General features: G+C 39.4%; 11 protein-coding genes across 12 annotated transcripts; 6 read left to right on the top strand and 5 right to left on the bottom strand.

Annotated features, from left to right (window-relative positions):
* Nucleotides 1-18,245: 18,245 nt before the first annotated feature.
* rbm15 (RNA binding motif protein 15) lies at nt 18,246-233,030 on the bottom strand. The gene is made up of 2 exons (XM_053318238.1): nt 230,018-233,030; nt 18,246-18,257 (listed from the first exon to the last, which is right to left on the bottom strand). Exon 1 carries the CDS (start codon nt 232,913-232,915, stop codon nt 230,360-230,362), a length of 2,556 nt encoding a protein of 851 aa, XP_053174213.1. The 5' UTR covers nt 232,916-233,030; the 3' UTR covers nt 18,246-18,257; nt 230,018-230,359.
* On the top strand, nt 27,862-100,432 carry cpne5a (copine Va). Its single transcript, XM_053317949.1, has 21 exons — nt 27,862-27,971; nt 39,434-39,474; nt 40,323-40,369; nt 47,036-47,139; nt 48,321-48,360; nt 50,144-50,158; nt 50,329-50,405; nt 65,987-66,050; nt 70,070-70,173; nt 70,431-70,535; nt 72,692-72,733; nt 74,041-74,116; nt 76,737-76,790; nt 78,165-78,226; nt 88,061-88,107; nt 89,089-89,270; nt 90,707-90,834; nt 93,628-93,730; nt 98,760-98,817; nt 99,504-99,577; nt 100,244-100,432. The coding sequence occupies exons 1-21, from the start codon at nt 27,862-27,864 to the stop codon at nt 100,430-100,432; spliced, it is 1,722 nt and encodes a 573-aa protein (XP_053173924.1).
* dclre1b (DNA cross-link repair 1B) lies at nt 115,859-119,017 on the bottom strand. Its single transcript, XM_053318241.1, has 4 exons — nt 118,567-119,017; nt 117,853-118,018; nt 117,552-117,734; nt 115,859-117,344 (listed from the first exon to the last, which is right to left on the bottom strand). The coding sequence occupies exons 1-4, from the start codon at nt 118,762-118,764 to the stop codon at nt 116,050-116,052; spliced, it is 1,842 nt and encodes a 613-aa protein (XP_053174216.1). The 5' UTR covers nt 118,765-119,017; the 3' UTR covers nt 115,859-116,049.
* On the top strand, nt 148,085-151,238 carry adora1b (adenosine A1 receptor b). Its single transcript, XM_053317948.1, has 2 exons — nt 148,085-148,425; nt 150,440-151,238. The coding sequence occupies exons 1-2, from the start codon at nt 148,085-148,087 to the stop codon at nt 151,236-151,238; spliced, it is 1,140 nt and encodes a 379-aa protein (XP_053173923.1).
* mmp9 (matrix metallopeptidase 9) lies at nt 163,151-167,584 on the top strand. Its single transcript, XM_053318239.1, has 13 exons — nt 163,151-163,429; nt 163,673-163,911; nt 164,036-164,184; nt 164,314-164,442; nt 164,549-164,722; nt 164,842-165,015; nt 165,108-165,281; nt 165,386-165,541; nt 165,645-165,864; nt 165,962-166,098; nt 166,189-166,339; nt 166,632-166,735; nt 166,834-167,584. The coding sequence occupies exons 1-13, from the start codon at nt 163,292-163,294 to the stop codon at nt 166,956-166,958; spliced, it is 2,070 nt and encodes a 689-aa protein (XP_053174214.1). The 5' UTR covers nt 163,151-163,291; the 3' UTR covers nt 166,959-167,584.
* On the top strand, nt 168,032-180,723 carry LOC128357846 (zinc finger protein 335-like). Of its 2 annotated transcripts, XM_053318236.1 has the most exons (28): nt 168,032-168,629; nt 170,353-170,546; nt 170,691-170,967; nt 171,079-171,156; nt 171,396-172,529; nt 172,611-172,793; nt 172,946-173,107; nt 173,210-173,468; nt 173,562-173,739; nt 173,826-173,938; nt 174,047-174,065; nt 174,384-174,500; nt 174,868-174,944; nt 175,163-175,323; nt 175,448-175,668; nt 175,811-175,910; nt 175,996-176,084; nt 176,192-176,460; nt 176,619-176,733; nt 176,823-177,020; nt 178,041-178,183; nt 178,320-178,462; nt 178,633-178,730; nt 178,868-178,954; nt 179,063-179,146; nt 179,227-179,286; nt 179,374-179,479; nt 180,065-180,723. In XM_053318236.1, the coding sequence occupies exons 2-28, from the start codon at nt 170,355-170,357 to the stop codon at nt 180,184-180,186; spliced, it is 4,785 nt and encodes a 1,594-aa protein (XP_053174211.1). In that variant the 5' UTR covers nt 168,032-168,629; nt 170,353-170,354; the 3' UTR covers nt 180,187-180,723. The 2 variants fall into 2 exon arrangements, with proteins under 2 accessions (XP_053174211.1, XP_053174212.1); XM_053318237.1 differs by lacking the exons at nt 178,041-178,183; nt 178,320-178,462; nt 178,633-178,730; ... (3 more) ...; nt 179,374-179,479; nt 180,065-180,723 and adding an exon at nt 177,350-177,555.
* On the bottom strand, nt 183,589-186,729 carry LOC128357852 (pepsin A-like). Its single transcript, XM_053318243.1, has 9 exons — nt 186,674-186,729; nt 186,363-186,504; nt 186,029-186,146; nt 184,879-184,997; nt 184,606-184,802; nt 184,391-184,507; nt 184,135-184,279; nt 183,839-183,937; nt 183,589-183,726 (listed from the first exon to the last, which is right to left on the bottom strand). Exons 1-9 carry the CDS (start codon nt 186,727-186,729, stop codon nt 183,589-183,591), a joined length of 1,131 nt encoding a protein of 376 aa, XP_053174218.1.
* On the bottom strand, nt 189,044-190,528 carry prok1 (prokineticin 1). Its single transcript, XM_053318244.1, has 3 exons — nt 190,454-190,528; nt 189,570-189,695; nt 189,044-189,163 (listed from the first exon to the last, which is right to left on the bottom strand). Exons 1-3 carry the CDS (start codon nt 190,526-190,528, stop codon nt 189,044-189,046), a joined length of 321 nt encoding a protein of 106 aa, XP_053174219.1.
* Nucleotides 193,106-197,129, top strand: lamtor5 (late endosomal/lysosomal adaptor, MAPK and MTOR activator 5). The gene is made up of 4 exons (XM_053318245.1): nt 193,106-193,225; nt 193,317-193,378; nt 195,485-195,602; nt 196,617-197,129. Exons 1-4 carry the CDS (start codon nt 193,191-193,193, stop codon nt 196,675-196,677), a joined length of 276 nt encoding a protein of 91 aa, XP_053174220.1. The 5' UTR covers nt 193,106-193,190; the 3' UTR covers nt 196,678-197,129.
* On the top strand, nt 201,023-221,043 carry slc16a4 (solute carrier family 16 member 4). The gene is made up of 9 exons (XM_053318242.1): nt 201,023-201,039; nt 208,661-208,793; nt 209,264-209,396; nt 209,570-209,713; nt 209,811-209,972; nt 210,080-210,727; nt 216,234-216,445; nt 218,510-218,603; nt 220,835-221,043. Exons 2-9 carry the CDS (start codon nt 208,677-208,679, stop codon nt 221,041-221,043), a joined length of 1,719 nt encoding a protein of 572 aa, XP_053174217.1. The 5' UTR covers nt 201,023-201,039; nt 208,661-208,676.
* A 3,370-nt stretch (nt 233,031-236,400) lies between the features above and the next one.
* alx3 (ALX homeobox 3) lies at nt 236,401-241,792 on the bottom strand. Its single transcript, XM_053317917.1, has 4 exons — nt 241,441-241,792; nt 237,171-237,445; nt 236,910-237,035; nt 236,401-236,751 (listed from the first exon to the last, which is right to left on the bottom strand). Exons 1-4 carry the CDS (start codon nt 241,790-241,792, stop codon nt 236,401-236,403), a joined length of 1,104 nt encoding a protein of 367 aa, XP_053173892.1.
* Between the last annotated feature and the right edge of the window lie 1,453 nt (nt 241,793-243,245).

The following is a 243,245-nucleotide window of genomic DNA, read 5'->3' as shown; positions in this document are numbered from 1 at the left end:
ATTAGACTGTAATAAAGAGTGAGGAGACAGTTTGTGGTGACAAGATGATTGATTGATTTTATTTGACAATTTAATTTTTAAAAACAGCAGCTCTGCCATAGCATTGAGTGCTTATATAAAAGGAAAAGTCAGGATAACACAATAAAGCCCGGGGGCTTATTTCCATTGTGATCCCATTGGGGATGGGGGCTGTGCAGGGGAGGTCTCAAGACAGTGGATCTGACATAGCAAGAATGATACAGCAAATTAATCAAAATAATACAATACACTCAGCAAGTTTTTCACTGTATCAACAACATCAATCACTACTTCAGTGTTTTGTTGGGCACTACTCACCACTCAGTTAATAAAACTAATTAAAAACTATGTAAATCTATTAAAGTTATCAACATTACTTAGGAGGCTTAAAAGAAGAGATAATAGGAACAACTCTTGGAATAAAATCCAATGGATTACCATGACAACTAATATTAACAAAAAAAAAATATATATATATATATATATTCGAACTATATCAAATGTTGAGAGAATTTTCACCATCCTGAAAGACTCTCTGGGGTTGTCTTTTCTCTTTGCAACAACTGATCTATTACTTTCCAAATGTCAAATTCCTTTGAACTAGAAACAACTTGAGATCACAGGATTGCTTTAACAGATCATCAATTCTTCTGTTTGAAGAATCAAGTGCGATCTGTACTCAAGTTTTGAAGCTTTTTTCCTGATGTTCAAGTAAAGATCTGTAGCAGTCCATGGTGACATAATCCTCAGTGGTGTTGTTAGAAGCTTTGGGTGGCATGGGTTGGTCTATTGGGCCTTGAAGGGTGAAGTTCAGCAGGATAGAGCCAGTAACCTCCACAAAATACTAATGTCCACAATTAGATTCTTCTTAATTCAATCAGCAACAGAAATTCTGTTTTCTATGCAGGATTTGTCAGATTATTGTTAGATAGAAAACCAACCACAAGTTCACAGGAACACAAGGCCAGCCATTTTGCCATTTACTGTAGTCCTCATGAGTCCATCGGCTCTGCCTGAAAGATAGATGGAGAGGAGGCGTCACATGTCAGATACAAAGCCTAATCAAACTCGGTCTGTGGAGACAAGAAAACTGTGGGGGAGCTGCTTTTGAGTGCTTCCCTAATGAGGTGTAATCCCTGAAACATCATTCAGCCTCTGAAGAGTCTGACTGTCTTTTCAAGATTTCATCAAGCCTGCAGTTCCCTCAGAGAGATGTGGTAAAAGTATCTTGGTGGTAAAAAGGCTGAAGACTGACATGTCCTACACTTCCCGAATAATTTCCCTCTTTGTTTGTTTTCTGCCATAAAAACCTTGTTCCAGGCTAAATAAATCTGATAAAAAAAAGAGATAATGAGAAAATGGAGTGGTGGTCACATTATAGTGTAACAGGAAAAGAAATTTAAAGCTGCAAGCAGTGATGAATGGGACCTCAGACTCCATGCATGTTGGGCTGTGACACAGTCTGAGGGCTTGTACAGTGAGCATGTAGAGGTCTGTACAATGCGGCTTTCATTGAACATTGCGTGATGGGGTTAAACACTTCCTGAGTCCACTATGTGGCGCTACAAATCACCCACCATTTCTATGTCATGTTGTAGTATGTGATGTTGAGAACGCACCATGTAAATTTCATATAAATCAGATTATATTTGTCATATGAGGCTGACTTCCAAAAATGTGTCTTGGAGGGTAAAAATGCAGATACAACAGAACCTTCGGACTGTAAAGTGCTCAGGCCCAAATAACAGGTTAAACAACTGGTTTCAGCTTTTTTGATGGCAATGGCCTCAAACTGCTCTTCCTGTTCTGTTATTCCTGTTCACACCTATAAAGGCTGATTTATGCTTCTATGTAACCTCCACGCTGTAACTACGCCTGTCGCCCAATGCCGTTGTGCACCTTTCGAGATTTCTCTCCATCACATCATGTTTTGTTGTGGTGCAATCAACTTGAATGGTTATCGGTGTCTCTAGTCCCCTTTTTCCCTAAAATAACTTGCTCCACAGCAGATTGAGCTACTTATTTCAAGTGAAAATGTGCTTGAAACAAGTGAAAGTTGTTTAAGGGAGTCAGGTTTGTTAATCTGTTTGATCAATAATTCCCTTCTCACCACAGTTAAGAGAGGTGGTTAAAGCAATCCTCCAGTTTAGTTTCCTGTGCTGCAAATTTACAAGCTCAAAACTAGCAAGAGAAAAATAAAAAGAGAGATACAAGTGGGCTTAGGTTTAGGGTTAGAAGCCCTGGTTAGGGTTAGGGTAAGGAAGCCAATCCTAACCCTAATCAATCGTGGTCCGGCATTCAACTAAAACAAGTATTAAGGGAAAACTTTATCCTCCAGTACACAAATACTGAGGATGGACTATAGGAGATATTGTGTGCCCAGGAGTTAAACTTTTGAAATGAAAAATATTTGCATATTCATAGTTTCTGGATTTCTTTTAATTTTTGCCATTTTAAGGACTCTAAATGAGGCAACTTTTATGCAAAAAAATACTAAGCATAAATTACCATTCAAAGCAAAGTATTCATGTCTGAAAATATGTCTGGAGGGACCTTTCAATTCCATGTAGATACTAATTACAAATGATGTACTTGAGATACTGTTTCTAAATGACCTCAAACATGCCTTTCACATTTCTGTACTTCAGTTTCTTACAGTCTAACCATTATGCTGACAAATATGTGTCTTTAACAGGCTAATATCAGCACTAAAACTGGCCCAGACAAATGGTCAGCTGGACCTTATTAATATTATATATATATATTCCTCCATCACAAAAAAGTACATGTAAACCAACTGCATGAAGTGCAAAACACAATCAGCAACCAAAGAAGCAGAAGGCGACCATTTACAGAGAGCCAGCGATCAATAATTATTAACTGTGCGACTGTAAAAATCCATTCAAATCAATCCCAATCTCAGATAATAGGCATGTTCAGATGCTGTTATTGGCCACTATTCACTATTGGCCTTATCAACTCTGATGAGTGGACACATGACAAATACCCCCCTACAACTCATGACTTATTCACAAAAGGAAAAATGTTGTATTTAATGTGACCAAAACTGTCAAGGTTTTTTACTGGAGCATATATGTTGTATAAAGGCAACACATGGCTGATATACAGTACACAGATATGGAATTGCAGCACTACTGACATGGCGAGCTTTACAGAGCTGCGACAAACCACTGCAGATTGTCATTGCTACAGAAATTAATGCGTATGAATGGATTCAGTCACAAGCCATTAAACCTCCCCTGGCCCTTTGTAAATGGGCAAGTTCTACTTCCTTGCTTCATCATATTTCTCTCCATAATCCAATATGAGGTGTGGGAGCGGTTGTAAAATGGCCTGTGGCAGTTCTAATAACCTTGGCAGCTTTATTACATTTATGGCCAACTTTCATCAAATGAGCGACATGCTTATTCCTTGATGTGATTAAGGTCTTCTGGTGAGATGGAGAGCGGAGTGCATCATAATGTTTTTCAGAAGTGTGACATCTATTCTATCATAATCATATATCCTTTATGTCGTATGATTGTTTGATTGTTTTATGTTATGCATCTCATTTTACATCCCACCAGGATGTCTGTCTGTTGGTGTAAAAGATGCTCTTTTCAGGCTTTGGATTCATGACAACAAGCTCATTCTCACCACACAGATTGAGATGCCAGTGCCAGTTAGACATGAAGAGGCATTTAATCTGAATAATATCCGTCTTTTAAACTCACACACTGATTTCTTTTGTGATTGGCCCAGAGGAATGTACTGTCCATCGATGGTAGTTTGAGGAGAATAATAAGATTGACTTAGCTGTCTCTACTTAGCATTCAGCTTAATAAACCACTCCAATCAGTATGCAGGAAGTGTTTTGCGGGAGGGTAAACTGTCTTTGAGTGTATTTCTACGCTATTATTCCTTCATTTCTATAGTTTTAACCCCTCTGGAGTTTTGCATATTGTTATATTCTTCTAAACACCCCCTTGTGTAACATACAGTAATGTGGTTTCCCAGCAGCAACAATGTGTGAAGATAATGAGCTCTGTGGCTTTAGTGCAGGTATTGTAATGGTTGTAACATCTACATTTTTGTTCTCCTGTCAGAGCAACGGCTTGTGTTCACCAAACAAACCCAAAATCTTATCCTCCCCTCTCCCCACTCCACTTCATTGTGCCTCTGCAGCCTCAAAGATGCTTGTGCAGCCATGTATGCGGCCAAGTTTTTCAGCCCACCTCTGTTGGGATCGGTGTGGTTTGGCTGCAGAGAACTGGATTCGATCCAGAATTCAACCAGACGGGTCTTGTTATTTCAGACAGAGAAAAGAGCACAATGGGGTTTTCACACCCTCAGCACCGCTGTATTTGGGATAAATGAGGCATCCGCTGTGCTCACAACTCTTGTGGAATTTGTGTTTGGTGTCACACTAATAACATTTTTTCTCCCCACTACAGACACTCTGCTGTTGTGCAAAAACAATAGATGAAAAGACAGGAAAATGCGTCTTCTCTGAGTTTGTGAGCTCACTCCATTGATGAAAAAAACACTTTTACTAGCCAAGATTGTCCAAGAGGGGGCAGTATGCCATTTAACTGTACAGAGTCATCCTGCTTATTAGAGTGTTTACACAGAGAATAGATTAAGAGTGTATTTGTACTTGTTGTGCACTTGTAGTGTCCCATACATAAACTCAAACAAACAACTAGACTATGAAAAGACTGTCCTTCATTGTACTACATGTGTATTATATATACAGTATTTACACAGCCACTTGCAACAGACAAATCTATTAATAATTTGATATCAATATACCCTTTTAGAGTCCTGTAATGCCTTTTCTTGCAAGGTATGCTTATTTTATCTTTTGATGTTGAAAAGGACCCGCAGTGTATTTTACATAAATCCTTTGTGGCATGATCATCTTTGAAGGCTTCTGAATCCTCCCGAGTGAATGTATAAATATACAAAATCTTCAATGACACTGATTTTAATATTCAAACATCTTACTTTATGAGTCATTCCCTTCTCACTGCCTCTATATCTCTGCCTTTCCTCTTCATTTATATTTGTGAATAATGAGTCTATTCCCTGGACATCTTTTGTTTGCGGAACTGATGCCCAGTGTGTGTGAACATGATAGCAAGTATGCGATGGGGGTCATCATTCAGTCCTCCTGACAGACTGAATCCTTGTGAAAACACTGTTGCTGCGTATACCAACACAGCTGCTCTTGGTGCAACGACACCAGCTTCATCTCCAGGCTCACACATGCAGTATGAGGTATCAGGTAGGGGTACATTATGCAAGGGCACGCGTGACTAGGAGGGAGGCATATTTCTAACGTGAAGAAATCTCATCTTTATTCTTTCCTTTCCAACCTCCTCTGGCTGACTCGATGCTAAGCAAAGACTCAAGGCTCTGAACTTTGATTGCTTGTGTACACTCATTTGTTTATATCAGAGGCCTTCCAATGATTAAAGAAAACACACCTATAATTTCAATCATGATGTGTGGTACCCTTTTGAAATGTCATCACCATCAATATGTCTATCATCCAGCACAGAGCAACACATGCTCTCTCTGTATGCTTGAAGGTGCTCATTTAGTACCCAACCCAAAGTGTTCTTTGATTGTTATTGCATATGTCTGTATGAGTGATGCTCCAGCAGTTAAATAACCTTGTAGCAGAAGTGATAGGAAATGGGATTTTTTTTTTCTCCCACCCTCAACAGTAAAATTTGGCAAGGCGGAGCTGTGAGAGCTGTGGGTAAATTCTTGCTGTTAATTGAACTGTGAAGGATTTTTACTGCAGATTCAGCCCACTCTCCATGTCACTCTTGTTCCTCTGCAGGTTCACTCCATGGATTGTAAAACGGTCATTAATTTAAAGCATGTTCGCTCTCTCTCTCTCTCTGTTCGCCTGTGTCCCAATTCTATACAATAACTGCACTCAGCGTGTGCTAACAAGCATGCAGTATACATATTTTTGATGTTACTTTACAAGAAATCACTGCACCTTAAACTTTAATGAACTACTAAGAGGAACAGAACTAAGACATACACTGATAGATGCCACATTGTAAAGCTCCTCCAGGACACAGATTTATTACAATGACATCAAAAACAACAACTTGGGTCTCAACAAAATAGTTGTTAAGCTCTGGTAATACAGAGATGTTTTAGTCTGACAGTTACCTTGAGAGGCAGCTGGATTTGTGAGATGTGCAAGAATCCATATCATCAGGCTTCAAGTTATACGCCTGTGGTCGAACCACCAGTGGTTTGGACCAATCAGTGTGATAGATGGTGATAGATAGCCAAGTATCATTTGAAAGTCCCTGCCATTTCCTAAACATTTTTTTTCTCAAATGGTTTTGTGTAACAAACCATTGGGCACGTCATAAATAAAAACGTTCAGATGATCAGACAAGTTGCAAGCAGCATTATAACTAACAGTATAATTAAAACTACAATTGTTACCCAAACTGTCCATTTTAAACACACGTCACAGTTTTTCTGTGTAATGACAGATTACATATTTTTCAGATACTCATTATCAGTTTGAAGTAATTTAGGTAATCTGGGTAAACTGCTGGTTTGTTTACAACCTGCCTGATCTATTTTTTTTAACCTTGTCTGACATGTTTCCACATCATAGCAATTAACTTGCTGAGTGCAATGTCATCAAGACCAGCACTGAAATTTAGACTGAAGTTGAAATAAATCAGATTGATCCTATAAAGTGAATTATCAAAGATACTGACATCCTAGAGTCTACTTAATGTTGTGGCCCAGGGTTTGGAGCATTAATGTGTGCTATAGAAATGGAGGACAGCACAAATGCAAACACACACAATTTTCAAAAAGATGAATGGGGTACAAACACCATTTGCATCAAACACTGATGAAATAGAGACTGGTGATGATGCTAGCTCATGTAAACTCACTGTGAATCAGGATGAGAGTGAGCGGATCGAGCTTCAAAGGTTGCTGCCGGGTATGCAAAGAATGTTCTGCCCTATTCTTTCAGCATTTCAGATTGAGTAACATCTGGTGCTGCTATATTTTATTCATGTTACTTTATTTTGTCTCTACTGGAGAGTTATTTTTCCTTGCATTTACAGCTTGTGTTGCTGTGACTTGATTTATTACAGCTATGCCAGCGAAGGCAGAAAAAACCCCAGCTTAGTTTTAAATCAATTTACACTGCCGGCTGTTTAGCCATTAACTGCTCTTTTATCCACAAAGGGAAGGCAGAGGTGCTCCATCACACAAAGCGGTGGCTGTGGTTAAATACTGGACAGACTGAATGGACTTTATTTGGTACTTGCTGACCCACTACAAGTCTGTAGCTCAGCTTGTTTGAGACAGACAAGACAGACAATTTTAGTCTTCAGCTGTCTGCAATAAGTTCAGGTTATACGTCCTTTTGTTATTTGACCTACAGGTAGCTCATACTGCAAGAAACACACACTTCTATATATCTGTATTATTAGAAACAGCAGATAGGAGGCAGATATAACGGTATTGACTGCATAGCCTATGCTCTGCCTATAAAGCTGACAGTTCCCTATTGTAAAGCATGAAGCACAAACTGTAAACATTGTGTAATTGCGGTTCACAATTCACAATAACTAAGTAATGAGCCCTTTTCACTTCACCCCCTGACTTGACAGGTGGAGTATAATGAACATGAGCGAACTGTCATTTCTATGGAAATTGTCAATTGGCAGCTGGTGGTGGTGAGCTGGGAAGGAATAGCTCAAGGGGTTAAAGACTGCTGGCGTTAACGATACCACAGCAGGACTGTACCACTACCCGCGCTCACCACTGATGAGTTTTTTTTTCTCCAGACAGAGATGACTTCCCTGTGCCCCTGCGAGCACAAACTGGTGCCTATCAACTCTTAAATTCACGCTGCTCCTGTAATGAGGAAAACCATAATGGCAAATCTTGCTCGGAGCATCCTCTGGCTGTGATGGCCACACTGGAGGGCATGTGCACACAGCGCGGGGGTGTTTCAGCTGGCGAGCAGGCTTTCCTCATTATCTTGATGTGAGCGCCATGAGGGTTGGATAACGCAGAGGGTGTGGAGTCACATTAATCATGCTGTCACACATGCACAGGTCCACTGCAGAGACAAGGGTTCACGCCTTCACATGCTGATGCACTGATGGTGACAACAACTAGTGTTTTCACTCAATATGAGACATGACCTGGTGATAGTTTAGCACATAACACAAAATGCTGGCACTCTATTTTTTTCTTGACATGATAATACTTTGCGATTTGTGATGTAATGGTAGTCTTACTTTGTTGATCCGACTCAGCAGTGTTCCCCTGCACCTGCATCTAATCTGTGTGTGGGAGGAATCCTGCTATTTCTCCTTAGTGAGCTGTTGGTGGTGCATCGTGCCTGCCGTGAGCCTCACCATGCCAATGTTCCCATATCACTGACTGTGTATTCATTTCCATCCATACCGCACACACAGGGGATAAATGTAATGATTTGCATGCATATAGCTTGGAGAAAACACTGTAATGAAAGTCCCTCCCGCCCAAGATGGAAAGCAAACTTTGATCAGAGGTGGGAGGGAAAAATCTCCATGCCTCCTGGCATCACAGGGGCAGGAGGCTGTAGGCATACAGCATTTAAGATTAGACCCACGGCTTGTTGAACAAATACATAAGGTCAAAATCCTTAGTGAAGTCTTAGCAATGGTGATGAAACCACTACCTCTAAATCATTCTTATTTCATTAAAGACAAGCATCAGAGTTGCTGGGTTTCAGTCGACACAAACTAAATTGCTTCAGTTACCATCCTGAAGAAGAATGATTAGTAGATGTGCCGCTGTTGCATGAAGATGGTGAAATGGAAAATTTAGATGATGCTGTGGCTTGGGATTCAGTGGATGAACAGATGATGCATTTCTCTCAGACTCCCTGCCTCTGGGGTAATTCAATTCATTTTCTTTTATTGATTGACACTGGACACCATGATGTTTGCAGTTCATGCAAGCAGGCAGCAATAATAAGAGACATTTCTTGCAATGAGGCTCTTGAAAATAAATAGTGACTCTGTCAAAACTGCCAGGTAGCAGTAAGTGTGTGAATGTAATTTATTGTAGTTCTATCTTTGTGAGAACCAGTTTTAGAGTGACAGCTAGTGTGTTGTTGCAAGAGTACAAATCATACAAACGTGTGTGTGTTTGTATTTGTATGTCTATCGAACATTTTGGCAGGTGTTTACTTCTTCATGAGGTTGCTTAAGGTTCATGGACTGTTTTCAATTGGGTTTATGTTCAACCTTTGGCCGTTTGGGGGCAGCTGAAACAAATATAACAGACTTATTATCGCATGTTTAGTTGATCTGACAATGTGTTAGCAAACATTAAGTGGATATGGGAATTGTTCATTGGGAGTTTTTGGCCACGTGAATGTTAAGTCCAATATTCACTCCCCTTTTGGCCCGTTTTTGGCTAAATGCTTCACCATGTTCACAAACTAATTTCTAAATGTGTTTCTCTGGCAGTGTATAGCAGGTAATGTACAGTGGGTTTTTAAAGCTATTTTGTTTAAAACAGCCTACTGTTGTCGGCAGTGACTGATGAGAGCAGTGAGTGTTCTTTATGAAAAACAAAACAATGAGCTGAGGAGACTATAAAGATCTGTAAAGCTGATTTGAGTGATGATACTGTGTGGGTTCAACACTGTGAGACTGTCCTCACAGGTACAAAAATGTGTGTGTGCGCTTATGTATGTTAATAAGAATGAATGCCATTAAGGCTTCTTTCTGGAGAATGCAGGAGGAACCTTTCATCTTCGTGTTACTTTTGTTTGTCTTTCTGACATTTTCACTTTCGGCAGCCTTTGAAGTTATAGAGCTTTTTCCCCCTGTTAAACCCTCCAGCATGTCAAACTTTAGACTAGAGGAAGAAAAGCACTCTTTTATTTTGCAGATAAGTTTTTCAGCAGAACACAGAGCTCTTTCTGGTTTTAAAGATAGTTTCTCAGTGTTTCGACTGTTGTACATAATCACGTTTATAGGGATTGTCTCCAACCCCTCAGGAGCTGTCACTTTGTGACTTATGAAGTCTGACATCAGGTGTTTGCCTAAAGCTTTCTGCGGAGTAACTTCATACATGTAAATGAATTTAGTATTGACAAGATGCCTGCTTGACCTTGTTGTAATGCTGAAAGTAGCCTTCAATTTAAAGAGGCACTCCACCTATTTTACATGATCTCAGTCTATTTACTAGTCATCGGGGGTTCCTCAATATTGGATGGTTCTGCAAAACAGTGAATTATGTTCAATGGCTTTCGTTTTACATCCAACGCTGATATATTTTTTAAAATTCTCTTTTTTTTTTTTTTTTACAATATCTTCACATCGACATTTAGAGAAAGATCTTGGTTACAGTTAATAGAATGGCAAATATTTGTTGTATTCATGGTATGTGATGAAAAAATTCACCTATATGTCTCACCCCCTGACCCCAGAGAGAGGGGAGGAGCACAGAAGTAACCTGTGTGGAAAATGTGGAGCTATAACTGATAGAAAAGTCAGTAAAAAAGAGAGATTTACAGAAATAAGCTGAAGACACTTGCTTTAATGTCAGCAAGTGTGTTCCACATATGCTAACAGAGTTGGTAGTGTTTTTTCTTCTCTGGCTGGTGAGTTAATTAACGGTGCTAACTAAGATAACAATGTAGCTATCTGCTGGCTTGATGCACTCTATCAGACATGTATGGTTTGGAAAATGAGCTGAAAACCAGTCAGAGTATTTTGAAAAGTAATGTGTGTTTAAAATGACGGTGTTGATATGTTCAGATGTGTTTTATGTGTTAAATGATTATATGTTAAAAGCACTACGGTGGCCGAGACCCGCCATAGCTGCAAATAAAAGTAACGCTGCAAACAAAAACAAACGCTGCTGCAAATAAAAAGAAACGCTGCTGCATAAAAGAAACGCTGCTGCATATAAAAGAAACGCTGCAAATAAAAAGACGCTGCAAATAAAAACAAACGCCGCTGCAAATAAAAGAAACACCGCAGCAAACAAAAAAACAACCAAACACCGCAGCAAAAAAACGATACAAAAAAAAAACGGAAGTGGATTACCGGGGACTGTTTTTGCCGAAACACCGGAAGAAGAAACAACAACAACAGGACTACGAATTGGAAAACGAACTAGAAAGTAAGTGAAAATGGTAGTGTTTAATGTCGCTACCTGTACTTTTTTGTGTTATTTGGTCAGGGGATGTAGCCCCAGGTTTGAAGTTGAACTGGAGAATGCCGGTGTATTGCTAACACGGGGAGACCACTAACGAGAGTGGAAACAACTGACGGCTACATAGTTCCGGCAGCTTATTACTGTCGTTGTTGTTGTTGTTGCTTGTACGTGTAGGTCAGGAAAAGACGTAAAAGGGACCGTATATGGTTTGTTATTTGTGTTATTACGTTACGTGTTGGACTAAATACATGGACATATTGAGGAAAGTATTTCGATGTTATGGAAACGGATTTCATATTTCACAAGAATGGATACTTGGCGAGCTGTACAGAAAGTCCCGAGTCATAAGATGATCGTTGTGGATAAAGGGAAGACTTTGAAGGTATGTAGAGATTATAGCTGTTTTTACTTTAGCTGAGTGGCTGAATACTATTACGGCTGTGAGCAACCAATATAATTCGTGAGTGGTCTTGAATGAATCAGGGCAACTTATGCTTTCTAACAATGTACGGCATGAATAAATATGTTTAAGGGTTGGTGTTTAAAACATTCAGAAGGACTTGTGGCTACCTCCCAACCTCCGACCCGTCCCGTAGGCGGAACAGCGTGTTTTAAGTGTCTGCTGTTCCGATCCTCATCCCCATGTTGGCTGAAACAGACAATTCACCCTCAAACATGCTGAAAAAAAGTACATGTAGCGACATTAAACACTACCATTTTCACTTACTTTCTAGTTCGTTTTCCAATTCGTAGTCCTGTTGTTGTTGTTTCTTCTTCCAGTGTTTCGGCAAAAACAGTCCCTGGTAATCCACTTCCGTTGTGGATTTTTTTATTTGCATCGTTTTTTCTATTATATGCTGCAGTGTTTTTTTGTTTTGTTTGCTGCGGTGTTTCTTTTATTTGCAGCGTTTTTTTTGTTTGCTGCGGTGTGTCTTTTTATTTGCAGCGTTTCTTTTATATGCAGCAGCGTTGCTTTTTATTTGCAGCAGCGTTTGTTTTTGTTTGTAGCGTTACTTTTATTTGCAGCTATGGCGGGTCTCGGCCACCGTAAAGCACTATTATGGGTTAATTCACTACTGAGTTCTAGTAAATTATTTTAATTTCATATTACAGTAGAGATGAAGAATGAATGCCTTAATGAAACTAATATGTTCACACTGTAAAAACTGCAGAGATAATTTCTATATACATTAAGGTTAAAACCTAAGGCTACATACAGGCTGTGGTCAAGTATGAGGAAATGATTCAAGTGACATCATTCGCATGTCTCCGCTTTGGCTTTTAGATTACACAATTTTAACTGGAAGGCTGCGTTACGTAGTAGATGTGTGGAGTTTAAGAGTTTTAGGCTGTTTGCCAGATCAGGGATGGTATTAAAAAAAAGATGATATAAATATGCATGATGGGTACTGTAGGATCAAGTGTTTCTTTTAGCTCGACCCATACAGAAGATTAAAGTCCGTATACAGTAAGTACAGTGAGTTTGACATACCACAGAAAAGTGTGTTGTTAACCACCCTGCCAAATTTGAATGATAAAAAAAATCGAAATATATGAAATAAGGCTTCGAAGTTGTGTAAAAATCAGCCCAAATGTTGTGGGCGTGCCCTGCCCCCTACCAACTGTCACCTGTCAATCAAAGTCACCATCTCTACCAGAAACATGGATGCTACGTCTGAGAGCTTTCGGCAGCTAACTCAGTGGCTAACTCAGCTAACTGGCTAACTGTAGACTGTAGTAGTAGTAGTAGTGTGCACTGAATGTATTTATACCTCTACAGCAGCAGGGGCGGGTTTATGCCAATCACTGCTGCGTTACATAATGCAGCAGTGATTTTCAGACCCGCCCACTAAATCCTGAACACAGAAATCTTGAAACACAGTTTGTGAAGCCTAGCTCCACAATTCAAATCTAAATGGTTGAAATGCTTTTTACACCTTTTTTAGAAATACATTTATGACTTATTTAATGTGTTTAGAAGAAAATGTCTGAATTCACTTTACACAGTCTTTAAAGTCAGGATATCTTGGTCTTTAATCTTTAATTTGTCTCTCAGAAGTCCCACAACTTTAGTGGAAGACAATAATAAGCTGCTGGAAGCTAATGCAGTGCAGTGTTTCTTCCTACTGTAATTGTTCATTCTTCCGTGATCATTTTGTTTGTTGCAGTCTAATTCGCAGCATGTTAATGTGTCTTAAGGACCCATCGACAGTTACCAGCAATCTGATGCAATTCACTATATCTGTTGAAATGCATTGAAGTGAACTACCAATCTGTTCATTTTATTATCTCAACTGACACAACAATCAATCATTTGGGGTGCCTGTGGTGAGGTTTAGTTTGGTTTGGACTGACAGGATAAAAGTGACACACTCTGAAAAAGGCAAGTGTACTAGATGTATTTCAGTGAGAGTAAGCAGAGGCTACAAACTTCAATCAGTCATCATGTGCTGTGCTCTCTGAACTACTGATTAGGCAGTTTCAAAGATGCATCATGTGTTTACTGTGCGAATGTAATGAGGCAGAATGAGAGTCACAGGAGCTCAGAACGAGCCTTATTACACAAGTGACCACAAATATGGCAGATGACAGCTAGCCTCGAACCTGTATGGAAATGGCTGCCGAATAGCAAGACAAACACATGTGACAGGCAAGACAAATGCAGCCCAATGTGCTGCCATTGGATGATAGCAACTAATTAGAGAGTTTTCTCTTCTGCTCAAGGGGCTGTCTTATGATTAACGGAGCCCAATGAATATGTATATGATGCGAGCACAGGGATGGCTTGATCTAGGTCAGGCTGCTGGTGGATGATGAGCTGCCTGTGAAGTGAAGAAAAGAGATGTGTGGCTACACCATGCTATCCAGAGGAACCCTCAAGAGGCGAGCACATGTGAGGGACCTTAACTTTTCCAGATTATGTCTCAAACAAGTTTATGGGCTCTTGGCATTCAGAAGGAGGCGGCTCATCCAGCTGAGAAGCCCTAAATGACTTCTCTGGGGATCATTTCTGTCTGTTACAGCTTGGCATTTAAATGGAGCAACTGGATGCATTAATTGGCCCATCTATTCACTCTGCAAACAGAATGTAAAACAGATATTTCAGCAAGGACAGTGAAGTGATGTCATATGCCGCTAGAGCTAAGAGATGGTTTTGTTGAAGTTTGTAAAGAGAATATATACAAACCATTCAGATTTCATGAGTGAGAAATATAAATCAAAAGGCAAGAATTCAACTGTGATGGGACACTGTAGGTTTCACAGTGACCCTTCCTTTGTCTCTAAGGCAGAGTGGGTGCGCAGTGCAGAATTGTAAATGAGGGTTTTCAGCTGTTCTGCAGTCATGTCTCCTTTCAGGATCATTACTACAAAATTACAATAGCTGACAAATTTCACAGCTCATGGTTTTGCTACCAACAAATTACTTTAGCCTACACTGTAAAAAAAGAACAACAAAACCTGTAAAAAACAGTTAAAAGTCTGGCAGCAAAGTTTCCAGAAGGATACTGTCAAATTACAACAATTAACTATAACACAAAATTACATGTAATAAGTTATAAAAATACAGAGCAAGTTAAGTTAAATTAGAGTATATTATTGTTTGTAAATGTGCAAACTGCTTGAAAACAGACATATTATGTCAAAATACATGAAAAATTACCTTTCAGGTTAAATTTAGGGCATTTATTAGCCAGTTGTGCATTTTGTCATGCCCCTGACAGGCCAGACTGAGCCTGCCACTGACCTTTGTGCTTCGCGGTGGATTCTGGCAATTTGCAGTAGGAGCAGTAGGTGGGGCTAAAAGAGCCTGTTTTTTTTTTTTACAGATTACTAGTTTCATGTAATGCTGTCTTTACATAGTGACAGTCTTAGCAAATATGACAAAAAGTTACTTTTATAAAACTTACCAACTGCAGCTTTAATACTATAAATGTGGCATTGCTTGCCTTCAAATAGATTTATGAAAGACTAGTTAATTCTGAAACATATCATGTTTATTATTGTAACATATTGCACTGTATGAACTCTACAAAGCCTCTATGAAAAACAAACAATATTTAAGTTCACTATTGGCACAAATTAGAGCCAAAGAAACAACTAAACAAGTTTTTATCATGTCCCGAAAGCCCTCATTCTCCACAACACAGGTCTTTAACAATGAACAGGGCTATTGAAGCCGAGATTTGTTGTACTACCGGTGTACTTTAGTGCGATTTTACCCTCTTTGCATATACATGTATATACTTTAAGCTCAACAGTGTGTTGTGAATAGTGTCGGTGTCGGACATTTTTATCTTTCCCTTGCAAATACAGCTCTACCTGACGTGACTATGACGATCACAAGACTTTTATGGGAGAAAGAGAGACACACAGACAGGGAGCAAACTGAGCTTTCAGCAGCACATCAGGAACAAACCGATTCATAACTTTGTAATTGGGCCATCGGCCGGTTCATGCTACGTTCAGACCGATTCAGGGGTCCGTGTACCGATGCACTTGCATCGTTTAAATCAAAACTGATTTTCCGATCAAATTGGTTATTTGTTACACCCCTAATATCTATATGTTAATTTGTTATATTTTGTTTTACAAAGGTAGGAAAGTAATGTTTGCCTTGAGTCTCTTCCACACGGTGAGGTATAGTTTATTAATTCAACAATGGTACTGGATCAGTATTGGGTATCGGCAGAAACCCAAGGCAGGTAAAGCCCAGGTATCGTTATTGGGACTGAAACAGTTGGGTTGAAACATCCGTAGCCAAGATATGCTATTTTATAGAGCTTTAATTTTGAAATTCTACATCAGAATGCCATGATATTGATGCCACAGATGTCTAACCAGCCGATCTGTCAGAGGATATGTAAAACGCCCCCAGTGTTATTTAGATTTTGTTAAAATGTGCAAGCTTTTTTTCTACTGCTTGCAATCACATTTGGGAACTATGAAACATTATATGATTCCTGCTTGCATGACAGCTCTCAATGAATACAATGATTTCTTTGTTGGGGTTGTTTTTTCATTTTGAGGAAAAATGATTTGAATGAATTACCCAGTGACTCCCTTTGGACGTGTGTTGCATCTCAAAGCAAAACCACAGAGCTCAGAATCTGTGAGCTTTTCAAAGCATACTTACATAACTGCAACTGCACCTGTGACTGTAATTCCCATACTATAATAGGGTCTGAGATTCACACCACAGAAGGATTTTATTTGTGAATTCTGCTGTAGGTTTAACCAAGAGCATGCAAGCGAAATATATATATATATATATATATATATATATATATATATATATATATATATATATATATATATATATATATATATATAAAACAAGAAATGCCTCCACTTTATGGGACTGTGGGACTGAGTCTCTTTCTGAACATAATGAACTCCCTGACAGGGAAAAGGCAGAGCTTCAACACAGTAAAACATGGCTGTGCCTGTCACCACTAGTGAAAACAGCCATGCTCCATTGTTTCAGTGATGGTGGCAGAGCGGCTGAAGGCATCAACTTTTGTGCTGCTTCTTTAGAGTAATGGATGAGTCTCTTCTACAGGCAGTAATGCTTATACAGACACGTATACATGCATATTGCACGTGTCATGCATACACATGTAAAGAAATCCTGTCCTGTGATGCCCTCTGTAGTGATCACACCTCGCCATTTCTCTGTCACAGAAGAAGAATGAGCCTCACTCTCTTTCTCCCTGCATGATTCAAGTGAAGCTCCATTCACCTCATATCAGTGCAGCTCCATTGGACAGTGCAATGGAGCAGCAATGGACTAAACACTGCTTCTCAGTTGCATTCAATTGTTCATTTGCTCTCTGTCCTGTTATGTGTGACTGGAGAATCACACGCTGCTCCTCTCATCATGACCTGAGCATTATCACCGTGGAGGAATTTAATGGTCCCTGTTTCCTTCCCTTCAGAGAAACGACAGTGCTGACAAAGTGATCGGATCATTTGAAATTAAGAATGACACTTGTTTCCGGCTCAGCTCAGGGGTATCGTTGATTTATGCCAGGGAAGAATGAGAGTGGCGCTGCTCTTTTTGTCTTGCAGAAGAAAAGCATCCACTTCATGTTATATATTAAAGATACCACATGGAGTTTAATGTGTGAGGTTCAACTGGTGCAAAAAACACATTGATGAGCACAGATTCCTTTGCTGATGTGCTGGTGTCTTGTCTCTGTCCATTGACATTTTTTCTTGTTTTGTTTTCTCCTGTTTAGCAAATTAAGCATTCCAGAAAATTTTGCTATAGTTGCAGCTGAGCCAGTGTTTGTATAATCAGCCCTGCGTCCATAATTCCTGAGACATCAGAAAGAACAAACTCCAGCGCTGGGACTTTTTTGACACCTGAATCTATTGTAGAAGAAGAAAAATGTGTCCCTTGTTCTTTCAGTTGAAACACAGATATCTTCCTGCATTCCTTAAAGGGTTATTGGTCCTCTGGAAACTTCCTATAATTGGCAGCTTCTATCAATGTTGTCCATCAATGCTGAACTTTCTAGAGTTAAACTAAAACTTTCTACTAAAAAGAGTCAAACAAACATGCCTGGAGTTACAGAGATACAAGTTAATAAATTCCTAATAAAAGCAAAGAAAGCGTGGGGCCTGATTTACTAAGATCCCAAATAGTGGGTACTAAATTGCGTGCACAGTGTAATAGATTGCACGTTTCGTTTGCGTGCGTTTTGCGGGTGATCTACTAAGAATAACTGTGTAAATGAAAACAGGTGCAACAGGGTGGAGACAGCAGTATTTAAATGAGGGTTTTGCGTGTCTGAATGGAGAGTTTGGACGAGCAGAAAGCTGCAAGCACAAAATGAATCAGGTTCAAGTGGAAGAGGTTAACAAATATATTGAGTTATAACAAACACAAACATTACCAGAAATCCCGACATATGGGAGAGTATTTATGACAAAGTCAATGTTGTTAGTAAAACCAAAAATATTCCACTCCAAAATATTAACACGGGTGGAAAAAAGCTGTCCTATGCGTGTTCTGTCATTTTGCCTCCTTCTCCTCCTCTCCACAGTCACAGCAGTCATCTGAGCGCAGTGCGCAGCTGGTTAGTACCTGCCCTTCAAAGGTATTATTTATAGACGCAGTTAGTGTCAGAAAAATACCTTCAGGTTTGGTGAATCACAATTCGTGTGCTAAATAACATATTTGCATTTTCTCCTCCCTGTATTTTGCACACTGGGGTTGAAACGCCCCATATTACATATTCATTATGGCAAAGGTACTAATGGCGCTTTTCCACTGCATATTTCCAGCACGACTCGACTCTGGTTTTTTTTTGCGTTTCCACTAGGGATGGGTCAGAAGAGTTGTCGCTGGAAGAGTCATGAGCCGTCCCACACAAGAATCAAACCCGGCCGTTAATAACCCGGCTGTAGTGATGACCCTCTGGAGCGCTCTCCTCTCTGCAGCTGTGCATCTGGAGAACCACACACACATGCAGTAGGTCAAAATGCTCTCTATGGAGCAACAATAAAAGGACACAAGCAATTTTTGTGAGAGTTGGTTATTCCTGAGAACTCTCAGGAAGTGCAATCTCTGCTGTGCCTTCTTAATGATAAGAGTGGTGTTGATGCTCCAGGTCAGGTCATCCTCTTAGTGTTTGCAAAAAGTTCCACTGTTAGTATTTTCCTTCTGATCTTTTGCCAAAAGCCTGCAAATTTGTACCTCCAACTACTAAACTGCCTGTGGGTGGTATGACACTATTTATTCTCAGTGGAAAATGAAAAGGCTGAAATTATTCATTCATTCATGTAGTAGTCACTGGTTTTGTATAACCAAACACAGCAACTTTGCCACAGATGGCACACTTTCCCTTTGAAATGTATCTGCTTTTTAACAGAGGCGTGCAAAACGAAAACTAAAACATAATCCCACTTTGAGCAACAATCATCTAGAGAATATGTATCCACTATTTCTTTCACGCACATTTACAATGTGTTGCTTCACAGATGTTCATTTGAAAGCAGATGCATGGTTTGTTTTTAGATTGCACAGGAAATAGATAATATCAGACTTTCTAGTGTGCTAGGTCATAATCATCAAATGGACTCAGGAAATGCTGGCAGCATGCAGATCCACACATAGTATGTTTTCTTTAAACCTCTCACAAGATGCTTCTAGTTGCTTCTAGTTTAGTTCAAGGTGGTTATAGTGAATTGTCACTCAAAGCGGTGTCTCTTTTAGCTCTTTTTTGTTTTGTTGCAGCCCTCTTTTCAGCAGCAGTAGCAGCAGCAACAGCAGCTGTATTGAGTAAAATACACAAAAAGCTCTGATAAACCAACTAGAAACTACTCAACCCTGTCTTGGAAGTTGATGGTGAACAAGGACTTTTCATTTGTCAGATGGTCAGAAAACGACCTCAAATAAATGGTAATGTTGCTCCATTCTCAACTTTTATAAATGGATTCTCTGACCATAAATGACACTGGGTTAAAAATTAGAAGAGGGTAAATGAGTGTTGGCATGTTGCCGCCCTTAAGTACTTGAAATGTAATACAGAATGTCTACTTTGAGAAACAGATCAATGAGTTTGAATAAGCCCAGTTCATGACTGCAGCACTCTGTATGTTATTTCGTGATAAACATACGAAGCTCAACATCAAAATCCTACATGTTATCCAGCTGTGGGGTCCACACATATTTTCTTAATTGATGTCTGTTTTCCTGGTAAGATAAACTATTTTTTGGGGCTAAACCACATCCTGCTGCAGCCTGCACAAATGTTGGTTTCAGGGTGAAGAAAAACAGCAAACCAGAATGAACCAGTCTGTGGAAACATTAGCTACATTCAAACATTATTTTCATCTTGGGAAAACATATCATTTCAGGCAGAAATTCAACAATTGTAAGTCTACAAAAAGACATTTGAAGACACAACTCACTGTTGCATAACAGGGTTAGGTTTTAACACCAACCCTAACTATAGGATATCAGGATTATGATATAGGCCGAATTCATGATGTTATAATAGAACTGCTATAAGGTTAAATATTTTGTGTAGGCCCATTCTTTTACTGGATGTGGATATTAAGCACTTTTTGTAATACTTAATTTTTCAAACCACACCATACTTTTGACGGTAAAAACTTTACCTTGAATTATGTACCTGTACCGCCTTGCGGTCAGTACAGGTCAGTTCTAGTAAATGGATCTGGGGGTGTATTTTCAGCAGCACAGATGTTACTGAATGATCATAGAAATATTGTAGGAATACTACATGCATCAGTGTCTCTATGATCCTCTCACTCTTCTGCGATTACACATTGGTTCTTGTCACTTTGATCATGAAGGTGACACTTTTCTATATTCAATCTTTATTTCAGACCAGTTCGGTCCATAAAAACACACATACAACAAGAAACAACACACATACTACAAGAAAGTAAAAATTATAGTACAGAGGCTAAAATATAGTATATAATCGAGTATTATAGTATATAGTTTAGAGAATATTATAGATCCAAGATGAAACTGACAGAATGGTGGGACTGAGAGTAAAAGGCACAATTATAAATATTTGCTATGTTGGCACCACAGACAGCACCATAGATTCATCAATACACAGCACAGTTAGGCTACTGATATTTTAGAGCCATGGTCAGGGTAATAGATTCTGACTGGCAGCTTAATGAGGGGTTTGCATTTTGGTAATAATGTTTTAACTGTAAGTAAAAGTGCAGTTTCCAGCCTGCGTCAGACAATGCTGAGTTTACTGACTAATTATTAAAAACCAGGAAGTGTTGTGTGAACTATCGTCATCTTAACTCGCTCAGCACTAATATCTCTGCACATTTTCTGCTGTGTGTTGCGTTAAGCGGCAGATAAAAGGCTTAATTAAACCGAATGGACAAGAAATGTCCAATAAATGCAGCATGTTTCTAAAGTAAAAAAAAAAGTTTTAATAATTGTGATTTCAATTTTGACCCAAATAATCGTGATTATGATTTTTTCCATAATCGAGCAGCCCTAATGGATGTGCGCGCGACCTGCACGCGACTGAAGAGGCCAGGTAAACAACATGGCACATGAATCGGTAATACATGAACTACACTCCACACAGCTAGATATAAAACGCTTCAGTCACTTTCACATGGCTATACCTTACGTAGAAACTCGGAGATATGAGCTTGACCGAGCCGAGGAGGAAGGGGGAGGGGGCTGTGTGCGTGAGCAGTGATTGACAGCTGTCAGACACTCCTTCAGACACAATCGCTCTGATTGGTTCTTTTTGTCCGGTGGCGGTGGATTCTGCAGCAGGAGCAGTAGGTGGGGCTAAATGAGCCTGTTTTTTTTTTTCTTACAGATTACTAGTTTCATGTAATGCTGTCTTTACATAGTGACAGTCTTAGCAAATATGACAAAAAGTTACTTTTATAAAACTTACCAACTGCAGCTTTAAGCGTATTGTGGTAGCTAAGTATCTAGTTGCTTGTTTTGATGTTTTTCTGCCCCCTACTGGCCAAAATTTGATTGCGGCAGCTTTAAGTAGAAGTGGCACTACCATAACAGAGCAATGCTGCATCATAAGTAAAAGTGTAATTAATGAAATATGTGTTAACTGTAAAGTAAAGAAGAAATCTAGTACAGGAGGTAGACTACTAAATTTGAATGTCTGACATACTATTGGGGATTTTAATGTATAAAAATATGTTTTTTTATTTGATTTTTCTGAAAAGTAATTGTTCCTTAACAATGTCGGCAAGTGCAATCAAGTAATATAAAATGAAAATGTAAAAAAAATCCACACAAAATTAGTTCAGTAATTAAACACTAGTACTGTTGGAGCTTGTACCCCATTATCTGGCCTCCTCTGATGCTGTAGCCTGCTGTTTATGCTGAGCAGGTGTGGGTGTTACCACTGTTCACACACACATATACGCACACACCACCCAGACAGGATTCATACAGCCGTAATTACACTACTGCCACAGCTATAGGGAGTGGGGCGGCACCGGGTGGGAAAAGTGGAGGGTGTTTCAGCAGGCAGTGGGGAACAGCTCACTGAGGGGAGCTCAAAATCAACCAACTCAGGGCCACCGCAGGGTCTAATTACTGAGAGAATATGACTAATGATAAAGCAGTGCTCTGGTGGTGGTGTGTCCAAAATGTGCAGCCCTCACCGTCCAATCAATCCAAGTCTCACCCCCAGGTGTACAAGTATAGCTAGTGGTGCACTACACTGCTGTGCATAGACCTCTCACAATACTGTCTGGAGACTGATGGGAAGCCCGTGGCATGGAGTTCTAATGGCCTTCTGTCATGCGCCAACTACTATGTAGGCGTGTCAGTGTTCATATGTAGAGTTTGATATCCATATGTCACAAATTGAGGCATCCCTTTATATTTATGCATAAACAGGTGATGTGGAGATGACGATTGACTAGCAAAAGAGAAACATTCACTCCGCACAGTGATCCTCTCCGTGGAGATTTCTCGGTAGTTGGTCATTTTGACTGATGGAACACACACACACACACACACACACACACACACACACTTCAATCATTTCAGAGGACATTATGGTAACTTAAAATAATTTCCTGGAGACAGATCCTAACCTTAACCATGGACTTCCAAGCGAGGTCTAAAAAGTGAAGAAAATGCGCAAGTGCTTTAAATGACATTCTCGCTAATGGCCAACAGGGGGCCCTCCACTTGTTCTTAAAAGAAGTGTGATTGTAAGTCTATGAGAAAATGTCCCTAATTCTCACTTGATTTATTCAGTCTGATCTCAGAAATACATGACGGGGGCACGACTTCTTAACACTGAATTTCGTGGTGGGGACACGTAATGTGTCATATTTACGTGTCCCCACACGGAAACAATATCAATGTAAAGTCAATGGGAATCTACGGAGCCCCTCTGGTGTCATGGTCAAAAAAAATGTAATTGTGGCCACAATATAGCTATAATGTGCACATGAAATACGTGGCCACGAGATACTAATTTGTGGCCACGAAATAGGTATAATATTAATATCATTCCTGGACAGCTGGATAAGCAAATTGAGCACAACTTCTCTAGAACATGCAATAGCCTACGTCCTGACCAAATTCTGTTCACAGTTTCAGCTTGAAATCAGCTTAAAAAGTGCCTTTTTCACTGATCATCTCCTTTGAAAGTAGCATCATACAGTATGTGTCAGACTCTCAGCTGAGGTAATACATAGGTTATATGAACCGCAACGTTTAATGATGCTACTGGATGAAGCTGTGCTGTTACAGTAGTGCTCACTGTATGTATCACGTTGCCAAGGGAACCTATAGCCTGATCAGTGATCAGAATCTGGTATTGATTTGCAGGTTTTTGTTGCTCTGACTGAACTACTGAATGTGTCTGTAGTGTTCTCTGGACATTTGTCCTTCAATAAAATCACAGAAGATTAAAAGTTCACTATATTATTGATCAGTCTGATGTTTACCTGCAGATGAAATGTGCTATAATTCCTTTAAACCATTATGTCAAAATGATTATGATGTTTTATGCTTGGTCCTGATTTGCTGAAGTCCGTTTTACACTGCTATATTACAGCTAATAGAACCCTGATTAGAAAATTGCGCAATCCTTTATTACCACAGATAATATCTGATCAATAAAAATCATTCCACTTTGATTTGCCAAAGACTAAAGTGATTTCATAGGACACCAGAGCTTGAGCATAATGTTTAAATCAGTTGCATCAAGTTTAAAGTTTCAGAGCTCTACAATGTGCAGCTGTCACCAGAAATACGGGAGGCATTGAGAGTGCACCGAACACCCAGGAATTATATTAATATTAATATTACTTAGTATTTCGTGCACAAATACCTATTTCATGGCCACAAATTAGTATTTAGTGCGCACGTTATGGCTATATTGTGGCCACAATTTAATTTTTTTTTGGACAATGACACCAGAGGGGCTCCCCGTAGGAACCCTCTTTCGTGGTGGACTCATGGATTCCCTGGATTAACAACGTCACGTAGTGGGCGGTAATGTTTTCTAATCTATAAGAATCTATATAGAAATCGCGTCATAGAGCGTCAACCTCATATTTTCTAGCGGTTCCCTGTACATCATTGCAAAGTTGATAGATATTTTTCTCAAAAGGTATTTTCTTTCATAGCAGGTTAATAATAATTGTAATAGCCTGACATTGATAATGTGCTAATGAATGAGAAAAATAGTCATTGTTACCACGGCAACGGACCGGGAGCACAGCTGTGTAATAAGCCGTATGGATTTTTTATTACATATAATTTTCATTTGGAAACTAATATAATACAACTGCTACATTAGTCAATATTTAATAGTAACATATTTTTCCTTGTCGAGTATTTATCTCACATTTATCCCGTTCTCAGACTGGATAACCCGCTGCTTGAAGTAGGCTATTTTCGTCACTGTCGATTTTATTTATATCCTCAACATTTACCAACACAACAACACGAAAGTGTCCTTGATATCTCAAAAAAACGATGGGTAAATGTTATGATCATTGGCTTTAATTATTTCACCTTCGATTGTGAGAAATCTGTTTTAAAGTGGACAGTTTTGGACGATAGCAGAAGTGGCTACATTAGCCTACCCATGAACCTCAGTGATGGTTACCGTGGTGAGGACGCCAGCTGAGGCCATAAGAAAACATGTAGGCTGCTTAGTATATGGATGTATTACTGTGAGAGCTCTATAATACATCCATGACTCAGTATAACATGGTATATTACTTTTCCTCACTATAGAATTAATTTATATCCTCAACATTTCCAGCCAGCTAGAGCCCTAAGCTTGCTGTGGTGGTTTATTGTTATTTGCTTGGTCATTACGCAACCCAGAAGCTCAATATCTATGGAGTTAAATTACTGCCAAAACTCCACAAACATACAAAACATGTTTTACTCATGCCCAATGATTCACAAACAAACTCAGTGTGGTTTGCACATACAAAACGTCATTCACAAACTAATGCATACTACAATACCACATTCATAAGGCTAGATTTAGTAACACAAAGCCTTCATTTATTGCATTTGAAAAGGAAACCAAACAATATATAAAAACTATTAGTGATTCATGAAAGCTGCTAAAACTCATGACTTATGTACTTTGCTTTATATTTTTTAAATGAAACTCCCACTGGCTGCTATGTTGTTATATATTAACAACTGTGTGTTTGTATTGTTCTATTGTCTCTTCGAAATGTTTCCTATACATCAATAAAAAATGCATACAAAAAAAAATCAATTTTCAACTTGCTGCCTTTGACTCACACGGACACCTACTCGGAAGGAGAAATGCTAGTTTTGGGGGATTCAATTTAACACAATGAGCAGCCAAATCAAATGTGTCCAGAAATGTCTTTCGGATGATAAATATGCAATTTATGGTACCGCAGGAGCTAACATAGTTTACACCGATTAGGCTAACTTAACTTTTCATTCTGTTTCTAACTTAAATATATTAGGGGAGACTGGGGACAGTTGCAACACTTTTTACATTAATCTCAGTTACTCAGAGACTATTTGGACTAGGCCAACCAAACTTTTACATATTAAACTTACACATGTTTGCTAATTACCCATACCATTTAAAGATGGTTACATACAACATATAAATCACAATATAAGAAAAATTCAGATGTAGCAACTGACCCCAAACATGGGGACAGTTGCAACACGGATCAGGGACGTTTGCAACATTATTAAAAACACATTAAATGTCACAAATTAATTATTATTTATTTAATAATATTTATCATAGGCCTACCTTGTGTCAGTGTGTAGATGTTACTGAAGCTATTAAAAGTAAATATTTCAGTGTGAGACAAGAAAAATGGAATAATTTGCAATTCAAAAAACATTTATTGAACATGTATTTAGTGAACAAAATTATCTAAGGCACAAAAATAATTAGGATATATAAAAATATATAAATAAAATAAACATAAATAAAATATCTGAGGCTCGTTCCAAAATATTGAGGGGAACCCCTAGTGACTCTTTTCCTTGGCATACTGAAAACAAACAGAATACAATTTCTACTTTTAGAATGATTTACTACTATAGGACAACAAATAAATTGACTTTTCTCCTGTTGTCACAGGAAAATGTATGTGGCTAGTTTGCCCCATAGCACAACAGATAGATCAATGATTTCTCATTTTTGCTCAACTGGATAATTGGGGAATTTCTTTGTTTATCAATAGCATTAGTCTCTCATTGTCTTATAATATAATTGCCAGTTCTGTTCATCATGAGCATGGGCACAATAAAATACATAGAATGTGCCTATTTTGAACTTTAAATCTTAAAAAATACTGTTTTGTGGTCTGCTTTGATATTACTAGCCAACATAGCATGGGGACAGTTGCAACTGTTGCAACAGTCCCCAGTCTCCCCTACTGTATGTAACGTTAGATTAAGGGGACTTGCTTATATCCAGGTGAGTGAGTCCCTACATTTAAAAGAGTTGTCCCCACAACATTAGGAATACCTTGACTACACACACACACACACACACACACACACACACACACACACACACACAGAGAGAGAGAGAGAGAGAGAGAGAATTCCCACAAAATCTCCACAGCAGTTTAGCTTTGAATTATTCGCCTGACAGGTTGAATTCTTCCACATTTCATCCGGTTGTTCAATCAGGAAAACGATGAAACGGAAATAAAGCTCCCCTGGGAGAGCACAGAACACCCATACCGTCTCCCAAAGATGCATATGCCGCAGGTATATGTGTGCAGAGAAAACAAAACATCATTACAAATGAGGAACGATGCTGTGACTGAAGCTGCAGGAGTTTGAGGAGCTGTCCAGATACTGAAAGAGCACCTGACAGCCTTTCAATTAGTAACAAGAGCTGAAGGCTGTATGGGAACTGACGTTTTTTCTTACACTGGGCGACAATAAACCATTCATACGTTTCAAGTGAGGTGAAGTTGCAGCTTGAACATTTTGGACATTTTATTTAGTCGTTAATTGAAGGCGATATTTTACTTCTTTAGGGTTCTTAAACCGAAAAAGCGAGACAATTGCACTTTAAACAACCCGTTCAATTTCATACACACACATTTAAGCTATTAATTTGTTCAAACAAATAAAAAAGGAAAAATACAACCCGAGGTAATATTCACGCACCTATTTTGTGTTTAGTAGCTCTTTAAACCAATTTGGAGCCAAATAACCATCGGTCCAGCCACACATCGATAGATTGAATCTGCAATGAGTGTCAGTCGCAGCCTCGCATGGAGCATGCAGGCAGGAGGGGTGGAGTTCACAGCTCTTACTTTTCAGACGCTCCTCTGGCAGAAGAGCTCATTCTGTGCCTGGAGAACAGGAGAGTGGAGTTGGCTCTGGTGAGTCCTGGCAGTCCAGTGTAGTCAATTCAAACGCCTCGTCGGTGCAGCCTCCCATTAAACTTTCCATGCTGTTGCCCGTCCGATGCACAGCACTTAGGAGGTTTGTCGGGACCGTATCCTCTCCTGCTCGCTCGTCTGCAGCGCTCCGGGTCTCCACCGTCGGCTCTCCAGTTTCAGAGGGACACTCGCGGCCCGGGAAGCTGGCCTGGGTCTCCCGCTAATATGGAGGGAGACGTTATGGACAAAGTAGAGGCCACGGCGACTGTCCGTGACTTCGACCCCATCAGTGGGAGCATCCCGGCCACCAAAGTGGAGATCACCGTGTCCTGCAGGTGAGTGCACATCGGTGCCGCTGATGCTGTTTCTGCGCCAGGCTTTGGGAACCTCTGCGCGCTTTCGCTGCGTTTTGCTGTGAGAAAATTGTTTGTGATGAATAATGTGCAACTAAACATCTAAATGCTCAAAAACATAAACCAGAACCGCGTTCAAAATTGTGAGGAATAGCTGTAAAACTAAAGAAATATACAATTACAATAGTAATAGTATATGAGTAAAATATTCGCAACTATTAAACAAGACAAATACAAATACGGATCTAATTGTAATACTTACATTACATTTTTATAGAAAATCCACACAGCACTTTAATAACATTGCAGTAATGTTCAGCATCCACCAATCACAGTTAGACAAATGCTGCAAATCTGACCATCCCTAAACTTTTAAGCTTTTGTTTATTTGCCCTGTTTATCATAAATATTTAGTCTGTGGTATCTATTCAGATGAATCAGAGTCTCTCTCTCTCTCTCTCTCTCTCTCTCTCTCTCTCTCTCTCTCTCTCTGTGTGTGTGTGTGTGTGTGTGTGTGTGTGTTTGCGCGCGCCAAGTCGCGTGCCACAGTAGATATCGCCGCGGTAGAGTTTATTGGCGTGCCTGGGAGGTTTCCCCTGAGGCTGTGTGTACTGTTAGCTGTGACCTGCTTGACATGCTCAGAAAGCGACACGAGTTTGTCACAGAAATGTGAACACCAGACTGAACACTAAATTGTTCTTCCCTCGTTTTCAGTTAGCTTTTTTAACTGAACCCTCACAAAACTCCCCAAATACCACGATGATGGCAAGTGGTTCGGCAGATTAGGGTGGGGCAGCGCTGGTTGCAGGTAGAGTCAGTGTACTCTCTACTGCTGCAACATATGGTGGATTTATATAGGTCGACAGAAACAGTTGGTGCCGTTTTAAGTAACGTTTCTCTTTGAAACTGGTGTTCATATGTGTTACAAAGATCTCCCCATCCATGCATCATATTTCCATAATTTACAGTGTTTGCCTCTCTGCACCTGCTGGCTATGTCATTGTTGTATACATGTAAATGACGTGTTCAAATACCCACCACTGTTCCTGCAGAGAGTTTAGAATTTAATATACATAAAGCAAGAACGATTTATCAACCAAACATCCTGCAGCCACATTTTTTCTTCCCTCCTCTTCCTCATCTACATTCCTCTCAAAATCTCCATCCACTCAGTCAGCTATCTGTAGGGGGAAATTGATTGATTGTCTATTGTTGTAAATTCTGCTTCATCATCCACTTGAAAATTCTCAAGTTGTACAACAAACCCAGCACTGCTCTTACCCATATACCTGACCTTGTTACCCATTTTGGATATTAATTAATTAGACACATTTCAAAACAAGTTAGTTAATCTTCATTCACCGGAGAGGTTGAGTGCAGCTTTAAGATGGGTATTTAGTTTGAAGAGGGTCAGCAGTATTAAAACCTATATGGGTCTACTTTCGGACCCTGTCTTGACCTAATATATAAATATGTAAATATTCAGTTGTGTGTGTGTGTGTGTGTGTGTGTGTGTGTGTGTGTGTATGTGGTATATATAAGCTGTGGGCTTTCCTGTGTGTATGTACTGTGTTTTTCCATTGCGGGGCATGTTGTGAGTAGTAGCTGGACTCGTGTTTCCCTCATGGTTCCCTCGTGTTTCCCTCGTGTTTTTTTTCTTTTCTTCAGACCTTCATACTTCGGACTACGATCCGTGTTGATGCCCCCTGGCTGTCGATCTGCAGCTCCCTTGTTTGTCATTAGTGTCTCTCCACAACAAAGACTTGCTTCAGGACTCGGTTTGATAGAGAAGAAAAATCATTTCCAGTTTTCATTGGGCCTTGAAACATTATCTGCTTTAGATTCAAAGACTTCAGGTCCTATTTTCTTCCTTGTGACTTGTGAAAATTGCTACAGTAGCTCATGTTTGACCTCTGAGGACTGCTCAAAAGTTGAACGTACAGTATATGAGATACACAGCCATGCATGCCGCCACTCCCCCAGCTATCAGCAAGTGTGTATTTGGTCCATCCAGGAAACAATGGGTATTATGTGAGTGAGAAGCACAGGCTCCACAATTCTGTGTAATTGATTTAGTAAGCCTGAAAGCTCTGAGATTGCAGCGCACATGGAATTGAATTGTGGCGTGCAGCCCTACAGGCCTTCTCATAACCCTCTGCCAATAATACAGCAAGCCCCCTGACAAACTGGAGGGACTGAGGCAGACAACCCCTTATCAAAACAGGTGCATATTGCTGTGATAGCACATTGTATGTCCTCTCATGGCTCTGATTGGTTTTGCTCACAGGTCAGCCAGTGAGCTGAGCCCAAAGCATCCGCTTCTTAGCAGCAAGAGTTATATACTCCAACTCAGCCATAAGATGGCTCTTCAAACTCAAGTGGCCTCTATTCCTGCCATTGAACACAGTTCAGTGGTGGAGGGCCAATGGTCCCCTGGTGCTTTTAAAGGCTTGATCCCAACTCTTACGTGTCAGTAATGAATGTGTTCATTAGTTAATATTCAAGCAGCTCTGATGAATATTTCATGAGTTGTCTATGCCGTTTGCCACATCATGCTTTAATTATGAGCAAAGTAGTGAGTGTGAGTCCTGCTGGATTGTAGAACGTGCCCTTTCTATATCTCAGTTTACCAGACCGTCTCAGAGTTCCCATGTTCAATGACTTTAGGGAAACAGTGGCTCTGTGGTTCCACTGTGAAGCACACTTTTGATAATGAATGTTGGAAAAATGTGCACACGGACAAAAACCACAACCCCCCTAAAGGCTTGACACATCCTGTAATGAATGTGCTTCTCTCTTTGGTTCATCGCAGCACAGAGCCATGTACAAGATGTTAGTAATGCTTTGCAAATACTGTGTTTACTGAAAATAGCAGAATGATTTGATGAAAAGCCAAGATTTAGACCATGTCATTTTAAGTGCAAGATATGCGCTTTAGTCCAACAAAACGACCAGGCCATGGATATAACTTGATTTTTTATTTCACTCTAATTCGAAAAACAGAGGAAATATTATTATTTTTTTATTGGCCCTCCGTAATGTATCAAAACACACCACAGGTATGCTATTAAAAGTGGAATGGGCTGACAAAGCCACCCCCTCCCTTCCACTGTGTTCACCCTCCCACCTGACAGCTTGAACATTGAACTTAATCAGCCACCATTGGCCATTTCATGAGGACAAAGATGCTGCATCTTGGCTGTCCCCTCCTATTCTGCGCTGTTGCTTTGGAGCTCACTGTAACCATTCATTTGCAGTGATAGATTGGTTAAAGTAGCACTGCATCCAATCAATGCATTCCATAGCTGGCGGGATCTAACTCAACCAGGCCACTCTGTTCCCCAAGGGATTCATTACCTGCTGAAACACACAAGAGGTCACATGACTGCCTGCATCCTGTGACAAATGCTTGCAGAAGAGGATTCCTGACACATGAGGCCACTGATTGCTGTTCCCCGGGGTCAATCTGAAAACTTGTGGCACGCTTCTTGATCTGAACTCTTCCTCAGGCAATCATTGCAGCCAAGGAGAGAAGCCTAATAAAGTTATCAAGACGATTAGGATGTGCGGCAATCTGTCAAAAACAATTGCTTGAGAGGAGCAATTGAGATGCAAGCTGTGCAACCAACCTATTGTTTGATTACTTGATTGTGTTGCTGTGGCCTGTAAGTTGTTGTTGTTGTGTTAATAGCTGTTGATCTCATTCAGTCTCGGATCCCCATTCAATCAAACCCTGCGACCTGGTTTTTTCTGGTTGAAACATCCTTTTGTTTTGCCCCGGCAGAAAGCAACTTTGAGTTGAACTAGTTTTCATTGTGCAAGAACATAAAATATTAATAACAGATTTCTCTGAGTAAGAGAGAAATTTCAATTTGAAGTGATTTTACTGTGCAGTTCTTTTCATATCGTGTTCTGGGTTAAGACTGACCTGGGGCAAGCTCGCAGCTTTTATCTTGGAGGATGACTTGTGTCTGAGAGTGATGTGTCGCATCTGTTTTGGGGATCGTGGCTTAGGGACACAAGGGTGCCAAGAGAGGCAGATTTTTTTTTTCTTCCAATTTTGGGGATGTTAAGATTGCAGCAGGCGAGTCTCACAGGTCGATGAAGCGTATAATTATGCATGAACCCCTGACACAGTGAAAATGAGTTTGGATCCCAGACACTTGGCTTGTGTTGGTGTCAGTGATATTAATATATTCTCATTTGGGATGTATGACAGCAGAGGGGGATCCCATGGAAACACAATTGTGGTGCAATGCCAATGGTGGATGACACTCTGCATGTGGCCTCTGTCATCTGAAAGTGTTGATTGGAAAGACAAGAAAAGTCAAGAGTGTGGTGCAGCGATAAGGAATCAAGCTCGTCCCTCTTGGCTCAAACGTACCAAGCGGCTTTTGTAACTATTTTCAGAGTAGTATGTTAGTAGATTTCTGTGTCGGGGGATATTTGACCTAACATCACAGCTTGTCTGGGAGATGTGATAGCTGGAGGTGGATTCATACACAATGTGACAGGTTGCTCAGCGATGATTTTAGCACATAATGTTGCATATGCTGAAGGTCTCTCTTGCTGAGAGTCATAACTGCAGGCCTAAACAAGCTACTCATTGTCAGCTTATTGTTATTTCTGTTAATGTATCTGAGCTGGGACATTTGACTGGCTATGTTATAGCCAAAAGGGACATTTTCTGCCTGTGTGTGTGTGTGTGCTTTTGCTACACAACTGTATAGAGCTGAAACAACAGGTTTGATAAGTGCAAATACAATTAATTTGTACTGTGGGGAAATGGATTATCAGTCAAAATGTATTATTCGTACAAGATAAACTTAATCACAAGCTGCAAAACTGAAATGGTTAGAGGCTTCTGTAGGAGCTGTGAGTTAGTCTGGTTTCAAGTTTGTTTAATTTTCTTTTCTTATTCATGTTGAATGCCTTTAATCCTAATCCTACCAACTGGGGTACCCACAGACCCCAGAGGTATAATTTTTGTCACATCTCACAGGTGCTTTATTCTATTGTTTCCATTTTTTATGACTTTGTCTATCAATTTGTCCCTGATGACTTAATGTCATTACTGTTTTTAATTATGCTTTTTAAAAATAGCAATGTATTGGAATTCCAGGGGACCCCAGCACCCAATTCTGCTTATGCAGTTATAATAGATAGGACCATTTATTGAGTTATGTTTGCCAAGGGTCCTAATTTAAAATATCACACACTAATGGGGAGTGTCAGAAATTTTGAATGAGACAGATACAGATGCAGCAGATTTCCTCGTGCTCTGTTGATGACAGAAGATTTTACACAATATGCAAATTAACTGTAACTTTCCTAAAATAATAATGACTTGTTTTTTTAGATGAATAATGTTTTTAGAAGAAATACATTTTGAAGTAAATCTTGCTATGTTGATTGTTTCTTTCAGTAGTTTATTCTTGGGGTTCACAAGGGCCCTAGTCAGTAGTCCATGTATCTTGTTGGTAGGATGAAGGTTAAATGGAACATGTGAGGCCATACTTTTGACATCATCAACCAAGCACATGATTGGTGTCACAGTTTGCTTGTTGATAATACTGGCTGTTTTAGATATAACCAATGATTTGTGTTTTCTACATGTCGATGTCATACTAGGAACAAGAAAGGGATAGACACAGCATGGATTAAACCCAATTTTATAACCAAATTGGTCACCACCGGTTAGGTTTAGAATTGAGATGAGTTTCTGTGAGATTGGTTGTGTGATGTGATGTTTGAAGGGATCTTGACTGATTAATTGTTTGAGCATTTCCATGGTGTGATTTCCCACATGCCTGCTGTTAAAAGATGCATTTTACAGTGTAGTGAGCTTGTTTTAATTTTATCGGCGTGGTATTTTACATGTTGTACCTAAGTCTTGCCTCAGACTGTGCTGTGATATAGAACTAAGCTCTGCAGCAGAACAGACTGATCATATTGTCTGTGTCTTCCAGCCATCTGGGTCAGCACCAAAAAGACAACTCCATTGTCTGTTTCCACCCTGTGTGTTATGCTCGCACCTATCTCATCCCTCATTTATATTATTAGTGTTATACTCAGAGAGAGTTTCTTTATATGCTTTATTATTAAGATTACTATTGAGATTGACCCTGCTGTCTCCTCTTCACAATTGACTGAATCCACACTTTTTTTCTTAAGTGTTTGAAATTGCCAGTCTGTGAGGTACATGGTTAGTGTGTGCAAAGATATTTGCAGTGAGGATTTTTTTTTCAGACGGAACAGAAAGATGAGGGGAAAATGATGGGAATTCACAGTCAGCTAAGTGCAAAGTGCACTGCCAGGGTTATAACAGCTGTATAGAATCAGTATGCACATCTCTCCCAGCTCCTTGCAAAAAAAAAAGAAGAAAAAAACACCCGTTCTCTGCACCACACCCTGAGCTGTCACAGTGTGCAATTAGCAGGGATATTATTCCCAGGTTGAGCATTAGTCACACACCAAAAGCCAAACCGAACCAAGGAGTCACAGTGTATGTGCATTCTCATTCATTATACTACCTGAAGAGCAGCTTTACGACTGAGATTCTGTCACTGCCTACAAGACAGCCACCCAGGGAGTGATCTGCTGCTGGTATTGTCGACCTGATGAGATCGCAGGTTGAACAGAAACTGAATAATTAAACAGATGGAGGAGGAGAAGACACCTGGTGCCATCACAGTGAAGGTCAGCAGATGGCTCTGTCACTAATAAAGGAACCAGATTGCATGTTGAATGTAATGGGAGGGGGGGGGGGGGGTGGTCGTCTTGAGATCCAGACAAAAGAAACATTCCTCTGGCATCATTATCTGTCACTACGCGAGGAATTCTGTTATGCAATGCGGACAGAGATCATTTTTTATAATGAAATACAGGAGTTCAACAGATTTTATCAGTTGTTTAAATTTGTTGTCTTTAATTTCAATTTCTCCCTACATGCCTGTATCTGATTACCTTTCCTGTATAATGTACTGTACATACATTTTTATGAATTACAAAATACCCTCAAGGAAAGAAGGAATATTTTTGTCCAAGTAACGTGATTCCTCTGGTTTATGTAGGGTCAGTTGACCTCTGCAGAACTACCTCCTCTTTGGTTCTCTGACTCTTTGACCCCCGAGAAGCTGCCTATGGGTGTATTAGATAAAAAGTAGAACTACCGACCCTATGTGGGAATACAGTGTCTGTCCTCAGTGAAAAGAGAGATGACCTAAGGGCAGGAGTGAAAGTGAAGTGATAGAGTAGACTTGGAAATTCAAACCACCCCTCACCAAGCCATCTCCCATGGTCTCTAATGTATAATAGAGACTTGCCTTCATCTAACCCAGTCAGAGACTTGACTTTCAAGATTGCATTTGCTGTGTCCTTTTAAGAGCCAATGAGGAAGCAGCTCATACTGGAATTTGCAAGCCATTTTCAAGGGTATTTAAAACCCCTTCCTGCTGAATTAGATGTGATTTCTCCAAGGTACCAATTATGATTTCGACAACTCTAAGAAAGTGGTGGAGAATTAAGGGACTGCTGACAATAAGGCACTATGGGTGCAGGAATTAATTCACGCATTTCTTAGTTTAATGATCAGCCACATGGACTAAGGAGCTGCTGAAATATCTCCAGGGTCCTGACCGAGAGGGACCATGCACTTCTTATATATTCTCTGAAATTAGAGTTTAGCAGCCAACCACATTTTAGAGGTCATCCCTTCTTCACCCTTGGCCAGTATTGGAAACATTTATCAATATTTCAGCCAAACTAAACACTTTTTGACACATTTATACAGCCAGAGAGGGTTGGCAGATTTGTGAGCAGAGCACATTAATCAGTTATGTGACACTAATTCAACGTTCAACGGCTTTTCCAGGTACTGCCTTATTTATTAATTAAAGTGTGCATAATCACAAACTACAAGCTTAATTCACTGATGAATAAACAAACATTACTTTGTTAGGGATGATTAGGCAGAGAAAGAAAGTTATTAGACTGAGATTTTTTTTCTTTCTCAAGTGAGATTGAATTCAGTTTCTTGTAGTTTTGTTTGTTCTACATCTAATAATACTTTCCAGACTCTTACTTCAAATGTGATAAAATATTAAAAGCTCCTGTGACAAGAGGAGATTATTGCACTCAGAGTTTTAATGAAGGTGGTGAGATCAAGAGGAATAAGAAAAATGATGTTTGCCATCATTCACATATTTCAAATTAGATAGTCAAAGTGCCACGGTATGAGACATGACTGATACATGAGAAGTAGTGCTTCTAATTACTTTTGTCCTACTTTCAATGAACATCATCATCAACAAACTTTTTTTACATCAGGTTTCAGGATAATGATCTTCTCTTATCCCACTGAGATGTGTGGATAGAAGGAGTTAACTTTTGAAATAGGCAGCATTACTTCACTGACAGCAGACGGATTATCTGAAATGTTAATACCCATCCTGTGGCACCGTTGTGTGTACTCTGTCCATGTGCACAGTAAGATGGTGGATTAATTTGTATTGGTTTATAAATCTGTATACTAATTATTTCTTCTTGGAGTAAAACTGTTCAGTGGGAGCAAAGTGTAGTTCAACAACTCAAATAACAGCTTGTCGTGTGCAATAACATGCAAAAAGTGAAACATTTTCCTTTTTTTTCACACGGATCATTCTGTTCTGTACTGAGAGATGGGACAACGTGATGGACAAGCTAATTGTCAAAGGGTAATGGATGCCAGACAGTAACAGGTGGATACAAAGAGGTAGTTAGTCATGGATGGCTTTGTTATCTCCAGTGATAATTACACTGACAATGTTCCAACTGTAGTCAGGTCAGCCCAAGGCTAATACCCAACAAAGCCGCATCTTTTATCCCCCCACGTATCCCTGTGACGGAAGATTTTGTGTCCAGGAATTCAGAATTAGATGTACATGAGTGAATGGTCCTGTTGCTTGGATTCAGGCCAGAAATCTCATCTATATTCATTGAATTCCTGCTGTCCCCTAAGGGGAGGAGGATTGTTCTGAGCTGCATGCAAGTTATTTATTGACACTGCAAGAAATACTGGAAACAAGACATATTTATTGCCTTTTGCATTCTACTGATCTGTTGTGCTAATGAGATCACTAAAACCATCTGAAATATGGCTCTTATCTAAAATGCTGAATGAAGTAGTTGATGGAGGGGCTCATTTGTAGCACAGTCTTCACCTTTTAATGGTTATATCTACCGTGTTAGATTGTACAGTGGCAGAGGAAAAGAAAGGGAATGACTTGTTGGGGGAAATGTCCCTTTGTCTCCCAAAAAAACACATATATTCCAGTCTGGAAGAGGCTAAAAATAAAGACGGCATGAATAATATTAATGCTGATTGCGACTCTTATCTTGAATGAGCCAATCAGATTGTATGGCTGCTTGAAAAGGTTCGGGTGATGATCAGTGAATTGGATAGCTCCTCCACAGTGAACTAGGTGGTGTTTTATTTAAGGATTCAAGGTGTGGAGAAAAACTATTGTAGGTATTCTGATATGGAATAGTAGCTTTTTTTCTTTGATTGTGGTTCAGACTGAGGGAGACTGCTCTGAATATGTGTAATTCCTGAAGATATACTGCTTTACAATAACTATCAAATTCATGACATTATCAGTACAAGGGCTGCAATGATTCCAGGACGCTCTTGTGGTTGCTAAATGAAAATGCTTTGATGAATACTGATTGACTGTATTGATATGTGTTGCTGCGAATGCTGAAATAAGTCTTCAGGTGTAGTTTTTTCTTGTGGCTTGTTTTGTGCCCTAAGGCCAAATCTACCAGGGTAAAAACAGTTTGATTGTACTTTGCACAACTGCAGTGCTGTGTCAGAGCTGATTTACTGTTAAATGTCTGTCTTCAAGGTTGTCATTGATGTATTAAGATAACTTTTAGCCACATATGTATTTGAGTTAGGGCTGCAACTAATTTATATTTTTAGTTATTTTTGATCTGCAAATCATTTTCACAATTAGACAGCAAAATGTCAGACGTCTTCAAGTTATTTGTTTTGTCACACTAACAGCCCAAAACACAAACATATCTAGTTTACAATAGTTTGAGACAATAATTTTCACATTTGAGAAGCTACAGCCACAAAATGTTTGTTGTTTTTGTTTGAAAAAGTTAAAACAGATCATCAAAAATCTTTTTTTTGGGTCTATTAATTTAATTGACAAATTATTGCAGCTCTGATCAGAGTCCTTCTCTGGTTGAGTGATGACTCCTGACACACATGAATGGGGCAACAACTATCTTCTTTGAGACATTTCATTGGACCCAATGGCTCAAATTGTGATAATACAAAGTACAGTGTATCATTCATGATATCATGGTAGATGTAATAATGGTGTTTTGGGAAAAGTCTCTGTCATGTGACCTATAATTCCGGCTATGAATATTACGTCAAAATACCTGCACAACCTGGTGCTGTTCCTGGGACCTTTGAAATGTTGCACTTCCTTTGCTACATCACATACAATGGCAAGTCAGAATACCATATAAAAGCTTAATTAAGCATAGTAAAGTAAATTAGTGAGTAAATAAATCACCATTCAAAAACTAATCATAACAATGGGTGCTATTCAGTTGTAACAACAGCTTCAGTATTTGTCACACACATTTGTACTATTCAGCTATGACATATTTCTGTTGATTAGTTACCTACATAAACGATGTATGTGTGTGGAGGAGAGATGTTATGGAGAAGGATGCTGCAGATAGAACTGAACTGTGATTTATGGATATTGTTTAACTGATTGTTTCTTAGCAGCATTTGTCAAAAGGAAATAGATTTGAATGAAATTTGTTGGAAAGTCAGGCCATAGGCTAAAGAGTGCATCAATCACATGCAGGTGCACATGTGGGAATTCTGTCAGGAATGCATCATTTTGAAGTGGACAATTGTGAAAATTGTTACTGTAACTTCCTGAACTACTGCACAAAAAATCTGGCATGAGAATGTCATGATTGTCTATCCATTGATGCAGATAAAAATCGAATCATTTTCTCTCATGAGAATAAATGCAGGGGATTGTGCAGCCTTGGTGAGATGCACACTCTGAATTCTTTGTAGCGACAAACAGCTATAAGTATCACCCATGTTTTCACCCTTACCTCTGTGTCCTTTTACTGGGCTTTAATGTGCTTATTGCACTGCTCACTTGAAAATGAAAACTCAAGGACATTTTGGTTTATGTGAAGTTAGGTCTGGTTTTGCATTACCTTGCAATTATCCTGTAGCTCTTTGCTATGGATTTTTTGATAGAACTCCACAAGAGTGGAAGCATTTACATATGAGACACCTTACGCACCTTACAGGATATGGATTTTCCTAATTGATATGCTGCATTAATTGGACTAATGTAAGCATATGCTGGAGCATATGGGGTTTTGATGTGTAACCATCCTTCCTTCTCTTACAGGAATCTTTTGGACCGAGACACTTTCTCCAAATCCGACCCATGTAAGTTCTCAGCTTTTTACCATGCCTAGCTTTTCCTTGGATACATTTTACCCAGAATATGGTTCAATGACACCTCCTCTCCTTTTGCAAAGCTTTCCTTTTTTACTTTCACTGAGCTTAACTTTGATTCAGTTTACTCTGCTATTTCAAAGTGTTCCTTCAATAACTGCATATCATTTGCACAGTAATGTGACAACCTTTCCTCACTGAGAGCTACAGAAAGTACCTTAATGGATGCAGGGTATAAACGCTAGCCTTTGAATACAAATGGATATCTTTTGGTGGGACACATGGGGATCTGCCATAAAGGCATTTTCTTTGATACTCCCTGCAGGGTAGAGAATGGAGGAGACATTTAACATAATAGGGAGGAGGTTCAAGCCCTTTGTGTAAATAAGCTAGTGGGAAAATATCACACTTGCCCTGTATTGTATTTGCCTGAAGATGGACCTTGGGATATATGACAGATCATGTCAGGTTTGCCAGTCTCAGTTTCATTTGAAGTCACAAAATCAAATAGAAATCATGAGAATCCCACCATTAAGAAATTGTGTTTTGATTGCACGGCTTAAATTTTACTCCAGGAGCCTTCAATCCTCAAGCTTTAGAACTTTGTTCTTTGGATGTGGACATCATTCTCCGAATTTGATGCAGTGCAGCATCATCAAGCTTGGCACTTTATTATGCTGTCAGGTTGTGGCAGGATAATTAATGATGAATGTCGGCAAAGAAAGAACAAAACAAACACTATTTGAAGAAGCAGGATGCTTGATTGAGATTATTTAGTGACACTGTATTCCTCTGTTCTCTATCTCTCTTCCTTTCTCTTTCTCCTCCTCTCTTCTCAGTGGTTGTGTTGTACACCCAGGGCGTGGAGTGCAAACAGTGGCGAGAGGTAAGAGATCACAGCTGTCCCTCTGTCAGCACAACTCAATCAGCCTGTCTCCTCCCCACAGCAGCACGCTCCTTGTTTACAACCCTATCTCCCTCCCCCTGCTGTGAGTGCCAATCATTTGCAATTGATTGACCCTGTGAATATCTGCACGTTGGTCAGTACTGCGTTAGCTGTGACTGATTGGCCGATTAAGGTGACAGCTACATGTATCGATAAAGATTTGCCTCTGCATTAAAGTCCCTCCTGGCTGTTGGCCACTGGGCCTTAATTAGACCAGAGAGGCATATAAAGTAGAGGAAGGCAGAGATTGCAACAAGATCTTTAATCTTAATGAATGAAAATACAGAGAAATGGCTATTTAAATGATGTTTCAAATGAGAATACAGGTTAATTTAAGGATTTTTTACACTGTGATATTTGTGTAAGTAAACCTTACCATTCTTTATACACATGTAACATTTTTTTTCAAAGCCCAAAGTCAGTCAACTTAGAATCATACAGATGTTACTTCGCCAAAATAAATCCAAGAGAGTAACATATGTCAGTAGGAAGAGGAAAGGGGACTAGACACAGGCGAGAACAGGAAGAGCGCCCGCACCGCCAAAAGAGCAAGCAGGTAGTTTGTAATTGAAGAGTAAGCCAAGACTCTGACATTTATAACAAATGTGGAATGTAATACCACATGTGTCCAGTTCAGCTCATCATAACTACACAGTGAGATAGTCAATGCATCCAACACCAAAAGATGTGTAAATGGATATATTAAAGTTTAGACCACCAACTCTGTCTGCCCCCTTTTAATGCTTGATCTCAAGTTTGCAGCCTCGCACCAGCAGAGCCCAATGTGTCCAACTGCTGGCTATGGATATAAATCTGGGCTAGGAAAACAAGAGGGTTATGGTCAGTGTACACTATCACTAGAAATGAACTGAAACCATCTTACACTTTGATATGCTGAAGAGCGAGGCTTATGGCTTATGGCTTAAGTCTCCTCCTCACGGGTGGAGTAGTTCAGCTGATGATGTTTCAACTTGACTGTGAAGTAGCATAAAGGATGGCACACATCTCTATCTTGCAGCAACACAGCACTAGCTCCAGAAGCATTTGCTCTCTCAGGTCAGTAGCTGTCGGTGATTGTACTGTTGGAAAGATCATAGATCTCAAACAAACAAAGCAGAAGTCTTTTTGGTGGTGGCAGTCTCTCTAGTTTTCCCGCTCATCTTGGGCAGGATTTGAGCGTGTTAATATGGTACAATCATGTTTTTCTTCTACATTTTGGTGTGGGAATGATGTAATCTGTGTCAGACACTTTACTTTCCACTATATAGGGACCTGAAATATGGGCAGCCAGGCATTGGCAGTAGGACCACAACTTGATCACCAGGTTGAAACTGTTACATGCTCTCCTGAGAAGAGGAGAGAACTTCTTTTTCCAATGAAGATGCACAATGCAAATGCTGTTTACACTGGGAGACAAAGTCCAATACATTAGTTTTTGGAGAAGAACGGAACATGAACTGCAACTTTAACACAAGTTCAGCTGGTCTGAACCCAAGGGACTCCTGTTTTGTATCACAGTACTTCTGTAACATCGACTTCAAAGTTTGATGCCAACGTTCAAGTGTGTCGTGTGATATGTGCTCGACAACCAAAGAGTGCAAAACCTCCTTAAAGTCTGTTTAGGAAATTAATACCTTGATCAGTGTGCACAATTTTGGTAGCCAAAAGGCGGTAAAGAACTTAATCTTTTGTTTTGGCTGGCGCAGGGATTTTTCGCAATGTAATTGCCCTTGGGAAATGAGTGGTAACACACATCACGGTTAACAAAAACTGATTACCCAACCTAATTTCAGCAAAGGGTCAACACAGTCTACAATGATGTTCAAAAGGCTCACTATAAGCAGGAATAGGCCGCAGAGCAGCTGGAGGCACTACTTTATTTGGTTTCCCCACAATTTGGCAGATGGCACAAACTTGCAGAAACACACATATCAGCTTTCATTCTAGGCCAGCAGAAATGTTTCAGGATTCGATGAGTCCTCAACAACTGTGCTGAAACACATCACCTCTCTGGGCACTGATGAGTGCTTCACTGGACAGCGGCAGTGATAGCTCAGGAGCAAACAGAGTCAGACAAATCAAGATCATGGGCTTGCTTTTTAGCTTGAGCTCTAGTCAAAACAGTAACTGAATAAATCCAGATGTCTAGATCATTGTGTCCAGACTCATATCTGGACATGACTTCAGAGGAAGGGTATACTTTACCTCCAGCAGTGTTGTTTCTCATGATAAAGTCGATGCCATCAGTGGGAAAATGGGAATGGACAGCTATGTGTTGCAGGTACCTTTCACTATTGTACTCATGTTTCAGGCAGATGTATCACTCAAAGGCAGGACACCAGAAAGGAAGAATGACTGTGACCCATCAGTGTCTCATAACACTGTGACTGGGCACTGGTCCACAGACTTCCCTGTGAAAGACACAAATTCAGTAAAGAATTCTGAATCCTGCTGATTCTGAAGCTGATGCCTGCTGCTTTCATTTTAAAGTCATGCAATTCGAAACTATGTGACCGAGTCTTTGGCAGAAAAAACATTGTTTCTCAACCTTCAAGGTTCACGGTGTCTTTATTATCCCAGAGGGGACATTTGGTTTACAGCCAGCAGTCGTACATAAACAACAAACACAACAAATAAATAAATATAACAATGAAATGAATACAAATTTAACCTTAGAACACAATGAAGATGCATTGCACTAGGTGATGACCATCCTTAGGTTTTCTGCAAAAAAACACAGTTGGAGGAAGAAGTGTGTTTATTAAAATACTTTTGTGCCTAAGAGTGAACTCATTCGTTGGTATAGTGGCCTGCTGCAATGTAGTTTCTTTCTACTAATTTAAATAGGTCACAGTATACTCAGGCACACAGTTTTTTAACTCCTCTAACAACATCAGCTCACACACTAAAGCTAGGTCTTCAGCCTTACATGTTGAACACCATCTGTTGAAGAGGATGCCTTTCTCCTTAGCAACATAAGTCTGGCCTGCTGTTTTTCTAAGGCTTTGGAAACACACACACAAAAGGATGCTAACGTTACCAACCCCGCAACACCCAAATTTAGCTGAAAGCAACAACCAACACATAGCCCAAAATCTGCCAACTGGCCCACTAATATCGTATATCTGTTCCTCCTGGTCTTTATCCTTCAGGCCCTGATGAGCAAATCAGCACAGGTGAGCACAGGTGTGCTCACTCACACAATCACTACAGCAGTAGGAAGGGTGAAGGGTGGTAATCTGAGAGAAACAAAGGCAAGAACAAGAAGAAACACACACCAAGCCCTAAGGTTGTAACAAATATATAATATATTCAATCTGCATTCTATCTGACAGAAAGACAGATAAAATATTTTGCTGCTGTTTTCACACTCAAATCATTTTTGATTGAATAAGAGTGCTCTGTTTATTCACTCTGCAGAGATCTTGGTGTCCTGCTGTTGCACAGTGATGTGACACAACCGATTTAAGAGCAGGAAACATTCGGCACCAGGATACAACATGAAGCTTTCAGTTAGAATCTGTGTTTTGATGGGTGGAGATGGAGGTAAGGACTGTCAGCTAAAAATAAGCTTTAGTGGTATATTATAGGTTAATAACACATAATATATTCCCTAATACTAACTGTAAACCTAGCTTTAATTTAAACCAAGACTTTACCCTCAACCAGCCCTTTGAAGACCTGAGGACTGCTCAAAATGCTCTCACTTTCCAGAAATGTCCTCACTCTCGACATCCTCACATATACAACAACAACACACACACACACACACACACACACACACACACACACACACACACACACACACACACACACACACACACACACACACACAGAGAGACTAGTGCATGACATTTAAACTAAAATATATAATACAAATTACTGTCTCTTGCAAATTCTGCCTTGATATGTAACCTCTATTGTCCAAATCAAAACCTCTGCTCACCAGATAAGATCTCATGACTGCTTAAATGCAGTGAATTACATAGGATTGTAAAATTTGAATGTCCCATCCCCCTGGCCAATTTTAAACCACAAGTCTATCTAGTGATGTCTGTGTTTATTTTTGATGTGCTTTTGTTTGTCTGGCTTGTTTTCTTTCTCTTTCTTGTGCTCAGGTCTCTCTTTGATTACCTGATTAAAAAGAAATTCCATAATAAAATAATGAATGAATTCTCAAGTCAGGGTGACAGTCTTGCCATTTTTGGGTTCAGTAGTTCATGTCTTGCCTAATTATATGTCTGTGGTTGCCATGTCACTAATCTGACTGCATAATAAATTTGCTGACGCGGACAGTTAATATGATGGATTGGCTCGATGTTTGATTGATTGTTTAATTAATTTGCTGCTGAAAAAAAATATTTTGCATAAAATACATTTTTTTAGTACTCACAGAGAGCAAATAATACTTATGCTTAGTGGCTGATTATAATTTCTGCTCACATGCCTTTCAAGGGTGGTTAGCTGTTTTTGGCTCACATCAACTCAACAATGATATTAGACTAGTTTCACCGATTAACATGGAAATGTGGATGAGCATCAAGCACAACTGCACTCTCCAGGCAGGAAGAGCCTCCTACACCTATCACCTCTGGTTACACTGCCCCACATCAAGCTTACAAACAGTGGGTGCTGCCTGAACATCTCTCCCTGAAAGAGATATGGGCCTGTGTTGTTAGTGCAGACGACAGCCGGCTTTGTGAGAAGCAGAGTCAAGCTGTGCAGTATTGATAAAGCTAAGCTCCCCTTTTGCGACTCTGTCATGTAATGTGTTTTTGTACTCCTGAGAGTAGATGAGGTCGGTTGGAGCACCTTTCACTGTGCCACCAAACGTAATCCATTTACTCCTATGTGGGACAAACTCTCCCATCGACTGCTTCCTCATTCACATTTCTCTATCAAAAGAATAATTTGGACCAAATGGTTATGGATGAATTGTTTTTTGATTCCAATAGGAAGCCTTCATCAGCTCCTGATGACACCTGTGCACCCATGATTAGTTTTTGTCAGCTTTCATGGTCAAATATATCAAACCATGTCAGCAGCCCATCATTCTGTTACCACATTACTTTAAATTCTTAATTTATAACTCTGTCAAATGTAATTACTCCTAGTGGATGACTACCACTTTCACTCAACTGAGCAGTTGACACAATATTACTTCTTCCCTTAATTCAAGCAAATCCTGGCCTTTCCACTCCCACTCAAACTCCTAGACGTTAATCTTTATACCAAGAATTTTCTGACACACCTCCAGTGCCCAGATATCCTCATATCAGCTTTTTTCTGTGGGAGTTGACAGTTAATTGTAGTGTTTCTGGGTTTACAGGCTGACTGCAAAGCTACTGTGTGGTAGGAATAATATGTGAACTGGGAGATGTGTTATTTCCTCAGGTGGCCATTGTTTGCTTTGGTGATCATTTCTCTTCCTTTGTTAAGTTTGGCCTGAGACCAAAGTGAATATGCTATCATTGGGCCCTGAAGCTTGAATTGTTGAAGTAAGCTGCCATCCTCACTCTGGAGATTTTTCTTCCTGTCCATCTGTTGGAGTGGAGTGCTCACACTTTCTGACAGGGAGGAAGCAAAGAAAAAAAGTTGTGCCACATGGTTGTTAAACTTTAATAGGCTTAGACACACTTTTATGTTTGATGGCAGGTTACACTTCCACAAAGCCTTTCCCTCAAACTGTTATATGTTGCACATAATCCAGTTGGCATGCCACTGCATTAGCACAGGTGTCCGTCTGTTAAAAAATATTCTGCTGCTGTAATATCACTCTGCATGGCTCCCCTGTTTGCTCCATGTTGAGTTTTACCCCCACTGGATGTAATCACAAAGGTGTGAGACTGTAATCCTGCTGTTTCATCTCCTCATTAAGCCTTAACACTGTTATTATTAATTCACTGTGTCAGTTTATGGTAACACTCGACTGAGGATCTTTTATTTATGCAGCTCAGCATCATTTCTCTGACTTTGAATTATTTATTCTGAATATAATTAATGTGTGTTTGTGCAAAGGGATGCAACACACTCTGTGTGTCTGTTGATTTCTTTATCAGCATATCACCTCATCCAAAGGCCTTGCTCTGTAACACTTTCATCTGTGCAGGCGGCTTCCTATTTTTCCTCTTAACGCCAACAGAAGATTGTTTGCTATCTTCCCCCCATTTGTGACAGTTCCCTCGTGTAAAGACAAAATGTGAAAGTCAATGTTTTCTTTGCCTTTGTCATCCCTCCATCAGCCACCTTTTGTTTTGAAGTGGTTCAGAGAGCAGCAGTGGCGTAAACATGGTAATTAAATGAGTGTAATTGGACTCAATAAAGTGGTTTCCTCAGGCTTTCTCCACCCCAGCACAATGAGAAGAGGTGGAGAAGAAGAGCTGACAGTGTGTCATCATTAACTTCTGTTAATCAAATCTGAGCTTATCCAAAGCCATGAATTCATACAGCTGTCGGGAGAAGATAGCAGGGGTGGGGTGAGGTATTAGAGCAATAGATATAGTTTCTGAGTGACTGCATGGTGTGCTTTCTCAAAGATCTGGGCTCATCTCGCTGCTCACATTTTCCTCGTCTGTCTTTTGTCCTTCTCTCCTGGTTCTGATCTAGTTTGGGAGAACAGAGGTGATAGACAACACGCTAAACCCAGACTTTGTCAGGAAGTACATCCTGGACTACTTCTTTGAGGAGAAGCAGAACCTGCGCTTTGACGTGTGAGTTATTCTGTTTGATCTGGTCCTCTGAGGACATGCATCGAGGTGTGTGTGTTTCAGATGCGCTGCCCTCTTCAAACTCAGTCCCCCAAATCGTACTTTTTTTCTTCCACAAGCTTAACATCTTTCTGCCGCATCCACTCTCCCTCTTCCCCCATCTATCACTTCATTCCCTCTTCCGCTTCCCTGTCTTTCATTTTCTCTCTTCAAGTCACTCTTCTCTCGTTCTCACTTGTCTCTCTCCTGAGGAATTATTCATCGTTGCAGTGTCTCAATAGTCATTCATTGAAGGGAGATTGGTATAAGGGTGATAAATATTTCATATAAAGTTTTATCCTTAATCTCCCTGCTGCTGAGCAAAGCAAATGTCTGAAACCGAGTCCCATAAAACTCACAAAGACCCCTGACATCCTCCACTCTTTCACATATAGCTGCCTTTCTCCTCTTGGAAATGCCAGACGATTGAGAGGGTCAGGAAGGTGCAGTTTCATTTTGAGATCTCCCAGAACTGAGTCAGGAAGGTGCAGTTTCATTTTAAGATCTCCCAGAACTGAGTCAGGATCATTTCCTTTGCCCCCCCCCCCCCCCCCCCCCCCCCCCTTCAACTGGCAGAGATATGCTTCCAGAAATCCACGCTTCCCCCCCACTTACTTCAACCATGAAGTCCCTGGTGCACTTTCAGGATGTATCCGGGACTCGAGCTGCAGGTCTCTGAGGATTTTAAGACACTTAATGAAGTAATTTGGCATGCTATCATGATATAACTCTGGAACGGGAAAGGACTGTATCCCCTCACAATTAGTGTTACTCATTTACATCTCTCTTTTATCACAGAGGTGGGAGCCAAGGAATACTGAAGTTAAATTACTTTTACATTAAGTTTGACTGGAAAATGCTCGAAACTTTCTCTGCATTGGTATATTGTTTCAATACGATCCCACAGGCATTAATTACATTCATAGTATAAAATTACCTCCTTAATGAACTGTCACATTATTGCTTACACTTTGTACGTGGGCTGCCCCCTTTTGCTTCCCCACTGACCCAGGTGTGTGATTGACAGGCAGAAAATGTCTACGCTGCAGCCAATTTTCCTTTATGAGAGTCATTAATTTGTTAGGTCTTCTGATGGTTTGCCCACATGGTTGCTTCTGTGATTTGTGGTCTCTTTGTGATTTCAGATACGATATTGATTCTAAAAGTCCTGATCTCGCAAAGCATGTAAGTTAAGAACATTTCTTCTTTTGTGGATCAGGAGCTTCACTTTATTTCTAATATTTGTTCGATCTAATACACTTGCATGTGTCTAACATTTAGGTTCTATGCAAACCAAAGTTTGTGGCATCTGAACGCTCAAATATATCTTGGAATAATGAGTGAATTATGCTTCAACTGCCAAAATATTGTTTGTTTTGCATTACCTTCCACCTGCATCAATTTATAAAATTAAGTATTTTATTCCACCAGAGCTATGATAATCAAAGTTTCATTTGCATCTGGCATACCTTCATTACCTTTTTTCAAAATGAGAAATGAAGCATTGCATATCATTATTATCAAAGCTTTTCAGCACATTTCCCATAGTGGTACGTAGTGCTTTTTTGCAATTTAGATTAGATATTTCCAAGATGGTGATTCGGAACAATATACAGTGCATTTATTATAAAATAAGGGGAAGGGGACAGTGCTTTGTAATAGAGCATACATTCAGGCAAACAGCTCATTAAACTGAATGTGTCTTATTCTCTAGGGTTTTTCCTGCTATTATACAACTTAGGTGCACCCAAGTGATTTTTCACAGGACAAGCTCTTCCACACACAGGTGAAGTGAAAGATAAATGTTCTACTCAGGTTCATGACAACGATGCTTGTTCCTGTAACTGCATTAAAAAAATAAAAAGTCAATACCAACTCAATTAGCATCAGCATGTAAAAAGTGATATTTTCAAATGTTTTGTCCATAGTCTCTCAATATGTTTTACATGACCACAGTGTGCTGGTGAAGTTAATAATGAATTGTTATGAACAAGCTCAAACTAAAGCTGTCTGTGTGTAGTAATTGTTTAGCTTAGTGTGCAGTATTTAGATGTCAGTAATATTATTAATTTTACTGACATCTTTATATTTCTTTCCAGTGAGATATTATTGACTTAATGTAGTGACTTTGCTGTTGTACTACTAGTATTATTAATACTATTGCTGCTTGTGATGTTTTGTCACAATTAAATATAAATAAATTATAATTCTGAATTCTTAAAAAATATATATATTCAGAGAACAACTCTTTAGTAATGAAAAAGAGCTGATAAGAATATTAATAAAGAACCAGATGGATAAGAATAGGACTATGGATTATAAAATGTTGCTGACTCGGGAGGACGAGAAGATCGCAGTTCAGATCTCTTCACTATAAGCGTTGTTTTACCAATGCTTTGTGATTAATGATAATTATGGGAAAACACCACCCCTCTCCACACATGCGCGCACACACGCACACACAACCACAGCACCAAAGCCCTCCAGAAACCTCTTGGGAAAACCCTTATCATTGATGCTAAAAGTTCCTGTTCATACTAAACAGACATCAACAAGAATATATTTGCAGCACTTGGTTTGCATACTACCAAAATTCTCATAATTAATTATGCCTCCGTCATTGTGATGCTTTTATGATTGTGTTTTTGCATTGTGGTGTTTCAATCCCTTCATGCTCTGGAAACATACTGCTTCTACAACTCTTTCAGCTGTTACTTCTCTTCTCTTTAATTTTGTCTTTCTACTCTGAGACTTACCTTCTGCTGTTTCCATGCTGCTTATCTGCTCTTTCACATGTCCACTTTTGCTCTTCTTATTTGCACTTGGTTGATGACAGTCTGGTATTTGAGTTATGTGCCTTCTGTTCCATGATATGCTCTGTTGTGTCACTGCGGCTGCCTGGTCTTTTTCTCTTCCTCCTCCTCCTCCTTCTCCTCCTCCTCCTCCTCCTTCTTCTCCACCCTGGAAGCCAACCGACTTTAACGTACGTGTCTGCCTCAGATGTTTTAATTTATAACTGTACAATGCTTATAATGATGCTTAACTCCTCACCAACTCTCCTTGTTACCCTCCCGTGGTCCACCTGAACGCCCCCATCCTTTTGCCCCAACCTTTGTCTCTCTCCATCCCATTTTATGCTCCCTCACATGGCAGGACTTTCTGGGACAGGTCCACTGCACACTTGGAGAGATTGTGGGCTCTCCTGCCAGTCGCCTGGAGAAACCTCTAGGGTGAGTCTTCATTTTACTATGTTCACTCTAATTTTGCACAATAATGTGTCTAGATTTACTCATTCTCTCAAGGAGACAAACAGAACAAATTTAACTTTGCAAATACAAGTTTTAAGATGTTATCAGATAATGAAAACTCAGGTCTACCTCTCAGCCTGTTCGACCGCCACATGCTTTTGCTGGATTTTGTGCATTCCAACAAAGATGAGGTGATGAATATGTCTGCCTTCTAGAGCCATCTGTATCGTACATTACACTGCAAGATTAGACCCATGTGCTTGGATGGGTAATTGAACATGAACGGGAGCTTCCTCAATGCAATTACTGTCATTAAGGAGGCGATCTAGCACAGAGAGTAGATTGAAGTCAGTGTGAGACGCATGGCAATATCGACCCTGCTTCAGTGTAAATGAGGAAAATATGAAGCCCTGAAAGTATTGGCATCCACAGATTTGTGCGTAGCTTTCTCAGTTGTGTCTTTTTTCTGAGTGGCCGAACTATGAAGATTGTGTTTGTGTGTGAGGCTGTGAAGTCCAGTGTGTATGCCTCTGTGTGAAGTATGAGGCGGTGCTGGCCCCTGCAGTTGGGGGTTTGTGTGAACAGCAAAGCTTTGGTGTCGACCATGAACTCTGCCAGGGACTGGTGGCGGTGGATTACAGAGCTTGGTGCCCTTCAGTGCTGAATAAGAGGATGAGCAGGATCAAGAGACAGTGTTCACCAGTATGCTGTAAACTAGGCCGCACACCCCACATCAGAGGCAGGCGGGAGGCTTGGGAGCTCCAGGCAGACATGACGGACAAAGGTATTGATTCTGCAGTTTCTAGCAGGGCAGCTTGTCCACTGCTGAGACTCAACAGTGATGCAACATCCAATTTAGCTGCAGCAGAAGGTGATGATGATGATATGGTTGGTGTTACAGTCCGCAGGTCACAAACTGAACAAATCAACCCTTTTGAAAACATTCACTTGTGTTGCTCATAACTACCCCAACAGTGCTTATGTCAGGGAGTAGCAATTCAGAAACCCAGATAAGTATTGTATAGGTTTCTGTAGGTTTTCTGTTCCTGATGGCATTCAGGTAAGGGTACAGTTTTATCCAGCCTTGTCTTTTTTGAATAGCTGAACAGTACCCATGGGTAATGGAGTTTTCATGGAGATGTTTAATGGCTATGTGCTCCATTTCCCATGTATCCTGATGTGGCAGTGCCTTTCTGGACTGCAGCTTTGAGGAGTGGCTCCTGCAGGGACTGAGGAAATCTGTTAGCCATGCTTAAATGAGCCCCCCCAAGGCACACTGCATCCAATGACCTGCTTAAAAAGCACATCAGCACCCCTTTCCCTATTTTCCACACTTCATCCCTCATTTATTACACATCCTTCCATCCACCAGATTCTTTTTTTTCTTTCTTGACCCCCTTTCTCCTCATTGTGTTTTCAATTTATTTTTGTTCCCTGAAACCTCACCCTCTTTCTCTCCCCCTTTTCCAATTCCAACTCCATCCAGCCAACAAACAATCAAACATGAATTGCTATACTTGTTAGGACAATGTACTGATTCATGTCATCCAAACATCAACCATCACCACTACAGCCGCCCCCAACCCAACACTTAAATTTAACCTTAACCCCTTTTTATCTTATTTTTTGTCTGCTTTATTGGGACTAAATAGTAGTAGTGAGTCTGCACATATCAAAATGTAAACAGATTGTTCTTATAATTTAGCAATCACGTTGTTTCATCGCTGTTTCCTATAAAATATCTTCATACAGTATACTACTACTACTATCCTTCTACAAATACATTTTGGATTAAATATCATTGCTGAGCACTTTTTTTGCTAACCTAAACCAAATTGGTTTGAGTTACTAAAACATAACCATAAAATGTTCATCATGCTTAATTTCCTAGGAGCTGATATTGAAGGAAAACAAATGAAACATGTTACTGTTTTGTGGATATGTTCATTATGAAGATTTTGCATTGGGAGTAAGTTTACAGATTTGTTAAAAGCAACCATTTCCTTCTTATGGTGATAACAGAAACATGCAATGGGCGGCACTGTAGTGCCTTTTGCTGATGCAGATTAGTAATTTAATTTGGAGGAAAATGGCTTGATATCATATTGATTTGTTCACTTCCTGTAGCTTTAAATAACATTAACCACTACCACTACATGCCTAATCTCAGCCTTTACCCAAAAGCTAACTCACTCAGTCATAATTTAACACATCAAGTCAATCAAGTCTTACTGTAACACCAAAATAAAATAGTTATCTTGTAAGTATTGATTTTGTAATTATATAGCACATACAAACACCCACAATCCTACACTCTTTCCTCTTCTTGCAAGTGGAGATGTAACCTGTGACTCACGCTTGGTTCAGTAGTTGACTTCAATCATTTCTGATTTTGTATGTGCAGTGCACAGAGGGACAAACGTAATGTTCTGGCATTCGCTTCAGAGCAAACTTATTTGTCTTGGGGAAAATAACGGGTTGGATGAGATGTATGGCTCTTCCCACATTCTTTTTATTAAGACAGAAACATATGCCAGTGGACGGAATATGAGTTACAAAACACTGAACTGACACCGTGGAACATTTCCTTCTGTTTATAATCTGGTTTTAATGAGAGACATGTATCAAAGTTAGTGGTAGCTGAGGAAATGCAAAGTTAAATGACAGACTGATGCAGGTGAATTACTGAAAAACATGTTATCTGTGACACAACTCTCTTGGCTGTGATTATGGGTATAGCCTGTGGGAAGGCATCATAATGTGGTTGTATAGGTAATATGATAATAGAGTTCATTATACAGATGGCAGTAACCTTTTCTGCTGGCATGGTAAATTATACCACACACTAGAGCATATGAAACAGCACAACATTAGCATGTTAAACCCATTAACCTACTGTGACTGTGCGCTCCTGCTGTACATTTGAAGCAGCAAATGAACCATAAGCAAAACTACAGTGAGAGTGGTGGGTATGCTCACTGCACCAGTGGGAGCCAAGGAAATCATAGAAATACAGTAATAATAATAAAAATATATATTTCTAAAAAATGTAGAAGTTTTATATTGAATTAAATAATTGTGAACCCATTGTTGTAGCTCACATCAAAGGCTCATCTGAATCCTATCATCTTTCAGTTGTTTCTACAGCTCCACATTTACAGTAGGAGGAAGTTTAAAGGAGACATATGCAAATTTTCTCCGCCTCAGCAGACTTCTGTCAGCTCTGGAGGCTATGTAGACAAACCGTAGTAGTAATTCCACTTCTTTTTCTCATTCTTTACTCAAAATGTTTTCAAATATATCCATTCATGTTCGTGTCAAGATATGATTAAAAATATGCGAGTGGACAATGTGAACAACCCATAACTTCTTGACTTTCAGGGAGCATTTTCACATATGTTCACTACATGTTTTGGATTTTTTTTTACTATGTTTAACACAGACATCCAAATTATAACAAAATATGAATAACAGAAACAAAAATCACAATCACAAAAAGCATGTTATGTTGCTTTAAAAAGAAAATGTTTTACATAACTTCAAGGCCCGTGTAAGAGATCAGAGATTGTCTCCTTATTGGACTTATGAAGCTGATGGTCATTTTTGTAGTCATACATTAAGTCATAACTACACTACATAACTACAATGTGTGTACTTTATATGAAGATAATATTACTGTAATAAATTCATATTGTAGAGGTAAAGTACCTTGGGAGTTAAATGTTATGTTGATTTTATACCTTTGGTTTTGCTATCAGTGTGGCAGTGTGTGTTACTGTGTTTTCCTCAAGTATCTCCCATAAATGTAGTTGAAAGTATACTGTATACACAGTGAAATATGTCCTTGTAGTTCACCAGAGCCTGCGCCACAGTGGGCACCATGAATGCAAAACATTAAAGTCAAAGGCCAACAGAAATTAGATTTAAGTGAGCCCAGGGGTGAAACTCAAAAATTAAATTATAAAAACAGAGACGATGAAAGTGTAGTGAACTGATAAATTCTCTCTAGATTTATCATTTGTTTTGATAAGGACATAATTTGATTAAAATGTGCAGATTAGATGAAAGTCTAGACACTATTTGATGAAAACAAGCTTAATTTGATTAACATTGTTTTAATGAAAAGTTAATATTTTTTTCCCTCCAGCGTAAGTATAGTACTATAATATGTGTAATGACCAATCTGTAACAGGCCACATTAATACCCTACCTGCCTTCTGATGATAATTACTGTACCTGTTTCTACAGTATACCTGGAGCTCCAAATGGCTCCAAACTGGGTCACATACAGCTGTATGACGGGGTGACAGGTAACATGAAGTCAGAGCAATTAACAATAACTTTGAGAAGCTTTGATTGACATGTTGGCCAATGCACATGAAAAATCATAGCCAATCAAACCAGTGCAGATGTTGAATGATAAACAGTAACAAAATGAAGCCTTCATTAAATTCAGACTTTATTTGAATTAACTGATTAATTTATGTACTAAAACAACTCAAGAATTTTGCTATCATACTTTAGACTTGAATTATTATATGATACTTTGTAAAACACTTAAAACTCTCATCCTTGTGCTCCCACATTCACAAATGTATCTTCTCTCATATAACTCGGGACCTTTTTTCCTCCCATTTTGCTCCCTGTAATCAAGTTTGAGACCAAGTATTAAGTTAAGCAGCAACATTACAGTATAATGCAATCCAAAACAAACTTGTGCTCAGATGTGCTGATTCAACTACATGGTCATTCTTTAAGCAGCAGTTTCTGGTGTTCTATTAGGTTACATTTTTAAGGTTAGGTTGCAGTTGCAAAAATCAGCCTGCATTATGCTAAGAATCAGTGAAATTATCACTGACACCTGTCACCTGTCATCCTATAAAATTCCTCTTACAGGATGAAGCTGATTTGGATTGCACCAAAACAGTGAATTTTGTAGTTGACGATTAACTCATAACCCATACAGTAGTTGCTGTTGCTACCTGTCAGGCTTTCTTTTAGCACATGGCACATACTGTTACAATAATGGCTTTTAATTTTTGCTAGTGATTGTTGATTCTCCCCGACATTCTGGGAGTCTCACACATTTTAACAGCGGCTCCCTGACGGCTGCAAATTATGTACAATATCCTGGAATCTGGAGCGAGTGAGCAAGGGCGCACGTGCTAGAGAGTGACTGTGTGTGTTTGACTTATCATGTAGTGCGCGCACAAGAAGGTGCGAGTGTTTGTGTGACTGTCCATGCAGTGCGCGTGAGAGAGAGCAAAAGAAAAAGGTGAGAAGAGGTGTAAACTTCCTAAATCCATTAAACGTTAAACGCTAAACTATAACATCATGCACACCGCTTTAACATGTGGAGAAATCCAAAGCTTGACAGGCCTGCCTCTCGTATTTACAGTATGGTTGTTAAGTTATGATTGGACAATCACTGATTGGGGGAGGGGTTTAGCCTATGGTCAGTTAGAGCCTCATAGTACTAAGTACACTTTCTAAGATAGATCTTTTTACATGACTTAATTAAAATATAACACACAATCACACATACAACATTCAAAATGTAAAATCAACATTTAAATAAAAAGGTCTAGTACTGTATATCTTTATATTGTCATGCTCACAACATGTCTAACCACTGTGCCAACTTTGATATCTGACTCACCAGAACTTTACTCAGAGAAAACTGAGGCAGACGACTTCACTTGTCTCATCTCGGCTTCAGAGACTTGCAGTTCTTTCAAAGTTTTTAGTTAACATCGTTAGCTGACTGACTCAGCAGTTTTTCTGAGATAAAAAAAAAAAAATGCTGCAGATTTAAACTAATGAGTGGGAGTGAGTGAAGGTTGTTTTTTTTTGGTGGGTAAAAATTCCTTATAAATCCTTGATCCAAGTACTCTTAGTACTGTAGATGAAGGGAGGGAAGCAGGTACATTGTTTGCCTGTATTACTTAACTGGGAGGCCAAGTGCTTTTTATGGCTTACAGTAATCAGCATCCTCTGCCTCGGGACAACACACACAATTAGAGCATTCTGCTGCCTCGCTAAATGGGCTCCAAGGCTGAACACTAACAAGGGTCCCTTTCTAATAATGTATATTCCTGCTTAGCTGTGGAAAACGCCAACTGTGCTGATTGCACAAGAACTGTTTTTGTCTGGTGAAGTTCTGTTTATGACTCTTCAAGGTCTTTGGCGTCACACAAAATTTAGAAATCCTTTTTGTTTTTTGCCATGAAAAGAAAGTTAATTTAATGTATGCTTTGGTTGTCAAAGTTATTGGTTTTAAAAACTCTGTAGATAATGAGGCAATAGATTTTTTGTCTTCATACTAATAATGGGAGCCTCAGGTGTAAGAGCAGCATTGGCTTTAACTGTGCAGATATGCTTAGATGATTTGTTTTTGCACTCAGAGCAGAAAGTGTTCATTTCTGTCATGGCCATGGGCAGTCATCTGCTAGAAAGGTGAGAAAGCTTCCTGAAAGCCTTTGAATGAGTGCTTTGCTACCCCCGTTTAACACCCTTATGTTATTAATCTATTTAGTGGCCGAAAATGATCTCTTGTGCGCAGATAGTAATCTGTAGTCAGCAGTAACCACCACAGTGGAGGTCAAGGCGACTTTGTATGAATTCCATCACTTGCTGCCCAGCACCAGCAGGCTAAAGGAGTCAAGGCCTGGTGACACTACGTGGATAAGGGAGAGGAGCTCTGATTTGAAGTCACGAATCCACAGTGGGAAAGTGGGATTAAATGTGACTAGCATTATATATTTATAACAAAGAGAAATGGGCATCTTTTCTGCCCTCTGATAGAGAGGGGTGTTCTATTCTTGCCAGGGGGAAATTGAAATGTGCTCCTCTAGAGGAGGGTTTAACTTGTTGGCAGGAGGGCACACAGGGAAGGAAGTTAACTCGCTGTCATGACTTTGAGTAGTTTTAGCTTTAAGACTGAGAGAGAAAGTTTCTCTGTGATTGACAGCCTCTCCTAATCCTCTCTTTTTCTGTCAAAACAAGCAATTTTTAGCTTGCAGGTGGCTGATGAAGAATGCCTCATTTATTTAGAATCACAATAAATCAAACATTGTTACAGTGATTAAAGCCTGTGCCATAATTCATCTCATCAAAACATCAGCAACAGCCTCATTACATCCCTGCACACTCATAAAAATGGAATACAAATGAATTGTATTTCATATTTAGCGTTTGGAATTAGCGAGTACAAAAGAGTGAACAAAATTCCTATTAATGACTGAATGGGTTAGTCTCATTCATTGAGGTTGTGTTAATGCTCATTATGCATCTGTGGGAGACCTGAGGTATCCAATGAATAACACTCAATGGGTTACATACATGACTGCAACAAAGAGGGGGAAAAAAGAATAACATGTTAGTGATAATGTGCTCTCATGCCTTGCACCTCGTTTCCACTGGTAAAAAAAAAAAGCAAACACATTCTTTACTCTTGGTTATTTTTATATATCTATGTGATATTTTTCTTCACCACATTTTTTTGCCCTATTTACTTGCTTTGTGCTGATTCTAACAAAGCTTCAAAGAGCTAAGCACAGGTTGCCTTGAGCTACCTGCTTTAAACACCAGCTCTTCTCACAGCACCAGTAAGAAGCAGCTGTCTTTGTCTCTGAGAACTACAGTAGGTCTTTTGGTGTCCTTTTGAATTAGCCTGCACTTTTCATCCTCTTTTTTTTATAATCCTGGTGAGGTGAGGGATTAGGGATGTTTATCGGTGTATGAAGATCAAGGGGATTAGGGGTATAATCTCATTTGAACCCACATAGAGTTTTGGCAACCTTGTCTAATTCTGTTCAACTATGATCTGCCCACTGCCCCAACGTTTACTGTGGCACAGATTAGCCAGATTATCTGTCTAAACCTCCATCTCTGTTGGTCTCAACTCAGACCAGTCAGATTTGTTCATTTAACTTGATCCCCGTGTCAACCAGAAGAATTCATTGGATTCACTGACCCTAAGCTATCTCAGTGCAAACATTCTTTTGTGCTGTGAAAATGATACTATTCTTGTTTTATTTCTTGCTGTGCTTTCTCCGTGCCATCCCCAATAATATTTTTTGATTTGCTTATCCTTATCTTCATGTGAAATTGCAAGGTAACTTAGCATGATATCACTGCAGTCATTTTACCTCGTATGAAAATGTGTAGACCCACCCTGCATCAGCTGCAGTGTGAACATTTTTTTTTCTTCTTCTGTGGCTCTCACTCATATTGTTGAGCAGACAGCCCTCCCCCACTCTTATATGCGTGACACGTTGCAGCGTTGTTAAATATCAAGACCATTCCTCATCCTAATGACCTAATGTGAGCGGCATCAACAATTGCTTCCTTCTCCCTTTTCGGACTTTAATCTCACCAACCTCCATCCACCCTATCTTCGTGCTGATAGGTAATGGAGAATACAGGAATTGTGAATCACCATTTTAACGACAGCAACTGCCTCTTGATGGAAAATTATAGAGGCCATACATTGAGCCTGAATATCTATAATATAATACGTCATGCACAATGATCGTTGATGCTTGTTTTCTGGAGGAATAAATAGCCCGAATGTGCTCTTCTCTGGAAATAGTGAGACCCAGTTTTCTCATTGCTATTCTGCAGAACATCGGTATCAGAAACTTTGGCCAAGTAATTGTAATGATGCTGGAATATGCTGCTTGATCTCTTTCCATTCACTTGATCAAACAGGGAATCTGTCAAGACAGTTGTGGCCAACTCTCTGTTGCAATATGAGCTAAGAGCCCTCCATCCTTTCACCTCTTTCTAGGTTAAGGAAGCCACTGTGATACAAGGCCCTGTTTCAGTTTCTGTCTCTTCTTGTTGTTTTCTTTATGTAGTTGTGTTTGATCATCTGGGTTTCTGTTGAACAGGAGGAACAGCAGAGGAGTTAGCCACACTGACACAATGTTAATCTGACTATAAACATGAGGCCCGCTGAGATTTTCACATCATGGATTGATACTGAATTGGTCAGGACCATATGGTACAGTGTCTGTTGAGGGGCCGAAGGGAAACCTGTAAGTGACGGCATGAATTATGGAGAAATTTGAATTGTGTTAAGTGTCATTCCTACTGTACATAGAATAGCATTAGTGGGGTCAATACTCACCTGCATTGCTAGAAGTCTTTATGTCTTTATTATGTCATTTGAATCATTCACTGGAAGCATAGAAGTCATGGATGATAACAGGCTGCCATCAGTCTTCCCTCAATGAGACCACCTCATCAAAACTCTATTCAACACCTCTGCGCCTAACTCGTTGAAGTGAGACAGTATTACTACTTCTGCAAAATTAACATTTCCTTTCTATTGTTCCTCCCCAACTGTAGATTGCATTAAATTGAATCACTAAATAGGATCCCGTATGTGATTAAAAGTTATAGTCTTCACTTCACTCAGTCTAAATTGTAATGAATCATGTGTGGAGATTAGAGGGATCTTCAGCCTCAAACTAATGCCATAAAACATTAAACTATGACCTTTCTAACCAGTCACATAATCAATGTTACAGATTAATGTTCTTCTCTTGTTTGATTGATTTGTATCACAAAACCCAAAGCACTTAAAGTTGTTTGGCCGTCATATAATTCACTCACTTTGTTAATCTGACATGATGCATGGCTACTCTCTAATACCCAATATCCAATCTAATATCCAATGTTTGATTTAAAAAACCCATATCAGTTCTTTCTTGTTTGACATAATTAAATAGGGACTCTGCACCACTAGCACAATATAAAAGAATTTGATGAAATTAATGATTTTGCTATTCTTACAATCTTCCCAGTAGCAAAGATAATTAAATAATCTGGGGCTCACCAAACAGTCTATTAGATAATAAGATGATGTTTTTGCAATATTGATTTTATTTAACCTGAGGATGACTATCCATGTTTAAGGGTTGTCCAAAATTGTAAGGGCTCATCCTCTGGGGGATTTAATCTCATAGCAATGTGTCTACTGGGTTTTCATAATTCTTGTGTACAGGTGGAAATGTGGAAAGGTTAGTGGGTCAATAAAAACATTAGCAGTGCTCGTTCATGTCCACTTGGCCCTTCCACTACTGTGAAAACTCAAGTGACCTCTGTGAGATTGACCCTCAGAGGGAGCGAGTGCTAACTAGCATGCACAACATGGATGGCATGGTTGTGAGATCCAGCATTAGTTCATTTTCACAATTTTTTGTTAGTTACTTTGTTTTTTTTAGTTTGTTTTTTTAGTATTGGTCATTTTTTAAGACATTAATAAACTCTACTAATTCATGTATCACATTTATTTTCTGAAAATGATTATTGAATAATGATAATTGCAGAGTCTCCAGATGAGGGCAAGTGCTTCGATTTTAAATAATCTGCACCTTTCAGAACCTGCCCCATTTGCTCGTTAAGTTTCTACCCTTATGAAATATGGTGCTACATGAAGTAATATCAAGTGCCAAGGGGGCAGCTATTAAAATATATCTTAAGATTCATCATAGGAATATGAATATTAACTGTATGTAATATTTCATGAAAATTTCCTCTGGCAAGTACTACTCAAGTCCATGTTGGCTGGGAATTGGTATGTGCTTGTCTCAATAAATAACAAAACTAACTATGTAATACTGTCAAAAAAATCTAAGGGGTGAACTCACAAAGAATGGATTGCGGCTGCTGATAGCGCGTCTCAATTGGGTATCATTTGCAACTGCTATCTGTCCCGTCTCAACGTCCGATTCACAAAATATATTTCACTAATCACTATGATGGCGCAAACGTGCCCATAAAGTTTTGTAGCTGAGTGCAATTTGCAATTTGTGTCTGACTTAGTGGCAGAGCTGTTTCTAATGTTTCAGGATTTTTTCCACATTTAAGCACACATGTCCATAATGAAAACTGCAGAATTCACAAATGCCTCAAATTGCGCGTCTTTAATTAACAGAGAAGCACAAACAAAGCTTGCCACAATAAGAAAGTACTTTGCATCTGTGACATAAGCTATTAGTGTGATAGGCAGGTTTGAAACATGTTGTATGTATGTATATGTCTGAATTTTACTATAATGTTGTTCATGGGTTACTGAACATATATCCTGGATTTCACAGAAACATCAGTACTGATGTTTTGTTTGTTGCTCACAGCATGGCTGCAGCATCACACAGCAGCTGAAACAATAAAAGCTTCGCCAAATTGAGAAAGAGGCTCTGCACAGTTATGCATGTGGCACAGCTAGCAGTGGTAACTTCATTAACAGCGAAACAGTCAGGATGTGACAGGAATTAATGTTCTGAGTTCCGCTACACATCCGTAGGTCAGCTGTTAAACACAGATTTAGGTTTATACGGAGCACCTGTTTGAAAGCCACCCTAATGGATGAATCCTGAGCTCCATCAGCGCTGTCAGGACATTTTTATTTTTAAATAGCTGAAAATATGAGGTAAGACTACCACCCCATATCCCACTTGACACCCCCAAATTCCCTCCTCCCCAGCCAATGTTAGACTAAAGATTTCAGACGTTGGCGGTGTCATTCAATAACAATTTACTATCATTCAAGCCACCGAAGCTTGAAGCTTCAAAGAGAAAGAGATAGACAATGAATGAGTGTGTGTGTTATCACCAACTCTCTGAAGACACTAATAATTTAACTCTTAACTGAGGCTCATTTGCATAGAAAGTGGCCAATCTTGAGCCAAATGTATGCATATTATCTAATTTACATACATGCAAATGAGAAAGGAACATCAAAATGCTGTTTGCTTGGCGGTGCAGTTTGGGGTGCATTACTTTTTGTCTCATTTGTGCAAAGTTAGCAGCCACAAAAGCTGCAAATCCTTTTGTGAATCTGCCCCTAAGAGTTCAAAATTAAACCTAAATGTCAATAATTCTTTACTGTATCATAAACCCTAAGGAAAATAAAGAATATATTTGTGTAGTAGACTGCAGGTACCAGTTTGCATGCAGCAGCTATAGTAACTATTTTAATCGCTGCATCTGTATGATTATTATAGCTTCACATAACATTATAATTACATTCATAACTACTTTGCTTCAATATTTTCACTCACAGTGATACAACGTGAGTTCATAGCAACAAATCATTTGACTTCGCTGGTTGTGAAGGAGATACCATAAAACACAGCCTGACATCACACAACCAAAACAAATTAAAGGAAAATACAGTAAAGAGAAAAAAACAAAAGATATTCAGTATTATAGTGTGTATAAATGTGTACGTGTGTATGATGACACAACTTGTAAAATAATCCTGCTGCTGTCACACTGTTGTGTTTAAATGAATTGGTTACCTCAGGATTGCACTACTGTTAAACATCACAAAATACCCTGATGTTGACTGGAGTCGTTTGAATATTCAGATGTTTGAGCACCAGCAGAATCAGCAGTGACAAATATAACGTTTATTTACATAACCAGCTGATTAAAGCATGTCAGTTCCTTGCAGCAGTCCGACTGTAGGCCTTGTTCATAGCAAATAGTACAGGAAAGAGGACCACAGCAGCACATTTCACGTAATTTCATCATCAAAGCATCTCCCCGCTGAGGAATCATCAGTGAATGAGTGCTCTTAATGCAGGACACCTCATATCACCAACAGCTATATTTCAGTACAGTAGCTGTTTGAATTTGGAGCAAACTGTTTAGTCTTGGCTATAAAGGGAACTTGTGCACCACAGATGAATGACAGAAACTGCATTTATCCGTTCAGTGCTTGCTTGCTCTCCACGTTAACTAATCATTGTCAGAGAAAATGCTGCACTCAATAATGCATACCTAATTTAAAAGACCATTGCCCTTTTGGTACCTGCTCTTGTCTCAGCAGCAGAGATTAGATGAGAGTGGTGCATCTTAACGTCTCTGGAGCTGCTATTTTACCAATCACTAGATCTCATTTCCTAGTTTGAAAGGAGTATCCGTCATTATCTTGACCTGAGGAAGATAATTCGACCTGTGGTGTGAGCAGGTTTTACTGTCCATGTTGGTGAGGGGTAAAGATGCACCGATACCAATCCTGATTTCAGATATCGGTCTGATACTGACCTAAATAGCTGGATCAGGTATTGGTGACAGTGGGCTGATCAAGCCTGATTTAAAGCCTTACACTTAAAAGAATGAACTCAGTCTCTTCCACATAGTGAGGCATAGAGCTTATTAATGAAACACTGGTATCAGATCAGTACTCAGTATTGGCCGATACCCAAAGCCTAGGTACCAGTATTGGTATCAGGACTGAACAAGTTGGATCTGTGCATCCCCAGTGTGGGGTTTACTGGCTCTTTGAGGCATCATCAAATGGCACGGTGGCGACTTGGAGTGAACATCAATAATTCAAGGACAGTTAATTCACCTTGAGATTGGTCTCCGTGGAGCTTGAAGATATAGCCTGAGAATGAGGTTTGCCTGCCCTTTAAGAGCGTGATGGCTTCATTTTATAACTTGCCTCATTAAAGTCTGAGACTATGGTTGTTCTTTCGCACATACTGGTGGATATGCAACAGTTATCGTTGGATGCTATGGTCAGTGGATTTATATTGAGATATTGATCAAAGTTGATACATCAGGGACCATAGTTGCTTTAATGGAACATTACACTGTATGTGTTATGGGCCTGGGAAACCTGAAGCTAGCCAGTAAAGCTTAATGGAAACACCTCGTACCATATCTCTTAAGAACACTACAAACACTTCCTGCACCAGCAGATAAGACAGAGGAGGCCATGTTTTATCTCTTAATATGCCCTCTGGCATACCCTGTATGTTAAGGCATTGCAGATTTGTGCTTTAGATTATCTTCGTAAATAATGCAAGCTTCTTCTACTGTAGTTGAAGACTCCCCCCTTTTTTAGTACTTCCAGTCATATCAGCTGTCACAGCTTGATGAGGATCTGCAGCAAGTCTGACCTTCTAATGATTGTGCTCCAGCTGAGGCCACAGCATGACTCCTGTGTAATCACCTTCTTTAACCGTAAAGATGACAGGAGTGTCAGCAGCTGGAGTGCAGTTGTATGATTGGAAAGTAGATACGCCTTCTTGCTCTGTGTTGGGTCGAATGGGCTCTGCCTATACTGTATCTCACAGCTTCAGTGGATACTGAGAGTTATCAAGATTGGATATTTAAAAAAAATCCCATTCTGTTGTTGCTGCTTCAAAAAATACAGCCACATAACATTTAGAAAAGACACTGGAGCAATCCTGTCTCTCTGTTGATGCCTTTGATTGGTGTGCTACTGGAGAAGAATACAAAACAGAGACATGCAGGGGACCTCTCTTGTGTTATGATATGTCTTGATCATCTGCTGGTGTGGGAATCTGCAGTAAACAAGTGCCGACCTGCAGAGCTTTAAAGTCTCAGCGTGGTACTGACAAACAGGGATCAGAGGAGCTAGTGTCTCAGCAGTTTTTTCTACTTTGTACTAAAAAGAAAGAACCAGTATTTACAACTTGTTTTCGATTCGGTTAGTTGTGAAAGAAAATAATGTGTCTGTCACTAATACCACATTGTTGTTATGTATTACTCACTGGAAAGCTGTAATTTAATGCAAAAATACAACTGTATTATCAGCCTAAAATACAAGGTGTGACTGCAGCTTTATGAACCTTAAAAAGGAAGTCCATTACATTTAGTTTTTTTGTTTTTTTTTAGGTTTTCACATTCTGTAGCTTCCCATTAGTGTTTCATATGTATTCAAATCTGAAAACTCAGATTTAGATTAAAGTATGTTTTGGCATCAAGATACAATTTTCCCAAGCTTTTTTCAAAAAACTTTTTCTTATGTGACCTAATACGGGTTTTTGCATGATGACACTGCGACATAAAATCAATATAAAGTTACCTAGCTAGCACTTACTGTTGGTGCTGCTCTGGTAAACATGCTAACAGACGCACAGACGGAGCACTCACAGTTGCCTCTGCTCAAAGTAAAAAAAATTAAGTCTGAGCTCTCCTCCCACCAGTTAAGACTCAGGATCAGAGCAGAATCCAATGACTCATGGATGTTTTTTGTCCTAAAGTGCTGGCTCTGTTCCTGGCTCTCAGCAGCTGTCTGTCCCTCCGCTCTGTCCAGTGCATTTATAAACATCTCACACACTCAGATTCAGCGCTGCAACATCGTTCATAGTATATCTGGACATAACTGCATATGTTTTTGCTAACTCCTGATTGGGTGTTTACATTTGAATAACCTAGAAAAAAAAAATGCAGATGTAGTCATGCTTTAATATTTCTAATCATTATTATATAATTAGAGTGCCATGTATGTTCTTTGGTAGAAATTCTTTTTGGCATACTTGAGGGGTGTGACAAATGAAACACTGAAGTAAAAGCAAAAGCTCCTCAGCTGTAGATAAGTGCACCGACATTGGTTAGAGCTGCTTTTAAAATAGCTCCACTACAACTTTCACCTCCATCAGCCACTGAGAAATGCAGCACGGTGCCTTTCAATGCCACTTATCTATCCCCCAGAATAATGGAGTGAATCTTAAGTTTGTGCTGTGAACACTATTTGTTGTAAGAGTGAATGATATCTATTTTATTTTTCACAGTGGCATACCTGGGAAGAAATGCGGGACCATTATCTTGTCTGTTGAAGAGCTGGGGAACTGCAGAGTAAGTAAAAAATGTTTCACCTATATGTTTTTATTCATTTGCCTACAATGCAGGTGTTACAGTAAATGCTTTGCAATGTTCACTGATCTTATTGGAATGGGGCACTTAAACAACAGCATGAGTTTAATTAAACATAGCTGATAGATTACAACATATCATTGTGCACTTCAGTGGGACATACTATAGGAAAATCTGGAAAATGGTGGTCACATAATGTATGTTTAGCAATGTTGACAAGCCTGCAGAAGAAAAGAAAGGGTGTTGTTTGATAGCTTTGACTCCAGTTAGATGTATTGTATCGTAACTGTCTCCATTAAACCAGCAGGACATACAATGTCACTATGCAATTCTGGCTGTCACGTTGAAATTGTGTACATAGTGAATATGCTGAGTTTGAATAGAGATTTAATGAGACTATTTTCATTCTAATCACTAAAACGGGCATTTCCTCCTCCATGTGGTGTGTAAATCCATGAGTCTGTGTTAATAACCTGTGTCCACTAATGCTCATTGGCCTTCTCTCCACATAGCTAAATGAAGATAGTAAATAATGACATTATACTGCTGCCAGTAGATCAGGAGAAAGTAGCAAGACTTATTGGTCAGGACAGCTGGCCTCCCTCCGAGGCTATAAAGCAAGCCGTTAAGCTGCAACTACTGTATAAATGTTTTATGATATCCTAATGCATGTAAGCAACTAATGATTTTATGGTTTGTAACTTTCTGTTAAACACGTTGAGTAAAACGTTTATCTGGTTGTACTTCACGGTATTTGTGCCTGACTTTAATTTTTTTTTAGCTTTACTAAAAGCATAATCCATTTGATGACATAAAACAATCTAGTTTTGTTTACAATCCAGTTAGAGTGAAACAGATATCGCATGCTGATAATAAAACTGCCACGATAACTGCTACTGATTTGGCCCTGCTGGATTGAAGTGTCAGTGCTCACAGTCCCTCAAGGGCTGCTGTGAGTCATCAGGTGAACTGGATCCGCTATGATAGGAGTTAGCATCATAACTGCAAAGCACCACTTCAAGAGGCGATTTTGTAATATAAATGCAAATGATCATTGGTGGAACAAATGACCATTTCCTTTGTCCCAGACTCAATTCGAGAGACACAGTCTTGACATGTCACTCTAGACCTTTCCTGTTTGCACAGAGCTTAACCCTGGATGCCTCAGGTTTGAGTAAAGAAAAGGCAATTGAGAGAAAAAGCAGGTTATAGTTGAAAAGTCTGAAGACCCTGCTGTCAAGTCCCACACCTGTGATTTATAGTAGAATGGATTTGCAACCATTGCGGTTTGTATTATAAATTGTTACTGTTTATTCCGTAATCCAATGTGATCAATAACTGGAGGCAGCAGAGTTGCTACTTCACCTGAAGTAAACACTGCAACTCCTCTGTGGGGAAACTGAAACCAGCAGGCTGGGAATCGACAGAGGAAGTTCTGCAGGAACTGTTAACTAAGAGGCGGGTTGGCTCACACCTTCGCGGTGGATTTGTCAGGTATCATTAGACAGAGCAACAGCCTCTGCATGGATCAAAGGCTTCCTCTTGGCTGTCATTATATCTGGTACATATGACATGCTGAGCGGAGGCTGGCTCCCTCTCAGATGCTCCTTGTTGTCCAGCCGCAGTTCTGGCTGATTTACATATGACAGCAGCAAACCAGTGTGAGTTTTGACTCCTGCCTTTTCTGAATGTAATTTTGTTTCCTCTCATATGAAGATATGCATAGGTCTTTCATATCTCTCTTGACCATACATAAGGTATATACTCAACAGCTTATCATTCACTTATTGTACATATAGTAACCCATCTGTATACTTAGCAATAAGCTTAATTACCACTGACACTGATCGCGTGATGTATTTCCCTCAGGCAAATATTCTTCATTTTATCATGTATGTAAAACTGTTCCTCACACTAAGAAAAATCTTTCAACTGAGTGCTTACGGTCATACTAGACAAACATCTGAAAGAATGGAGTGATGCGTGAAGCATACCAAGGAATTGTGTTAATTTCTGAATCATATAATCCTCTGGCTCATGAATCGGTTGGTGATTCACTACTGTATGTGATAGCATGCTGTAAGCTTATGTCACATAAATTCGAGTATTGTCTGCAGTGCTTTATATTCTTCTGAAAGACCAGTCCCACTTGCTGAAAGTGACAGTGTGGGTTGTTCTGCCACTTGTTCCAGTGCAGTGATATCTTGGTAGAGCAGAGAAATGTGAAGAGGGATGCAGACTGCACTCAGTATTCCCCTGCCGCCCTTAAACCTCAGTGGCCAAAATGAATGTTCTGCCTTTTTTCCCCACTTAATGAGAGAGCTCTGCTATGCACCAAAGTGAGTATGTGTTATCTGTGCCTAATGAAGGCTTAAGGCACTGTGTTGCCATGATAGTGTAATTGTAGAAGCCATGTCAAGGCCAAGCAGGGCAGTTATAAGATGCTTCTATTTTAAAGAGACTTTGGATAACTGACCTAAGCAAGCTCTGCTCTCTTACAGTAACATGATGTGTTGTGTTTTATTCAAATCCACAAAACAAGCGATAGTGGGAACATGGCAAATGAGAGGTTCTTGTGAAAAAACATCAAGGGAGAGCGTAATACATCTCACATACAAACTGCAAAGTGGATGGCTCTATAAACTGGCTTATCTGTATCCAACAACACAATTTAGAAAAAAAAGACCATTTCCATCAATGTGTTCTCTACATGCAGTATATTGTAGGCTGTGTCAAACCAAAAAAACATAGAATGGTACTGACATGAGACCATGAAAACAGGTTTAAACAGCCCTGATGAATTTAGGATGAACTAATTGTTTATATCAGCTCTTTACTTTGCGTCTGCTTTCACGTGTTAGCTGACAACCTAAACTATGATTGGAAACAACAGTGATAATGAAAGCTCTGGTTTTCCAGGAGTATTTACTAGTTATGAGTGGAAACTACCTTTCTTTCAGCAGCTGTCTCAGAGATAGAGGCTAGTCTGTGTCACGTCTCTGTCTCAGGGATAAAGTGATGTGATAGGGGTTAGTGAGAGGCAGGTCAGAGGCAGAGCGCACCATACTGATGTGGGTCAAAGCAATCGATAGAGGCCCTGCCCAGCGCCATGCTGATTCAGATCTAATAGCTTCACTTCAATATCTAAAAGGCCCAGTAGAGCAGGGCAAAAACAGTACTTCTATCTACTAACTAGATGAAGGGTTTGAATTTCTTCTGATATTACATCACACACTTAAGAATATGATGATTAGACACTCGACTTGCATATGCAGTACGTTTCAGAGCTAAGACATTTCTAAAAAGACTCAGCATTGAGATAAAGGCCATGAGTTCATGGAGAGCACTTTTGAGTTTCTTATGTGGATATTTACCTGTCCAGTCTCTGCCCACGATGCAGCCTCATTATTATATAATGCAGACTAATACCTTGACCACAGGGAGTATATCTGCAACCAAGAGTATTATGAGGCATGTTCATTGTCCTTGTAATGGCAATGCACATTGAAATGCTGGCGAAATGAGTATAATTATGGTAATACCAGCCTTTCTAATGTATCATTAGCTGCACTCACACCCTCCATGTCCTTTCTGTACCCAGCAACCCCCCCCCCCCCCCCCACCCACATGTGCAGGGTTATAGAATATGTTTCTGTGCCTCTCTGTGATCTCGCATATTGTTACTATTATTATACTGAGCACAACAAGGAATTTTCAATTTGATATCCCTTATCCCATCTACTCTTGTTATGCAGAAGTTGCATAATAAAGAATTGGTAATGATTTGCTGGTTTTGGAAACTAGAGCCCACTGGCTGCTTTCGCCCTGCTCTTATTAGGATTCAGTGAGCACTTTGCTTTTATATGGTGCTTCAGTGCTTTTATATCTTGGCACACAGCATGTATAAACAAACAACAGGAGGCAAACAGAGGCAGGAGCATGGATTTACAGTGTCCTTTACTTTTTTTGTCTTTGCATTCCTCTCACTTTGTTTCCTGTAGGATTATGCTACGATGCAATTCTGTGCCAACAAACTGGATAAAAAGGACTTCTTTGGAAAGTCAGACCCCTTCATGGTCTTCTACAGAAGCAACGAGGATGGCACGTGAGTTTGCCTCTCGCTTCTTTGTCTCAGTGGGTTTTCATTTCGGCTCACTAAAGCCAGGTAGGAGGGCGCAGACATCAAAGGAAGGAAACCAAGGTCAAGAGAATTAGATTGAGATCCCTTGAACTCAGCTGCATACAGATTAATTCATGCAGTCGTGGTCCTGAAGTAAAGGATGGTGGGAAGGTTTTACCACCAGGGTTTTCATAGCGGTGTGTGTTTTAGCATTTTATATCCCTGTCAACATTCGTCACCAGGTTCACCATCTGCCACAAGACTGAAGTAGTGAAGAACACGCTGAACCCTTCGTGGCAGCCCTTCTCCATCCCTGTTAGAGCGCTCTGCAACGGAGATTATGACAGGTAGGGTGAATGATGGTATACTATTAAGGGTACAACACACATACACATACACACACACACACACACACACACACACACACACACACACACACACTCGAATTGAGTGTGATTTTCCAGTGGAAATCAAAACCACACAGTTCCAAAATGGGCTGGGTGCGTCAAATTTAGAAGCCATTGATTTTTCTACCCTTATTTTATCTGCTGCTCAAATTGAGAATTATTACAGGCCTATCTTCAACCGTGCTTGGCTGTTCATTGATTTGCCCACAACCAGTGAGAACATTTCAGGGTATTACATCCCTTCAGAGCAAAGGGACACCTGAAGAGCAGGTAAGCTTTGGCAAAAAAATAAGAAATGAAAAAATGAAAAGGGGGACTATATTCTTCATTCTGTGGATGTTGACAGGTGGCTTGAACAAAAGAGGAGCCCTGCTCTGAGTGTGTGTGTGAGCATGTAAGTGTGTGGAGAGTATGTGGTAGTCGTCAAAGAACACGTCAAACCTTGCCCTCTCCACCACGCTGGGTGTCAACAGAGGTTCTTCACTCTGATCCCGTCTCTGCTCACCTGCCCGGAGACGCTAATTGGGTCAGACAGATGGAGCAGAAGGCATGAAAGACGTCTGATTCTCTTTGAGGATTTTGATGGCAAGAGACATCTACAGTAATTTTGTGGCTGTGCTACTTTTTGTGGGAAATACCTGCAGTTTGCTGTGCTACACCACAGGGCCACTGCAATTTTTATTCTCTTGATTCACTACTTCTCAAAGCAAGTCAAATTTTAAACCATGTTTAAAATATAATGGCTCTGTAATAATTGCAGTTAGCCTTGTCTTGGCCCACAGTATGGTTAGTGGCTTTGAATTCCCTTGACTCAAACATCTCTCACAGCGTTTTTTACTTCATAGATAATAGATGCTTCACAGATTTAGTGCTTGTGCTTTATGTACCTTTAAATGTTTTGCACATCTACTTTCCTTTGTGCTCATGTTTAATATGTCAGTCTAGGGCACAAATCCTCATGTTTATTCTCACTTTGCAATCTCGTCTTCTGGCTTCATGTGAATCTGTCAAATCTCTTGTAATCTTTTGGCTTTAATAATGATTAGAACATGAGATCTCTTCCATTTGCGCTCAAACCTGCAGTGGGACCAGGAACAGAAATGAAACTGATCCAGGGGCTAATTCTCTGTATCTACTCTGGTGGATTTGAATGTGTCATAGTGCTGCTTATGACCCCGATAATGAGTTGGAAGAAAATGACATTAGAGAAAATTGATGTTGACTGACACATCACTAGGAAATCATCTGCTACGCTGGCTCTGACTGTCAAAACACATTAGTTTATTCTTTGTCTGTCAGTTAGGAGGACCAGAAAGATTAGGTTGTTTTCTCACTCTGATTCTGAAATCTGAATATCTGGCTATGTTATAAGTTGTTTCAATTCCTGTCCCCACTTTCCGTACATGAATTTGTGGCACAGGTTTTTTGGAAGAGAAATACATTAAGAGCAGACAGAATGAGTTCAGGTCAGGATAACAGGGCAGTCCTCCATCTCCCGGCCTCCTCCTGGACCCACTGACACATGATTGACAGCAGCTGATCGGGGAGGGGGGCGAGTCACAGATCTTTCCATTAGATTGAGTAGAAGATAGGAAACACTTTGCTCATTCCCAGTGAACCCTCACCGGCTTACTTATTTGCTTTGTTGCCTTCCAATTTATTTCAAGAGCATCCAAAATATGTTCCCTCCTAAGAGGTTAGTTTTCTATTTTGGCATGTGTATGAAAATTTTGGCAACGGTGTCAACCTGATCTCTCTTCTGTGAGACACAAATACTCACTGGTAAACAATTCAATGAAATCCTTGACATCTGGTTATTAACACTTTTTTTTAAATTGAAGTTTTTTAACTGGTGTAAGACCCTTTGAAAAATATTAAATGTCTCTTGCATGCAGAAAACATAGCAGGCTTTCTGCGACTGATTTAATTTAGGCTTCAATAGCAGTTAATGAGCTTTAACACCCCATGCTTTCACTGCGTCATTTCAGAAATGGGAAAAGTCTCCCCTCAAGGACATTTAGGTTGTGACTCATGTATTACATAAATTTGTCAACACAAACAAATTCTCCTTTTTTATCACTTGATTTGTTTTACAGAACGATCAAAGTGGAGGTGTATGACTGGGACAGAGATGGAAGGTAAGAGTTGAACACACATAGTCACACATGCACGCACACACACACACACACACACACACACACACACACACACACACACACACACACACACACACACACACACACACACACACACACACACACACAAACATATATACTGTCAAGTTTCTGAATTAATTTAAAAGTAATTCAAGTAATTTATTAAATGTTCCTTGACTTGTGTCCTATAACTCATAAATTAAATGTTTTCATTGTTTCATCATTGTAGATTTGTGACAGTGTATTTGTCCAGAAACCTATTACCACATCCACAATCTTTCACACCTAATTGCTATTAATTTTTATGAGTCCGCACCTGTGACAGCCGTGGCCGGAGGCATTATGTTTTGTGTTGTCCATCAGTCTGTCCCATGCTCAGGAACGTGATATCTCAGAAAGGCCTGAAGGGAATTTCTTCAAATTTGCCACAAATGTCCACTTTGGACACAAGGATTAAAAATGATTAGATTTTGGTGGTCATAGATAAAAGGTCAAGGTCACTGTGACCTCACAAAATAAGTTTTTGGCCATAACTCAATAATTCATACATCAATTATCCCAAAGTTTTACATAAATCTCTAATAGGATGAAATGGTGAATTGATGACATTTTATGAAATGTCAAAGGTCATCTTCACTGTGACATCATAATGTTCTGCAAAAAAAAATTTCTGACCATTATTCAACAGCATAATTAAGTAGATTATGACCATATTTCATTATTTGGTCAGATACTGAATTGTGAGTGACACTAATCTTGGGTGCCCACCATGAAACTGTGGTGATTGTACAGATATTCTGTGATGTGGGTGAAGAATCCACAATTAGAATTTGTAGCTTCTTTGCATTTTATTTTCCCATTGTATTTGTATGACTCCACCCTCTTCACTTTCTCTCCCTGGATGACAACCGGGACACGGGGTCTCCTGTTCCTCTTATAGTCCACCACAGGCTCATTGGTTTTGCTGATATTGAGCTTCAGGTGATTATCGTTGCACCATGTGACGAAGCTCTCTATCAGTTCTTTGTACTCTGTACTGTAAAATAGTCTGTAACTGAAGAACTCACGTATTATTATTATTCACTTCTCTATAAATATTATATGACACACATGGATGTAAACTGCAATTTGACTGATTGGTGGAGGCATACAACCTCAAGGGCGTATTTCTAGTTCATTAATGATTGATTGATTCAATGGTTGTTCTACTTTTATCTTCTACCTTCACAGTTGTATCTACTGTATCTGAAAGAACAGCATGTATTGTCTTTTTTCTTTCTTTCCTTCAGCCATGATTTCATCGGGGAATTCACCACCAGCTATAAAGAACTATGTCGGGGTCAGAGCCAATTAAATGCCTATGAGGTGAGTGGACATACAGACAATCAATACTGTTGGTTGTTATTATGCTTTCCCTCAAAGCAGAGAGGACCTTTGCTGTATGTAAAACAGTGATTGTAGCTGCACATTTCATATTGACTGTTGGTGAACTGTGACCATTTGATTAAAACCATCTACCACCCCCAATGAGCCTCTAACCAGGCAGCTAGTTAAAACCGTTTACTGTATGGTATGTACACTATCATCTGATCTGAGTAGTTAATTATCAAAATACAACTGTACTACAATGTATATCTAAGTATGTCACCAGTAATAAGTAAGTTTGCAAGAATCAAAATTCACACAAAGCTGACATTCTGACTATTAACAAGTAACAACTACAAGCTGAATAGTTATTGATGACCTATATCTGCCATCAGAAAATGCTCTGCAAGTGTGATAAAATGAGCCGAAAGCCAAAGACAGTCTGGCTTAAAAAGCTGTGTTTTTCTCTCCAGAAATCAGCCAACATCACAAACACAGAGACAGTATCTTTACAATGTCTGCCCGCTGATGAAACAAACCCTTAAACTGCCACAATTAACTGGCAAAATAAATTAAAAAATCAAAAACAATCTATTAAACATCTCATCATTAATACTGACTCAACAGTTTGTCCTTGGAGGAAAAGATGACAAAAAGTTCACAAACACTCCATAACTTCACTTCTCAATCTCTTCTATTCTTCTCTATTCGACATTTTTATGAGGGTTCCGTCATGAAAACAGTGTTATGAACAAGCTAATAAACAACCCCCACCCTTTCCTCAATTGAAACAGCTGCTGAATCATCTGTCCTCTAACTAGCAGACGTTTTCACAATTTTATGGATGAAATAAATGCTCCCTCTTACAGATGCAATGTGATTGATTAGTTTTAATGTCATTCCAGATTGCAGCTTTGTTCAGCTGTGTTGGCAAGGCCATCTACAAATTAACAGAGGGATCACTAATCACAAGTTCCAGGGCACAAAAACAAACTAAGCTTCATTCCTGGGGGCCAGAGTGAGAAACCTAATTTGATTTAAGAGTAAATCTTTGCACCCTTTGGTTCAGCCAGGGTTTGTTATCCAAAGTTTAGTGACAGGAAACACATTTTCCAGGCCTTGGTTGTTTGAGCAGAGATGTGGCTATTTGAAATTAACATCTAGCCACTTCTGTCTCTTCTCACACTACTTGGCATTAAGCATTGCAGAGGTTAAGTGGTGCAGCAGACCACATGAGGAAGGATTTTTCTGTGGTGAGAATACAAATGGAGATTATAGTTTTTTTTTGGATGGTCCTTGGAGGGTCCTTGTGAGGGTCAGATTGGGTGTTACTGTCAGGTGTGGGGCTCCTCATTAAAACACTTGCCATGTTCCATTAGCTTCTGAATGGAGGTGGCTTAAGGAAAGCACAGGGCCAAATAAGAGAGGAGGAAGCAGAGGATGGTTGATAAGTAAGAAGAGACAGAATGAGTGAGTGGCATGCAGAGTTGCTCTTTCACATTGCTGACATGGCAGAAGAAGGTGCATCCATTATCCTTCACCAAACCCTTCTGTATTTTTATTAGACAATGAACCACAGCATTTTCTTCCTGCACTCTTTTATAGGTCATTGCCCTTGAATCAGGTTCAAGATGTGGCCGGAAACTACATGAAGCCACTTTTTCACTGTTGACAAATAAAGAATTTGAATAGGTCACAGGCAGCAGCGTTGGGCTCTTTGCGGATTCCTGTGTACTCGACCTGACATGCACAAAGCCCACTAACATTAGCTCTGTGAGTTGAGTTGACAGCGGGCTAATGCTAACGGGAGTTGGTGTAATCGAGGGTGATGTCTGTGTGACGCAATGTGAACCTTGCAGTGACTGAGTGATAGCCATGGTGCTGTGAGGCATCATCTGTGTTGAATGAGTTAAGAAGCAGGATCAGAAACCACAGAGGTGGAAAGATGGGCCAGAGCCTGCGGAGAGAAGAAAAAAAGGAGGAGAGTGAAATACCTTTTTTTTTTACTATGCAGCACAGTTTCCTCCAGGCTTGTGCTAGACCTACAGAATGAGCTATATTGATGTTGACCTTGATGGCTTATTTTTCCTGACATATTTTTAGCTGCAAGCCTTGAATGTAACATTTATTTAAAGCAGGAGTTTTACAATTTCTCATAATCAGCATGCTGTGCTTATCACCCTGATATTGGTGTATTTTTGTGTATGTATTTGCAAGCTTTATACATTATTTTACACTGGTAAGATTGCTACAGTGTAATTCAGTCTGTACTGTATGTAGATAGCGTTTTTTATATTATGAGTAAATAGTTTGGACAGAGATATGGGACAGGTGTTCAATCGTCCTTTAGCTTGGTAATATGCATGTAAAATGTACGGCACAGCTTATAAACCCCCACCCCAAATAATCTGTATCTTGCTGTGAGGTATGATCAATGCTATCTCATTCTCACCTAGTGCAGTTATTGGATTCAGTCCCCATGCTCCATTACCCTTACAGACTTAGAGTAGGAGGACAAAGATGTTTTTATTACTTGCCCAAGGGTGAATAAAAAAAGAGTTGTGCTGAAGGTTTACATTATCATTATCTTTTTTTCTGTTCTGCCTCCATACAACTGTAGGTGGTGAATGCCAAGAAGAAAATAAAGAAAAAGAGATACATCAACTCTGGGACGGTGAGACTGAATTCTGAGATAAGAGCAAACCTTCTGGTGCACTCTCACACCTACTTTGCTTTTGTATTCACTAGTGCAGTGCCCATTCAAAACGTGCTTGTTGGGAACGGGATGATTGTTTGGCCACTGTCCACTACTTTAACACATAGAAAAATTATTACAGTTGATATGAGGTGTGAATAAGTATTGTACACAGATGATATAAATAAGTACCCTAATAGTAAATACACCTTCTTTTTTAATTTAATTTAAGGTAAAATAAGATTAAAATTTAAAAAGAAAATAATGTGCATCCTAAAATAAGGTGGATTAATCATATTGAGCTCTTAGATCGTTTACTTTCTGTGCCTTCAGTTTGGATTGAGTGGGTACATTGCTCCAAAGATTTGAGCTTTGTCTGTAGTGGCGCTTCACAATCACTATGGTCTCCAGAGCATCTTTTCTACTAAGGGAAGGAATCTCTGTATTTTTGTATGTCTGTATGTTTGTATCCGATGCATTATTAAAAACTCAGTTTTCTGTTTACTTTTCTCTGTTTAGAGCACTTTTCTATGACTTGTGTCATGCCTTGTCCCTGACCTCTCCCTGACATACTGGAGTCAGTTGGCAGAGCCCCAAGGCTCTGCCCTGCTCCTGCACAGAGCTGTATGGCTTGCTGATCACTGGTTCATTCATATTATATTATTATTAATAGATATTAAATGTATTGCACCAAATTCAACTCTGCACTTCTTTGAGTCCCCAGCCATACACCTGCCAAGTGTGGAGTCATTTGGCTGAACAGCAAGAGATGCGTGAAGGACATACATAGAGACATACAGACAGAGATTCCTTCCTTTAGTAGAGAAATTGGAAAGTTTCTTCTAAGTAAATTGCATGAGGCATTTCAAGTCCGTTAAATATTTTTATTCCATTCACAGTCTCAGGACTTGGTTCCAGGCGGTGAATTTAAGTAGATGGGAAAACATTATTGTAATCGCAAAGAGGGTGAATAACCAAGTCCATCGTAATGCATAAAGGGACTCTTGTCTGTGTCCTATTAGTGAGGAGTAGTGATGGATGTTTATAAATGAGCCACAGCTTTGCTACTGCCTGAGTACTTGCTGCTCTTGCTGTATGTGGTGACTCTGTAATTAAAATCTGTGGCTAGTTATCCATCACGGTGATCATCCATCAGTGCACAGCCACACTGGTATTCTTTCAGTGATTGTAATGCTAATATGCTGCACAGGCGTCAAAATCACTCCGCGTGGATAAGTCATTTTGTGGGTGGTTAACTCAGAGGTCAATGGTTAATGTGTAGATTGGTAGATTTAGCTTTCCTTAATAACCAAACATGAGATAATCAATTTATTTTGTTTTTTCTTTCCTCAGGTGTCCTTGCTGTCATTCATTGTGGAGTCAGAGCACACCTTTCTGGATTACATCAAAGGAGGGTGAGTTCACTGTTTGTCCAGCAGTTGTGTTGCTACTGTTTAGCTAGTCATACATTTTGTTTGTGTCAGGTAACTTAGGAAAACAATATAGAAAGTCTGACAACATATAATTTATATTCTTTTTTACTTTTATCTTTATTTGCATTTATATGTCAATCAACCATAGAAACATAGACCTGTGTTGTTTTGGGACAGTGTTTAAAGCTCATAAATAGAACAGAAACAGCATGACAATTATACTGAAGAGCAGACAACCTCAGCCCTAAAGGATAATCACTACTGTTTACACTCATGTTTATTCTGTACTTGTGGTCTCTTTGTTCCATTAACACTACAATTATTTCAACCTTATTCAAATTAGCAAAGACTAGGAGCTGGCTATATTTACCAATGTGAACTTGTAGTTTCTGCATGCATGCTGAATGGCTCTGACCCTGATTCTTTTAAATTACTAACAACTGTACCAGTTCAAACTTTTGCCAATGAGCTTTGTTTGATGTTACACCCATTGATGTTTACCACTTAACTAATTAATAAAGAGAGACTAAAGGGTAGGAATCTTAAAACATCACACTGTATAATCCATAAAGCTCTACTCGCATCTTCAATGAAATGGTAATATATTAAAACTCTGCATGTTTAGAGGCAGTAAGGGAAAACACACCTCAGTGAATTCTTTCTGCAGTTTCATCTTAGATAGATACAGAGTCAGTCAATAGTGGGAGTTAAAGGGTAATTCCAGTATTTTTTAACCTGGGCCTTATTTCCCCAGTGACTGATGGGGACAACATTTTTTGGAACTGGACCAGTATTGAGCGAGATCGCTTCAGCAGTCACGTAACTGGCTGCAACATAATCGTTGTGGTTAATTGCACCCATCGAAGTATGTCCACAAAGATGTTTGTTTTTGCCACTGACAGGTTCAGATTGTTGTGCAGGAACTATAGCCATCTGTAGAAGCATTATGGCTAACTGCACAGGGAACTACACCCATGGCAGTTTGATGGAAAACTGAACAACCCACATCCATCCCTGCATGCCAGTTTGTTTGGTTGACCTGTAAGAAAACAAACAAAAAAAAAACTACGAGAATTGACGGATTATCCTGTGGACTAATATGAAGATGAGATATTTCAGTTTGACTGGCCAACCATATTTATTTGAGCCTGGGTACACATAGAGGAGTTAAACAAACTGAAAGAGGAAAACACGAATAACGGAGGCAGAAAGGCAACAGGACTGCCAGGACAGACAAGATGCTGTCAGATTTGAAAATCTAGAAGTGTCCACAGATGACAGTAATCCCAGCTGTGTACTTACTACTGTACATGTGGATTTACAGCATCAATAAACATTACCGTCCTGGAGATTGTTTCACCTCAACAGTAGCATCTGGATGAAAAGGGCAAGACTGGCTGGATCAAACAAAATATGATGTCAATATGTAATGTGTGAATAATGACAGTATGTATATCTCTATCATCCAGCAGTAAGCCATGAAAACCAAACAGTGTGGATCTGTTCATTTTATCTTTGAAATTTGGAAATTTGCATGAATCATTTTATTTAATCTACTAAATTACTATTTCTCTAGCATGAACAGACATTAAGCGACATGCAAACTGCCCTGGAAGTAGCTCACTATGCACTACCCATAAGCCATTTACAACCCAATTGATGGGAAAATAGGGTTCAGGTTGAAAAATACTAGAATTAACTTTAATTACTTTGCTAAAACTTTGTTACAGCAATACAGAGAAAGTGTTATCAGTCTTGTAGACACGCCAACGCTGTGACTAATACATGGGAATACGGTAGAAAATCAGTAATGTGAGATTTAATACAGTAGATTTAAATGCATCACTTCAGCTCCCCTGACTCATCTTCCTTCCCATCTCCCCCACTGCATGTCGCAGTGCAAGCACCCGTCCACATTTTCATCAATGTTATTGACTGTGGTTACTGAGTAGCCTGGAATTTTCCACATGTGAGTAAAGTATTGCCCCAAAGGAGACGATCTTCTCTGCAGCCATAACTACAGTGTGAATGAATATGAATGACTATGATAAAATATGGAGGAGATCTAAGAGTTTAATTAAGGGTGGACAACCTGCCACATATGGAAATGTTTCTCAGTGGCTGCCCTGGTTTTAGTTTACGGCTGCATTGCCACTGATGGGTGAGTGTCCCAGATCTGTCCTATTGGTCTTACCAGTTTACACAAATGGACGCACATACTGTAACCCCCGCCCACACACACACGCACTCTCACACTCAAAGTAACAGTGTTTTCATGTTTACCTTCACTACCTGTTCACCTCTGATCTAATTCGTCCTTCAGGCACTGTAAAGACATGGATGTTAAGGCGTTACATACACAGCAATGTCCTGTTAATATTTCAGTTTGGTTGATGTTTCTTGTTTTTATGTCAGCACATCTTAACATCATCTCATATTCACAAAAACCCAGATAAACACTTGTGTAACCTGAATATGTGCGCTGGGTTATATGCTAATATTGGGGCATGTACTCACAGTTTCCCCACTACTTTCCTTTCTTTAAATTAGCACAGGCATATTTCTGCATGACATTTAAAAGGCGGGCAGATCTAAGATGAAAGCAAGACGTGACATTATTCACAAATGACTGCGATATTAGAGATTTAGTGGAACGATAAATGCCTGTAAGTAGTATATCCCAAAAGAGACCTTAGAATAAGATAAAAATAGATCCAAGTGATCATCAAATGTTTTAAGACACTTTAACATTTAATCAGTACCACCATTTTTGGAATAGATAAATATCTCACTGACCTTCTGTTCAACAGTAAACCAGTACACATCATGTATTCTATTATAATTCCTCTGTGAAAGACTCTTCCTAAGGGAAACACCTTGGACTTTACCGCAGGGAAACGTGTGCAGCATGTTATTTAACCTGAGTACTCTTAATAAAGTCATCACTTGTAAGGTTGAAGCACCTTTTTATACATCAAATTAAACAAAAAATCGTGATCCTCACTTTGAAAATGTTCAGGTACATGAGGTAGAAACAGGTTCACAAACTGCAGCAATTACCTCACTTACTAATGTGACCCTGTGTGCAGTTAGAGAAGCATTATGTAAAGTGGTGCTTCATTTTTTTGTTAAAGACATTTAAAAAATTATAAAAGCTCATCAGTTCTTTTGTATGGTTTCACTGTCGTCTCAATGAGATGACAAGGGCTATTACATTAAAAGCACCCTGGGATCATGACAATTTAAAAAAATATTAAATCTGTGAAAGAGGATTCGCTCCAGCATCTGTGTTCTGATATTTTCTCTTGAGGTCCTTTTAGTCATCATGAAAGACTTACTCCAGCCCTTGCTCTGCTGTCTGCTTTCACTGTTTCCCTAATGTTTTCTTTGAGAAGTTTTCTCAACAATGGAAGTCCTTGTGTATTAAAATCATAACACGGAGCAGAAAATATAAGAATTTTCTGGAAAATGTCATCAAAAACATGACAGTTATGAGGCAGTTTTTTTGTGTGAAATTGTCTCTGGAGGTATAGAGCTAAACCAACTTACATGTATTTTGTTTTAGCCATTAGTCCATGCTGTCAATATTCATTTGAGAATGACAGATATATGTAAATATTATTCATGTAGGAGATTTAACGCAACATTAACTTTTGTTCATTATGTTAATGAATGGAACAATCCCAACAGCACTTTTAGATCTCACCATACGGATCCTGAAAACCCACATATTTCTTTAATCATTTCAATGCATCTTACACTATATTTCTAGTTCATGCATTCTTACTTCCATTCAGATTCTCACAGTTAGCCTAGAGAAATGACCTTGTTTCATTTAACACTGTCTTTCTGGGCAATTCACTCCCACTTTCCAGTCCCTCCTGTCAAATCTATCTGTTAGCTGCACCTTGCTACAATCTGTGTGCATTAGCATTCAATGCTGCAATATTTTAAGATGCTTTTTGTGCACTGCTGTTATCCAATAGATCTTTTCAACAGCACCAGCTGTGGTAGCCGAGAGATTTGTAATGCCTCTGCAAAGATACCATTTCAATACATCAAATTTCCACTATCATGACTACCCTAATTTAACAAGTATGGAAAGGGGAATAAAATATATGGTGCTTAAATGGATTCTCTACTTGGCACATATTGCATGACAGACTGATCAGAAAAATAAACAAGATTACTAATGCTGGCAGTGGAGGGGTGCTGCTTATCCGCGATGGGAAAGATTAACTGTATCTGAGGAAAATGAGACACCAGACTTACAGTGTTTAATTGAAGAGAGTCCAGCAGAAGTAGCTGCTGTTTTGGTCAATTAAATATCTGAAAAACCTTTGGGCACCTGTGAAATCGCTGTAATTAGAGCCTACTCTCCACTGAATATTTCCCAAGTTAGGTCAGGTTACTACACAAATAAACCTTTAATAACTGTTACCGTCTCAGAGGGATTCACAACACCCACATCCTGAAAACAAACCACAGGCCCATAACCAGTGAAGTATTCAGATAGAAGTACAAATACAGGAATTTAACAAAACTGCATGCAGTTCTGTATGAAAATTCCTACTTAAGTAAAATATGTAATTATTAGAAGCAAAATGTAGTTAGCTAATTTAGTCCAGTGGTTCTCAAACTACACTAGTCTGTATGAAAGGTGCTACATAAATACAATTTGATTGATTGATTGATTGATACAGTAGGGGTCAGGCCCCTCCAAGGATCTTGAGATGATTAATGAGAGAGGAAAGAAGAAAAACACAAAGTTGTGATACACAAATCTGATTTCAGACTTTGAACTTTTACTCCCATCTTTGTTTTTTACTTAAATATTGGATAATTTGAAAATGTATTGAAATTAAACAATGTGAGAAATTTAGAGGGAAAAATCACTATTAGAGCTGGTAACAACTCATACTCATCTGAAATGTGAGCCCAACTAAACACTGCTTTTTGTAAGTGGCTAAAAGACAAAAAGGTTGAAACCACTGGATTCATCTTTAACATGTGTTGTTTTTTAAAAAGTGTGTCAAATCTTTATCTGAAAACTAAAGCTGCCAAATAAATAGAGTTTGAGTACAATATTTCCCTCTGAAATGTAGTGGAGTCAAAGTAAAAAGCAGCATCACATGGAAACACTCACTAGTGTGTGCTAGTTACTTTGGATCATAACCTTGAATCTTCAGCGGGCGATCAGAAGAATCTCTTGCAAACCTCATTAGAAACAAAATATGTGAGATTTGCCCCATTGGGACAGTCAAACATGCACTGAGTGCTTAAAATGGGCCAATTAAGAATGAATGTATGTTTCCTCCCTCCAATGATAGGATGTAAAATGTTTTAATTGGTTACATAGGATTTGAGGAAACAGCATCATCACCATCATCAGAATAAGATTGTTACCAACCAGTCACATAATACACTTTTCCAACATCACTATCACTATAAAAAATGATTCAAACATATATTTTACCCTAATGAATGCTATGTATGTACTTATCTTATATTCCCAAAGAAAGTTTGTAGAATTACCTTTGAAATTCTCTTTAAAAAGGTTGATGTACAGTGAGTATATTTTCATTTATATAGTTTTAGATTTAATTGTACTTTTGTTTAAATGTTATGCTTTCACAACTGCTTGTATAAAAATTGCAAATTTGGGGTTCTTGCTCAGATCATTACTGTAGCAGCGTTTTCTGAGTGGATAGCTCAGTTTTGATTTGGCATCTACAGTAACAGGGTGAAGGAGATGACTTTGAGTTTGCCACTCAGTTCATGCAAATTATTACAAACCAACAAAAAAGCTGAACCTGAACCCCTGCCAAGCCTGTTATTCAGAGAGATGATGAGAAATATGGGCAGCAAGCTGTAGGAAACTGATCTGAAACCCAAATTTGATATTTTAGGTATCTGTTATTGATTTTCTCCCCTTTCATACGTGTATTTGCTTTACTGCTCCCTTCCTAATAGGCAAAAACTAACATGATGCATTTTAGATGGTTTTTGAAGCAGAGGGTAAAAAAGCAATTTCTTTTCCAGACACACCATCACATCCTGACTGGTTTCGCAGTGAACTGGTCTTTCATTCATTTTCATTAATCTTCAATTGGGGCAGAGATATAGTCAAATAGAGGTAATTAAAGTCCAAAAGCCACACATTGCTCTGAGGCTAATGAAAGATTTATATTCTTTTCATTGCATGTTGAAATGTTTCTTTCTAAATTAAATCTGCAGTGAGATCAGCCGTGTAATGGCTCACGTGGAGCCTCTATTGTGTGGAGATCTTATTAAGGTTTAATAGTTTCATCCCAAATATATCCTGTTGTTCTGTAATAGGAGAGTGATACAGTTTTTTTTCAGTCAGACTGCAGAATGGCATTTTTCTTCTTCTTCTTCTTTTAATACTCTTTAACTTTTTAATCCTATCTGCACACCAAGTGGTTTAGTATTTCTTCACCTTGCAAGAATACAGGAAAAAGAATAAACTGATGTCAAGACTGCTGCGTGTGCACTCACTATGATGGTCGGCCCACTTTTGGTCCTGTTGTTGTTAAAGTTAACAGAGAAGCAGAACATTTCAGTTTAAATGTATTTATGAGTTTTCAGTTTCAGTTGGTTTAACCCCAACTAAAACATTCATGTTTTCTGCCATCAGAGTCTTACCAATGTTGACGTCCCTGATCTGCCTTTCACTTTGTTTTACTGCCACATTTACTGCCACCTTGTATATCTGCCTGCATTTTATGCCAATCTGCTCTTTGATGTAGATTGACCAGTTTCCAGCACATACTGATTAGACTGCAGGTGTGCTGTAGCTTCAGTCTTTGTCTCACTGTTTTACACTAAATACAATATTCCACCCAAACCAGATTGCCAATACTGCAGGGATTTCACATTACAAAGACTCCTAACATATGGTGTTTGTCTAACTGGAAAGTGAAAGTCAATATGACACCAATACATTTGTGACTATTTTAAACTACTGCAGTAATTCAAGGTGAGACACAAACTCGCTGAGGAGCTGTCATTTTAGCTTCGAAGGAAACTGAGAGAAGAGGAGAGGCTCAGTGAGTTAGTGACTCAGTGGGGAATCATTTTACTGCCCATTCTGAAGGACTTGTACTGAATTAGATTGAAATAGGCCATTTGAAGACTGGTGTCAGATTTATGAACCCCTGATCGAAAACAGGAAATGATTAATTTGTCCATGAAGCAATACATCACTTAAGGCTCTAATAAATGAGAAATGACATGCTCTGAAGGACTGTAGATTGGAGGATTGGGGGGATAAAAAGAGTAACCCCAGACATGTCACCAGCCATTAGTTGTTTGTAAGAAAAAAAACATACAATACTGCAGCATCAGTCAACATCAATCTGTATTGATTTTCTTTGTCTCAAAATAATTTGTGAGCCCAGCTCTGAGACTAATCCCCACAGTGTGTCACAAGTGAAATTAGAAAAACAGAAACCCAAGCCAGTCAGCTGAACAGATATGTGTGTTGAGAGATTTAAGTTTTCCTGCAGTAAGTCACAGACAGACAGCAGCAAATACTGATCCCTAGAGGGCCATGTGTGTCCATGGTCTGTTTGACTGCTTGTTTGACAATACTTTTCTCTAATAGAAAGTGGCTCCACCGAGAATGGCCTGATTTCTGAACCTGTGCTCCCAGTGAGCCCTCACGAAAAAGCGAACAGAGTGCGATAGAGGGATAGTAATGGGAAGAAAACAAATCCAATCCCAACATCAGCCAAAACCTGAGTCTTAAAAGGCAAATGAATCATATCCTTATGGATGATGCAGCTGTCTCCTGCATAAAATTCAGATGTGCTACATCTCCATCCACCACCCCAAACTCCTCATCCTCATCTTCCACCTCGCTACATCAAAGAAATGTCCCAGTATAATTGTAGATTTTACGATACTGGGCTGAAAATGAAATGTGTTTTTATAACTTCAGGCTCCAAAGTGCTCAGACCTGGTGAAACCTGCCAATGTTTCTGTTCATCGAGCTGCATTTATGGGAATTTCAATTTGTAAAAACAAATCTGTAAAACTTAATGAAAAACTCAAACTGGATCTGAACTCAGATCATTTTGTTCTTATTGTTTTCATTATCTATTATCGGTCAGTTAGTTTTATTTATAAATAATTTGTCTAGTCTATACATTGTTAGGAAATACTGTCAAATGCCCATCATAATTTCTTGGAGCTCAAGTTGATTTGTTTTGTCTGACCAACAGTGCAAAACAAATATTCAAAGTTGATGAAAAGCGTCAAATTGAACGTCTGTTATCTTTGTTTGATAAATGTCTTGAGAGATTGTTATCTGATAAACAAAAATCCAGTCAATTAACAGTTTTGTAGCGCTACTATTTTTAGGCACTTTTAATCTAAATTTGTACTGCTATTGTTTGTGTTATGTGTAGTTGTGTATGTGTTAAGCTGTTATTAATGCTATAAATGTGATACTGGTCAGTTCTGCATCAAACACACACATAAACTCATGAATCATGTTGTAAGTAGTTCAAGAGTTCAGCAGCTACTGTCTGAGGATGGACTTATTAACTAAACTAAATCTCTGATGACCTATTTGGCAGTTTGACTGACAGTTCCCGTGAGGCTGTTTCCACTGTCCTGCACTCTACCCTAACTTCAACTCACCACCTTCCTTTTTCCGGCCAAACATTCAAAACTAACCATAGAAATCAGCAGAGCCGTTCAAATTGAGGCAGCACGCCATCATAACAATTCCTCTTTGTCAGCTGAGCGGTCCAGCTCAATGCTGATTAATGAGCTGGGGTCAGAGTCTCCCCAGGAGGAAGCCGCCTTTATCTTGGATACTGTGCTTGTGGGAATTTCTGAATGGAGGTGAAGTCAGGAAAGGCAATCAGTGTTAATCACAATGAAAGAGCACACACTTTGAACTGAGCTCCCCTTCCCTACGCTCTTCATTTGCATCTCTGGGGAAATGAGGAAATCCAACAGAGACTAGTTAGGCCATGTTTAGTTTCTTTTCAAGGTTTTGGCCATCATTATGGGCTCATGAATAAAAAGCATCTGCTGGTTTTTGGATATTTTCTAAAGCTGCTTTCACATTGATACAGTAAATGGAAGACCTCAAATTTTCTATTGATATAAAAAGGGACTAGATGGAATAAAGATAATAATGGTGATTACAATAATGATAAAGATTTTTCACAGCATACAAGAGAATGATAATCTTCACACATGTTGGAAAAAAAGAAGGTAAATAGTTAAAACAATGAGTAAGAATGCACAATTGAATTGGGATCATTTTCTTCTTGCAGTTCTCCTGCCTGTTAATAATCATTTCTTTCCTCAGCGTGATGTTCAGTCTAAACCACTGAGCCAACTGCAGCAACTCATTAAGTGTTTGTGGAAACCATTTGGGGAATTACTCTACATTATCAATTTTTCTAGGGTTTGTGGGATGTGTTTGTGGTGTGGACTGTGGGCCACTGTGCTATTAAATGTTAAAACAAGTCTGGAGTTTAAAGATCATGTGCTTTGGATGCCATTTGACCACAAGTGAAAGAATGTTGAATAAAAATAGCCTGATAAGATTCTGTGTTGCCTAACTGGCAACAACTGAGACAACGCAGCTGTGAAGCCACGATGAAGGTGTATTATCATCACTGTTTGAGGTTTGCTTTTCTCACACCTCTTCTCAGAAGAGAGGTTGAGCAGAGAGCACTGTGAAACCTGGGAAAGCCTTATTAAACTGCAGTGCTGAGTTTTTCCTGCCTCTCTTTTGTTAACAGCACCCTCTCTTCTATTCATCTGTTTTAGGACCCAGATTCACTTCACAGTGGCCATTGATTTCACAGCATCAAATGGTAAGTGTTTCGACTACCGTCACCTTGTTGTGCCTCCATTTTTCATCTGATGTATGACTATTTCATTTTCCATGAATGAAGGAGGAAGCTGTGTTTTTCTCTCTGCATGTAATACTCCTTCTTTCTTCTTTTTAAACCATGTTTTATAGAAGTGCTTACATGGTAAACAAGGTGTTTTAAAATTATACAATTTATTTTTTTAAAGACAGTAGAAGAAAGACCACTTTTGCTATGTGGTTATGAACAGAATTTAAAAATGGGGAAAACATTGTTTGTTTGTTTTGCTGTATCTTGTGCAAAATACAAGGAAAATAGCAGGCTGGGTATTTAAAGGGACAACACTAATAGTAGTTATTTAGCTCTTGTTTGTTATAATCATTCATCTAAACAAAACGAAACAACAAAAGATAAATGCTCGAAAAGAATATATAGTATATTTGTGTGTTCCCTTTGTGTTAATGCCTTGTCACAGTGGGGAGGCTTATGAACCTCTGTGGCTCTGAAGGCTATATTGGCAGGGGTCTAACGTAGACTCGACCAACCCTTTGGCAATATGACCACTCCTATTGAAGGACTTCAACAGAAGTCAGGAGAGCGATAGACAAGTCCATTTGGGCCCAAGGATGGAACATGGAATATCCACACCATATTTGTATAGAGATGAATAAATGTAGAGATAATTAAATAATGAACATTGAAATAAAGTAGATGGGAATAAAAATTCATATGTATCATATCCAAATGTTTACGTCAGTGTTCATGTCATGAACAATATTAACATGTTTTATTATTCTTATGCAGCAGCCATCATGATATTGCTAACTTCAAGTATTGATAATAAGCAACATAAACCAAGCCCCAGCTCTAACTCACAACTTCCAATTTAGAGTTGGTTCACTTATGTTTCTGCCGTTGTAGCTGTCAGTTCAGTCTCAGTTTGAGTGTATGCATCGCTGACTCTTCTTTCTTTCATCTTGAAAGGAAATCCATCCCAGTCCACTTCACTCCACTACATGAACCCGTACCAGATGAATGCCTATGCCATGGCCCTGAAGGCTGTGGGCGAGATCATCCAGGACTATGACAGTGATAAGATGTTTCCTGCGCTGGGATTTGGTGCTAAGCTGCCCCCTGATGGGAGGGTCTCCCACGAGTTTCCTCTGGTGAGTCAACTATGTGATTACTTGAAATACTCAGAATCATAATTTCTCCTACATTACATGGAAATATTTTTTGACTTCCCAGTGGAGCTTGTTTTTGATTGGTGAGCATTTTTGTTTTTGTTTTTATGCTTCCTCCAACACGTATGGGTAGGCGTGTTTCCATACGCTATATAGATGTGTGTATGTTTTGAGATGAATACTGCAACACCTATGACATGCATAATTCAGAGTGAATTCCATTTACCTTTTATAGTGCAAATTCTAGGTTCTGTGAGGCTGAAGGATTCGTAAATCAATTTGGCTTCTCTCAGCAAGCTAATGTGCTCTGGCTGCTGCATAGAACAGCCTAATGAGGAGTCTGTCTACAGGGTAACGTCTGCATCACTCCATGTGTCTGTTAGAATTTTGATTAATTAATTAATTCATCTCACCTCATATGGATTGCATATAATTGAAGCCTCATTCTTTTATGCTCTTGTCTCGTAAGTGGGTGTAAATGTAAAATTGCGGCCCTGGGTGAAATATCTCACTATATATTTGGTTAGATATGTGCCTTGTAGCCAAGGAAGCTAACATTTGAAGCAAACTTTGATAAGCACATCTCTTGGAGCAAAGAATGCTCTCCAAATGTCATTCAGCCATTAAAGAGTGACTCAATACTTCTGGAACTGAATAAAACCACAGGGCTGATTTTCTATGAAGTAGACTGCTAGCCAATGAGATGAATATGCTCTGTTTCTAAGCTGTGTGTTCATTCATTTACTATTCACTCATTCATTCACTCATTCACTACACACTAGGAAATTATAGAGTTCAAGACACAGTATAGTGTGTCAGTTGTAAAAATTGTATAAATCATTTTTTAATACTATTGTTTTCAATTTTTTTATGATACATTGTGGAGTCATTCTCACTAGAAATTCAAACAACACACTATATACAGTAGTAAGTAGTGAAGACACAGCTTCAGTCTTTGTGCTGAGCTAGGTCAAACACGTCCCAGATCCATATCTGTATTGAATACAATACAATTTTCTTATTTGATACAATTGCATAGAAGCTGTTTCTGTCTAGAGCTGCAACACTCAGTCAATTCACAGAAATGAATTGGCAACTATTTTGATAATTGATTGTTTTAGCAATTTGTTAAGGCTAAATGCCAAACATTTGATGGTTTCAGCTGTTCAAATGTAAGGATGTGAAGTGTCTGTGTGTCACACATGCTAGTAAACTGAATGTCTTTGGGTTTTGGACTATTTATTAAGACTATTTAAGACATTTGAAGATATCACCCTGGGCTTTAAGAAATTAAGACATTTTAATTAATGCAAAAACACATTGTGAAACTACTGACAGGCTGTTGTTTACATTAATTAATTGGTATGTCAAGCCCTATTGTGTTCCACCCAGAAATGTCTTGTTTTTGTTTTTCTCAGAATGGCAACATTGAGAACCCTTACTGTAACGGTATGGAGGGGATTCTTGAAGCTTACCATCAAAGCCTTAAGACGGTTCAGCTGTATGGACCCACGAACTTCGCTCCCGTTGTTAATCATGTGGCAAGGTAATTACACAAATACAGGTCCCAGTGAACATCACAGAGTGTTGTCAGAGGTATTAAAACACTGAGTGATGCTTTCTCTATGAACTGAGCAGAACTAATGAAGGCAAAATAAACAGTGATGAATAGAAATGGTAATCAAGCATATGTAGGACCAGACATTTTCGAGTGCAGATGCTACATTGCTTAGTTAGTGTGGAGAAAGTGGTAAGATAAGGTGCTGGGATTGGCAGCAAAATTGTAAATGTGTCCCTTCAGGTATGAGTTAATTAGTGGCATTATTCATCAAATAAGCTTCACTGTGAATGAAGAACTGCATGCCTTAATTCAACATTTAAACAGATCCTGTCAATGCAAATAGAATAACTGCAGAACAAGGAGATTTCTTGGCTTGTCTACAGATGAAGCTGCATCACATTAAATGCACAGCAGGCACAATTTATAGAAAATCTATGTCTGTCTTCTCAAGATTGAAAAAGAAGAGAAAGTATAATAATAATGCACAGGTATACAAGGTTTCTCCCCCCTCTTGTGTTTTCAAACTGAACTTTCAGACTCAAGCTGAGACTTTAGGTCCAAAAGTAGATGAGTCATGACTTGGCTTGGACTTATATTAGTGACTCACCCTTGGAGACAGGTTTGTGCACTGCAGACCTGAACCTGAGTTTTCTTTCAATTGTCTGCACCTCAAGAGATATGTGCCTGTATTTCTGCTTATTTTAAAACTCAGAGTTACATGGAGATAGTCCATGAAAATGTATCTTTGTCAATGATGGACTTATCACATTAGTATTGATCACTTAAAGTCACAATTTTAACCAATAAACTAGTTTTACAAGAACTAACAACTTCATATTAAAAATGCACAAATGATCCTTTCCTGACTTAGACTGAAACAAATGAGGACTTGGAACTAAACTTGGTCTTCCAGTTTGACTCAACAGCAGCTGGCAGACTGATGATGGACTTGGGATAAGGATTAATGTGGTGCCCTGGATAAAACTCAAGGCTACCTCAGATTGTTTTCAAGATGTATGTACATTTTTATTTCAGTTTTCATATCGCTGCACAGTCACACAAGAGTGATAAAAAGACAGTTGTTCCTCTGTGCATCATTTCAAGGATTTATTCATAAATAAATCTTAAAAGGATTTTATGTCCAATAAAAAAGGTCACATTATGGCCGTGAATAGTCTGGGTTGAAAGCAATCAGACTCAATTGTTAAACTTTTTATAGCCTCTCTTTGCCTAAAGGGCGCAGTATAACTAAGATTGCAATAAACTTAAAATACTGAAAATGGTCTGCAAAGATGTTGTAGGCTATGAGAGCCCCTCCACTATCCATGACATCTTAAATACGACTTAGTAAACCAGGGATGAAAATTAAAATGAGTCTTTTTGTGACAAGAAGTATGAGTGAAGATGTCTCAACCTGCTCCTTGCCTCACCAAACAGGCTGAGCAATTTGTTGCTTGTTTGCAAAATCTCTTGCCCTGGTTCAATTTTTTCTGGTTTCAAAGTTTCACTTGCCTAACCCTATTTTCATTGGTCAAAATTGGTGATCACTATCTTGATGTTTCCCTGTCTTTACCAGTTAGCAGTCAACATGGATGAAGAGAGTGCAAGAGTTAAGATAAATCAACTTTTTAATCCCGACTCTGAGCTCTATATTCCTATAGAGCTACCTGTTCGTAGGCGAGCAGTGGCTCCGTCCAGTCTTCCACACACACACGCACAATCAACACTGCAACATTGCTAGTATATCTGGACAACTTTTTGCACTCCATCTATTACAATTTGCTTGTTAAATGTAGGTTAGGAAAAATGTGCTAGACATTAGCAGCTATCAATCAGAAAGTGTTTGTAGCTATCTTTGGAGCATTTACTGTACAAAAGCAGATTCATTGATGAAAGCAGGCAGTTCTCCTAAGTGGGTAAAAGGTATTGATGCACTGTTCATAGTGAATACTAAATGTATCGTATGATATTAAACGTGCTTTTGCTTTGGGCTTTTGATCTGTGTAGGAATCTTAACTGTAATGTATCTGTAATACAATATTCTGTTTAGTGCTCTGCTCATGTGTCTGAATGTCTTGAGTGAGTGCTGCTCATATTGTTGCATGACAGATGAGGAAGACAAATGTTGCTTTAATGTCCTAAACACTCGTCATCACTCTCGCCGGTGTCATCGACTGGGCACGTTCTTTGATTAAAATGTCAGCGCCTCAGTCAAATTTACCGAACTGAAAGCAAGAGGACGGACTGACCTCTGACCTGTCCTTGGCTCTCACAACGATCTGCCACGTTGAACCCCCTCTTGCTCATCAAGCTCTGTCAATTGAGTGCCAGGCAATCAACAGTGTTCTGAAAGAATAAGACTGCACCACTTGCATAAACAGTTTAATAAATTATTCATAGGACAGCCAGCGACGGGCGATTGAAACTAGGCCACGCTTACTGTGGAGTCTCTGAAGGGTTTCGTAATAGTGTCTGGATAGACCTCGGAGACATGAAGAGCTTTACAACATATTTTACTTCTTTACATGTCTATATTAAGCTTTTGTGTCACACGCTGGGTGGAGGGGAAGTTTGTTTCTAAGAAACATGCTTTTTAAATTTTTCTTTTTCTCCTCTCTGACACAGTGGTTGCTGACACGCTGCTGTAGCTGCTGTTAAAGTTTCTCTGTGTCTTTTCATACCAGTCTCAGCTTTATTTAGGTAAAACCAAGATTTGTTTATGATTATGTAGTCTGCACCTGTCTTCAACTATCTGTGCTGTTGATTTCTCTTCTCCAGGTATGCAGCAGCAGTGCAGGACGGATCTCAGTACTTTGTCCTGCTGATCATCACTGATGGCGTCATATCAGACATGGCCCAAACCAAGGAGGCCATAGTGAACGTAAGTGCTGCTCTTACACCAGCCGCAGGATGTTCACCTCTTTCTTTCTCATCTCCTCGGCTCTGCAGGACATTGGCATTGCAGGTGCTTTTAGCGTACTGTGCCACTGCTCTCAGGCTTTCTGTTACTTTGAGGGGTTTATAAGCCAGTAACACCAGATATGAGGATTTATGGGATGTTTTCTACTCCACTTGCCCATCCCCCCCTCGTGCTTGGATGCTCTGTTTGTCCAATATATTTCCATTTTATTGAGAGCCTCGGGAGCCTGAGGGGCTCAGCTGAGATTCACTCTCAGGTCAACAGGTTCACTTTGTTGGAGGAAAAGGTTTTATCCAGCACCACATCTGAAACACCTGTTTGATTAATATTTTAAGTCTTCTTCTTGTCATATGTCTATATTGAATATTTTTTGTCTTGGACTTCATCTATAGCTCATCTATAATTGGATCATGGCTACAGTGGTAAGCCTCATCATTGACCAGGTAGATGCCTTTACAGCAACATTGTGCTCTGACCCCCAGCAGACTGGGTTTAAAGGGAATTTGCGACTGTTAATCAAACCATTCGAACAGCCACACCTTCCTTTTAAGATCTTGTCTGCTGCTCTGCGCTGCTCAGCCCGAATCTTCTGCATCCTGCTGCCACCTCTCACCTCTCAGTTTTTACCTGGCTACTCTTCCCTGTGCCCACAGAGCAAAGGACTGAATGACCTGCTTCACTTGGCATTCAGCCTTTGCCCCGGAGAGATGAATCATAAGGAAAGTTACCGCTCTTATTTGTGCTTTCTGATGCTGCAGTGCATATTCAGAAATATCTTAAAGATTGCACATGGCAGCAATCTATTGGTAATGCACTGCTGCTGGCCAAACTGTGATGTTAATCCTTGTTCCTCAAACCAGCAACACTTAACTTTCAATGACTTATATGTCCACACATCTAACAGCCTCGGGGGTAAATACAATTTCCAACTATTTCCTTTGATGTTTTTGGGGTCTGAACCATTTTTTTCTTATAACTAGTGCCTCAACTCTCTTAGTATATAAACATTTGTGTACATTAAGTACTGTAAGTTACAAGCAAGTAATTGATACCATTTGTTCAGGATAACTGGGGCTATTTGAATATGTATACTTCAGTGATATAACAAGACCTAGTAAAAAGCTATGAGATCAAAAGTTAAAGAAAAAGTTAAACGGAATTTGAATTTTTCATTTTATCCATTTTCCATGAATGCAAATTATTACTATATTCATATTTGTAGCCCAGGGACTCAGGTAAAAAAACAACAAAAAAAAAGACCAGAAATCAATGGTTCATTTTTGTTTTTGGATATATTTTATAATAAACAACTAAATGCAAATGTTTAATATCTTCACATTTGTAGACCATGGCCTTAGATTAAAAAAAAACAACTGTGACAGCTGCTCCCAAACCTCCATCAGACGGTGGTATGGCTGAGTGGGCGTTTCTTACCGCCTGACTCTACTGCACAGGTTCTGGCTCAGATATATGGCTTCACATTTGCGGTCTGATCTATGTGAAAAGTGCCTTGTTTTTTTCAGTTCTTCCAAGTGGAAAAACCTCATTACTGTAATAATGCACGCTGCATGCATACGCACACAACGAAATGAAGTGGCGGCTGGCCTGACCGCAGTTGCAGCAAGGCAGTTTTTAAAGTTAGTGTCTAGAATGCAGTGTCCAGGGAGCTCCAAATTTCATTTTAGGATCATGAATTATAAAATAGGGTCATGAATTAATTTGTGTCCAGGTATTAGATTATGTCTGAGTTTGTCAGTTTGTTGTATGAATGGCAGGCTTGCCTGACCAGTAACTTCATAAAATTCATAAATATTTAAACATTTAGGGAAACTTCAAGCACTATGTTTGGCAGAGTTCATCAGTCCATTATAAATAAACTAAGCTACAGTTCTTTCTGTCTGACTAACTCTGGACACTTAGCTACTAAAAAATAACCTACAAGTTATTTGTGAATTATCACTAGAAGAGATTCTCTGCCTCTATTTTACCAACTTCCTAAGCAAGTCAGCAGGTTTAGACATACACTATATTGCCAAAATATAGTTTAATATGATGTTGGATCACCCTTTGCAGCTATAACAACTTCAACTCTTCTGGGAAGGCTTTCCACAAGGTTTAGGAGTGTGTTTATGGGAATTTTTGACTATTCTTCCAGAAGTGCATTTATGAGGTCACACACTGATGTTGGATGAGAAGGAATGGCTCTTATACTCCACTCTAATTCATCCCAAAGGTGTTCTATCAGGTTGAGGTCAGGACTCTGTGCAGGCCAGTCAAGTTCATCCACACCAAACTCTCTCATCCATGTCTTTATGGACCTTGCTTTGTGCACTGGTGCACAGTCATGTTGGAACAGGAAGGGGCCATCCCCAAACTGTTCCCACAAAGTTGGGAGCATGGAATTGTCCAAAATCTCTTGGTATGCTGAATCATTCAGAGTTCCTTTCACTGAGGCCAAGCCCAGCTCCTGAAAAACGACCCCACACCATAATCCCCCCTCCACCAAACTTTACACTTGGTACAATGTAGTCAGACAAGTACCGTTCTCCTGGCAACTGCTAAACCTAGACTCATCCATCAGATTGCCAGAAACGCGTCTCCACTGCTCTAGAGTCCAGTGGTGGCGTGCTTTACACCACTGCATCCAACGCTTTGCATTTCACTTGGTGATGTATGGCTTGGATGCAGCTGCTCGGCCATGGAAACCCATTCCATGAAGCTCTCTACACACTGTTCTTAATCTAATCTGAAGGCCACATGAAGTTTTGAGGTCTGTAGCGATTGACTCTGCAGAAAGTTAGAGAGTTGGTGTCGTTCACAATCGCTTCCACTTTGTTATAATACCACTGACAGTTGACTGTGGAATATTCAGCGAGGAAATTTTACGACTGGACTTGTTGCACAGGTGGCATCCTATCACAGTACCACGCTGGAATTCACTGAGCTCCTGAGAGCGATCCATTCTTTCACAAATGTTTGTAGAAACAGTCTGCATGCCTTGGTGCTGATTTTATACACCTGCGGCCATGGAAGTGATTGGAACACCTGATTTCAATCATTTGGATTAGTGAGTGAATACTTTTGGCAATATAGTGTATGTTATTACGATGAACTCTCCAGCCTCAGAGCTGCTATGACTTCCTAGCTCTTCTCATTGTTCTCACAATTCCCCTGAGAACTGTTTCAACCTGCAGAACTCAAAGTTTCCAAAGATAATAATTATAGTTTTATTTGTAGAGCACTTTTCAAGCAATAAGCACAATGTGCTTTTCCAAACTCATGTTAGTCAGGATATAAGAAGCATTAAAGGACAATTGTAAGAGGTACAGATCAATAAGTATTGTATATCATATTAAAACAAATATATGTAAATACAAGTAAACTCTCAATAAAATAAATAAAATAAACAGCTTATAATAAAATAAGTGAAGTCTATCAATTATTAAAAAAGACTATTTGGTAAAACTGAGTTTAAAGGCAGCAAGAGTATCAGCTGGCCTGCTTGGAAAAGCTGATCCAGAGCCGAGGAGCCAGTACACCTTACAAATTGAAAAATATGTGAAGCTTGACTTTTAGAAAATGTGTATAAAATGCTGCATCAAACATCTAGACTCAAAATATCTGATGAAGATCCATCAGTGGAAATTAAACGAAGCCTAATTTTTTAAAGTTAATTACATGTATTAAATATAATATTAGCATGTGCACTGAAAACAGAGCTACAGAAATGATTTCTTATTTCCCAAAGACCTTTAAAGTCCTTCAATGTTCAGTCTGTGGTTCAAGTGTCTGTGGTTCTGTGCAATAAGAGGAGGGAGTACTGTATGTGCTCAGACAGAGTGATAGAGTGGGATCCCGAGTGACTTGACAGTACAGGCAAAGTAACAAATAGTATAGACTGAATAATTCAGCTTGGGATACTTTGTGAGAATCTGATCTGACATTTATTGGTATATACTTGTGAGGTTGTATCTCCTTGAAAGTGGCAAACGAGATATATGTGTTTGTTGCGAGAGGTCATGAGGAATGAGTCAAACAGAGGGAAAGATAACACAGGGAAAAAGATGGAGGCAGCATAGTGATGGAAAACATGGAGAGGGTGGTCCTCCTAAGTCTATTTACTCCTATCTGTGACACCCCTTTCCCCTTGGGAGGTTTTTCCAAGAAAGCTGACCCACTTTTTCTCCAGTAAATGCATTTTTACCACAAGCATATATCATTCATTCATACCAGAGCTCTCTCACTGTCTCCACATCAGGACTGTGCTCTAAATTCATACAGTGGAATAACCAGACCACCACAAACTGAGATAAGCTTCATGTTTGTTGTGTGAAGTGTTTTGCAGGACGTTTGGCTTTCCTTTTCTTTACTTAACAGTTTTTGAAACATTGCGTTATGCAGAAATCATGAATAAATAAAGTTACTGTGTTATGTAAGTGTTGTAGAATGAAGTAATCATGTTTTATGAAGATAGCGTTTGACTTAACGCTTTTATGTTATCTTTATTGTTGTTTTGTTGTTGTTTTTTATGAGTGTAAAATACAAAAATCTTTGCGTACTATAACTAGTTTGATATTCTGCTTGTAAAAGCAGCTTATGAAATGTGTACACTGTTTAGTAGTTAGTAAAAATATTTTGTTGGATGTTGTAATAATCTTGGGGCCCCTGAGTTGAATAATGTATTTTCTTTCAGTCCCTGGACGACCCAAACTATGCAAGATAATGTGATGTGAAACACTCATGAAACTGTTATGATGCTGTGTATCATTTTGTGTTTATTTCCTTTTATCTTGTCCTTTATCGTCATTGTTTGTGGCTTCTCTGGGGAACTGTGCTCACAGATTAATACTGTCTATGCAGCATGAGATGTGCGTTATGGGAAAAAAACTAATAATTGGAAATGTAACCCCTCGATGCTCTGATGTCACCCCATCTTTAGAAATATGGGACTTTCAGACAACTAACTGTTTGCTCTTCTTTTTCATGACAGGCCGCTAAACTCCCCATGTCTATCATCATTGTTGGAGTCGGCCAAGCTGAGTTTGATGGTGAGAGCAGTAGCTACAGTCTGCAGAACAAATATATTAAAAACAATGGAAAGTCTTTGGGCCCCATACTCCGTGACTGAACAAGACCATTTTTAAGGAAAACCAAAATTGTAATTCAATGATAAATAAATGAAAACAAAGCACCACGAGGTCTGTGTGGTGCAGCCACATGCACAGTGCCCTGGCGGGAGGAGACGTGAAAGTATGCAGCACAGAGTGACAGCGCTGCTGGATATTAAAGTGAATGGGAGATGACACTCTGATTGGTTTATCCGTGTTACGCCCAAAACACACCTATGATTTATGAGGGGACTTAAGTCCGTCCCTTGTAGACCATGCGCCTGGCGCAGTGACCATTTTTCGCCATTAAAATAGCAAAAGTGGATTTGGACACACCCCAAAGGCACTTGTGCCATGTGCTTCACGCCATGTGCTATAGATAGTTAAAATGGGGCCCTTAGTGCATCTTTTTTTCATTCAAACTGACACAAAGTTTTTTTCGTAACCTCAACAAATGTTTACATTTCAACAGAATCTCATCAATACACTGTTAAAATTTTATTGTGACTTTATTAGTGACTTATTTGTCACATGAGTCAAGGTTTAGATCTTACATTATAGATACAGAGTCATTCTAGAGTTAGATCTTGTGAGAGTTTTTTGGGTAAAACCTGTTTTCTCTGTAGCCATGGTTGAGCTGGATGGTGATGACATCAGGATCTCCTCGCGGGGCAAGTTGGCAGAGAGAGACATTGTACAGGTTTGAGATTTTTACTGTTTTCAGCCATTTTCCAAAGGTGAAAGAATCATTCCCAACTAGCAGCCAAGTCTGTAGATGATTCCAAAGCAAGAAAGACCAGATTGTTGAGGATGTGGAACAGAGAAAATCATCAGTAATCATTTTTTTAAATCTAGCATCGCCATAACAGCAAAATATGAACACAATGCGAATGCAATAACAAGATTTAATGTGCACAGCAGCACTGAGCACATTCATGATTCATGATCCTCAGAGGATCTGCCTTCGGTTTTGGATAAACAAGGAGTTTGTCTGTAGCGCCTCCCTCAAGTAAAATTTTCAACTTAGTACACAAGATAACATAATAATAACTTAATATTAAAAAGTGATCTTTTAGAGATTTTTGAGAGACCCAAATGTCTATGAAATGTATTTGGATGTTGATCCCCAGAGGGTGAACTCATGGTGACACCCAGTTGCTTTTTCTTGCAGCACTTTCTGTGTTTCTTCTGTTTTAAACCTCCTTGCATTAATAACTCCACTGGTAAAACGCTCAGAAGAAGAAACTCATCTGTAAATTGTTATTTCAAGCCAACACTTTTGTATTTCCAGGTGTAATGAACAACACTTTGCATCATGATGCGTTCTTTTCGTAAAGTCATACGTTTATTTCTTGTGTCGCAACAGTTTGTCCCATTCAGAGACTACATGGACCGCACAGGTAACCATGTGCTGAGCATGGCAAGGCTGGCTAAAGACGTACTGGCTGAGATCCCTGATCAGCTGATCTCGTACATGAAGAGCAGAGGCATTAAACCCAGCCCCGTCCCACCGGTTTACTTGCCCGGAGACCATCCCGAGACCAACCCTGTCTGAGTCCCGCATACAGCTCAGCGTCGGGGTGAGGCAGGGCGGTGGCCAACGTTGATGGGAACCAGCCTCCACCAACCATCCTTAGAGAGGAAAATGGGAATGAGGCCCTTTCCCTAAATAATAATCCGGCTAAACAAAAAGATGACAAGACTCCATTTTGGTTTGGAGCAATAAGACTGCTTTGAGAGAAACCTGCTCATGATCGGGGGAATACTTGAGGGATGAGAGCGCTGAGAGGAGCTCTCTGTAAAAGGAGGTTTTAGTTGTTCGCTGTCAAACCTGTCAAAGTGGTGATGTAATGGATAGCAAGTAAACCCGTAGAGAGGGCCTGTTTGAAGGCATAAATATATTAGAATGTGCCAGTGTGTATCATGTTTGTGATACATTTTGGAATCGATGTGTGTTGAACTAGGAAATCATGTGTATAGTAATTTATTTATTTATTGCAAAAATAATGTATTCCTTTTGGGCGGGGGAATTTAAAGGGTGGGGATCAAAGTCATATTTCCCCTGAAGTTTTCCATCCTATATTTTGTGACCAGTCTTAACCAAAAAAAAAAATTACAAAAAAAAAAAATCCCTATTTCTACTTTGATAAGGACTGTAATATAAAGCATGTGATAAAACCTAGTCAGCAGTTTAAGGAATCATTTTCACTGAGTTTTTGATTGCAAGCTGTTATATGGAGGACCTGCTGTGAGCTGTTGCCATACTGATTTCTCAGCACCACGTCTTATACCTATTTGTAATATTTCTATTAACAGAATGCACTAATTACTGTCCAAATAAAAAGCACAAAGGCTATAATGTTAATAAGCTGATGATTTTAAAACAGCTACCACAATGAAGATAATGGAAAGCAGCCCATGTTGTTTATGTTTCACGCTATCATTTTAAACAGACTGGACATTGGAAACAGGAAGAATGTTTATATTAAAAAATCTTATAATAATATATTAAAATGAACTTATATTTATCACAAACAGTATGACTACAGAAAAGTAGATGAATAATTCAATGCACACGCCAGCTTTTCTTGTTAGTATGCAGAGAGGTCAATTATACAGCTTAAGTCATGCTGCCATATCTCATTTGTCATCTCGCTGTCTCTTCGTCTGTTTCTTTCCATTATATTTGTTGTGGTTACGGTTTACTGTCTGGGATTTCACTCTGTGCTTTTAGGACCTTGCACATAAACTTTCAAAAGACTAATGTCACCAAATACCAGTTTTTTTCTCCTCATAATTTGATTTGTTGTCCTTCAATGAAAATGGAACAATCACAAATCTGAACTATTCAGAACTGTTCAGAACTAACTCATCTGAACAAAATTAACTATTTGGGGCACTGAACTTTAAAAAAAAAGGGATCTAAGGAGAAAAAAAACAACTAATTGCACACAAATAATGGTCCATGTTTTCTTATTCATTTAGTGTCTTATGTGTGCATTGTGTTTACTGTGTTTTCCTCTCAAATTAACTTGGAGCTGTGGAGAGTTTTCCCACAACAATCTGTTTACACCAATGCCAAGAAACAGCCCATTTTCTTATGAGTTTTATTTATAATTGGAATATTATTTTAGGAACAATTCCACTGTTTTGTTTTTTAAAGACTTAATTCAAGTCGTTGTATGCCATTTCTTTACAGCATTTTCTTTTTAGTGTCTGTGAATAAATGTTTTACAGCCTTTGTGGCCCAGTTGTGCACATCCTAGGTTATCTATTAATTATAGCTGCCATTATATTCACCAGTATATCTCAGTCACTCAACATCTCTATCCAAATGTGCCTATTATATGGAAACATATCCAAATTCAGTTACCCAGGTGTTATTCTGCCAGCAGCAGGTCTCACTGTTAGGATGAACTCACAGAAAATGTTGGCGATAAAACTGTTGCAAGATTAGGACTCTTACAGCTGCTGTGTCGTCTACTTTTTATACTTGCAGCTCTTCACTAATGAAAGTTGACGGTGTCGCCGAACTTTGTTGTACAATATTCAAAGTCAAGACTTGTTTACAATTCAACTGTGGCTACTTACATTGCCTCAAGGAAAAAGTAAACATTCATGGGTTTCGTTAAGAAATTATTTTTGATTTTCACTGAATGACACTGGAGAACCAACGTTTACACAGATTTGTTGAGTTCTCTGTGAATGTGAAGCTCTGATTTCTCACTGGTGTCAGTTTTGTGTTCAGAGAAAACGTGTTTACATGTTGCTTTGCTTTCTTTGTCAGCCATTTAATGTTTTTTGTTGCTCAAGTGCTCTCAGAGTGTAGATAGTGTGATGATTGTGCAGAAACTCAGAGGCAGTGAACTCCTTCTGCCATGGGCCCAGCTCCATATTTAACTTTTTTTTTCTTTCTTTTTTCCCCCCCCGTTCATTAGTGATGACATCTCTCCGTCAGAAGACAAAGCAGCGTTTAATCTGCTGCCAGATTCACTTATTCATCAGAACTGGAATGAGGCCCTTAAGTTTCATTATACACCACTCATGAACACCACTATACCTCTATAGGAAGCCATTCAAGCCAGAAGGAAATAAATAAGACACATTGAATATATTTGTTATGAAATATAGAGTATTTAAAGGAGTATTATAAATTACTAACCTAATTATATTAGATTATAAATAACCAATGTATTTACTCTGTAAGTAACCTCTTCTACTTTTTGGAGTGACTGTAATGGTAGCTCTTATTTTCATGGTTTTCATTTTGTTATTTCTACCAAAACAACAAAACAACTTGCTGATTGCTCACAAGAAATGAATTTGGAAAGTTGGTCATCAGCATCAGCATGTGGCTCATTTCCTGTTACTGCAATTACCACTGATCTCGCATCTCGTATGAGAGGAAGATGAAATGAAAATGTGAAGTAAAGATGGGCCCATATGTTGTGTGCACATTTCATGTTATTGACGCCACTCAGACTCAATTCAAGTAAGATTAGAATGTATTTCTCTTCTCTTTCTTATAGATTATAATAAGCTACACTTTCTTTTTATTCCTTAAATGAGCACAGTAATGACACTTATGCAATTGTTAAACATTAAATTATTATGATGTGTATTTTCATGCTTATCTCTCCCCAACTATACACTTATTTATTTTCTTTCAGTGGAAATGGCTTTGATTATCCCTTCATTTTGAATTTTCTTTGAGGCTGAACTCTAATTATGTACATAAGCCCCATATAATGAATAATTCAGTGCCAAAATGTGTTTGGTTGAACTTGGCCTCTTTAGACATTGTGCATGTTTTGTGCCAAAGTGGCAGGAAGTTTGGTAGTCTGCCTTCATTTCACCTGATTAGTGCATCTGCCATGTGCTTCATTTGTTACTGCGGGTGTTATTTAGAGATAACAGCTGCCTCTAGCATGTTGCATCTCTGGTTTCTTTCCATTCTGTTCTTATGAGACACATACTGTATGGGTTTTTCCTGCCACTACTTCATTTTTATCCCAGGTTGTTTACATACCTCTCTTGGTCTCTGACTTGCATGCTGAATAATTTCCAAACCAGGTGTTGGACATGATATTGTCGTCATACTGTGGTTTGTGAAATGCTTTGTAATGGATTGCCTTAACTGAAGATTAATAAAACACTGACAACTTTGGCAGAATGCAAGATGTTTTTTTTGTTTGTTTGTTTCATTGTTTGTTAATTTTGAGAAAAAGAAAGTAGCACGTAACTAGCTAACCACTAACACTAAGCTCAGCTATCAAAATACATTTCCTTTTTTAAAATAGTGTGAGATTGTACATTTGAAAAGCAGCTGCGATAACATTTTTTTTGTCAACAAGATGGTTGATATGTATCTACACATTTATCTCCCCATGAGAGATCACTGTCCAATCAGGAACAACAGTCCTCTTTCAGAATTTGGAAATGTGTTGTTCTCCCCCTGAGAAGCACTGCTGACGAATCAAGCTGTCCACCTGGGGAGAGGAGACAGCAGCTGGAGCCATAAATTACCATCCTAAGATAGAGCAAACACCTCCCTTGCCCACCCACTTACTGCCTGAACAATAACCACAGACTGGCATCCAGGAAGAAAATCAACAGCTAATGACATAGAATTATACCCTACTTATATACAACATTTCACACGTATAATATACAGAAATTGTTCTCAGGAGAGTTTTGCTCAAAATAAATTACGTCAATTACTTTGGCGCTCTAGCAGGCAACATTTTATGAGCCAAACTATATCTCAGTGTAGTTTGCAAAGACACAAATATTTGACCATTGACTAACAGATTTGTCAGTACTGCTGAATCAGTCACGTTAACACGGCAGAAGTATCTCAGTAAATTATCAAATTTTCATTGCTTTAAATTCTTTTAAAAACACTTTTTTCTGCATTGATGAGAATAAAACTGATTCAAGATAAGTAACTACAAATAAAAATCCAATTTGCTGCAGTGTGCCTTTTTTAATTTGGCAACTGTGCATTTCTAGCAAAGACAAATTAAAGCTACATTGTGAGTGCTCAACAGCTAACAAACGCCCCTCTGGACTCTGTTTTTAATGTGTCTAGCAGGGTGAGGAGTGAAGTGTGCACAAGCTTTTCCCACTCTAATCAGAGATCAGTGTGGATGGTAGTTTCAGTATTGACCTGGAAAACCAACCAGAACCAGATCTCTTCATGGTGTGTCAGAGGTACTGCCAGTGCTGCCCAATTAAAACAGCCTCCAGGTTTTGCAACAACAAGGTGGAGCTGCTTCGTGTCTGACGGTGGGTAGAACAACGCCCAGTAATTTGTAGAGCTCGGGTCAATTGAAAACATGTAGCTCTTTCTTTTCAGATTTTGGATTTGGAGTTAGTGGGAGGATTGTTACGGCTGCTACTCCTCACTACTCCCACTAACCTTTCTGCCCTGTGGTCCAAAATGAACTACACTCACCTCTCGGGCCACAACACACGCTTTGCTCAACAGCACAAATGCACTTACCTCCACAATTCTCTACCTCCCTTTGTACTGGTTATAAATCATCATTAGGCCAACAATAAAGAATATTAGAGGAATGAGAGAGTTTTCAGTGCACTGTAATGAAGCCAGAGTGGAGCAGTGGGTGGTTTTCAATTACCACCCATATTAGATAATGTGTTGGGGATTTTGTCAGCTGGGATAGCCATCCACATAGAAAATAATTATGTTGAATCATCATCACTGAAAAGAAACACAAACATGCCACATTTTTGTTACCTCTTCTTTTTACATTTCAACTAAATGACACACTGAAGATATTCAATTTGCAATAACCTCAGCATAGAGATACATACCACATTTTCCCTTGAAGGGATGAAAATTGATGTTAAAAAAAGTACCAGACCACTGACCACGCACACTAATAATATCTACAAATACAGAATGGAGAAGAGCTAGAGTACCTGAGAGTGCTGACTTCTCAGCAGGGAGTCCAATGAACTGAATATCATTACATCCTGGTAGAGTGAGCCTTATTTACTCTTAGCTGCATGCTGGAGCAGCCTGGTCCCCATAAAAATGCATTCCCATTACAGACAAAAACAACACTGAAATTGGAAATGTCAGGAATATTTTAGTGATATTTTATTTGATTCAGCCTGTCAGAACACAAAGCAGGAGGATACTGTGAAGGTAAATAACCCAGTCTGAACCTCATAAACTGAATACCAATACTGTTGTAATTGCCTGAAAAGCAAACAGACTCCTGCCTGAACTATTTTGGGATACATCACACGCATATGATATACTGTTTATGCATATATGGGAAGAAAAGTGAGGGGTAGTTAGTGTAGCTTCACATATGCTTTTAATAATAATGAAAAAAAAACCTGAATATTTTATACAAATGAATACAGTGTGTTTCACTTTGATAAAAAAAAGGACAAATATAAAGATGTTGATGATGATGAAAAAAGTCAAATTAATATTGCTGTTTTAACTATTCAGTTTTTGTTTTGCTTTCCTCTTTTCTTTTTCATGAGTCAAAAACAAGTTAAAGTTTTTTTAATGGATAAAGATAATTAAATAATTTGTGAACATATGAAAGCAAAAATAAATATTGCTCTTTTACTCATTCATGATTTTTTTCTTTTGTTTTTTCTTTTTTTTGAGTTGATCATATAGTAAACAATAATGTAAAATAATGTATTTACTATTCTTTACTAATTTATTAGTCACTGCAAATCTACATTTTGAGCTAACAATTATGATTGTATGAACTGCTGAGGGAGTAGCATAATAAAGAATGTATATCTTTTTAGAGATGTAAGACACCATGTATTTCTCATACAAATCAAATGGCAGCTACATCTCAGAGTGCTGATGCCGCCCGCAGCCATCAACCATTTTCAGTAGTGTGAGCCATTCCCTGGTTGATGTGTACCATTTAGCAGAACATTGAAAATTGCACACAATGCCCAGCTTGACAAACCCTGTCATGCAGTAAAAGGCTTTAGAGATTTCAAATAAGTTAAAAGTAGGCGGTAACTTCACATAGTGCATAGATAATAGTTCCTGCACTGCCTATTTTGATTACCTTAACTTATTACACCCTAGAAAATCTCCTAGGTGACCTAAAACTAGGACTGTAATATCTGTGGCTGGAGAAGACAAGGAGAAGAGGAGGCCGGTAAAAGAGAATATACTGACATATACTGTGGTGACTTTAAAGATGAGAGCAAGCGAAGAAAAGCTGGCAAGTGGACAGAAGAGAGAGGAAGGGTGGGAGGGTGGAACGAGGAGTAAAGCAGATTAGGGGAAGCACAGAGGAGGGAGAAATATTGTAGTTAGGAGGGGAGACAGCAGGAGAGAGCAGGAGTACAGTAGGAACGAGGAGGGAAGATGGAGCCCCCCATAGGGAAGCACTGTCCTATGAGCTATCCACAAGCAGCTGGATCTGGGCCGTGTAAGTCAGAGACTCCCTATGGTCTTATGGGATCTTAACAAAGAGAGAGTGATGAATGACTGCTCCTTGCATGAAGAGAAAATAGAGTGGAAAAAAAGGTCTCTCTTGGTGAATTCAAGGCTGCCTGATCAAGGCTCTTTTGATGTGAAAGAATGTGATGAATGAGTTAGACTGTTCACTACAGCACTGCTGTTTCTTGTGAGGATCGTTTCATACGTGCAGAATTGTATAAACATTTAAGGATACCCATCAACACATGATGTGTTTCCAGAATTAGGCTGAGCATTGTGTGAAACTTGTATTTTTTAATGAGGGTTTGTAGGAAAGAGAATCACTCAAAATTATCCTCTATGATAGTTGCAAAACTATAGCTACATTTCTGGAAATAATTGCCTGTTTTTTGGCTGGAGTTTGGCAGCTTTTACCTCTGCCCCCCCAAAATCCTTCTTTTCTATCAACAAAGATGTTTTGTGACTGCTGTGTTCAGTCCCATCCTTCTTTCTCCTGCTCATCATTGTGTATTTACCCCCTCAGAAGGCGCACAAACACATACATTGCCATTTGTGTTCGTACCCCCACACACAGAAAATGCTGGCATAAATAGAAGTAGACTGTGAGGGAAAAGATAACAGCCCCTGCTGCTGTGTGGGTGTGACACAGCTCAGCTTTATCGTTCCTACTCTCTGCGACAGTCTGGGAAAAAGGGGACTGAGAGAAATCACTACAAAGTGCAGAAACCAGTGGCTTTCTTATTGTCTAACCCAGCTGGGTGAAAGGCTCTCGCTGCTCCACTGATATCACCTACGTATACTGAGCTCTGAGCGGGTGCTTGTGTCCCACGCATCTCTGTCAGAGAGGCGTTGTCTTATAAGAGCTGCTAAAAAAACTGACAGACTCAGTATTTCGAGACATTAAAGTGAAGATGAAATAAGGAATAAAGTTTCTCTGAGGCTGAGTTAAAGGGCCGCTCTGTTCGCCTCCAGGAAAGTCCTTGTTCCAGCTGTGTCAGGTCAATTTAATACATGGTTAACTTTGCTATCCTCTACTTCAGACCACTACCATCAATATGTGATAGTTCACAGAGAGTGAGGACTTCTTCTACATCACTGATTAATGTCTCTGTAAATGTGTGATCAGAACAAGTGCCACAAATTGTAATAATCTGTAATAGGGTGATTGATGGTAATGGAGTTCACTCTGTGCTGTCCATGGTACTGAAAAGCCAAACCTTATAATAAGGTTGTAATTCCCAAGTATGAAGATAATGTACTTAGATAAAAGTAATACCTCATCATGAAAAAACTCCATTACAGGTAAAAGTCCTGCATTCATAACTTTATTGAAGTAAAAGTGTTATTAGTAGTATCCACTTAAAGTATCTCACTCAGCAGGCAGCAGAATGACCCCTGTCATATTGTTATCTATTGTAACTAATATTACTGATGAACTAATATGTGCGCAGCATGTGTTATAATTAGTAGAGCAACGACTGAGTTTGTCAGACGCCTCCTGAAAGATTTTAATATAAACCATCTGTATTACAACATTTACAAATTTTTACAATACTTGGTTTTTAGTGTGATACACTGCAGGTTTAATGTTATACTGTCACTTGATGTACATTGTATTGTATGTTAGCTTGTATGATGGTCTTTAATATATATTTTCTACTTATTTCTTCCAAGTGTTTTCTGCTTTTACTCTATTTTAAGCATCTTACGTTTAAGTCTCTGCATGCTCTATGTGTCCCAAAACTGGAAGAAAAATGTCTTCACTCAGGGACTATAAAGTTAAGATGAAGTTGAGGTTCACTATTGTCACAACAAACAGCAAACTTTCTAGCTATGAGGTGTTGTAGTTGAACTCAACAGCTAGTTAGAAAGTGGGCAGAAAAGTCTAAATTAACCTCAACTCACACCTGGCCAGGGACAACAGATGAAAACTAGCATTTGGGCTAATTCTGGCATATTTACAGATATCTTTATTAATATGCACTGTCCCTGGCAAATAAACTAATAGAATAAAAACCTTGAAGGTATTTTCACTGATGATGGATGAAGACAAAATGACATTCAGCTGTTTTTTCTTTCATCACCATGTCAGCTCATGTCAGATGCAGCCACAGCTGAGTCATCTTAACGATCATAAGATTTTTGAAATGTTTGGTGATTTTTAAGGGTTTATAGTAAATGATTCATAATGTTACAGAACAAGTCTGGCAAAGGGGTTGAGGAAAAATGTCTTTAACCATTCATTCATTATGCTCCCATTAACACTGATAATCAGATGCACACATTTTGACATCCATACTCAGGTCATGAAGAATCTGTGAGCAAATCCTTTTGCTGACCTATACTGTATTATTGTATAGTCACAGTGAATCTAGGACACTGTGATTTAGTACTTCAACACATAGAACAGAAGTTTGGTGTGCCAGTCTGACATGTGCATTAACTTTTTTTTATTTGAGTGTCTTTAGGGGAACTGAATTGTAGTACATAGTTACAGTTGAAGAATGTCTTGAGAACTCTTGTCTCAACAGAGCATTAAATTATCCAGCTGGATCCTTTCTTTCTTCTCTACAACGGCAGAAAAAAGAAAAACACACTAACACATTCACACTGTCAATCTGGGTAAACTCTGTAGACAACAAATTCTCTGTGTTGGTAAAACTGTAACATCACAAATACATGAAGTAACATGAGTCTGTGAAAATCAGATCACCACCCTTAATGGAAATATTAATTTGTGCTGAAGGGAAAGTTGAGTGAATGTAACAGCCACCTCGTTTTATAAGCAGTTTTACCCCTGGAAAAGGGCTTGGGCTTGCAGGTAGCAGCGGTCTTATGATTTCCATTTTGAAGTAATGGTGTGTGTGAGGAATCCATTACTTTAGCCCTAATACCCTGCTGTTGTGCCTGTGGGGGGTATGTGATACTCCATTTCCTTTCATTTTCTGGCTTCACTGCCAGGGTTTCATACTCTCAAAAAGTGTCAAAATATATTTTCCTTTACAAACATCTTTTCTGTTTTTGCGATACATGAGAACTGCCTTAAAATAGAATTTGGGGGCTGCAGAAAAATGAAGGTTTGTGTAAAATACGCAGGAATTTTAATGCAAATTCAATTTTGGGTGTTGTCTCATCCTGATTACATTTCAACTGATCTCAGCGTTACACAAATAGGGACATCCTTTGTTGTCAAGACATTATAAAACTCACTCACCCTAAAGTATATTCTTGTGCCTTGAGATTTGAAAACCTGGAGTCCTTATATAGATGGTTTAGTCCAGAAAGGTGAGTCACCTCACAGACTTGAACATAGGCCCCTGTGGCACTCCTGCGTCCAGCCGTGAAGGCATCATCAGTAGTCAGCTCCACACAGTCACCTCTGAGCCCATGTCTGATTGTTAATCCCTGTTCTGCCGTCTCCCACATGCAGAGGAGCCCCACGCAGAAGCCACTCATTCATCCTTTATGCGCACGAGATGACACTCCTGTTGGCAGCTCATGTCAATCTGACAACCCACTGACGGTGATTTATGACATCTCAGCATGATGCCTCTGAGCTTTCTGAACACAGCATACAACTTTATTAGGCACTTTTTCAAAGTGCAGTGTAACGAAGGATGGGAACTGGCCTAACTAAAAATGTTTATACAGCTGGATTGATGGTGTTTGTTTAGAGCTGTTAGCAGGTGATGAGGAGGAGATGTACAAAACAGAAAATAGTCGCTATGAAATCAATAAGGCTGTTAAAGCTTTGAGGACAAATTATATTCCAGTACATTTTAAGTTATTTATTACTTGTCCTTCATCGAGCTAACCATTTCTGTTTAGAGCCCACCCTCTGCTGGAGTATGGATTATAAGAGGTGTGATGGCCACAGCCAAACAGGGTAAAATCTCACTTTAGTTTGATTTTCTACACAGGTTAATTTGATTTGCAGCCAGCCACACCAAACAATTAACATTACACAATTTCATACCACACAGTTTGTTTGATTTAGAAGTTGTTTATTTCTTTTGAACCTTGCATTGTCAGAATGCACACATTTAAGCAATGTAGGGTTCTGTAAAATGTTCTGTTATATTAATAATTTATTTCTTTGTTTTGAGTTACCGTGGTTGCGGGAGGCCTCTTCCTGGTGGACCAAAAAGCAGTGCTAAGGGTGGAGCACTGTTAAATGTTGGGCCAAGCTCATCAGGCTGGACCACTTCCTGCTGTGCCAAGTTAGCTTGCTTTGTATTTAGTTATAGTTGGCGTCCATTTTGTTTTCCCCTTGTGTATTATTTGGTTTGGCTAAGCCACTATATATGTGCTCCCTCATGTCGTTTCGTCAGGTCTGTTCTTTTAACACCTCAGTTTTTTGTTGTTATATTGAGTATAGTTATCTTTTGTTGACCTCTTTTATAGTTTGCCTTGGTTTTTGTAAAATATTTAATTTTTAGTTTTAATTAATTCAAAAGAATAGGGTAAATAGACCCTATTCTTTTGAATTTATATTCCTGTCTCCTCATTGCCTTACTGCTTGATCCCTGACAAGAGGAAAAGGTCATGTTTCATTAGTGAATGGAGGATTGAAGGTTATCTATGGTTGTTACTCAGGGGCACCACAAAGCATGTGGACCTCCAAACTATCTTTTTGTGGTGGCTGTGATGACAGACAGCCAGTCCTGCTCTGTTGTCAGGTAGTGCAGTATGCATGCTTCAGTGCTGTATTCATATAATGACTTTATAGAAATATTTATAAAAATATGGGAAGACTTAAATTGCTCTGAACCTAGCTTTCGCATTAAGAACAGCAGGCATCTGCTAATTTTCAGTCCGTTTTTGTAGCTATTCATCAACTTCCGAAACACATAACACTGATGTAGCATTTTTAATTATCTTAATTGGCATTATAATGTTAATAGAAAAACTGTGGAGGGCCAATGGGATTTTGCTGAGAGCTGAGTCATTACTGCTCAGCATGCTATATGTTTTTTTTTTTTTTTTTTTTTTTTTTACAGGAATCAGATGTGCTGTAAAAACCTTAAACCCTAATTAAATAAAAAAGACCAGCTGAAATTCTAACAAACTACTGCCATCTTAGGGGAGAATAACATCATTACATCAGAAAACAGCTGTTTCAGGGTTTCTCCACCCCAATTCAGGACTTCTTAATACCACATAGATTGCAATTTAGTAAAAAACATTTATGAGCTGAATGTGGCCAATAATTTATTAATATATCACATTTTTTCAGTACTTCCCAGCAGTATGTAACAAAAATTCTATTAGGGCTGTCAACGTTAACACATTAACCAAAATTAATTTTAATGACACTAACGTTTTTAACGCGCGATTAACACTATTGTGTTTGACCCTTGTCCCGGCCCATAGTTTGGGAGATAAGGACGCGATGCAGCAGTAACGATTTGGATAACAAGCAGATATGGATCCTAAAGATAACTCAACTACCACCTGCTGGCCAAGCATACAGTTGATATGCCTGCCTCTTCCTCTTCTATTTAACCACCATGTAGCTACACCCAACTGCTGGAGCTGCCACTAGGGGGATTTTTTTCTATGATGCCCTGTTGCAAAATACTCTGTAGACTATTCACATTACAATAGGATATGGACTATTTAGGTTGGTAAATAAATTAGGCATATCAGAGCAGATTGATATTGTATCCGGATAAAGAATACATATAGAGGTAGGCTACATTTCTGTTCAATTCATGTCATCGCTGACATCTCAAAATCAACCAGAATTAAAACAAAAGCAGAACGTTTTAAAAGTCTTAGGCTACACATAACTATTATCCAAGATATTATTGATTCAACATCAGTGCTCTGTGCCTCCTAAAAGTCTCAAGTCAATGTCTCAGCACTCATAGAAAATTCACATTTTACCGGTTGAAAATTTGCCAAAAAATGAATAATTCACGGCATAGATGTTAGAGATTGGATTTTCCACCAACACATGAATGCAACATAAACCATGTTGCATTGAAATTGGTTATTTTGGTTATGTGGCGCCATCTGGCGGTCAAATCAGTAACTCAGTCAGATTTAAGAAGATATCTAGAACAAGAGGGTGTGTCGACAGAAATACAGGGTGTCCATAAAGTCTCTTTACAATTTAGCAAATGTATTACAAAAGCAAATGAATAGACAAATCTGTGGAAATTTAACACACCATTAGTTGCACGAAGCACATCAAGACGGTACTTGATTTCTTGCCATGTTTGCTCTAGCATAGCCTCATCAATGGTGGCAATGGCATCAATGATCTTTTGCTTCAGGTCGTTGATGTCCCATATCTTTGTTTGATATACAATACACAAATGCAGCGTGATTAAAAACTTTGATAACCACTGAGTACATAGAACAAATCTGATTAACATATCTAATCAATTGATTTTGTTTTTAAAATTGTAAATAGACTTTGTGGACACCCTGTACATCAATGACAGGACTCTCGGTGTGCCAAAAATAAATAGATAAATGAAGAGATGTGTATGCCTGTGTGAGAAAGAGAGAGAGGTTTATAAATTATTCCTCTGTTGTAGTTTGTGGCTAACAGAAAGCTAATTTGTCTGAAGTATAAAAGTATAACTGACATAAAAGCAGAAGAGACATACTCAAGTAGTATTTATAAAAACATTTGAGCATGCAGTATTCCATTGTTCTGTATTGTTTCAATAATAATAAACATGAATTTGCATGAGGCAAGCATGTGTCTTCTCCCATGTTGATAAGAGTATTACAAACTTGAAAAACATCCCTTTAAAACACATCTAGAACAAATAAAAAATGTGTGATTAATTGCAAGTTAACTCATGACAATCATGCGGTTAATCATGATTAAATATTTGAATCGATTTACAGCCCTAATGTCTATGCTATACAATGATTAATTAAATTAGCCTGAACCTGGATAAGCGGCAGAAAATGAATGGATTTACATATTTAAAAATGATTAATCCTGAAATCCTCAATTTAAGCCCATTATGAGATGATGAGCTTTCTTAGCTACTGTAGTTAGCAGTGGCTACAGGTCTGATGGCACTGAGTGAGACTAAACAGTCTCCTGCAGCACCAGTCTAACATGTCATTTATATATTTATAACATTCAACAGCTGACAAATATATTAAACACTTATGTTAATGTACGTGCCTGGAAATAAAGACTTTTGCAACTGAAATTTAGGACTATTCAACACCTTCTAAACCTTCTTTTGAGGGAACTCGATTCAATGTTTTGACTTTTAAAGACCTGCAGAAATCCTATTAAAAATAAAGCTACTTTGTCATCCGGCCTAAAAACACATTTACAAATTAAAAGGGTAATTTATAGTAGACACAATTCACACATTAAATTTTTATTCAACATATAAATTACAGGTATTACAGTTTAGATTATTTTTGTCTTCACAAATACTTGTTGATTTTTTCTTTACCAAACTATTCTACTTCGTCCAAAACTGAAAGATGGATGTAACAGAGGTTTTCCTATTAACACTTTCAACAACTTCACAGAAAAAGTGTTTTGTCACCACACAAAAAGGCAAAGTATGGCTTTACAATGTTTACAGCTCTACTACGAGGTTCAGAGAGCATGTCAGTCCTATAGGTAAGGTTTAGGATTAAAACTGACTGAGCTGTTAAATTCATAATGGGGGCAGCCGAGCTGCACACCGCTGGTTTACATCACCTCTGATCAAAACAAAGAAAAAACAGCAGCTACTATTTAAAGTTGGCAAAGTTGGTTAAACAACTGTATGGAACTTACATTAAACTGTAATAATGATACAGTGATAGTAATGCTATTCAGTAGTTTTTCTTCCAATTATGAGCAATTACTAAGATATAAAATGTTTGTCTGAGTGTTTTTGGTGCAACTGAGTGTTTGAGTGTTTCACTCAGTTTTTGTCTTCCAACTAAAGGAAAAAACACTGCTGCAGCTGCTGCAGAACAGGTGAAAAAATACTTCACATTCTCTCTGCACATCTTCTCCTAACTCAGTTATAAAAACAATCACAGGAAGTACACTTTTGAGTTTTTCCATGACAAAATACCAGTGTTGAAACTTTCACTTGAATTACCACCAAAACCACAATAAACTTTTGATGAGAAACAACTGACAGCAATGTTTAAAATGTTCTTTAAAACTGAAAAGGCCACCACTGACACATGGCAGAAATACATCAATAAACGTTCAAGTGAAAAAGGCTAATCTGGAACATGGCACATTTTTTCACTTAATTTCAGTTTTTAGGCTCCAAATGAATTTTGGCTTTTAGCTAACTGTGCAGAAAAAAATGCTCCATCCACTTGAGTTTGTCATTTCAAATAACTCTCACTTTCACTTACTTGAAAATGAAGGACAAACAAGTGTTCAGAGACAGGTGGCTCTCGAGGCAAAAACACTAAGAGTTATTAGTTTACTTATCTATATTGTTAAAATGTGAGCTGTGCCTCAGCCTCAACCATGCTGTGAAATGTATATACTGCTCCAAAAAGTCATTAATTATAACTCTAAACTCCAGATTACTGCCACCTACACAAAATGGAAGCAAAGGAAAATTAAATAAAGTAGAACAGTACCGAGGAGAAAGCAAAAAACAGTGTGATGGCTTTAAAGTGCGTATGTTAACACAGACAAAACAAAACAACATAAAACAAAACAAAACACCAAAAGGCTTCTAAAGAATAGCAAAAACTTGGACATCAGGTCACATTATCTGTCTATCCTCTTTTTCTGTGTTGTTTAAAGGAGAGAGGGGGAACTGTTGCAGAAAGCTCTTCTCCAGGAGGCCCCATGTTTTCAGGTCCTCCTCTGTGAAAGGGAGAAACTTTAAAATATTGTTCTCAGCCTCCCCTACATATTCATGCTGCTCTTCTAAAACGTAGGTGGATGAAGCACAGGAACAGTTATCAGGGCTGTTCTGTGATAACATCACACTGTTGTTATGATCAGTTCCATGTCCGCTATGCTGACTCGTGTTATTGTCATTTAACATTGTGTTGTCGTCCTGATCAATTCCATCACCATCTGATAAAATGTGGTTGTTCTTAACATTTCCACGTCTGCATTGCCGACTGTAATTTTCACTTGATGCTGTCTCACGGACAGTTTTGGCTTCAGTTCCAAAAGATGCTCTTGTGGTCTTGACAGGCTTCAAGTAGGCCCTGGTGTTTGTCACGATCTCCATCGGAGCAAAGTTGCTCTGTGTGAGTTGACTGAGTGGCACCGTCTCTGCCATCAACATTTCTTCAGAGACTGTCTGGACAATGTTGAGGCTCCATAGGTCTCCTGCCCCTTTTCTGTTTTTGTTTGGGGCAAGTTCCTTGCTCAGGTCAATAAGGATGCAGTCAGGTTTTTTTCCACAGCTTTCTGTATCCATCTCTTCCTCAGTGTCATCCTGCTCCAGGCACTCTGCCTCCCAGGTTTCTTCACATGACATCCTGGATGCCCTTACAGGAGACTCAAACACCACCCCTTTGGGAGCAAGGGGTTGGAAATGTCTTCGGCGAAGGCTTGTGAATGCTGAAGAGCTGCGGTGGCTCTCGGGCTGCCTCAACATGTAGTGTCGGACTGACTCGGGCACCAGTATTTCATGGTGTTTTTTGCTGGGTAGTAAGGCGGAGAGGCTTTCGGGAACACAGTTTCCTACAATGGGTAGCAGGGTGGTAGGTTTGAGTGCAGAGACAAAATCCTCCAGCTCTTGGTAAGAGGAGTGGTCTGAGTAGGGCACCACATGTACATTGGGGTGGTAGGAGACCAGCGGCCTGCTGGTGGGCAAGATGGCCAAAGTGGGTTGGTCTTTGTTCCACTGATGTAAAGCAGCAGTGCAAATCTCTGACTGGTCCACGGCTCGGATACGGCCGGCTCCCAGGTCAGTTGTGAAGACGTCAGGAAGCTCAAGGGCTTTGAGGGTCTCCATCCTCTCAAAGCTCACCTCAATCCAGGTTTTAAACTCCATTGCCAGCTCCAACAGCAGGGACTCCTTACCCAGTGCATACACACCTGCAGGGTAGCAAGGGAGAGCATTAACTTCTCACTCAATAGTTTCAGCAACAACACAAATAACCACAATGTGAGACAGAATAAATAAAATATATTAAGTTTAAGATTACCAACAAAAGCTGCAGATGGCAGAAAGCCAGCTATTAATGTTGCTGAAATGAGGTGACAGCACATAAAGCATGTTTAGAAAGTTCTATACAAAATTACCTATGACAACATTGTGGTTGGGGTGGCTGCGGATGATCTCTTTGATTTGTTGAGTGGCTCGCTGTCTGGATGGCAGGCTGCGGTTGGGGTCACAATTGGTGTTGTCCAGGTACAGGACATCTATAGTGGTGTTTGTCCTTAGGCACGGCTCACGCAGCATTGAGGGAGAATATCTGAAGTCACCTGAAATCAAGAATGTGTCAGTGTCCACACCACTGTATTCAATATAGTAGCTGTACATATGATAATGAAGAGAAAAAGGAAAAATAAATAAAATTATATTGAAATCTTAGACACTGACCAGTGTACAGTATCGAGCCAAAGTAGCCTTCAAAGAGAAACATGACAGAACCCGGACAGTGGTTGGCATCTATCAGCGTGACTGTCAGACTCTCCTTGCCGATGTCATCCAGTGGGAGCAGGTATGGCTCGCCCACCTCCAAAGGATGGACCCACTGTTCTTTCACCTAAGCAGAAGTAGAAACAAATAGAAAAATGTTAAACTTAACAATATGTTCCTAACCATCTTAATACCCAATTTTCCTCTGAAACGTGCACACAAAGTTGTGCAAACATACAGTATAATCTTCCTTATTGAAGCAATACACTTGACGGTTCAAGGCTTGTAAAAATCAGCAGAGAAACAAATGCAGGTGAACATGAGGGGTCATTGAATTATGTGATGAGTATGAAAATAATAAGATATCCCTTTATTAGTCCCACGATGGGAACATTTACATTAATGTAGCAGCAAATTGATAGTAAAAACAGAAGAGTGTCATTAAAAAATAATATGTAAAAGCAATAAAAACTGTAGTAGTAAAAAACTATAATAAAATAATGGTAATTAAGTAATGAGTGAATAATGAGTGAAATATTCACAATAAATAATAATCAGTAATCCGGATATAATGACAAAAAGTGAGTAAAGACATTTGTCTTAGAACAGTCTGGGAAGTTTCATCACTGCTGTAATGCAGCCTTTATAACGAAGAGACAACAGTGGGCCCCTCACCTGCAGCTTGAGTCTGAGCAGAGTGGCGGTGGTCGGTGAGCAGTATATGGGTCTGTTGCTCCAGGTGGAGGTCAGACCCACCGTGTGGTCGCTGTGCATGTGGGACAGGAAGAACAGCCGGGTGCCAAGACATTTCCTCACCTGCCAGAAGTCCACTGCCAGTGGAGTGTGTGGGAGGACTTTCCCGTTGACTGACATCGTGTGTGTGTGTGTGTTCACTGGATGTCCACAGGTGAGCTGCTGCCTGGCGCCGGACCCCGTTATTTGACCGGTTTAAGTGTGGAAATAACGTGTGAATTTAAGGTTGGTCACGGCACTTAACGACAACTTAATGTAATGTTGGCAATAAAGAGGAAAGACGCTCCGTGTAGCTAACTCACACTACAAGGGACACTGTTCGCTAGCTTTAGTTAGCAATAACCCGCCCGTTGTTGCTTAGCTACGCCCTTAATTTGCACTGTGAACATCTTCGGTCCAACCTTCGACATCACAGACATCTGCTCAGTATTGACATGTTCACTTTACAGTGCTAACAGCTGCTTATACAAACCCGCCATTTCTGTTTTCAATTTGAGACTCAACGCCTCTTCCTGGTTCTTCTTCCTGATTCTTCTTCTTCTCCGCTATGACTGTAGTGCACGTGTCCACGTTGATGCATTACTACCACCAAGAGGTCAAACGCACGTGCTCATCTGTTAAGGGCTGCAATTTAGGATTATTTTCATTAACGACTAAACTCTCTCGTTTAATTGTGTGGTCCGTCAAAACGTCAGAAAATTGTGAAAAATGTCAGTCACAGTTTCCCAGAGCCCAGTGTGACGTCCTCAAGACCAATGAAACCAGAAAATAGTTACACTTGAGATGCTGGAATCAGATCATTTGAACACTTTTTTCTTTAAAAAAAACAAAAAAAAAACAGACTCAATACAATTGATCAATTATTAAGTATTTGATGATTATTAGTTAACAACTAATTGATTTATGAATATAGTATAAATATTTTAGATTTGTATAATATATTTCAGTTTTGACATGCGTTACAATTTTGACCTGTATCTCTAAATTGCACAATTTAATTCAAAACTATGAAGTCAGAATTACAATTGTTGTCTAATAATGAGAGACATGCCACAAGTATTGTTATTAGTGTTTTGATTCCCCACTTTTAACCCTTTTTTCAAGGTTGAAAATATTCAAAAGAAAACATCATTTTGTGTTTTTAAATGCTAACAGCAAACCTACCAATGGGTCTATTTTAGCGATCAGTAATAAACAAAATCCTAAATTTAGCCCTCTATAAGGTTGACTGTGTGGAGCCACAACAAGTTTGTTGAATTTAAAAATGTAAAGCATCCCTTTAGAGCTGACTTGTGTTTTTCACCAAAAGATGGCGCCAAGAGAGAGGACACAACTGAATGACAATATGGACCCTGTAAAGATGTAGAAGGTAATTTGTCCATCAAATGTAGGAAACTATCTGTTATGCTCATTTCAGTTTTCACTGGAAATAATTAAAAAGTAAAAATGTAAAGTCTATATATTATTAATTTTTTCATCATTACATAAAAAAATGTCACAAATATAGAGGGTTATTTGTCCTGTATGACAGAGAATAAACAAAAAGCAGCACAATGTATAAAACAGAGCTGATCAGATTGTGATGGTTTGATGGATCGCTCTCTCTGTAACACTGGCTGACTCATCTCATCGTCATGATGCTTTCATAAAATAAATAAAAACATATCCTGTATGCAACAATCACATCCAACTATTTGTAATATTTGTAAATTAGTTGTCAATATAGAAAGGAGGGGGGTTACTGCTAAATGGGGTTGTTGCTATGGTGACCATGGCCAACAATAGACCACCTCCCCCTACATTTGCACACCGCTCACTTTTCAGGATTATACCTGGGATTGCTGCACATTCCTCTCTTATCACACAGTGTGCGTCCTCTCCTCGCTCCCAGAAGCTCATTAATCACACTCTGCTTTACAGTTAATTATCTCATTCGCAACACACACACACACACACACACACACACACACACACACACACACACTGTGGAAACCTTATGTTAGAGATGAGATACATTTTGCTGGTGATTAAGTGAACTGAAGTGGGTTGATCTCAGTCTGGGAAACCAGTTGAGCCCCTGTTACTATCCCCATCTTATGTTTTGTGATAAGTTACACAGCTGGGTGCACTTTACATTAGTGCAAGCTGCATGGGGCAACTTAATACAGCCAAGAGACAAGTCAGCATGTAATTAATTGTAATTTTACTACTTGAGTTGATTTTTAGATTATGATACATCACTTTGCAGTAATTTAAAAGCTAATTTCCCTTAATTATGCTTCATTTTTAGTTATTGGATCACACTTTTGTCGGCACATTTTTACTTTTTTTGGCATCACATGAGTGAGTACAGTCACATCTGGCACATATATTTCAGCTGCAGTAGTACAATGACAATATTTCAACTTGAGTGAAATATTGATCCAATTAATTCTTATATACATTCATGACACCATACTTATGCCATATGATTGGTTTTGACATGATCTGGTAAGCAGTAATACACCCAGGAAAAATAACACAAAAATATAATAGGTTATTGATAAGACTTAATTTATTATACAATATAATTTATCCTACTTTTTCAGGGATAGAATGATACAATCCAGGACTTATTTTTATATTTGTCCTTGGTTTTTTCACATTCCATACAATTTAGCAATCCTCATTAACACTTCAAATCTGAGCCCCAGTACATATTTTTTTAAACCAGTACTTATTTATCCAAAATCACAGGTTCACCAGCTGATATGCTCTAGAACAATAAGAATATAAGCTTGGTGATAAGAATAGAAAAAAGAAGAATACAACAGAATGCAAAACAGATGCATTGTTTACATGTGTCAAGCCAAAGGTTGCTGAGGTCAGGAGGATGAGCTGTTTTTTCTGTCTTGTTGTGATGCAGAGAAATACAACAGCGCTGTCAGGCAGCAGCAGTGATGCTACGAAGGCAGATGGCTGCGCAGTCAGTGACCTGCATTGGTGTTAATAACAGCAATGCTTTGTATGTCGAATTGACCTTTTCAAACTTTCTTCTGTGCTATAGGCTAGAACTTTAAACTGTGGTTGTAATCTTTTGCAGTGTTCTCAGCAGTGACATTGATGATTAAATTAAATTTGGTGACTCACAAATTGTCCCGTAAATTCTACAAATGGTCTCATCTGAGGCTTTCTTTGAACTGTCTTACATCTTGGATCTCATTTTATCTATTCTAAATTATGAGCAATGTGCACTATCTCCATTGCCTCTATTCATCTGAGTCAACACATTTTGTACGGTCAGAGGCAGTGGCAGCTTCATTTCTTATATCCCTCCAGGGATGATGCAGTGGTGCTGTACACACACTCCTGCAGAGATATTTATGGATATGTGTGAGAAGCTCTGGAGGTCCCTTGGGGCTAAGAGCAAGTTGCCGCCTTTAACAAGCTGGTGAGAACACATCTTCTCATTTTGGCATGCATTCTCACATCACTTCTTATTCCATCTGTCTTTGTCTGTTTATCTCTGCCCCACACCCTCCCTCTCTATGACTGTCTTTATTATATTTACTTGACTTCATCCCCTTCCACGCTGTCACGTCTGCTAGAATGATCTCTCTTTTTGTGTTCTTGCTGTTTGTCATTTTGACACAACACCACAGCACACCAGTGTGATTGCTGTCTAACCCTTTTTACAGCCTATCTTGATGACCACTGTCTTTTCCACACTGCTGTAACACCTAGTGTCAGAGGTGGAGGAGTAGCTATTTTCTTGCCAAGCCTCAAGCCATGACACGCCACAATATAATGTGGGTTATGAGTGCCATTTGATCCCCCCACTCATGTGATTTGATTAGCTCAGTTCATTAGACTTTCAGGAGTAGGCTGAGTGCCCAAGATCCCCCATGGACCAGCGCAGGGTGCAGTTTTAGAGAATGCATTATGCATAGCAGTGTGCTCACAGTTTCCTGTCATGGCAATGCTGCATGTGGAGAGAAAGATGACTCCAATTGTCTTGCTGCATGACTCCAAGTCATTTTAAATTTCTCTTGGTAGGACAGGCATGGGGAAAATCATTGCAGAGCTCTCACCGACTGTACCATCTGAACAAGCAGAGCTGAAGCGGTCTGGAGACAATCATTAATTGTCTCTATCTGTGGGTGGAAGTCAGGCCTAAGCCATGAATGAATAACAGCATGAACCATATGAAAACTGCACAAGAAACACACTGGAATATGTTTCATATTTATTGATTGGTGGTGTTTTCACTGCCTTCACATGCACCAGATTAAATACTCGAGTGGTTGAAAGTCGGGTGTGTAAAAGTGATTCAAGCAAGATTCTTGTGCTGTTGTGTAATAATTTATTTCTGGTACCAGCATAACTAATATTCATGCCCTGAGCAATTAGGTAAAAGCTTTCGTGCAAAAGCAGATTTTAGTTGAGTCCCAAGATTTGTTGCAGTTTTGCTGAAGCGGACAGATTAGTTTGTGGACTTATCTGCACAGAGAGAACTTCCTGTTGTCCCTCACATGACAAAGCCCTGACCACGAGTTGACCCCTGACAAACATCCTATCAACAACAACAAAAACATCCAGCTGTGTATCATTTCTTTTTCCACCTGAGCAAGGTGAACAGCCAGCGATCAGATTTATGTACATTGCCTCACTTCGTGCATGCAACATGTTTTGCATGACTGATTTGCTGCAGTGATGACAGATTTCTCATCATTCTCATATCAGTTCTGTTGAATCTCTTTCATAACTCTTCTCATGTAGATCATAACAATATGTCACAAAAGCAATCTTGCATTTAGATTAAATTGCCCCATGGACAGAAAGAACAAGAAGAAAGAGGAATTAAGCACTAAGAAGCTTTTTTTTCTCTACAAAACAAAGAACTAGTATTGTAGGTGCATTACTGAAATAGCCCAGAGATTGGACACAGGTCAAAAAAATGAAAATCTGCTGTAAAAGCAGCCATGAAAATGGGTTTTCAAGTAGTTTTAACTCTGCTGCTACAGGCTTGAGTGAAAAAGGCTATATTCGACTATAAAGCATAGGACTCCACTGCGCTTAAGGCAAGTCTTCATGTGGGGTTATGTCAGAAAAGAAGAAAATCAATGTCCTTGGTGGAAATTCAATACTTCACAATTTATATTATTCCAATTTATCAGATGTGATTACAGTAATTTTGCTTTTACTTTTAACAGATGTCAGATAAAAGAAGTGCTTATGCGTGTCAAGGGTGCTCTGTACACTAAACCTTAATAAAAGACATGATGCATAATTGATCTTAAAGGCCCCAATGAACATGTACTCACAGGGCTGCAATATGCTTCAGTGTATCAATGTGAATGACAAATTACGCTTTTGTTCATGATTTAGCAAAGTGCTCCCTACTGTATGTGCATAATGCATGCGTGGAATAGGATAGCAAACAGCTGTGTCTTCTGCAGAGGAACTGTTCAATTGTTGCCCAACACTGTAATTGCACCCATGGGATTGCTAGAAAACTTTAAAGGGTAATTCCAGTATTTTTCATCATTTTATCTGAGTGGCTAATGGGGACAAAAATGTCTGGAAATGGTCCAGTATTGAGCTGGCAGTCTGGAAACCGGCTTCAATGTAATGAGTCTTAGCCATAATGCTGCTACAGATGGCTAGTTCCTGTGTTTACTTTCATTGTCAGACACGTATAATAACAATCTCAGCCTGTCAGTGGAAAAATTAAGCACATTTAATGGACGTACTTTGACGGGTGCAAATGCCTCCAAGAATTACATTGCAGCTCCTTTTGTGTATAAAAGCTGAAGCAAGGTAGTCACTTAGAACCCAAATAATTGGAAAATAGGGTCCAAGTTGGAAAATACTGGAATTACCCTTTAACTGTAGCATTCTCCCTCTTGGTTTCACACACTCATTGTAAAATTTCCCGATGAGAATAGGCAGGAGAAATGTTCTGTTGTTATTATGTGTGAGTGTGGAGATGTGGTGTGTTTTGTTGGTGAGTTGCTGACAGCAATCTTGATGAGGTTGGCACTGAACAGCTGCAGAAAAACTAGGGTAACCTTATTTGGGTCTATTACAGTCTGGATGGTAAAGTAAGCTAATGTCAGAACAACACTTCCCCCCGCTGCTAATGGGACACCAGGATAAACACACACACACATACACACACGTATGTAGCACTGCCCGGTCTGAGACTAATTTCTCTCAGGAGACAAATAAAGAAAACCTGACCTAACACTCACACAGCAGGCCTGAAGCCCAGTCTGAGTGTATTAAGTTGATGTGAGCAACCCCTGTGAGCTTAGTCTACAGATTATTAACAGGTCAAAACAGCATGTAGGTGAAAATCCAGATATCAAAATGTCAGTCTGTACATGACTGCAGGTAACATCTCCTCATTAGCTCGGTCATTGTAAATGTGGCAACACAGTCGTTCTAGTGGATACTGCCATGTACCTGCAACAGATTGATTTACAGTGAATTAAACTGTAGCACTACTCTCATGGGCCTGCGATCAATACACTGTCTCTGTAGTATTAATTTACTGTATAAAAGCCGGTACAAGATAATTTGTATTTCATGTATAATCAATTAAAGAACTTTTTATAGCAACAAAGATCTGTGAAGGTACAGGATGTTTAATCTGTCACCAGGCTTTGAGGCTCCAGAGATTCAGTCTTTTATTGCAAATGTCCTGCAACAGTAGTGACCACTGTGACCTTTGTCTGTAGGGTTTGCAATCTCTTAAAAGCAAAGTTAAGGCATTAAATATAAAATATTAGATGGTCAGTACCAATCACTTTTATAGCATTATAGCAGTTTAACTCTTATATCCCCTACACCACCCCTCAGGATTAGGCAGCTAAGCATATTTGTACATAAAGAAGCAACTGTGCAAGTCAGTCATGGATTAATGGATTGGTTAATATTTCAAGTATGTTTTAAAACAATTGTCAGGTGTCTGAATGAACACTGAAACAGGCTTTTCTCGCTGTAATTGTTCCTCCTCTTCATACTGACCTTAAGAAGACTTGATTCAGATGTGCTTACAATGTAAGTGATGGAGGACAAAATCCACAGTCCTCATATTTATCTGTTTATCTGAGGATAATGAGACTTCACCAGTCTGAGCTAGTCAAATAAAGTGGATATCAATTACAGTCTTATTAGTTTAAAATTCCCTCATTGTGTCTCAACAAACTGTGTTTGTTAAGCGTCCGTGAAAGTAACAAAAAGAGTAACTGAAAGATATTGACTTGATTTGACCAATTTGGGCGGCTGAAGCTTCATATTAAATAAACATTTGAATACATTTTTTTACAGAAGGAGGGCTGTGGATTCTGTCATTTACACTGAAAGTGCATTGTGAATGGATCTCTTAATGGTCAGTATGAAAAGAGGAATTATTACAGCAAGATTAACACGTCGGTGCTCATTTAGGCACCTGATTGTTTTAGTACAGAGTTGAACTGTGACCATTACGTGAGAGTATGTTACCTGTAGTCAACCGGACAGCAGATTTTAAAATAGAAGTTTGCGTCTTCAGTCACACTTTAAATGTTGGCAGTCACCACATCAGTGTACAGCTATTTAATGGATAAGTGTCGAATGGATTGAGTGTTTTCTCAATCTACAGTGAGTATTGGCACAAATAAAACAAGATTTCCTCTTAGTTGGCTTTTTGGCTAACCTTCTTTTTGGTATGCTTTTTTATAATTTACAAAACTGTGGATTCACAAAGTAAAATAGAAAATGGTTGTTACTTGCTGAAATTATTCATGCAGCTCCGGTTGGGCTGACATGAAAGACACTTTTATGGCATCTCCCCCAGTCTTTTTTCCCAGGATGCTGCTATTCTTGCTCTCATTGTTGTTTCAGATTCCTGTCTGTTGTCTTTTCCAGCCTCAACCTTTTTATCTGGCTTCACAGCTTTCTTGGCTCAAAAACCACAACATTCACGCACACCCTAATGTATAAGCAAGTCTTTATTTGTATAGCCCAATAACAAAATTAATACATTATATTTTACAATCTCACCATACAATGATAGTGTTTGTACTAAGTGATAAGATGAAAACACAAGCAAAGTGTATTTAATTATAGGCTCAAAGGCTTTATTGTCTTGTGTGTTTCAAATATGCACAAACACAGTTTGGTCTAGTGGGGTTATATCAAATTCACAACAGAAAAATTCACTTTCCTGCAGGGTACCTGCATAAATACATCATTTTCTGTTCTAAGGATTATATTTAAGTATAATATACTGTATGTATCTTCATAACCTTCAACATTATCTGTTGAATTTTGTTTAATTTAATTTCTTGAAAGTGCCCAAAGTTGATGTGATTTGCATACTTTTTAAAAGAGCCAGATGTGTGCACATAAAAAACAAGGAACATGCTCAGGTAAACATCCTAGAATGCCTCCACCTCTGAGAGGGTAGTGAATGAAAAATGCTCTTTTATCTCATCTCTCTCAGTCTTCCTGTGCCCCAGCCAGATGCCAATATTGAATGCTTATGGATGGCCTTCTCACACATCAATTACAGCCAGTGTAAACTGAGGTGAATCCATGCACGTGTTAGGGCTCCATGGAGGACTGAGACGGCTGATTCAACTATTTTAAAGGTCATGCAAGGAGGTCTTCATCTGACACTGACTGGGGCAAGAAAGTAAATTAGACTGGACTGCTCTCATGTATATGTGCTAAACTCTTAATGTACATGACTGCAGTAGTCTTGTTAAACCTGAATCTGATACATAGTGGTTCATTTACTGGGTACATCTGTTAAATAAATGCAATCCAATTCAAAAGCACTGCAACAAATCTTATCCTATTTTTAAGTTGTTGAGACTTTGTGGTCATTTTTAAAACCGGTTGTTGTGTGGTGTTGTTGTGCTGGATGGCACTCAACTGAAAGGTGTTTCTAATTTATTTAACATTTATTGGTGTTGACCAATGCCACATACCACAGCATTTATAGCCTAGGCTAGTTTGCAACGCCCGTCTACTATTCTGTCCCCTGTACTGTAAGTACTGTATGTAAATCCAGACCAGAAATTTCAAGACCAGTTTAAAGAATTTGACCTCCTGTCTGCTGGTCACAGATACAGCTTTCCAAAAATGTTAATTTATTTCTAACACATTACTAATTACTTGATTCCTCACACAGGTCATTTTTCTCACATTTATTTTTTGTGTTGTTGTTTTTCTTGCTTTGAAGATTCATCCTTATTGTCTGATTTTTTTGTACAGAGATGGCACTTTTAATATTTTATTGTCTTTCTGTGCTTTTATTATACTGCCTTTCTGAAAAACTTCACTCTTGTGGGACAATGAAGATCTGAACTGAACAGAGATGTGAACAAAACATTAGAAACACTAGCAGTCCAATACAACACCACAAAAAATGACTATAAAGTTAAATCAATTCCTTTCTGATGTGTTGTCAGCAAAAACAGAACATTAAAAGCTTCACAAAGTTTTCATTACAGAGTTATTGCATTGGATTGCATTAGACTATGAATCTAATTGGCTGGTAAGTCAGTGTGTGTCATTCATATAAACTTAGAGGATATGGTTGGCGTCTGCCTTACACAGAACTAGTCTTTGGAGGCTGAAAACGTGATCATTGGTAATCTTAGTGGTGAAGGAACATGTCATTTAGTGCAGCAGAGTAGCTCGTAACTGTGTTTAATACTTTCAGAACAACAATGGAGGTCTACTGCACAGAGGAATAAGACATATCAGGCATTGGATACATACAAAGTATTTGTAGAAGGATCAAATTATCATTGATTTGGGTCTGCACATGAGATTTGTTGACAGAGAAATATAGGAAATTGTCAGCCATATCCTTTAAGTTATGACTCCATAAAACAAATTGTTGTAGCCTCAGACGACTGTAGACACTCCCTCTGAAGTCTAAAGCACAGAGCTGTACATTTATACAGAAGAGTGATTTCCAATAATGAGGCTAAACAGCAAGCCTCCATTTGTCTTCATTACCTCTTGTCTGGTTTAACAGACTTCAAAGACTGAATTGAAGTTAAAAAATCCCACGAGGCAGAGTAACGCTCAGCGCAGCGGTACCATGACAGCAGACCAGGTTAAATAGACAATGAAGCCAGGCGCACTTGTACTATAACTCCAATGCATTTATTTATTAGGATGAGGAACCAACATTTTGACTAGGCAGAATGTCTCAGTCAGGATTAACAAAAGGAATTTAACAGGTCATATACAGTATGTATGATTACAATTAATCAGGAGATGCCATTTAAGTCTAACATAGAAATAGAAATGTTGCTTCTAGAATAACATGATAGACTCAAAAATGTAGAAACGGGGTGATACATAAATGAAGTGATTGCAGAGAAATACAGAGTACTATATCTTATGGGACAGATCATAAAACTATGAAGGAAATAATACATTTATTATCAACACAAATAGTATAGGAATGAAATTGTGTTATGAAACACTGTTGTTACCTTACATTAACTGCTCAGGCACAGTAGCATCTTGAGTCAAGCAGTGAATTCTTTGTATCGCGCTGTGTGAGGAAAAAAGGCAGATTTCCATACTCTCCACTGAGATCGAAAAGATTTGGATCCACATTCATCCCTTTCCATCTGTTGTGTCAGCTGGCCTTCAGATAAACACTCTGTCAGTTTGATGGTCTTTTAAGTTTTATCTCATGTACAGGGAGTGAAATATTAATACCGTCAGAAGCCAAGGTCTTACACAGGTCTCAAGTGTTAACAAAAGATGTTTGCTCTTCACTGCAGCAATGAGCAGCTAGATTACAGAAATAGCAGCTAACACGCTCCGAAGCTCACTTTATCAGAGCTAACAGAGCACTTCCACTTGAGTTTTTAAAGTGCTATTCCCAAATAGACTGGTTATGATAAATTAATTTGCTGTTTTGACTTTGCTGCCACTGGATAAAAAGTGTTCTCAGCAGCAATGACAGGAGAAGTAGGGCGCAAAGCTCCATCATCTGCCAGACCATGGCACCCAGTGTCAGCACTCAGTTCTGAGTGAATGGTTTTTCTAATGTACACAGTCAAATAGACAAAGTCAAACTATCATAAATATATTTTCAAAGCAAATTTTCTTTTCCAGTATGCAGCATTTTCCCAACAGTGAAATAAGCAGCAAATCTCAATCTGCTGCCAGTGCATCTGTGTTAGCTGCATCTATCTCATTGTCAGCAGACAGCAGCGTTCTCATTATCATTTTATGAAGCCCAGTTGGCAGAGAGTGTTTGGCAGAGTGCTGTACGCCTCGAACTCTGTTGGAATGAATTAACTTAAAACAGGATTCAGACATTTGCCCTAGATATTTTTAGTATCTTCTCAGGCTGAGGCAGCAGGGACTGAATGTCCAGAGCTCAGAGAGTAAAGGCGAAATATATGCTGGGACTTTTCCTGCAATGCTGATAAGAGCTCCAGATCCAGACATCTTTATATCTTTTGACCTTTACTTTATTGCAGTTCTTGTCTCAGATACATCAGTTTGAGGTGTAGTGGAGAATTCCTTGATCACTCAGTAAACACATAAAGAGAGCATTGTCAGGTTTTGAAACAATGTAATCAAATAATACAATCAGAAGTACAATGTATCATATTTCTGTGAGAAAGAGTGCGAGTGAGAGAGTGAGAGTGAATGTGCCACAAACAGTCCACACCAAGAACAATAACTAAAACTTAGTGTGAGCGTCCACACTTATGAACTATAATGTCCTATAAACAGCAGTATCAGGCACGTGCTGCGTGCTCCAGCTGTTTTTGGGACTTGAGTTAGCATACAGGTACACACTGTATCAAATATGTAAAGTTATTGTGTTTTTTTAAAAGATTTATTGTAACTCATAGCCTAACCTGAACCCGGTCTGAGTTAATATAACGGTCCAGTTCAGTTAAGCAAATCATTATAGGACTCTTAACCATCAACCCGACACATTGTTTCAAGTGTAATATGTGTGTTTTAATTGTGTTTCAAATAAAAGTAAATGAAAAAGGTTTGGAGTATAAACATATGTGTTTATAAATTAATAGCTACTGGTGCATTCAAATAAACCAGTCTGTTATAGAAAAGTGTTTTTTCCCAGCATGATACTCCCCAAAATAGACTGCATCTTATACACCGTTTTTTTCTGTATACAGTATCTAACCCTGAAGGTCAGTGAAAAACCATCAGAAAGGAACACTTCTCCTTAAAAATGTATGCCAGAATGACAGCACACAGGTGTGGACCAAAGCAACATCAAATAACAAAGTGACATTTTTATCACATTGAACTGCAGAACAAACAACACTATCCTCTAAAGGCTTGTCGGATCAACACATTAAAGGGACATGGAAATTTACAAAAGTACCACAACATAACTTAACTGTTAAACAGAGTCTCTAACTCACCTACAGTCAACATCATTTTACAGAGCAAGAAGCTAAGTTTAAAACAGACACAGCATGAAGGTATTTGGAACAGGTGTGGGATGACAGAGTAAAACTGACCACTTATTTTAAGAATGCTATTTGTAAAATATATCATATAAAGCAACACATCAAATGATAACATCTATATAAATCTCTCTCACAAAGGCGAGCCAAATATACATGCAACATCTGGTTCGCTTATCTGCAAGATATCACCACAGCAAAAAATACTTCAAAAGTTTCTATTGATTGCAGCAGAAAAATTCAAAATAAGTGTGCCACTGAAGCCAATTTTAAATGTAGCAGCCCAGCATTTTTTCCATTGTTAAAAATGACTTACTAGAAGGAACAATACTTTTTTAATAAGGCTAGTGAGATCTACAAGTCCTTGGGTGCTGCAATGCTGCAGCCCATTATAATCTTGCTCAGTACTGGGTTGTAGCCGAGAGTCTTTATTATTATGTTGTTTACTTGGATGAATTACTCACATCACCAAGAAAAGTCATGCCTGAGTGTACTTTATGAGAAACATGTCCTTGTTGCAGGGAAAGATAAGCCCACTGAACAGAGAGGGGGGAAATGCTTGAAAAACTCACCATGTCAGCACTTTTGAGGGGCTGTTAACCTTATCTCTGTGGCCACGTATGTCGGAGGAGTGTTTGACATTCACTGAGCCAATTGTTATGCGGACAGACAAGTTCTGAGTTGTGTGCAAACATGAGTAATAGAAAAGAAGCTTTTTAGGAAACCGTGCAGAGGCATCATTTTCAAATATCTCATTGTTAAGTGGGATGATGTAGAGCAGGAACGCCTCAGATCTTCATTTATTCTCTTTTAGGTGAATCGCTGCTCACATTTTGTCCAAATGAGTTCTTTAAGTAATGTCTGGAAAAAGTGAGAAGCAATTATCAAGAGGATGCTGTACAGAACTCCCATATTCCCCATATACCCTCACACCATGTGACTCATTAAACAGTACTTGCACAATTAATGTCACAGAAAAGAGCAAACCCACACGGGAGGACTGCAATCGTACTTAATCAGAAATCTGCCTTTGCTTTAATGTTTCCCTTAAGGCCACATTTTCTCATTGTGGGTAAGAGCTAGAGGGAAGCAGGGAGAAACAGCCTAATGTTTTGTTTTGTTTTTGTTTTTCATAATTTACTATTTATGTCTTTTCCTTCACATTAAGTTAATTTTGGGGCAATTTTACCTCTGTAGCTCAAAGGTGGGCTGGAGTTGGAAGTCTCTTTATAACCTTGAATATCCTTTTAATGTTAGTGTATCAGATTCTTAGATCGTTGTTGACCTGCCAGATGCCAGCTATTGATTGCAGGAGTAAGGGATGCAATCCAATATTCAATATCCTCTTTCTTTCATGCCAGGCTGTCATGTTGACAGTAGACTATTTTGAGAGCAGTATGACTGAGCATTCATTATTCATGTGATAAAGAGCACTCACTGTATGTATGCATTTTGTGTGTGTAGATTCTTCATGTTTGTAACTGTGCAGCATGTGTCGGATTTCATATCAGCCGGCTCCAGAAACAATAATTGTTATTGTATAAGACATAGAAAATATATTAGACTTGAGCTCAACCTACTTCTTACTTTCTCTTGCTATTTTGCTGACTGTATGAGATTCTCCTGCAGTACATTTTCAACTGAGCTCAGTAACTTTTCAAACCACCTCTGCAGCTGTTGGTCACCTTATCCACCAGTGGACAATCTGCACAGGTGAAAAGAGCTGCAGAATGAGGTGATGACATGCCATTAACCCTGAGATGTCTTTGTGCCTTGAGAGAGGGACATCTACTTTGTTACACAAGATTCCTCACGGTTACTGAGACAAGCGCTCTTCAGAGTGAGCCAGGTGGCTCTTAGTGCTCTTGGTGAAGGAGCTGAGATAGGAAACACTCCCTGAGGAATATGGCTGCTTGTTACACCTGCCACCGTGTCAGGGTTGGAAATGTTAGCATGTTCCATCTAACCGTATCAGCAAGTGACTACATGACGAGCAAATGCTGGCAGGAAGGAAATACACAGATACAGTATTGTAGCATACACAATAATGTGACTATTTTAAATGGAAACATTTCCAAAGATAAAGTAAATTCCAGCATTACCATTAAATTAGCCTGATGATATGGCAGGGATTAACTGTCAGATTCATTCCTAATTGTATTCTGATTGAAATGGTGCTCAGCCTCTTGTTGAGAGCGCCCCAGAGTTTTACTTTACAGTCTTAGTCTAATTGACAACGCCCTTGTGGTAGTGTGAGTGTAATGTTCATGCTGCATGGCAGCAATGAGTGAAATATAAAACACAGGGTTACAGGAGTGCAAAAATGTGTTTCTGTGGGTGGCTGGTGTAGGAGGTGTGGTACTGTGTGTAGTATTAGTATAGAAATCAAAAGACAGAGATACAAGAAAAAAATAAACAGGCAGTAAAGTGGAGCTCTGAAGCAGAATAACATTTGAGAAAATCATACAGCTGGGCAGGTGAAGCAAGAAAAGAGGTTGCCATGTGAGAGAGATAGCGGAGTGTGAAAGAAGAACCTCTGTAAAAAAAAAAAAAAAAAAAAGGATGTGGAGTCCAATAGTGTGATAAAAAGAGACTGTTCGACAGGATGGCTAGAGAAATCTTCACCATGTTAAATCTTAAATTCAACTGGGCTGGCTGTCAGCACACGGTTGCCATAACTTGAAGACAGGCGTGACCTGTGATTGGTCTCGGTGGGAGAGTGGAGCTGAGATTGAGGCTGTGGCCTGTGCTGTGAAACCCCTCAGCAAAAGACAGACACTTTGTTCAAGCAGAACTGGTCCTGTTAGAAACATAGAGAGATAGAGAGATAGAGCAGTAGAGTGACAGGAGGGATAAAATATTCATTTCAAACCCACCTCTTTCCACTGAGATAGAGAGCTTCAATTTTAAAAGGAACTTTTCTCTTTCTCCCACTTGTCCCATCTTTCAATGTTCCTTAAAAAGTTTTCCATTAAGAGAACTTGTACTTTTAGTTGTCCAGGTCATCCATAATTTAGGTTTGTCCAATGGAGATGCTTGCTTTAGAGCATTTGTGTGCTCTCTGTGTTCTCTTTGTGTGTGGGACAACCAGGAGTGGACCTCCTGAGTGCTGTTGATTTTTAGATTAGGTATTTTCCCAAGAGTTCTGTGGTTGAGTAAAAAATTAACTTAATTTGACCTTTGGGTATCAGAGTCAAACATCTGTGTTAAACAGAAGGGGCAGATTCTTGTAGATAGATTAAGATTTTTATTGGAAAGCTATCAAATGGAAATCAAATAATTATTTTTGGCATGTAAGGTCTCAGATTGCAACAAGCTGAATAATCTAAAACAGAGAATTTATGGTGGCTGCAAAAAACTCAAAAGGCCCTCTCTAGAGCCAGTGTTTGGTTTGTCGGTTCTGGGCTTCTGTAGGAACACGTCAGTGGATGAGTACCTAGATACAAAGGGCTTATTCTAAGGTAACAAAAAATATCCTTATTTTCAGGTGATTATATACTAATTAAAACATCATTATGAATATTGCAAGTCCATTCTGCTACATGCCACTAAATTCTACACACTGCACCTTGAAAAATGTAGAATGAGACAGATGAATCCTCTACTTCTTCCACACTGGAGATACAAGTAAATCAATGTTTGCCCTTAGTGACAATGGGTCAATGCAGATTAACAGACCTGGATTCACAGCTGTGCTCACAACCATGATTTAACACGGGCGAAACACTGCCTGGCTTTGGTATGAAAGCCTGAACACAGCTTATGTTACCCAGAATGGATCAGACCTCCAAGCCATTAATTCTGCTCTGCCTTTAAAGTGGTTGCTGCAATGTTGTTTTTAGCCATACTAGCAGTGTCGCTCTTGGGGTGGTAGTGTCAATCAGTCTTCCCTTTTGGAGCAGAAAATACATTTCTGAACTATTGAGTGGATTGCCATGAAATGTACAGAATTTCATGGTGCCCAAGGAATGAATCCCCTGATTTTTTTTGTCTGCTGCAGCATACATACTGTGTCTACTCTGTAAGTCATTTGTCATGTGTTCTTGTCTTCTCCTTTGAAAAAAATCAGAAACGAAAAGGGAGAAAGTTTTAGTTTGTATTTTTAGGTTTAATTTGACTGAATACCATTAGTAATGGAGACTTTGTTTTGATACAATCAAATCTTTCATGAAGCAATCATTTTAGTTACCAGAGCAGAGGGTCACACTGAGCCTGATAGCATCCTGTTACACAACAGCCACAGCCTCTGAGCAACAACCCACATCAGCTTTCCTGAGTTCTCCTTCTTATCTAACTTACAAACATCAACACACATCTTGTCCTTGTTGAACGGACCACCAAAAGTGCACTGATAACATCAGTTAGCAGGCTAGATACAGACATGACATGTTGTTTACTTGGTCTCTCATTCACCAGCATTCTGGCAACCTACAGTACCAACTGCTGTCAATTAAACAGACATGTCGCTCCAGTCAGCAGAGACAAAAAAGCATATATAATAGTACAAAACTATTAAAATTTCATTTTCATCCTTTTTTCTACAAAACATTTTTGTTTGTAGTGAATACCTCAACAACTGTTGGATGGATTTTCGTTGATTTGGTGATCCTTGGACTTTACATCCAGCACCATCATCAGGTTAAATTTTGAATTTGTCTAAACCTTGGTTTATGGCCAAATATCTGCTAATTTGTGCCAATTAGCAAATGTCCACATGCTAACACACTGAACTAAGACAGTGAACATGATAAACATCAGTATGTTAGCACTGTTATGGGAGTCAGCACTACATCCTCAGGAGTGCCGTTATGGCTGTAAACTTTTAGTCATGTTATTCTGAAGACACTGACCATAATGAGTAGTACAGATAAATTGGTTACAATATCTAAGAAGATTTATTATCTTTAAATTATCATTCTTAAAAATGAGATGCAACAATTTTAGAGACTAAAATTTGAAAAGCAAACTCAAACCACATGCAACACTATGTAGCAGTTAAATAAAGGCAATCTGGGTTTTTCATCGCTAGCAACAACCTGGTATATACCCGTCATTAATCTAGTATGAATGGACATGGGGTTAAACCTGTATTCACTGTCTCCTGTCACTGGACTTGTTTGTGAAAGGTTATGTACTGATAGTCATCAGCATGCACAGAAGCAAGATCCTGATGTCCTGCCCTTGGGTAAGGACCTGGACACTTCAGTGGATCCTTTAAAGAAAATTGAAAGAAGACCTTGACCGTGGCATGTATTATTCATGTGCATTTACAATGTAATGAAGAGCACTTTAAAACTAAATACAGCCACAACTTGAGAGCATGGATTTGAATAAAGAATATAATAACAGAGCAGAGTATGAAAAAAAAACTGCTTAAAGGGCCGTTCACACTTAGAACAATAACGTTAACTATAAATGTATAGTTTTAAATGTCTTTCTTATTCGAGTGGATGGAGTAGTTCATACCACAACTATAACGATAACGATACAGGAGAACAATATCATTGGAATCACTTTCAGAACGATTTGATGAGCGATAAAAACCCTGACTGTCAATCAAAATCTTAATTTATTTATTTGAATGCAGCTTTGCTCCTCTCTCACCATGGACTGATGCACTGTGAATTGGTGAAGGATGACAGAGGTGATTTCTTTAGATAGGTCTTTATTATTACAGAGATGCTGGAACGTTGTTCTCTATTATAATGTAAAAAAAACACAGTTAGCTGATCTATGTAAGCGGATCTGTGCTCATACTGTGTGTCACTTCCACAGCGATGCACTTTTACACACAATGTATATCTCACTATGACTATGTCACAACCCTGGCTGTACCTCTGGTGTTCTCCCTTGTGTTTCTCATGTTTCCTCTTTTCCTCATGTTTCTTGTCCTCTGTTTTTCTCCCCATGTGTTTGAGTGAGTGATAGGTGTATGACTCTTCCTTCCTCTAGTTCTGACTTTTCCCTGATTACTCCTGATGCACAGCACCTGCTCTAATCAGCACACCTGCCACCTATCATCTCATCAGTCTTCCCCCAGATCACCAGCCACCCTTCACCAGATTGTTCAGTCAGTCACAGTGGTAGTTAAACTCTCTCCAACGTTAATTCTCAGGATTGTCATCACATGGCATTACTCTGTCTGGTCCCCCTTCATTGCCATTCCCCCGCCTGCACACTTACTTCCTCCCCTGTGTGCCATAAATCCATTCTTACACTATTGAACTGCCTCCTGGTCTGCATTTGGGCCAACTCGCACCACAGATCATAAGAGACAAAGCTTCTCTGACTCTTCCCAATTGTAAACTGAACCCAAAATCTATCAAATTTACAGTTTGGGCCCTGACATTTTGAGGCTAAAATATGTAACACTTTAGTTTATATACAAGATAGGTATTATTCTGAGGTAAATTCCTCACAAACACTGGATTGTTGCTCCTCACGTCATACAGTCCATCATTCTGACTTAAGCTACGATAAAATGTGTAACAACCCATCTTGTCTGTGATTGAGGGTGATTTTGCACCTGTAGTATCTTTATCTTGATGGAAATACTCCAGCAACTAATATTTCACTGCAAAGTGTTATTGCTTAGGTGAACTAAAATATAGAACATATCTTCATCTATGAATTGGAATAAGCTCGTCTGGCTGTTATATTCACAGCACTGGCAGTCTCAACATTTTGTGAGATAAATACATGTTGGAAGAAGGCAGTGTTTTTCTAAAGGTAGCACAAAGCTTCAGGTTACAGCTGCAGCTTGTGTATGTTCAGTTGTGTTAGACAGAATTCTTTCTTGCACATGAATATGCTAATAGGACAGGCGAGAGATGCCACTGGCTGTTTCACAGTCATGTAACACCTCAGGTTTTGAGTCAGTCAGCAGTTTGTCCGCTGCCAGCATTGACAGTGATTGGCTTTGAGGCCAGGAGTGTCCTTAATTCATTTCAGCGGATTGGGGACTGATAAACTCTTTCTCTCTATCTCAGCATAATGAAGCATGAGAGCTTCAAAAGCCACTGGAAAACAGACGGAAAGGAAATGCTAATGTTATTCTGTCATTTTGGCTCAATCCGAGATGTTAAACACCTGTTTTTACACATTGCTTCAAATTTACTGCTATATTCCATTTTTTTAAATCCTTGAAGCCAACAGTCCTGAAACAACCGAAATGCCCAGGAATCCTACACTCATCAGAATCAGAAACCAGTTTAATGCCAATACAAGGAATTTGCTTTGGTCTGATGATGCATAACAATAAACATAATGCAAAGACAAAAATAGGCAATTAAAGTAAAATACACAAAACCTAAGTGACAGATTAACAATAGAAGATATGAAAAATGGCCCATCTAGTCCTTGATGGACCCATACTCACTTACAAATAGGAGGTCTTGATCCATGAGCACCACCTCTCCTTTTCACTTTATTTTCTGAAGCAGTATTCAGTTTCTCCTCTGCTGTGTGAGTAGAGTTGGATTGCTCATGCGTAAAACATTTAAGTTGTTTGCAGCCATGGTCCAGATGCCTGGGTTAAAAGGATTTGGGGCAAATGAGGGGAAAAATGCTCACTGGGTGGTTTTGTGAAGTCTGTTTTTCAATGTGTTTACTTTTCATTTGTCTTTCCATGGAAAACTAAAGCATTTAACCTGACTTCACCACAATTAATGACAGCTTAGTGTGTGTGTGTTTGTGTACATTTGTGTATGTATGAATGATTATATCACTAAACATGACAAGTACTCTTGCCAGTGAAAATTTTAGAATCCATTCATTCCCACAGTGATATGTGTTGCCATAGAAACAAACATGAATTCCCATATGGAGGGTGTCGGATGATGAAGGGTGCATACATCAGTGCATAAGGAATGCATTTGGCTCCGAACAAAGCATTTAATCAAGAGCTTTGGCATGGCTGTCACACGCTTTGCGAGGGCCACTGGGTCAAGAAGTAATCAGAGAGAATTTCTTATAAACATGCAAAGCCACGAAGCAATCTGCATATGAATATGGCACATACAGAAAGGACAACACATACTGTATGTATACTGTTACCTCAGAGTGAGAAGCACAGTCATCAGTATACATGCATGTAAATATTCATGGCTGCTGGTAGACTTGAAGGGAAGTCATTTCTAACAATCCTGCCAATGACAATGTCCCAATTTGTGAATAATTTGGAAGGAAGGAAGGAAGGAAGGAAGGATTGATGCATGGAAAACAGGAGGATAGATGGATTGATGCATGGAAAGATAGATGGATGAATGGATGGATGGATGGATGGATGAATGGGTGAATGGAATACAGGAGGATGGATTTGATTGATGCATGGAAAACAGAAGGGTGGATGGATGGATTGATGGATGGATTCATGTCAGATTTGAATATCATCATTACCGGAGAGTGAAATGAGAGTCAGGATAAGAGATGGACCAACTACACAATTGTTTACATCCTAATCTCCATTATGCACCCTGCTCTCTTACATTTAGCCTCAATCATTTCCAATCTCTTCGTTAAACTGGATCGTGATTAAAAAGCTTGTGAAAACCTGCTTACAGCATGTCAATCAAACTGAAACCTGGTGAAGTCTAATCCAGTTTAAAGACTCAGGGCACAGTTCTCTACACTGATGAATTTCTTGATAATTTAATCATGGCAATTGAAATGACAGACTTAAAGTGGCCTATGCTTATTCTCTTCTAAATGTTAATAATGCATCCTCAAATTTCACTGTAGTTTTAGCCCCTTCCCCGCTGGCAGAAGCACTCACATTGCAGAACTCTTTATCTCCCGGTGCTTTCAAGTATCCGTACACAAGCAAGAATAATTCATTTCACATTGCTGTAATTATTTCCTCCCCCAGCTCCAATATGTACAGTTGCTTTCTCATTTGTGTAAAAAAAAAATGCACCACACTCCAAGTGGTGCTTTGTAATCTTGGATTCAACAAAAATTTCCATCAGTTGGAATATTGCTCTTGAATTGAAATGGCAAGTGGCCATAGAGTGCAGGGATTTATCTCATTAATAAACTATAGCAACTCAGGCCTCAGATGGCATGAAAGGAACTGAGGGTGGCAAGAAGCAGAGGGCCCTTTAAAATGTATTTTCTCTTTCAGGGGGTCTAAAGAGGGTGAACATGATGTAAAAAAAAACTGAGAGGGGAGAAAACCTCACTTCCCTCCCTCTCTAATTCGAGTGGTACAGATAGCATTTATTTTTTTTCCTGGGGCTGTCCAATTTTAATTAAGAGGCCTAGGAGAGTGTCTGAAGTACCTAAATGTGTCTGCCATGTTGAGGTAAAAAAAATTGTTATTTAGTGTGACCAACAATCTGACCATGCAGCTATTTCTTATTTTGTCCAGTTTTATCTGGGTAATTTCTGGATATTTCAAAAGCTTCAGAGGACCCAAATGAATTCCTCTTGCATATCTACCACTCCACATTTTAGTTTTTGTTTTTTTGTTGTTGTTTTTTTTTGAGGGAGTGGAGTGGTGGGCTGCTACTGAGAGGTGGTGAACAGGAAAAATACTGCAGCAAGTCATGCAGGTCTGGCATGCAATGCGAATGCAGCAAACGTTCACTGAAGCAAAAGTATTCTGCCTTATTTATTCTGTGGGAGGGGCAGATGTTGGCTCAAAGGTTGGTCTTCTACACTACAACAAATCCCTAAGTGTTAGTGGTGATGGGCTTATAATGGGTGGGTTTGAGATGACTGAGCAATAAACCTTACTGTGATAGATTTAAAAAAAATAGATAACCCACATGTCTCATCTGTGCACACATACAGCGTTGTGGTAGAATCATAACTATAAAACATGTTTACATGTATTTCTGGACTGCATGTGGTATGGAGAGGAGAAAGGGGAAACTGATTGGAGATATTGATGCACAAACCCAAGAAAAAGCCTCTAGTTCCTACAAGCAGTGTAGGTAGTTGTAGTAGACACAATAGTTATTCAGCAGTGGCATTAAGAGGTCATGGGGTCACTAAAATCAATGGACTAACTAGTTAGGAGACACACACAAAAATTGAAAGCTTGACCTTATTGAAAGGCTAAACAAAAGGTTTTTTCCCAGATAGTTTTCTCCTTTTAGTAGTGTGAATCTGCACAACATATGCCAAGTATGGGAAGTTGTTGTTTTGAAGAAACAGTTAACCACAAACACATTATCTTATTATGAGTTAATGAAACAATGAACTGACAATTATAGGAATGCAACAATGAGTTCAAAATCAAAAGTCAGGTTATCAAAATCTACTATATCATGCATGGCATAGATTTTTGACAGTTAGACAAACATTGAGGCACACATGTTAGAGCAATCAGAATAAATTAGGAGAAGAAATGCCTCCTACCATCTAATCAGCAGCATCTAAAATTTGTTTGTGTGGGATGTATTATGCCCCAAAGTCTGTCACAGTCTGATTAGTGGCATCCGAGTTGTTGTGCATGAAAGACCAACACCAATCCACAGTCCCTACCCAATTTCATTCTGTGGTCTAATGATGAGAATAAACAGCCAGAATTCACAGTCTGCACAGCCTTCAGTGTGCAGACTGTGTACACTGAATTTTGAGGCTTCTCTGTGTATCTTGCTATAGAATTAGACTTCATTATTAATTCTTTCCTTTACAACACCGGCTCCTGATAGCAAACATCAAAGAAGCTGCGGCTGGAGCACAACGTCCTCTCCCACAGCGAACCAAAACTACACGTTTGACCCAGTTTTCTTTCACTCGCCAGGATCCTCTTTTCCAAAGTGTCTTTTCAAAGGAACATCACAGCAAACTCTGCCGACAACAGCTGTGACTTAAAAGATGCATTCTGAAGAGAAGAGGAAGAGTAGAAGAGGCCAAATCAAGTCTTTTGACTGTGGATTGACCACACCTCTTAAAGCTATTACATTCCGAATTTTGTCATTAACCCACACAGTTTTTCCACCTCTCCCTTCATTTCCTTTAATCTCCTCTCTCATCTATCTAGATGCGGTGCAAAGGCACTCTTCTACTCTTCTCTTCATCTAATTATATCCTCTCTCCCTTTCGCTGATTCTCCACTAGTTTCCTCTGTGCCTTTATATGCTGAGCTGAGAGAGAGTTCGGTGCTGTTGAGGCAAACTAGAACAAGAGCCTGATTTCAAAGGGAAGTGCTGACTTGTGATTTAAAAGTCATAATTATTCAGGTTTGGTTTTATTTCTCTCACTTCCTTTGAATATGGATTGATCTAATTGTATATCCTGAGACTTGTTTATGCAGTAATAAGCACATATGCCGAACATACTACTGCATTCCTCTAATTATAACCTCTGTAAACAAATCAGGTGTTTTTCAATCAACTGCTGATATAATATAGAGCATCAATATTTCATGCAAAAACTGAGATCATGGGAGGGCTTTTACTATACATGCTGCTGTCAAAGTGCTTCCAATTATTATTATGCAGCAGTAATAGAAGCGCATGTTGGGAAACATTATATATTCCCTCTAATTATCCAAAGGCCTTTCCATATGTGTGCAACCACAGGGAGTAATTGAGATGAATCATAAAGCTTTTCTACATTGTTAGCATCGGTTATACTTAGCTGTTGGTGGCCAATTTGACTTATATCAAAAATAGCACCAAGCACCCCAACACTAAGTAAAGCCTACTCACCCACTTTTAGGAAAACAGGATGTGGGTTCAACACATATTTATTCTTTTTTACACATTCGTCTACAAATAGCTTTGTAGGTGGGACTAATAATGTGTAGGCTGTGGGAGCAGCTGCAATATTTTTAACCAAATCAATTGCTCATCAGTGAGCAAGGCAGGAAGTGATGTCTGAAAATGAAAGATGTCAATGTGCAATGTGTGAATGACATATGCAAACTTGACATTTAAAGAGGAAATGTGAGAAGCACTGTTTTGCTCAGTATTTTCTGCAAAGTAATCTTATTTGGAGCTGGTGTTGGATGACGTGGAAGCCCTCCCCATTGAGCTGCATTATGGTTTGGATTAACTTTTCTATTGGAGTGGACCTCCTCTTCACTCACATACAAAACAAACAGAGGCAAAAACACACTGGGCAATCCCCAGTATGCCCCAACTATAGGAAAACCATCAAAAGGAGAAAAAAATCCCCTAAAAGCAGCCTGCACATCTTATCTGTAGGGTAAATATGAAGCTCAGTTTAGATGATATGTTGTAAAACCATGCCTTGTCCTGATAATGAGCTTTAGAGGTTCTTGTAGGCAAAACAAGGCAAACTGTTTCCCCCTGCCTCAGTCCAATCTAAGTTAAGATAGCGAACTAGCTGCAGGCTATGCCTATGTTATATTAAACTATCAAAACATTAGCTTGAGAAGAAGATACTGCTAAATGATTAAGTTTGAATCATGTCATATTGTGTAGTTTTGTGTCATTTGTGTACAGCTAAACAAATGTGAAATTATTAATTGGTGAGCTTTAGAGTGCTGTTAGTTGGACTTTTGAGCTTGACTGAACAGGCTGTTTTACCCTGCCTTTAGTCTTTATGATAAGCTGAGCTAATTACTTCCTGGCTACAGCTCTATACTTAATACACAAACATGGTGAGTGAGTAGGCGAAAAAGCCCATATCCTAAATTGTCACACTACTCTTTTAGGCTTAATGTCATTAAACTGGGTTGTGGTCAGCACTGATCATGTCGTCATTATTCTGAGGGTTTAGGGGGTTTTATGAAGAAGACCAATGTCCTACACCTACACACAATTTATACAGGATGGCTTTAACAGTATACTATGCATAATATTTTCCTAAGAAAACAAAACAAAAAAACAATATATAGACTCAAACAAAAAATGATCTCATTCATCATTTATGACTCACTGGAAGTGTGTGGTGGAGTATTAACCTGCAGAGACTCTGCCTTCCGCCTGTATTGTCTTCCTTTGGTCAGTGAGTGTGTGCCCCCAGTAACAGCGTGTAATCACTGTATCAGTGTCTCTCCTTTGCTCTGCTCTTCTCTCTATGTCATTGATGTATAAAGAGCTGCAGGCCTGTGTGTCTGCTTGACCGCGGCGGGGCTGAGCTACACACATAGAGCAGAGAGGCCACAGCAGACAGGAAAACGGAAGGATGAAGGATGACAGGTCTGTATGGAGGTGTGGGCATGTTTATTTATTTTTAAGAACATGACTGACATGAAACACTCAGAAAATGTGCATTAATCAGATTCATGACTCACTTCTCGCCAGCGCAGCTCACTCTCCTCATTCACCACTGCTCTCTGTCACTTGTTGATCTGGGGAGGGGGGGGCAAATTAGAAAGCTGTGTGTTTACAAACACCAATAGATAAATCCTGCATACTATACCTTTAAGAATGATATAGATATTTGGAACAGTAATTTGTCTGTTTCTCGCAAAAACCTAAATTTAAATGAAATTAGGGCATTTTTGACCAACATTTTAAAATACCTTTACAAACCTTTTTCAGACTTTTGATGTAGAATTGTATTTTTTACTAGGTGAGTTTGGATTCATGAGAGTACTGTATGTTATTTGTCAAAACCTCATAAGCAGGCTAAATGGGACATATCCCAATTTTGATCAAGATGGCTTTATGTGGGATATCAGACAGTCAGCTGTTGGGTAGCTGATGACATTTTTAATTTTCACCCTGTCAGCTCAAGCTTCAAGTGGGTGTGGTGGTTCATTTCCTGGGCACACTGTGGGTCAGGAGCAGGCAAGATGTTGTGGAGCAGCCAGCTGGCAGTACTGAGGTGGGCTCTTGTGCCAGACAGTAAACTGAAAATCAAAATACACTGAAGTACTTTCCATGTACATGATTGTGATACATTGTATATAATGAGCTACAAGGTCAGCAACCAGCTTCAGTGTATTTTCATCAAATTGGATACACAAAATACAAGGCAACAATTTCTGCGTGCTGGAAATATTCACAGTCTCTTTTGTGTGCAGCTATTCATTATGACCTCTGACAATGACATCAACATTCATTTTATGACAATGTAATTGGGTTGTGTAGAGGAAACAAGCTGGGTCAATGGCTGTGTTTGTGTGAAAGCAGAGAGCTTCTATGAAGAAATTAGCACATATTTACTCGCTTGAGTAAATATGTGCTTTTCCTTTCTTTTTTTCTTTATGATGCTCCAGATTAGGGAGAATTTCCATGTAAATTACAGGAGGCCACATCCATTCCCCAGCAGCTGTAATTGTTTATAGGCTGTTTGAGGGCTTGTTCGATTACCCAGGGGATACATGTGAGTGCTTTAGTGCTCTCATATTGCCTTCTATTTGAGATTTTCTTTGGTGATTTTGGCATAGCCAAGGCTATCAATTCAATAGCCCAAGGTCTCAAGTCTTTGTCAGCTTTAATAATGCTAAAACTGACAATGTGTTATGTCAAAACAAAACAATGGGCTGTACGAGCCTTGCCATCGCCCACTAGCAGGGCTTTCTGTCAGTTTCCTTTTCACCAATCTGAAGACAGAGCTGTTTTTTTCAGTCCATGATTAAAATGTGGAGATTTGTAGCTGCTAAGATATCTTTGATTCAGTCTAAAATGTCTGAATTGTAAAATCCATGTTATAAAACTGAAGCAGACTGCACTTCACTGGTCGCACATTCCCAAATGGCAAAATCTGACAAATGTTTACTGAAGCATCTCCTCATTTCCAGACTCTGTGGACATGGAAGTAAGTTGAACTGAATTGTCTGTCACAGAAGAACTTCAGGCTGGTTGAAATTCATCCCAGACGGCCTCAACAGTAAGAAAAGTCAAGCTTTTTTAGGAAATCTGTGTAATGTGCAAGGAATATTTTATGTTTTATGGTTGTTGTGATGTCTTCAGTGAAAACATGTGAACAAGCACAAACAGCATTACAAGGTCTTCATTTACCATGTTGAGCATGACTGTGTTCCCTGCTCTGAGTCTCTAAGCTGTGCAATGGAGACCCACAATGAGAAAACTGCATAAAATGATGTTGTAAGCATCTTTTTGGAGCTCTAGCTACACTCGACTGAGGCTTGATATGCTTAAATAGCAGGTTTGTTTTCACCGAAACCGGTTGAAAAAGTGTGACCCATTACTTTTTATTAAGTGAAGTAAATGCTTCCTTGGCAGTGAGGCTTAATTCATAAAACAATGACTTCATTCTTTTGATTGTCAGCCATTTTGCCTTAAGTGTGTTAGGTCTGTAATGATTGATTTTTCATGCATTGCCACCATCCTCATGCTCATTAAAATTGTCGCCAGCGGGTCGGGTGCCAGTCACTGCAAGAAGACCATATGGCTGCTTCCTTCCACTGTGTGTGTTGAATGACCTCCTCACGCTGATGATTTTGACCATGATGCTGATAGAAACTGTCTGCAATGGAGATCCTGCTGACTGTTGGCTGTTCTGCCAAAATACACAGCCTCACCACAGTATTACACTGCCTTGCCTTTTGTTATTGTTTAACTCTGAATCACAAGCTGAAACCCAGGCCTTCCATGCTGCCCTTCCATATTATATAAGTTGGGACTTTCTAACCTTCAGTCAACACAATCATTCAGCCTGGATGTGAAAAAAGCAATCCTGCCATGGTCAGAGCTCGCACAGCTGCTTGCTATTGACCTTTGAACCACAGTGAGGGAGCATAAGATGCCAGTGCTGTAGTTCATATGTTTACAATGCTTTGCAGCTCAATGTTCACATTGCGTTTATCAGAAAGGGACAGGACAGGTTGTTCAGTCACTATGCTGCTCCTGGTCAAAATCAGAAGAGGGAAAATTCTTTTTCACAACCCGAACACTGAAGATGATTTTAAAAAGGTTGATCAATAGGACTAGTCATAATAATAATTGTTATAGATTTCATATTAGTTTGGAGGATAGGGCTGTCCTCAGGCACAGAGAGGGGTTCTTTGTCTGAGGCACAGGGATATATTTAGAATGTATGCTTCTCTGAGGTGTTGAATTAAATGAGGTGTATTAAATTAGGTGTATGTGTGTAAACATTTAAAGTCAGCAGAGAGAACATATAAAAGAGGCACTTGATATTGTGTGCTTCCATAACTGTAACACTGTTTACTCAATGCTCTATCACTTATGGAATTGTTTATGGCAATGGTAAAATGATAACTGGCATTTTCAATAACTTTATCTGTTCTTCTTGTATCAGCAGTAGCAGTTCATTGCCTCACCTCTTATCAGAACAATGGGCGACTGAGCAAGGTCTATTCGCGTTTGAAAGGGCGTGTGAGGAAGGCGTGCATGGCCTAATATAGAAATTGTGAGTCTAAATCACATCTGCCTGACTACCTGATTTCCTCGGGACGGTCCCGTAGAAGGCTAAGGTTTCTGCATAGGAAATGAAACAGTCGCCCCCATCGAAGATAATACATTGACTTCAGATTACATATTTCACTGAAACAAAGACAGCATTTCTGAATGGAACAAAAAAAGCGAGCGAATCACAGTGCTATTTTCGGCAAAGCATTATTTCTCCTTCTGAAAGCACATCGAGGGAGGGAGAACGGGGGGAGCACCCGCTTGCGCAGGAGCTGCAACTGTGCGTGTTTCCATCCCCAAGATAGGTCCTTATTATCTTGGCTAAAACCTGCTTTGATAAAATAGAAACCTAGACCGATAAACGTGATGCGCCCTCTTGCATAAATCTGAGCGCATGGAGACGATGCTCCTCACTCCAGGAGCAGGTGTATCCTGTCAAGTGGAGGCGCAGCGCACAAAGCGGGAGCGACGCACAACAGACGCTGGACGACAATACCTGCTCCAAAGGAAATAACCCTCATCCTTAGCTATGCAGCTGGTTCTCTTAAAAATAACTGGATTTTTCTTGCAACTTGTGGGCGTAGTGAAACTAATGGACGCACAGCGCATTTGGGCAATATTGTAGTGACAAAAAGACCAAGATCTGCTCTTCTGGCTTCTCAAAGGGCTGCTTTAGTGAAATCAATCTCATTCTTATCTGGGACATAAACATCTGCAAGGATGCCTAAAGCGCTTCTAACAGCGGAGTGGATTTATATAGGAATGGAGGTGGTGATTGCAGTCGCCTCTGTAATCGGAAATGTGATGGTGGTTTGGGCGGTGAAAATTAATAAATCGCTGCGAGATACCACGTTTTGTTTCATTGTCTCCCTGGCTCTGGCGGATATTGCAGTTGGAGCCCTTGTTATCCCTTTGGCCATTACTATCAGCATTGGACTTAAAACTCACTTTTACAGCTGCTTGCTCGTGGCTTGCACGGTGCTGGTGCTGACGCAAAGTTCAATCTTGGCCCTTCTGGCCATCGCAATTGACCGCTATCTCAGGGTCAAGATTCCGACCAGGTAATGTGGTTTTCACAATCCACACATGAAAATAATGACAGGTGTAGATTATGTTATTCTCAATACCTGTGCCACGTGGAAAGGTGATGGTGACTGTGCCACATGGATGGTGATGATGTATGATTTATTTCCCATGAAAGCCTCCTCACACACACAGACACAGACACACACAGACACACACACACACACACACACACACACACATACACACACACACACACACACACACACACACAGAGAGAGAGAGAGAGAGAGAGAGAGAGAGAGAGAGAGAGAGAGAGAACAGAACAGAAGTCATCACAGCCCCAGTGCTGTGTTCCTGAGCTTTAATTTCCTCTTGAGTCTTGTTTCACATAGCAGGATGCCTAGGTCTTGCCAGTGCCTTTACGTGCATATAGATGTGATTTGCTCGCCACTACTGAAATGAAAGCTAACCAGAGCATGGCTGATCCACCAACAACTTTAATTAGTCTCTATGTCCTCAGGATGTCTAACGTGAGGAAATGTGGTTCAGTCACAGACGTTTGGGGATGATGTTGTATACAAGATAATCTCTTTGCCATTGTTTCTGGAGGGCACAAACTAGGTTAGGTTTGCTGTCAGTGATGTTCAATCTCCCTTTATTTAATGTATGGGACCAAATGTGGCTTATCATTGGCTATATCATAATAAAAAAGACTGAGCAGTGGTGCCATAAGGCTGAAAAGACAAGTTTAGTAGAAGAGAGGAATTTATTGTCTGTGATTGCCTTAGACTCCTGTCTAAAACTTCCTGCAGATGGTCTTGCATTTTAGCTTTGTTCAGTCTTATTTTATATTAAGCTGCCAAACTTAATAACTGCAAATGCCACCATGACAACTTCTATATCATTATGTCAGTGAGCAACCCAGTCGTGACTTTATGTTTGTGTATTCTAGGAGACAGGTTTACATTTGAAAATCAGAAATTCACCCATTAGGGAGTTGCTACTGCCACTCCCATCCTAAACATTGTATTTGTTATCAAGGCAAGAACAGATCAAATCAAAAAAATATTGCATCATTCAATATTTGTTATTTCTTCATCGTATGATGAACCTAATGTGTTTTTTGTGGACAATAATGCCACAAAGTGGGGATGTCTCTTTTTTCCCACACTCCCTGTTGTTACATCAGTATCTGATCTCTTCCGAGCAGACGGGCTCCAAGGTGAATAATGATCCTCTTGCTGCAGTTCAGACACAAATCTACCTTAACACACACATGCCTAATCAATAATAAAAACCAACACATGGAACCTGGAAAGCTAGGCTAAATTGCAGCGTTTTGTTTTGCTTTAGGCCACACTCTAGCAAAGGTCGAGTTATTGTAATGTCAACATTTCCCTTACAATTCAGAGTTACAGTCAGACATAGTAAATATCAAGCATTAATAATACAAAGGGATCAATTGTTGTGCTTCACATTTTCCAACTGGAGCAGGATCAGATAACTGTTATTTATCTTGGCCTTTAGGCCAAATCTCTCAAGTATTTTCTTTGTCACAGGACAGCAGCCCAGCAGTCATAAGATTTAAAACCTGTATATATTTCCATTTTGCTTCCACCTCCTGCTTCTGATCCATAAAACACTATAAACAGTGAAAAGCCAAACCAGTAAAACTTGTCGTAACATGCCAAGTACTGCAGCTAGTGTCCACTATACTGCTATTATGAATTAGTGGGTCATTTTGAGCCATTTGTAAAAGCTATTTTTCAGTCCTTAACTGAAGAAGCATGAAAAGCAGCTGTACTGTAAAGAGCAAGGTCCCCTACTTAGGGTTTTAAGAGACTATCTTGTTGACGCATAGATATGTGCTGTAAGTAGAGATGTGTAAAGTGTCCAGGGGTCTTTTGGTTTAAATGGTAACTCTTTTTGTGAATCACACCTTTTGTCACCCTAAGGACACATGCCAAAATGAAAAATGAAAAATGCATGTAAGCTCTGACAGCAACATGAGCAAAAGTGCTGACATGATACTGTTGTTTTTCCTTGCAGGTATAAGCGGGTGGTGACCCCTCAGCGAGCAGGGATAGCAGTGGTGATATGCTGGATGGTGGCTTTCATTGTGGGGCTCACACCCATGTTAGGCTGGAACAACCTGAGGCGCCAGCAGGACGGCTTAAACAGCTCTGACCTCATTATCACCTGCACTTTCGAAAATGTCATCAGCATGGACTACATGGTCTATTTCAACTTTTTTGGCTGGGTGCTGCCGCCACTGTTGCTCATGCTGGTGATCTACACAGAGATCTTCTACATGATCCACAAACACCTTAACAGTAAAAAGTTCACCACCAGTCACACAGACCCCAACAAGTACTATGACAAGGAGCTGAATCTTGCTAAATCTCTTGCTTTGGTCCTTTTTCTCTTTGCCATCAGCTGGCTCCCTCTTCACATCATTAACTGCATCACACTGTTCTGCCCAAAGTGCGAGAAGCCCATAGTCCTCCTCTACATCGCCATCCTGCTCACCCACGGTAACTCTGCTGTCAACCCAATTATCTACGCTTTCCGCATTAAAAAGTTCCGCACGGCTTTCCAGAAAATCTTTCAGCAATACTTCTGCTGCAAGGACACACCAGCTCTGGAGATTCAGCCCAGTGACAGGAAAGAGATGCCGAACCCACAGCCACAGCAGGAGATGCCACCACAGCCCCCTCAGAAGGAAATCTTAAAGTCTGACCCTCGACAACAGGAACCACCTCCACCTGAGCAGCAGCAGGACCCGACGACCGAATCACCCCAACAACCTAAAAAACATCCACCCTTACTGGAGCAGAATGCAGTCTAAGCTGAGGAATAGAGCTGATAGGTGGCACAAGCATTGGTTCTTACCTCATTTTAAATGTAGAGGCATGAGTTGCTACAGAAAGCTTGGATGCTGTAGTGACTGAAATGACTCAGATCACACATCGAAAACACTGGAAGATCATTTATCTTTACTCAGGAGGAGTGGATATACTGAACATTTTGACTTTTTGAGGGACTCTCTGAGGGAAAAAACAGGAAAAAAGGGTATCAATTAACTTGCAATAATGGAAGTATTTTGACAATGCCTTTGTATCTATCTTAGTAACAGACTGAAAACATTAAGCTTTTACTTTTTAGTTCATTATGGTGAAACAGTGAGTGTGAACATTACATAATGTGCAATATAAGTTATTGTGGTTAGTCAGTATCAGATTATCAAATGTTATAACCAGAATCACGTGACTTTCGAATGAAGGTTTATACATTCAATAGAGCAGGTCCATCTTACTACTGTTATACTGTGTTTATATTTAAACTGAGAGTGGCTGAAGAATATGAATGTAATAATAATGTAAATAAGAGACTAAAGCAGCACAGCTGTGAACCCTCATCTCTTCTTCAGGGTCTTAATCACACAACAGTGGTGTAGCAAGTGGCACAACGGGAGAAAACGTTGCAGGGAAGAGGTGTGTATGTGCTGATAGAAGGGATTTGTAATCCCTTAACTCTTCTCCACTGGAGTCCCTGAGTGATCCAGCAGCACGGATCCACTACAGAGGATATGAACAGGCAATGAAACAAGCAGCTGGAGGGAGCAGGACATTTTAACCTTTTAGAAGCAGCATGCATAAGGCTTGTAGCTGCAGGACGACAGCCACTCATGGGAGAGAAAGACAAGATGCACTTAAAGCTTGTGTTTATCCAGTCTCCATGCCAGCTGGTGATGAGAGTGGGTCTTCTTGTCCCTACCTGGACTCATAATAACCTTATTTCAAATGACCACCAGAGACAGTGGCTCCCATGGCCTTATTCTGTATTTTAATTAGTGCGGACTGAACTAATTTAAAACATAACCTGAAGATTGTGAGTATCTTTATTACACTGTAAGTTCAACATTTTTGCATATTGCCAAACTAGGGCATTTGTAGATTAGTAAATAAACTATGTTCAATGCCACTGATATAAAAACACTGTATCAGAATTAGGGCTGTCAGCGTTAACGCAATCCATAACGCGTTAATTTTTTTAAAATCACATTTTAATGTTGCAAGCCTTTTTGTCCCTTCTACTCACCTGTAGACAGCTCCTCTAGCTGTAGTGCTATGCTTTGAAGTGGCCTCCTGCAGTAAACCTACCGCGGTGATGGAAAGTAAGAGAGCTACTGGACTTTTGAACTGCTTGTTTAACTTTAAAAAACTTTGAGACGGTTCAGTTGACAAGTCAAAAGTAAAATGAAACCTGTGTCAAACAGAGTTTAACTACCACCGGAGTACGTCGAGTTTGAGTTAGCACCTCCACGCTAAACACCCATGTGCAGCCAAGCGAGCCTCAGCACCACCAAAGTACCATTTTGGAGTGTGGGAGTCGCAGCAGAGCCGTGATTGATTCCCAGTTAAGACACTCTGGTAAGAAATGCTTTACATTATGGGCTTAAAACTGCCTTGAAATGTAAAATAACAGGATTTTAAACATGCAATCCAAAACGCGATTAATCACGATTAATCTCAATTAAAAAATTAATCGTTTGACAGCCCTAATCAGAATGTAAAGTCATTCTGTTTTGTTTCTTGTAAAGAGTCAGACCTCTGATTTAAGAGCTCTGATTTAATATTCTCCTAAGTGGGTGACAATCTCTTGTGTAAGATGAAGACATTTTATATTGCTGTCTTGAGACACATGACTGGCAGGAACAGGCAGTGAATGCATTAAAAGCTGAAAAGACAAAGAAGAGTGTCAGCAGAAAACTCCACCTGTATCTTGATTTGTCTATACAGTGTATGGGCTATGTGGACTGTGTATACAGTAACACACACTTGGGCAAAAGCATGGTTGAATAAATGTATAAGAATACTGTGCTCTCGGTACATAATGCTATTTAAGACCTATTGTAGTTTTGATTTGAATAGAATTATGAAATGTTGTGATATTATTATTTTATAAGTTGTTATAGTGATGGATGACTTCTGGTACAAATGTGACTACTGACCATGCAGGAACATACAAATTCCTAGTGACTCAATCATTTTAAAGCCACTATAATCCTGTTTTATGTTAACAATGAATCACATACTTGCATGTGAAAGGGGATGCCTTTGAGTAGATGAAATCACAAAGGATTGTTAACTGACTGTGCAGTTTCCTGCAGCTCTACAGAGTTGTATAGTGTCCTACAGTTCATTGTTTTGCTTTTCTGTTTAGATTCACTATCAGTGCTCTTATCAGCTTAGTTTCAAACAGAAACACAACACTATATCAGACAGGCAGAGTTAGTGACTAACTGGTGTTGAAAGTGGAGCATGTTACAGCTAAAATGAGAGTGAACCTTACATGGACAGTACATATTAGTTTTAAAAAACATGCTAATGTTGCTCTGTATGTGCTGGGTGTGTAAATATGCAACTGTTTGCTAAGTTCACCAACTTGTGTAAAATGTGACAATATGCCAGTGTTGTGTTTACAGCTTGTTTCTGATGCCTTAAATTGGAAAAAAGAGAGAGAAAAAATGTTAATGCAGGTTTCAGCTAAAGGCTCTTATCAAGGTGTTCCTTGAGTCAGCACTTCCTGTGTCCCAGTGAGACAAAATACTCAGGCAAAACCACCCACCAACCCATGCACCACATCTATTCAGTTATTATTATTATTATTATTATTATTATTATTATTATTATTATTATTATTATTATTATTATCATTATTTTAAAAGAATGATACATTGGTTCTTTTCTACACTCCTCATGGCATGCCAACACTTTCCTGAGTTGTAATTATTCTACAGCAATCAACACTTTAAACCCTGGATCCCAACTCTCTATTGGTACCTTGCTACAGCTCAGCAGTGCTGTCAGAATTCTCATTACCACAGTGCAATAATGCAGCAAGCGGCTCTTAGATAACAGTTAAGAGTTGTCACAGCTCTGACAACCTATTTCTCCCCTCTGTGTATGAATTCCTTTGATATTTGGTGGCATATAAAGTTCCTGGAATTGAAAGACCATGTAATCCAAGTGCCGACTGCTCACTCTTGCTGCGTCTGCAAGGTCTCCACGAGTCGTCAACAGATTCACTTCAGTCCCCTCTTTAAGATACAACAGCCCCAGAATCCACACAGCAGATAATACACTAGACATACAGACTTTTATGTGATACAATACTCATATAAATCACTCTGGTTCAATAGCAGGAATATAGCATAAAACTAGGCAGTGAGGCTATTCTTATCATGTTGGCTTGATTTCCTGGGCAAAGATTTTCAGGGAGAGATTGAATATCAAGTTGTTGGAGACTACAGATTACAAGTACAAATAAGGGGAAAGAAAACACCAAAGGTCTGTATTTCTAATAGAACAGCAGGGGTGACCTTTTCCTGGCAGTAACCTACTGTCCTTGGAGCTCATGTGGGTGTTAACCGCAGATGGAAGGCGAAGGGCCTTTTCTACACTTCACTACTCACATCCAGTAAATCCAGTCAGGGTTCACGATGTAGCAACATTGAATTTTATGAAATGACAGATATTGAAGTATGTCCATACAACATATGATTTAGTAAATGTTTTCGAAGCACATTTGCAAGGGAAATTCTCAAGAAATTTGTATAGTGGCAATCACATGTTTGAGGCTCAAGGCAGGTTTTGATACGAATGACTACAACTGACCTCTTCATTTCAATACATGCACTTGTCCCATCTGGTGAAATGCACCTATTTTGATTACTGTATATCACTCTGTACATTAGCCTCAGCTGACACAGGCCGTAAATCCCCCAAAGACCTCCTGAACATCCACGAGGGTAGGCTGAGCAGGAAATATCTGTCCTTGGAGCTAATGTGGGTGTTAACTGCAGATCCTGATGCAAAGCAAGAGTCCTTTTCAACACTTCACACTCGCATCCAGTAAATCCAGTCAGGCTTCAGGGTGTAGCAACATTGAATTGTATGAAATGATAAATGTTGAAGTATGTTTACATAATAGAGTTAGTAAATTTTATGGAACACATTTGCAAGGGAAATTCTCAAGAAATTTGTATAGTGGCAATCACATGTTTGAGGCTTTGAGTGTTTTGATACAAATGACTACAACTGACCTCTACATTTCAATACATGCCCTTATCCCATCTGGTGAAATGCACCTATTTTTGATTATTGTATTTCACTCTGTACATTAGCCTCAGCTGACACAGACTGTAAATCCCCTAAAGACCTCCTGAACATCCACGAGGGCAGGCTGAGCAGGAAATGCATGGCATGATATTTATATCCTAGCAAAGGGCTTTTTTCATTAAAAATGGACGAGCAGTTTGATCTACCTGGGCTCTGATCAGGCGCCATTAATAAGCAAGCATGTTGTGCCCCCTGTGCTGCTGCACAACAGAAAACAAGGCTCCTTGTCAGAACATTTTATAGACCATCACAACATCTGTCTTAGGGAACAGCTGCTCCAACGCAGACCTTTCTAATCTTTCAGGCTGAAGGAAGATTAAACCTACATGAAAGAAACACTACTATCAAGTCACACCACCATTCACAGTATGACAGTGTGGTATAGTCAAGTGCTGAACAATGTCCATTGACTGCTGGCTTTGTTTTGCATGTGCGATTTCACAGAGAAGCACTCAGTCATAAAAGCAAGGCCGCAGATTCTGCATTTGCTGAAAGAGCATCTGTGTCAGATTAATCTGTAATATGATAAGGCAGTGACACAATTTGTCACTGGCTATGCATCTAGAGGCTGCATTGAAAATGATGAGCATAAAAATTAGAAAATGCAAAAATAATTACTGGATGCAATTTGCAGCAGATTTGCATCCAGTAAGGACAGAACACGGCTCATTAAGATATAATGAAATGTTGCATATTTTAGATGAACAGTTGCTATACAGAAAAGCAATAACACAAAGCAGATTATCTTTAGCTATGGATTTAACCTAAAGGTACTTTTATGGAATAACGCTGATGATCAATTGTCTTTTAGTTCTTCAGATATGGGTGCGTCCCACTCACTAAGCGTCAGTGAGGGTGTGCAGCATGTGTGAATACCCTTTAATAAAACAGCATTAGGGTACTGCAAATAAAACAAATTCATTTCCCCTAACAATCAATTATTCACCAAACAGGCTTACAAAATTAGAACAACATCAATATTTTATCTCCTCCTTTTTTTCTTTTTCTTTTTTCTTTCTTAAAAAAAATAAATAAATAAATCACATCTCTGCCTCAGGAGGTATTTTGAAAACACAGCCTTGAAGCAAGGATGTAAAATGTAGGGTAGGATTGCCTTCTGTAAAGACCCAGACTGGTGAATAAGACACAGTGAATGGTTTGCAGAATTTCATTTTTTTAAACTAAATTTTTATGGAGCAGATCAGGCAGTGATATGATTTGTTAGCAGCATGATTCGTTCCTTCCTGAGGTAAAGAGATTTTACATTTACAGTACATGGCTGTTCAAGCTTGATGCTGCATTTTCTCTCTGGAAGTAATTCCCTGTAACAGACCTCTATTTCTAACACTCGTTTGGCCTCATTGACTGTCCTTATGACAGAGTGCCACCTGCTGGTAAAGAGTATTTTGGTGTGTTTGATTTAAACTGAGCAGTGCCAGGAGGACTCACAGTTGAGCTGGCTCTATGAACTGAGCACTGAGGTCACATCTGGTTCCTTCATTAAATGAGTCCCACAGGTCTTGATAGCCAATTCAATGTTGATTTACTTTTGTTTGAAATTATTTGATGGCAGCACCAAAGACCCTGCTTGGCTCCTTGAAAGAAAGAAAATGAATATCCTCGAGACATATCTAGAATGAGATGATAGAACTGCGATAAAAGAGCCAAAACAAAGCGGCACTGCAAGCATTTTGGATTCAATACATTGTTGCACAAAATGATAAATTTAGCCACACGGTACATTGTGTTCAGACATGAAATCAATTCCTTAGATTAGGAAATGCAGTCACTCTGTAGATTTAAGCACCACACTAGAAGCATTATTGCTCAGTAAGAAATGGATAAATTGGAAGAAACTGTTTTTCAGAGAACACAGTTGTATTTACAAGAATGTACATCAACTGTTTTCATCATAAACAACATTTTCATCATTCTACATTTGAGAACAAAAAAAGCTGTTTGAAGTTATCTCATAAAGATCGTAAAGGTATGATCCAGAAAATGTTCCCATATCTACATAAGATCACCCACACTGTCACTGTGCTCATCATGTTGTTTCTGTTGTCAAGAGACCCACTCATGAACCGTAATTTGGTAAGGAGGTTGAGGTATTTTATTGCTTAATTTCTCAGAAATGTTAAGTGTTTTTTTATGGTAAAACTGCAATGCTTGAGTTCATGTTATGCTAGCTGTATTGCTGTCCTATGCAGTGACACAAGAGGAGTCATCAACAGATGTATAACCACTAAGAGTAATGTCAGGGCTTAAGTTGTTTTGCTGCATTGCAGGAAAATGACAGTGTGTGCACAGGGATCTTGGTTTTTTGTCTTCAAGGAAAATCTTTGGCCATGCGGGTTCAAACTTTGGTAGCCCCACATGTGGTAACAGAGCACTCAAACCCCAGTAAACACACTTCAAAAGGAGGGATAATTGCCTGCCTCAACAAGTCTGAACCAAAGTGTGCAAAGGCAGCTAGAGTGCTGAGCCTGACTCACTTCCCGCCTACTATCAGCTGCTTGTCCTTTATCAGAAAGGGGAAATTCCCATGCATTTTCCAATTTCTGAAACTGTGGTTTTAAAACTGTTGACTGGACTTTACTTTACATGACCCGTGTAGATATACATCTCGTCAAGGTCACAGCTCACAAAATAGCTACATGCTACAATAGCTACAATAACAACATGCCTATCTGTAACATCAGCAACATCTTTTTGTTTTGGTTTACAGGCTTTTGGTTAAATGTGAGAGATTTTGAAAACAACTCTTTAAAAAAGTAATGAAGTCGTTTCACCCTATAGAGTTAAAAAAAAAAAGAAAGAAAAAAAAGAAGCAATAATAATATTCAGCCCAATCTGTACTCCCATTGTGGTGCATTCTGTAACTCCCTGTGGCTGGGCTTTGGATAGCAGAGGAGGGCACGCCCATAAAGGTCACTGCTTATGAGTGGCAGTAATTAGCTTTTAACAGTGGTAGTGAAAAATGGCTGTTCATAAAGTGAACACAGCTCCGCCTGCCTGGACTTGTTCTGGCAGCCCACGCCTCAACAAATGCAGTCTGCCCTCATGCATGGCTTTCCACCAAATCCGCCTTCAGCTTTTTAGTGATATCATGCAATTATCTGAACTCATACAAATTATGTACAGTATCACTTAAAATGATTTCTACAGGGCTCTCTGGTGGTTACGCCACTGACCATGTACTGCAATGACCAGGGACCTATGTGACATGTCATCTCTCACTCTTCTCATTTCCTGTCATCTGAAGAAAGTCAAAGTTCCAGCAACACTTGTAGTATAGTCTATGCCCAAAAGTTGTTGTGTCATAAATGTTCCTATTTGGACACAGGTGAACCACTTCCACAGCTAAAATGATGTGTTTGGATCTCAAAGCCAAATGTTACTCAACAAACCACAGAGAATGTTAAAATAACATATCACCGCAACATCCCTACACAATCATTGCGTAACAACAGAACACATGGATCCCGTTGGTTTGGGGATGCTGTCACATCCTGTTTTACTCATCAGTACCAATGTGTCCCAATCCCGTGGAGTACCTGGGTAGAAGAAGAAGAAAAGTACATTTCTGGCCTACAGTAGCAATTTAAACACTGTGCCAGAGCAAAGATAAATAAAAGAACGATAAGGAGCAATTGTTTGTATGACATGCATTTTCTAACAGCTTTGATCAGCTTGACACTGCACTGCACTTTGATCCTATGCAGTGTGGTGGAACTTATTTCCCCTTATCAGATCTAGAATCTGCTCAGTCCTCATCTGCTAATGTGATCCAGATGAAATTTTTGGAATGATTCACATGTTCAAGAGCATCAGATGGACACAATTATTAAAAACATTTTATTTTGTTCTTTTTTTGTCACAGTATCAGCAATTTTTCTGTTTCATTATCTTTACGTCAGATTATTAGATTGCCGGACTGTAATGTGCGAACAAGGGTTAGCACAGTAAGCAAAATAAATTGTCATGGTGACTAATAGTCTAGATTTTGATCAATTGTTGAGGAAGAAGTAACTCCTGTCTGCTGTTCCAGGGAGACATGAGTCAAAGCTTTGGCCTGCTGTGCTCATTCAGATGACTTTACTCAATTTTGGCAGCTGTCTCAAGTTTGTTCATGGAATAATTTTCTGTCAAACTTATCATGCTGACTTATGACTCATTACAGACAAGTCTCAAGTGACACTTGAGGGCATAGCATGATTTCCACCCTGCGATTATTTTTTTGCGATTATTAGTTTTGGTTGTGGCCTTTTCTTTTGTTCTTCATGCTCAGAGGATCTTTTGAGTGCCAATTTCACCCACAAGCAGCCACAGTATGCAAATAACATTCATATAGAAATATCAAATTAAAATGTTTTACAAATATTCAGGGACAACACATTAGACATGCTGTTCATTACCGTTTTGGTTTCATTATTATTGTAATAACGACGTGAACGATATAGATTTCTCAGAAAGGAAAAAAAGAAACAGGCAAACTTCTTGGAAAGCCAAAACAAACAGTAAAGGAAGTTTAGTGGGGTATAAAAACAAAACTAATCCCAGAATAACTGCAAGGCACAGCAGACTCAGCAGGACTTGGTAAAGTACCTGGACGTGGTGATGGGGTAACACTCTCTCCACATCAAACACTTAGAGGGTCCTGTGTATTGCACAGTCTCTGTGTCCCACCACAAAGTCAACAAACCAGTCGTCATAAAACACAACATAGCTGAGGAGGGAAGCTGGCTGAAGAACCACATCAACTGTAGCAGACAGAAAGGGATTTTTGCATTTATAACTGCCTGCTAGAAACATACCATAAGACTTAGACAGTTTGCTTTAACAAGGCTGTTTGAAACTAAACAGACCATGTGGCAATTAAGGAGAAAGTCTCAATTTTGTTGCTGTAAACTGCAGAACTGTAAACACTGAACTTAGGCCAACAAAACATAATCAGAGCATGAAATACACTGAGTTTGAGTGGGAATACAGTGCTTAATATGTTCCAGCAATATGATCCGTACATTATCACCCTGAGCAATTAGTGACCTTAAAATGCCAACATGTCAACATGCAATAGATCAGGTTTTTGTTGTATTCTGTCTCTCTCTATGTTAGCAAAGTACAACGTTTTAATGTTCCATGTTGCTGTCATTGCACGGTTAACCTAATTGGATCCCACCCATGTGAGTTGTAAGGGTCTTGCTGCTTAAACATGACATTATCCAGCTCTCTGATGAAGCAGTTACCCACCTCATATGGTTAACACAATATGTGCCAATGGGCTGTGTTGTGATTCAGGCCAACTTTGGGAAGAATGCCATGCAAAAAAATGTGTATTTTTCAAGGTTCTGTGTCAGACGTCTTTTTTGGGAGCAAAGAGGCAAAACCAAATGAAATGTGGCATTTGTTAACATGCATGGAGCCGTATTCATTAAGCCTTTGACGCCATGCGAAATCAGTGGCAGATGTTTTCAAAGAAAGCCTGGGGATTCTCCGAGGAGCCACATATAAACAGAACTAACCTTATGATTGTGTCTGAATGAGCATAAAAAACTGCATCAAATGAAAGAGAGCTGTGTTCAAGGTTCTATTTGAAGCTGAATTCACCTGCTTTAGTCTGACTGAAAGGTCTATGTCACCAGAAATATGGAAACAATATGAATCTGAGTAATTTAGCAGCACTATAACTGCTTTTCTTCTTGTATGTTTACCGAACATCTGAGAGGTATAAATGTCTATACGCACTGGAAACAAACCACAATTTTCAGTCCATGGGAAATTACATCACTTGAGTTTGCTGCTATGAATACAGTGTGAATAATGAGCATAGACTATGAAAGTCAGCAAATGGAAACAAGCATCATTAAATAAAGGACATTTAAATTTTTCAATTCCTCTTTACATCAAATGTGTTTTGGCCTGTCAGTATCATTGTCAAAATCAAGAGAGGCATTGTGTTTGGGAATTACACAGCGGATGAAAATCTTACGAGATATATGTAGACATACTGACAGAACTTTGCAAAAGACTGCAATCAGTGAAGAAATGATACCAAATAACAGGAATGCTATCAAAATAAAGAAGAAGTTCTCCATGAGAAAATGACATGGCTACATTTCTCAGACATGTGAAGCATGAGCTGGAAACCACACAATCAAAGTTGCTTAACAGATGTAGAGAGAATGTGCACTTTTTCGTTGCAAGTCTTAAAATCAATAAGGTCTGTCTCAGGTGTTTCCAGTTACTAGCCTTATATAGCCACATGATATGATTTGACAACTTTAGATCCTTTATACAGAAGCTTCCTCTCTATATGTAGCGTTGTGTTTCTAAATGCAGCAAAGCAACTAAGTTGTTTGCATGGGCAGAAATGAGGTCAGCAGTGTGCTCATTGAAAAAAGCCCCTCTTCTGCAGCTTTGGCTATTCATGTGGGAGAACAATGAATCATAATATGCTGGCTGAGACACATCCTTCCCCATAACACCTTGATACGAACATAACTCCAAAAAACAACATATGCAAGGTACACTATAGTGCACATAGTTGGTGCTTTCAAGATTACAGATCAGTCAACACGTGCTATTTAGAATATAAGTTTTTATATGTTTTTTGTTTGGTGGGTTCTTTCTTTCTTTTCTTTTTCTTTTTTACACATGGCTCAACCTGTCTGTAGATGTAACACATGACAAGAAAGATCAAGAAGTAAGATCCTCTTTGTAGGAAAAAAACAGAAGCATTTAGTGCAATGCTCATTACTAAATGACACACACAAGTAATTGGTAATAAATGACTAATGAATTGGCTCAATTGGGGATGACGTCAGTGAGGACATTGCATCACCAACAGTGTGTAGTGATGATGCAGCAAGTAGTTCCAAAAAATCTGGCCCACGCTGATTGCAATACTGCAAACAATCAAATGCATGGGAAATTCTAATCAACTTAATCTTCCATCAGAGAAAAAAAGAATGTTTTTGGCTTGACGTAGTTTGACATGTTAATCAGTATTCAACTCTACATGAAGAGGAAATGGATTTCTATTAATAAAAAATGTGGAACCAAACCGAATCACTGCTTTGAGCATAGAAGAGTCTGGCTGGGTCTCATGATGTGTTTGTTGTACTAAAAATACATGTCAAGAAGATGTTTTTGTTTTTTTTCCTTTACATTTTTATACCAGTTTTTATATGTAAGGTCTTCAATGATATAAGTTTTAAGAGCTGTCAAAGCATTTTCTCACACGTTACTTAATTAATCTAATGTGACGATATCCATAATAATTTGTCATAATTGGTCTTATTCACCACTGCCACTGTTCACCCACTACCACACCCACTCACCTTGAAATATTGCCAAAATAGAACAATTAGTTAATCACTTATTACTTGTTAGGTAAAGCCAAAAAAAAAAAAAAAAAAAAAAAAAACATTTTGGAAATTCCCTGTGTTGATTGACCCAATACAAGCAGTGGGAGGGTTGAAGTTAGTAGGCAGTGACTAAGACGTTGCTTTGCATAAATACAAGGTCTGCCAACTGAGGAAACAGAGCAGAGAGACAACAACAAGAGCAGTCAAAACAAAGAGCGAAGCTAACTCTGAAGGAGAAACACCGTTGATCTTCCACTGAGAAACTTTTTACTTTTTTTTCTCTAACCTAGCACTTGTTCACTGCAAAGCTCTTTTTTGTTACACTTTGCAGCAATCTAGGTCTCATCATGAGATGCTGTACTTTAGTTGTGTGTTTAGTTTTGGGGATAAGCATGCAGGATGGATGGAGTGCTCCCCTCAAATCTGTCATGGTTACCTTCCCAGGAGACATCATCAAAAATATGACTGATATGGAGCTGGCAGAAGTGAGTAGCAGATGGTTCATTTTGTCTTGATAGACTGAAATTCCCAAAACATTGCACTGTCAAGCTGTGCAGGGAAGTAATTACCTGAACAGAGATCTGTATTCCTATCATGATATTAAAAAAAAAGAAAAACATTAATTCTCAATTCAAACTAAATGAGGGTGTTACAAAAATGAGGACATCAATTTATGAGTTGTTTTTTGGATTTATTGCACTAACAACATTTGTCTTGTTCTCCTCCAGAGTTATCTGACGAAGTTTGGCTACATGAAGACATTGCGCCGCAGTACCCACCAGCCTATGGTGTCTACCTCCAAAGCTCTGAAGAGGATGCAAAGGCAGATGGGGTTGGATGAGACTGGACTGTTGGATAAGCCCACCCTGGATGCCATGAAACAGCCTCGCTGTGGGGTTCCTGATGTAGCCAACTATGCAACATTTGAAGGAAACCCTAAATGGGACCATAACGATGTCACTTATAGGTGAGTAAAGAGAAAGAATTTACTACAGGAGCTCAAAATGATTGTGCTTTGTATAGCAAGTATCATCACCGATTTAGCCAATTATTTGTCCTAAGGCAGAATGTCACTCTGCTTTTCTCCACAGGATCCTCAACTATTCTCCAGACATGGAGAGCTCTCTGATTGATGATGCCTTTGCCAGAGCCTTCAAGGTGTGGAGTGAGGTGACCCCTTTAACCTTTACTCGCCTCTTTAGCGGGACAGCTGACATCATGATATCATTTGGAAAAGCCGGTATGTGTTTGTAGTCGGGTAATTTTATCCAGTTTAATCATTTTAATATCAGATACTTGCATGCTCATTTTGTACTATATTCAATTAACTAAAATCAAAGACTGATGTGAAAGTTAATTTTCTATTCAGACCATGGAGACCCATACCCATTTGATGGTAAGGATGGCCTTCTGGCCCATGCTTATCCCCCTGGTCAGGGTGTGCAGGGAGATGCCCATTTTGATGATGATGAACATTGGACTTTGGGAAAAGGATCAGGTAATTTGAATAGACTAAGAGATCAACAATTCATGTGTAGTTGTCCCCCCCTAGTGCCCTCTTTTATAAACTGCAGTAAATAACATTAACATTTTCCTGTCTGAAGTTGTGAAGACTCTCTACGGAAATGCGGATGGTGCATTGTGTCACTTCCCCTTCACTTTTGAGGGCAAATCCTACACGACATGTACCACTGAAGGCCGTACGGACGACCTGCCATGGTGTGCCACCACTGCTGACTACAACAAAGACAAGATATTTGGCTTCTGCCCAAGTGAACGTAAGCCTGACAGTTTATTCTCCAAAAGAAATTATAGGTCAGAGGTCAGTCAGATGAGGGTATCTGCTTTTGTGACATACTGACTTGCTCTAATTGCTCATCCTTGTCCCCAATCACAGTTTTGTACACATTTGGAGGAAACGCTGACGGAGCCCAGTGCGTCTTCCCCTTCGTCTTTCAGGGGGAAGAATATGACAGCTGTACCACAGAGGGCCGCAGTGATGGCTACCGCTGGTGTGCCACCACGGACAACTTTGACAATGACAAAAAATTTGGATTCTGTCCCAGTCGTGGTGAGTGGCAGGAACCACAATACATAAACAGTGTAGAGTGTTGCCACATTTGCTTGTTTCTTACTGTTTTTGTTATGTCTTTGTTTGGGCAGACACTGCTGTAATCGGTGGAAATTCAGAGGGGGAGCCCTGCCACTTCCCGTTTGTGTTCCTGGGTAAAGAGTATGACTCCTGCACAAGTGAGGGGCGAGGAGATGGCAAGTTGTGGTGCGGTACCACCGACAACTACGATGATGACAAGAAATGGGGCTTCTGTCCTGACCAGGGTGGGTGATAAAAGAAAAACTAGAATAGGAAGATTAGATAAAAAATGTTACAGATTTGTATTCACCTTTATTATTAATTAATGATAAATCCATACATGTTGCAGGTTACAGCCTCTTCCTGGTGGCAGCCCATGAGTTTGGACATGCCCTCGGCCTGGATCACTCCAATATTAGAGATGCTCTCATGTATCCCATGTACAGCTATGTGGAAGACTTCTCCCTGCATCGAGACGACATTGAAGGCATTCAATATCTCTATGGTATGGTCATGATAAAATTGCTTACTAGTAACTTCATCATGCAACATATTTAAATTTCCAGCTATTCAACATTTTCTCTCTACAAACAATGTCATTTCTGCAGGACCCAAAACAGGCCCTGATCCCACACCCCCTCAGCCCAACCCTCCTACTACCGCCGACCCAGATCATGATGAGACTGACGCTACAGATGAACCTGAACCCACTGAAGCCACCACAACTACCACCACACGGCCTGTGGATCCAACCAAAGATGCCTGCAAGTTTACCAAATTTGACACCATCACTGTGATTAATGAAGAACTACATTTCTTCAAGGATGGGTGAGCAGATCAGTCTTCATTTTTTAGCAGAAATAAGAATGAACACCACAAACAACAAGCAGCAGTGCTCATGTGTTAATGATGTTTTGGTCATCAGGTATTACTGGAGGATGCCCAGCAGGAATGGAGGTGTCGAGGGACCGTTTGCTGTTTCTGAGAGATGGCCAGCTCTGCCAGCTGTCATTGACTCTGCCTTTGAAGAACCCCTGACTAAAAAATTGTACTTCTTTTCAGGTAATGAAGTTTAACACAGTGTATAAGGCACAAATAACACACAAGCCATAAGTGCTGATGACCAAACAAGTTTTTATTGTATTCCTACAGGGTCCCGATTCTGGGTGTACACAGGACCAAGTGTTCTGGGTCCCCGCAGCATAGAAAAACTCGGCCTCCCCAGCAGCATTCAGAAGGTGGAGGGAGCACTGCAGAGGGGAAAAGCAAAAGTGCTGCTCTTCAGTGGGGAGAACTTCTGGAGGTGAGTTAAAATTATACTTTTAACATATTTAAATTTGGGAATCTGCAGCTGCTAGGGAAAACACTTTTATTTCTGGAAGACTTCCAGCTCAAATTTAACCCTTGCCGAGAATCAGGGAGTACCACTCTCTGCTCCACCTGGACGTTTATTTTGTCTTTGAGCAAAGCAATAAATTCATACCTCCATCATAGATTAACCTGATTGTTAAAATAAGGACAACAGTATCCACATCTATGATAAGTGCCATTTTTAATTATGTTCTGCGGTATCATTTTGTGTCTGATCAAAACAGGCTTGATGTGAAGGCCCAGAAAATCGACAATGGGTACCCTCGATACACAGATGTTGTCTTTGGTGGCATTCCCACTGATGCTCATGATGTATTCCAGTACAAAGGTAAGCACACTTGTCAATTACAAATCATCATTAAAGTTAAATGAACAAAACCAATCCTCATTTTAAATTCTATTATTTTTAAACATTTTCTGCTACAGATCACATCTACTTCTGCCGGGACCGCTTCTACTGGCGTATGAATTCCCGCAGACAGGTGGATCGTGTTGGTTATGTGAAATACGACCTCCTCAAGTGCTCAGATTCATCAGGTGTTCGCTACTGAAGAGATGAACATGCATAGGTGAACTAGAAATTGTCAGTAATGTGGTGACACCTTTCGCTCTCCTGTGCGGGTGTTAGGATTCTCCATCAGTATTTGTGTTTGGCCTGTTGTATGATGTGTGATGTGCTTTCTGGGATGTGAATACTTGGCCACAATTGATGTAACATACAACATTTGGTCTAAAAATAATCCAAAGACCCAGTACAGGAAAGCAAATTATGACTTTTGGCACTGCCCTGCCCCCAGTCTGATAATCTGTGAAAATAAAGGTTACGGTGTTCTAAAATTTGAGACACTAACCATAATTTAAATAGTCTCAAAAGCTGTCTGGACCAGAATCCAGATTTGCTGAATAGTTTCTATATGTCTGACAGGTTCAGGCTCTTAACATTATTATTATTATTATTATTGGATTATTTTGGTATTTATAGCAATATCTAATATTATTTTTGTGTTCTTAAGCTTGTTTGTTTTGTATAATTGTATGTGTGTATTTCTGAAAATGGCTCCAAAGCCAAATACTTGCACTGGATGACAATGCATGTCTCCTTCATGGAACTTATTTATGAAACTGATGTTTTGTATGAAAGTTTTAACTCAATGCAATAAACATTCTGTGAAAATTACCATCAACTGTCGACTGTCTCAATACACTCAACACAATATCTTTCAACTGCTATTTTTTTATATTTATTGTAGTCCATCTCATTCTTTAAACTTTCTTTTAAGCATATGTTGGTACAAATTAAGTTATCTTGAATCTCGATGAGAAAAATACAAAAAACATCAAATTAAAACATTTGGTAAACAAATAAAAGCAAAATAATACATAGGAGTTAAATGTAAACGGAGGGATACAGATAATACACTTGTTGAAGTGTTTGTTCTTTTTCTATTTGGAAGCTTTACTAGAGAATTGTAATTGTAATTGTAAGATTTATATCAATTAGAAATACCATAAAGTTTGGTTTTCTATTGATCCCCACAATTTTATGTTTATGGAAATTGATAGAAAATTATAAACAGTTGGATTAAAAAGCTAAAACTCTTGTCCACTGAGTTATTTTCAAAATCAATTAAAATAGCATACCATACAGCATGGACCATTTGACCATTTCTATTTGCAAATCAATCCAAAAAATGTTGGAATACATATAATGAAAAAAGAATACCACAGAAATCACAAGAATAATTAATATTAATGTTAAACATTTCCAAAACCAGCTTGACAGGATATATTCTGTGTAAAATGGTAAATAACACCACTTTTATTTTATTGATAAAGCAATCTCTGGCCATCTTCATCGGCCTGTTTACTACGGCTCTAAATAGCTGCGTATCACTCCGCAGCCAAATACGTACTACGCCTTCCTCTAAAAACAATAGTCCACTAAGTATTTATAAACATCATATTTAGCGAAGATCTGAGTAATCTGAAATAATCAAACATAACACTAAACCCAAACTGATTAAATCGGTAAATATATCGATAACATGTTTGACGAGCCAGTTTTAAACAAAAAATAATAAATAAGATCCGGTTGCTCGGACAGGAAGCAAAGGAGATACTCATGGCGCCCGACTAGAAAGAAGCAACAATTATCCCTTACTAATTTCTGAGCTGTTTAGCGCCTCTACGTTCAAGGATACCTTTCGACCTGCTGATACACGGTAAGAAAAAATAGCGGTGATTCTAGTGGCGGAGGAAGAAAAGGTTTTCATTTTCTTCAGGGAGAGCATTTGGGCGGTCTGCGGCAGCTCAGGCCCTCGAGGTCCCCAGTAGAGCTCTGTGAGTGCCTGATTGTAAAAGACGCCTGGCGGAAAATGGCGCCGCTGAGCAGGCAGGATAAAGGGCAGCTAGGCCCGCTGTAACTACACCCGATATGTCGACTTTGTTTGACAGCCCGCTCTCCTTCAGTCAACAGCGTTATCCTGTTCAACCAGCCAAACCAACATCAGTGAATAATATACATATAAATGTGTTTCACAGCTTCGTCAAACATGTATAATAACGTTGGTTCGGCAGCTAGCGGGAGCTAACATTAGCACCAGCTGGCTTCACGTTTCTCAATAAGTCGAGAGCTGAGCAGTGCTGTGTGTTTAGAAGTAATATCGGGGGCCATGTCTGGGCTGTGTGCCCCCCCACCTTTTAATGTCTGTGAGATAAAAACACTTGTAGACAGACACAAAAGCCATAAGGTAAACGCAAACAAAACAAGTTTGACTCCGAGTTTTCTGAGATGGACTCATTATTCTCTTAAACCAATACAGGAAAATGTACAAAGACCTGAATTTGACAGAGTCACACATGAACTAAAACCATAGACTAAAACATAGCATCAGATGAAGTTTGAAGTGTCACAAACTAGTGTCAGTATCCCAAAATTATGGACCTGGGTAACTTAAACCAACTTTATTACCTTACAACTCTAGTGAAATAGCTCTGTGACCTTTTTTAAAACATTGTTTCTGTGTCCACTCCATTCCCTTTGGTATGAGGGAGTAATCTATCTCTACATAATCTTTATGCAATACTTCATAAGGAGACACATTAAATATAAACTGACCTTGAAAACGGTCAAATCAGAGCTGAAAAACTCAATCTTTATTTACCGAGTGTAAGTGTTGATGACAAATCAGAAGTAGGTTTTCATATAGAAGGTATTTGCCTTGATGTTGTGGTGCATGCAAGTCTAAATACAATTTTAAAAAGAAGGAAAAAAAATGTACCTTAAAAATATGTCAACTATATTTAAGTGAGAAGGTCTGCCACAGGTTTAAATGTCAAATTAAAGAGAATGAAATTAAATGTACGTGGACCAGGAATGTGCAAATATTCAGTGTAAATGGCATGCAATTATTAATAATAAGTTTTGTTAATTTAATGTACCATGTTAGATCAAAGATCACTGATGTGCAAATATTAGATCATAATCTCCAAGAGTGTGTTTGAGTCTGTGTCAGTGGAGGTCCAGTGCTTTGTTGATGTGGTAAGGTGCAGATGGACATGATGCAGCCAACATACAATAATTCCTAAACCTTAATAGCCCACAAGAGAAAGAATATTAATGTATGTAACAAGGCTTCTATAAATGAATTCAATTAAAAGAACACCGTCACCTGTAGGTTATATACTCACTTTTATCAGATCTGTCCAGGGTACTGTCAGGCCATGAAGCTCTCAATCTTAAGTCCTTCCATAATTTGCTGTTTATTTAGTGATACAGTAACTGTGACAGTGTACCAATTATGCTAGCACACGGTAAGCAAGAACCCTTGGACAGCGATCTGCGTTATTTCTTGAACAGGGTGAACTTTTATGTTCAAGGCATAAGTTAAAGATGGCACATGTCAAATATACTGAGAGCATGTTTCACATTTTTTTTGTGGACAGTTATGGATTCGGAGGAGAATGAAGTGGAGAGCAGCAGTGATGCGGGCCCCTCAGGGATGGAGGAGCCATCTGAAAGCGGCATGGGTATGGAGTCATCAGAGGCCATGTCTGCAGACAGCAGTGATGCTGCAGCCTCCCACGCACAGGCCCCAGAGTCTGACTGCCATGTGGGACAGAGCTCAGAGGGGCTTGTGGTAAGATTTTTAAATAATCATTTTGTGTACATATGCAGGGGAAAATGGCAATATAGTGAGGGCAACAAAAACTGATGAAGCATTTAGGCTTTTGTCACAGAATATCTTTATATCACCACAATATTCTTTTCCCTTCCTGTCAAGGTGTTCATCCCAGAAACTAGCTCCAGTACGGACGTCAGAGTGTCATCAGTCCACCTCCCAGACTCCTCCTCAGTGGCCCAGTCCACCAGTGTGTCCAGCGTCTCCACAGTGACTCAGTCAGTGCTGGTGTCTGAGTCAGCCCAAGTGCTGGTCCACTCCAGCGCTGTGTCAGAAGGAGCCATGATGGTTTCTGACTCAACTGCCTCTACCTCGTCAGACCTGGGGTCTGCCATAGACAAGATCATTGAGTCCACCATCGGCCCTGACATCATGAATGGTATCTCCATTGATACTCCACTTTCTCTTGTGTCATAGACTGAACAGCTAGTGGAAAATAAAGTCAAATAAAGTAGCCGACATCTGATCCTGTGTACTGCTCTTCTATTAGGTTGCATAGCTGTGACCAGTGCAGAAGATGGGAGGGCAGAAACAACCCAGTATCTGATATTACAAGGACCAGATGATGGTAAGTGTGCTATTTACTGCTAACTCATTTGTTAGATGTATATGTGTTTCTATACAACTGAAACAGTATGCTGAATACTCTGATAGGATTTACTATATGTAAACTTGATAAAAATATACAGCACCATTTTCATTCTCGTCCTCTTACTTTAACCCACTTTAAAATCCACTGAAGTAACTATGGGAATTATTTTTCAATAAATTGTGTATAATCAATTTATATGTATTTTTCCATTATAGGTGCTCCTATGGTAGCCCATATGTCATCCTCAGCTCTATCCAATCGCATAGCCATAGAAGCTCTTGCTGAGGGCCCTACATCCACCTGTCTAGACCAGGGTGATCTGCAGGGCAACTTGGAGCCTGACCAACCTGATGATCAGCCTGGACACTCGGGTTACCCAGAGGAAAGCAGCAGTCAGCCTGACCAGCCTCAGCATTCCCACCCGTCCCAGTACATGGATTGCAGTGCAGATGGCCCAGACCAGACAGGGGAGTCCTCATCTTCGTATGTGGAGTGTTCAGGCGAGGAACCCGACCAGACACGACCCCAGTCAGGCTTTCCCGACTACAGTGGGGATAACAGTGACCAGGACCTGCCTGGATACGTGGAATGTAGTGGGGCTGATTCAAACCCCACCAGCCGAGGTCACTATGTGGTGGAGTGCAGCGCGGGGTATCTGGAGTGTGCTGTGGACGATGGACAGCGGCCACATCATTCACGCAGTTACATTGACAGTAGTGCAGATCACAGGACCCAGACAAGTCGGCAATATGTGGCTGAGTATGGTGGGGAGTGTGTTGCAGCTGCGGACTCCGAGCAACCAGGTTGTTCTCAGTACCAAGCAAGGGACGATGACGAGGATGACGATGAGCAGAATCAGGATCCAGATCAACCACAGCACTCCCAACAGCAACCACAGCACTCCTGTTACATGGAGAGCAGCAACGGTCCAGAGGCCTCACTGTACGCTGATGACAGCTCTTCATCAGACCACCCTCTGGCAGACACGGCAGGCTCAGGTGGGCTTCCTGAGGCACTAGAGTGCAGCGAGAGCCAGCCTGGGCCCTATATCAGCAGCAGTGGGACATACACATCTAATCCAGACCCTGAGCTGGCCCCACAATGCTCACCCAGCCAAGAGGAGCCACAGGGCTCCCAGGGACCTCAGGATGAAGCTGGTTTGGTCAGGGAGATGGAGACATCAACTGTGGCAGAAGGCTCTGGAGACCGACCACCAAACCTTGCTGAGTTGGAGGAGATGATGGAGGTAGTGATTGTACAGCAGTTCAAATGTAAGATGTGTCCATACAAGAGTGCCTCCAAAGACACGCTCATTAACCACATGAGAGACAAACACTTTAAACCAGCAGGTGAGGTAGATTATACATTGCAGAGATAAATCACTTGGCCTGTTCGTTGTCTAATATTTTCCTTTGATGTTCGTTGTTCAGGGGATATGCCAAAGAAGCGTAAACGTGGAAGGCCTCCTAAAAGCGAGACGCTGGCACGTCGGCAAGCAGAGAGGGAGGAAGCTGAAAAGAGGAAGGCAGCAAAGGTGAAGATTGCTGAGCCCCAGCAAGCAGAAGAAGAGGAGGATGATATTGTGGATTCTGGTGCTATTGATGATCCTGAAGGTCAGTGTGGAATATTTTCATTGAACCCACAAGTTGATATTTCATAAACATTCATTCATTTTTGAGTTAGTGAATCAGCTGATTATTTGCTGAGTCACAGGATAAGAATGATGTTCACTCATCCCTGGTCCTGCTCTGACATTTGTCCCTAGAGGATAGTGACTACAACCCGACAGAAGAGGATTGCAAAGGAAGACCACCAGCCCTTCTAAAAAAACCCACTCCACCTATTTCATCCTCCTCTCAAGGACGTCCTCGACGTAAGGTTGGCCGTCCAAGGAAGTACAGCCTTTTGGAAGAAGGCTATAGCAAAGGTGGGTTTTCAGTTTTGACAGAGCAAAACAAAAATTTGCTCAGTAAGCACACGCTGCAATCCTTATTCTTTCGTTTTCATCCTTCTTTTTTGTTTTTTACAGAAGCAGAGAGTATAGCCAAGAAGCCCAGGGTTAGTGCAGATCCAAGTGTACCTGAAGAGGCAAGCTCCTCTGGGTTAGGAAACGGTCCTGCTATAGTGACTGATGGAGACACAGCAGAGGCAGCAATAAGCCAGTCAGACTCTGAGAACAAAGACCCCTCGTCCAATTCACACCCAGAGGAAGAGTTCTTCCCAAGAAAAAGGGGTCGGCCCTCCAAACGCTTTCTTCGCAAGAAGTATAAGAAGTATATAAATCGAAAGTAAGTATCAAATTATTAAATAAAGTTTTGTGAGAAAGTGTTGCATAGTTCTCACAACAAGCTAATTGCATCTGTCTTTATCTTATCTGGAAGTCGGTACTATAAATCTCTCAAACCGCTCCTGAGACCTCACAATTGCTGGATTTGTGGCTCACGCTTCCTTACGCAAGAAGATTTGCGCTTCCATGTGGACTCTCATGAAGGCAATGACCCAGAGCTCTTCAAGTGCCTCCAGTGTAACTATCGCTGCAAACGCTGGTCCTCTCTCAAGGTCAGTTACAATATAGAAATTCACATCACTCAGGTTTACATGTATGTCTGCACAGTGTCCTAAAAATCTTGTGTTCTGTTTTGCAGGAGCACATGTTCAATCATGAGGGCACTAAGCCTTTCAAGTGTGAGGAGTGTGATTACACAAGTGTCTATAGGAAAGATGTTATTCGCCACTCGGCAGTCCACAGCAAAGAGAAGTAAGTCCCTCAGAAAACATACATGCACAATAAGTGATTCCTAATACACATTATGTTTTGCAAGGTTGCAGATATTGTTACTAATTCTCTTTTCTTTTTCATCAACAGGACAAGAAGGATAGAGTTGGTAAGATTTTCAGTTTTTCCATATGTGAATGCCAGATGAAACATCAAACAGCTATAATAATAAGAAATGTATGCACCCATAATGCTGTAGCATAATTACTGCAGTCTGCATTTGATTAGTTAGCAATGTGGCTTTTTTTATTTTAAGATTTTTTCCGGCATAGACGCCTTTATTTAGCAGCAGACAGACAGGAAACATGGGAGAGAGAGGGGTGTGTGACATGCAACAAAGGACCTCCAGCCGGGATTCGAACCGGGGTCGACTGCGTATGTGGCATGCGCTCTAACCACTCTGTGTCTTTTTTGCTGATTCCTGCAGGTACCAAAGGTGTCAGAGTTCCCCTGCCCTGTGTGTCACAGAGTTTACCCCATGCAGAAGAGACTGACGCAGCACATGAAAACACACAGCTCAGAGAAACCACATATGTGTGATAAGGTCAGAAAACAAAATATTGTATATTTCAAGAGCATCATTTCAAATATAATGAAATATTTTAATATTGTGGCACATAATATTTAACAATTACAAGTGACCTGGCACTGCGTTTGAGAAGTGACTAATAATGGAGTAATGATAAAGGATTTCCTTTTGAAAGTTATTTAAAGGTGAACCGTCATCATGATTTTGTGGCACAGTTGCTATTTATTAAAACAAAGAAGCATGTTGCATGATTGTTTTATTTCCCCTTCTTTCTTTGAATGCATAATTTACCAGTCCAAAAGAAAACATTTTTTTATGAACTTTTAAATCCACTTTTAAGTTCTCGCAATATCTTACTGATGATACCTTTCTGTCTTTGCAGTGTGGCAAATCCTTCAAGAAGCGATACACATTCAAAATGCACCTACTCACCCACATCCAGAGTCTTGGAGAAAGCAAGTGAGTGTTAAATCTTTTATAACACTTCTTTAATTTTCTTGATGGTTTTCTTTTAGTATCAACACATGCATTTCAAAAACATGGATATAACAGAACAGTCTGATTATCAATTTAGGATACATTGGGTATGTGTTATTGAGTCAACATTGTTCATTTGGTTTGTTGTTAGTAATGATGACATTATCATAATAAATAACTCTGGGATGTGCTTGTGCCAGGTTCAAGTGTGAGTTTTGTGATTACACATGTGACAACAAAAAGCTGCTGCTCAACCACCAGCTGTCCCACACCAACGACCGGCCCTTCAAGTGTGACTACTGTAAATACTCCACCTCTAAAGAGGAGTTCCTAGTCTCCCATCTGGCCATCAAACACACAGGTCAGTGTGGCATGAAGGCTTTCTTAAAGTGTATTTAAACTGATCATATTTTCATGTTCACCTTATTAATGTAATGCTGTTTAATATCTAGTAACACTGTGTTATCAACGTGTGTTCTCTACAGGTGAGAAGCCTTTCTCCTGTGATATGTGTCACTTCATGACGAAGCACAGGAAGAACCTGCGTCTCCATGTGCAGTGTCGCCATCCTGAGGCGTTTGAAGACTGGTCTGTCACTCACCCTGAGGAGCCCATCAGGAGACGACGCAGACCCTTCTTCACTCTGCAGCAGATCGAGGAGCTGAAACAACAAAATGAGAACACACAAGACTTGCAGAACACCATTGTGAGTCTGTTAAAGGATTATTGTGTGTATTTTATTTGTAGTTTATTTAAGGCCCAATTTGATTTAAGTTTAGTCTCTGATATAGTTTGTGCTGATTGGAAATTATTTAATGATGGAACTGTTCTCTACCCTCCGTTATTAGGTTGCAGTGGATTCTGCAACACTACAAGCCATGCAGGGCATGGAAAACGCCTCAGTGTCCCAGGATGCATTGGGAAACACCACCATTATCTATGAACAAGGTCAGTGCCAATTAAAGAAGAAACATTTTCAATATTGATCTGTCAACTTTCAAACACAGCTTTTTTTTCTCTATGTGCTCTTCAGCTGAATCTGGTGATCTATCTGCCCAGAATGCCCTGGACCTGCTGCTCAATATGAGCAATGCCCGCGAATTGGTTGGAAACTCCTTACAGGTTGGTGCTATTGCTCAACATTAAATTTCATGTTACATAAAAAGCAGTCAGTGATGACATGGAGAGTGGAAACAAAGTAGTATAAGTAGATTCATTCTGCTCCTCAGGTTGCAGTGGTGAAATCAGGTGGAAGTGCTGAAGTTAAAGCTCTGGAAAACGGCACGTGGAGTACTATGACGGCAGCACCAGGACAGGCCCAAAAGGTTGTGACCTTTCATGTGTCTGAGAATGGAGAAACCGTGTTACAAGAGGCCTATGAGGCAGCCACCTCTGAGACAGGAGAGCTTACCCAGATCGCCATTGAAACATATGAGGGTGAAGGGGAATTCAGTGTGGTGGAACAGGCTGCTGAAGAGATCCATAGCCCTGGGTACAGGTAGCACACAATTTAATGTTCTCAGATTAGGAAGATGTCATACTGCTAAACACAGTCACATGACTAGTTCAGTTAGAACAAGACTGAATGTAGGACTTTGGATGGCCTTTATGATGTGTCAATGGTCTCTAATGTTATAAAAATATCTGTCTTTGCAGTAATGATGAGAGCAGTCCTTCTCAGGCTGTAGAAGTCTCTGGGTCGGAGAGCCTGAAAAGTGACAAGTACTATCTTACTTCAGCACTGCCTGATGGAGTTTTGCAGCAGGTGGAGGTAACTATGAGAAATTTGTTGTTAGCATGTGAAGATCTGTCTACACTGAGTTTTTCTCCTTTCTGACAGTGTTGCTTATTTTCTGTAAGCTGAGCAGTGAAGCTCCAGCTTCTCCCTCTGCAGTGAGCTCTCCCAGTCTCAGCACCAAGAGGTTCTCCTGCCGAATATGCATGGAGTCTTTCCATGGACGCTCTGACATGGAGAACCACAAGAGGGCGCACTTGGATTCCAGTACCTTCAAATGTCCTGACTGTGACTTCACCTCCACCTCTTGGCCTGAAGTCAAGGTTAACCTCTCTTCAGCTCTGTACTCAACTGTTTTTTCTTTTTCTTTTTGTCAAATATATTTACGACAAGAACAACAGTGTTTATAGATAAATAATCTACAAAGGCTGTAGTTATAGGTTCCCATAAATGGCCCATAAATCAAAGGTTTCCTGCAAGGGGGCAGTAATGACACTTCAACAGGGTTTAACACACTGAACATCCTTTACTAGGGCTGTCAAAGTTAACTTGTTGATAACACGTTAACGCAAATTAATTTTAATGGTGTTATTTTTTTTTAACGCACGATTAATGTGCGCACGTTTTGTTTGACCCTTGTCCCGGCCTGTAGTTTGGAAATAAGGAAGCGATGCAGCAGTAACGTTTTGGATAACAAGCAGAAATGGATAAAGAAAAGGGTCTTATGAATGGCAAATTCAGCTTCAAAGCCCTGCCAGATGTTCTATCCACAAGACCAAAGTCATTTGCATTATGGAATACGTCGAGTCTCAAATACCAGTTGCTGGCCTAGCAGCTGATACAGAGAGACCTCGTCCTGCTCAACAAAGGTGTGTGTGTGTGTGTGTGTGTGTGTGTGTGTGTGTGTGTGTGTGTGTGTGTGTGTGTGTGTGTGTGTGTGTGTGTGTGTGTGTGAGAGAGTGAACGGGGGACTGAATGTAACTTCTTCTTAACTGATATAACTGACAGCAGATTTTTGGAGCATGCAGTATTTCAGTGTTCTGAATTGTTTTAATAATAATAAACACATATTTGCAGAAAGCAAGCATATGTGTCCACTCCTATGTTGATGGGAGTATTCAAACTTGAAAAATATATTTTTTAAGTACATTTGTGTGATTAATTTGCGATTAATCGTGAGTTAACTCATGACAATCTTGCAATTAATTGCGTTTATATATTTTAATCGATTGACAGCCCTATTTTTTACATATTTAATTTCAGAGGCATTTTTATGTATTTCCAATTCCATTTCTGTCCGAGCCCCTCCTTTTGAACCCGATTGGTATCTTGTATTGTTTTAGGCTCACATGGCGCTGCATTCCTACCTACGGCCTCACAAGTGTCCTAACTGCAGCTTTGCCTCCAAGAACAAGAAAGACCTGCGTCGGCACATGATGACCCACACGAATGAAAAGCCCTTTTCTTGCAAACTTTGTGGACAAAGGTTGGAGCAAGTATTTGAATACCACAAAACTTGTCGTACTTATCACTAAGTACCTTCATACAACATGAATGTGTGGATTGGGCCACAAATTGGTATTGAACTACCAGTATTGATGGTTTTCTGTTCAATATTTCAGGTTTAATCGTAACGGCCATCTGAAGTTCCACATGGAGCGTCTGCACAATCAGGATCACCCCACTCGCAAGGGCCGTCCGGCTGCAACGTCCCAGCAGACCATCATAGTTAACAGTGATGAAGAGGCTCTGGCCACACTACAGTGTAAGGACACAACATAACACACAGACACACACATGACTTTGAGCTGAGTTTATGCTTAAGAAAGTAAGAACAATAGGGTTTCAAGTGACGAACAAAGGCAAAATTAAGTAGAAATCTAAATTGCAAAATGATCTGAAACTTGTGTGTGTTTGTGTGTTTGTGTGTGACAGCCCTGCAGGCACATCAGACAGTCATCACTCCAGAGCGGTTGCAGGCCCTGGGACAGGAGCACATCATAGTAGCACAAGAACAGGCACTATCAGACCAGGTACGAGCCCTTATACTATACAAGACAATATTTTAATATTATATTTTAAGACTATTTATGATCTCAGGTCAGTTCTTTTTACATATGTGTGTGCGCATTACACACCTACATTAATGCATTAATTGTACAACCATCAGGAGGAGGGAACATACATCCAGCAGATAACCACCATAGATGGACAGACGGTTCAGCACCTGATGACCGGGGACAATCAGGTGACTGAGGTATGTACATGGTGAAAATAGAATATCAGAGATTAAAATAAACATGCAGTTAGCTTCTTTTATTCCTCAACTGTCATCTCAAACCACTTGTCACATGTCCTGTTTCAGGTTCAGTATATTATCTCACAGGATGGAGTGCAGCACTTAATCCCTCAGGAGTATGTGGTAGTAGCCGATGGCAACCACATACAGGTAAGTGCATCTCCTCATAAGAATAATTGATGGGCACATGCAGGATTTAAAGGTGATAATGTAATTGTTCTGTTTGTCAGATGCCAGATGGACAGATCATCCAGTATGAGCATGAAGGGGCCTTTTTGCAGGAGCAGCAGGTGAGGCAGAAAGGCCTAAAAGTGTCAACAGTTAGAGAATGGACAGGTTTTGAAAAAGCTCATTACTTTTGTTATTATTGTGTTTAGATCGCTGTAAGCCATGACGGTCAGATTCAGTACCTGCCTGTCAGCTCAGAGCAACAAATAGTGAATCCTGAAGATTTGGAGGCTGCTGCCCACTCTGCTGTCACAGGTTGGCTCTTTTATGAAACTGATTGCACTTAACTAGTTTTATTTCCAGTTCCCAGCTACACTGTTTATAGTCTGTTGGGTGGTGTTTCAGAATGCTTTCACATGCAAATTTTAGAGTTGTCTTCCAAAAAGCATTTCATTTCAGAGTCAGCTTTAGTGGCCAAGTATGTTTACACATACAGTGTCTAGTATGTACTTTCACACAACAGTGTTCAGGAAGATACAGTCAAAACAAGGACAGGAAAGCTGAACAAAGATAATTAAACATTAATATAACAATAACCCTAACCCTAACATATCACTGTTATGTACAAGAAAGTGTAGCAACAACAAATGTGTGTGTGTACAGGTAAAACTGAATTGAGTTAAATTTCATGTTTGATTGAAAGTTATTTTGATGTTAATGTGAATTAAAAGCTCCTATTTGACAGCTTACTCTGAAAATGCTGATGCACAACAAATATAAATGTTTAAGCAAACAGCGCATGATCTCATCTATAACATTAACAATAAAATTACCATTATGAATACTATTTGTAACAACACTCTGACAACAAATTAAACTGAATAATCTTTGTTCTTGTAGCTGTAGCAGATGCAGCGATGGCGCAGACCCAGACAGTCTACACTGAAGCTACACCAGAACAGCTGGAGCAGTTGCAGCAGCAGGGCATCCACTACGATGTCATTACCTTCACTGACGAATAGATGGCTTTACAAAGCTACCCGGGTACAAACCTGCACAAAGCAGGACTGACAAAAACCACTATGAGCTGACGAGCAACTTATTTATGCATTCAAGATCAACAGCGTTTTAAAATTCAGATTATTGCACTCATTGCTTCTAACTTAAATCATAGGGGCTGTGCATTGACTAGTTAATTTAAGCAAGGTCGGTCTGTTCTGTACTTCTTGAAACTGATTCATGTTTATGTGCCTCAACTGCTTTGATTTGCGAGACAATGTTATCAAATAAAATGAATTGGCTCATATCATGTTTTAGAAAATATACAGAGCGTCCACATGAACATTTTAGTGTTTGAATGGAGTGAAATGAAAAGGGAGTGTTTATTTTTGATCTGTAAGAAGATGTGTTAATTGTTAGAATGCCACAACATTGTGTTTACTGAATATTGATATGTACATACCTTTTGCATTTGTCTTCTGTTCCCTGATGGATGATACGTTTTGATTTGGTGAATATGAAGTGTTTAATAAGCTGAAAGCTGACACCAAATAAATCACTTTGTCTATACTTTGTGTACATTCTCTAATGTGTCCGTGAGTATTTTTATTATAAATTTACACTGATAGAAGATTTTTAACAGTATCAATCTAACTTTGCATTATAAACAAACACACATATGTATATGTGTATATATATATATACTACAACTACACCACAAACTGCAAGCTGAAAAATGACCATAGAGTTGAAACATAATTAATATAATTATAATATCTACAGCAGGATTGTTATCATGAGTTGAAATACCACCGTACAAGCTTCTCTGTCACTTTTCATCTGCTGCATACTACTGCATTACTTGCACATGAAATATCAAAGGAACTTAAAAAAGACGTTGAAAAGGAAATCATATATCAGAAGTGTGCCACCACAATAATACTTAAAAGGGCAGGCAACCTCGTGAGGAACTCAACTGTCTGCACCCTCCAGCTGATGTACAACTTCCTCTTTTGTTCACCAAGGAGGGGCCTTAAAAATCTTTAAAAAAGTGCTAAACTATCAGAAAGTGCTGAGCCTCAGCAGGTATTATACTGAAGATGAAGTTTCCCCTTGTCTTTCTTCTTTTATTAGGTAAGATGAAAAAAATGTTTGCAAAGTTTATTGATTATCTTGATGAGTAAGTTGATGAGTAATGTTTATGTTTCAGATATCCCTCATTTAAAAGGGCAGCAGAGGATTGAGGAGTTTGAACACATTTTGCTGAGACTCGCCTTTCCTTCAGTTTATAATAGTCACAACAAGTCCTGCTGCAAACTCTATCCAGGAGGTTGTTACAAGCTGCTTGACAGTACAGGCTACATCTGTGATTTTCTGAGAGGAAGAGTGATGACAACTGAGAAAGACGGCTGGATTGAATTCAAAATATCAAATGTGCGGTTTGTAGATGGAGGCTTCTACAGATGTATTGTGCATGGAACTCAAAACCACTTCTATAGGGACTACTATGTTGAGGTGTCTGGTAAGCATTCAATATTTTTATCAATGTGAAGTTGATTATGCAATAGTTCATGATGCTTGGGCAAACACTCTTCAGAAGATGGTCATCTTGCAAAATTAGATCTCATTGTATTTTTTTCTTAGTTTGTAAAGGAGGAATTCAACCTTAATTCTAGCTCTAAATTTAGGAGGCTTATTTGACATTCTCGCATTTTGCAGAATCTTCAAGTCACCACAGCCAGTCTCAGTCTCCATTGACAACAACAACCAAAGGCCCCAACACCTCCATAATGCTCCCAGACTCCACTGGACCGGTCCTGGCACAGGACCACAGTGACAGTCCCAGGTATTCATCCACACTGTAGATTACTTTTTTCAGGATTGATCCTGGCCAAATAGTGCTTTCTGATGAGAAAAATAATAGTTCATTTGAATTCTGCACCTTGTCTCGTTTCCAGTGTTCCCTGGAGTTTTGGCCTTCCACTAGCTGCCATTGTGTCTGTCTCAGTGATGATTTTCATCACTGCAGTGATTGGTGTCATTTGCTCCAGATTGCAGGCAAAACGTAAACAATTGGGTAAGCAGTTTCCTCAAAATGATAACAAAGATCTGAGTGTCCACCAATCATTTATTCATTTCTTGTGGAGTTTTGTGAATGACTAAACAGAACCAATGTGATATTGTTTTTCTTTGTAGACAAATATGGAGAAACTAATTGTGAGTCACTGAAACAAGAGACCTCGGTAGGTGCTAAATAGGGAACATGTAGTGTCTGTGACTCACTGTCATTTGCTTTTAAAAGCACACTGAATGGGACACATGTCTCAAACTTCCTTTATGAGACTGTTTCATGAAAATAGTTTGTCTCCCCCAGGAAACGAGCGGTGTACTCTACACAACAGTGGATTTCAGAGCTCAGCAGAAACCCTCAGAGCTATATGCAAATCTGAGGATGTACAAAACACAAGTGGGAGCCCCCAACTCAACCTGGAGCACAGAGCATGCTGGGATGGTGGAGTATTCCACACTGGCAATCCACCAATCAAAGTGTAATTAGTTTCTGAATTTCCTTTTAAAGGGAACTCCATAGATTTTACACATAAATGTCAGTTTACTATTTTTGGAGCTTGACCCATACAGGAACTAAATATTAGGATATCTTGGCCCTCACTGCTTTGATGTAACTATCATTTGGTCTCTTGTTAGTCTCCCAAATTTATGGATATGCAATTTAAAATCTCTGATGAACCCCTTCAAATGTATATAACATGTTTGGGAAAATGATTAATGACTAGAAATGAAATGGCATTAAATAAATTAACTCAAGACAATTATAACATTTGTGTTGTGTGTTGGTTGTGTTGGTTTCCACTTTCTCTCAGTTTGAGACCTTTCAACAAGGTGGTCCTATTCACAGGATGAGATAGCAGCAGCAGAGTTGTCAGATCATGTCATCTTTTGTTATATCAATGTTTGTCCTTATCAGCTTCTTCTCGATCACAGCCTCAGAGATCCTCTGCTATTCTCAGAGCAGCTCGATTTTCTATTCTCGGCCTGTTCACAAAAAGCTGTTGGTGATCCTTTTTGTATCCTCCGTAAAGGGTCAAGTTTCTCTTAAGAGCAAATGAATGGATAGGGTGGACTTATTCTTTTGCCTGTGACATTTCAGTGTAACACTGTAACACAAAACTTGATGTTTCTATAGACACTCAGTGATATATAATCTTGGATGTAGTCACCACAGTCAGACTGAGACAGACACAAATATAATGCTATAATCTTTTATTGATAATGCAGTTCAAACATGTTCACATATACATTTTCTCTTTTTTTTTTTTAAATATTTTGTGTGTTAATTTTTCAATCAGACAAGCACCTACATGGAAATACACATTTACAGATTATCCATCAGGTGTTTCATTTGATTACACAGACTGTGCCAGACCAACCATCTTGTTCTGAGTATCAAAGACGGCGTAGTATTCCCTGATGAAGACATCTCCCAGGATCCAGAGCTGTTGAGTGCCCCCCTGGCCAAAGCCAGTCCTGCAACCGGAGGAGCTCTGTGGAGACACAAGAGAATGCAGATTTATTTTGTCCACATAATCTTCATAATGCACATTTAAAATAAACAGATACTGTTCTGTTGCAGTGGGTGGCAGGGGTCCAACTGACCTGAGAGACGTAGGCAGATGCAGGGACGGTGAAGGCATGACCATTGAGAGTGAAGGTGACTTCAGGCATGGACTGGATGTTCTGGCAGCTCACTGTAGCCTGTGAGAGGAACATCACACAGACTGTGTAGCAGCATGTATTTATTGGTATTTTACAGCTTTCCACCTTAAGTAAGTAACCAAGTCATACTTAATTGTTTTTATTTGAGACGATTTGACGTCAGAGCTTCAAAGTTCTGTTTACTCTGGGTGTGGAAAACAGGGAAAATCTACGTCAGATGCTATGGTATGACTCACTTCTCCATACTGGTTGGTTGAAGCTCCAACCCATGAATTCATGTTGCTGATGTCGCTGGTTGGGCCAACAATCAGGGAGGTGCCAGTGTCAATGATGGCCTGGCAGCCACCAGAGCAGGCAACAGTCTGTCCATTGATGGTAACACTGTGAGGAGGAGCAGCAGAAGGTAGATTACAGTAAAGCTACGAGCCTTTGTGCAACTTATGTTTGTGGTTTGTGTGTCATTTTGCTGATTTTAGATGCATTTTTCTGTACCTGTCCATTTTAATCTGATAGTAGGTAGCAGAGGTCAGAGGGATCCAGGTGATTTGTCCAGTGAAGTGGCTGGGGTCAACACCACCGAAGACCACCTCGCTACCCTGCTCACTGTTGCTAAGGGAGAGAGAAAGAAAAAACAAATGTCATATGTAAAAAGAAGTAATGGAAAAAACACACATTCACGCAGTCAGATTTCTATCCTGTTTCAGTACCGGCTCAGGTAGACGGAGAACATGGGCAGAGGCAACAGTCCCTGACTGACCATGTTGTCAAAGACAGGCACAACATTGTCAGAGGCAATAGACTGGAAGGCCAGTCCCAGGATACCATCAGCCTTCATGTAAGCCATGAATTGAGCCTCTGTTTGGCTAAGGCCGAACACCTGATTGGCCACAGAGATGCCGCCAACCTGGAAACACAAGACAGCTGTCAGTCACAGCTCAACAGACCATGTAGATGTGTTTGTTCCAGGAGTTTTTGATTACCTCAACAGTGTCACTGCCCAGATGTCCAGTCATGCTGCCAGTGCCATAATAGATGGACAGAGCCTTGCCATTCCATGCAAAGGTAGAGGACTTCTGAGGGTTGAATTTCTGGTGGTTCTCTGCAAAGGAATAACATCGCTCTCACACATGTATTTTATGACCATGTCAAGAAAACTGGACCCTCTGCATCATGGAGTAACTGCACTTAATGTTGTCCCACCACTAACCTTAACACACTGTTATAGACTGTAAGTATTAAGATATTTTACATAAGTAAAAAGAAGTAATACCACATAGTAAAGGTGCTCCAATCAAATTACATCACAGTAGTAAGTAGAAGTACAGAATCACTAGCAGTAAAATGTACTTTAAGGTAAGTTTACTCATCGTGTAGAATGGTCCCATATCAGTCGTTATTAATGCATTAATATGTAAGGAGCATTTAAATGTTATAGCTGTTCAAAATGTTATTACTTCTTTAATTGAATCTATAAAAAAATATGCATTATATTTAAATCATGCTTTATATGTCACAAGACAATGTGTACAATGTTAATGTTAAATTATACCTGTCAAATAAATGTAGAATTACAAGTAGGTTAAATTGCAGCTAATTTAAAGAAGGATATTGTTAAACTTCACAGTTTGAACTTATATAGAGTACTTGAGTAAATATAGTGAGTTACTTTCCACCACAGTGTAAATCACAAGCTAAATGTTAAAAGGAATATGTTGTGGCGCTACAAAGTTCCAGCACTACTCGGCTCGACTCGGCTCGACTCGACACGGTTCCAGGAACGACCTTTTCCATTACAAAAAGGTACCTACTCAATGTGGGCGGGGTTGTCATAGCACGGCTCCACGAAACTGCCGTGACTTTGTTTTATACGCGACACAAACACATAAACAATGCAGGACATGGAGGCGATAGTGTACTCGCTGCTGTATGGCTTTCTGTCACACACAAAGCAACAACATTGAACCGGCTGTAACGCTGTTGCCGGTATTTAAAAATGCCAGGTTTGATTCTTGTGTGGTAAAAAGAAAGCACCAGGTACCAGGTACTATCCCTAGTGGAAACGGGTCGAGTCGAGCCGAGTCGAGTTGTGCTGGAACTGTGTAGTGGAAAAGCGCCATTAGTGGTACTCACGACAGGCCTGGCTGGTGCACCCGACTGAAGGGACCCACAGGTTAGAGGAGCCAGTGTCAAAGACAACCATGAAGGACTGAGGAGGGGTACCAATAGAGACCACGCCATAGTAGGCCATCTACATGGAAGCAACACAAAGACAGGTTTACTCAAATCTGACTGAAATGTGTGGATGTATTTTGTGTTTATGAGTTTTACAGGAGCTATGAACTGGATATAAGTGTCTTTACATCATAAAATCAACTACCTGCTGGTTTTGCATTATGTGATACACAAGTGTGTGATTCAGGAAAACAGTTACTGTATAAATCAAGTCTCTGTAGTCTGGACTTACATCAGCATCGTTGGTCATTGACTCAGTACCAGTCTGGTAGAACTTGGCCATTGGACGGTATGGGAACTGCTGCCTGACCTGCTCCCACATTCCTCTCTCCTCCAGGTTTTCCCTGGCAGACTTTCCCTTGATCAGGGGCATCCTGCAAACCGAGTAACCATCAGTTTCAGCTTTTTTTGCAAGATTGAAAGATTGCAACATGCAGCAAGATGGCCCTTTTCCCTCAGTAAGACCATTCAGTCTATTCAGAATAAAAAATGTCAAATAAATCAAGAAACCAATTGTTTTTCAAGCAGCCAGGTCAGACTTACCTGTGGAAGCATTCGGAGAAAGCCACAAGGGCTGACAGGACAACGAGCCACTTCATGCTGATTACTTGATCTGTTGGACTCAGGTGAGTGAAGTTCCAGTGGCGGAGTCCAGCCCTTATATACAAAATATCAAGGTTGAGTCTACAAAATGCCCTTCCACATATCTTAAGCTAGAGATTGGAAAAATGTGATATGGTGATAAGTTGCCTCTTATCTAAGAGCAAATATCCTATTAAACAATGAAAACTTTTCCAGAATCATCAAACTTTTTTGAACAACAACATAAATAGAGGCACAAGTTATAAGATGGAACCAATAATGTATTGTTGTTTTTTATAGTATATTGTTAAAATTATTACAACAAAGAAAATGATGCTTGATGCTGAAGAAGTCATTCTTTAAAAGACAAAGTTGAAGGTACTTTATTTGTCACACATACAGTTGGACAGTGAAATTCAGTCTCTGCATTTAACCCATTAGGAGCATAAGTTTTGTATTTTACTATTTCAACTATTGTATTAAAAGGAAATACATCAAGTAAACTAATGTAACAAAGTTAATGTACAGTATAGAATATATATTTTTCTTAGCTCAAGAAGTCATTTAAAGGAACTGACCTTTGATATCAAATTCAAATTTAATTACTTATTAAGACAAGTGCATGCTGATATGCAGCTCTGAAGTTTTGACGCTCCTATTTTTTGTTTAACATTGATATGAAACTTTCCAAAGGTTTTCTGGGTGTGAACTGAGCTCACTTGCAACTAGGTTATCTGATAGCGATAATACACAAAATAAAGACAAGCGGCCATGGCTTGTAGAGTAAAGAAAGAACATAAAATGCTTCCAGAATTTAAAGAAGCTCATCTAAAACATACTACAGATTTCTATTTTCTGATTGTTAAAAATATGTTTTTGTCAGTGAATGTTTTCTAGAAAATACAGAGTAATGCTAACAGCTGTAACAGCTCATAATATAAATGCAACTTTGCACACACTAAACAACTTGTAAATATAGTTTGCCACTTTGCACAAATGTTTTATTTTGTTCTCAGCACTACTGTTATCACTTTGTATAACTCAGTATGTATGTTTGTGAGTGGTGGGTGGATATGAATGTGTGGGAGTGTGTGTCTGTATGCACGTAAAAATACTTTAATCATAGTTTCTTGCATATTTTTAACTGGAGTCATTGACACAAGTCATTGTCAACTAAGAATTCTATTTGAATTATTTGAATATATCTGTTGATTTATTGTATTATATTCAAAATCATTTATTTGTTGTTTTTTTGTTGTTGTTTTTCAACCTTTTTTAACAATATTTTTGAATAATGATAATGCTTCTACTATTCATAATCCATAATCATAATACCTTTGTAAGAATATTTGTAAGGATGTTCCTTTAATTCATTATTAAAGAACATTTTTATCATTTTAGTTTGAGCCACTTGGCTTTTGCTTCTGTAACACAGAAGATGAGGGATACAATATAAGACACCAAAGGAGGACAAATACAAATACAATACAAATAATAAAATATGTATAATCTACAATGGTAAAGCAGAAAATGTATTTGTTTTGGCTTTGTTTTCTTTCAAACCATATTGTGCATAGAAATGTGATGTCACATTGCTGTCTTATCAGTTGTATTAAAAAATAGTAGCTGTTACAGCGTGTTATGCCCCAGTGAAAAGCCTCTTAAAAAAAGCCAAACATGAAAGAAACATCCAACATCTGTTGGAAATGTTCTGGTGGACATGTTGACATCTGCAGTAATCAAATGTTTGGCAGTCATCACTTCAGTTATTTTGCAAGGTCATGAATTTTCAAATTAAGGAAAAGGCAGTGAGACTCTGATTATGACCTTCAGTTTATCAGACTGATTAAAACCACTTGACACCTCCATCCCACAATATGTTTAATCAAGTAACATTAACTGAACACAGGGGGGAATTAACCATCACTTCACACACATCCAGTGACAATGTTCTTATATGTTTATTGGCAACAATATATTTATACATTTCTCTTGATAAATTAACATAAGATGAGCATGAAAAGAAAACAGCAAATGTTTTAATGGTTCACAAATAACTTCCCGAGGATCCTTGTTTCTATCAAGTAAAAAGTGTCTGATGCCTACTGTGCCTCTGGATAGTAGGTTTTACTGTGTTAGCATTTCTTTTTCTGCCCTTGTTTTGTGCATTTATAGAATCAAAACTATGTATTATAGTGCATATAGTACACAAATTAAGAATACAGTCAGTGAAGAGGAAATATGTGTTTCATCATCCACGACCAGTTCAAGTCTTCACCATGAAACATTGTTTCTGCTGTGCTCTTCTTCATTTGGATATCATGGCATCCATTAAAAGTCCATGTACTTGAAGTCATCTGTACATCTGTACTTGTTATCAGCATCCCTGGTGCACACCAAGTGGGGCAGACAGGGGCAGGTGTGATGTTGCCTTTTCCCTCCATAGGGCACCTGGAAGTAGGGAAAGTAAAGGAGGACTGATGTCTGACATTTTAAATCCTTTATCAACTCAGCTGACAAGTGGAGCTGCAGGTCTTATAAAAGCTGCTCTTTAAAACTCTGAATTCAGAGATGGACGTTGTGTTGGCAAAACTAACTGTTGCCATCTCCAGACAATCAAGAGTGAAGTATGGCTCTGATTACCCAGCTCACATGAAGACGATCAATAGCCTCTGCAGTTATCAGCAGCGTTTCAAAGGCTTCTGCCACCTGCCAGGACTTGATATAATCTTAATTTCCGCTAAACAAGTGTGGGCGAGAGAGAGAGAGAGAGAGAGAGAGAGAGAGTGTGTGTGTGTGTGTGTGTGTGTGTGTGTGTGTCAGGGAGTGTGATAAGTGACGTCAAATTTCTGCACACCTTGTGGCTATAGGGGTGGCATTCATCCCCTTCTGCACCTCTTGGGACGCACATCCTCAGACCCCTCAGCCATAGACTAACAGCACAGCAAAGACCAAAACCACACTGCATGTCCCTCTCACAGGCCTGGAAAAAGATAGATAGATTAGGTGGGAGAGACACACACACAAAATAATAAAAGAGGAGGACAGATGTGCAGTGAGGGGAGAGTGAATGGAGAGTTCGTTTGATGCCAGTGAATCGGTTTTATTTTATTTATGCTAATAGAGATACCCTTTTATGTCTGAATCTATTTCATATTTACTTATTGTAATAGAGATACCCTCTTATGGTTGTGCAGTGAAGGCCATTTTATCCATTGCCTGTCATCTTCCTAATCTATTTACAAGTGAATATCAATCAGAGGACTGGGATAATTTCCTCCTCTCTAATTTCCCAGTGAACTTGAAGCGGAGGAGGATGTGGTCTCCAGACAGTCATGTGTAATCAAATTTTACAAAATTAGGCAGAAAAGCATGTGGTGTTTGCATATGTATAGTTTTTACATTAATATATATAGTTTGGATAAGAGAAAATCTGAACAAAAATCAAAACTCAAGGGGTAGTATTTTAAAAAAAAAAGTTTGAGTGTGTGTACAGTATTCTTTCCATTACAAGTAATTAATCAGTTGATCAAAAGAGAATTGCCAACTATTTTAATTTGTAATAATAATCAATTGTTCATTCAAACAGAAATGTGTTGGTACTAGCTCAGAAATCTGAGTTTACTGCTTTTCCATATACTATTATATATTGCTGTAATATTATTAAACTTATTATTGTAAAATAAACACTGATTAGACATGAAATCTAAAATCTGATGAAATAACAGAAACCTCTCTCACCCCTGTGATGACGGCTCCTCTGGACCAGCTCAGAGACACCAGGAGGAAGGACAGCAGCACCACCCTGAAGCCCATGACAGCAACAGGAGAAATGGAATCTCTCAACACCTTCACAACACTGGACAGCAGCTGTTATCGGTCTCTCCGCTACCTTGCACTGGATCCCCAGCGCTCCAAACGGTCATGAAGGTTCCCAGAACTCCTCAGAGGGGGGAGCCACACACCCTCCCTCTCTTTATCCACCTCCAACCCCCACCCAATGCTCTCCACGCCTGTCCCCTCAGAAGCTTCGTCATCTTATTCATCCAGATGACGGCTGATGAAGGCACATATTAGTTCCCTCTACTTGTAGATCTTTGCCTTTTATAGGGTTTGACCACACATTTGTTCTATTGCAGAATCTAACACAGTTTTATTTACCAGAGTGATACAAACTGAGAAAACAAATAAAACTGCCTAACAACTGATGACATCCATATGAACTAAAAATGATCCTGACACCACCTCATAAGAAAAAGGGCACAGGTGCCAAGAAATCCTGAGTTGCCCAAGGCAGCCAGGACAAGACAAATTAATATCAAAGCAATATAACAAGTTTACTGATATTACCATATGCTGACTCATGGACTGTGTTTCATGTAAAGAATTTATTGGTTTGAAAGTTATATTCTTGTTTTAATATGGGATGTGTGTGCCATGATGGGATACAATCACAGCTTTCATTAACTTCACATTGCATCATCAGTTTGTCCAAACTGAGAGAAAGAAGGCCTATAAGTTTAAAAACTAATATGGTTTGTCACATGAAATACTCCATAATCTTTGTGAGGAATATGATCTCGGGGGGTTCATTGGTGTAACATATGAAATTTGACTGTAAAATGTTATTTCTATTCTGTGTCAGATGTGGACTTTTTGAATGAAGAAGTAACTTGATTCACTTTGGTTATTATTCCTGGTTCATTTCAGAACAAACTAATCATAATGCTAAAATTTTAAACAAAAGTAATTTGGAGAATATTGTTATACAATTCACTGATATCAATCATTAAGCTATAGGGCCACCAGAATATAACAGACTATTCAGTTTATTTTTTGGCTAAATTATTTAAATAATGGCAGTACCCTTGAATTATTGTACCTATTACACAGTATATGGCAGGATGATGATACACTGCACTATGAGTCAGACCTGTATTTTGAGTTTGTCTCATATGCAGATTTACTGTGGTTGTAAAATGGCCATATGGTGCAAATGATGGGATGTAGTGTTAATTCAAACGTACACTGGTACAAGATTGAAGAGTCCTTGCATGTCTGTGTGACAAGAGAATATAGATATCATGTGTAAGTGGACACTGTAAATGGTTCTGCATGCATAAACTTGTATGTGTGTTTGCCTACGTGCACGCTTGGACAGTGATGGGCAGCAGGTTGTCAGCAGAAGTGGCCAAGCTCTGATTTAAGCTGTTCAAAGAGAAATATGAGTAAGAGAAGAGCAGGGGTAAAGAAGAATAAGAGGGGAGGAGGGGGAGTGTACCCCATGGGTTAGTCAGCAGGACATTACCCTGCTGCTAGGCAGGTGATGGATTCCTCCAATGCACCGGCCACATAATTACATTCACCCATTTCTGCCCTGTCAGCAGGAGCACTGAAGCTTCCCTGTCTTGGGCCAGGCTGCAGAAATCATGCAGGGAGGTGAGCTCAGGCAGTGGCCCCCAGCTAACTTTTAAAGAAAATACATTAACAAAATCCATCAACAAAATGCTGCGAGAAAACAAGGTTCCTGCTTTCTACTGATAATATTAATACAATATTTCATGCCCAACAAAAGACAGTATTTGGACATTGGTTAACTTTACATGTTTATGTTAATATATGTGTAAAGTGTTAATCATGCTGCTATTGTAGAATATGTTCTTATGAACCTATTATGATTGATCAGATGGTTATTGAGATTGTAGAGATGATTTTGTTTTCCAGAGAAGATATTCAATTGTTGGTAAATCAGAGTGTTGAACAAGGACATGTTTCTCTGTTTTATGACCAAGGAGCATGTGACGCTGGAGCGGTATTAGGCAACCTCAGCTCAGATGATTGTGCAATATTTGAGAATAGAGTAGGCTATGGGTTATCAATAAAGATTACACACAAAGGGGAAAACAAATAACTCGAGTAATCTAATTTTATATTTATGTAACTCTATAATATCAAAATGAATTGTTTACTGGAGCTGGCTTGAAGAGCATGACAAATGTAGTTGCAGGGTTTCATTATGAAACAGATCTGGTTTTGCGAATGATTTCAGTGAATTAGGACCTAGCCACATAGAAAAAGCCAGGAATTATAATTACATCTACAATAGGCTATATTAAGCTAATATATCAATGCAGTATGCAATCTCCCTCAGACATCTAAACACTAGGCCGTCCAGCTAGCAATATATACCCATAGCTTTACAATTTTTTGTTATGAACTTGAAGACGAACATTTATTTATCATGTACACAATTTACATGACTAATAACAGTTTTATAAGTGCCTCGTTTCAAAGCTGCACGTCTTACACCACATTTCATTTTTTAAAAAAAATCGCTTTTCGTTCAGCTTGGTCCTCACAGGGACTCTTAGTGCACGTGATCATCAGCTGATTCACCCGGAAGCTAAAAGAAAGCTGATCACAACAACAAATCTTCATAAACCAAACTTGAATTTTACAAATATTCGGGTTGTTAATCATGGAGTCGACCCTTGAGCAGCATCTTGATGATACGTAAGTTAATAACAGGTCGTGTTTCTACTTTGTATTTTAAATGTTTTGGTGTTTGAAAGACGATGTTTCGCTCTTTGTGTGTTTGTGACAGCATGAAGAATCCAGCAGTGGTCGGAGTGCTTTGTACGGATCAACAAGGACACAACCTGGGCTGTAAGAAAACACCGAGTCACTTGTTTTATCTGAGCTTTATAGGAAGATGCTTGTTTAATGTATTCTCATCAAACTCTTTTTAGCCGAGGGCAGAGTAGCAGAGTAAGAGTATGTGTCAGAAAAGTTACTCAAAGTAAACTTGTAAAATCACCTCAAATACAAACTCAAATACAAATGCTTCTACATATGAATAAAACAATCAGCTGGCCGTTTTATCTTCCATTGTTGTTTATACCACCATAAGTACGAGTATCAGCTGCCTGGAAACAATAGTCAGGTGCCTAAATTAACATTGAGACATGTTGTTCTTGCTCTAATCGTTCCTTCTTTTAATACTGACCATTGGAAGAGCTTTTCATAATGCACTTGCAATGTAAGTGATGGGAGACAAAATCCACAGTCCTCCTTCTAAGGAAACATATTTTCAAAGTTGATCTGACCTAATATGAAGCTTCTTCGTTACAGTCTTCTTAGTGCCAAAGTCCCTCTTTTTGTTACTATGTTTCCACTGCAGACTTAAAAAATTGTGATACTTTAAGTTTAATCACCACGTCAGTTTATACTGAGCAGCGATGTGTCCTGTGAAAGGCTGCCACTCACTCTAAACATTTATCTCGTGTCAAAAGCAAAAAGTGCATCACTGCCACAAAACATGAAATGTCCCTTTTGTCATTGTTTAAATCAAGACAGCCAAACACCAACGGAACTTTTTCAGTGTGACAGAAGATATTAAAAGTGTATTTCTTAATTGAGACTTACATACAATGACCCAATAATAAAACACCAGTTTCACCAGTTTATTCACAGGTTTCTCACTGTTAGTGTTCACTTTTCTGGTATGTTCCCTATTGACATGAAGCCCTTTATATTTAATGTAAAACAGAAAATACAAACATAGAAATACAGTAACACAAAGGTGCCAGTGCTTCAAATGCATGTACAATATATATTAAAGCTACCCTTATCTTTGTTACATTTTTACACATTTTCTTGTTTAGGTTAAAATGCTATTAATAAGGTAATGGAAATCTAAAATGTTAGAGAGATCCACCAGGCATAGAAACTCATCATTATTCCATTTTCATAATATTCAGTGAAAACTCTGACCAATCATATCATGCGGTCTGAATGATATGATTGGCCGAGCGACCTGCCTGTTTTCCCCTTCCGCATTACGTAATCGCGCACATTTATGTGGTATTTCATTCTCTCCTGTCTATTTGATCCCCACATTTTTTTGTCATTACAATACACAAGAACATATTTTGGCATGGTGCAACCCTCTTCTACATGTCTCTGCAAAACCAAAAAATGTATTCTTGATTTGAGAATTTCACAGAGGCTTTGAACTATTGTTAGCTTCCTTTAAAATCACAGAGCCGACGATCTTCTTCAGATTTCTTCAATTGAAAAAACCTCTGTCAGTCTGATGTTCATAAAGTTAATATTCACATCTTGCTAGGAATTACCTGTGGAGAAATAGTGCTAAATATCACAATCAAGCAAAATGCTCAGTAATCTTGCTGATAAACGTATAACAAAGTAAAGTTACTAACAAGTAATGTATCACTACCAACTTTGCATTACTGAATACCACCAAATAAATGTATTTTACTGACCTTTTATTATTTTAGGACTCTTAATAATCCCTCCTGAATGATCTGATCATATTTAAGACTAGGAAAAACATGAAACATTAAAACTGAGAAATCACCCAAAAGGTATTGAAGATCTAACAACCCAAAGTAAGACAACAGAGATGCATTTGATCACAGAAACTAAAGTGCAATTCATATCCAGTCCATCTACAGCAGCTCCATGTGTGGAAATACAACACTGAACATTTCACACGCTGCAAAACAAGAAACAGCAGACAGCTCTGACAGTGGTTTGCTCCTAAGAAATTATTTTTAAAATACAAAACACAAGGGTGTGATAATTCAGTATGTGAAAGGATAAAAAAGTGATTTGACCTCTGAAATGTAGCTGTAGCAAGAAGTCTTTATCTCAATGTATTTAAATAAACTCAGAAGTTTAATTAGCTCTTGCTGCAAGGTTTTCATCAGTACTGCTGAGTAACATTCTTTCATATCTGACCTCCACCAGGTCGCGGTTCCCTGTCTGATGAACATGGTGGCGTTGTTTCTGTTTTGGCCAAACAAGCTGCAGCTCTCACCAGAGACCCAACAGACTCTCCGACTGTGTGCCTGGAGTCTGACTCCGGGTGAGCACTGACGAAACTTTTTGTCTGTTTTGACTGCCTTGTCTCCATCACTGTGAATTTAAGGGGTTTCTGTGTAGTGGTTTTGATGAATTTGTGGGGAGATCAATAAATCTGATAAAAACTGTGGAAAGAGTTCTAGTGTCAGAGATCAAACATTCATTCTTTGTACCTCTGTGCTCCATGTCTTGGCAAAGGTGTTTATTTCCATTTGCGTCACTGTGCTGCCACCTTCTGGACACAGCAGAACATTATCTGGAGCATCAGTATCAGTGACTTACAGTTAATAGAAATAAGTCATTTGAGCTGTCGGACGTTATAGAGATTATATACATACCGTAGATGCGCCTGCTGTGTCATTGCGACATGTTGATGGCTCTCTAAGCACGGCTACAAGACTACAGTGTGTGTCAACAAGATGTAAATCAATGACATGATGACCCAGACAGATATTACATTTCAAACAAAATCTAACAGGCCATCAGTCCTCAGCTGGTGAGGTGACTTCTCAGTTATGTTTATTAATCATAGAAAGCTGTTAGCCATACATCCACTGAGTTATTGTCATTGTGGATTTGAACAAAATCAGAGTTTAAAGCTGAATCTTAAATCACAGGTGTAAATGTTTCTTGTCTTTAAATAGTACATTTAAGCAAAAACAAACCAAATAAACCTCAACCAATCAAACAACAAATATACTGAACAGCATTTGCACATTGGGAAATAAAACCCATGATGATGATGATGATGATGATGATGATGGCAATTAAAAATAAATGTTACATTAGCAATAGTAATAATTGCTTGCTCTGAGAATTTGGTCAGACTGTCATTTTCTCATATAACTAGTTATTCATGGTGCATGTGAGGGATGAATGAAAAGTTTTGATACAATTTATCATTAAAACATTGTGTTGTTTCTAAGGTCAACTTGACAATGTTTAAAAAAAACTGTGTCTGTACAATTATTGTTCATCAGGTGAATGTTTGACTTTGTGCATTGTGTTTGTTCTGCAGAAACATCCTGGTGAGGAGCCATGGCACCATTACAGTAGCTGTTCACAAAATAGCATCTTGAAGATTCACATATTGTTTTTAAAAAAAAAAAAGTTACATGTAAACACAACTATGTACAATCACATGAACTTAATGTACTTTGGCAAAGATCTTCAGGTCAAAGGGAAAGATGAATTTCTAGTCTAGTATATTCAACTTCTGTATTAATACCAGACAATGCTTGCTAATTTTCTGATACATGGAGTGTGATTTTCTTTCTTTCTTCTTCTTCTTCTTCTTCTTTCTTTCTTTCTATTCTTTTTTAGAATGAATATACATCCGTTTGTCAGTAATGCTATTTTATTGATGTCGTGTACAAAATAGGTCTTGTATCATGTTATTTCCATAATGTTGATGCTGGGTGTGTGTGTGTGTGTGTGAGAGAGAGAGACATTATCATTAACATCCACATCCTTCAATCCAAGGCAGTCATGCAAAGAATAACAACCCTTAATAAACTTTAACTTGACTTTGTGTTGCCCTCTTCTGTGTTAAGTATTCATTATTTTCTCCTTTGCTCTGTGTTTCATGGTTTACCAATTAATTTACTTTGGCAGGTGCATGACATCCATCCCAGACATAAAAGGAACATTTTCACTCCAGTACTGTACATGTAGCCCTGAAGTCCTGTTTGGCAGTAAGATTTCAAATGCAGAGTGCAGGACCATGTGGAGACAGGTAACTGAATTCAGGTTCTGTACGTTTGGGGATGGGGATGGGGGGACTCGGCTATAATAATCTTAGATTGTATTACTGGGAAACACGTGTACCCCTTGTCCATGGTATAGATTGACAGCGCAGTGCGTCTTGGTGCACCGTCTATACTCAGGACCTGGATAAACTGCGGTGGCTGTGATGCCTTTTTTTTTTTTTTTTTTTTTTACTGCAGGGGCTTTCTCCTTCTCTCTCTCTCCCTCTCTCTGAAGCCCTCAGATGAGGATCACTGCTACGTCTCAGTCACGTGGCTCTCCTCAGTGAAGGCTTTGCTCTCTGCGGCTCCTCCGCTCAGCCAGCGATGTTGAGGCTGAGATGTGAGATGCAACTTAAAGGGACTCGCTCACAGAGGCAAAGTTATGGCACGGTTATCCTCGGAGAGACAAGTCCCGCAGCAATTTCTCTCAACTAAAAGTCCCTGCACGGCATCCTGCCTCACTGGTAACGCGCACGCCTTTCTAGGACGCACAACACCGGATCGAGAAACCCCCAAATTACGCGTCAAATTAAACTAATTAATATAAGGGCAGAAAGCGCGTCGAAGACTGAAGGAGACTGCAGGTATGGGGTTTTTTTTTGTTGTTGTTGTAAATTTAAAGCGGTTTTTGTAGCTGTCAGCTGATGGGACAAACAAAAAAAAACAATCTTATTTACATCTATTTTTTTATTTTTCCTTATTGTTTAAGCTTTTTTTCGCATCAAACTTACCACCAAAATTATCCCCCACACTGTCATCCTCTGCGGTCCTCGAAAGTTATTTATCAGTTTAAAACTTTTCACCTACATTGCGTCATTGCAAGTTTGTGCCTCTTTTCCTCAGATGGCGCCCAGATGACATCTTCTTGAAATTGTAAAAAGTGTCAGTGAGCCTGAAGTTTCGCATCTGCTTGAACGACCCTTTTTCTTGCATTGTTTAGCAGTGATGAGTTTGAGTGAGGGGCACAATGCAACAGGCCTGTGAATTGAAGATAACAACTTGTTCAGAGCTACACACGGTAAGACCTCCCTCCCCATTTTCTCCTCACAATAACACGGTTTTGTGTGTAGCCTATGCTCTCCGTGGACTAAGCCAAAAGCTTTCAACTAAACACCCTGCGTTTACCTACATAATCTCTCAATTCCTCAGGACTGATGCCTGGCTTTTCTCAGAGTTCAGTGCAGAATGAGGCTGTGGTCATGTGGAGACTCCAGGTTGTGAATTTGGAGAATCTTAATGGATGAAATAAGAGAGGTCACCAAGAAATAACATACATAAAGATCCATGGAAAACAGTTTAAAAGCCAGTTTTAATTTAATTGTAATTACACAGGGACAAAATAATTCAGCTATCAATGCATAATCTACACAGGCTATACTAGTAAAGTTGGAACCTGCCCAAAATTCAAGTATTTCTACTTTGTGAGTAAATGAGTGTCTTTTGGTGAGCCTTTGAACTTTCAGTGGGGTACTTCTACTCTGACCTGAGTAACACTTTACAAATCTGTCCTGTTAGGATGAAAAATATACACTTGTTCGCAGCTGCTGATCAGCTGTAGAGTTTGACAATATCTGTGTGAGTCCTTTCAGTTTCTGCGCGCATGGTAAGAATCGATGACAATAATGCTGCACTGAGTATAATTTTACCAAGTGTTGCTTTACAGTCATGCACTGTATGTAATGGATCTACTATTACAGTGACGCCAGCAGATGTGATGTAGTGTGTATTTTCAGACTACCTTTACAATGAAAAAATAAATCTTCTCAGTGTTGCAGTGAAATATGTGACAATTTGGAGGCCAGATCTTGGTTTGACTCCCTTTTTGTGCATTTTACATGCTCTACCATTATTCAATATTTTTTTTAACTCTAAACTGCTGTTAATGGCCTGTTTAATGAACAAAGCTGGGATGGGCTGTGGGATTTTTCCTATATTCCACAGGTGTGGATGTTTTCCTCTTCACTGGGGATGTGGTGAGGGCAAAGAAGTCAGCAACAGAGGGACATCTGGCTAACTTAATTAGTGCTTTTTATTTTCATTTTCCTGGTATTTAAGAGACATCTGCACAGTGGGGGATTTCTCTTGTCTGACAAGAGGAGCATTTAAGGTTCTCTTCAGGGTTAACTTTAAAATGGTTCATTTTTGCCTCTTGATAACAATAATAATGATGAAAATCATGATAATAATATATTTTGAGATCCACTCCTTAATGAAGTTTCTGGGGTGTGGAGGAGCCTGGAAAGTATTATTTTGAGTAGCTATTACAATTTGGATCCTCTCATTTGTGCAAAACCCATGTCCCTGCAATGACCCAGATCAAAATAAAGCAAGAGCCAAAAGAGCCTAACTGCTGTGATTGAGCTTCTGCCACCAACACTCAAACCCCGACAAAAGTCTTAACTTTCTTACTTTCATCATTTTGTGTGATACCAGTAATGCACACTACATTATATGCAATGTATAATTGATTTAATAATGTGTGACCTCTGTACTGAGTTTTGAATACAGTACAGAACATATCCATGTTATTAGTTACCCACCTAAAACACAGCAAACAAGCAAAATGCAACATGCCTCCTGTCAGTTCCACACATCTGTTGAGTCAGAGCAATAACTGAAGCATTTTTACTGCATCCCAGTCAAAGGGCTGCATTCTTTGAAGTGTGCATCTGTAGACCAAATATATTAACAACATGGGCCATCAATCACTTGTAAATATTGCGCATAATAAAGAAGCAATGGGAAGGAAAAAAAGGAAGTCAGGTAGAAACTTTGTAGATGTTGATAATTACAGGATATTATAGAAATATAGGAGTTAAACACTTTGTTTGCAATTTTAGGGCAAATTCCTGTTAAAAACATGAGAGAAGTTGTATCCAATGCTCGCTAGCTGCATGGATCTGAGGAGGTTGGTTGCTCAAGTGGTCCACCGCTTTGATCCAGGCCAAGTACCTCAACAATTATTGTATATGTGTGATGTTCGTGGTTTCCAGAGGATGACTCCTAATGATGAATGACCTTTCCTCTTGAACCATCATGAGGTTGACATTTTTGGTTTAGAGCGAAATGTCTCAACTATTGGATGGATGGTCATGACATTTGATACAATGATTCATGATCCCCCCACGATGAAAAGTAATAACTTTGGTAATCCCCTAATTTTTCCTCCAGTGCCACCATCAAATCAATCTGATGGTAGAATTTAGCTCAAAGCACCACCGCAAACTCTTGGTCTTGTTAATTCACAGGTCTAAGAGCTTCTAAGAGTAACTGAATACACAATTTGTTTGGTTCTCTGCAGCATATGTGGACAGTGATGTGCTGTGCTGCATTTTAGTTTTTTTCTGACAAAACCTGACATATGACATATTTAGAATATTCTCTCTACAGAAAATACTTACCAAATATCAACAGTGTTTATTTGGTGTGTGCAACTTAAATTTCTGCTTTCAGGTTTCAGAGATGTGTGCATGCATGTACCTGTGTTTTTTTTCTAAATCTTTTTTTCTCATGATCTTGTATTATTTCTTATTTCATGTATTATTGTCCTCTTCTTGTTGTAGGTGTAAAGCGAATCTTGATGCAGCTATAGTTTCAAGTGCCCTTCGACCAAGCTGAGAATGACACTCAGAGAGTAGGACCTCTGAGTTTACGCTTCACCTCCAGAGCCTTATCACCAAAACAACATAACAGGTAAATCACCAAGCTGGTTTTGATCAGAATACCTCTCTTTACGTCACTATATATATGCATAAGAATATAGAGAGATAAAAAAAAAAAAAAAAAAAAATTATGATGGTTTTCCTATTGTTAATATTAAAAAAATATAATGTAATTTACACAATGATGTTTTCCATTAAGTTCAAAATTATCACCATCATTCCTGCTTGCAGGGACAACAAATATAAAGGTTTACTTTTGGTAAAATATTCTTTAAATTTCACATAGGTGCAAGAGTTGATCATGGTAACACATAGAATGACACCATCTACACAGTTCTGCTGGCAAAAACCTATAACACACAGACTCACATCTCCTAAGCTCAGTATTGTTTTCACAACAATGGCAAAATGAACAGTTTTTGTTTCGTGGTACGACGTAATCTCCAAATTACCCGATTTAAGACTGGTCCATGTACATTCAGGCATGTGACTATTATTTTAATAATAGACTTAAAAAATGTAAGCCTATCCTTTAAATCCTGTCAGCCCATCTGCCTTGTAAAGTTTGGGGTCTAAAAGTATACTAGAAGGCCCATATTGTTTATGGAAGTACAAGACTGTTAACATTAAAATTACATTAACTGAATATGGTCCGTTTTTATTGGCACATTTTGTGTGCATGCTTTACAACAAAATTAAATTAAAAACAATGTTCATGGTTGAAAATGCATAATTCACGTAAACAGCAGATGCTATGGACTCCAATGTATAACACTGCCACAATTATAAAGAACCCGAATTTTGGAATTTCAAATAGGCCCATACTCATTGTAATCATGTGTGTATGTCTTACCCACTAGGCTACCAGGTTGCAGCTAGTATTAATTATTTTAGCTTGTGTCAAATTAAAATGAAATGAGAATTGCATTATTTGCATTTAAATAATGCCAGGCACACACAGGTCAGGATACCATTTCACTTTTTACAATCTACTAGGTTGCTATGTTTACACATAGTATGAGCCAATTTCAACTTTTTTTCTAGAGTTGCTGGAAAATAAAGATGCAGTAGTGCAGGTACACTTTGGGCTTGTTTGTGTCTGTCTGAATAATGGCCATCAGTGTTTTGCTGCTGTATTAGTCTGCTCCCAGATACTTTCTAAGGTACTTTCTGTGCCTCTTTCTGTCCTTTGAATCCCATCATTTTGAATGCAACACTGATACAGTCTGGTGCAACATGCAGTGTATTTAAAAGTGATTGTGCATAATATCTGCATAAATCTGTCTGAGCAGGAGTGCTAGGATTGGATATTCTGCCAGAGTGCCTTTATATTAACCTAATATGTACAACTTTCCATCATAATATAAATGAAAACCCAGATTATTCACTAAAATTCAAATAAAAAATTAATAATTCCCAAACTGAGTCTAATAACGAACAGACTATGTTCGAATATGAACTGACTTACACGTTTTCTATTGCTGCTTGTTTTGTTTCGTCAGTAGGAATAAAACAGGCTCATAACATAGATCATTAATGAACATCACACACTGACCAAACACTGACTTAATCAAACTCTTTTATTACGTGCCAGTATAATTAACAGTTCACAGGGGGTGCCGGTGCAAAACGCTTGCCCCGCCACAATTTCAAGCAGCGTTCGTGCTTTCCAACAAACACAACTTGCAGTTTTTGCAGGTGAGAAGCCTGTGAGGGATCATGTCCTTGTCATTGTGCATGCAACTCCTGCTGCTGGTCGAGGCATGGAGGGGTTTGGATCTCGGGGTGGATAGCATGAACCTCTGCATTCCTTATGTCCTCTCAGTGAAGTGAAAGGACGCGGGTGTTACTTCATCTGTGTCTGAAATCACCCCCGTATTCAATCAGTCACTTGTATAATAGACAGTAGATTTCTTTATAGTGAGCAGTAAATTGACACTTTCAGCAGTAATGAATGAACATCAAGTGTGGTGTTCCACAACTGCAATTTACTATAAAAACATCTATAAAATGCTTCACACTACATAGTGGGATTATTAGCAGAAAGTTGTGAACATGCCATGGACACAATTTCTTATGTTTCATCACACTACATTAACAATCAGACACTCAAATAACGTGTCAGACAGTAAATATTGTGGACTGTAAAGGAAATATGTAATGGTTTTGGTCGAAGCCTGGGGCTCTTAAATGTTCTTTTAGTCTTTAGTGTCAAATTGCATCACAAATGTTCAGCTATGTTTCCTTTTTTTACTTATTAATTATACTATTTAATTGGGCCCACACTTCATGAGGGATGACAGTTGACTTGTAGAAAATGACTTTCTCTATTAATCTATTTACACTACATTCCACATTCATCCATTCACACATATGTTCATAAGCTAATGCAGAGGCCACCATGCAAGGTGCAAACCTGCTTATCAGGAAGAGTTTCTAATCATTCAGACACTGATGGCACAGCCTTCAGGAGCAATTTGGGTTTCAGTATCTGGAGATCCAACCATGATCTTTTGATTAGTGGACAATGTGCTCTACCTCCTGAGCCACAGCTGCTCCATGTCATAGTTTAACAACACACTGTTTAATTTTAAAGCAAATGTATCAGTTTGAATTTGTCTAATACAGTCATTCCCAACCTGTGGGCCGCGGCCCCCTGGTGGGCCGCGAAGGTATTGCAAGTGGGCCGTCAAATCATTTTCAAAATAGTATGATTTTTGTGGGGGAAAAATAAAATAAAATAAAAAGGTAATTATTTAAAAATAAAATAATATAAGAATAATAATATTAAAACAAAATTACTTTTAAATTGTTTAAATTCTCTATGCCCTTGTGTTATTGTCTCTGTTCACTTGAGAGAGAAAAAATGTGCCGTGGTTCCTGTACGCAGTGTTCCTGTACCCCCTCTGTACATTCAGCAGCGGTGGTGCTTCAAGTAACGTGATGTTAAATATATTGATCACTTGCTCGATTTCATTAGAAGTTGATAGCAGATAGTTAACCATATAACTCTCCTGGACGTCCTGTAAGTCTCCCGCATATTGATAGCAGCTCCTTGACGCCGCAAATGAGACATAAATCTCCTGGAATCTGGAGCGACCAAGCAACAGCGCGCACTGGAAATTGTGTGCTACATCCTGCCGTGGTCTGCATGAAGCGCGAGTGCGCACGTATGCACGCGCACAAAAAACGATCATTTTCTATGGCTTTTGCGCGTCATATCAATGATATAATATCACTGTGTGGATGATTAACCTTGTTGCAGTGTGCTCCCTGGTTATAGTTAGTGAACTATCAGCTTCTACCTGCTCAGATCTCACAGTCAGCAGTAGGAGATGAGGAGAGCAGCAGGGGAATCTAGCGCACTAGTTTGTATGGAAGCCTAATGATGGAAAAAGTAAAACTGGTTACTACAAAAATAAACCATTATTATTATTTATTGTTCCAACAGCTCAGGTTGATTGAACAACAAAAAATACCTTTTTGTGTAGCATACATGTGTATGCTATTTTGTTAAAGCTATCAGACATTAACTATTAATTAATTTAGTTGTTTTGTTTAAATTATTATTTATAATTTAATATTACTTTAACAGCTCAGGGATGTCCAAGCAGCAACATGTTATCTGAGCACTTTTTTGCATTGTCAATTCGAAATAATGTTTTGTTTTTGAATGAAGGGATGGGATTTTTTTTTTTATCTGATTCATCGAAAATAATCGACCGAATAATCAATTATCAAAATAATAATAATAAAATAGTTGCAGCCCTATTATTTTTCAAAATTTTCTTCCGGGGGAGCATACCCCCAGACCCCCCTAGCGTTGCCAGGTTACGACACACAGCACAACTGCTACAAAAATTTCTAATCTAGGGGAAACACTGCTGTAGGTTTAACATTACACTTCAACAAGTGCTCCCTGCATGTTTCATTTCCTATCAAAATAAATAAAGTGGTCTGATAATGCATTATTTGGCCTCTGTTACGTTTATTGGGTCAGAGGTGGGCCGCGAACATTTTTGAGATTTTCAAGTGGGCCCTGAGTTGGAAAAGGTTGGGAACCCCTGGTCTAATATATAATACTTAGGTTACATAATGTATGTAAATTGCTACTTTCTAACAAAAAGTGTGCAATGTATTGCAGCACAAGACACTGACTGTAGTTTTATTGCACTCTTGCGCATACGTTATTCAACGGTCAAGCTCTCAGCTCTCAGTGCTTGTGCTTTTGTGTGTATGTCTGAGAGGGCAGTTGGGTGTTTAAACATGCTAAGCATGTAGCTGTCTCAGCTGAAAAAAATGTTACCTGTTCAGCTGTTCCTGTTGTAAACACCAACAGCACTAGGTGTGTGAATGCTTTAAAGTAAGAATGAGTACAACCCTCCCGGCCCTTTTGTGTCCAGGTCCAAACTTCTGTTTTCAGTTCGGTCAATCTGGACTCAATACAATGATTTCAACTGATAAATGATGAGGTGATCTTTTCATAGCATCTCATTGGCTGATGCTTTTTCTCTGCAGGAAATACTTTGTAATATGTACCTCATATAAATGGCAGGTCAAAATACGGACAGATTTTGGATGGCTGTATTTACAAAGTAACCTTACTAAAGTGTAATATTTGACTAGACACATTGTAAAAGTTAGAAAGAATGTCTCAGCTGAAGTGTGCAGCAACATGGTGTTAATACCTCACTACAAAGGGGCTGATCTCCAATCCCCTATCGCTCAAACCCTCAGACCCTCGGCACATTCACAAACATGCACCCAAGCACACTCTGAGGACAACTTGTGAACAGCACATGGGAGGGAAATACTTACTCACAGTACACTGGCCCAATTCATTCCCCTCTTAATCCGCTCTGTGCTTTCTGCCTAATTTGGTTTCTGCTTCTTATACATGTCTAAGTCAGACTGAGTTAGTGATCAAGCTACAAAAGACTGGTGAATGCACATAGGTTTACTACACCTAATAACCTCTACTCCTGCTTTCAGCATCTGGGGCTTTGTATATCTCAGACTCAAGCAAGCCTGAGCCTGCCCTGTGATTTAAAGTGCAATGTTATTCTTAAAAAAAGAGTTCAGCAGGTCTGTAACCATATCTGAATAATCATACATGTAGCTTTAATATGATGCACATTATTATGCATGTACTGTATATGCGAGTCATGTTGTCAAATAAAACCAGATGTATTTACATCAAGTGGGGAAAATATATGTTGAATGTTGTGATTTGGGTGATCTGACCCTTTAAATGCTGCTGCAGCATTCTAGCTCCAACATGACCATGTACAGAAACAACAAACTGAGAGTATGGTGTGCTGCTGCATCAACACAGGGGGAGTGACCAATGTAGCTTTTTTTCCCTCTTAACTGAAAGTTTAATTACTGGTTTTATTGTGCCAGGGAACCAGTGACATGCTGATAGTTGGTGACAATGGTTTACAATGTGGTCTAGAAACCTGCCTACTATGAAATTGGCCATGATGCATCACTACTCTGTTGCACTTTGCATATTCTTCTGTAATTCTGGGTGCCACTTAACTTGAAATCAGCAGCTATAAATTTGGACACAAGACAGGCTGAATTTGCTTGTTGCCATTGTCAATATTATTGGTGGACCAATCTATTAAAGATGTCAAACTGTCTGCTGCTGTTTGCCCCCTCTGCTTTATCTCTGACCCCACCACTGCCCCTGCATCCAACTGTTTCTTAGCGGTGTCCTCTTGAGGGCTTCGAAAGTTTCATTTATTTTAACTTTGACATGATTGTAGTAAAAACATTAATATTGATTTGTATTTGTCTGGAAGTCCTGTTTGATCATAAAACGATTTCAAAGTCTGAGTTTGAAATCAAAGTCTTAGGAGGAAGACCTTTAGGAAATGTTATCCAAGAAGTACTTGAAGTACAAGGGCTCATGTTGCCTGTTAGGGTGCCAAAGTGTCAAAGTGTAGGGCAGTTGGCTCACAACACAGGCATGACACCCAATTTCACTGTTATCACTCTATTGAATACACATCTGTCCTGACCGTATGGGTTAGTAATAGCCTACTAAACCTTCTAGTATTTTCAGGAAGATGTTATCAACTATTTATTTCAGTGAGCCAATGTTGGTGAAACTCCACCAAATGTCCTAATGTCTCCTTGGTTGCAGTTGCATAAATATAGCGCAGATATTAATTCGTGTCATGGGGGCACACAAAGTTCATACAGGCAAGGACCTTTCTTACAGAAAGGAACGAAGGACTATGGCAGGTTTTTCAACTGACTGGTGAGTCTTGCTTTATTAATTATCTATAGCATTGATTAAGATTGTTATTGGCAATGCTCAAATGTCATTGTTATCTGATTGCTGAGCAATATAAGTGAACTTCTGGGCCATTGGAAGGCTAGGTTAGAGGTTTTGCTAATGCATTGTCTTAGTGGGACAAATGACTTGGTTTGCATCATTTCAGCTTGTTGAGCCAGTGGCTTGAGCACATGAGTTCACAGGCTTATTTTTATGTGGATTTAATGACGTAGTAGTAGTAATTTGTTTTGAATTTAGTTGTTGGCAATTAGTGTGTGTGTGTGTGTGTGCGTGTGTGTGTTTGTGACTTCGTCCTTCAGTAATCAACTCTTTGGTCTTCTCAACTTTCAATTTTAAAAAATGTACATAACACCTCTCTTCTGTAGGCCAGGTCATTGCTTTGGTTAAGCACACTCACTGGGCAGTGTCATCAAGACACCTGACTGTGCCTATAGTCGGTGGTGTTGCTGTTGGTGGTGCTGTTTTAGTCATAATAATGTCAAACAGTTAGTTCTAAAATAAGACCTAAGCAATAGTTGTGTTGTGCAGTTTAGTTCATTAATGTGTTTGCTAACAGGTGTCAGCTGTGTGGGCTGAAAAGATAGATCTTGCATTTCATTATGAAAATAAGGTTAAAAAGGAGGATTTTCACAAAAACACAATGAGAGGGATCACCTTTGTATGAGTCTATACACAGTGTATTATACCTTTTAAATAAAAGCTGTAATGTTTAAAATATCACAAAATTTAAAATATCACACAATTTAAAACATAATCATCAAAACAAATGTTCATGCAGTGAACACGCAGTTATGTGCTGACAGGCAGCTTCAAGAGTCTCATAATTAACAGACACAATGTAAACACTGCTGAGACATTCAGTACAGCGCGGTAGCTGTAATAAGAGCAAAAGAGGTGGAAGAATAACCAGCTTCAGCTGTACTGTAACTGACCTGTTTCACACCTCAGTGACTGTATTAACAGGTGAAACGTCGTGTCTAGTGTCTACTGTCAGTTACCCTTGGCACAATGATTAAAAAAAAACGTCAAAACGTCAGTCGTCTCCTTGAACAGTTCAAAGAGATTTGATTGACATCTTGATCAACCGTTTTCTATAAAGTTGCTTGAAGCAGTGTAAGACAATTATGTATTTCTTTTTCTTTGAAAGATGACCTATTTTCGTTTTGTTGCAAGTATTTTTGAAATGAATGTGACATAAAACGTTGAGTCTACAATAGACTCAGCTGTGCAAATATGTCATGCATTGTACACTGCATTTATAATCAGAACAAATCCTCTCTCTAAGGCAGCCGACTACATGTGACTTTGAAGTTATTTATGTTTTTTCTTTTTTTCTTTCTTCCAGTGAAAACAAGGCAGCCATGAACCTCTTCAGAAAGGATGCCATGACCACTAAGAAGGAGAAAGAGAAAGAGATCCAGTATGAGGACCCTCCAGATGGAGGTTGGGGCTGGATGGTGGTGCTACATTGCTTCCTGGTATGTCTGATAATCCCTCATCTCTCTATTGAGTTTATTATTTTATTTTATTAACAAGAAGCTTTTAGAAATGTCTTATTTGAGGTTAACTTCATAACATTGAAACATAAGTGATATCTCTCTCTCTCTCTCTCTCTCTCTCTCTCTCTCTCTCTCTCTCTCTCTCTCTCTCTCTCTCTCTCCCTCTCTCTTTGCAATGGTGCGGTTTCTGGTCTTTTTTCTTTTTCTTTTTAAATGTTCCCAACAAAGCAAATTTTAACCTGCCATGTAAAATACTGATGAAATTTTTATTTTATTTTCCTAAATCTGCATGTGTTTGGTCTTTGTTTCTATATTCTGAAAGAAGAACACTAATCAAGCCTGAATAAATTCAATATATACAGTACACAGTAGCTGTTACAGTAGGGCTACACAGCTGCTACCAAAGCACTGATCATTATTATTTGTGTGTGTTTTTTGAACGGCTGCAGGTAAATGTCCTCGTGATGGGAACACTGAAGAGCTTTGGGATCTTCTTTGTGGCGTTTCAAGATGAGTTTGGAGGCTCAGCAGAGAGCATCAGCTGGATCGGATCCATCATGTCAAGTCTGCGTCTCTCAGGAGGTTGGTGTCAAAACGTTTTTCAGCTCTGTGTTGTTGCTTAAGACTCCTTATAGTGATTATCTCAGAGGTTTCTCGTGGAATTGTGTCCTCTCTCCTTCATGTTGGCAATGGTTTTACCATTATCAGCAGAAAATTAGCAAGATTTCATGCTTCCTCTTCTGTCACTTCTGTAGCACCCCTTGCCTCTGTGGCCTGTGCTAAGGTAGGAACCAGGGTGACCTCCATCGTTGGGGCAGTGCTGGTTAGCGGTGGTTTCCTCATGAGTATTTTTGCCGACAGCGTGACGTTCCTCTACATCAGCATGGGAGTGATAGTTGGTGAGTAGAAATGTGTAGTGAGCTCGATTTGAGGTTGTGGGGTTGAATTTGTCTGTTGTCTGACTTACAAGGTGTTAACTTTTGTTACTCCATTTAGGAATGGGTTTTGCACTACTATACCAATCCTTCTCCGTGGTCACAGCACTGTACTTCCGAAAGAGGTTAGCAACAGCGTATGCGATCGGACGTTCTGGGATGGGTTTGACCTTTGCACTTGCTCCATTCACTCAGCTGCTCCTGGACCAGTATGCTTGGCAAGGTAGATAGAACAAATTTGTTAAACAGGCAGTTCTGGTGTATTTCATTGTTTTTTTGGTGATTGGTGGTAGAAATGCAGCACATATAAGTTCTCTTCGTCCTTCACAGGGGCAATGCTGATTCTCGGCGGTCTCATGCTGAATCTGGTGGCATCTGGGCTGCTTCTGCGACCCATCAAAGTGAAGCCAGCCTCTGTGTCAAACCTAACTTCTTCTCCCTCCCAAAAGAGCCCAGCTGTCTCCCTAAAGAGCTCCTCTGAGAAGGAATACACTAAGAGCTGCCTGAATGGCTCCTCTCACTTATCCAACGGCATCTCCAAATCAGACTCATTTCCATCCCCTCCTCCTCCGCATAGGGACACTGAAGACCTGGAGAGGCAGTGTACTCAGGGACTCCAGGACCAGTTAGTGAAGCCTGAACTAACCAGACTGGTCCTCAATGGAGTGAATGGCCATGAGCCCCACAATGACTTGGGTCAATGTAAACCCACAACCCCAGACAATTCCTTTGAGCTTAACAGCAGCATGAATGGCTCCACCATTGTTGCCTCACATGCCAGCACACCGAGTGAGGTGATCGTCGAAACAACCAAAGTACTGGATTTCTCCTTGCTGAAGGACCCGTTCTTTTGCATCTACACTTGGTCTTTGGTCTTCAGCCAGCTGGCCTACTTCATCCCCTATTTCCACCTGTCAGCTCGAGCCAGAACCCTAGGCATCGATGCCATGGACGCTTCTTTTATCATCTCTGTTGCAGGTGAGGCACACATTTGTCAGTAGTTTCTACTTTATCATTATGATCCACCTTAATAAACCAAATTATCTTGTGTTATCTAAATATTGTTGATTTTGAAAGTGACATCCAGATAATGGTTCCTACATTAAGTGCCAAATTAAGTGCCAGCCAACTTTGGTAAAACCTACATTTTAAGCTTTAAAGAGTAGATTCACAATTTTTCGAATCTGTCTTAAAATAACAGAACAGATTGGTCAGATACCCAAACAGACATTGGGACTTGTTGTACTTGTGTACTTTAAATGTAAAGTAAAAAACACAAAAAATACAATTAACACAGCAGCCAGTGACAGCGTTGTTAATATACAGCATGTCCTTTAAAAAAGAAGTTATCAGTAGCAGCCTCACAGCTGAGCCTCTCAATGGTAATTTCAAGTGTGGGAAACAGCACACTGCCTGCATAACAAAATGGTGCGTCTTTTAATCAGGCTATGAATGTGAGGAGTATTAAAATAAAGGCTTTTATAACATGCAAAACAAAAAATGTTGCTTATGTCACACAGAGGCCATGTTTTAATTGGTGAAACAAGACATTTTAATGAGTGGATTCATTTTAACAGTGAGTTTTTTATAGTGCTTTTTTATGGTGTTTGTTGAAATACCTTTAATTTTGCAATTAATGTTTAAAATACATCACATTTCTAGAGACATCTTATTGTGAGATCTCCCTCTCTGGGTATCTCCATCAGAGAAACATTACTTCTCCTGAGTGTCCCCCTACATCCAACACCAGTACAGCCCCTCACCTGACTGCCAGCTCAGCTATTTGAGAACCACATGATCGGGTACCAAAGTCAATTGTGTCCACATACAAATTATACTGTACCGTGTTGGCTGCTGTATTAATTGCCTTCTCATATTTAAATGCACTTTGTTGTAATAAAGTTGCTCTCATCACAAAAAGGGTTGCACAAATCTTCTGGATAGGCAGTAGCCATGCATCAGTTCAAAACATGAAAAAGCACGTTGTCAAAAAGTAAACGTGACAGCAGCAGGGAACTCGCAGTGACTGTGAATACAGCAGGTCCGGGTTTCTTTAAGACTGGGCTTAAGAAGTGATGCAAAAAGTCCTCAGTCAACTTCTAGGCATTAATTATTTGTGAGCTGCTCAGACTCTGCAGTATTATGTAATGAATGTGCTTACATAAAAGCTGAACTTTGGTCCACTGGCTAGGGCGGGTGGGTTCAGCAGTATGCCATTGATGAGGCCACTCCATATGAGCTGAAAACAGTATTAACATTTTGACCACCGAACACATGTGCATGTAATTCTTTAAGAGTGCATGGTCAGGCTTTGTGAATAATTGAAGTGCTACAGATGGGGTTGTGTGTTTATGAGTTACACGCTTCTGTAATCTGTCCCTCAGTCATCAGTCCTCACCAGACAGAGACAGAGATGGTGTTGCCTTTGCTTAAAGTTGTATAAAGGTGTTTTCGGATAAGGATAATGACAGCTGAATGATCTGAAACATCTGTTATCACAGGCTCAAAGATGTAATAAAGGTAAGAGGTGTGAGAGACTTCAGTGCTGACTTTTTATATATTTTCTACATTACATCTCTGTAATGAGAATTGACGCAGAGAGTGGCCCCTGGTTAAGGGCTACTCTCTAACTGTTAACTAGAAACAGTGTTCTATAAACGCAGCAGAAACACTTTCTACAATGTTTCTGTATAGGTGTAGCAAATACCAGTGGATATGATATCTCAATTTTTCCCAAAAAGTCTGCAGGTTTACTCAGATGAGCCCCGTGCCAGTAATCAGTGCCATGGGCAGCATGACTGACAGATTCTTTTGACTCAGACACGTTTGTTCTGTCACATTCTCTGGTCATGTGCGCTGTACTGTGAGAGAAACAGAGCGACAGAGCTTGGGAGACGGGGCGCCACACACACCACAAAGCCACCATCCCAGTGTCCCGCTGTCCCTCTTTCCCCGACCCAGTGCTTGTCATAGAGGCCCATTGACTCGACTGAGGGAGGGAGGCTGCTATCGTCCGGCTCAGTCTATTCGACAACCCTCAGCCTCTAACACTGAATCTAACTTGAGTTGCTAAGCAACAGCTAACTGAGTAAAGTTGCTGGCGTGGTGACAAGAGGGGCTCCCAACTTTGTTTGAGCCCAGTTCTAAAGTGACTGATACTTTGCAGTGGAGCACTGAGGCGGCAATATGTACAAAAGACGAGGCAAGACAAGCCAACTGCAACCTCAGAGAAGCTGGGAAAACCAACATGCCTTTTATAACCCTTTGCTTTAATCTAGTGACTTAAAGTCCTACTTTAAAGCAAAAAGAATCATTCTCTTCACACCTTGCAACTCTCCACTGTCTGTTAATGCTCAGAGGCATGCACATATGTCTCCTCTAACTGTCAGCACTACAGAGAGAAAGGGACAGAACTGACCGCTTATGCAAGTTGGCTTAAGGTGCTACTTGGAGAGGCCATATTTAAACTGCATTGTGCTGCGTTTGAACAGGAACAGCTGCAGGCCTGGACCAACCTGCTGTGACTAAAACACACAAACAAACTCACAACTTGTCTGTATGCAAGCAGGGGACACCCCAGGATATTGTCTTGGGTCTCTACAGGAGGACACATAAACAAAGCACAGCTGCGTCATGTCATCTCTCTAACCTCTGTGGAGACAAGCACTCTAGATTCTGTTATGTAAGGAAAGCAGAGGTGTTCACTGGCACAGCATTTCATTGTTTATTCATTTGGAGCCTTGAAGAGTGAACACGTGGCTGATCATTATTCAATTCCAACCACATGTTAATTTATGTTGATTAATGTAACCTTTATTCACATATATTGTAAATATATGTATACTTTGGAAAAATAATGGTACACATTGCATGGAAACTGATCCATAGTAACTTCAGCAGAAGTTTCATCTATTTTGGGTTCAAGCTGAGCAGTAATGGCTCCAGCCTGTGCAGCTGTGGTGCAGAGCCAAATGATGGGTAACCCTGATCTGCATAGAACCAATTTGTTTCATTGATCAATGGCTCAGCGCTGCCTGCTTGTAGCTATTCCTGCGATGCTCAATACACCACTGCAGTTTCCGCACTGCCTATCACGTTCCAGTTGACCTCAGCAGAGAAGAGCACATATCTGCACAGTCATCATACCCGACTGGGGCAAACAATCAATCGGATGGGATCGAGTGCATAATAAGTAGTTTGCTTGGGGGTTGTATCACAGATGTTAACAGATGGATATGTTGCCATCCACTGTTTCCTTGGAACATTCTCATTGTTTTTACATGAAATACACTTAGAGTAATCCAGACATGTGTAGTCCTTCCTGCTTCACATTCTTTTCCCCCCCATCCACACACACACACACACTCACATACACCTAAGTATACATGCACACTCACACTCCTTCTGGCTTTCTTTTTATTCAGCATAAAATGACTGCATTAGAGGGACACTGCAGGATGCATTCATAGCTCCCAGCATATGTAGATTTCTTCACAAATTACTTTAGCTGTACTACACGTTGCAGACTTTGACAGTTAACTCTTTCTGTGCACCTGAGCATCAGTAAAAAATGCAGGTCCTACCAAGAATATCTCAACACCAAAGAACAAAGACATTTGTATACATATACATTTTACATAGTCCAGGAAACATGTCTGCATGTAAATATCTTAGTGACTGGAGGGGGGCAGGTGGCTAGCAGGTGAATTGAGATGAAGTGGAGTGATCACACAAAGCATCATTTATGGCAGTTTGTTTTAAGTTTTATTTATATAGCACCAAGTCACAACAGAAGTTTTCTCAAGCTACTTTTCATATAGAGTAGTTCTAGACTGTACTCCCACATTCCCCCTATGATCAAGCACTTAGTAACAGTAGCAAGAAAAAACTCTTTAATGGGAAGAAATCACAAGCAGAACTGGTCTCTAGGTGGGCAGCCATCTGCCTTGACCAATTGGGTTGAGAGAGAGAGAGAGAGGAGAGAGAGAGAAACACAGACAAGCACAGCAACCATCACAATAATACCATAGTAATCTGTCGTTCTGCAGTTGAAGGTCTCCTGCGAGACAAGAAAGCACTACGAGGAAGATGCCAAGTTAGTAACATGCAAGAAAGGAAGGGAGGAGGAGCTCAGTGCATAATAGGTAGAACTGGTTTACCCAGATTGCAAGTCTAAGAATCTACAGTGTCACAGCCCGGCTCTAGACTGTGGCAATAAGAAGGGGAGTCACACAGGTAATCAATGAAAAAGTAAATGTAATCAAGTACAAAGTAATCTGCACACAGAGCACAGTAGGGTTAGAGCATCAAAACAGAGGGGCTGTCACAACAGCTACACTGGGATGTCTGTCAGGCTGCCTTTAGGAACTGCAGTGCTTTGAGGTAAAAGGTAAGATCAGGACACTCACAATGATAGTTTTAACATGTGGATGTTTAGCGGGTATAATACTAGGCATCCCATGTACACCATTAGCATGTTGGCATCCAACATTTACTAATTGAATACATGGACAAAACTATAACCAATCCAATAGTTACATTTGACAAGAAATGTCAACCTCATGTTGGTGCTAGAAAAAAGCAGGGTATCATCAAAGTGAAAACTGGGAATCATGAATGTCTGTACAATATACCATGGCTATCCATAAACAAGTTGTTGACTATTGCTCACACTGCTGCTGGCAAAGCTTGCCTCCACCACCCCAGCCTCCACCTTTCTGGGTCAGGATCCTAAAATGGATCTAGGGTCAATCTGCAGTGTCTTGCTTTCGGCCCACTCTACGGTCGGGGTTTGCATTGCACTCCCTCATTTTAGCTCAGCATGCTGCTGGCTAATGCAGGGACCATCTTAGAGTGGAGCATCCAATGACAAGTAAAACTGTATAACAAATTACCATTTGTTGCAATAAATGGTTTAATCTATGACGAGAGTGTTCCTGACTGAATTTTTAATCTCTGAACATTATAGACTGATTATTTTATCAGTTTTATTCAGTTATTTAATTACCCTGGTAACTAGATATATGTGGTTGGACTGGTTTTCTAAATGTGAAGCCTCAGGATTCATCTTTATTTAAGTGTGAAGGGAGCGTGCTCTTGTCTTTTGGATTCCATCAAAACCTCCATTACCGAAGAGCAGCTTCCTCTTACTACCTGAATATTTTATTGAATACATTCCCCAGCCTGCTTCTCTCCTCCTATTCCTTCCTTTAAGAAACTGTGTGGAACATCTTACTGTATTTAACCAGGATAATCCACTCAGTATCAGTACTGCTTTTTAGGGAGTCCTGGGTACACACAATACATTTAAAATATTTTTTTTACATAACTTATTTTTCACCCTTATCGCTTTTGCTCTTTCCTCCAAGACCACCATCTATCTTACAGTTTTACTTTGGGTCAAGTTGCACTTCTCTCTCTCACTTCACTATGTTCGACTTTCATTCACCCATCCATCCATCTCACCGGTTTGCCTTTGTTGTAGGTATCACAGAGACAATTGCCCAGCTGGCGTCAGGCTGGGTGACAGACAGGAACCTTTTCCACAAGTACCACTACCACAAAGCCTACCTGATCCTCTGTGGCCTGGTCAACCTGCTCTCACCGCTGGCAACCTCCTACATCCTGCTGATGGTTTACGCTATCTTCTTTGCCATCTTCTGTGGCGGCTACATGGCCCTGCTGCTGCCCGTTCTAGTAAGAAGACCACCCAACACAAACATGACTTCACATATCTTTTAAAACAAATTCATCTTCATCACTTGTTCCCCACAGTTTTAGTAATGCTTTATATTGCAGGCCCCATAGTAAACAATTAGAAGATAACTAACATAAGTGTAAATTCATCGGATGATTCCTGCAATAGACAAAATTGACTGATTTGGTACTTATTACAGGGAAAATGGAGACAATTAATTCCAATTCATTGTTAGTGTAAATGTAAGACCTTATTTGGGCAGCACTTTTAGCTAAATACTAACACCAGCATGTAAAACTCACAATGGCAATGTTAACATATTGTTTTCAGCAGCTATAATGTTTACTATGTTCACCATCAATGTCTGCACTAAATTTCATGCCAATGAAAAGCGAATTGAGCGGTTGTTCAGTCATCACAACTGACTCAATTCAAATAACTATCAATCTATTTTCCCTATAATTGTTTCTAAATTGCAAAAATCTTTCCAGGGAACTTAAATCATCAGGAAATGTACAGTCCTGAAAATGCAAATCTTCACTGATAAATTCATAGTTGTTAGAAATGTCTCAATCATCATTAGGCAATTAAACATTCTTTATCACATACGTTTATCACATGACAGGAGAGAGAGTAAAAGTAATTCTCAACAATTTTCAAATGGAAAGTGGCGTTTAGAAAATCTATAAAGATAGTGAAGGCAGTTTAATGTTTCAGAATTTAGATAGAAATGTGCCACAGTATGCTTTCTCAATGTGATTTGACTTTTCACACAATCCCACCAGTGTTAGTCTTCATTTTATTATCAATTAGTAGATAATTTACCATGTAAGACCCCTCAATATCAAACTTTCTAATCTGGTGAATCCACAGTAAGTATTTGTGTGGGGGACTTTTGTACCATGTAAAGGTTAAGTGGTTTATTGTGTCACGCACTGAAAGGGAAAATGTAAGAAGACCATGTTTCCCAACTGCCGTTATGGATTGAACAACATATCATGTCAGCGAGTATCCAGTACCTCAGGTCATGACACCTGAATACAAAAACATCAGGTCATATGTGGTTTGATTTCACTTTGAGGCAGGTCGTTTCAAAGGCCAGGACAGGCCTCTGGGTTTAAATGGTGACGAGTGACCTTTCTTTTTTTTACGTGAATGGAAGAATCACTTTCCTTTGATCTGATATGATATAGATAGATAGCATTTATTGTCCCATGGGAAAATTCGTTTTCACATGTGTCAACAACAGAAAGCACTTGACACACACGCACATGAAAAAATGTGCACACTCTTCCTGATTTACTGGTCTAATGTAAAGCAGAGCCATTTGAAAAATAGGACAGGAACTTGTTTTCATCTCCTAAAACATGAACACACCTAGTTTGAATTGACAAGTGACGGTTGCTGTAATGAGACCTGCCCATTAATCATGTTACTCAGACGTACACAAAAGTCTGCAAAATCCAACACACAGGACTTGAACTTGCCATCACTTGCAAATTGATTGACAGGTCTTTCAGTTCAGGGGCCAACACTTGACAGTAGCGAAATCTGAGTTACTTCTGTTTAAAGGTTTATTTGAACAATGATGATACTGTCAATAATGTTTGAAAAGAAGCAAAATATAACTTTATTTTCAGGTATGACAGTTTTTTTTGTTTTTTTTAAAAAGACACAATTCTGGTTATGAATCAATGAGAAAAATGTATTTATATAAAAATGTATCTGTGAATTTAGCTTTAATTTATGTAATTGAGAAAACTCAGGATCAGGCTATTACATGTGGACAATTGAACTTTCATTTTTTCTTTGTTGCATGTTTTAGACTCTTTACAAGAAACCAAGTCAACACTTGAATTTCCGTTTGAGTTTTGTATGTGTTTTCCATAGCATTAAACATGTTAAACAAGAAGTAAAATGTGAAGTTACTATATCTTTACATTTTTCTTCATTTCTTCATAAAACACAAACAGAAAAACAGTACAAATATTTAAAAAAAAACAGCTTAAAGTTGTGCAATGTGAGAAGGAGCTCCTGGTTGAATTTGCTGTTCTGCTCTGCAGGTAGATCTTGTGGGGTCGGACAAACTCAACAACTCCATGGGCTTCTCCATGTTTTTTGTTGGACTGGGTTGCCTCACAGGGCCTCCTTTGGCAGGTGAGTGGATCACGTCATGGAAAACCTTCAGGATTTTCACATCTGCCAAACTTTCCCACATGCACACACAATAACAAATTCATACATATGCAGTACATGTGCATGTGATTGTTGCTGATGTTACCTTTCTAAGATGATTTGTGTCATAGAGGGTGAAGTGAAGTTTGTGCACATGTTTGTGTGTGTTCTTATGTGTGTTCATATCCATATAAATTTAAACAGGGTATAATTGAATTGAGTGATGAGTGAGTGGGTTGACAAGCCTTTATTATAAACATACATTTTTTGCAGGTGCTGCAGCACATATTTTCATGAAACCCTGAATTCCTTGCAGTTCCTCCAAGTGTGTGTCTGCCTGTGGGAAGGCAGTCACCATACAGTATAGAAACTGAAGCACAGAGAAAAACAACCTATAGTTAGCCCTCAATGCAGACTGGGATTTCAGGATTGTTTTGACGAAAATGCGTACAGAGGTTACTGGGTCAAATTTCATTCTGCCTATAAGCAAGTCGAGTCAAACTCTTAGAATAACAGAGTTGTGTTCATGGCTGGGTTGGAGTCACATTGTTTAAGTGATGGCAGATTGCCTTTGTTAGTTTTAGAGAGCTGTTTTTAATCTGGGATCCATTTTTTTGTTGCAGTGTTTTCAAAGTCCCAGGTTGTTGCAGATTCCTTCTAATAAACTATGCCTTTTCTAGGGCAGCTAAAAAAAATACAACATCAATCATATGCTCAACACATGAACATCTCTGATATATAGGACGCTGAAACTTGCAGAACTTTTCTTATCCTGACACAAATATTCAGCCACACTTCTGTGAATATGTGAGGTACTTCCAAGAAAAAAAAAAAACTCTTCTTGCTCTCATTGGTAACATTTGGCCCCAGTTAAAGTGGGGGGTTCCCTTGAACCTACTGACATGGTCCCTGCCCTGTGTGTTCGGCAATCCCCTCAGAGGAGCTTATGGATTTCAGGGTTGAAACGTGACTAATGACCCCCTTTAGGGTGGTACGGAAATAGCATGCGGCTCTGTTTACCATCCCTGCGGTTCAAATGGAAACTGACGTAAGGCAAACGAACGCTTAACACCGGTTTCTTACTTAAAACTCCCCCAGGCCACAGGTTGTAACAACATTCCTGTTGACCAATCCCTCCCCTCTGGATAGCTGTCTGTTAAGTGCCTCAGCAGTAGTTTTAGTGTAGTCCTGCTTTTCATAAGGTCCACTTGTCTCACAGCAGTTCATTTCTTGAAGTGAAATGTCAACATGGCTTTTTTAAGGAAAAGAGACATAAAACACAGTAAGTTATGATAGTTTACACTGTGGTTGTGCATGCTAAAAAACATGAGTCCTCACCCTGCTATGAAGTGACATATGAAGAATGTAAAAGTATCAAATGGGAAATAAATTATTTATTTTAAAATCCATTGTGGACTACCTTAAATTCATTGTACAGTAATTGAAAAACATAACTGTACTTATATGTGAGGGAATGTTTATAGTGCTTCATTAGCTTGTTGTGCTACATTCAACCTCCAAAACCTCCAGAACTGTGTTCCTACATGCACAGTGGCATCTCCCTTGCACAAAACTGCTCTCCATGATCGCTGTTATTAGTCTTTGAAGCCATTTCTAAACAGACTAACATGACCACAATCTTCATGGCAAATCACAATGTCACCCAGCGCAGTGGCAGGCCTCACTGACATGTTTTTAATTGTCTTTGGACACAACAATAGAGCTCTATGGACCAGAAAAATATGATATATCAGACTTTGAATACATGCACATTACTTGTTAGTGGGATGAGTTCATTGTTGGTTTGGCTCTGCACATGAGATTTGTTGACAATGAGAAAAAATCACCACTAAAAAGGCACAACTCTAAATATGCAAAAACAGGAAATGTTAGTAAGTTGTTAATCAATGGATTTTGGTTTGAAGGTTTTGTTCCTGTTTTGATAAAGGCAGTGGTCAGTATCCATCAGAGGACATTTCCTGATGAACTAAAGACAGAGAGTAGGTGTCTTGCTGGAGGACAATAAATGCCAACTCTAAGGATTTTTCACAACCTGGCAATCCAGGCATTGTTCTTATTCATGAAGTGTTAATTGTCTATCATTAACCATCATTACCAACCATTAATCACAACACACAAATGCTTTATAAAGGCTGTCTTATTAGGAGGTGGGACCTAATTTGACCGTTTCCTGTGTTGCTGTTGTCTTATAGGGTTCCTGTATGACTACACTCAGACTTATGACTGTTCTTTCTACCTGGCTGGCCTCTGCTATCTGCTCTCCTCTGTCTCCCTGTTCATGGAGCCGCTGGCTCAGCGCTGGAAGGCCAGGAGGAAACAGGTCCAGACCAAGAGAGCAGAAAACAGCTGCAAGACCAACGGCTGCTTCACCCCCGACCGCCTGCAGAACGGCGTTGTGTAGAGCAATTTAACCCAGGGAAGGCCTTCGATCTTGAACCAGCATGCTCATAACTTGCCGCGGGCCTGCATACCTAGAGCTTGAATGTGACTCCAACTTACAGTCGGGACCTAAGTGACCCTTCATTTCTTCAGGAGTGCAACACAGGCTGAGGAAAAGACGTTTATGACCACAGTAACATGATGTCCAAGAACATACAGTAGTGAGGACATTGGTGAAAGCGATTATTATGTTGAACATTTGAAAGCCAAAATTTTAGTGTTCTGCAAAATATTTTATCCCCTGTTCTTGTTTGATCAGAGGTACATGCAACAAAACCGAAGATGACCTTCTACGTACAACAGCCAGCACACTTTAATATCAGCAGCTTTGCAACCATGACTTATTAGAACATAATCTAATCCTGTTTTCCAATGAAACAACACTTTTCAGTAACGTTTCATTGCACATAATATTGCTGGAAACAAGCTATGCAACTGAGCTTGAAATCTTGTTTTCAGCTAGTTTTTTTTTTCTGTGATGATATTATTAGCACATATCCTCAAAGAAATACTTTTCACCCGATCTCTTTGGAAGCCTTTACCTATATCAGTAAACCTGTACTCACACATATGCACTTTGGGCCAAGTTGTGATTATGCTGCATGACATTTCCTCTGACCTGTGACTGCCAGATAGATAACATAATGAGCAACTACTTAATCGCTTCTATGACACAATGTGTAATCTGCTCTATGAAGCCAAAAAATGACAAACAAAACAAAAACAAAAAAGTTTAAAAAAAAAAGCTGCTTCAGTAGTTAAACAGAGAAAAAAAATGTATCTCTTATCCTGACAGCATTATTATAGGCACAGGGGTAGAATGTATGGCATGTATTAGTAGCATTTACTGTAGGTGTGCTCAATTTCAGCAATGCACACTGATATTTTGACACTTATATTTATGTCTTAATTAATATTCTGGATGTTTTTACGTCCCTCAACTACTTCAACATACTTTCACATAAACACATCAATCAAACCTCAGTACATGTAGCTCACGTGGATATATTTAAAAAGAAAAAAAAAACTTTTAAAAAGCATTCAACTTGTTGTCCCACAGAAATGAATGTTTATTTATGAGTGGAACATTTTCAGCTCCTCTTCTCCTTTATACTCATTCATACTTTCATCTATACTACATTTAAACTTCAGACCTGTCCCCATCCCCTTTACTTTATCGCATTAGTTCCTCATTTTCATACCTTTATGTTTTCCTGCAACTGCGGCTCAAGTTTTATGCTTTTGTTTTTTCAAAGCTTTTCAAAATTTACAGTGTGAGTTTATTGTGCTGCTGACCACACTGATGTCGTTGGCTGGAACATTCAATGGCAGTGGGAAATTTCATGGTCTTCAACTGAAATTTATGCTGTTTTTAGCACCTGCACAAAGACTGACCCTTTGTCTCTTTTCACTGGTAACCTTTTTAAATCTTATACATGTCAACTGACAGAGACAACTGACAGTATCTACTTTCAGTGACAGTGCTCACATACCAACTGATACATGCTTGAACTGAACATTTCCACTTAAGTTGAAATTTCAAAGGACATTCCAGCTGCTTTCAGCTCTTCAACTGACATTTTAACTGCTTTCAGTGTCTACAAGTCAATAACGCTTTGAGCTGTTTTCCTACTGACTCACCTCAACTGAACTGACCTGCTTTCAGACTTCTCACTACTCAAACTAAACTGACAGTTCAAACGTTCTCTGTGATTTATCTTCACCTGACTCAAACTCCTTCAGCTTAAAGTGTAGTTTCATAATTTGTCAAGTCTGTTTTAAAACAACAGTCAGGTGTCCATATGAGCACTGAGAGGTTTTCTTTGCTGTTATCATTCCTCCTGTTCATACTCGCTATTAAAATGACCCCTTCAAATGTGCTAAAATCCCCAGTGTATCCACACAGTGATTTTTCCTTGGACAGTGTTCCCCTGTTGAGCCGTGGTGGAAGTATAGTAACAAAAAGAGGGACTTTGGCACTAAAAGGACTGTGACATTCAAAGATATCTACTTGTTTGAATCATTTGAACAACTATAGCTTCATATTAGCTTCAGATGAACTTTTAAATACATGTTTTGCATAGAAAGACTATGGATTTTGTCTGCCATCACTTACATTGTAAGTGCATCACAAAGAGATTGTCTAACAGGAATGTTTGTAGGAAGAATCTGTTTCAGTTTTCATTAGAGCCTCTGACTTAAAACAGACTTGAAAAAATGTGAACGACCTTTAAACTCCAACTTCCACATAACATTTGATAGGCAAATTCACAATTTACCCGTTTACAGTGTTGGCACCTGCAATGTAAGTGTAAGCGTGCACAGTTAAATTTTCCTCAGAAACGGTCTAATTTCTCTTTCCTTTTTTTTTAATCGATATTAAATTTAAACTTCAGTTATAACCTTTTTAAATACCTACAACACACCAGAAACTGCCATTCTCCTTTTGTGGTTCAGTAACATTTAAACAGTTTAACATGCAAATGTTAACGCCAACTTTATCACTTGTGGGCTGTTTTTTGCAAGTACACCCAGATATCTTCCTTTGATTAATGGCTCACTTAATGGCTCACTTGCACACATTTTAACTGCAGTCAAGATACCAGCTCCTGAAAGGAAAAGGCCTGATGGGTCGAGGTTTAAGTATGTTTCCTAAATGTTTTGATCACAGTAGCAGATGAAGAGCTCTGCTGAACTGTGAATATCTGTGTGTGATTAAGTGCATATTGTCAACCTTATGTCTGTAACTCGCTGACCAACTGTGTTACAAAGATGTTTTGCTGATGTTGCTCCTTTTAAATGAACATCCAATGGCGCCCTAACTGGACTGGTACAAAAAAGTTGCCCAGCCTTCACAGTGCCTGCAGGCAGCCAATTAATGGCAATGCAACTTAGATTTACATTGTGTTTATATATGGGAGTCTTATTGCTTGTTGAATCTTATTTTTTATGCAGTAGAAGTTGTGTTTTCGGTGTATTTCTTGTTTTTCACCGCTGTTTGCCTTACAAGGTACTGTGTTGTATCTTTTACTAACTTCCTGTGATGTCAGCCAAAGACACATTAGAAACCTACCTACAACTTGAAGCTTATTACTAGTTTGGACAGTGTATATAACTTAAACCACTATGACCATCCTTTACACAGTCTTCTCCAAGGACAGCTCAACATTCAGTGATGGACATGTTTTGTTGCGCTGCCCTCTTGTGGCAGAGGAAGGCTTCTAATCAAAGAATGCTGTCTCAATTAGTACCAAATTATTCCCCCTCAACTCACTTTCACAATACTGAGCAAGGCTCTTTGTATTGTTTCAATAATGACAGTCATGCACAAAAGCTCTTTTGGTCTCACGAGTTGCATTCACCACCAGTATGCTTCTGCAACTGAGAGCCACTGAATATTTTGTACCATAAATCTTTTATGAGAAGTATTTGATGCTTTAAAAGTAGATTTTGGTTTTGGTTTGGTAGATTTTATTTTACTTGTTAGGAATTTGGGTATTTGAATGAATGTTTAAGCAATGTATTGAAATAACTTTTTTGTCCCTCTTGGTTAAGTTTCAAACTCAATTGAAAAGTTCTGTTTGATCCTATATTTTTGTTGAAGCAAATGCATTTATGGGAGAAGCACTGTTTTGTCACTACTCTGGCTCATGGATTTGTTAACTGATCGAGTTTAGTAAAATATGCTTAACCAATCATAGATATCTTGTTCCAAGACCTTAGAGTTCATTTTTAAGCCTTGTAACAGTGCGCTGTCAGCTGTAATAAACTGACGTGTGACTCAATCTGTTTTTGTGTGATTCAGAAAATTCAGAGAAATACACACACCCACTTCAATCTTAAAAAACAAACACTCACAAGCTGCAACATTTTCAAAATATTTTATTTACACATCATTTGAACATACTGATGTGAATATGAATATAACTTTCATCTTGGAGGTTTAGACCTGACAAATACTGCTTATATCTAATGTAATTATAGATTGCCAATGGACTGTTGATCAAAGCAAACAGGTTACTCACAGCAGACGACACCTGATGGCGTATTTATTGGCCTGAAAACAAAGTGACGCGCCAGCTGCTGTCCAGTGGAAGTCTATAAAGGAAACATAAACACGTTTTAGTCTTGACAGCGTTGAATATGTTTAATGTGCAAGCAGAAAAGTGCCTGTAAGTGCAAATTAACTCTAGAAATGAAAATGCTGATCAATGTTAAAATACATCCAATTGATTTGCACTTAAATCAGCATGAATTCAAGTGTCAAATGTGTATTTTTATATCTTACTGTATAGCTTATTTTTTTATAGCTTATGTACTACAATATGTGTGATGAACTGAGGTTGTACAATGCCATATTGTCCACCTGAAGTAGATAACCATTTGTCTTATTAACACTGATGGCACAAAATTATAATACAGCAACCTTTATGAAAGATTATAGGCAACAGTCCTAATTTGAAAACTGGTGACTGGAGTAGTGAGAATCTTAAAAATGAACTTCATGAATTATTTTAGTTTCTGTATAATTAGGCAAATTGATGTCATAGTAAGTCAATTTAACTTTTCAAATGTGTTAAATTTTAAAATTCATTGTTATATCATGGTTTCCTTGACACTGTTTATCAAGACAAATTCTGACCTACACACAGAATGCAGACTGTAAATCAGTGACTACAGTAATAATTTTTCTGTGTCTTAAAATGTAAATCTCTGCTTTAACTCAGCATCACATGGCTGCTCCCGTAGTTTTCGATGAGTCGGGCCTCATTAATAAATTGAAAAGTTGCATGTCTCTACATTAAAATCAATTGTTTGACTAATATGGTCATATGCAGCTGCTCGTACAGCTTGACGATGCTGGAAGCAGAGTATAAAGCGTGCTGATGTCAGTCAGGTGCTAGCTGCCAGATTAAACGGTGACGTGGCCACTCATTTGCTGTTTTCACACGCTACATTTTGGTTGCCAATTAGTGGCATGTGATGGATATACAGAATCTACAACAAGGCCTTCTTTAAACCACACAATCACATTTAATTAACCGGAGGTTACCATCTGTAGTCTGTCATCATCATCACCTAATGTGAAACACAATTTGGAACCAGGAGGCTTTTATGTTATTATATTGTCTTTGAATTACATTTTCCCTGGACGACATCACTTTGCATGATGATAGAAATGCTTGAGGCATTAATGAGAAATAATCTAAGAAGGGTCTCTTATAGCAGGATTAATTATCTATGATTAAAAATGGCTTACTGTGTTCAATATAAATGAATTTCAGGCTTGTAAAAGAAGAGTCACTTGAAGCGGTCAGCCGTGAAACAAACTGGGCCTTTTCTTACAGACCACATATTAGATGTGCCTGTACTTTCTGGCTATTCTTGCTATCAGTGACATAATTTTAGTTAAAAGGAATTTATATCTTGTGTGAGGCTGCAAAAACCACCAAATGTGCAGTGTGTTGCTAAACTTATCTTATTCAGGCGGGTTTAACCAGCTGCAGTGGCCTAACTGTAAAAACTCACCTAATTTTAATCTTTAGTCTTTTCTAAGTACTTCAGCCTTTTACATAACTGCAGTTTCACAACATATGTGTGTGTGTGTGCCTAATTTTAACAAAAGCCTCTGCATAAGCATATTATCAAAAAATACATCTATAAATTTAGATATGAGAATGTTCACTATTGGAGTGGGATTATTATACATTTTGTTGCTGGAGACCAAAGGCGCACTTTTGTGGGCAGTAAATTATCTTACATTGGGATTTGTGCAAATTGCCATCAGTGGAATTAAACTCAGTAATGACTTTGGCTGAAAACTGGAGTGTGCCATTTTGCATTTGTTATTGTAAAAACACATGGTGTTGACACTTTATACTTACCACTGCTGCCTAAGCCATCGATACAGACCTGGCAGGCAGCACATGTTCTCCTTACTCACCACTGTGGCGTTTCTAAACAGCAGGTGTACAGTGATACCAGTTCTGCTCCGGGTGTCTGGTGTGCATGAGTGTGATGTGTCTGGCAGGTGACTGTGCTCCGTGGTCCTCAAGATGGCAATGTTTCTCTAGTGAAGTAAGGGGTCCTTCTCAGCACAGAACACAGCATTTGTTTTCATGCTAATATGACTAAGATGGATGGTAATAGGAAATGGAAAAATATCTTTCCTGTGTTAAGTGGCCTTAAATTTATAAAAGGCTGCTGGCAAAATAAACAGGTCTCCTAGAAGAATTTGGGGGAGGGGAGGGGTCCGCAGTGTGGATTCCTTCCAGTGGTGTCAAAAAGGGCAAACAATCTGGCCTGTTCATAATTCACTTCCATGCTGCAGCGGACCTCAGATGATGGTGGAACACAGCTTCAGCACAGCAAACACACGTCTTCACTCGTCTCCACGGTGAGGGTTCAATTAGAGGAGGACACACCGACGCAAAACACAAAGACGGGGGCAAAACAATATTCCTAGCTGAGGTTTGGGCCAATCCTCTTCCCTGAGCCAAACATTAAGTCAAATCAAATCATAACTGGGCAAAGTGTGATAAAGACAAATCAGCCCAGTGGTTCAGCTTGGCCTCTGCATTGAGACAGCTTGAACTGTGGATGCTATGGAAATTTCAGAGAGGTGTCACCCACAATCTCCCGAGCGGAGTGTGTGACGGCCGGTGATGAGATTCCCTCAGCTCCTATTCAGAACCAGGAACAATGCACATGAAAGCTTTAGAGTAATGACCAGGAGAAGACAACAGGATACCGGCACGTGCTGTTGTTTGCTCCGGCCCTCGCCTCCCGAAACTGCACCGCTGTCTGCATCTGCCACTGCGTTTCACACTGCAAACTGGCTGCAAACAGGAGGCAGCAGAGGCTCCTCGATGCTGCTCAGGTGATCACATGCCAACAGGAACAGTTGAGGGTATAACAGGGGATCATGGGGGAGTAATTAATGATGGGCAACTTAGGAGGTCAGAACAGGCCTGTATGCAAACAGTGATCCTCACACGAAACAGAGGGGAGGGGGTCTCTCTTCACTGGTGCTAACAAACTGCAAATTGTCTCCCTTTTCGTGTGCAGAAACAAAATTTCAAGTGAAGTGACAACTCCTTCGAAACACAATAAGGCATGGCAGCTTGTTTCTTCAATTCACTTCCATCGAAGAAACATGTTTCCCTTCAAATGAACAATTTATTGATAATCGGTCACATTAAGTGCCCAAATGCACTTGCAGGTATGTGAACAGCTTCGCACGGGCTCTATGGATTTTCCTTTCCCATGACATCAAAGTGTACATTGCTCAATTTTCCATTAAAAACAGAAGTCATCACAGGTGCAGATGGGCTACACAACTTAAAAGCTGCCTCATCAGAGAGGACTCACAAACACTAGGTTGCCTTCTCCGCAGAGCATTTGGAGCTCTGCTCTCGTCTCCTCAGGAGTCCAACGTTGCAGTGGGTGTGATGTTCACATGTATAACAATTCTCCCACATATTAATGCTTTCAATACATATTAAACCAAACTTAGCAAATAATAATAATTCGGGATGGGTTACTATTGCATGACAAACATACAATGGCATCAATAAAATTCAGTAAGTAGGCCTTGGGAACACATTGGCAGGCATGAGTAAAATAGTCAAATTTAGACCTTTAAACTTTAAATTCAAACATTAACTGTTAAAGTACTAAAACTTTAAAATTACACAGACCTACTTACTGAACAAATATCAGGTTTTTTTGTTTTACTGAATTATCATCATTATTATATTATTATTATTCTTTCAAGACCTACTGGTTTCAGAACAACAAAAAATGAAACAGACTGTCAAATATCAACGCAAACTTCTCTAAGCTTTTTATCCATTTCTACTGTAGTTTTTCATAGATCACATTACACAACCATTTCTAAAGGCAGGGATGCACAAAAAAAAGATGTGAAGTAAAAAATATGAAAAACATGTTAGTATCTGGTTTACTATGCTATGCGTAATGTGTTATGGGCTGTTCCCTGGGCAAAGATCTCACATCTGTTAGTATTCAGCATTCCACATAAAGTTGACAGGACAAATTTAGATTTACCAGTGGACATACACTGAGTTCATTGTCTTGTTTTGCAATTTGGCGCTCCAGTACTGAGGAACACTGATAAAATAAAATAAAAACACTCAAATCAAAACCATGATCGTGAACACCATTTTTAAACAGAATTCACAACATATCTGAAATGTATGAGCTGTTATCCAGACACTTTTCAAATGTTGACCTTCAAAATGTTTTTTTTAAACTTAGAGATTGCACACACAGTGAGGTCCAGGCCAGTATGAGTCTCAATGCAAGTCTATCAAGATTAAAACATGCCACACAACTCATCTCCGGTACACAACACTTATCTCACCATCATCAGGGTGTTTGTTAAATAGAGTGTGCTGTGCAACATGTTTTGACCTTAAAAAATGTTACCAGCAGGGCTCGTTCGCCTAAGAGATTAGATTTTTAACCGCAGTACCAATTCATTCACTACACCGTTTCCAGAAAACTTAAAATTCAAAAGATGTCATGCTCACCTTTATATCCATCCATTAAAAAGTGATTATAGCAGAAATATTATTGCAATGTAATTCAAAGCTTTGGAAAGAGTGTCTTCTAACTCCCCTCTTGTATATACCGGTACATGTGGTAGACACAATAACAACACCTCAGCAATGCAACACAATATAATAGCCTAAAAAAACAAACATGACCTTTTGAAAGGCTTGTAATGTTCAGCTTTTGTTAACACTGTCAGAGAGATGTGGGCTCAGCACTATCATCATTTATAAAGGTCATTATTTGCTGTTTAATTGCAGTGGAGATGTTATTGTGCCCATTCCTTATATTTCTAAAGTTTCTAGTTCTTTTCTCTGTAATAGAGTTGGACAGTTAATATTATAAACCTGAAAATTAACCAAAAAAAGCTGTCTCTTCTGACACGGCACAGAAGTTTATTCCTAAAATGCTCCTCATATTTAACTGTTTTACAGTATTCTGAAGGAATTACTGTCGCTTTATGACTTTGTGAGCCGTTAATATACCCTTTAAAAAAAGATTTCAAAAACACACACCCTTTTTAGTTTTGTAGGAGGGCACCATTTGTCATTTTAGTGGATTACATGGCAACATACAAACACTCAAGAACCATACTAGTGTACCCCATAATGCAGAACACACAGCATGCAATAGTTACTGACATACAGCAGATTTCTTTTTTTTTTTTTTTTACACCATTTGAACTTAGTGTGTTCTGATTTTTAAGATGCTCCACGAACCACAATCATGACCAAATAGTCCTCTTCACTTTTAGCCAGAGCTTTAGCAGAGGAATCTAGGAACTGCTGGGAGAAATCACAAGGAGGGAAAGCATGAAGAACCCCTGTGTTGTCTTTATCTCTGCTCCCTCCCACAGGCAGGCTGATGACTCCAGCTGCTTGTTTTTGGTTGAGGTAGGACACCAAGTTGCGAAGCGGCCGCTGAGTTGAGGCTGCAGGGTCAGACGAAGATGTATCCTCTGTGGTCCCAGGAACTGCCAGCAGGATGGCGTAGCCGCCGGGGCCCGCCACTTTGATGCGCCGGGAGACCTCGTCAAGCTTGGGCTGGTCCAGGCGGAGGCGCTGGGTGATCTTTAGCTCGCTCACCTGTCTCCCCGTTGTGCCGTCAACAAGCAGGTCGCTGGCTACGTTGTGGTCGCCCTCCAGCAGGTGCATGTTGGCCGGGAAGTTGCTGTTCTTCAGCAGCAGCATACCTTGCCAGGCCAAACTGAGTTTGGTGCCGTCCAACTTGGACTGCTGGGCTCCCTTGGAACTGCTCTCAGAGCGCTCTCTCTTGGCCGGCCCTTTGCTACCATCACCTGCTTTACGCTTACGCTCTCCCACTGCTGAAATGCTGCTGCTCGAGGGTGCCTTGTCAGAGAGAGACTGGCTTTTGAGTCTCCGTTCAGTCCCACCTCGTTCAAGGCTGCTGTGACGCTCTCGTGCTGGGGAGGGTCTCTCGCCCCGCAGAGGGCGTTCTGAGTCACTGAAGCGCCCTCCATCTCTGCTGCTACCTCCAGGACTGCCATCTGGAGAGACACGTCTGCGTCTTACTGTCCTCTCTGTGCTATCAGGGGAGTGATCTAGATGGCGTCCGTCCTCCATTACGCGCCGCTTACGAGCAGGCTCTCGTCCCTGCAGCTCTCGTTCCAAAGACCAGGGCTCCCGTGCCCGCCGCTCGCGTTCCAAGTGCTCCAGAGGTTCAAAGGGTGAGGCACGCACCCGCTCACGAATAGCAGGATTGGGCCATTCAGTTCCAGGAAAGAGCTCTCTTTCCCTGAAGTGAAGCGGCGGTGGAGTCCGTTCCCTGACCCTCAGAGGTTCAGGTGTGGCACGGTGGACAAATGACTCAGCCACCATGTCAAACGGCGGTATGGGGAGAGGCTGCAAGAACTGCTGCTGGTAACGATGCTCAGCATCAGCAAAGTCCACTCTAAGTCTTCGTTCTGGACCTCCCAGAGGGAAGCCCCGCATGTGTGTGCATGCTGCTTGTGCAGCATCCAAACTTTCATATTGTATATACGCCCATGTGTCCCCCTTTCTGTAGTCAATGGTCCTTATAGTACCAAAGCGATCAAACTCCCTTGCCAGTGCAGCTAAGGGGACCCAGGGTCCGAGTCCACCCACCCACAGGCGTGTGGTGGGAGTTGCTTTCCCATAACCTATTTTTATGGGGTTGCGGCCCACTATTTTCCCAGACATGCTAAGCTTAGCACGGTGAGCCATGTCAAGATTCTCAAATTTCAGAAATCCATATGTGCTGGTTTGTCCCCGTGTGGGTCTCTTAATGTCCACTTCTGTTATGACTCCAAACCTGTCAAATGCTCTCCTCAGGTCCGCCTCTGTAACAGTTATGTCCAGGTTGCCTAAAAACAACGTCCTGTTGGCTCTTTGGTCATCTTCCGGAGATATAAAATCCTCCTCTCGAAAAGCAGGTCTCTCTGCAATGAAAGCTGGGCGTGCCCTGGCTTCAAACAGGGCAAACTCCCTGTCCCGATCCAGTTCTCTGGGCAGAGGGGGCGGCGGGGGAGGGGGGAGCCGTCCTAAGGCCAGCTGCTGTAGCCGATAGTCTCTGTATCCAAGCCCGGTAGGCGAGAGGGGTCTCTGCAAATGTCTATGGCTTTGAGCTGCACCATACACGTCTCTCTCAACAGGGGAGCGGCTTCTCCTCCTGTTAATGTACACGGTCTCGATTTTGAGCGGCCGGTCGTAGAGCACCAGCCTGCCTCTGGCGTGCTTCGCAGCTCTGGCGTCCTCCGGCTTCCTGAAATTCACGAACGCAATCCGCTCGTCGTTGCTGCGGCTGATCTTGACACTCACATCTCCAAACTTCTTAAATTCATGAAACAGTCCATCCTCTATGTCTTCATCGCTCAGTTGGGTGCCGAGGTCGCTTATTTTGAGTGTTTTGTACTCACTCTCGGCGCTGGGCGGCTGAACACGCTGCTGCTCCCCCCGTGAGGCGCTCCTCGGTGCGGCTAAATCCAGCGTCAGGCTCAGGTTGTGGTTTTTACCGACGGAGCTGGCGGCGGCAGACTGACAGCTATGGTTATTTCCAGCCCGGCTGTGACTGTCGAAATCTCTGTCTCTTTTCTCACCGAGCAAACTCCTTCTCGTCGAGCCTCCGTCGCTTTTGGTCGAGCTATTTCCATTATTACTCCCACTGGAGACGGAAAGAGCCCCCATTTTCTTGCTGGTCGGATGGCATCCTCCCCGGTCTCGAATATCGTCCAAGGCCCGGGAGCGTTTTTTAATCGGCGACCGCTCTTTACCTTTCATTTCAGTCCACACACAGCCACCCTTGGGACGCCTGGGTGTTTTAAGGGCTGCTTCTGCAAATTAGTGCAGAAAATAATTGAGAGGAAAAACGGATTATTCACTGACCCTGCGGCAAAACAACAACAGTCGCCATTTTGTAAAGATTAACGTTCAGTCCCGCCCCTGTGCTCTGATTGGCCAAAAAAGTGGGTGGAAAACTTTAAAGCGCCTGTCAATCATCCACGGAGTCATTTAAATCAAACTATGTTTTTGTATCATAGGGGCTGGACAAAATAACTGGAACATATCATTGGTACTAATCTAAAACAATACACCAACACAAGTCTGTATTGTCACTAGTGTCATCTCCCTGGCAACCAATATTATTCATAGATTATGAGTTTAAAAAGGCGATATTGATTTAAATATTTATTGACTACTGTTTTCATTTGAATGTATTTCATTATGAGAGTTTATTTTATCCTTCCCTTGTGAAGTTGACTTTATCAAATATATTGTATACGCACGAAATGTATAAAATTACCAGATTTTGAGAAATAAGTGCATCTAAAATGTAAAAACTTAATGATGATATTGCAAGGGGATAGGAAATCTTCTATCACCCCAACAACACAATCAACCTAAAACCCACAAGGTGGCAGTATTTGAACTCAAAATGTACAGTAACACCACTAATCCTTAAAAATGACCTTGGATAGACATAGGGCCTTTCAAGAGGGTATGTAGGCTAGTAGTCTAGGCTAGAGTAGTCAAGTCACAGTCACGGTTGTATGACTTTCCTAAAGATGAGAAATGCAAATCACAGTGTTTTAAAATTAATAAGTAGCCTAATCAATTAGCCTAGTTATTGTAGATTAAAAGGATAGATTGCAGTCCATTCTATTAATTAGTGCCTTTTAATCAATTAAAACACAGTCACAGGGTTACCTTTAGATACAAGAGTTTCATTTTTGAAAGTTTAAGTAAGCAAAATGAAAAACACAAACTTTGTAAAAGTAAATTGTAAAGTACACTCAGCTGCAACTACTTGTTGCACTTTCCGATATTTGTGGAAAGATTTTGCCCGTGACACACATGCATGCAAGTTGCAAACTGTGGCACTGATTAACCTTTTTTTCCTCAGATGATTAACTGCCAAATGAAGTCCCACTTCTAAATGCCTTGAAGCCACCAAATACTTCATGACAGACTGTACTGAAAATTGCCTCACTCCACTGTTTGACACAGTGTTACTGAGTTGGCCGCACTGTGCTACCACATTGTTTAGCTTATTGGGACATGTTAATGCGGTTCAGCTACTTCAAATACAAGGATCTGTCAGGTCACAATAGCTGCACTTCAAGGCCAAGATAAATCTTGCAGAGATCAAAGCTCAGAACAGTGGCCAGCAGGCAGCTTTGCAGATTTTAATGAGCATTAAATCATATTTTTTGTCCATTAATGAGGCTGAGGGTATAGTAATTTCCAAACTCTAGTGACAGTCTTCACCCAGTGACCCTGACACACAGAGTGATGCTTAGTTAATAATTGCCCCCAGCATTGTGCAGTCTTGACTCAACATTTTTCATTTATTTTGGACAAATCATATAAGGCCTTTGAAGCCTGATATATTGAATCTGTACAGATCAAAGTGTAATTGTTATTTTAAGGAAAACTTAGTCAAAACTGTCCTGTATGTTAATGTGAGGTAATCATTTTTAGCTCCTATTTTTAGGTAGAATAAACCATACTGCATGTAAAATATTGTGAGCCAATTGTTCTGACAGTTAATATATCAAGTTCAAGTAAGCCACTGAGTTTGCTCTTTTGTTTATGGGAAAATAGATTTGATTAACCTGCCTCCATGTAAAAGTAAATATTAAAATTGAGCACTGATCCACCATCTGCTATTTCTTCAGCTTTCCTAAAGATGGCCATCTCCTCAATCCCTTATCCCTACTGACAGGTCTTCTTATCTTCTCCACTTAATCTGGGATTTAATCAGGGGGACTATGTAACTGCAGTAAGAGCTGCCGTCTCCCAGGGCCTGGCTGGAATTTGAAGCTGTGGGTGTGGAAAGTGTTTCTGATGGGTTTGTGCATTCTTCTATTGGAACCACATGTTAGTGGCTCACACAAAACCCCGGCACAGACTAAGGGAATGGCAGCTAATCCACCCCACCATGGCTGTCATGGTGAAGCAAGCGAAGGGAAAGGAGAGCCAATCTATTGCCCCGTAAGCTATGTACACTCCTTGGGAGTAAGTGGAGCTTGGAAGAGCTTTGTCCACTAGTGGAACATTCTTTTTTTCTAAATACAAGTTGCATTTTCAATCTCACACAGATTGAAATGTTTGCACATCTGACATGAATATGTTGGTATTTAGTAATTTGCACCAGATGGGATGGTACCATGCAATTCAGTGTTTCCTTGACAAGTAAATTGTTTTGGGTAAAGCACAACAAGGAGATTTCCTGACATTATTAGGAATGTATTTTCAGAATACATGTATGCCACAGGAACATATTTATGTCAAGGACAGATGACCTGGATTCAGTGAATAATATAAACAAAAAAATACACTCTAGGCTCTGGTAACCCCAATTTCTTCTGTTAAACTGTAACTCATTACTCAGTTGGTCGGGTTTACCACTGATGCCAGATGTGAATGAGAAATGCCTGCCTCAATGTGAAGCAAGCCGTCTGTGGGAGGCTCTCTAATTTATCATCAATAGTGAAGTGTGGTCGCTCAGTGAGGCTTTTCATTAATGAACCTGCCACTCGCCTCTGATACATGAGGTGCCACCTGAAGGCCTCTTGAAGTGAAGCCAAGTAGGCTGCACCCGTACATGTTCAGCCTACTTCTCTCTGCTCACTTCTCGAATGCAGAAAAGCTCACTTCCCACACAGCAGAAACCTTTGTGTTAATGGCAACCACAGCCTGTGAAGCATTTTTGCCTCACAACCACATTCCCATTTAAATATGTGACAGACTTTTGGTTAGCTCTTTTGGTTATCTTCTTCTAAAAGAGTCATGACAAGTCTAAAATAATTCCGGCTGAGATTGTTTTCATTGCATTTTCTAAAATCTCCAAAAATAGCTTCCAACCGAACAAGGCAGATAATAGAGATGGAGGCCTTTATTACTGGTCACACTAAAAAGCACAACAGACAAAACAATGATTAATGTGATAATTACATTTTTTACATGCTTAAATAATTTTTCCTCTTTGGTCTCAGCAATGCGATATCAAACTAAAACATGGAAAGTTCCCATGAATACACTGGGTTTTCGTGCAAGAGGCTCTCAATGTTCATGAATTTCCTACTCCAAGATCTTCTGAATTTTGACAAGTCTCCAAGTTGGCTTAGATAAATGTTAAGAGGAAATATTTGAGTCATATGCTGAGGTGGGTTTGTAGCCTACATCTGGGATTGTGTATGGGTCAGGAATGTAATATGCCTTGGCTCAGTCAGTGCATAATGGGGGAGCTGGCACTGTTGTGGTCATGTTGGCCAGGAGAGGATACTGCCTGGCTCTTTGGCTTTCATCCGCAGCGCCACCAGGCCTGTTGGCTTGTATTCGGTCTCGGGCCCCTCGATGGAGGGGGACCCGAGGCCTCCTGGAAAGCTATGGAGCGAGTAGAGACCGTTGATACCCGGATGATGAGGTGGATGGTGGTGGTGTGGGTGGCTGGGGGACGTGGGCATGCCCATGAAGCCCTGCAGATTGCTGTGGGGGTGAGGGTATGGACTCATGCAGGAAGAGGGGATGGAGTCAGCTCCTAGGACACAACCGGCACCTGAACCACCGCCTCCTCCTCCTGAAACCGCTCCTGGCCATAAGTTGCCCTGCATCTGGACAGGAAGATTTTAGGATTAGATACATTTGAAATTTGACTGAATTAACTTGGAAGTGCATTATAGTTTGCAATGATCACAAATTATCATAAATTATCACAATATCAGCAAAGGTGGGGTTGAGTTTGTTCTGCTTTGCGCCATTGAAAAAGTACCTGGTATGTATCATGGCGAGGGAGAAGAGAGATGTCGTAAGTGGCAGCAAAGTGGTTGCGGACCTCCTGAATCTTTCCGTATCGTTCCCGTTTCCTCCACTTAGCTCTACGATTCTGGAACCAAACCTATCAAATACAATGGAAAAATTAAGGATGATAACAGGTCTCATTCAGGTAATAAAGTCTACTCTGCTCATATTCATAAAATTAAAAAGGTGAAAAATAATAGTACTGAAGAGGTACAGTTGTCCTGACACACACCTGGACTCGAGCTTCAGTGAGCTCAGTCCTCAATGCCAGTTGCTCCCGGGCGTAAACGTCAGGGTAATGTGTCTTCTGAAAGACTTTCTCCAGCTCCTCCAGCTGAAAGGTGCTGAAGGTGGTGCGGTTGCGCCGCTTCTTGTTCTTGCCCGATAAGTCGATGGAGTCAGCGATAGAGTCTCCTTGTAAACCGCCACTTGGCTCCTTCAGCTTGCCACAACAGTCTGTGCCAATCCCAGGATAACCCATGGTTTTTGGAGCTCCTTTCTCTCTGACTGAGGCATGCAGGAAACACAGAAATACACAAACTGTTATAATTCAAAATAGCATACATTCAAATGCAACTTCGACTTCTTTTTTTTTTTAAATCGGGTGGTAGTTTAAACTGTTGTTATGCTGCCTTCAAGATGCCGCTGTGGGTTGTTTTGAAGGTTTGAACTTTTGTACGATTCTTATTGTCAATTTATTGCAATCATCAACTTTTGATTTAGATTTTAACATTGTTGAAGTCTGACCATCTGTCAAATATTTTGTGTAGTCTAACTTTGAAAAATATTTAATCTTAATGAGCCATTTGTGGTTAAATAAAAATTTAAATACTTTTTTTTGTTCACACCAGGCTAATTTCTATTGTATAGAGAGAGATTGAAACAGTGAAACACCACAAGATTAATCAGTAGGCTTTTGAACTATAACACAGACAAATCATATTCATACTTTTAGCCAACATAAATGTATTTTTATGTCTGTAACTGTCCGGGCATTCAGGAGACACCCTCACAAATAACATTAGTGCACAAAGAGCCAGTGCTGGGAATCAGATATCTTTGCATGTGAGGCACCAGTGCAAACAACTGAATGATCAACCACTCCCTTTTTCACTGCCAGAATAATCATTTTAAGACTTTTTTTAACCAGCACACTTTTACCTGGATAATGTTACTGGTACACAGTAGTTAGACTTTAAAGCCAATACTTTATAAATTCTACACATTGGTACAAAGTCAAATTAAACTGGCTATCACATCAAACAACCGAAAACCATTAATCTCTCGTTTGTCTTTTATGCTTCTCAATCTGATTCCCAAACTCAAACTGCCAAATAAGGCTGAGCTGTGAGGCGCCTGAGAGACGCAACACACACACGCATGCACACACACACACACACACACGCGTGCATGCACACACGCACACACCACTAATTCAGCCAAGTACTGTTTTAATATGATTAGCCCAGACACACTGTATTTACAGTAGGTAGTGCACTCTCAGTGAGTTGGTTTGAATTAAACCCACAAGGCAATAAGTAGAAAACAAGATTTGATTTGTTTCATTTGGAAATACAGAAAAAAATGTTAAAGGTCAACAGATATATCAGTGTGTTTCAGAAGAAACCTTCTGCAATGCCAATGTCAAAATACTCACATTAAGATACAGAACTGAAATATCTTACAAATGTGTGTCTGCTAAAGCACACGCTTGTTTGAATCAGTGATCTACATTGTGCCCTTCACATTCAGCTGTGAGGGGAAATCTGAACGCTTTACCCCTCTCTTCCTGTTAACAGACCATGGAAAAGGACTGTTCCCTCCCGCAGTGTTTGGATGTTGTTGTCCATGTTCATTATGTTTAACCCTGAGCTCCAAAACAAAATCACTCTTCATCTATCTGCAGGCACTCACCGGGGCAGCTGTAACACTACTTTGCTATTCCCTTAATTCAATATTGGGCTCAACAGAGAGCACTTTTCATTGTAACATTAATTTCCTCATGTCCATTAGATCCAACCTCACACTGAAGTTCATGCCGAAAATATTCTCTGTCAAGATTGCAAACTGGGGCCGCAGGCCATTGTGTAGCTTTTACCCTGTCAAACACCCACATCCGCTCTGCCTCCACTCCAGTGTAACTGGAGATCTATGTGAAATGCAGGAAAAGGCAAATAAGAGGATAAATTATATAAATGTATAGGTAGGAATATCATGCTGTGAGAGTGGGGATCAACTCTACTACACTGAAACTGTGGTGGTAGAAATTCAAGCTGCCTCTTTTCCGAGTCTCTTGTTCACTACAAATAGGTTTTCAATTTGTGCAGAACGGTACTTCAATTCTAAAAACATATGTTTCATCCTGTCCGTTCAATGGAGATTTAATATTTACTGCTTTACAATTTTAACTTATATGGTGATTATCTCTATAAAGACCAATTAATTAATTGATCTCGGCATGTAAATGGGAACTTAGAACATTTTTAAATAGTAAGAGATTCTTTTATTCTGTTTTATTTTTATGAAGGTATAAAATGTTGGTCTTTTGTGTAGAAAATGTATGAATCAGAAAATATGAATTAAGAGCTTCATCATCCGTGTCAATGGGTTTTGTTGTGGGTATACTGTAGCGACTATATACACTGCACCTATAGAGACAAAAAACGTATTTTCCCAATGGGAAAATCATACGTAATATCCAGAGTTTTGCAAAACAGAAAATATAGTATGAACGGTCTGAATTAAGACATTCAAGTGTAAAATGAAGAACAAGAATTACTTTTTATGTATTGAGCCAATTTCATTTGTAAATAATAGTGAAAAACTTTGAACTGTTTTTTTTTTTGTTGTAAAAAAAAAAAAAAAAAGTTTGCATGATCAAATTCAAGGAAATGTTTGCGAAACAATTTTTAAAAAATTCAGTCCAACCATGAACTAAAAACTGGAAATTCTGTATTATAATTGCGAGAAATTGATTACAAATTAATGTTGCGTCCAAAAATAAAAATGTGAAAATGGCTGATGGGTTTTTCATTTGTTGCTTGTCCCACCATCACTAAACTTTCCTCCCACTGCAGACAAAACAAGACATGTTTACCTTCGTAGGTGTGTGAGCCCAAACTCAAATACACAATTGAAGAGTGGTACGTGTAGACATACACACACAGTATTCTGCATATACATACATGCAAAGCCCTGCTCACTTGCAGTAATGTACCCTGTAAATTACAGAAAAAATTAAACTAAACACTGAACAATTGTCAGTGTGCAAGCATGCGCATGTGTGCATGTGTGCGTGTGTGTGTGTGTGTGTGTGTGTGTGTGTGTGTGTGTCTGACAGTAAAGTGGAAATCATATATGCTTTCTCCTATTTAAACAGATTTTACAGAAAAGTAATAAAAGTCAATTTCCAAACAGGACAGCTGATATCATTATCATAACTAATTGTGAAAAAAATCCATTGGCTGTCTTTGGCAGCAACATGAATCAAGCTGTTGTATATTATTCTGGATAGATATCACAAAGCGCTTATCAGCGCTCATATCCTTTGTTGCTTTGCAAAATCATCAACACCAATAAATAAAGTGAAAGACCACATAATTTCCTCAGGCTTCAGTTCCACAGTTCCAGTTCCTACACTCATTACTTTTCTTCCCAAGATAGACATTTATGGGCTGTTATGTCTGACAGCCTTTGTGCGCATGCCTGCTTGCAAAATTCAGTCAAAAGTCAATTCTATTGTGTTTTTCAAAACAAAAATATGCAGTGAGGAGGATAAGAAATAAGTGAAAGAAACAGCGTAACTGGTAATAAAGACATTTATCAAGCTGAATGTTGGCCTAAAAGCCTGATAACTGACCAGTAGTCTAATGACACACCCAACTTGCTGCCAGGATGACCTTTAACCTCTTCCACTTTCCATCAAGGACTGTCAGGTAAAAGAAAAGTTGTTGACATTTTTATCACAACAGCAATTTCCTTTGAAATGTCTGGTAAAAATTAAATGTGTGTGTTTATGAGTTGGAAAGACATTTATAAACCCTGCGAAATGCAAAAACTGTTTTTTCATAAAAAATTGGAAAACTGATCCACCAAATCTATGTATTTTCATTTGTTATAAAATGTAATGAGGCAAGGCAGACGGATAAAGATTATTCTCATATTTTATTTGTCATCTGTTTATTTTTTACACCCGCTTATCCTGTGCAGGGTGGCCAATATTTAATTTGTGAAATGTCACTATTGGGGAAAAAAAGGCAGGGATTGTCTTTGCAATATTCTTCTCATTACATAAACTACTTTGATACTTTAACTCTTAACTATAAAACTTAAAGTCTACTTTCAGGTAATTGTTTTGTTTTAAGTAAAGTTAAAGTTAAAGTTAAATCATTATTATCATATACATGTTAGTAGTAGAAGTTGTAAAGATCTTGTAGTTGATCCATCCACTTTTATTCTTATAGCTCAGTTTCTCTTTTTCTTCTTCAGTTTCTCTAACTTACCGTCTGAGTTATTCTCGTAAAACGCCGGCTTCCCACTTATCGCTGTCCCCTTTTGATCCTGGTTTATACTGTCCAAGAACTTGGTGTGTTTGGACGGTGAGGCGGACGGGTTCGCCGAGGCAGCGCCGTGCGTAAAGTCCGCCGCAGCATCACCAAACCTCCCCATGGCAGCGGCATACACATCCCCGCGCAGGCTGAGGCGGTGAGGAAGAGGATGAAGGTGCGAGGGTTTGTGCAGCTCATCGCAGGAGAGAAAGGAGCCAGTGCCGCCGTGCTCCAGTCCCGGAGAGTTTTCTGGCGGCGTCCTCCTACTGGTCTGCGAAGAGAAAGGCAAACAACTCTCCGTCTCCATCTTACGGGTCCAGCAGGCAGTATAGACAACAGCGACTGGGCGCTGATGGTGTGGGCGCCTGAGTGAGAGATTTTTTTTTCTCTTCTGTGTTCATGTCAAGTGGGTGGGATTTAACAGATCAGAAACAAAGACCCGTGAAACCGGGAGTGGTGTGTGTGTGTGTGTGTGTGTGTGTGTGTGTGTGTGTGTGTGTGTGTGTGTGTGTGTGTGTGTGAGTGTGAGAGAGAGAGAGAGAGAGAGAGAGAGAGAGAGAGAGAGAGAGAGAGAGAGAGTTTGTGAGAGAGAGTGAGAGTAAGTGTGTGTGTGTGTGTGTGTGTGTGTGTGTGTGTGTGTGTGTGCATATGTGTACATGTAAGCGTGTTCGTGCGTGTGGTGTCTCTTACAGCATACAGCAGTCTGATATAATCCGCCAAAAATTCAATCACGTGTGGTTTCTGTCCCTCCAATTAACCATTTAATTCCTATTTCATATATTGTTATGGGCCTAATCAGCAAATCAAGCAGGACAGGAGAAGCAGGCAGCATACACACACACACACACCAGTTAACACACCGAAAACTGACTGAAGAAAAAATACATTTTAACTGAAGGCCACGATAACACTGTCCGTTATTTTGTTTTTTTAAATATAATTGTTTCTTCATGTTTCTATATGTAATGGAATCCAATTAACTTAAGTCTATTTTATAAGCTACAGTCGGGCATAACAACTAGGCCTAAATGTTTTACTTCGCAGTCCGTGAGACTGAAACCTCCTTTGTGTTCAAACTTGCAATCGTTTTCATTAATCGCATTTAGACTTCGATGTGTGAGTGCTCCCGATTCATAGATTTATATTCGGCTTCCTTCTGCCGATAAACGAGAGAAGTAAAGAGGGAACTGATATCCTATAAAATAGCACTTATTGTGGTGTGATCATCTCTGAGAAATGTATTAGTTCCAAAATACTTTTAGAATTACAGATCATGTGGAAATTTGTTTGAAAGACCGAAGTGAAACAATAAATTTGATAATTAGGGAATTAGAGAATAAATAAATCACCAAATCCCGACGCGTTTATCACAGTTTATTTGATTAGGTACGATACTTAGAATAAATGTCACGTTATCCAAATTCAAGAAAATTGCCTACATTTATTTTAACTTTAATTCACTGCGATAAAAACATTGTATGCTTGCTTTGCTTTTGCGCAAATAACGCGAAGAGCGTAATTTTGCTTAAGTTTAAAATTTTATTTGACAAAAAAAAAACACGGCAGTCATGGAGGAAAAATACTTTCATTCAGATGTGTAGTTCCTCTTAGACATGTCTGACATAAATTATATTCAATAATAAAAAAGTAATATTCATTTTTAACTTAGAATTCAGCTCCAATTAGCCTATGGGTTTAAACTAAATTATTATTCGATCGGACAATTTAAGAATATCACACACTCAGATTAAACATACCGG

This window comes from Scomber japonicus, chromosome 4 (genome assembly GCF_027409825.1).
Source record: "Scomber japonicus isolate fScoJap1 chromosome 4, fScoJap1.pri, whole genome shotgun sequence".
Lineage (NCBI taxonomy): Eukaryota > Metazoa > Chordata > Actinopteri > Scombriformes > Scombridae > Scomber > Scomber japonicus.
The sequence above is the reverse complement of the archived record's forward strand: the minus strand, read 5'-3'. Positions and strand labels throughout refer to the sequence as shown.

Excerpts from the sequence above, each read along its gene's own strand:
- LOC128357852 (XM_053318243.1), bottom strand. The coding sequence starts at position 186,729 with ATGAAGTGGCTCGTTGTCCTGTCAGCCCTTGTGGCTTTCTCCGAATGC. Across the intron at positions 186,147-186,362 it reads CAATGACCAACGATGCTGAT|ATGGCCTACTATGGCGTGGT; the intron begins GTAAGTCCAGAC and ends GCTTCCATGTAG. Across the intron at positions 184,803-184,878 it reads TGGGCAGTGACACTGTTGAG|GTTGGCGGCATCTCTGTGGC; the intron begins GTAATCAAAAAC and ends TTGTGTTTCCAG.
- slc16a4 (XM_053318242.1), top strand. The coding sequence starts at position 208,677 with ATGAACCTCTTCAGAAAGGATGCCATGACCACTAAGAAGGAGAAAGAG. Across the intron at positions 209,397-209,569 it reads AAGTCTGCGTCTCTCAGGAG|CACCCCTTGCCTCTGTGGCC; the intron begins GTTGGTGTCAAA and ends TCACTTCTGTAG. Across the intron at positions 209,714-209,810 it reads CAGCATGGGAGTGATAGTTG|GAATGGGTTTTGCACTACTA; the intron begins GTGAGTAGAAAT and ends TACTCCATTTAG.
- adora1b (XM_053317948.1), top strand. The coding sequence starts at position 148,085 with ATGCCTAAAGCGCTTCTAACAGCGGAGTGGATTTATATAGGAATGGAG. Across the intron at positions 148,426-150,439 it reads AGGGTCAAGATTCCGACCAG|GTATAAGCGGGTGGTGACCC; the intron begins GTAATGTGGTTT and ends TTTTCCTTGCAG.
- mmp9 (XM_053318239.1), top strand. The coding sequence starts at position 163,292 with ATGAGATGCTGTACTTTAGTTGTGTGTTTAGTTTTGGGGATAAGCATG. Across the intron at positions 163,912-164,035 it reads CATAACGATGTCACTTATAG|GATCCTCAACTATTCTCCAG; the intron begins GTGAGTAAAGAG and ends TTTTCTCCACAG. Across the intron at positions 165,865-165,961 it reads CTACATTTCTTCAAGGATGG|GTATTACTGGAGGATGCCCA; the intron begins GTGAGCAGATCA and ends TTTGGTCATCAG.
- LOC128357846 (XM_053318236.1), top strand. The coding sequence starts at position 170,355 with ATGGATTCGGAGGAGAATGAAGTGGAGAGCAGCAGTGATGCGGGCCCC. Across the intron at positions 170,968-171,078 it reads CGGCCCTGACATCATGAATG|GTTGCATAGCTGTGACCAGT; the intron begins GTATCTCCATTG and ends CTCTTCTATTAG. Across the intron at positions 174,501-174,867 it reads AACCACATATGTGTGATAAG|TGTGGCAAATCCTTCAAGAA; the intron begins GTCAGAAAACAA and ends CTGTCTTTGCAG.
- cpne5a (XM_053317949.1), top strand. The coding sequence starts at position 27,862 with ATGGAGGGAGACGTTATGGACAAAGTAGAGGCCACGGCGACTGTCCGT. Across the intron at positions 50,406-65,986 it reads CGCCTGGAGAAACCTCTAGG|TGGCATACCTGGGAAGAAAT; the intron begins GTGAGTCTTCAT and ends TATTTTTCACAG. Across the intron at positions 74,117-76,736 it reads GCCAATTAAATGCCTATGAG|GTGGTGAATGCCAAGAAGAA; the intron begins GTGAGTGGACAT and ends ATACAACTGTAG.
- lamtor5 (XM_053318245.1), top strand. The coding sequence starts at position 193,191 with ATGGAGTCGACCCTTGAGCAGCATCTTGATGATAC. Across the intron at positions 193,379-195,484 it reads ACAAGGACACAACCTGGGCT|GTCGCGGTTCCCTGTCTGAT; the intron begins GTAAGAAAACAC and ends GACCTCCACCAG. Across the intron at positions 195,603-196,616 it reads TGCCTGGAGTCTGACTCCGG|AAACATCCTGGTGAGGAGCC; the intron begins GTGAGCACTGAC and ends TTTGTTCTGCAG.
- rbm15 (XM_053318238.1), bottom strand. The coding sequence starts at position 232,915 with ATGAAAGGTAAAGAGCGGTCGCCGATTAAAAAACGCTCCCGGGCCTTG.
- alx3 (XM_053317917.1), bottom strand. The coding sequence starts at position 241,792 with ATGGAGACGGAGAGTTGTTTGCCTTTCTCTTCGCAGACCAGTAGGAGG. Across the intron at positions 237,036-237,170 it reads TCACTGAAGCTCGAGTCCAG|GTTTGGTTCCAGAATCGTAG; the intron begins GTGTGTGTCAGG and ends TGTATTTGATAG. Across the intron at positions 236,752-236,909 it reads CTCGCCATGATACATACCAG|ATGCAGGGCAACTTATGGCC; the intron begins GTACTTTTTCAA and ends CTTCCTGTCCAG.
- prok1 (XM_053318244.1), bottom strand. The coding sequence starts at position 190,528 with ATGGGCTTCAGGGTGGTGCTGCTGTCCTTCCTCCTGGTGTCTCTGAGC. Across the intron at positions 189,696-190,453 it reads GAGGAGCCGTCATCACAGGG|GCCTGTGAGAGGGACATGCA; the intron begins GTGAGAGAGGTT and ends ATCTTTTTCCAG. Across the intron at positions 189,164-189,569 it reads GCCACCCCTATAGCCACAAG|GTGCCCTATGGAGGGAAAAG; the intron begins GTGTGCAGAAAT and ends CCCTACTTCCAG.
- dclre1b (XM_053318241.1), bottom strand. The coding sequence starts at position 118,764 with ATGTCAGTCAACGGGAAAGTCCTCCCACACACTCCACTGGCAGTGGAC. Across the intron at positions 117,735-117,852 it reads TGGCTCGATACTGTACACTG|GTGACTTCAGATATTCTCCC; the intron begins GTCAGTGTCTAA and ends TCTTGATTTCAG. Across the intron at positions 117,345-117,551 it reads CAACCACAATGTTGTCATAG|GTGTGTATGCACTGGGTAAG; the intron begins GTAATTTTGTAT and ends GCTACCCTGCAG.